This window comes from Candoia aspera, chromosome 3 (genome assembly GCF_035149785.1).
Source record: "Candoia aspera isolate rCanAsp1 chromosome 3, rCanAsp1.hap2, whole genome shotgun sequence".
Taxonomy (NCBI): Eukaryota; Metazoa; Chordata; class Lepidosauria; order Squamata; family Boidae; genus Candoia; species Candoia aspera.
In genome coordinates, this window is record NC_086155.1 from 58,613,327 (window position 1) to 58,901,684 (window position 288,358).

General features: G+C 39.2%; 4 protein-coding genes across 12 annotated transcripts in view; 2 read left to right on the top strand and 2 right to left on the bottom strand.

Moving 5' to 3' along the window:
• The window catches only part of IPP (intracisternal A particle-promoted polypeptide), a 9,545-nt gene extending 3,071 nt beyond the window's left edge, over positions 1-6,474 (bottom strand). For 2 of the 3 annotated variants that reach the window (XM_063297851.1, XM_063297853.1), the window contains exons 1-5: positions 6,375-6,474; positions 4,811-5,164; positions 3,519-3,950; positions 1,626-1,781; positions 1,360-1,527 (exon numbers count right to left, since the gene is read on the bottom strand). In XM_063297851.1, coding sequence (XP_063153921.1) covers positions 1,360-1,527; positions 1,626-1,781; positions 3,519-3,950; positions 4,811-5,102 — 1,048 coding nt within the window. In that variant the 5' untranslated portion in view covers positions 5,103-5,164; positions 6,375-6,474. Of the gene's footprint in view, positions 1-1,359; positions 1,528-1,625; positions 1,782-3,518; positions 3,951-4,810; positions 5,165-6,374 lie in introns of those variants that run through there. The other variant, XM_063297854.1, reaches the window with a different exon arrangement.
• Positions 6,464-13,707, top strand: LOC134493372 (SRRM2 protein homolog rsr-2-like). Its single transcript, XM_063297855.1, has 2 exons — positions 6,464-6,768; positions 13,301-13,707. Exons 1-2 carry the CDS (start codon positions 6,490-6,492, stop codon positions 13,424-13,426), a joined length of 405 nt encoding a protein of 134 aa, XP_063153925.1. The 5' UTR covers positions 6,464-6,489; the 3' UTR covers positions 13,427-13,707.
• A 24,425-nt stretch (positions 13,708-38,132) lies between these two features.
• On the bottom strand, positions 38,133-55,427 carry LOC134493373 (riboflavin-binding protein-like). Its single transcript, XM_063297856.1, has 7 exons — positions 55,272-55,427; positions 52,049-52,221; positions 48,422-48,521; positions 47,531-47,659; positions 42,400-42,511; positions 40,804-41,063; positions 38,133-38,350 (listed from the first exon to the last, which is right to left on the bottom strand). The coding sequence occupies exons 2-6, from the start codon at positions 52,188-52,190 to the stop codon at positions 40,821-40,823; spliced, it is 726 nt and encodes a 241-aa protein (XP_063153926.1). The 5' UTR covers positions 52,191-52,221; positions 55,272-55,427; the 3' UTR covers positions 38,133-38,350; positions 40,804-40,820.
• Positions 55,428-59,206: 3,779 nt separating this feature from the next.
• On the top strand, positions 59,207-220,775 carry MAST2 (microtubule associated serine/threonine kinase 2). 7 transcript variants are annotated; one of them, XM_063297860.1, is made up of 31 exons: positions 59,207-59,583; positions 72,669-72,816; positions 73,269-73,411; positions 117,099-117,130; positions 128,558-128,764; positions 152,675-152,766; positions 161,987-162,065; positions 167,194-167,214; positions 169,260-169,338; positions 170,295-170,449; positions 173,054-173,129; positions 173,939-174,148; positions 181,476-181,577; positions 185,356-185,488; positions 186,963-187,030; positions 187,818-187,903; positions 190,595-190,803; positions 191,596-191,734; positions 193,063-193,195; positions 193,574-193,739; positions 195,677-195,778; positions 196,515-196,637; positions 198,094-198,203; positions 203,140-203,294; positions 206,050-206,348; positions 206,636-206,854; positions 208,593-208,819; positions 210,492-210,614; positions 213,506-213,642; positions 214,264-214,451; positions 215,573-220,775. In XM_063297860.1, the coding sequence occupies exons 1-31, from the start codon at positions 59,395-59,397 to the stop codon at positions 217,669-217,671; spliced, it is 6,249 nt and encodes a 2,082-aa protein (XP_063153930.1). In that variant the 5' UTR covers positions 59,207-59,394; the 3' UTR covers positions 217,672-220,775. The 7 variants fall into 7 exon arrangements, with proteins under 7 accessions (XP_063153930.1, XP_063153931.1, XP_063153932.1 ...); XM_063297861.1 differs by having other exon boundaries at positions 161,990-162,065; XM_063297862.1 differs by lacking the exon at positions 167,194-167,214.
• The last annotated feature ends 67,583 nt before the right edge of the window (positions 220,776-288,358 follow it).

A 288,358-nucleotide genomic window follows, 5' to 3' on the forward strand; every position in this document is an offset into this window, starting at 1 on the left:
GTGGCAAAATAGTGGCTCAGTTCATCAAACTGAATCACTATTAATGCAGGTTACAAGTTACCAGTTGCTAGATCACCACGCCAGGTTGTACAATCTCTAAACTGAATGGCTTAAATGTTTACTAAAGGTAACAGGGAGGGGTATAATTGTAAGCTTTGATCAGTGTGGGCAGAATTTTATCCCCCAAATACCTTTTTCCTGAATAAATAAATATTATAATATCAATAATTATTTTATCTGAATAACGTTTATAAGAACTGGAAAGGACTGAACAGTTAAATCTGGAAGGAAGAAAAATACATGGTAACAACATTAATGGCAGGAAGAAAGCCATGGTTGTGCAGAATTCAAATAATCTCTGCAGTAGGAAATTGCTACAGCAACAGCCCATATGCATAAAGCAAATTTGCCTACTTTGCATAATCACAACATCAAGATGCCCTAAATATGGTAAGCACAGTACCTGTTGATGAAAAGCTTGCCCACCTGTTTTATGATTTACTGTGTATATAGTAAACTCTGGACTTTACTGTATAACTTCTATATATCTGGAATGGTATATGTCAATCTTAAAGATAAATTCTCACTTTTAAGTAATAAAGTAAGTTATTGTAATGGTACGTGGGAATGACCTTGGGAGACAGAGGGAGAGCTGCACACTGGACACCCAGTGTGTATAAGATGTCTCAGCCCACAGAAGGGGGGATGGTGTGGGAAACATTTCAGAAGGGAGCCTCCCTAGTTTTCCAGAGAATAAAAGGAAAGGAGGGGAGAAATACCTTCAGACTTGCAAGATTCTGTTAATGTAACCTTACATTGAAGACAGAGCTAGTGTAATGATTGCCTATTCTAAACACCATCAGACTCATAAGCAGGATCACAAAGATATCTGATTTATTAAAGAATAGTATGCAGGTTCACAAAGAAAGCTGAGAATGGAAAAAGCGCGCCAAATGCAAACTAAAAAACCCTTGGTACAAACGAGATCCCTCCCCCCGTAGAATCTTCCCAGGCTCACAATCCCAGGTGCTCCTAACGGCTTCTGATGGTCCACGGGAAAAGTCCTTGAGCAGAGCACATAACCCAAACACATTCCATTGAAATGCACATAGATACAGAGCTTGGCACAAGGTTTCACAGCAGCTCCCTCCCAACAGAAACGCGCATCAGCACCATGGCATGTGAAACGTTACGATGTACAGTGCACATTGAAACAGTGAACATGACAACTAGTACTCCTGGTTGTGCTTCTTGTCTGGACTGCCTTGCAGATTAACAGTTATCTTACAAGCAATACAGAATAGCCTGTATTTTCCCCAATTTTTTTTATTGCTTCCAATAGCATAGACCATTTATTACCTCCAATAGCATAGATCATTCCTCCAAGTATGGTAACACCCAGCCCACTGCGAGCCTGGTGTAAGGAAGATACAGTAGTCCAATACTGACTGAAAGTATCGAAACGCTCCACGCAGCTGAGGGCTCTGCTATCACTCCAACGACCTCCCTGCAACCGGGTATAGCCACCTATCAAGAAGCAGACAGGATAAACAACCAGCTGTTCCACAGATGTTTCCTGACTAGTTAGGGTTTCCAAAGATTTAAAAGCTAAGAAGGATCCCCACCTACTGCATAAAGGTACTTCCTAGCTTTTCTCCGTGGACGTGCCTTAGTTGCCTGGAGAAAACTGCTCATCTTGTTTTCTTTGGGAGACTGACCAATTTCACAGTATTCTTTCAACAGAGTATGAAGGGCTACTCGAAGACTGAAATCTGGAACCGCTGAGAAGGAAATAAAACACTCAGTAATAGCTAATTTGTAGCTAAACTAGACGCATGTGTGCAGCTTTACATATTTTAAATTAAAAAACTCCCAGCCTGAGTAGATACAGTATCTGTAATGTATGTGTGAATGACCCTGGGAGACAGGAGGAAGAGCTGCAGACTAGACAACGGTCAGACAAGTGGTGGCTGAGTCCGCAGAAGGAATCAGGGCATGGCAAAAGTCTCAGAAGGGACCCTCCCTAGTTTCTTGGACTATAAGGGCGAGGGGGGAGAGATGCACTTTCAGATTTGCTAGATTCTGTTACTGTAACCTGTCAATAAAGTTAGAGCTAGTACTTCTGGGTGTGCTTCTTGTCTTGACTACCTTGCAAGGCTGACAATATCAGACTATGGCAAAATGTGTTTTGATGTAGTTTTTTTAATCACTGGTAGTGTTAATTTCTTAATACTTTTTGGTACTTATACATTATCTATATATATACTGCAGATTGAAAACCTGATTAATTCCTCAGGGAGTGGGGTAGGGAAGCACTGTTCCATCATATCTAGATAAGATCTAAACAAAGAAAAGCAACTAGGGCATTATGCCACTATTAGTCTGCTTTTGTATTCTCCCATTAGGGAGAAAAAACAAGAGGTGTCCCTTTCTGATCCTATCACCCTAAAAAGTAGAGAGATGGGTAATCCACAATGGGGGCTATGAGGTGGGGGAAACTAGCTAATCAGTCTAGTTAAGTCTGTTAAATTTGGATGCCTGATGGAATTCATGATCTCATATCACAGACTGTTCTCCTGCCACATCCTCAGCAGGACAGCAGTCCCCTCTCACAAAACTAGGCTAGATTACAAAATAGAAACTATAAACTTAACTAGAATCTGGATCTTCACTTTTTAGTTCATGCCAAATTTTCCTGCCTATCAATATTCACATAAAAGGAAGTAAGACATTGATGACCAATCCATCCTCTTCTGCCCTACTTCATCCTGACTTACCACAATGTCTTATTTTCCTTCAGATCAAAAAACATCCAATATCTTCCTGATCGTAAAAATGAAGTGCCACTATGTTTTGCATCATGTCACAGGTTCTTTGCTGTGATATTCAATTTGTGAGTATTACACACAACTGGAAATTTCCAAATAAGTGTATGGTGCATATGAACTAATTATTCTGGTTGCTGTTTTTATTGTTTATTATGTATTTTAAGGAATGTGTTTATTTTTAGTTTTTTTTCTTAATTTGTAGTAATACTGGTATACTGTATTATAAACCACCCTAGGAAAACTTGTTTTTGAAGGACAGCATACAAAACTTAATAAATAAATGCATTATCAGGGGTTTCAATATCACAGAAATCTCATGTAATAGTGCAGGGTACTATTACATGAGATTAGGGTACCCTTGTTTATAGCTAATAAGCCTTCATAAAACCAGTTTTTACTTCTTATATTGGGTAACTGAGTTATATGAAAGTGTAAGTGCAAATTACCCTATCATTATTCTATAATCAGTTTATTATTAGATTTATATCCTGTATGTCCTGCCTTTTTGTGCAACTCAAGTCAGCATATTTTCCCCACAACAACCCTGTGAGGTGGGTTGAGCTGAAAGAGAATGAGTGGCCCAGAGTCTCCCAGTCAGCTTTCATTCCTAAGGAGGACTAGAACTGACAGTCTCCTGGTTTCTAATACAGAACCTGAACCTCTACACCAAACTGGCTCTCAAGAAGTTACCTTCTATGTACTTCAGAAGTCTTTGTGGAGATAATAAAGAAAATCTCACTGCATCCAATATTTCCACAACATATTTCTTTCTTTTTCCTGGGTCTTTCATAATCCATTGCATTGCAGCCATGAAAACCTGGTACTCATCTTCTATGCTTAGGTCTTCACTTCGCAATATTTTAGTAAGCTGGTCTTTTGTCAATGCCAAGAATTCATCTCCATTCTGAATCTCCAGGAAGTGGGCATGGATGTAATTCTCTGTGAATTCTAGCAGGTCATGACAGGCAATTATCTCAGCAAACTGAAAGAGTCCAATGCAGTTCATAGGATCAATCTGTCCCTTTAGAAATTCACAGCAAAGGTCTACCACCTCTGATAGCTGAAACATGTCTGCTGCCACAATCAACTCCTGGACATTACTCTCATTAATGCTGACTATACCTGAAAAAGGGAGAACAATTTTCAGCTGGTATGAAACCTTACCAACACTGTAAGTATATGGCCTCTCTGCAATAACTGTAACCATCCTTTGAAAGATATTGATGTACACCGCTAATATCATAGATGGGATTCCACAGCAATTAAAATAATGAAGACATAGTAAACAAAGGTACTCTGTTACATGTCTACTTAATATAATTTAATATAATGGCACAGAACAAAGATTTCTATTAGAAAAGCTATAGATGAGATATTAAATCTATTTCAACAACACGCTCTTCAGACTATATGTAGCAATTTGAAAGCCTTAATGCTTTTCTTCATCTTTACCAGAACTATTTCAGAGAGAAAGCTTTATCCTTAAAATACTGATTTTAATGTACAAATAACTGGCTTTATCTCACTTGAATTTAAACAGTGCAAACCAGTCCAGATTGACCTCATTTATCTATTTATGAAAATAAGTGTGCTGTATAGGAGGAGGAATTCTGTACTCAGTAACTACAGGAGGCCCTTTACCATTACACTGAGGAAGAGGACAAAACAGACTTGTAACCCACACTTAAACACGTTTGCTTTGACAAAGTGCCACTGAATTTAATGGGGTTTATTTTCAGATGCTGCGTTCATATAAAGACAGTAGTAACACACAAACTATGTGAATAGAACATAGATGTCTGCCCAATGTGATGCTATGTAACTCATTCTCTTTTTTAACTAATCTGAGATAACGAATGTTTGCAAAATAGTGTATTTATCTCAGCAAGTACTAACGGAATCAAAATATTAGATTTGCAGGCTAGTAGATAACTAAGACATTTCCCAAAGCATGATAAGGAAGACATTAGAAATTCTTCTACCTGTATAAATAAACTCCAGGAGGATCTGGAAAATATTAGCATCCACACCCAGGATCTGCACAACATCCTTTGAGGACTCTTTCATCCCTCCAGCAAACAAAGCGGCAAAGTAAGAGCTGCTTGCAGCCAAAACAAGCCGGTGGACTTTATATGCTCCTTCACCAACCTGGAGTTGCACATCACAGAAGTGTTGCCCACATCTCATCTTGTTGATCTGGGCTAACAAGAGGCGAGCATGCCTGTCTGCCAAGAAGGGGAACTCGCTTGTGCTGGGACAAGCCACACAAGCCATGACCAGCTGACAAGGTCACAGAGAAACTGACTGACTGATGTTCATCATTTCCCAGTGCTGCCCTAGGAGAAACAAGAACACACAAAAATGACAGACCTAATTATGGAGCTACTGTTGAGCATGTTGGAATTATCAGGGGTCAACTCAGCATTGTCTCATAAGCATAAGGGGGTCTCTCTAGCAAATGCATCTCTATTGTGCTTGTGGGATGTCACATGGGTCACCTGATTTCCACTTCCTCCTCCTTCTTGGGCTTGGGGATTAACTATCTCCATTACCCTTCTGGCAGACCTGCAAGCAGGAGGTGCTGCAGGAATGCAGCCCTCCCCCTACCATCTCGCTTGCACGCAGACTTTCTATTCCACACAGAAAGTGTTTACAAAGAACCAGTGATGATTAAGTACTTTCTGCTATGAACCTACAAGTATCCAGATCTATTGAATAAAAGTAAGCTATCTCTATTTTTCTTCATCTAACTACAGTGTGAAGACTGAATTTATTTCTGAACATAATTAAGATTAATGTGCAAGTTATCTTTTGGTTCATGCTTCTACTCTGCAAGATTGCTGTTAGCTGACTGGAGTTCTTTTATTAACCTTTAAAAACTCCATCAGAGCATGAGTAAGATTAATTACCACAACTCAATTCCTCCCCCTTTAATTAAACTAAGAACACTTCGAAAGATCTTCAACTCAAATTTGAGTTTGGAAGCAATTCCCATTCTCATTTCATAAATGAAAAAGTGATATACTATATAAAACCAGTGAATCAGATGGCATATACATTTGTGTAATAAATAAAAAAGTGTTATGATTAAATGGTGGCAAATTATATTTGTTTTTTCCTATCTACTGCTCAGCTCTCAGCTTACTGCCTTATCTGTCCCCACTGCTTAGTTACCCCATCAGATCACTATCTCTTATGTGGCTCCATTTTTTACCAGCTAATTCTGTGGCATATTTCTTCAAATAAATCAATAGTACAGCAGAGAAACAGTACAGCAGGCCAGTCCCGTATACTATACAAAATATGGATTGACATACTTTCAGGAATGCTACCTAGCATCTTTTCAGAAGGTTTTGCTTCACATTGTATTTTGTTTCATAGATGATTTCAAAAGTTTCTCCCTGGGTTTGTCTTCAAGGTCTTTCTTTAATCATCGCTGGGGTTCAGCTCTCCCTCCCAGGCACAGCCATCGGAGGCCCTGGGCATGCCTGCAGCCCGCCCGACATTTGACAGCCTGCACATGATTCTTTTTGTTCCCGTACTCACTTCTGAGGTGGCCGAGAGCTGCTTACATTTCATTTTATTTTCCTCCCTTTAAAAACAATCAAAAGAGACGCTACGGTAAGGGACTCGGTTCCCGCAGCATCGGCGCCTAAAACGAATGGATGACAAAAAAATTCCTCAGCTGCAAACTGCAAACCAGTCGCCGCCAGAAATTGCACCCACCGCCGGAGGCGCGGCTGCAGGCAGACGGCGGAAAAGGCGACCGGAGGAAAGGAGGAGCCGGGCTGCCGAGTTCCGCGGGGAAGAGAGCGCACGTGACAGGACACAGGACTCAAAACCGAGACGGCTTCGCAGTCGTTCGCCGTCCAGTGGCAGGCGGTGGAGGCGCTGCTGCGTGCAGCGGAGGAGGAACTGGGCGTTTTCTTTCCCTGAGACGGTTGGAGAGCGCGCGCGCACGCACGCGAGAGGAGCTGCTCGATTGCGTTGCAAGGGAGCAGGAGGCGAGTTTGTGGGGGGAGGAAGACAGGCTGGTGGCCTTGCACGTTGCTAAGAAGTTACAGCGAAGCCTTTTCTTTAAAACTCTTGTTTTCTTGAAAGTCTGTGTTTGCAGGATTTTCTGAGCCACAAGCTAGCCATTGTTTATCAACCTCACTTACTTGACACAGCAAATATGTTCTCTAAGTCACTGTATCTATAATAGACTTTCTGCTTTTCCATTGGGAGGCCTTACTTCATTGTCTAAATTGATACGCAGTACCCAGACATATATTGTTTGTTTTTGAAATACTATATTGTATATGGTTTTGTGCTGGATGTCACCAAATCCCTGGAAAAAAAATTAAAACCTTTTCTCATTTCTGTAGACCAGGGTTCCCCAAAGTGGTCAATATGACCCTCAAGGGTTGATGGGACTATCCAAGGTTGATATTATTTTTATTATCTGTAGTACTATTAGTTAGAGTAGTATGGGGGTTGATGAACAATCTGAAACTTCACGAAGGGGTCAGTGAGCTGAAGAGTTCGGGGATCCCTGCTTTGGACAGACAAGGTTCTTGCTGTTTATCATAAAAACTCCATATGGCAGGGTGTAATGACCAGAATGCTGGAGCATTCACTCAATGACAGTCCAGAGCCTTTATGCTCAGTTAACTGTTTAATGAAGCGAAGCATCCAATACAAGGAAGAAGTTGCAAATGGCAGTTCCCACGCATTCTACAGTTCAAAATCATAAAAGTTTCCAATTCCCCCCCTCACATAGGCATGCACCTCCTCCCTGGTGCCAGCAGATTGCTCGAACGGTTTCTCCCTGTTGACCTTGGGCAAGGGGCATCTAACCCAAACAATATAATTCACACTCCAATTTGGCTCCCCCTCCCTGCTGGTGACTCGCAGTCTGCTGACACGGGTTTCTGGGTTTCTTCAAAATGGAAGCGAGTTCGATCAGATGTTTTGTTAACATTTGGTTGATGAGTCTGACACAGGGAGACGGGGCTAAGAATATATTTGGTTCCAGGGTAGGCAATTATTGATTGGCTAGATAGTGTTTCTCAACCTTGGCAACTTTAAAACATGTAGACTTCATCTCCTAGGCTTGAATTCTGGAAGTTGAAGTCCACATGTCTTAAAGTTGCCAAAGTTGAGAAACACTGGTCTAGATGTACACTGTAGAATCAAGAGAACCTGTTTAAATGATTTAATAAAAGTCCATTTGTTTAGTGTTAACTTAAGTGACTCTTGCTCAACAATATATTCTTCCCGTGCTACCTACTCATATTATCTCAGGATGATAACAAAATAGAGGAGAAAAATAATTTATAAACCAGAAAATCATATTCATAGAACAGCGGTTCCCAACCTTTTTGGCACCAGGGACCGGTTTCGTGGAAGACAATTTTTCCATGTGGTGGTGGTTTCAGGATGATTCAAGTGCTTCCTCTTTTTCCTGACCTTTTATTCTTTTTTCTTCGCACCATTTGGAGATAGCAGCCAATGGGCTTGCTTTCTCTGACAGGAGGCAGAACTCAGGTGGTAATGTGAGCGATGGGGAGCGGCTGTAAATTCGCTTGCTCACCCACTGCTCACCTCCTGCTGTGCGGCCCAGTTCCTAACAGGCCATGGACAGGTACCAGTCCGCGGCCTGGGGGTTGGGGACCCGTCACAGAACATCTTACTCATGGTTCTTCAACCAAGATTTTTTACACCAGCTGCTGATGACAGTCTGCTTAAGGCCACCAGCTGGTATATTTCTCAACTTTTTCAGTTCTCCTCCCACCATGCTAGCAGGAGAGATGGAAAGACAAAAGAGGTCAATCCCCCCTTTTACCACTGTGGGTAGGGCAGAGAAGTGGGAGAAATTACTCCTTCTGGGGGGCAGGGGGAGGAGGGGAAGTGGATCTTTTTGGTGCCTGTTCTCCATCCTTACAGAGTGATCATTCTTTGGGTTTGGAGAACTGGTATGAATGGAGCTGTTCTCCTCCCCCACCCTGTCTTCTGCCATCCATGGCAAGAGAAGAGGGGGAGAGAAAAGATCTGTTCCCCCCACCTCTCCTGATACTGCAGGAGAAGAGATGAAGTGGAAGAGAAATGACCTCCTCGCACAATAACTCTGCCCCTGCCAAAAGACCTATGGCCCTTAAAATTAGCGGCCAGAGACCAGAGGGGAGGCATGCCCACAGCAGCTTCAGGTGACCACTAGGAGCAGGGCAGGTCTCCACCCCTAACTTATTTCAGTAGGATTTGCCACAGATTGACTTCTTGGCATTGCTTGCTCCAGCAGAATTTTTAAAAAGTACCTCAGAAGCAGAGCAAGAAAGCAGGAGTACAAGCTGCATTTGCAGTGATACGGAGGTGAGCTGGAGGCAACATAACCAAATCTATTTCCTGAAGTATTGCTACTCTGCATTTAGTGAGTTGTATCAGATTGGAAAAAATCAACTTATATCCCCATACCAAAAAAGGGAAACACTAAAGAATGTTCAAACTATCAAACAGTGGCACTCATTTCACATGCCAGTAAGGTAATGCTCAAGATCCTGCAAGGTAGACTTCAGCAATTCATGGAGCGAGAATTGCCAGATGTACAAGCTGGGTTTAGAAAAGGCAGAGGAACTAGGGGCCAAATTGCCAATATCCGCTGGATAATGGAAAAAGCCAGGGAGTTTCAGAAAAACATCTATTTCTGTTTTATTGACTATTCTAAAGCCTTTGACTGTGTGGACCATAACAAATTGTGGCAAGTTCTTAGCGGTATGGGGATACCAAGTCATCTTGTCTGCCTCCTGAAGAATCTGTATAACGACCAAGTAGCAACAGTAAGAACAGACCACGGAACAACGGACTGGTTTAAGATTGGGAAAGCAGTACGGCAGGGCTGTATACTCTCACCCTACCAATTCAACTTGTACGCAGAACACATCATGCGACATGCTGGGCTTGAGGAATCCAAGGCTGGAGTTAAAATCACTGGAAGAAACATTAACAATCTCAGATATGCAGATGATACCACTTTGATGGCTGAAAGCGAAGAGGAACTGAGGAGCCTTATGATGAAGGTGAAAGAAGAAAGTGCAAAAGCTGGCTTGCAGCTAAACCTCAAAAACAAGATTATGGCAACCAGCTTGATTGATAACTGGCAAATAGAGGGAGAAAATGTAGAAGCAGTGAAAGACTTTGTATTTCTAGGTGTGAAAATTACTGCAGATGCTGACTACAGCGAGGAAATCAGAAGATGCTTAATCCTTGGGAGAAGAGCAATGACAAATCTCGATAAAATAGTTAAGAGCAGAGACTTCACACTGACAACAAAGGTCCGCATAGTTAAAGCAATGGTGTTCCCCGTAGTAACATATGGCTGCGAGAGCTTGGACCATAAGGAAGGCTGAGAGAAGGAAGATAGATGCTTTGGAACTGTGGTGTTGGAGGAAAATTCTGAGAGTGCCTTGGACTGCAAGAAGATCAAACCAGTCCATCCTCCAGGAAATAAAGCCAGACTGCTCACTTGAGGGAATGATATTAAAGGCAAAACTGAAATACTTTGGCCACAGAATGAGAAGACAGGACACCCTGGAGAAGATGCTGATGCTAGGGAGAGTGGAGGGCAAAAGGAAGAGGGGCCAACCAAGGGCAAGATGGATGGATGATATTCTAGAGGTGACGGACTCGTCCCTGTGGGAGCTGGGGGTGTTGACGACCGACAGGAAGCTCTGGCGTGGGCTGGTCTGTGAAGTCACGAAGAGTCGGAAGTGACTAAACGAATAAACAACACAGTAGAGCCCTTAGCTTTATTCAAGCCACTGCAAGAATCATAATTTTGAATAAGTGTTGACAGAACAGTTGGATGCTATTTTGACAAGTAAATTAGGAGATATTTTGCATGGCATCCAATCCCAACATGAAGTCAGTACTGTAGCTTAAAAATCTAATGGGTCCTCATCAACATACTGTAATTGATTCAGCTCCTCCAGTGAAATATGCTGTTTGTATTTTCCTCATGGCAACATTATGCTATAAAGCAAGGAGAGTTATAAATATTGTACAAGTGATAGCCTTTCTGAGAAAGTACTGAGAAAACCATATTAGGTGTGTCACGACAACAGTATAAGAACATTTTATGTGAAAATCAAAAAGAAGATAGAAGGAAAATAAATGGTTTGAGGATTTCCAAAGTGAGAGCAATTTTGGAATATACAATCTTCTGAATGCTTTTAATAGAAAATAGTTTTAAGTTCATGTTTCAGAAAGAAGCAGTTTCTGAAGTGAATGCTTATCTTTCAACTTTGGATTCTCTGTTTCCAACTTACAGTACATTCTTACAACTGACAAATGTTTGTATTTTACCTTTGTGAAAGAAGTCACTGCTGTAAAAAAGTATGTTTGAGCACTGGTGATTTGGTGACAATAGAAAACTTCAGTCTGTTACAGTATATATACATGCTCCCAAGTTTGCAGAAAGTGTAATTTATATTCATTTGGGGTTCTGTACCAAGTACTAGAAGAGTCATGAGCTCAGAAATGGAAAAAGTGAGGAAGGAAGAGAAAGGGCATCATGAAGTAGACACATTTTACTAGCCCTGTTCAGTTGATAGTGTTGCTTAGGTTTTGTGTATAATAAAGAAGGGGAGTCATGGGTAGGATAGCTTCTAGATTTTAAGGTGCTGGCATGATGTCAAATGATAACATTCTTAAAGTAAATCAGACCGTAGGAATCTGAATTATGATTTAAAGCACAGTGTAAACTGTTTCCAACTCTGTTAGGAAAAAAAAAGTTATATTGTAAAATCTCTAGCTGACCAATAGGAAAGTGTAAGGAATGGCATTCCATCAGGCCTTACCCCATTCAGATATTTAGTTTGCAAAAAAAAATCAGAAGTTGCTATGAGGATCAGCTATAAAATCACCAAGACATTTAGGATTTGCAAAATGTTATTACCTGGGCATGATGCTACAGTGCTGGATTTCTTCAGAGAGGGGAAGAGACTGGCTTGACCCCCGAGGTGGGTAAGACAAGTTTCCATCAATGGCAAAACAGCCCATTCACAAGTTCTATAAGAACTCCAGTATTGCAATCAGAAATATTTTTAATGCAATTTCAGATACACTGCAGTTAAACTTGTAATAAATCAACTTAAATGCCAAGTACTGGCATACAATCTTACAAATTCTGAGCTGATTCTGGAGTGGTATAAAGATACCATATGGAAGTGTTGTAAAAAGATTAAAGAAAATAGATAAAAGGAATGGAATAGTTGAAATGAAATGACAGGTAACATGGAAGGATTGTACAAAAGGGATGTGTGTCATGCGCTGCCTACTACTGAGTAAAACACAGACACTAATTCAGGGAAGATCAGGTTCTGGTTTATTTCAGCATAGTGCATAGCTAGAAAAAGCTGAGAGTGAAGGGAGCGCGCCGGTACGGGGTTTAAATAGCCCGCGCCGGTCAGCGCCCCCCCCACCTTGGGTTGTGTCATCCCCCCAAGTCCTGTATGCTTCGTTGCCGGTAGGTGAGGGGTCGCGGGGCCCCTGCTGGTGCCCCGGGCTTCGCTCATAATCGTTTTCTTCCTCCGGCTGGTGATTGCTTTCAGCTGGGCGATATCCTTTGCGTTCCTGCTGACAGCTTCAGGTGTGCCTCGTGATCCGCCCTGTCTTTGTCGCTCTTTCTTCCCCCTTTGTGTTCTCTTGACTGGTTTTTCCGGCCGGGGTCGTTCCCTTCTCCTCGGGGTCTGTGTCTGTTGTTGTGCGTCGCTTTGCTTATCTTTTAATCCCTTGCTCTTGTTTCCGTGGTATTGTTATGTGTGCCGTTGTGCTGATGCATTCAGCTCAACGGTGCTCATGACAATGTGGCAGATGAAGAATATGCCAGAGGAAAAGAAGAGAATTACACAGACAGTAAAGCATGTGTGGAAGGAAAAAGAGGTAAACCAAACGGTTACACTACTGAGATAGGTAGAACTGAAATGGACATCTTGTAAAACGAAGATGGATAGGGAAACCAGTAACTGTTAGCTATTGCTCCGATAGCAATATGTTGCTGCTCTTTTAAGTCACTTACATTCTATTCCATACTATTTTCATTGCCCAAATCCTCAGAGACCGTTTCAAATTGACTGTTGCTTGTCCTTGCTATCTCAAAATACAGAATGCTACGTGAAGCAACCTGTATATGCTCCAGCTGGCCACAGAGGGCTAGAGTGATGGCCCTAGCACTATCTGCTTTTGCTGGGCTTTTAAAACATGTGAACTTAAGAGGAGCTGCAGAGCTGTTGAAGATCAGCTGTTAAAGTATTCCTCTGCTGAATTAATTGAAACAGCAGAGCAGTGTTTCTCAACCTCGGTGAGTTTAAGATGGGTGGACTTTTACTCCACCCATTGTGGAGAGTAGAAGTCCACCCATCTTAAACTCACCGTAGAGTAGTAAACTCAAGTAGAGAGATGATAGCCTTAATCTACTCCATCTTAATCTCTTCCAGGAGGTGGGAAAGTGCAGGAGAAGCAAGGATTCCATCAATGAAAAGCAGCAGAGCTGCAGTCTTGAAACAACAAGTCTTATATCAATACTTGAAACAGGACAGTGCAGGAAGGAGGTTTATGGATAATTAAATAAATGTTTTTTCACTGTTGTCTTCACAAAGGACTTTGTTTTAATCTTGGGTTTTTCAGTAAGCAATTGTTAAAGCAAAGGATTTATCTGTTTTTAAAATGCAAAAGATCATACTGCACATTGAACCCTTATAATAGTAATGTCTAATTGCAACTGTTTGTGATGTTCCTTGGAGTTCTTGAAAGTGTTATGTCAATTTTGTAATTGAGGCTGCAAATTATATCAGTAGGAGGAAATCTTTATTTCTTGAAGTATTTCAATAAATTGATATTCCCACAGGTGGCACAATTGCAGCATGTTTTAAACATAGTGATTAATATAACAGCTAGTTTAATTAATTGTGGAAGTGGTTCACAACAACTATTTTATTATAAAGTAGTTGACTGAATGAATAAACAACAACAAAGTTGCAAAAGTTTTATCACTGATTCAGCAGTACAATCCTATACACATGTGCTCAGTTAGTAACTCTTATCTCAATGTGGCTTATTCCCAAGTACAAACTTACAGAATTATACTGTATAATATAATTCATTTTTTAATTATAATGTAACAATTGGAATACGCCCAATGAGATCAGAGAGAGGTGACTTGTTGAGGGTTCTGCTACCAAGGGAAGGCCATCTGTAGTGAACTTATGATTGAGCCTTCTTGGTGATTATCTTTCTTCTTTGGAACAGACTACCCCCAAATATTTGGACATCCCCATCATACTATAAGTGCAAAAGCTGGCTTGCAGCTAAACCTCAAAAAAACCAAGATTATGGCAACCAGCTTGATTGATAACTGGCAAATAGAGGGAGAAAATGTAGAAGCAGTGAAAGACTTCGTATTCCTAGGTGCAAAGATTACTGCAGATGCTGACTGCAGTCAGGAAATCAGAAGACGCTTAATCCTTGGGAGAAGAGCAATGACAAATCTCGATAAAATAGTTAAGAGCAGAGACATCACACTGACAACAAAGGCCCGCATAGTTAAAGCAATGGTGTTCCCTGTAGTAACATATGGCTGCGAGAGCTGGACCATAAGGAAGGCTGAGCGAATGAAGATTGATGCTTTTGAACTGTGGTGTTGGAGGAAAATTCTGAGAGTGCCTTGGACTGCAAGAAGATCAAACCAGTCCATCCTCCAGGAAATAAAGCCAGACTGCTCACTTGAGGGAATGATATTAAAGGCCAAACTGAAATACTTTGGCCACAGAATGAGAAGACAGGACACCCTGGAGAAGATGCTGATGCTAGGGAGAGTGGAAGGCAAAAGGAAGAGGGGCTGACCAAGGGCAAGATGGATGGATGATATTCTAGAGGTGACGGACTCGTCCCTGGGGGAGCTGGGGGTGTTGACGACCGACAGGAAGCTCTGGCGTGGGCTGGTCCATGAAGTCACGAAGAGTCGGAAGCGACTAAACGAATAAACAACAGCAGCTCACTTGAGGGAATGATATTAAAGGCAAAACTGAAATACTTTGGCCACAGAATGAGAAGACAGGACAGCCTGGAGAAGATGTTGATGCTAGGGAGAGTGGAAGGCAAAAGGAAGAGGGGCCGACGAAGGGCAAGATGGATGGTGTCCTGACTCCCAGGAAACACTCTGAGACAGGGAACTGGTCTCTAATGTTTATTGCTAATACATAACAGTAATCCTAACAAACTGAAGAAACGTGGGAAAAACCCAGACATATAAACCCCAAAGATTAAGGCGGTCCCAATCTGTGTCTCTTTGAATGACTGACCAATTCCTCAGTGCTACGCATGCGCTTAACAGTCTGGATGGGAGCCCCCTGCTCGCCATCCTTACTCATGACATCACCCTCCCCTCCAGATTCACATTCCATTTCAGCCCCCTCCCCTCCAGAGTCTTGATAAGATTCGCCGTCTGCTTCTAAGGTCCCATGGGAACTGGGCAACGATGGAAAGTCTTCAAAGGAAAACTCCTCCAAGGACAAAGCAGTACTGCTCTCCCGGTCAGATAACGCTTCTGGGCCAGGTGGCTGCTGCTGGAAAACATCTAGAGAATTAGAAAAGTCAGCCCCCCTCCCCCCTGGGAACTGTAAGCCCGAGGTGGAGGGCTGTGGTTCCCCCACCTCCTCTGTAACTGGAGTCAAGGCTTCAGGCCGGGGGGGGGGGGGAAATGCACACTCACGAACTCCTCTGCTTGGGCTTCTGCGGCCTGCTCAGCCGAAAGAGGAATCTCGGGTAAAGTGTGAGGCTTGGGTTTGTGAGGAAAAAGCTGATGAAAACGATGAACCAGTACTGGAGCATGTACATCCCTGGCATTCTCCCACTTGCGCTCTTCCTCAGGGTACCCTTTCCAGTGTATGAAATATTGGATGCCCCTTCCCCTCCTCCTAGAGTCCAGAATGTCCTCAACCTCATATTCTTCTTCCCCCTCCACAATTACTGGAGGTGGGGGGGGGCATTTGCGATCGTAAGGCACTTGGGGGAGGGTCTTTGGCTAGCAATGATCTGTGAAACACTGGATGGACTTTCATGGATGCTGGTAGCTGTAAACGATAAGCCACTGGATTTATCTGCTGCGCCACAGTGAAGGGCCCCACAAACTTAGAGTCCAATTTCTTGGAGGGTCTGGTAGAGCTCAAAAATTTGGTGGAGAGCCACACCTTGTCTCCTACCGCAATCGCTGGCCCTCCCTGTCTGTGAGCATCTGCAGCTCTCTTGTAAGCACTCTTAGCCCTGTTCAGCTGCTCCTTTAACAACTCCTGTGCGGCTTGTTGCTCTTTAAGAAAATCAGCCGCGGCTGGGACAGTTCCCTGCTGGGAGGAGGTGGGCAACACCCGAGGGTTAACCCCGTAGAGTGCTTGGAACGGGGACATCTGGGTAGATGACTGCACAGAATTATTATAAGTAAATTCTGCCATGGGTAACAGGGCTGGCCAATTGTCTTGCTGATAAGTGGTGTAACACCTGAGATACTGCTGTAACCACTGGTTAATCTTCTCAGCTTGCCCATTACTGGCAGGATGATGCGCTGATGACAGGTGGATCTGGACCCCTAATGACTGGAAAAGAGCCCTCCAGAACCTGGAAGAGAACTGTGGGCCTCTGTCACTCACCACATGATTCACCATGCCTCTATACCTAAAAACGTGGTCCATGAACAACTGCGCTGTGGCTGGTGCCGATGGGAGACCCTTGCAAGGAATAAAATGCGCCATCTTTGTGAAAAGGTCCACCACCACCAGTATGGAAGTCAGCCCCTGAACCGGGGGTAAATCAGTGATGAAATCCATGGAGATAGTATCCCAAGGCCTACTGGGGGTGGGTAGGGGTTGCAAAAGTCCTGTGGGCTTCCCTGGGAGAGGTTTGGCTCGTCTGCAAGTGTGACAAGACGCAACATAGCCCTTTATGTCTGCAACCATCTTGGGCCACCAGTAGTCTCTCAGAGCTCTATGGAGCGTCTTGAACACGCCTCCATGGCCTGCCGTTTGGTGGTCATGGCAAAGTCTCAGTACTTCTTCCCTTAATGAAGGGGGAATATACAATCGCCCACTATGCCAGAGGATTCCTGCCTCCACATTGAATGGTGAGGCATTGTCTTGCGGGGCCCTCTGGAGGTCATCCATCCGGGCCCTGGCATACGGGTCCTGTCGCTGCTGAGCTCTGACTCTTGTAAATAGGTCGTCTGCTTGTCTGCCTGCTGCTAAAATCTCTGTCTGGCTCCCCCTCATAGACTGATCAAAGTTGTGAGGTTGTAATATAGTAGCCTGTGCCTCCTGGTGAGTGGTGGGGCTTGCCTGAAAGGATCGAGACAGGGCGTCTGCCAAGCAGTTTTGCGACCCGGGCACATAAGAAATAACAAAATTGAAACGGGAGAAAAACTGGCTCCATCTGATTTGGCGTGGGGTGAGGGATCTGGTGTTTTGTAGAAGTTGTAAATTTTTGTGATCAGTACAAACTTTCACAGGAAAGGTCGCCCCTTCGAGCCAGTGCCTCCACTCTTGGAATGCTGCTTTAATTGCCAGCAACTCCTTGTTGAAAACATCATAGTTTTTCTCTGCTGGTAAGAGCAGGCGTGAAAAAAAGGCACACGGCAGCAATGTATTCTCGGCCTTGTTTGTATATTGCAATAACACTGCCCCAATGGCAATATCTGAAGCATCTGAATACATTATGAATTGCTTCGTGGGATCAGGGTGCCTTAAGAGCGGCTGGGATGCAAAGAGCTGCTTAAATTCCTGGAAGGCTGCTTGCTGTCTCTCCCCCCAGATGAATTTTGAGCCTTTCTTCAACAGCTGTGTGAGGGGTCTAGTACGGTCGCTATAACTTTTTATAAAACGGTGATAGAAATTACAGAATCCTAACAGCCTTTGTACCTCTTTAACATTTCGGGGAGGTGGCCAAGAGAGAATTGCCTGGACCTTAGCAGGATCCATGGATATGCCTTCTGTTGATACTATATAGCCGAGGAAATGTAATTCAGTTAAATCAAAGGCACACTTCTCTAGCTTGGCGAACAGCCTGTTCTCTCTCAGTCTTTGCAAAACATTACGTACATGGGTTACGTGAGTTGTGGCATCCTCAGAGAAAATTAATATGTCATCTAGATAAATGACCAGATACTTATCTAATAAATCAGCAAAAACTTGATTCATAAATCTGGAAAATATGGCTCCTGCATTAGACAAGCCAAAGGGCATAACAAAGTACTCAAATTTGCCAAACCTGGTGTCGAAGGCAGTCAGGTATTCATGCCCCTCTTTCACCCGGATGAGATTGTACACACTCCTGAGATCCAACTTGGTAAAAATGCGTGCCCTCTGTAAGCGATCTAGCAGATCCGAGATTAATGGGAGAGGATAGGATTCTCTTTTTGTTACCTTATTGAGGGGGCTGAAATCGTGGACCACTCTCATGGGTGTCTCCTGGGGTGCAGGTGCCAACGGGTCAGGCTTCTTTGGTACAAAGAAGGTCGGAGCAGACACTGGGGAAGTAGATGGTCGGATAAATCCCTTTTGGAGATTGGAGTCTAAGTAATCCTTTAAGGTGGCGAGTTCCCTGGGAGACATGGAATATTGTTTCTTTGCTGGAACTTTGGCTCCTGGTAGCAACTCAATGGTACAGTCACAGTCCCTATGGGGGGGGGGTAGTGCTGTGGCCTCCTGTTCGCTGAAAATGTCTGCAAAATCCGCATACTTGGCTGGCAACTGGACCCCCCCTGCGTTGGTTGCTGGAGAGCGTGGAGCGGCTTGAATCTTGTGGTGCTGGCATTCCTCAGCTGGGAAGGAGATTGCTCCTGTAGTCCAGTTCAGCAAGGGGTTGTGGATCCTCAGCCAAGGTGTGCCTAGGATTACCGGCACATTAAGCGATGCAGTAACATAAAGCTGGATCCACTCAGTGTGGTCTCCCGTTGTCAGTTGCACCGGTTCTGTGAGCCTTCTAATCGGCCCTGCCTTGAGGGGCTGGCTGTCAATGGTCTCCACTTCTATGGGATATGGTAATTCTCTGGTCGGGATGTTGCAGTCTTGTACGGTCTGCGCATCAACAAAATTAGTTGAAGCTCCGGAATCCACGAGGGCCTCTAGCTTGACCTGGTGCTCTGGGTTTACATGCATTATTACTGGTAAGTAGTAAAAGGCTTGTCTGGAATCCTTGGAATGAGCCCTTCTTAATTGATTGATGGTCTCCCTGCTGAGCTCTGTGGAGGGAGACCAACAGAGTTTCCCTGATTGGAAACAGAGGCGGGGATGGGTCTTGTTTCAGCTGCTTGCCTTGGGGGTCTTACTGAAGTTGCTTGGCCTCTCGCCGGGCAAGCTCTCACCATGTGCCCCTGGGCTCCGCAGTAGAAACAAAGGGCTCTCTCTCTCCTTCTCTGCCTCTCAGCTTCGGAAATCAGTCTCCTGCTTGCCCCAATCTGCATTGGCTCCTCTTGTGCTGAGTGAGCGGCTGCTACGGGGAGAGTTGGAAATCCTGAAAACGCTCTGAGGGTTCTGTTTCTCCCCGGTTGCATCTGTCTAAGCTCCTCTAGTCTGACATCTATGACCACCGATAGCTGATATAAGGCTTCTAGCATAGCTGGTGTTCCCTGGCGCACTAATTCGTTCTTAATCTCTTCATCCAGCCCCTGTTTGAATTGGTCTTTTAATGCACTCTCATTCCAGTCCAGATCTCCTGCTAACAACTTGAAATCCGCAATGTAGATTCCCACTCTCTTGTTGCCTTGCTTAAGCTTCCGAATTTCCCGGCTGGCCGTGGCTTCTCTGATCGGGTCGTCAAAGTGTGCTCGGAAACCTGCCAAAAAGTTCTGGTAGTCGTTGAGAATCGGGTCGTTGTTCTCTACCATGGGAATAGCCCATTTGGCAGCTGGTCCTTTTAGCAGGCCTAGGATGAAGGTGACTCTGGTTCTGTCTGTGGGAAACTCTGCGGGTCTGCTGTCGAAGAACATAGTACACTGTGTGAGAAAGATTCTCAGCTGTCCTGCTTCTCCTCCAAATTTCTCTGGTAGACTGCCCTGGGATCTCAAGACTACTGGTGGAGCTGCTGCTGCTGCTGGTGCCGGTTGTGGGTTAATCGGAGCTGGTTGTTGTAACTGTTGTAGCATGGCAGCTTGTAATGTGTTGATCTGGAGATCTACTTGTTGTTGTTGTTGTTGTTGTAGGGCTGCTGCCAATTGTTGGATGGCGAGCCACATTTCTTGGTTTTCTGCAGACATTTCTAAAAGTCTCTCCTTAATTTCTTGTTCCTCCCTCTTTTGATGGGAGTAGGAGTTTGTTAGGATTGATGTCCTGACTCCCAGGAAACACTCTGAGACAGGGAACTGGTCTCTAATGTTTATTGCTAATACATAACAGTAATCCTAACAAACTGAAGAAACGTGGGAAAAACCCAGACATATAAACCCCAAAGGTTAAGTTGGTCCCAATCTGTGTCTCTTTGAATGACTGACCAATTCCTCAGTGCTATGCATGCGCTTAACAGTCTGGATGGGAGCCCCCTGCTCGCCATCCTTACTCATGACAGATGGATGATATTCTAGAGGTGACGGACTTGTCCCTGGGGGAGCTGGGGGTGTTGACGACCGACAGGAAGCTCTGGCGTGGGCTGGTCCATGAAGTCACAGAGTTGGAAGCGACTAAACGAATAAACAACAACAACATCATACTATATTTATGAAGGACTGTAAAAGCATGGCTTTTCAGGAGGGCATTTGGGGATGAGAGAAGTTCCTATTGCCTCCAATGGTTGCACATTTGGTTGACTGTATTTCGTATTAATGGATTTGTGCCTATTTACCTGTGGGCTCAATGTGAAAATCACTATTTAAGACCCATGCAATCCCTGCAAGTTCTTGTTTGTAATCATAGTAGGAACTTAGTTACTTTTTCAGCACTGAAGGTAGTCAGACATATTTGGGTAGAAAAGTTAAATCTCCTGCCTCCTCTCACATGGGACACTGCATTTGCTAACATTCTCATTTCTATAGTGTTTTTTATTTGAATTTGATAAATTACATTTTATATCAACTTTTTAATTTAATTTAATTTATTTAATTTATTAAATTTATATCACCGCCCATCTCCCCCAATGGGGGACTCTGGGCAGTTTACAATAAAATAACACTAAAAACATAACCACCTAAAAATTACCATTAAAATATACATAAAAACATAAAAACATACATAAAACATACATAAAAACACATATACATAAACACAAACTTTTCCTTTTAATCTAGATGATTCTCCATCTTCTTGTATCCCAAACTGTTCAAAAAGGACGTTCAGTCTTCTGAAGACACAAATATGGGATACTGGTGATACTAGAGGCCAAGTTCAACACTGGTTAAAAAGACAGAGTTTCTCATACTTCTTGAAACAACTTGTCTTTTATCAAGTTAAACAAAATAACTACATTCCAAATTCTATATTTGGAATAAATACACAATTTGAATATATTTGTATTACAAGCCACAAGACTATGACAGCTACCACTCTGGTTTTATTTTTAACATCCCTTTCTCTATTTATGGTAAACTTTTTATTCGTTAAAATACAATACAAAATCATAAAACATTGTCGACATACATAACATTCTAGAATATATCTAACACCACGTATACACATATAAGCAAGTAAGACAATAGCAATAACATACTAAAACATGGTTTCCGACTTTCATAGCTATAGATATACAAATAATTATCTTTGTAACTCTCTTATCGTTATTTTCCCTTAAGTTACTATTATTTCTATTTATTCTTTAATATATAAATCCCATTATCATCTCTTTACTTTTTTTGATTGTATACAGGTAATCTAATATCAGTTGCCATATTTCTTTAAATCTTGTAATATTTTTTTCTTTTATTAAAATTGTTAATTTCACCATCTGTGCTAGCTCCAATATTTTCATTACTCACTCCTCTATTGTTGGTATGTTTTCCTTTTTCCAATGTTGTGCATATATAATCCTAGCTGCTGTGATCATATATAATAATAAATTACCATATTTTCTCTCTAAAACCTCTTCCATTATACCTAATAAAAATAATTCTGTTTTTTTTACAGTTTCTATCTTAAGAATTTTCTGAATCATCTCAAGTATTTGTGCCCAGAATTTTTCTGCTTTCTTACAGGTCCACCATAAATGGTAAAATGTTCCTTCCTTTTGTGAACATTTCCAACATACATTAGAAACGTTTTTATACATTTTTGCTAATTTTTGTGGGGTTAGGTACCATCTGTACATCATTTTATAAAAGTTTTCCTTTAAATTATAACGCAAAGTAAATTTTAATCCCTTTGTCCACATTTTTCCCAGTTCTCTAATAAAATATTATATCCAAAATTTCTTGCCCAATTAATCATACACTCTTTGACTTGTTCATCTTCTTGATTTAATTGTAATAACATTTTATACATTTTTTAATAATATGCTCATTATTTATATATAACTGTTTTTCAATCTGTTTTTTCTTTTTTAAATTTATAATTTTTTAAATCTAATTTAAATTGTTCATTTAACTGCATATATGTGAACCAATGACACCGGTGTCCTTCTTCTATTTCTTCTCTTGTTTTTAGCATAGGTGTATCTTGTTCATATTTTATTATATCCTTATATCGTAACCATTTTATCTTACCATCTAAACTTTCTGTCCTTGCAAAAGCTTCTTGTGGCGATATCCACATTGGTATATTTGGTAATAATCTACTTTTATATTTATCCCAAACCCTCAATAATACTTTTCTAATAGTATGATTTCTAAATTCTTCGTTCATTTTTACTTTTTCATACCAAATATATGCATGCCACCCAAATCTAAGTTCATGTCCCTCTAATTGTAAAAGTTTTGGATTTTCTAACATTAACCATTCTCTTATCCACAGAAACAACAAGCTTCAAATACAATTTAAGATCTGGTAACCCCAACCCTCCTCTTTCTTTGGCGTCTTGTAATAATTTAAATTTAATTTGTGGTCTTTTTCCCTGCCAAATGAAATTTGAGATATCTTTTTGCCATACTTTAAATATTTTTTCATTAATTAGAATTGGTAATGTTTGGAAAAGAAATAGCATGTTCGGTAATACATTCATTTTGATTATGGATATCCTTCCTAGCAAAGATAGTTGTAATTTTCCCCATCTTTCCATATCAATTTTTATTTCCTTCCAAATTTTCCCATAATTATTTTGAAATAATATATTATTTGTTGATAATATTACTCCTAAGTATCTAATCTTTTTTTCTATTGTAAAACCTGATTTAGTTATTAAAGTTTCTTGTTGTTTTTGAGTAATGTTTTTACTCAACATTTTTGTTTTTTGTTCATTTACCTTAAATCCTGCCACTTCTCCAAACTCCTTTAATTTCTTCAACAGATGTTCTATAGAATCTAGGGGATTTTGTAATATAAATACTAGATCATCTGCAAATGCTTTTAATTTATAAATTTGTTTTTTAATTTTTACTCCTTTTATTTGACCATCCCCTCTTATACCTCTATTAAGGACTTCTAGGACTAGAATAAATAAGAGAGGTGATAGGGGGCATCCCTGTCTTGTTCCTTTTTCTATTTTGCAATTATCTGTCAATTCTTCATTCACTATAATCTTGGCTCTTTGTGTTGAGTATATTGCTTCAATCCCTTTCACAAATGATGTCCCAAATGCCATTTTCTCTAAAACTTTAATCATAAAAGACCAATTCAAATTGTCGAATGCTTCTTCAGCATCTAAAAATATTAAAGCTAACAATGATATTGGTCTATAATTTTTGGTTAAAGTTGGGTCTTGTTCTTCTTTTGGTATAAGTGTTATATTAGCTTCAGTCCATGTCTCTGGTATTTTTGATCCATCTATAATTGAATTCAATAAGTCTCTTTTTTTGTTGTTTATTCGTTTAGTCGCTTCCGACTCTTCGTGACTTCATGGACCAGCCCACGCCAGAGCTTCCTGTCGGTCGTCAACACCCCCAGCTCCCCCAGGGACGAATCCGTCACCTCTAGAATATCATCCATCCATCTTGCCCTTGGTCGGCCCCTCTTCCTTTTGCCTTCCACTCTCCCTAGCATCAGCATCTTCTCCAGGGTGTCCTGTCTTCTCATTACGTGGCCAAAGTATTTCAGTTTTGCCTTTAATATCATTCCCTCAAGTGAGCAGTCTGCCTTTATTTCCTGGAGGATGGACTGGTTGGATCTTCTTGCAGTCCAAGGCACTCTCAGAATTTTCCTCCAACACCACAGTTCAAAAGCATCGATCTTCCTTCGCTCAGCCTTCCTTATGGTCCAGCTCTCGCAGCCATATGTTACTACAGGGAACACCATTGCTTTAACTATGCGGGCCTTTGTTGTCAGTGTGATGTCTCTGCTCTTAACTATTTTATCAAGATTGGTCATTGCTCTTCTTCCAAGGATTAAGCGTCTTCTGATTTCCTGACTGCAGTCAGCATCTGCAGTAATCTTTGCACCTAGGAATACAAAGTCTTTCACTGCTTCTACATTTTCTCCCTCTATTTGCCAGTTATCAATCAAGCTGGTTGCCATAATCTTGGTTTTTTTGAGGTTTAGCTGCAAGCCAGCTTTTGCACTTTCTTCTTTCACCTTCATCATAAGGCTCCTCAGTTCCTCTTCACTTTCAGCCATCAAAGTGGTATCATCTGCATATCTGAGATTGTTAATGTTTCTTCCAGAGATTTTAACTCCAGCCTTGGATTCCTCAAGGCCAGCTTGTCGCATGATGTGTTCTGCATACAAGTTGAATAGGTAGGGTGAGAGTATACAGCCCTGCCGTACTCCTTTCCCAATCTTAAACCAGTCTGTTGTTCCGTGGTCTGTTCTTACTGTTGCTACTTGGTCGTTATACAGATTCTTCAGGAGGCAGACAAGATGACTTGGTATCCCCATACCACTAAGAACTTGCCACAATTTGTTATGGTCCACACAGTCAAAGGCTTTAGAATAGTCAATAAAACAGAAATAGATGTTTTTCTGAAACTCCCTGGCTTTTTCCATTATCCAGCGGATATTGGCAATTTGGTCTCTAGTTCCTCTGCCTTTTCTAAACCCAGCTTGTACGTCTGGCAATTCTCGCTCCATGAACTGCTGAAGTCTACCTTGCAGGATCTTGAGCATTACCTTACTGGCATGTGAAATGAGTGCCACTGTTCGATAGTTTGAACATTCTTTAGTGTTTCCCTTTTTTGGTATGGGGATATAAGTTGATTTTTTCCAGTCTGATGGCCATTCTTGTGTTTTCCAAATTTGCTGGCATATAGCATGCATTACCTTGACAGCATCATCTTGCAAGATTTTGAACAGTTCAGCTGGGATGCCGTCGTCTCCTGCTGCCTTGTTATTAGCAATGCTTCTTAAGGCCCACTCAACCTCACTCTTCAGGATGTCTGGCTCTAGCTCACCGACCACACCGTCAAAGCTATCCCCGATATTGTTATCCTTCCTATACAGGTTTTCTGTATATTCTTGCCACCTTTTCTTGATCTCTTCTTCTTCTGTTAGGTCCTTGCCATCTTTGTTTTTGATCATGCCCATTTTTGCCTGGAATTTACCTCCAATGTTTCTAATTTTCTGGAAGAGGTCTCTTGTCCTTCCTATTCTATTGTCTTCTTCCACTTCCGCACATTGCTTGTTTAAAAATAATTCCTTATCTCTTCTGGCTAACCTCTGGAATTTTGCATTTAATTGGGCATATCTCCCCCTATCACTGTTGCCTTTTGCTTTCCTTCTTTCTTGGGCTACTTCTAGTGTCTCAGCAGACAGCCATTTTGCCTTCTTGGTTTTCTCTTTCTTTGGGATGTATTTTGTTGCCGCCTCCTGAACAATGCTGCCAACTTCTGTCCAGAGTTCTTCCGGGACCCTATCTACTAAGTCCAGTCCCTTAAATCGATTCTTCACCTCCACTGCATATTCCTTAGGAATATTAGTGAGCTCATATCTAGCTGATCTGTGGGTCTTCCCTAATCTCTTTAGTCTGCTCCTAAATTGTGCAAGAAGAAGTTCGTGATCTGAACTACAGTCAGCTCCAGGCCTTGTTTTTACCGACTGTACAGATGTCCGCCACCTTTGGCTGCAAAGGATGTAATCAATCTGATTTTGGTGTTGTCCATCTGGTGAAGTCCATGTATAAAGCCGTCTCTTAGGTTGTTGGAAGAGAGTGTTTGTTATGCAGAGTGAATTGTCTTGGCAAAATTCTATCAGCCTGTGTCCTGCTTCGTTTTGTTCTCCCAGGCCATACTTACCTGTAATTCGAGGTGTCATTTGACTGCCCACTTTAGCATTCCAGTCTCCTGTGATGAAAATAGGATCTCTTTTAGGCGTGTTGTCCAGTAGGTGCTGCAGAATTTCATAGAACTGCTCTACTTCAGCTTCTTCAGCATTTGTGGTTGGGGCGTATATTTGGATCACTGTGATGTTAGATGGCTTGCCCTGAATTCGAATTGAGATCATTCTATCATTTTTTGGGTTGTATCCAAGCACTGCTTTAGCCACTTTACTATTAATTATGAAGGCTACTCCATTTCTTCTGTGGTCCTCTTGTCCGCAGTAGTAGATCTGGTGGTCATTTGATGTGAAGTGGCCCATTCCAGTCCATTTCAGTTCACTGACGCCCAGAATGTCTATCTTTAATCTTGACATCTCACCAATAACCACATCCAATTTGCCCTGGCTCATAGATCTTACATTCCAGGTTCCAATGGTGTGTTGATCCTTAGAACATCGGATTCGCCGTTCACCACCAGCACCGTCGGCTGCTAGCCATCCTTTCGGCTTTGAGCTAGCTGCGTCATCACGTCTGGGGCTAGTTGAGCTCATCCTCTGTTCCTCCCCAGTAGCATTTTGACCATCTTCCGACCTGGGGGTCTCATCTTCCGATGGTATACCGACATATCTCTGGTTGTACTGATCCATTTAGTTTTCACGGCAAGAATACTGAGGTGGGTTGCCATTACCTTCCCCAGGGATCGCATTTAGTCTGACCTCTCTGTCATGACCTTCCCGTCTTGGGTGGCCCTTCACGGTTTAGCTCATGGCATCATTGAGGTGCTCAAGCTCCAGCACCACGACAAGGTAACGATCCTTTGCTGAAGAATAAGTCTCTAAATGGGTTTATAATTTGTTCTGTAAAGTGTTTGTAATATCCTGACGATATACCATCAGGTCCCGGTGTTTTTCCTATTTTAAGTTTCTTTATAGCTTCTATTATTTCCTGATTTGATATTGGACTGTTAATTATTACTTGTTGAGTTTGTGAGAGTTTGGGAAGATTTTGCTTATTTAAATATTCCTCAGTTTTATCTAATGAAATTTCTTGTCCTGGATAAATAAAAGATCCTTCATTCATTCTATGCAATAGGGAAAAATACAGAATGCTCACACACATATGAATTAGCCATGCCCTTGCAGCATGCATTTGTCTAGTTGCATGCAAAAGAAAAAAAAAATCCAAGAAGTTCCTATGAAGTTGTGCTCAAAAAGTATCATGCCATGTTTATCCTTGAAAGACCTGTTAGGGCACCTGACGTGAGGAGCAAGGAAGTGTTCCGAGGCAAGAGTTCCTAGAAATGGGCAAATGGACCATTCAGTATAGCTTCACAGAGCTGCAGCATTTGAAACAAATTATTACTTTTATAATGGTTTCAAATATATTGCAACTGACTCAGAAATAGTTCTGCTGTGGAACTGGCACAGGTCTTTATGTGGAAGCTTCCAACTTCATAAAATTATTAGGCATGAATATACTCTTCTGATATATTTGGACATTTGTCCATTAGTGCTGAAGCAACCATAAGCAATTTCTAAAATTCATTGTTATATATGGAAATATCCTTGCAATGTTGATCTTTCAGACATTTAATATAGAGAAAGGCCATGTTTAAATATTACACCTTGATAAAACAAATGAGGCATTTTGCTTTTCATGAGCAAACTTCCTGAACAGTGCATGTCCAAGCTCTCTATTATATCATGTTAATACATCTCATTTCTCCCTTGAGAACCATGACTGTATTATGAAATAAAATGGCTTAACAGGGAATTTACTCAAAAGTCTCTGCAATGAATTCATCACAGCTGCGTTACTGACAGGAGAACCAAATGCTTCATTTGCCAAGAATTCAATGCATTTTCATTCCAAAGGCAGAATCAGAGGTAATCCAGGGACGCAAAAAGAGCTCAGAGTTATAAAGGGGTGTAGTCCCATACTGTTACAGCTGCAGGAAAAAAATTACCGAGCAATACTATTAGAGAAAGAAGAATTGTACACACTCCTGTCTTTCTCCTTTTCAGGATTCATACTGTGTAATTAGATGTTCTGCTTCCAAATCATCATTTGGGAAAAGCAGTTTAAGAGCATCTGTGTCATCCCCTAGCAGCCACGCACACTCAAGAAGGCTAAATGCTCTACATATTAACCATATTCAATAGAATGTTGTAGCTGCACATTTGAAAGGGCCTTTTGTTACATAACGTTTATATAGATTGCTATGATGAATCCCCCAACTTACCTTTTGGATGCTAATTTCTTTCCTTATAGTATTTCCCCCCCTCCCCCTTGTATGCCAATTCTTTTATATGATGATGGCTTTAGAGTGTGATAGGGTAAACATTCTGTAACAGTTCTCATACTGATACAGATAATAGCTGTAATCAAACAATGCACATTCATAAAGGAGGCAAGCCTCTTCCACTCTGCATTGCAAGAGGACAAGAAAGTCCACAAAGTTTTGTTGCCTCAGTTTGCCTATATATAGATTTCTCATTTGGAAGCAGAGTAAGGTACTTGCTGGAATTTTACATTGTAATCTTAATCTTCCTAATCACAGCTCTTTATTCCTGTTCCTGGGATTAACTGTTTCCATCCAGACAGCAAGGAGGGAAGCCCGTTGCTGGACCCTTTCAGCAAATTTAGTTAGTAAAGAAAGGAGGCGGTGTGTGCTTGAAATTATCTGGGGGCAGGGAAACAAAGGAGAAATGTAATGTGTAAGCGGATGAAAGAGATCACAGATGTTTCATTTCTTGACATTAAAGATAGCATATCTTCTATAGAGAGAGGAAAAAATGGGTTCAGATATTGTCCTTGGCCAGAGTTGCTTTAGGTAAAGGTAGAATTGCCTTCAAGTTGAGCTTTACTCCTGGTGACTTCATAGAAATAACTGAAAACATACTGCCAAAATAACAGTGTGGTTTACCATTATCTTCTTCCAGAATGTTTTTTGACTACCCAAACTAGCCTTCAACTCTGATATTTCCAGGTGATCTCCCATCCAAGCACTAACCACAGCCAACCTTGTTTAGCTTTGAAACCTGAAGTTGGTCAGCTGCTGTCTCCCGCTGATATATTGCTTGCTTAACTATGCTTTATTGAATAACCTACTACTGGCTAAGTTCATACATAGTTTGTTGTTGTTTATTCGTTCAGTCACTTCCGACTCTTCGTGACTTCATGGACCAGCCCACGCCAGAGCTTCCTGTCGGTCGTCAACACCCCCAGCTCCCCCAGGGACGAGTCCATCAGCTCTAGAATATCATCCATCCACCTTGCCCTTGGTCGGCCCCTCTTCCTTTTGCCCTCCACTCTCCCTAGCATCAGCATCTTCTCCAGGGTGTCCTGTCTTCTCATTATGTGGCCAAAGTATTTCAGTTTGGCCTTTAATATCATTCCCTCAAGTGAGCAGTCTGGCTTGATTTCCTGGAGGATGGACTGGTTTGATCTTCTTGCAGTCCAGGGCACTCTCAGAATTTTCCTCCAACACCACAGTTCCAAAGCATCGATCTTCCTTCTCTCAGCCTTCCTTATGGTCCAGCTCTCGCAGCCATATGTTACTACGGGGAACACCATTGCTTTAACTATGCGGACCTTTGTTGTCAGTGTGATGTCTCTGCTCTTAACTATTTGATCGAGATTGGTCATTGCTCTTCTCCCAAGGATTAAGCGTCTTCTGATTTCCTGACTGCAGTCAGCATCTGCAGTAATCTTTGCACCTAGGAATACGAAGTCTTTCACTGCTTCTACATTTTCTCCCTCTATTTGCCAGTTATCAATCAAGCTGGTTGCCATAATCTTGGTTTTTTTGAGGTTTAGCTGCAAGCCAGCTTTTGCACTTTCTTCTTTCACCTTCATCATAAGGCTCCTTCAGTTCCTCTTCGCTTTCAGCCATCAAAGTGGTATCATCTGCATATCTGAGATTGTTAATGTTTCTTCCAGCAATTTTAACTCCAGCCTTGGATTCCTCAAGCCCAGCATGTCGCATGATGTGTTCTGCATACAAGTTGAATAGGTAGGGTGAGAGTATACAGCCCTGCCGTACTCCTTTCCCAATCTTAAACCAGTCCGTTGTTCCGTGGTCTGTTCTTACTGTTGCTACTTGGTCGTTATACAGATTCTTCAGGAGGCAGACAAGATGACTTGGTATCCCTATACCACTAAGAACTTGCCACAATTTGTTATGGTCCACACAGTCAAAGGCTTTAGAATAGTCAATAAAACAGAAATAGATGTTTTTCTGAAACTCCCTGGCTTTTTCCATTATCCAGCGGATATTGGCAATTTGGCCCCTAGTTCCTCTGCCTTTTCTAAACCCAGCTTGTACATCTGGCAATTCTCGCTCCATGAATTGCTGAAGTCTACCTTGCAGGATCTTGAGCATTACCTTACTGGCATGTGAAATGAGTGCCACTGTTCGATAGTTTGAACATTCTTTAGTGTTTCCCTTTTTTGATATGGGGATATAAGTTGATTTTTTCCAATCTGATGGTCATTCTTGTGTTTTCCAAATTTGCTGGCATATGGCATGCATTACCTTGACCGCATCATCTTGCAAGATTTTGAACAGTTCAGCTGGGATGCCGTCATCTCCTGCTGCCTTGTTATTAGCAATGCTTCTTAAGGCCCATTCAACCTCACTCTTCAGGATGTCTGGCTCTAGCTCACTGACCACACCATCAAAGCTATCCCCAATATTGTTATCCTTCCTATACAGGTCTTCTGTATATTCTTGCCACCTTTTCTTGATCTCTTCTTCTTCTGTTAGGTCCTTGCCATCTTTGTTTTTGACCATTTTTGCCTGGAATTTACCTCCGATGTTTCTAATTTTCCGGAAGAGGTCTCTTGTCCTTCCTATTCTATTGTCTTCTTCCACTTCCGTGCATTGCTTGTTTAAAAATAATTCCTTATCTCTTCTGGCTAACCTCTGGAATTTTGCATTTAATTGGGCATATCTCCCCCTATCACTGTTGCCTTTTGCTTTCCTTCTTTCTTGGGCTACTTCTAGTGTCTCAGCAGACAGCCATTTTGCCTTCTTGGTTTTCTCTTTCTTTGGGATGTATTTTGTTGCCGCCTCCTGAACAATGTTGCGGACTTCTGTCCATAGTTCTTCCGGGACCCTATCTACTAAGTCCAGTCCCTTAAATCCATTCTTCACCTCCACTGCATATTCCTTAGGAGTATTAGTGAGCTCATATCTAGCTGATCTGTGGGTCTTCCCTAATCTCTTTAGTCTGATCCTAAATTGTGCAATAAGAAGTTTGTGATCTGAACTACAGTCAGCTCCAGGTCTTGTTTTTACCGACTGTATAGATGTCCGCCACCTTTGGCTGCAAAGGATGTAGTCAATCTGATCTGGTGAAGTCCATGTATAAAGCCGTCTCTTCGGTTGCTGGAAGAGGGTGTTTGTTATGCACATTGAGTTGTCTTGGCAAAATTCTATCAGCCTATGTCCTGCTTCATTTTGTTCTCCCAGGCCATGCTTACCTGTAATTCCAGGTGTCATTTGACTGCCCACCTTAGCATTCCAGTCTCCTGTGATGAAAATAGGATCTCTTTTAGGCGTGTTGTCCAGTAGGTGCTGCAGAATTTCATAGAACTTCTCTACTTCAGCTTCTTCAGCATCTATGGTTGGGGCGTATATTTGGATCACTGTGATGTTAGATAGCTTGCCATGAATTCGAATTGAGATCATTCTATCGTTTTTTTGGATTGTATCCAAGCACTGCTTTAGCCGCTTTACTATTAATTATGAAGGCTACTCCATTTCTTCTGTGGTCCTCTTGTCCACAGTAGTAGATCTGGTGGTCATTTGATGTGAAGTGGCCCATTCCAGTCCATTTCAGTTCACTGATGCCCAAAATGTCTATCTTTAATCTTGACATCTCACCAATAACCACATCCAATTTGCCCTGGCTCATAGATCTTACATTCCAGGTTCCAATGGTGTGTTGATCCTTAGAACGTCGGATTCGCCGTTCATCACCAGCACCGTCGGCCGCTAGCCGTCCTTTCGGCTTTGAGCTAGCTGCGTGATCACGTCTGGGGCTAGTTGAACTCATCCTCTGTTCCTCCCCAGTAGCATTTTGACCATCTTCCGACCTGGGGGTCTCATCTTCCAATGGTATACCGACATATCTCTGGTTGTACTGATCCATTTAGTTTTCACTGCAAGAATACTGGGGTGGGTTGCCATTACCTTCCCCAGGGATCGCATTTAGTCTGACCTCTCTGTCATGACCTTCCCGTCTTGGGTGTCCCTTCATGGTTTAGCTCATGGCATCACTGAGGTGCTCAAGCTCCAGCACCACGACAAGGTAACGATCCTTTGCTGAAGTCATACATAGTACAAAATCATAAACCTTGTTTACTAACTATAATGACTGGATTTACACAACATACTAAATCAAAATCAAATCACATAATTGCTTAATGCAGTGTGTAAACCCAATCATTGCAGCTTATAAACAGGCTTTTTGTTTAGGTAGTGATAGAAGATTTTACATATATGAACTTAAGTATGAATATATTTCATTTTCATATATTTTATATGTAGTGTTCATATATTAGAGATCTTTGCATTTGTATTATGGCCCTGAAGCTGTGTTGTATTTCCTGGAAGAATTTTGTTGACTTTCTTACTCTTCCTTTCTAGCAGGCCTTGATAGATAGCTATGCCCATAGAAACAAGATAAGGTGTACATTCCAAGGATAGCTTCTCCAGAGGAAAGGCATTGTTTAATAATGGTCAAGGTGCCCTAGCAAGGATGGAAGGAAGTCCCTTGTATGGAATGATGATAGAGGGAAGGAAGGAAATTCCTAATATGGAATAAGGTTAAGGTGGAGTATGGGTAACTGAGTAAGGGGTGGTATTCTGAAGGAGGAGTTGAATGGAATCTATATAATGTGCTGTAAGAAGGGGGACCTGCGCGGCCGCCCACCTAACAGCTAGCTATCATTGCTTTTGCTCTTGGGTGAAGAATAAAGAACTTAATTTCATGCAACTGCCTGTCTTTGATCCTGGCTCAGAAATGAACCTGATAAGGAAAATTCTAACAGTAGCATGAACCACCCAATATGGTTTATTAAATAAACTTTAGTTAAGTAAATGGCTTAGTGTGATGTTGAACACAGTTTAAGTCCCATTAATGGCAAATCAGCACTGGTGCATAAATTAATTGGCTTCTTGTTTCTTCTGTTCCTATGTGTAATTATTAACAAATTTTAGTTTTTGGCTTCCTAGCAGTTCATCTCCCAAACACTTGTATTGATTTTATTTGCTTGAGAACATGACTGTTGCTTGTCTGAGATTAACCTTGATTTTGTAATATTTTCTGAAAGGTGCTTTTGAATTCACATTTAAATTATAACTTAATGTAATGCTGTGTTTCACAAAACATGCTAAATAATGGCTGGGGTGTTCCCACATGCTGAGTCACAAATTACCTAGTCTCATTTTAGTCTGGTCTGGTCTGGTCTGGACTAATCTAGTGATAGTACAAATGCAACTTGTATTTAACTTGTTCTTATGATACTACAAATGCAAACGCTTCTTCTAACATATTCATGTAGTGGTAACTATTAGGACCACAACTGTGTTACCACAGCAACTGACCCATAGTAGGCATAATGTTCTAATATGCCATCTGTATTTCAGCCTGAAATCCTAATGTGCAGGGTTATTTCAACCTGGCAGTGCAATGATATGTTACCCTTTCCAAAATATAAAAGTATCAGTCAAGTAGAGCAGAATCTAATAAAACTGCACAGTAAATCATGATCACAAACTTTTTTGGAAATGTCAGATTTCTCTTTGGGTCTCTCTCTTTTTGCTGTAACACTGCAGAGACAAATAGAAAGATTTAAAAAACCTGCTACACTGTAATCAAGCATCTGGACCAACTACTTTTATTGTTCGTTCTCATGATTTGCAGAGGGTCCCACATCACAGGACAGAACAATATAAAAAGTATATTTTATTTCCTGAATGGCATTTTTTTAAAATTTAATTTTATTACATTTATATCCCCTTCCTAGGTGACAGCACCTGATTAGCTTTGTCTGTGTTTGGAAGGTAAGTAGGGTGGGATCTGGTTGACCTGGGAATCCCAGGGCTGCTGGTTAGACCAGGAAATTGAAAACATTCTGGAAGCAAGGAATGGCAAACCACTTCCATACTACTGCCAAGAAAATTGCATGGATGTGTCAACAAAATCAGCAGGACTCAAACTCAGCTTGAAGGAGGTTTACCTTTACCTTCCCAGGAAGTATCTTGAAAGAATTTAGCAATCAAACTTAACATGCATAAATTGAAATATCATATGTAACATATACATTAAAATGGATCCGAGAAAAAGACAAATGTTTCTACCATTCATGCGGGGATGGGTGAAACATCATTTGTCAGTAGATGCCTAAACTGATTTAATAGTAAGTGCCCTTGAATATCAAAGGAGAAAGCATCCTAAAATGCAGGCATCACCACCAAGAAGGCCCATCTGTAAGTGATCCCCAAGATGACAGTTCATGCACTAGCAGTAGGACTTCCTGAATCTCTGAGTTATCATGCAGGTTTTTAAAAGGAAGGTGAACCACCATAAATCCCAGTCTGAAGTTGTTTAGGGTCTTATATACCAGGAATAAAACTTGAACACCCAGATTGCTTCAATACAGTTATAGCATGTACATGGCAAGATGCTCCATTCAGCAACCTGGCTATTGCAATCTGCTCTAGTTGCAGCTTCCAACTTGGTAGATATCAAGCACATTACAGTAATCAAAATGCAGAATGATTATTGTTGTCTGGTAAAGGGCATAGCTAGTAACAGATGCTCCTAATCATAAAGGTCACATGGACCTATGGTAGACATTGTGGGAGGCGACCATGTTAGTTTGTTGTAGTCCAAAATCAGAAGAAATCTGATAGCAACATTTCCAACTAAAATTTTAATTAAAAGCATACATTTTTGTGAATTGCAAGCTTATGCCTTTTAATAAAAGGCATGAGCGCATGCCTTTTAATAAAATTTGTTAGTTGGAAAAGGTGCTACCAGACTTCTTCTGAATGTTGGGCCTATAGTGACAATGACAATTGTAGGAGCACCCCAGAACCATGGACATGTTCCTTTTCAGGGCATACAAACCCATCCAGAACAGGCATATTCCCAGTTCCCATCTCCAGGAACCTGTTGTCAGGTCTCACCTCATAGGAATGAACCACATGGCAAGAAATCTAAGAACTACAAGTAAGAAAGATTTGATGAAGGAAGTAGGAAGCCATAAACAATTTCAGCAACTACAATGATTCAAGAAAAAGCTGTATATACTGTAGAGAAACAATGTTCAGACATTGGTGTTTCATTTTCCTTTTCACCCTACAAAACATTATTTGCCCCTGTCTTGTGGGTGGGGGACTGGCTTATCTGTGTCTTGTGTTTATAGCCATCAGATTTACTATCATGCTGTTTTTCTCACAGCATGTGAGAATTTACTCTCACAATCTCCCACAGAGTCTTCGAACTGATCAGATTTCTGTTGTAATTTATTCACCTCATCACTGCATCCAAGCAACAGTTCAGGATATGATTCTGATGTTACCAAGAAGTAGAATTGGGTGTCATCAGCATATTGATGGCACTCCATCTGCCTGTCCATGACTTCTCATGGTGTATAGTTTTGATTATGAAAATTAAATAAATAACTAGTCAAAAGCTGCCCTCTTCTCTATTGAAGCCTGGTGTGAGCACACTGTGGCACAACAGCAGTTTATCTGTTGGAGAGAGAAGAACGAGCCATAATGTAGCCTGTTTGGCTTTGACTTAGCTTTTATAGAAATTGTGTTTATAAATCATGGTTTATTACTTAGCATGTTGTGTGAATACAACTATGTTGGATTCAACTAACCATCACTAAGTAAATCTCTGCTTTATGTTAAAAAAACTAGGGGTCACAAGCAAATTGGGGTGGGTCACACTTTTTAATGTATTTCACGGATTGGTGTTTGTAACAACTGAAATGGCCAAATCACTCATTTCAGCAGAGAATAACAACTGACACCAGCTGATATTGTTGATGTTCCTAGCATTTTTAGAGTCCACTGGTTTTGCAGCACATTTGCTGTTCTTAGAATGATGTTGTCAATGCTTGATGTGATGAGAAGTGTTATTTTTCAGCCAACTTGTTGCAGAGATGGATGCTGATTTGGGCTGAAAAGAAATGACTTGCCCAAGTTCAGCCAGCTGGCTTCTATGCTTAATGGAGGACTAGAACCTGGATTTCCCCACTTTTAGTCCAGCATCCTCACCACTACATCATATTGGCTGACATCTATTGATACTATGTCAAACAATTATTGTATATTGGCAATCCATTGTCACTGATTATAGCTAGTGGGATTTGGCTCTTCTCAGAATTAATTATGCACCACTGGAATCTCTGTTGGGCCAGCACAGCAAAGTTCTTTGGTTTGTCTATAGAACAGCATATGTCAGTGAAGGTCAGCTTTTACCTATTTTATTTGATAAAGTTGTATGGTTCCATTGCTGTTTTCTTTGATATATAGATTGAAATTTAATTCTTAAATGTAAATAATGTATTACAGTATTTCTTGCCTCAAAATAATGACTGAAATCATTAGTTTTATTTGAAAGTGTTCACACACAAACTCATTTGTTATTTTAGGAATCAAGGAATTGCAAAGTTTGAGAAGCCCTGACTTAATGTAATAAATGAACACAATATTTACAGTGTCTAGTTGAGAGGACGATGCTTACTTCTGCTTCAAATAAAATGAATGGGTTCTCTGCAGCAGAAACTGATGAGATCAAGAAAGAATAAACCAGCTCTCTCCGACCCAGCAGCAGCCCATTCCTTGAAATATCCTGGGGGAGTGTTCAAATTTAAAATTAGCCTCCACTGATGCCCCAGTGCCTCAGTGATGCTACTAAAAACTCTTTTAAATCTAATTGCATAGGTGTGTGTGTGTGTGTGCGCGCACACGTGCGCCCCCTAGTTCATTGTGGACCCTCCTTGCTGGTAAAGCACTTGTCCAGAGGCAATCAGGACCTTGAATTGAGTCTTCCTAGTCCTGACATAAAACAGAATGGCAGCTGTCTTCCCATAATATTGTCATGGTCCCTGTTCCAATGTTCCTGGAAAACATCGTAACGGGATCCCATGCCCTGGTGCTGACATGAGTTGCTGTATGGGAGGGGGCTGCTCCTGTTCCTTGTACCAGGCTGCGATGCGAGGAGTGAAGAATGCATGTTTGGGTTATCTTGCCTTGTCAAGGACATTTCCCACAGACCGGCAGGAACCGTTAGGGGCACCTGCAGGGCGTGGAATTGTATTGACTTGGGGGGGAGGGACTGGAAGCCGTTTGGGGTTTTATTGGGAGACATCCCGCGCTTTTACTATTCTCAGCTTTGCTTCTGATCCTGCATACTATTCATTATTAAATCAGATATCCATGAAAGCCTTGTGTGAGTCTGATAGTGATTTTGAATAGGCAATCATTACAAATATGCACTTCTGCTACAGGGTATGTTAATGAGGTATTTTGTTTATTTATTTAATTTTTATCCCACCTTTATTATCTTTGTTCAACAGCAATTTACAGAGTTGAACGGGTAACATCTTTAAGTGAAAGACACATCTCCTCTTTCTTCCTTCTATCCATATGCCTATAGATTTTAATTTACAGCTTTAGTGAGCATATTAGTCTTCTAGTACCATTGCCTCCTTAAAGCCTGATTGAATTTACAGGAATGCTGGCTAACAATTCCCACAAGTGTATGTAGACAAAGATGGCCATGGAATAGCCTTTCCCTACCTAGCACCACGTGAAGACACTGGCTGGGAATTCTGGAAGTTGCAGGCTGATTGTCTCTGGAGATCACCAGATGAGGAAGACTGACATAAAAACTTGATGGACAGATTTAAGCAATTGCATTAGTATAAAAGTGACTGATGACATTGATGAAATATTGGACGTTTCATCTTTATTTATTTATTTATTTGTTGATTGTTTGATAGTAGAACAATGCAAATCAGCAACCTTCTCAGCTTCTAATTTTACTTTGTGGCAGAGCAGGCATATGCTGAAACAGACACTGCCTGATGCATTCCTGGTGATCTTCAGGTAGGATATCTGTCAGATGAAGGCTCATAGAATTCACACGACACTGGGGGATGAAAAAAGTCAAACATAACATTTACATCTCATATTCAACAATTGTTTCATACTGGCATTGTTTTATGAGCAAATTCACACAATGTTTTTTGATAATGTAGGGAAGATGCCAAATTTGCTAGAAACATCATCCACTTTGCAAATTAGTTACAATAAACAGCCATCTGCATACAAGCCTTCTGTTTCATTCAAACTATACTTCAGGAAGTATACTTAATCTCCAAAATATGCCTCCACTAAAAATTTACTTGGCACAACATGACAAGTATTTCTATTGATCCTAGTATATTCCCTTGATTTTGTATAGAGGTCATGATACTGTACATCTGGAAGTGCAGTTCTAATTATGGTTCTGTGCAGTGCCTTGGCAACATTATGTACAGTATGTGTCTTTGTTTTCAACATCTGTCATCAGCTATCCTTCTAGCAATTTTTACCTACCAAATATGACTTTTCTGAGCATGCAGAAAAATTATGAACAAAAATTTCTTTGTGTGTACCAGTTGGGACAAGAGGACACACATGCAGACTGAGACTCACCAGAGGCTGACGCAGTTCCAAATCATTTCAATCCACCAATTGAACAAATAGGATAATCTGGAGACATCATCTAGTGCAATTTTCTCTATACTCTCTAGATGTGTTTTGCTACAAATTCTATCATCCATTATGTTAGCTATAGATGATGAGAGTTGCAATAAAACACATCTGGAAGATATCTTGTTGAAAAAGGAGGGATTTGATACCGTTTGAATACAACTATGATAACCATATTTTCTTAAGATGCATCCTTTTTATTTATTATTTATTAGGTGTATTTCTAAACTACTTCCTGTTGTTAAAAAAAACCCCTGGAATAGTTGTGCAGGATCTGCTAGAGACAACTGGAGGGCCATACAAGCTCAGCAAAATAATACAGTAAATACACAAAACCATAGCAGCTTTCTACTACTAGAACTGCTAGAACCAGAATAGTAAAAATGTATTTAGATCTGATTGCCATGGCAACCCATTCAGCTCAATTATAATCCAAGAGGGTTGGGAATAAGCTCTAAAAGAACCTAGCTGTATAATTCAGTGATGTGTTAGGGTTTTCCAGTATACTCCTGTTTTCATCATCATTGATTAATTGTCTCTAACGTTTGGATAGACAAAATAAATTAGAACACCTTAAAGTGGCAGCTGATTTTAGTGTGCTTTTTGATCAATATTCTCATTCAAAAAGCTACTAACAGTGTAACTTGATTATCTGTCTTGATTAGACTATTCTAGCGCAGGGAAACACGTGGCCTTCAAGAATTCTTGAAACACTACTCTCAGGAGCCCTAGGCAGCATAGCCAGTGTGAGAGATGCTAGGAGCTACAGCTGTTGAACAACATCTGGAGGGCCAGAGATTCTGGCTCTTCACTCAGGCCTTTGACAAGGGAGAATGAGACCCCTCACTTCATCTCCCTTGCCATCTTTTATCTTTATGCTTTATTTTATTGTAATTTCTTTATTTGATGGTTGAGAGCTGCCCAGAGTCATTGAGAGTCAAGAAGCATACAAGTTTTAATAATAATAATAATAATAATAATAATAATAATAATAATAATAATTCTGTACTGCTGACATGAGCTTAATCTGAAAAATGTCTGGAAACTCCACCTGGTATAGAATGGAGCAGCTACAGTGCTCAAAGGAAAATAACTGTATGGGCATCGGACATTTTTTTCCCTTCAAGAATAGTTACAATCATTACCAAAACATTTCCAGCCCTAATTCAAATGGTAATTGTATTATAATTGGGTCCTTTGAATTATAATTTGATTATAATTTGTTAAGCTGTAAAAGTTACCTGAAGAGCCACATTCTCCCATTTGATCCCAGCAGGGGTGTCCACAGTGGTGGATGTCCACAGTATCAAAATGGCAGCCGCAATCAAGCAACTGAAACCCTGCCCTTTTTTACTTATGCAAAACACAACAAAAAGGTGCAGGCTTTGACTGCTTGGACATGTTTGTCATTTTGATGCTACTGACGTTCCTTCCACTGACACCCTTGATCCCAACTGTACTCTAGGTTCTGATGGTCAAGCCCTTCAATATATCCTGGTGTGTGCTGATGCTTGTTTGATCTGTAGTTGTTAGAGGCTCTCTTCTGCAACCCCCCTTTCCAATCATGAAAGCTCTCCTGCTTTTGCTGCTGACACAGGTGCCTGCAGGGTGGATAAAGGGGGGAGAAGCAGGAAGTGAAGTGAAGAAACATGCATCATTGTGATACAAACTCTGCCCCTTATGTACCTGTGAGTATGAAGGGGCAGAGCCTGCACTGTGACGTTGCAATGCATGTTCTATCATTAGGGTATCATTGTGGTTAGAAATAGATGCCTAGAGCTGCTGAAGGCCTACATAAATAAAAATAATGACAATGATAAAAAATAATAACCATCTAATATTGCTTACCCAAACATGAATGCTCACTATTTTTCCATGCCTTCTTTATCCTCCACCTCCAGCTCTCTTATCTTCTCCATCCTGAGGCGGCAGAATCGTTCTTCATCATTGTTGCTGCTGCTGCTGCTACTGCTGGAGGATCTATCCTGAATGAGCTTGATTGCCTTGGGATCCATTTCATCCATCTCCAGGCAGAGACAGGAGGAGTCACTTACCTTCAGTGAATTACCCCACATGTTCTCACACATGTCAGTTCCATTGGCATACATCTAGAATTCAGAGAGACATAAATGGTCTGGTTTACAGTATCATTTACCATCAGAACCACACTGTCCTCCTGCTTTTTGATCTTTACATCCAGGCCACTTTGAAAAATAATGTCTAAGGCAGGATGTGGCCTGGTACAATCAGGATGGTAGATAGAGGAACCAGTACTAGCAACAGCTCATTCAGGATCCAGCGCATACACCACATCAGGAATCTACTAATTGCTTTATTATGAGACCAAAAGCATTGGAGATGAAAAGAAACAAATCTTACCTAACCCTTTGTTTAGGATTTTAGCCTCTCTCCTTTTCAGCTTTATAAAACAGATTTACCCTATACCAAGATTTTTGTCCAATTAATCCAGTATTTTCATTTCTGATTAGTACTGTCTTTCTGAAATAAGGGCAGGCAACTTTGGTAGCCAGGAACTACACAGTTTAAGTTCATACTACAGTATTCATGCATTTCTAGTTTCAAAGTTGGGAAGGGGCTTTATTTTAGGTCACTGTGGTCAGAGTGAATTCTGGGATTACAAGAAAGTGGTTTGGGGGCTGTCTCAGCAAACATTTTCTTGATTTTTCTTTTATCTAGAGATGCATGAGCTCTATCACTGAATTAGCCAAACACATGCATTTCTAGATCAGCCTTCCCATAACAGACATCCTCCAAATTTCTAGCTGGCATGGTTAATGATACTTTGAAATATAGTAATGCATTGCTATCTAAACTAGTGTGATAATTTCTGTATTGTATGTGCACAAAATGAAAGGAGATTCCTTTTATACAATATTAATATATACTTTGCTTCGAAAACACCTGTTTTAGATTAACCTAGTTTAAAATATATATTGGTACATTACCTTACCTTAACACTCTTTTACCAAGTTTAAAGTTTGGAAGATAGACTTCATAATAGTTTTTATAGTTTTTAAAATGACTGTTTTATATACAGTATTCATTGGTTTTCTTTTTTAACTGACTGTTGTACATTGCCCAGAGTCACACTTTTGTGAGATGGGTGGCCATTCAAACATGATAAATAAATAAAAATAAAGTAATAAATACACTTAATCTGCACTTTAATTTAAAAGGTATTATTATTATTGGTGGCACGCATTAGCAGTACTAAAATATTTTAGAATTTAGAGAGGGTGAATATATGAGTTTCCTCTTGTTAAATTAGAAACATTTGCTAGATTAGAGCATCAGCACTAAATATAAATAAATAAAATATAAAGAAAATATAAATAATAAAAATATAAATAAAGCCATTTAGCCTTTGCCACTTTAACATTACTGTATGGTACTATCTATGGTTCAGGAGTCGCTTATCATTACCTCATTGTATGGGATGCACTCATTCCTACAATGATTCTCTTCTTTTTCATCAATTTCCCAATCAGTCAACCAATTGCTGACACAAGTGAGATCTTTCTTACAAGCTTCATACCTATAAGATAAGAGAAAGCACAAAAGTATACGTCTTATTTGTGTTTTACCACCCCATGTAATGCAACATAGTAGTATGTGGTTTTATTGACTATAGGTTTTTTTTTAAAATTCAAGTCAGTGCTCCTTCAGGATATTATTGGAAATTATTCTTTACAAATATACAGGGCACTTTGAAACAAGGACATTTGCAGGACAAGGGAAGAAAAAATAATACCCCTAGAACCATGTGGCATGTTACAATGATTCTAGAATGTATATTAAAAACAAATTTATACCTTTCCTAGGTGATAGCTATTGGCAGACTATTAAGGAGGGAAGAATACTTAATGGCTAGAGTTGTGGTCAAATTCCAGCTCCCAAACAGTGCTATTTTCTCCCGATCACTGCAGTATCAACGTAGAGATGAAAATACTGTAGTGTAGAGAAGTAGCACTAGACTGGAGCTTATAGAGTGCACTTCGTTGTTCCCATTTCTCATTTCCCAGACCCTTCCAACAGTTTTGACCATAACATTGTCTTCAGTTCTGCAGACCAGACTGCAGAAAACTGGCAGGACAGACCATGATCCAGTCTGTGCTCTGCCTCCAGCTGATTGATAGAAGAGTGCAAAAAAGATTGTTAGTGTCATGCTCTAAGGTACTACAGGTCCAGAAATAATACTTGGCAGCAGCATGGTTTGTGAAACACCTCTCTGGATGGTTTTCACAGTCCCAGCACATCCCACTATCTCTATTTGCAGTTTATGTTTGTGTAGGGGTCCTGAACGAAGCCAGGAGGCCACCTTTCTCTGTGAAGAACCTGAAAACAGAATGCAGCATCACTGGAGGACCGAGAATTGGGATGTAAGGTGAGGCAAGAGTTCCACCAAGGTGTGTGGGGGGGAGATAAACCAAAGCTCTACAGAATGCCAGCAGAAAGGCTGCCTTCTTCATTCTGAATTGTGCTACAACCAAACCAGAGACTAATTGTCTGCCAAAGAACAATAGTTTGAAAACACAGAAGTACAAAACAGATTCTGGAATGGTGCAAAGAGATTGTTTGGAAAGCCCAGAATCTAGAGGTCTGCAGTTTTAGAAAGTAAGTGGTCCCAGAAGAATATTAGTTAATGCTTTATTTTCCAATCAGAACCATTCATGTGCATGCAGGGTCATCAACATGTACAGTTCAGAATTGCTACTCTCCATACTGGGTGGAATTGGCCATGTTTCAGCATTTCAAAAAAAAAGTAGTTCTATCAGTAGAATACACAGCTGAAAATCTCCAACACAACAGAGTTCAATCCAAACAAAAAAACAAAAAACTATGCTAGCCATCTCCAAAATCTTGAACATGTCCAGTTAATTTTTTAATTTTGTTTTTTGAATGTCAGACTTTTGCCAGCACCAGCTCTTTCAAGAAACACTTGGCAACCTTGCTGGGTACAGAAAAACTTCATGTGGCAACAAACTTTGGTATCTTGTCATCTGATCTATGGAACAGATCTATTACAAAATAATAGTAATAGACAGCTCACTGCATCATTTCAAATTCTATTTTTCTAAGGGATTTTGTTGTTTATTTGTTCAGTCGCTTCCGACTCTTCGTGACTTCATGGACCAGCCCACGCCAGAGCTTCCTGTCGGTTGTCGCCACCCCCAGCTCCCCCAGGGACGAGTCCGTCACCTCTAGAATATCATCTATCCATCTTGCCCTTGGTCGGCCCCTCTTCCTTTTGCCTTCCACTCTCCCTAGCATCAGCATCTTCTCCAGGGTGTCCTGTCTTCTCATTCTGTGGCCAAAGTATTTCAGTTTTGCCTTTAATATCATTCCCTCAAGTGAGCAGTCTGGCTCCACACCGCAGTTCCAAAGCATCTATCTTCCTTCTCTCAGCCTTCCTTATGGTCCAGCTCTCGCAGCCATATGTTACTACTGGGAATACCATTGCTTTAACTATGCGGACCTTTGTTGTCAGTGTGATGTCTCTGCTCTTAACTATTTTATCGAGATTTGTCATTGCTCTTCTCCCAAGGATTAAACGTCTTCTGATTTCCTGACTGCAGTCAGCATCTGCAGTAATCTTTGCACCTAGAAATACAAAGTCTTTCATTGCTTCTACGTTTTCTCCCTCTTTTTGCCAGTTATCAATCAAGCTGGTTGCCATAATCTTGGTTTTTTTGAGGTTTAGCTGCAAGCCAGCTTTTGCACTTTCGTCTTTCACCTTCATCATAAGGCTCCTCAGTTCCTCTTCACTTTCAGCCATCAAAGTGGTATCATCTGCATATCTGAGGTTGTTAATGTTTCTTCCAGCAATTTTAACTCCAGCCTTGGATTCCTCAAGCCCAGCATATCGCATGATATGTTCCGCGTACAAGTTGAATAGGTAGGGTGAGAGTATACAGCCCTGCCGTACTCCTTTCCCAATCTTAAACCAGTTCGTTGTTCCGTGGTCTGTTCTTACTGTTGCTACTTGGTCGTTATACAGATTCCTAGGAGGCATACAAGATGACTTGGTATCCCCATACCGCTAAGAACTTGCCACAATTCGTTATGGTCCACACAGTCAAAGGCTTTAGAATAGTCAATAAAACAGAAATAGATGTTTTTCTGAAACTCCCTGGCTTTTTCCATTATCCAGCGGATATGGGCAATTTGGTCCCTAGTTCCTCTGCCTTTTTTAAACCCAGCTTGTACATCTGGCAATTCTTGCTCCATGAATTGCTGAAGTCTACCTTGCAGGATCTTGAGCATTACCTTACTGGCATGTGAAATGAGTGCCACTGTTCAATAGTTTGAACATTAGTGTTTCCCTTTTTTGGTATGGGGATATAAGTTGATTTTTTCCAATCTGATGGCCATTCGTGTGTTTTCCAAATTTGCTGGCATATGGCATGCATCACCTTGACAGCATCATCTCACAAGATTTTGAACAGTTCAGCTGGGATGCCGTCATCTCCTGCTGCCTTGTTATTAGCAATGCTTCTTAAGGCCCATTCAACCTCACTCTTCAGGATGTCTGGCTCTAGCTCACTGACCACACCGTCAAAGCTATCCCCAATATTGTTATCCTTCCTATACAGGTCTTCCGTATATTCTTGCCACCTTTTCTTGATCTCTTCTTCTTCTGTTAGGTCCTTGCCATCTTTGTTTTTGATCATACCCATTTTTGCCTGGAATTTACCTCCGATGTTTCTAATTTTCCGGAAGAGGTCTCTTGTCCTTCCTATTCTATTGTCTTCTTCCACTTCCGTGCATTGCTTGTTTAAAAATAATTCCTTATCTCTTCTGACTAACCTCTGGAATTTTGCATTTAATTGGGCATATCTCCCCCTATCACTGTTGCCTTTTGCTTTCCTTCTTTCTTGGGCTACTTCTAGTGTCTCAGCAGACAGCCATTTTGCCTTCTTGGTTTTCTCTTTCTTTGGGATGTATTTTGTTGCCGCCTCCTGAACAATGTTGCGGGCTTCTGTCCATAGTTCTTCCGGGACCCTATCAACTAAGTCCAGTCCCTTAAATCTATTCTTCACCTCCACTGCATATTCCTTAGGAGTATTAGTGAGCTCATATCTAGCTGATCTGTGGGTCTTCCCTAATCTCTTTAGTCTGATCCTAAATTGTGCAATAAGAAGTTTGTGATCTGAACTACAGTCAGCTCCAGGTCTTGTTTTTACCGGCTGTATAGATGTCCGCCACCTTTGGCTGCAAAGGATGTAGTCAATCTGATTTCGGTGTTGTCCATCTGGTGAAGTCCATGTATAAAGCCGTCTCTTAGGTTGTTGGAAGAGAGTGTTTGTTATGCAGAGTGAGTTGCTTGGCAAAATTCTATCAGCCTATGTCCTGCTTTGTTTTGTTCTCCCAGGCCATGCTTACCTGTAATTCCAGGTGTCATTTGACTGCCCACCTTAGCATTCCAGTCTCCTGTGATGAAAATAAGATCTCTTTTAGGCGTGTTGTCCAGTAGGTGCTGCAGAATTTCATAGAACTGCTCTACTTCAGCTTCTCCAGCATCTGTGGTTGGGGCGTATATTTGGATCACTGTGATGTTAGATGGCTTGCCAAGAATTTGAATTGAGATCATTCTATCGGTTTTTTGGATTGTATCCAAGCACTGCTTTAGCCACTTTACTATTAATTATGAAGGCTACTCCATTTCTTCTGTGGTCCTCTTGTCCACAGTAGTAGATCTGGTGGTCATTTGATGTGAAGTGGCCCATTCCAGTCCATTTCAGTTCACTGACGCCCAAAATGTCTATCTTTAATCTTGACATCTCACGAATAACCACATCCAATTTGCCCTGGCTCATAGAACTTACATTCCAGGTTCCAATGGTGTGTTGATCCTTAGAACGTCAGATTCGCTGTTCATCACCAGCACCGTCGGCCGCTAGCCGTCCTTTCGGCTTTGAGCTATCTGCGTCATCACGTCTGGGGCTAGTTGAACTCATCCTCTGTTCCTCCCCAGTAGCATTTTGACCATCTTCCGACCTGGGGGTCTCATCTTCTGATGGTATACCGACATATCTCTGGTTGTACTGATCCATTGAGTTTTCACTGCAAGAATATTGGGGTGGGTTGCCATTACCTTCCCCAGGGATTGCATTTAGTCTGACCTCTCTGTCATGACCTTCCCGTCTTGGGTGGCCCTTCACGGTTTAGCTCATGGCATCATTGAGGTGCTCAAGCTGCAGCACCACGACAAGGTAACGATCCTTTGCTGAAGTTCTAAGGGATATCATCTTAAAATGAAAGATGCATAGTCTCACAGGAATACTAAATAATACTCTGTTCTGTCCTGGAAAAAATACATGTGGGTTTACTTCTCAGCATAATTTTTTCATATGGTAAGAGAAAGTTATTGGTAAGCCAGTAAGAATTTTTAGAATAATAAATTTGCATTGGAAAGTTTGATTTTGCCCCCCAGAATGAAGAATTAGTAATGAATTTAAGTGCAAACAGAATCTTCTTAATTTTTTTGAATATAGCAAGAAGGAGATGTGGGTAGGGGAATTCATTTGTATGAACTCTGTAAAGGCCAACCTACCAGTTATCACAGAACGTTTGACATATGGGGACAGAAGAAATAGCAGCTGCATATTCAGGATGAGCCCAGTTAGCGGCATATGGCGAGCACCTATAAAAGCACTCTAATTTCTTCATGTAAGTTTCACACCTGTTATTATGGGAAAAACATCCACTGTTATTACATGAAAAATTCCATCACTGCAACTGGGAAATTGGTTGGAAACTTTAAGTCAGTTGCTCCTTAGATTTATAATTCTGAAATTATACTCCAATCTTATTAAAGTGAATACCAGGTTTCATATCAAGGCTACATTAATACTTCATGAATGTTGTTGGTAACATTGGGTAGCAACGCCAGAGGCCTGAAGAGAGGATTTATTATAATTCCCCTCTTCACCTAGTTTCTCTTGCTACATTGTCTTACCGTTTGCCTTAATTCAATTGCCTTGCATTGAATTAATATACTATAAGTCACTCTGAGAATCTTTGGATTTTGGACTGAAAATTAAAACAAAAAGCTTCAAAGATAAATAAATAAATAAATAAATATGAATGTATCACTACTTTTAGAAAAGCCATTAAGAACATATTTTTAATTTGGCTATTAAAAGTATGTACTGTTGCTCAAACATCTATAAATGTTCTAATATCTTTTCATCACTTTATATTCATATATGTCCTAAATTTAGTAATTCTGCGATCTTCATTAAATAGCTGTTGGATTCTAATTATGGCATAAAAGATGCAAAGTACAATGCCATCTCAAATTTATAAATGCTCTGTAACACCTTAACCTAGAAATATAAACTATGTATTCAACACAGAAAAACAGTTTTTCTTTAAAAGCTATGGCAGAAGTATGGCATATAGCATGTTCATAGAAACATGTGAAAAAGAAAAAAAAACTTACATTTTGCTAAAATTTCCACATCTGTTCCAGAAGGTAGTATTTATTTTAATGACTGGTGAATGAGCTAGTTCTTCTGTAATGTCTGCATAGCAACAGGCAGCTGTGGGGAATTAAGAAACAAAGAGTTTTTAATAAAGGCTTACTTTCTAACACAATTACAACTGTGAAGACTCTGACCTGCTTAAATACCCACAATAGCCCATGTTCTTAAAATTGGAATTGAGTCTTGGGGCACTTTCAGAGGAGCAATCTGTCTGTTATCCCAAGTCTTCCAATTCCTCTTGAAAATGCAGCTGGGATTAATCTTCATGTTTTGACTCCTTCTGAATCTATGGAACTCACAAAGAACTGACAGCCAATCAGTAGTTGCTTTTTCAGGCCAACATCTGAGCAAGGACAGCTATTAGCCAATCATGTTCATCTATTATCCACTACATAATTATTTCCTTTGCCTGTTAGTTTCATACCTAAATCTGTGTCCTTTCCTCACTTAAAAAAAATCTGTCCGTCTGTCTGTCTATCTGGTAGCCTAGTCTCCCCTTTCTTTATCTTACTAAAAAAGTGTTCTATGAAAGCCTCAGATGGGTGGCAGAGGTTGATACCTATGGACTCATCTGTAATGACTATGACATAGCAAATGTTTGTAATTTGGAATGTAAGAGGAAGTCAGAATTGAAAGAAAGAAAAATAGATATGTGGGGAATCTGTAAAACTAAGGAAGGGAAGAATTTAACAGAGCTGAAAGAAGATAGTCTGATTTTGTGAAGTGGTTTTGCTGAAACATGTGGAGAAGTAAAAAATTAGTAGCTTGAATGAAAATGCTAAAATTATGTCAAAAATTATGACTTGATGGCATCTATACTGTTCTTAGAATGTATGAAAGTAAGAATTCCTAAGGTGGTGATAGTTGCATGTTAAGCTGCAGTGAACAGTGATAATAAAAGAACTAGGGATGAGTTGGGGAAAAATATAGACCATTCTTTATTCTATTAGGGGCTATGAATGGATGGGTGGAAAAAAGACTAAAGAGTACAGAAAAATAATTGGTGTCACTTGGAGACCTAAGAATGTATGAAAATAGTGACTGATGAATATCTGCTTTGTAAAATGTCTACTTCGAATACATGTTTTAAGCATAAGTGTATTCATAGGTACACATAGAAAAATAATAAATAAAAAGAATGATTTAATTGTTTATGATGAAAGATTGAGAGGAGTGAAGGAAGGAAGGAAGTGAAGATTAGTGAAGGAAACGAGTGATGAAAGATTCTGAAAGCGGGGATTGATTATGTGCCAACAAGTTGTTGTTGACTTTTAGCAACCACATAGATACATTTTTCTTGGCAGACCATTATTTAGCAGAATCAAGAGGGGATCCCTGGAAAAAAATGGACATGGAAGAAAAAGAAAGGGGCATCAGTGAACGTAGAATATTATAGGAAGAGAAAGTATGAATCCTGAATGAAAGAGAAGTAGAACATAGATTATTCTCTCCACAGAATACATGGTAAGTGGACATAAGTAAGGAAGATGTGGAAGCTGCTTAAAATAGAATGAAAAGAGTTACGTTACACAATGCCACAGAAAAACGTGGCATTATGCTAACAGGAAGTATGAAAAAGGATATTTGTGGAATGATGACCTGAAAGAGGCTACGGGTGAGGAAAAAAGTCTGTATAGATACTACAAAAATGAGAATGAGAGAAAGAAACTAAGCAATGTGTATGGACAGAAAAAAGATATCTTCAAAGAATGTAGTCAGAGATAATAAGGGACAGTTAAGATTTTAAGAGGCAGAAAAAATGCTGAACAATTTTGATGAGAATAAAAAATTATGTTGGAAATGGATGAAGAGGGAACCTCTAGCAGAAAGAATGGAATTAGAAATAAAAGTAAGTGAATTATTTGTGATGAAACTGAAGTGCAGGAATGCTAGGAGTGTTTTAGAAATTTGTATGGAAATGACAGTTTACGTCAAAGAGTACACTTAAAACAAACGTTATAAATGTTAATGTTCAGGAAAAGAATTGATGAAAAGGAGTGTTGAAAAATAGTATAACTCTGTAGGAAGGGATGGTTTAACTGGAGAAGTGTTAAAATATGGATGGGGTTTGCATATGGAGTGGCTGAGTGTCTTATTTACCATAAGTGGGAAGACTGCAGCTGTGACTGAAGACTGGAAGAATGGTGCTATTGTCCCCCCATACAAAGGGAAAGAGGAGTAGTACAAATGAATTAAAAGAAATAAACAAGCATAGGTGAATTTGTTTGTTAAGTGTACCTGGGAAAATGTTTGGTAGAATTCTGATTGAAGGTTATGAAAAGCGACAATCAGCAACATTTGGGAAGTGCAGTATGGTATTACGACAAGCAGATTTTTGCTCTTCAGCAAAGAGGGTTAAGGTTAGGGTTAGGATCACTGAGAAATGTATGAGTGTGAGAAGCAAACTTTACTGTACATTTAGAGAAAGCATATAAAGTGAGCTAAGCTAATGGAACGTTTTATGTAAATATGGAATTGAAAGCTGTTGCAGTAAGAATAGTATGTTGCAAGTAAAGCATGTGGAAGAATAATTGAAATGTTTAGCAAATGGTCCAACACTGAACAGGAATATGAAAAGAATGTTTGATATATTCATCTGGAGTAATGTATTTATGGATAAATGTATAAAATGTATAAAAAATGCTCTTCGTAACATTAGAGGTGTGTTGATTGGGTACATGAATGTGTGTACGCTTTTGCATACAGATATTGCTGTGTTGTTGACTGAGAACCCAAATGATTTGCAGCATTGTTGATTGTACAATGCAACAAGGAGAATGGATCTGAAATTAACGTATTAGGGTGATTGCATTTGACAGGAAAAATGAGAGCAGCTTTGTAGAATGTTTTCTAAAGATGAGAAAAATATGAAAACAATTAAGATGTACCAATGCTGTAGAAAGGTAGTGGGTAACATTTGGTCTGTTTCCTCCCACTCTTTTGGAGCAGTGGATGCTTGGCCTTTTTTCTCTAGCCTTGGGATTGGAATGTACCTGCTCCACGTTTACACAATGATATGCCTGACCTCGGCAGCCTTGGTTCCCACCTCACTAGCTTTTACACAGTGAATGACCTATACAAAATAAGTATGTTTGGGTGCTTTGGTTGTTCAGAGTGAATGAATGGGGGGCTAATTGCAAAACTAATATATGAAGGAAGACTGAGTGGCGTATGGATGTGATGGAAGAACAATGATTTGTAAGGATACAAAGTATGAAGAGATATAGTGAATGGTTTTGGTATGAACTGTTTCCTTTTTCTACCTCAGGCTTGAATTTCTTGGCTTATTAATTCTTACTCTTTTCTGTGTTTTATTTTAATCTTTACAGTCCCTGTACTTTGTTATTATTTAAGTACAGAAGTAATCAATTAGCCCCTAGTGTGCATGTGTGCATGCTTGTGTGTGTACCCACACACATGTAATGTAACTATACTATGAAATTTAGTTCACATTAGTTGCATGAACAAATGATAATACGAAGTTCAAAGTAATCCTTCAGGACCCCCTGTTAACAAAGGCACCGGCAGACAGCCTGTTGGTCACATAAAGACTAGCTTTTAATAATAGTTTTTGCAGCACTTACATTTGGCATATAGGGTACATTCCTGCAAGTATTTCTCTTGGGTGGGCCTTGGCTTGTGACCAGCCCCTTCCAGACACGCTTGTCTCTTTCCAGTGCTAGGCACGAAGACAGCAAGGAACAGGAGCACTGCAAATTGCAACATCTTCTTGTTACTGCTATTCTTGTAAAGGCTCCTGCATGGAAGATGACATTTCAGTCATAAGGGTGGTTTATGAAAGTTTTTTTTTTCAATCCATTCAATCATATCCGATTCTCAGAGACTGCCTGGACAAGTCCCTGCAGCTTTCTTGGCAAAGAGGTTTTTCAGAAGTTGTTTGCATTGCCTCCTTCCTAGGGCTGAGAGAAAGTGACTGGCTCAGGGTCATCCAGCTACCTTTGTGCCGAAGGTGGGACTAGTACTCACAGTCTCCCGGTTTCTAGCCTGGTGCCTTAACCACACCACCACACTGGCTCTCTATGAAACAGTAGGGGCAACCTTAATGTGAAATGTCAGAAATAACTGCAACTAAAATGTAGTAGAGTGGAACAGTTTTCCTTCATATGTATCAGCCTTAAACAATCAATCTGAAAATGTATTTATTCAATTTAAATTATGCTTTTCTATTCAAATTAATGTTTATAGAAATTTGCCTTTAAAGCAAATATGGCCCAAAGAGCAGCCGATTATTTTCCTGCTTCACCCCTTTTCTCGCCTAACCCTCTTGCCTGAAGAAGAGTTCTAAGAATTTAGAAACTTTCCAGTAATTTTATAAAATGTGATTTGATAACAGTATGGCCCCTGTAGATTTGGATTTCTTTTCTCATGGTGAATACAACTATTGTTGCTTTTGTACTGAGTATATCAACATAGCTTATGACTATTTCGATTCAAGGACTATGTATATGGTTTCTGTATCTGAAATTTCTAAAAAGAGGACAGTGTGGAGAAAGTCTTCCCACAACGGGCATGCCACATGTATTTATTTTTTTTATCTCCCACCTCAGTGCCGCATCCCAGCATGCATTCTGTCCCTCAGGCCATAAGATCTAATAGAAACAGATATTAGTAACTGGGGTTGAAGCAGCCTTTGTCACTGTGGGAGTGGTCAAGTAATTAATGAGAGCTAACTACCTACTAGTATTCTAAAGGCACAAATGGAAAATTATGCTCCAGTAGAAACCTCCATAACCTGAAAAAATTCTGTGTTCTCCACTGTCTGCCACGTAATTGTATATTAATAGTCAGGAAGGTTCTTTACTCTTTTGACTTTCTACATTTATCCACTGATTAGCAGAACATATATGTTGCTTTACATTATGAACCCCACCAAAAGACATTCAGAAGTTGCAGGCACTTGACTTCTTGAAGTCTTTTGAGGCATCCATGTTTCCTTTTTGGGTTCTAACTTCCTGGCCATTGCAGAATATGAAGAAGTTAATGTTGTTTCACAATATGTTGCTTGGATTTCCTTTTAGTTGTATTACAACAATAAAATGTTGGAAATACAGTTTTATTATCTGAGAAACTTTGATCTGGAGTAATAAACAGTGTTGCACAGTTAAAAACTTTTCTGTATTAGAGGATACCTAAACTGGAGTAACAAGTGATGCTTCACTATAAAGCAAGGTTTCTCAACCTGGGCCACTTCAAGATGTGTGGACTGCAACTTCCAGAATTCCCCAGTGATGCTGGTTGAGGAATTCTGGGATTTGAAGTCCACACATCTTAAATGGCCCAGGTTGAGAAACCCTGCTAAAGTTAAAATACTTTTCACTGGGATAGATAGGAGCACGGTTTTGTCTAAGACCAGTCACAAATGGATAGTATCAAGATTTGTCAAACTCATTGTCAATATATTATTAAAGATGTCCATTATTTTTCACTTAAATACTCATATTCTCTGTGAACTCTCATCCAGAAGTTTTTTAGGGTTTTTTTTTAGTTGCTTCAATTAAGAAACTATAACTGCCAAAGTCTCATTTTACATGGACAGGCACTTGTTTGGCTAGTGAAACTGAATAGTTCCAAACCCTGGCAAAATCTTTTCTTGAAAGCCAAGACCATCTTACTCTGGTATTTCTAGGAACATTATTTAAACAATGCTGCTATCTATGAATCTGAGCATAGGGCAGGATTTGATATTTAGCCCTTTACTTTGCATGGTGAGTCCAGATCCTTTTGTTTGCTAATTTATAATGTACAAGAAAACTAGAACAAGACAACCTTTTTTCAGGTGTAACTGAGAAAAATAGTGACAGAAAGCAATTTAACTCCAATTCCAATCCTCCCTGACACAATAAATAAATTAAATTTTAGAGTAACGTTTCAGAAAAGTTGTATTACCTAATATTTCCAGTAATTAACATTAGAAATTTGAATTTTTACAGGACGTGAACTATAAATGATTTGGTTACTGAGGAGTTAACTAGGCATTTCCCCAGACAGGGCACTTGAACTACAATTCCAAGTTGTTGATAAATGCCATTTTTAAGATTATTAACTGTGGTAGATTTGGCATAATATATGGACAATAATAATGGAGAGCCAGTTTGGTCTTAGACCTCTTATTGCCTCCTTCCCAGAAGACGCATTTTAAAACAAATCTCTCTTCCTCTCAATATTTTCAATTATTTCTTAAATATAGAAAAATAATGTGGCTATATTCACACAATGGTTGAACAAAATAGAAACACACATACTTATGTCTTAGGGTATTGTGTGAACACAGGTTATTATGTTGAACAATAAGGTTATTTTTATTTAGCATGTTATATGAACACATCTGCTTGTGATTTATTAACTATAGTTTATGGTGTGATGTGTTGTATGAGGTCAGCCGTTACACAAAGAAGATCAGTTAATATACAGTACAGTGTCGTATCTGATGCAATAACGGATTAAAAGCAAAAACAGACATGCTATTACATGTGTGAATACATTTTATGTGCTGATTCCCCTTTAACACTAACACCTTGGAGTTGAATGGAGAAGGAAAAGGAACAGTGCCTGCAAGGAAGGAGGCTAGCTGTTTACAGTATGCAAAGGCCTAACTCAAAAAGCCACCATGATGCCTACTCACTTTTCCTTCCAAAAGGGAAGTTTCTATCCTAAAGTGGTGAACATCCTTTTAAGTAATGGGTTATAAGATTTGCCAAAGCAAGGACTGTAGAATTAGTACTAATAATTATTCTAATTCATCAGTTCCAAGGCAAATGAAGCCAAATCTAAACACTGATTTCTTACCTCTCTTGTTGGCTTTCTGTTCTTTTCCCTCTGGAAGGAGACTGAGTTAAAAAAAAAAAGTTCCTGGTCTTTTCTGTCTACTGTACCCTCTGTAAATGTTGATTATCAGCAAAAACCCATAGTTTGCAAAGTAAAGTTTCTTGAACTGTTGCAAAAGCTAACAGACTTATCTCTGGGTCTTTTATAGTTGGGATGTTGTCTTTCTTACTTTGTTAGGGCCAATCAGAAACTTCTACAGAAGGCCTGAAAACTTGCAATCCATCTAATAAAATGCTACAGATAGACATTGAGAGGTATACTCATGTTTACGGATAGCTAAATCACATTGCTCATACACTAATTTCAACAATTAGGAGTACAGTATTGAACCCAAGGCTGCAGAATTTTCTTTGTTTGAAATACAAAGCTATAGCAAGTCCCTCCTTCATATTTTAAAATCTCTTTTTAGTTAAAGCTATGAGCTGACTCAGTTTGAGAGTCAGCTACCCTGTTAGCAAAACCAAAATTACTGGTAGGCTGCTGTGTTTGATTTAACATATCCTAGTTATGGAGATGCCTGTACTTATGTCAGTTCCGTAACTCCATTCTTGATACTCTAGTGGTAAGGGCTGCAAAATTTGGGAAGTGTCATTCTACTACATCTGGAAGACACCAAACTGGGAAAACTTAGTTTTAAACATGCCTGTCTCATTCTTTGAGCATAGGACAAAATATAATTATTTGCTGCCTTTTTGCTTGTTTTCAGCAAACAGTTTGAAACTTTATACTGAAAGGCATAGTAAATACTATATTTAAAAATAATAATTCTTGAAATCAAAACACCACACAGAAATACAAAGGCCATTTAAAATCTGTATTTTCCAATAAATTAACTAATAATCAGACAAAGTTGCAAAACAGGCAAAAACTAAGAACATCTTTATTTGTTATCAGTCACTGTTTGCTATCTGTTAATGACAGGATCACCTGTTTCTAAGAGGACAGCAATTCTACCAGGAAAGGATAGGAAAGTGCTAAATTTGCAATTTAATGTGAAGCTGGGCACCAAGTTTTCGATGGCTGGTAATAATGATGCAAAAAACATTGTATTCAGGACTGAAGCCACAAATTACAGTTATTGAATACTTGTTAAAAAGAGTGGTGGTGTCTAAGCCCAAAGATTCTGGATTGTGGGTGAAAAAAGAACATAAATTTATTTATTTATTTTCTATCCTGGCTTTATTATTTTTATAAATAACTCAAGGCAGCAAACGTACCAAATACTACTTCTTCCTCCTATTCTCCTCACAACAACAACCCTGTAAGGTGAGTTGGGCTGAGAGAGAGTGACTGGCCCAAGGTCACCCAGCCGGCTTTCATGCCTAAGGCGGGACTAGAACTCACAGTTTCCTGGTTTCTAGACCATTGCCTTAACCACTAGACCAATATGACAGAATTTATTTTATATTTATCTAACAATACCATGTAAATTGCATTTCTCAAAATTGTGTGTGTCTGCATACATAGATACTGTAGATCAGCTTTTCTCAACTTTTTGATCCTGGAGGAACCCTTGAAATATTTTTCAGGCCTCAGGGAACCCCTGCACATTCAGGCTCAAATATAGGCCAGAAGTTACAAAATTATTATCTTGTTTTCACGTGTAGACCTGTATATATGCATACACTAAAAAAAGGCAAATGGAACTTACCTCTTTAATGTGAAGTTGCTTGAATTTGAAATTTTTTTAGATAAATCATGATCTCCTAGGTTTTTTTTTTTAAATCTTGATATTGGTTTCTTTCCAGGCTGAGAAATCCTATCATCTAATATGGAACAAGACTGACAACTGAGAACAATGCTAAAAACAAGGCGAGTCCGAACTCTTGTTAAGAGAAGGTGCTAGATCAAGAAATAACTAATAAGAGCATTAAATAATACAGCTATAATTTAGTGAAAAGTAGTTACTGAAGCACATTTTTCCAAATGTGGGCAAAATTTGGGGGCTGGTGGGTATATTGAGAGTATGTCATGCTTTGTACTTTCATAAGACAGCTGCTACAACTAGCACATTCTAAGAATGGCTGCTATGATCAAATGGTCAGACATAAAACACTATTTGCCCAAAGGCAAACTACTGGGGGTGAGCAGTTTGCTCTTTACCATCCTGTTTGTAGCAGAGGCTAAAAGCAAACATATGGATACAATTAATTTCTCCATAATTGCTGAGAGCATTAGAAATGGAAATTGATTTAACATACCAGAATACTATTACTATAATGAATTGCATTAATTTCAATTAAAGACCAACTCCCCCAGTATTAGTTGCCCATGCATTTAAGAGACTAGGAGGGTGCTCTGTATCTCACCTGTAGCAGTAACCTAAAGGATTTTTGGGCGTGCTGTCCTATTTTCTCTCCCTAAGAAAGTATGACTGGCTCTCTGGCTGCTGTGTTTTAGACTGGAACTCAAGGAATGTATTTTCATCAAGGCATATATAAGGTAAATATTGAACCAGCTCAAAAGATGCTATCCAACTGTAGCTAGACAATATCTGAGGTATTTTTCTAAATTGTTGTACAGATAAGTTCTGTATGCTATTGTTTAAACTGTATTGTTTATTGTCATTATGCTGTTTACTTCTATGGGGTTTTAGATAAATAGAATACTAAATTTACAGTCTGGTTGAGGCTGAATAGAAGCAGGTATGGTATGTATGCACTGACATCCAGCATAATATATTTTGGGAACAGTTGTAAATGTATGCAGGTCTACTCAGATGGAACTCTAATTCTAAGGTAAAAGTGTCTTGGATTCTAGGTAAATGAAAGTTAGTGGTAATACACTAAGATTAGAGAATCACTATTTTCTTTAGTAATGGTAATTATTTCAAACAATTCATCATGCTGCAAGTATTGTTTTTTAAAGACTTCCTCAGATTAGATGTTAGCCCTTCAAAAAACAGGTTGGCCAAGATTTTATTCTAGGAATTTGGAAGTGCTTGTTCTGCACACTCATTTACAATATGAAAATATAAAGTAAGTCTAATTTCTCCACTAACTGTCAAGTTACCCTGACTTCAAAAATCAGGTCAAGCTGTTAATATTTGACAGGATAGGACTATTACCCAATATTGCTTCCTGCCTTGTGGCTGGAAATCCACCTTCAGGCCAAACTCCAGACTTGGGTTCAGAAATAGCTCAACAGGTCACAGACACTGAACGATTCTGCACTTACCACCTGTCAGTCAAGCAACTCAACCAGGTGTTCCAAGCACTCACCTAGTCCCCCAACCCTTCCCCACCACACATTAAGGATAATGGTTGGTGGTAGTTTCTTCTGCTGTCAAGTGATATGTTGCAGCACAGAAAAATGGAGCTGGAAAATCCACCCATCACTGTCCTTACCTAGTCTCACATTAAAACAGTAAAGACCGCAACACTGGCCAGCAGCATCGTAAGGATCAGCAATGAGGGCAGCAGTGCAATTTGCACTAACGCACTTTCCTTCTAGCTAGACAGAACTGGCGGGCTGCACTTTAATGTAGCCCTGTGGCCATGCTCTTAAAAGACACTGCTATTTTACGGCTATTTAGGAACGAAAGTCCTAAGAGTGGGTTAAGGAGCGTTGACGGAGGCTTCACCATTCAGATTCAGTTTTTGCTTTTTTTAGTACGTCTCTGTTCTATTACGAAGACACACACATTAGAATGTCTCCCACTAAGGCTGAAATGTTCGCTATCGGCCCTCGTATTTCTACATATCCAAGGCCCCATCATACTTTGCGAGCCAATTCGGCTGCGGCCCCACCTATTAGAACAATTTTTCCTTCCCCCGCCCTCTCTCCTTGGGTCCGCCTCCACATCATCTAAGCGCCACCTCTCCGAAGTTGGCGTCTCTCCGCCCCTTGAGTTCCCTCGCGCGTCGGCGGCCCCTCCTCTCGCGATACGTGGCCGAGGGGGTGGGCTTGTCGCAGTGTCCGGCGTGCTCGCCGCTGACAAGAGCGTGGAGATGCCTGCCTGGGGGCTGAACGGGGGGAGAGGCGCTCCCCAAGATCGCCTCCCCCTACCCCCGCGGCCATGGCGGACTGCTTAGCGCGCGAGCCCCCGCGCTGAAAAGTTGCCGCTGCCATCCGCATCCCCGTCATGAGGAAGGGTCGCTCACGGGGAGAGAAAGCGGGACCCTCGGGGCTCTCGGTTCCCAGGAGCCTGGAGCAGCCCACCCGGGTCCCCCTAGATGCTTCAAAGAGAAGAGCCTATGCCGCGGCCGGGAGTGTGAGGGAAGCGGAAGAAGCGGGTCCAGGCAGCGCCGCCTGCAGGGAGCCGCCAGAAAAGGTACTCGGGCGGGTGGAAGGTCTTTCGTTGGCGGGTCTGCCTTAACGTGGGACGTCGGTAACAGCGAGGGATCAAGATGGTGGGGGTTGATTATGCAGGCTTTACGTTCATTTTTATGTAATGGGAGAGGTTTCTAGGGGTACCGTGGCGCTGGTTCGAGGCAGCCAGTGTGGGCAGCCTGGATGCTCCTCCGTCACTGCAAGAGGGGACGCAGGGTGGGTGGAAGGGCCATTGTGGTGGAGATGCTGTTCCAGGGATGAGGGAGGCAATCTCTGCTGTCAGAAAACTCGTGGAAACTTCTGTTTGTCTCTTGTGAAGCAAAAGAATAACTCCAAGTCTTTTATGCTAATTGCTATAGGGCATTGGATCTTTGGGAAGGAAAATTATTTTATGAAGTGGAAAGGCCTTTTTATAAGCATAAGGTGGGATGATTTTTGGCTTTGACAGGCTAAGGTTATATGGGATGAGGTGAGATATATGGTCTGGCTGATTTAAGAAGGTCACATGGAGATATTTGTTGTTAGATATAGGGTGGACATGCCATTTGCAGGGCTATTTGTGCAACCTGCAAATGGCCGCATTATGGTAGATCTTGTGTGCTCAGATGTTTGGTCCAGATCAAAGAACGTCTCAGTTAAGGCAGGCATGTTTTTTTCTAGAAATTAATAGTTCCTCTATTTGATACTCTTCATTATTAGTATAATTTGCTTCAGTAAAAATACTCACAAAGCAACTATGGGGATAATGTATCCCCTTTCTTCTCTAAAAGCTAGAGATTACATCATGAGTAAAGTTTACATGTACATCTAAATCTTCCTCAGGATGCCCCTAGATGATAATATATAATTACGTTATGTTTTGCCTGGGTGGGGGGAGCTCAGGGTTGCATACTACAACAGCAACCCTCTGGGGTAGGTTGGGCTGAGAAATGGTGATTGGTCCAAAATCTCCCAGTGAGATTAGTGGTCAATTAAGGACTTGAACCTAGCTGACAATTATTATACTTGCAGGATAAGTACTTTAGCCTATTTAAACATCACCTCCGAGTGGGCAATAATAAACTGTGTGGACTGGTGGAAGGAGCAAAAGAACCTCTCTTGTAATTGAGGATTCATTAAGAATCTTTTGACTGTATTTGTACAGTATTAGCCCTGTTGGTCCTAATGCTACATAATACTACGGCAAGTACCATTAGCTGCAGCTGGGCTGATGTGTGAAAAACCAATTTGACCATTGCTGTGCCTAATCAGTGAACTGCCCAGCTTATTATCAGACATTGGTCATGGCTGAATATGAAGAAGAAATGGAAAGTGGGCTAGTCGGTCTTTCTCTGGAAGATTGCATTGGCTGAATACTAGTCACTTTTCAAGCCAGTGAAAAGTACTTCATATCTTTCAGAAGATTTTGTCTTTCATTTTAATAGCATAATGCTTATGCTAATTTGCAATGTTTGAAGAGATGAATCAATTGAAAAATGTAGAAAATTTACATATGTGATGTTACAAGAATATAGTTCCAAATGGATTTCCTTTGTATTTGAAGTAACAACGCTCAGAGCAGAAATATTACTGGTTGAAATATTTATATTGGAAACAACTATTCCTTTTCTAGAGATCTTTTGAAATGGTTGTTTGTGGATAATAACTGACATAATTTGGGAATCATATTTCCAGATAGGTTCAGATGGATTTCATACCTGAGTAGCTTAGCTACTGGTAATTACTTAAAGAAACCAAGGAAACCATGTAAGTTGAACATTATTAATATTTGTCATTTTGTGGTGAATTCTAATTTATTTATCAAATTTGTCACCACCCATCTCCTCCTACCAGAGGGACTCTGGGTAGTTTATAATGCTACAACTTTTCTTCATGTAGTCTGTATGCTTAAGCTATATATTTTTCTTCTAACAAAATCCTCTCGCCTGAAAAAATGTTTGTGTTCAGGTACAGTAGATTCAAAAACTGTCTTTAGAACCATAAATATATTTTCTTGTCATTCTCCATTCCTTCCAGCAGCCCACAACAACAACAAAAATATAAATCCCACAGTGGAGAACTTACCAAATGGATATGATGAACTTTTTTACGGCTATTATTCTATAGCAACTGGTAATTAAAGGGACGTGGTGGCGCTGCGGGTTAAACTGCTGGGCTGCTGAGCTTGCCGATCAGAAGGTTGGTGGTTCGAATCCACGTGACGGGGTGAGCTCCCATTGCTCGTCCCAGCTCCTGCCAACCTAGCAGTTCGAAAACATGCAAATGTGAGTAGATTAATAGGTACTGCTTCGGCAGGCAGATAATGGCATTCTGTGTAGTCATGCCGGCCACATGACCACGGAAGTGTCTACGGACAAACGCTGGCTCTTCGGCTTTGAAACGGAGATGAGCACCGCCCCCTAGAGTTGGACACAACTGGACTTAATGTCAAGGGAAACCTTTACCTTTAACTGGTAATTACAAACAAGATTGACTTTGATCAGACAAATATAGAGACATTGTGATCAGAAGCCTTTGATTGCTAGCTACTGCATACCATGTAATATGTGAAGATAATCTAAAAAATAATATATATGACACCTGTTACAAATAAATACCTAGATCCACTTATTTAGTGCCAGTGATAATTACTCTTCTACCATAACACACCACACCATAGCTGTGCAAATTTGTATGAGTGTCAAAGGTTATTCATGTACTCTTGTTTTTTTTTTAAATTCAGATCATGACATTTCCCCTCTAACTACAAGTAGGCAAACATGTTCTTACTTTCCTAAAAAAATAAATAAACAGGATTTGCAGAAATTAATTCCCTTTGATTTCTTTTAAAAATCCTTGAAGTCTTGTGTTCACAGTGCTTGCAAAATGCTTGATTGTTTTTAGGGAATGGGGAAAAATGTGAAGATTTTCTTTTATTTGGAAGATTATGATAAATGTATGTATATATTTACTGGAGTGTGTAGCTCCATCCAATTGCAGCTCTGATAAAGAAGAGATAATGGATTGTGGTTGAAGCTGATTACACAAATGTAGGATTATCTGTAAATGGGAGAGGTATGCAAAGATGACCCTTGTGGAAAGAGTTCCATCTGAAAAAAAATGTTCCTGGGAAGCAAAAATCTACATAAGTAGTAGTAGTAATTTTTATTTAGTGTGAACTTAAAACTAACTACAGTATACGTAATTAAACTTAGGAAATTAAAAGGACCCTATTGGGTTTAACCCTACTCCGATGGTTTTCTTTTCCAATTAGGCAATCATTTTGAACATGGGGATGAGGAATGTAACTTACTTGGAAAGTAAGTTAATTTTTTTAAAAAAATCTGTTCAATCATGTCCAATTCTTGGAGCCTGCCTGGACAAGTCCCTGCAGTTTTCTTGGCAAGATTTTTGGAAGTGGTTTGCCATTGCCTTCTTTTTAGGGCTGAGAGAGAGTGACTGGCCCAAGGTCATCTAGCTGACTTTGTACCTAAGGCAGGACTAGAACTCACAGTTTCTCAGTTTCTAGCCTGGTGCCTTAACCACTAGACCAGACTGGCCCTCGTAAGTTCATTAGAGATAGCCTTAAGCCGATCTTGATTCAATCTGCAAAATTTGACAAGGAGTAGTTTCATAGTAGCTCAGCCTGTTTCAGATTGCTGCTCTACTGTTATCTCAATGTAATGGCACAAATAAAGTTTATATATGTAAATGTTCAAAAATATGTTTTATTTATGAAATTTCTTAAAAGAACACCTTAGGAAATTTTCCCAATTTTGGTGGCTTTTCTATTTCCCTAAATAAATGCAAGTTTTTGTAAAAGAAGTTGGAATAAAGCATAATTTGAAATAATACAGCAATAATACTGAAAATTGACATGGTAATCAAGCTGTATTTTCACCAGCTAAGCTTGACTATATGAAGTTAATACACCAATCCTTAAATTTTGGAGATTTTTAATGAAGATTTTAGTCTATAAAATATAATGCTAGTAGTGACTTTTCTACAAAAATATGGGGTCTACAATTGGTTATATCTGCCAGTACATATATATCAAGCTATATCACAAATTCATATTGATGGCAGTTTGATGAGTATTTTATGTAACCAAGGTTGTGTATTTGTGAAATAATGTAGACCTGGCTTTGGGAAGATGGAAGAAATACTTGAACCATTACTGTCTGCTCAGGAGGCTGCACAACTTTTTCTAGACTGTGTTTTTGGTATAAGACAGGGTTCCTCAACCTTGGCAACTCTAAGCTGTGTGGACTTCAACTCCCAGAATTGAAGTCAAATTGGCTGGGGAATTCTGGGAGCTGAAGTCCGCACAGCTTAGAGTTGCTAAGGTTGAGGAACCCTGGTATAGGAGATTAATTGTGATTTTTGGTCTTGATTTACATCCAAGTTTTGGAAAGTCCTTTTTTTAATTTCCTGGACATTCATATTCATCTTTTTTGAAAAAAACCTTTATTAATTTTTAAAGTATAGTTAAAATACAAAATGTAGAATATAGATAAGATAGAATACAGAACTAAAGAAAAAAGAAAAACTATAAAGGTGCAAAATTAGGTAGAAAACAGAAAAAGAGAGTGACTTCCAACCTTCTCCAATACAGATATAAATGCATATTATATAGATATAATCTCTTACCATTAATTAAACCTTAGTAATGTTATTTCTATAAAATCAAACCATTTAATCATCAAAACCCAAACCCAAAACTTCATTTTTTTCAGACACAAGCAAATAATCCAAAACTGGTTCCCTAGTAGAGACAAATCCAGACACGGTATTTTCTCTTATCAATGCTGTTAACTTGGCCATTTGAGCCAATTCCATTAATTTGACCATTCTTCCACTGGGGGATTTGTGGGTCTTTCCATCTTTGTGTACATAAAAGTCTGGCTGCTATCATATATAAAAGCAAAGTCCCATGCTGTTTCTCAGGCTGTTTATCCATCAATCCCAAGAGAAACAGTTCTGGTTTCTTCTGTATCCACTTTAAGAATCTTTTAAATATTAACACATATTTGATCCCAAATTTTTTTGGCCTTCTCACAAGTCCACCAAAGATGATAAAAACTTCCTTCACCAAGAGAGCATTTCCAACAAACATTTGTTACCTGTTACACATTTTTGACAAAGCGAGTTAAATACCAACAGTATATCATTTTAGAAAAATGCTCTTTTAAGTTATAATTCAAAGTAAATTTCAATCCTTTATTGTTCTCCCATTGCTTCAACATAATATTGTATCCAAAATTCTTAGCCCATTTAATCATACATTCTTTAACTTGTTCATCTTCTGAGTTCATTTGTAACAACATCTTATACATCTTGGTAACAATATGTTAATCGTTTGTACAAAGTTCCATTTCAAATTGAGTTATTTCACTGGCAAATTTAAAAGTCTTTTTGTCCACTTTAAATCGTTCTAACAATTGCACATATGTAAACCAATGACAAGTAAAGCCTTCCAGTTCTAACTGTTCCCTTGTTTTAAGTTTCGGTTCACCCTATTCAAAGTTCCATCCTCTTAGCTAGCTTGTTTTCCCCACATTTGTAAGGAGTGCCATACTGAGGGTTTGGAATAAATATAAAGCAAGATTGTCTCCTAATGTACCGTTGTGGTTGTCACCTCAAGAAGCATCCGTTAGAAGAGAAATCTAACAAATGCTTCTTGAGGTGACAACCACAACGGTACATTAGGAGACAATCTTGCTTTATATTTATTCCAAACCCTCAGTATGGCACTCCTTACAAAATGATTTTTAAAATCTTTATTAACTTTAACTTTGTCATACCACAAATAAGCGTGCCACCCAAATCTCAATTCATGTCCTTCAAGTTCCAATAACTACTTATTCTTCAAAGTTAACCATTCCTTCATCCAGAACAAACAACAAGCATCAAAATACAATTTTAAATTAGGTAAACCCAAACCACCTCATTCTTTGGCATCTTGTAACACCTTATATTTGATTCTTGGTTTCTTGCCTTGCCAAATAAACTTAGAAATGTTCTTCTGTCATTGTTTAAATGGTAAATCTGTTGTCAAAATAGGTATAGTCTGAAAAAGAAACAACATCCTAGGCAAAACATTAATCTTAATCACAGATATTTTCCCCATAAGAGACAATTTATTTATTTATTCTTCAAATTTCTATCACCACCCATCTCTCCCAAAAAGGGGACTCTGTTTGGGAGTCTCCTTTTGTTGTAGTTGTAGTTTTTCCCATCTTAACAAATCTTTTTTAACATAATTGTTTTGAAACAGCATACTATTCCTGCTTGATAAAATCACCCCCAAATATCTAACCTTTATTCATATTCATTTTTCATCTTCTCATTATCTGCAATTGAATGGGTAGATAGAGAAGACTAACCCGTTACTTGAACAGTATTTGCATTAGTATGTCTTGTATCAACAGAACACCAGGACTGATTTATTGCCTCTTGCAGAATTTGCCTGTAATAACTCTCTGCATTCCTCCATCTGCATGTCTCCCACCCCCATTCCAGAGTGTCTGACTCCACAGTTCCTTAAACCTCTAACTTTCTTCCAAGAGAGACAGGCTGCACAGCTTCTCTTAAAGGAACTATTAGATTTGGCCAAGACTGTACAATGTGTAGCATATGCACATAGACAATCAGGCGACAAGATTGTGGTGGGGGATTTGATAGGGTTTTTCACTAAGTTTCTGCTTTACTTTTGTCTGTCCAAGAGTCTGGATTCAAAGGTTATTGGTCCCTTCCCTAGTTTACGTTAGTCCGATAGCCTTTTGTCTACAGTTGCCTATTCCATGAAGATTAACATGATATTTTACTAGTCAGTGCTTGTTTGACAAGTTCCACCCTGTCCTTTGAATTTTGCACTTGTTGCTCCCCCTCCCCCCCGGCCCCTGAGTTTGATAGATAGAGAAGAGGAATAAGAGGTGGAATGTATTCAGGATTCTAGATGCAGGAGAGGACCATTAGAATATCTGATTCAATGGAAGGGCTCCCCTCAATCAGAGATTGTGCGAGTGGGTAAAGAATGTTCATGTACCACAGCTCGTCCATCTGTCTGCAGTTCTAATACATGAACTGCTTCCAGAATTGCTATACAATGACCTCCAGGATATAGAAGACATTTTTCTTCCTGCCAGTTGGACCCTTCAGTTGCTATTATTGTGCAACAGATGAAGCACTTTCCAGCTCCTTCTAGATCTCTGTCAGACTTGTTTATTGATCTTGACAAGCTGCTGGGCCTATCTTCAAGCAAGGAAGGAGTGATTATGTGTCTGTTGTCACTGAAAGTGTGAGAAAGCAACTCAAAATAATCCTGCCTTGATTTTGTTTGGTATAAGATGGTGTAGAGAGAAACTCTGACAGTGTTTTAAGATTGTGTTATTCTACCCTACAAAAATAAAGAACATTCCTGGAATCCATGCTGCATTTGTTTCTTCACTTTGCCTTCCTGGAAGGGCTGACAATATTGAACACATCATACAGACTGAGTCCCATTGAACTCAGTGTAAAGTATAAGATGATGCTGTTGTAGGAATAAATGAATACATTATTTAAATGTTCAAATAAACCCTTAAGACCATACCTAGAAAGCAATGAGTAGGAATTCTAATTTAAAAATTTGGGGGAACAAGTACATTTTTTCTTGAGTTCTTAAGAAATCTAGAGAAGTCTAGTTACTTGGTGGATTAAAGTATTTAAAAAATAAAGCTTTTTACAGGATTGTGCATGATGCATTTCATCATAGATCAGAATTTCAGTACCTCTTAAAAATGCATTATTTCACAGCTATATTTTTTCTGGAATAAAAAAGAGTCCAAGATACAGGTCTTAAAGTACTCTCTAATATATATTTTTAGATGGTATTGTCTGATTATATTTTCTAGGTAACTTAACTGGAATTAATAATAAAATCAGTTCAAAATCAAATTGTGTAAGTTGTAATATAATACAGAATATAATACAGAAAAATTGAGCTGAAGATGGTAAAATCAAAAACTGAGAACAGAGTCCAAGTATATCCTTATAAGAACATTGCAGAAATTAAATAAGGCTATTGTATCAAAATGAAATTTTATACCTCTTAAAAGTTCATTTTGATACAGTGTTGTTGTTTATTTGCTTAGTCACTTCCGACTCTTCGTGGCTTCATGGACCAGCCCACGCCAGAGCTTCCTGTTGGTCGTCAACACCCCCAGCTCCTCCAGGGACAAGTCCGTCACCTCTAGAATATCATCCATCCACCTTGCCCTTGGTCGGTCCCTCTTCCTTTTGCCCTCCACTCTCCCTAGCATCAGCATCTTCTCCAGGGTGTCCTGTCTTCTCATTCTGTGGCCAAAGTATTTCAGTTTTGCCTTGAATATCATTCCCTCAAGTGAGCAGTCTGGCTTTATTTCCTGGAGGATGGACTGGTTTGAACTTCTTGCAGTCCAAGGCACTCTCAGAATTTTCCTCGAACACCACAGTTCCAAAGCATCGATCTTCCTTCTCTCAGCCTTCCTTATGGTCCAGCTCTCGCAGCCATATGTTACTACGGGGAACACCATTGCTTTAACTATGCAGACCTTTGTTGTCAGCGTGATGTCTCTGCTCTTAACTATTTTATCGAGATTTGTCATTGCTCTTCTCCCAAGGATTAAACGTCTTCTGATTTCCTGACTGCAGTCAGCATCTGCAATAATCTTTGCACCTAGAAATACAAAGTCTTTCACTGCTTCTACATTTTCTCCCTCTATTTGCCAGTTCTCAATCAAGGTGGTTGCCATAATCTTGGTTTTTTTGAGGTTTAGCTGCAAGCCAGCTTTTGCACTTCCTTCTTTCACCTTCATCACAAGGCTCCTCAGTTCCTCTTCACTTTCAGCCATCAAAGTGGTATCATCTGCATATCTGAGATTGTTAATGTTTCTTCCAGCGATTTTAACTCCAGCCTTGGATTCCTCAAGCCCAGCATGTCGCATGATGTGTTCTGCATACAAATTGAACAGGTAGGGTGAGAGTATACAGCCGTGCCGTACTCCTTTCCCAATCTTGAACCAGTCCGTTGTTCCGTGGTCTGTTCTTACTGTTGCTACTTGGTTGTTATACAGATTCTTCAGGAGGCAGACAAGATGACTTGGTATCCCCATACCGCTAAGAACTTGCCACAATTTGTTATGGTCCACACAGTCAAAGGCTTTAGAATAGTCAATAAAACAGAAATAGATGTTTTGATACAATAGCCTTATTTAATTTCTGCAGGCTCTATTTCTTCATTTCCTGTGAGATAAAACTTGTAAACATTAAAGGTGTTACAGATGTTAAGGATAATGTATATGGAAAAAAGATGCTACAATGATACCCATTTTTAGTGGTCAACCAGGCTCTGTAACAGGAATGTAAAGAGTATGTCCTGGTGATGTGAGCAGCGCAGCTTTTGAGGTCCTATATACCTCACACCCCTGGCATTTCTCACTGCTTGTCCTACTTTGCTACTTTACTGTGCTTTGTTGCCCTATCCTTGTGTGGCTCAATTTGTGTCTTTGCCACATAACTTCTCCCTGTTGTGTTTCCTGTTGTACTCTGCTGCATATTAGCATACGTATATTAGTGTAAATGTGTTTGTCTCTGTATGTATCAGTGTACATGTGTGCATCTATGAATATATTTAATATTCTATGTTTATGATTTGTTTAATTTGAAAAGCTCCATCTCTTTTTACCCCATCCACACATCACATGGCTTTACTCACTTTAGTCATGTCTCCTCCACATACTTCTTAAGAGTGTGTGTGTCCCTTGGACCCCATCCTCCAGAAGTTATGCAGATGTGCTGCATACTGTAAAGATTCACAATGGGGGAGGTAAAGTGTTGGGGCAAATTTAAGAAGCAGGGTTGCCAGAACAAAGTAAGAACTGGATCAGGACATTTCAATTTAGTTTAATTTAAATTACATTAAATAATATGGTCAATACAATTACTCCCATGTGTTTAATAATTTTATTCTCCTGCCATATTAAAGATTACAATTTGTTGATAACTTTTCAGGGGAATATGAGTTACACATGCAAGATTTCAGAGAATCTAAGGTTTCAGATTATGCTTTTCTGGTATATAGGAGACAATATTTAAAAAGTTTGGGAATTAATGCATTGGCACAGAAAATGAAAGCTGTGTGGTTTATACAGAAGTTATTATAGATGAGGGGCAAATGGAAACAAAGGTTATTTCAGATGGGGAACAGATTTCTCCATGCCTTTGTCATCCAGCTTTACTTCCTATCACCAGAGCAATGATACATGCTATTATTTGGAAGAATATAGGCATTTTTAGGATTTCTCTAACCTTTTTAATCAGAGACAATATTTGAAGGACATAGCACACAGGCTTGGTGAGTTGACTTTGTGTTAAATTTTAGGAGTTAAAAAGAATTTGGTATGTCCAATTTGCCAACTCTCTGTATTAGATTGAAGTGAAAGCTAAACCTGCTGTGTAAAATTGATTTCCCTAGAAAATGGCAGTGGCAAACAGCTGGCAGTTTCAGATAGCTTGTCTGTATAAAGCAGATTTAAACAATTCCATGGCACTTATCAATGTTTGTAGGTATCTGCAAACAGTGGTATCTGTTGTAAAGACTACTTCCTTTTGTACAGTGTACTCTGCATGTATTCACTGCTGCATTTTCCCTAAAACCAGGATAGTTTTTTATACTGTACAATGGCAGTGTTTGTGTTGTCATCCCTTTGGCTGATTTTTTTTTCTGAATTAAATCTACACTAAGTTTTAAATGTCCTTTAGCTATTATGTTTGTTTATAAATAATTTGAATTAATATGTAATATATTCTTTAAATGGTACCATATCAAGAAAGGCATGAGCTAAGGCTTGCAAGAAATGCTCAGAACGATGCAAAAGTTTTGTTTAGGTACATCAGAAACAAAAGGAAAGGCAAAGACTGTAGTTCTGTTGCAAAAAGGAAGAGGTGAATTGGTGATGGCAAGAAGGCAGTACATCTTGTGTTTTATATTTGTCTTCTCTCAGAAGGGAAACAAAAGCTGGCCAGTGTTACACTTATTTCTGTATAGACAAGGAGATGGGAAAGAAATACTTACTGAAGTTAGATAAATTCAAGCCTCTAGGTCCACCCCCTCTTTAAGAGTCCCACTTTGGATCCAGAGATATATAACTATTGACCAATCTCCAGTCTTCCCTGTTTGGAGAAGATTATTGAGACAGTGGTAGAGAATAAGTTACAGAGCACCCTAGAAGAAATGGATTATCTGGGCTCTCTACAGTCAGGGTTCTCGCCAAGATATGAGATGTCATTAGGTATACTAGGAGGCTACCTTCGTTGGGACCTGGGTGGAAGAAGTGCATCCAACCTGATTCTTTTAGACTTCTCAGTGGCCTTCAATATTATCAAACATGGTATCCTTCTGGGCTGTGGGGGTTGGGGGCACTCAATTGCAGGGGTTCTGCTCCTTCCTTGGTGGGTGGTTCCAGTTGGTGAAGGGAAGGCAGGGAAGAACTGCCTGATGGCCACTCCCCTTGCAAAGTGCTGATATTAACCTTTAAAGCCCTATATGGCTTGTCACCTGGTTACCTGAGGGTCTCATTCTCCCATTAGAATTGGCCTGGCCAGTTTAGTCTCCCTAGGATAAACTATTAACAGTTCCCAACTTTAGGGAGGTGGGGGGGGGGCAGGTCCAACAGTGCTGATTTTTAATTGCTGTGCTAGTTCTTTGGAATGGCTTTCCAGTGGACATCTCATTGGCTCCCATCCTGACTTCCTTCCAGAAACTGCTTAAAACAGAGCTCTTCCAGGGGGCATTTGAGCCTTGAGTTCATCTTAGTTTGGTTACATTTTGGCTTGGTTAATTTAATTTAATTTTATTCTGTGTTTTTATTAGTGTGTAGACCTTTTATTTATATACCTTTGTTTATTGTATATTTCTTGTGTACCTTTTCCTATAAACTGTCAAGAATCCTTGGGGATTATGAGGATGGTAGATGATGATTAATGATGGAGAAGCTATTCCAGGGGAAAGGTGGCCAGTAATTTGATATCAGTTACCATTTGTAGCCCAGTCGCCTCAATCCAGATCTGGGTGACTGGGTTGCTTGGGGTCTCAATCTCAGGATTCTGATAGTAAGTGCCAGGCCTGTCCGTAATAAGCTATAATTGTCCACAACTTTGCTGTGGAAAATATTTGGATCTGAATTGTTTTAACAAAATCAGGTTAGGAGAGGGTGTCTATGTCATCTGATAAGAAATTTGTCCTTCAAGGTTTCAGATCCTATATCAACTGCAGTGCCAAGGTAGGGGAGAAGGAGTGGGGATAATTCTCAGTGAATACTTGAAGGTAATGAGCTGTGAGTGCCTATATGTGACACCGGGTTGCAAGGACAAATTAAGGATTCTGCTCATGTATTCCCACCTTGCTGCATGACAGAATCCATTCATAGATTCCTGGACCTCATTGCAGACCTGGCTTTGGAGTCTCCCTGGCTTCTGTGCTGGAGCGCCTTTATCTCAGTTCTTGAGGGGGCAGGGTTTCTGAGAGTTCATGGCCTCCGTGGCAACTGTGAGTTGTCCGAGGTAGTTTCAGGTTTGACTCACACAGGCGGTTTACACATTTAGTTTTGGTCTTTACCTCAGAGCAGCTGGTACATGATCTGAAGAAGGAATATGTTGTGTGAGGTCTTTGGCCATGGTTGAATCACTTCCTGATTTGCTTGAGATCAGTCACTGTTTCAGATCATTGCAGTATTGAGTGGTTCATTAAGATGCTCTGCCTCATCTTATGAATCCTGTTGAATTCCAACACACTTGGGAATTTTGTCAATGATCTGAGTTCTGCTGAATGCCTTGTGAGTCTCTGGAATTCAGAGGCTGCCAGAGTGCTTGAGAAGATTGCACCCAGGCATTCTCTTCCTTTCTTCAGATTTTGGGAGTTCCTTGATTTAGTGAAGAGCTGTGGGAGATGAAGCAGCAGAAGAGACACTTAGAGCATTGGTGGGGGAAGACTGGATGTGAACTTAACAGTGCAGGTGCTCATGAGCTGTGGAACTGCTCTTTTGTGGGGTAAGCTTACTCTCTTTATCTTTTGGCCTTTTCTTCTAGGATGTTGTAACAGAATCCATTTCTTTGCGCTGCCGAAAATTCAGCAACCCTGACATCCTTTCATCTACTGGAAAAAGTAAACTCCATCGTCAACTGAGTCAGGATGACTGCAAGCTGCGGAGAGGTAGTTTAGCCAGCTCTTTGTCAGGTAATTATAATGCAATACAATGCAGTGCAATTATCATATAATAATTTGATTTCAGTCTTTAACCAGTATAAAGTAAAAATGCAATCTGTGAAATTAACAACTATAACTTAAAAATTGTGTGTCTAAAATCTGTAAGAATGATAGAATTAAATTTGCTTTATTCAACATATATCAAATTACCAAAAATATAATAGCCATACAATATTGCATGATTAAACCTTTCCCAGATATATACAATCTCATTTCATATGTAAAAGAGAATGATTTGTTAAGACTAGTGGCTGTATGTCTTAAATATATGTGATCTCTTGTAAAAGTTCTTATCCTGGGCCAATATGATTTAAGGCATTTGTGTAAAAACTGTTCCTTAAAGCTCATTCATTTTATTCTATAATTGAACTATGTTACAAATTTATGAATTAACAACTAAAATGGCTTTTTTTTCCTTAAAGGAAAGCAGTTGCTTCCATTATCCACAAGTATGCACAGTGGAGTGGCACACTCAATAGGGCAGCCATCTGGAGAATCATCAAATCTGGTCCGCATGAGAAATCAATCACTGGGACAATCTGCCCCATCACTTACAGCTGGTTTGGTAAGTTTCAATATATTTTACAATTTTATTGAAGTGATTTATGGGGAAAAAAGACAATGGCTTGTCTATAGATTTTTCTAATTATTCTGATGACCGTATAGTGTTTTGATTTTGAAGTTAGACATTACTGTATATTCTTAGTATATATTTGTAAAAAAAAAAAAAAAGGGTACAAGAATAATCCAACAGTGATGACCATAATTTAATTGTCATGATGAGCACTCTTCCTATTTTTTCCTGAAGTCTATTTGGTGTTTAAAAAATCAGCCTGGACTCCTAACTAGGATTAAACTATTTGGTAGCTGAGAGTTTTAGTAGTTGATCTTGTGAGATAAAAAGAACAGTGTCTGCACTTTGGCCTTTATACTGTGAATTAGGCCCCTTCTAGATATATGTTTCCTTATTTTGTTTACTTACCTAAGGCTTTGGAGAACTGAGTTTGCTTTTCATTCATATAACGGAGGCCTTCATTATATGTGTAGGTGGTATTTCTGATTTCCAATCTGTAATTATGGAGAAGTAAGACAATATTTGGTATGCAGTCATAATGCATTCCTCAGCTTGGGATACTTAATCTCAATATGGCCTCTACAAACTTCAAAAGTTATTAAATCTACTGTGAGATTGGCCCAATTTTAATGTATTCTCTCTGATTCAGAAAAATACAAATTCCTCAGTTTGCTGAAAAATTTCCTTATTAGCATACTGAAATTGTTCATCCCATTGAATAATGCACTTCTTAGTCTTCATGATTTTTAGTTGAATTTTTTAAGATGATGCAATTTATTGGACTAAAACAATATATTGTATTGTAAAATTGACAATAGAGCGTGAATTTGTTCTAAATTGGTCTGTTAATTGTAAGATCCCATTGATTTTAAAAATCCAAAATAATATTTAAATTTGTATGAGTCGGACACGACTGGACTTTACGTCAAGGGAAACCTTTACCTTTACCTAGGTTGAGCTAAGAGAGAGTGACTGGCTTAAATTACAAAATGAAAGTGATGACCTGGATCTCCCAATCCAAGTCTAAAACCTAAACACTGCATTATATTGGTAAGTTTTTGTGACATCATAAACCTGACAGATTTGTACTACAAGAAGGCTGTATTCTGGTACCAGTTATTAGGTATAAGCTCCCCTGAAGCAAATGGTCATTTTAGCTCATCTGAGTGAACATGTGTTGGATTGCAACGGAAAATTGTAAAGTGTCACAACATTTATCTGTTTTTTGTTTATGATTTGTTTTTTAAATGGCGAACTAGATGTATATCTATTACTTTTGTGCATGTATGCACTGTAAAATGTTTTAATGTATGTCTTTAAGGTATGAACATGGCAGTTCTTTTTTACATATGGTATAAACCTCATGCTACTAGTGCCATCTACTGGACAAGATATACCAGTTGAAAAACCAAAAGAATACTCAACAGAATTTTAGAACTAGGGTGATCTTAAGTAAGGGCTTCTTGTTGTAGACACTGTGGGAGGAAACTGTGTTAGTCTATAGTGGCCAAAAAATCAGGAGTCTGGCTGCACACTTCATCAGCTGCTGCTGTTCATGAAAGCTTATGCCTTTAAATAAAATTTGTTATTTGGAAAAGGCACTACCAGATCTTAATGGATCAATCCCTTTTTTTTAAAGCTAGTAATCTTCATTAAAAATAACAGGCACAATAAAGCAAACATGCCTTGTTTAATTATTGATAGTCTATATTTTTCAAATGAAAACTCGTAAATGAAAAATTATTTTTTATAAATTAAAATGTAATATAAAATTTACATTTGTATAAAATCTGAAAGTTGTGCGATAAAACCTTTCGTAGAGTAAAATGGAATTTGCAAGGGCTTTTCATCTGATACAGCTTTAATACAGAAATACACGAAGCAGGGCCTCATTCTTATGCCTGTTTTGTTTCAGTAGTATATAAACTCAGAAACCTGTATCATAATTTTTCACTAGTGGAAAGGATACAATTTATATTTCTTTGAACATTTTTTAAAAATGTGGATTATGGCAGCTAGAAAAAGGCTTAATTAATGGTGAGGCCAGAACTTGCTTTTGGCTTTTTAATTTTTGGTAAAAAATTATTTCCCTACCCCCCCAGCAGGATTAGCTCCCCATATTGTGCTTGGCAATTTTCAGCCTAACATGCACAGGCAGGCACTTAGGAAGAAATTAGGCCTGATTTTTTTTCTCTCTAGTTTTCTAATCTCCCAGTGATATAGAGTGCTAAATAGATTTTCAGATAGCGAACAGCAACTTTGACAGTGTCCAGCAGCTGGATTTAAAGTTAGTGCCACACATTAACTATATAGGAGGGCTTTTGAATCTTTTCAAGCCTGCCAGTTCCCTGAGTAACACTGTGACTTTGGAATAATGTATAGTATTCATATTGGCTCATTTCAATACTACATAGTGCATTTTTCACCACTCTCCTTGGTGAGGGACTTTTCTCACCCGGAAGGGGGAACCTGAAACAGTACATTACGGCCTTTTGTATTGTTCATTTTACTGTGATGCCTGCGCTGCTGTCATTGCCTTTTTAGTGAATAGGCCAAGTTTGATAGTTGTTTTATCTGTTTACCTCTGGCAGATCTGAAGCCATCAATTACTGTCAGGGTGGCAGAATTCTGTACTATTGTTACTTTACATTATTTAAGTAAATATGCCACCTGTTACAGGCAACTGGATGGTGTGCATTTTGATACGCATGTCAGTTGGTCCAGTTCAGTGTTACTGTGTATTACGAGGAATATCACTGTATTGTGCCTTCATAATATATCGGAGTATTAAGATACCTACCCAGAACCTTTATTGCTTGAACTTTGAGCATAAGTGTAAAGTTTGAAAAACAGTTTTAGGCTTTATTATTATGACTGATAATCCAGATTAAAAGTAAATAGAATTCATCGAGGTGCTTTGACTGCTGGCTATACCAGCTGTTAACTTTGCAGCAGTGTCTTGTGGACATGCTCAAATGTACCAGGTAGACTTTGGGAGGGTCTTGAAGTAACTGTACTGAGCTTTCAAGTGGCCGCAATTGCTTCATAGCTTTGAATCCAGAGTGGTGCTTCACTTATGAGCGCAGCACCTCATCTCATGATTTGTATAGGAGAGCAACATAGTAAAAAGAGTGGATCAAAACCTGTTGTCTGACAAAATCTGGGATACTCTTACATTTTTCTTGACGTACCCAACTCTCACTTTCATGTAACCAAGTGGGCAGAAGCATGCCCTTGTAATTAGTGATTGTCATTCGTTTTACAAACATGTCTTGCAGGACCACGTATTATCCACTACCTTCCTACCTGCATTTGTACATTTTAACATTTTCCCATTATTAAAGATGTTTATCATTCTATTAGGGTAACAGTTTTTCCCCATTTATGTATAACTTGCAATTAGTAAATTTGTTTTCATTGTCAGACAGAACTATCTTGGTCTTCAGTACATTTGTTTTCATTCTCTTTCCCTGTGTTATACAGTCCAACTAACATTTGCTGCAAAGTATTCCAATTCCCATCTCCTGCTTATGTACACATGCATTCATATCCTTGACCAACACCTCTCTAATGTCACCACAAGCATTACAGAAATATTATACATCATTATTCTCTGTTCAGTGCGGACCCATTTGCTAGACATTCAATTTATTCTCAGCTATGCTTTACTTTTCATTTTATACTACTATCATTGCATGGAGCAACCAACAACGTATTCATGCAAAATATTTAATAAGTCAGGCCTATTTATTTTATCACTTTTTCTTTATTAACTAACATGCAATAAAATTACTTTCTTACATTCATAAATTTCTCTGTGACCTGCTGAAGACCAAAAATCTGGTCTGCACACCTTCTGCCTAACATGAGATGATAATATACTTCTCAGAAGTAGTCTTTTGTCTCTTCTCAATCAGAATGCTGTCCAGCACTGTCAAGGCCAGCCTGAGAACAATGGCAAGTCAGTGTACTCCAAACGCCAGTTCTTTATTGCTTTCACCATACGGACAGAATCTTGCCAGACTAAAGCTATCCTAACTAACCTAAGAGGAAATAACCTGGGAGACTCTTGGGCGGGGCTACTTTAACTCTCTTTGACTCTGCCAAGGCTTTCCAGACTGAGTCCTCTTACCTCCTTGGAATGCACTCCTTCCTGAGAACCAGTGGCAGCCTCGAAATCCACCACAAACACATTCCTAACCCTGCTTAGTAAACTCATTCCCCTGTAGTTTCTGCTTTCACTCTTCTTATTTTTCTGTTTGTCTAATAGATCAAAGATGGCATACTTCCCACTCCAATAGAAGAGAATCTATGTAGCTCAGGGGTGAACTGTGGAGTCCTTGGTGCTCTCTGAGCTTGGTTGTTTGTTTGCAGGTGTTTCATTACCCAGCTAGGTAATATCATCAGTACTAGCAAGTGTGGGCTTTGCTCCCTGTTTATATACAGTAGCTTGCCCTGGCAGTGTTGGTGGGCATGTGGTTTGTTTTGAAACAAAAAGAACAGATCCCCTCCAGCAGTCAACACCCAGACAATCAAGCAGAAAACAATATCCTAATCAAGGAACTACACTACACCTCCACACTCACTAGTACTGAGGATGTTACCTGGTTGGGTAATGAAATGTCTGCAAGCAAGCAACCAAGCTTAGAGAGCACCAAGGACTTCACATTCTTCCCACTGTCAGGCATAAATACAGTCTTCATACATACATTAAGCAAGTTGCACAAGCAAGTTGCACAAGTCGCACCACTCTACAGAAAACCATATACATATTTTAATAGCTCTCCAGTTACAGCATCCCATCATTTTTCGGCATCTTTACAACATTTACGATTACCTTCTTAACAATACTTTTCTTGGAAATTGACATCGATAGTACTCATTTCCATTTCACTCTTTGATGTATCACTAAATCGCATCAACATGACTCTACATTTTCTCTTTTAATCTTAACTGTTCCTTGTTCTTTTTTTATTATATCTTGCAGCTATCTTGTTCTCTCTATATACATTATGCAATGTTTCCTCATTTTTTTTGTAGAAATGATTTTCTTGTATAACATTTTCTCATCCACGGTCTCTTTTGAACAAGCATCCTTTTTCCTGCTTCCTATTGATGTAACTCCCCACACTTCTATGGTACTTTGTAATGCAGTTATTTTCAGTCTGTTCCAGACATCTTCTTTCCTTATGCCCACTTCCAGTTCGTTCTGTGGTGAGATTAATACATCTTCTAATTTTTTTATATAGGATTTGCACTTTCTCTTCTTGTAGTTGTTCTCCTTTCACAGTGGATTCTTTCACTTCTTCCCTTTTCTTCCATGCTCTATTCCCACTTTTGACCTGCCTCCCAAACAGCTTGTTCCAACTCTCATTACTATTGTATCTTTCACTAATTCTGTCTTCCACATAAACAGTTACATCAGTCATGCTTTAGGTTTAGATTCTTTCCTTTGCTATAGCTGAAGGTACGTAGACTTACGCTTAAACCATGTATTCAGAACAGAAAGATACTCACCAAACAATCTCCATCTTCCTTCATTCTGGAATGTCTGAATGGCCCAATCTCTTTTTCTGCACTCTCTTCTTTCATTCCCACCCATCCATTGATGTCACCTTACGTATTATGCCCTTGCATAATTCTGTTTTTTGTTTGTTTGTTTCTGTTATTTCTATTTACTGTTTCAAAAGAAAAATAATTAAACCTGCAGATTCAACTTATGAATAGGAAATTCATGCATTGTGGGTCAAAAGAGCAATACCATTAAATATGCTTCTGTGATCAATGAACATTCTGTGAACAATTTTCTTAAGGATTCCAGTGGCAAGATGAGTTTTGGGGGGCTGTTGTGAGTACTTGTTGAAGTGGCTTAATCTGTCCTTGAAGTAAAAGAAATGTATTTCCTTATCAGAATAAATGTGCATAGTTTCTTTAATGTATATGTATATATATTATATATATATCCTACAAGGCAGCATTCCCCCCCCTTTTTTTTCTTTTTCTTTTGGTGCCTTCAAGTTATTACTGACTCCTGGCAACTGCCTGGACTAGTCCCTGCAGTTTTCTTGGCAAGGTTTTTCAGAAGTGGCTTGCCATTGCCTCCTTCCTAAGGTCCCCCAGCTGGCTTTGTGCCTAGGGCAGGACTAGACCTCACGGTCTTCTGGTTCCTAGCCTGCTGCTTTAACCACTACATCAAACATTCCCTATTGCTTAATTAAAACAAATATTGATATTGGTAAGAATTAAAGGAACTGCTGCCCTTCAGCTGTTCACTTCTGAATCCCTTTGCTGTCTTTTTCCACATTGCAGTTTCTCTTGAAGAAGTGCCGCATAGTAGTAATAAGAAATTCCATCATCAGTTCCATAAGAGCTGCTTTATGACTTCAGCAGAGAGTTCTGTTTGACAGTTTTGAATGGAGATAGGTTTTCAGAGAATGAGACAGAAATCCACTGGGTAGGATTACTTAAATTAACAGATGAAAATGTCACTATTATGTTGTGTGCATTGAGATATAAGTAATTTTGTTAATCATGCTCTCTTTCATATCCTGCCAAGAATTGCTTTTCCTTGGCCTTTTAGTGCCATCTAGGATTGCATTGATATAGGGATGAACAAAATTAACATGACTTGCAGTTAAAAAGTTGAGTATTTTCCTTTTCCTAAGTTAATGGATTCTTTTTACTCTGGAACCTGCCATAAGAGTTGAAAATGCTTGACTTAGAGGCATTTAAGGTAAGCTGCTTAAAAGCTTCAATGGTTTGGCTTAGGGTACAAGTGCAGTAGTTGTCACAGATTGTTGAACCTAAGCTTGACTTTTTTTAAAGCCTGTCTCTTCATTAACATTTATAACTACTATCATTTCTCTCAAATAAGCATTTACTATTTCTAAAATCCAAAGTTCACATCTTAGCATGTAGATCCTGAAAACCTGAAAGGGTAAAGATCTATTATATAGCTTCAGTCCTCAAGGACATTTCTCAGTTTTGGATGCCAAGCTAAAAACATGCATCATAACAACAGGATCAAATTATCTATCGTCTATACTCTGTCAAAAAATGTAGCATTGTTTTGGATAGATGCAAGGAGTTTTATTTGCAAAATATAACACAAGTTCCCAGTAAGACTTTAAGGGTCCCAAGATCTTTATTAAATACACATTTTAACAAGGAGCCGTAGAATCACAGAGTCAGAGGTGGAAGGACCATCGAGTCCTCCTCAGTGCAGTAATCCATGTTAGACCAGCTGCACAGACAAATGGTTGTCTAGCTTCTTTGTGAACACAGCCAACAAAGCAGAGCTCACAACTTCCAGTGGTAATTTTTCCACCGTTAAGTTGCTGTTACAATTAGGGTCCCCCCCTCGCCCCAGCATTCAAGTGATTTTCCTTCCTCTAAGTTAAGACCATTATTTTGTGTTCTGTGCTCAGGCTTGATAGAGAACCAGCCATGGTTGCCTCCCCAAGAATTCTAGACCCAAGACCAAACCCTCTGGCACCCTATATAATAGTTGAATAGAAGCTTCTACCTACATTTAAATGAATATGAGTAGAAATATTCTTAGACATTCCTAATTAGCATAACTTTTAGGTTTTTAGAAGCTTGGGTTGAAGTTCATGAGACAATGAAGATTGTCATCCATTTTATCCTTAGCATACTGAATAAGATAAGTTATGCTGAGAATAAAATCAGTGACAATTTGCTGCTAAACAAGTGACATTCATATTAAGTATGATTATTAGGAGAAGTAATTCACTTGATTATTCCCTTCTAACAGATTGTAAAACTTGCACCACCTAGATAGATAGAATAGACAGTAATGAAACTTTGAGGAATATTGGATACTTTGGAGTAATGTTCTCAATTTCTATAAGATGTTTTTATTCATTTAAGAATGACTGCACATTTGTGATGGAAATATTTCTGAACGAAACTGGCTAATAATAAGAATGTATCTAGTTCATTGTGAAAAAGTAATGATTATGAGAGAAAATTATCTTAAATATATAAAAAATATTCTTCGGTGCCTTTTAATAGGCATATTCAGAATGAATTTGCTTTAAAATATGATGTTTCATGCAGTTATTGTGTGTGATAAGTATAGGGAAGATAATAGTGCACAGTGAATAGATATTACCCATAGTGTGGCAGTGGCTAATAGTTCATTATTCAGTGTTAGCAAATTGTTCTGGAAGGAACAGTAATTTTCAGTAGATTTTCCCCTGTAAATAGATGTACTTTTATGTGGACTGATGATTGAATGGTTATATTTGATGAAAAGTTTTATGTTGACCTATATGCCATTTAACACAAAATTCAGACACTGCCCTATCTTGTAGAAATAATTAATTTTGTCAAATGAATTTTCTATTTTTTAAAATTTATTTATACTACTTCTGTGCCACTTCAGTCAAATTAGAATTTTGGCATGTACATTAGCATATGTTGCATAGTGTTTATTCTGTATGTATGTGTGTAAGTTCCCCTTTTTCCAGGTAGAATGCTAGGTTTTATGCCTTACAGAATGAAATAGTAATTGATTTGTAATATAATACTTGGCTTAAGTTTAACCCAAAAGGTAAGGTGCAGCAAGTACTCATTTAACTTTACTTGGTATCATGTAGTTGACTTAGGTGACTCCATGGTCTGCTAGATTATGGAAATGCAAAATCTCTGAAAGACTCCAAGGACACAACAGCTGTCTTATCTACCCTAGAACATAAGCACTGTGGCTGTCATGAGCACTGATGGTGAGCAGGAGGGGGCCCCTATCCAGGGGGGAAAACGCATGCGTAGTATTGAGGAGTTAAGCAGCCATTCAAAGAGACACAGAACAGACCTGCCTTGACTTTTGGGGTTTATCTGTCTGGGTTTTCCCCACGCTTCTTCAGTTTGTTAGGACTCTGTTTTATGTAGCAGTAATAAACATTAGAGACCTATTCCTCGTCTCAGCGTGGTTTCCTGACTGTTAGGACAGTGGCCTAGGTAAGCAGTGAGGAAGAAAACCATTTTAAAAAGAGAAGAAAAGAAAAGAAAGCCACATCTGTGTTAAAGTTATGACTTTATTGACAGAAAACATACTTTATACAGGATAGTATTAACAGAACTTTCAAAGGACATGTAGTGATCACTTGAAGAATAAAGTGATGTAAATTATTCCTCTAGAAGAAATTCTTCCTTTATTTTGTTTTTCTCTTAACATTTTAAAAATATTTTTTTTCCAAGAAAAGCAGATTACGGTTAAAAAAGAAACTAACTACCAGGAGATGCTTTAAGATAGTCTGCCTATCTATCTAGTCCTGAAGGGGATTTCTGAAGAGGGTGTCTGAACAATGTGTAACTTAAGTGCTGGGGACTGAGTACCCCTAGTTTGATTTTGTGTTTGGTTCATTCCCCTGCAGTAGTAGTCTGGCCCTCATCCTCTATAGTAAGGATCCAGAGAATGGCCGGGGGTGGTGGTGGTGGAGATGGGAAGTGGCCCAGTTTCCCCTCACTCTCCTTGTCCTCCATGGTTAGATCTGGTTGGGAGACCCCCAAAGTGTTTTTTAGCACCCTTTTCCCTGTAATTAATAGTGATGTTTTGAACCCTTTTCTGGTGAGAAGACAGTGGAAAACCTTTGTCCCATAAAAGAAAATAGCACTGTTCAAACAGAGGATGCTGATTAAGTTCATGTGTAGACAAGAGAGCTACATTTGTCTTAATTATCTTGTTTTCTTATGTATATCAATCTTTTCTATTCTGTATTGGAGGAGACTTGGAATATGGTGCTAATTTGCATCGGTTTGATAGGATCATGGTAGCAGTTGCTCTTTCTCTGAATAAGGATATTTGATAATTTCCAGGACTTGTGATCACAATCTTACTGTTGGAATCCATTTCATGGGAAGCTGCCATATAGTTAGTGTTTCTGATTCAATCGACTGAACTATGTTGTCTATCTTTTAATATTAGAGGAATTAACAAAAATGAAAATGGTAAGATATAAAAATATTTGTTTACATTCGATTTAAAAAAAAACCCCAATATTTTTGTAATGCTTGCAGAATTTTGGATTTGACCAGTGAATGCAAAATGTAATTTGCAGTATGGAGGACATCTTGGTAGCTTGTAATGAGCTGGAGGCTATATTCATTTGCATAAATTATTAACATAATTAGAAAAGTTATAGCATGCTGGGATTTGTCACAAATTCCCTCTTGCTAGTGAAATCCTTAAGACAGCTGAGGTGATCAAGTCCTTGTACTACTGATTGCACATAGTTTGTCAACTCAGAGTTTATAAATCAAAATACAAACTTTCATAGTTTTTTCAACAAGTATTTTAAATGGGTGGGACAGATTTTCATTTTTGCTGACATTCCTTTGCAGCCCTCACCTCCATGCTATGCTTGAGGAACCCCCAATCTCCAAAGCAGCCTTCTGCGGGTTATTGAAGGATACAAGGAAAAGAGGAAAAATTGACACCTACCCTTTTTCTTCAGCATGAGCAGAACTCAGTTGAGCTTTCATCTGTGTTCAGTCTTCAGAGGGTTTGGATTCAACACCCAAACAGCATATGCACCTATGATTTACTGCTTTGCTTTTCAGTAATAATTAAATTATTATTCTACATGTTGAAAAGAAAAACAGCTATGTATTTTTTTTAGAATGATGCTGTTTTCTAGGTCAAGAAAGAAATGAGCATTTAAGCTGGAGAGGAACAGCTGTTCCAGAGCATCTTTCTACAGTGCTTTGCTTTAAGGATAAATATGTCATATTTTAAATTATAATAGCCTTGATGATTGACCATAACAGAGAGGGGAGTGCATACACGTTCACATTCACATACACATACACACATGTATGCATATACAGACATGTATACATATACACAAACATGTATGCATGTGTGCACACACGCAGAAATATACAGTATGACAAGGAGAAAGTGCTCAGTTGTGATACCAGAATACCCATAGAGAAATTGACTTGATTTTTCCAGACCATTTAATTCAGAAAGATGTTAATCAGAATATATGAAGCAAGACATTTGAAAGCAAAGATCTCTTCTTTTTGAGAGACCTTTCAGGTAACTAAAAAGCAGAGCAACATTGCAGTAATAATAAAAGTGGTATAAATTGGCTGACTTTCACTATCTTCTTGCTCCCGTTGCTGATGAGGTGTGCCTGGCCTGGCCCTTCACAAGGCAGATGAGCTACTTCTACTTTATTGTTAGGATACATTAACAGAATCTTTCAAGTCGGAAAGTACAAATCTCCTGCTGTCCCTTTTTACCACCTGCCAAGTTAAGGTGGATCCCTTTTAAGTTTCTTTCTCTGTCCGTTACTCATTTGCAGGCTCTCCCTCTTTTATCTGATCATTCCCTTAGCAGCATCTCTCCCCCACACCCTGTCTTCCAAGGTCATTCTCACATTCTGTTACACACATGAGGCAACTTCCCCAGGTCTCATGAGGAAACTGCTGTGCATGACCTTGGGAAGAAAGTCTTGTGCGGCCATCAGCTGCTTTGCGAAGGGCCAGGCTGGGCGTGTTTGGTCAGCAACAGGAGCAAGAAGATGGTGAAGGCAAGCTGGGAGTGGCAGAGTGCAGGGTGACGGGCCGCAGAGTGCAAGGGCCCAAAGGGGGACAGATGGGGAGATAGGGGGAGTTGAAGTGTCCCTGCAGTCATAAGTGTGGGTGGGCTGCCAAGCTCCTGGATTTTGATCACATGACTTTGTCTGATCATGAAGAAAAGGAGAGTTGGGCTTAGATAGGCCACTAGGAAATCACAAGTCTAAGTACTACAGTGGAAATTAAAAAATATTGGGAAAATGCAGTGGCCAACCATTTCCCTACTGTTGCCAAGAAAACTCTATGGACATATCCATGTATTCATCAGGATTTGAGCTTGGCTCAAGGGAGTCTTTACTTACCTCTATTATGTTGTTCATTATAAGATGCATGCAGAAAAAAAGGAGATAACTTGAAGAAACCTTTGCTTTTCAGTCATGTTCCCTGCATGAAAATTGGCTACCTTTTGTTTCTGCCTAATTAAAGTTTTACATAACTTGTTTGCTTCTATTATTTCATCAAAAGAGGACTGAATGAAAGTACTATATTCTCTATATTGTTTTTAAAAGTTCTATGTTGTGGATCTTTTTGAAATTGGAAATGGCCTAACTTGGATAATAGCTTAGTAACAGTATGCTCCAGCCAGAGGTTTGGCAGGATTATTATGTCACATAAATAGTTTTGTGAGATAGCACTGGAATAGAAATGTGCTTTCAGCAATAGTTTTTCCATATTCTAAAACCCTTATGTACCACTTAAGACATACTCAAAAATTACAGAACCTTGAATCTAATTTCTACTAATATATGCTCATATATATTAGTTCCCTACAGAACTTTGCTATTGCCTTTCTCTGGTGTGTATTTTTTGAAATAATTTTTTTTGGCATAAAAAGAAAGGAGTTCTTACTGGTTAGAACAGAGAATTGAAGGTTACATATTTTCTATTGAGTTATTGAACTGTAATTAGTAGGAAACCCTGAACTTACAGTGGGTGTCTTTATACTTGACATTAGTCTATAGAAAGCATGGCAAATATTTTAGTATAATCGGATTCTTCTTAATATCTTGTAATTTTCATTAAAATAAATGGAGGGCAAAATATTATTTGTTTAAAATGGATATGTCATTCCTGGCTTGACGTACACTTGAATAAGCTGCACAGTAGATGAAAATCAGAAGACAATTATTCTTTACTCTCTTTTGTGCTGCCTTGTTTTACCTTCCCCCCAAGCAGCCCTGAGGTGGTAAACCTTTGGATTGGAGGAGCATGGGTAAGGGATTTCACTGGGAGCTACAAATTGGTGGAAAATGAGCAGGGCTCCTTGGCTGAATGAAAATTCCTTATGTCTGCTTAAGGATTTTCTGAATCTCAGTCTTTACATTTATTTATTTGTTGGTTTGTTTACATACAAACTGACATGCACACATAAACACATGTGCCCCTATGTTTGTTGGTGGATACTCAGTCACAACGTACCTCCATATAAACTACTGTTCAGTAATTTCAAATTGTAATGATTATCTGTTTTAGGTTCTTGCCACCAGAAGTTAGTTTGCCTTTTTGGGATTTACCGTACAAAATGCTTTGAGGTCACTTTGGGGAGTCATAAAAGGAGTTAGCTTGTTTTTAATTATAGTACAGAAAAGCATCCTTAACAGCTTGCCTAATTTTTATGCCTAATATCTGTGAAAAAAGCTCATTGTCTGATTTCTGCAGATTTCATAGGATATAAAAATTTATGTAGCAGTGGAAAATATTAAAAGTAGACATTTGTGTTTTAAACAAATACAATTTTAGAAAATGTGAAACATACTATTTTGGTGAATGAAATAGTATACTGGGATGGTACAATTGATGATTGACTTATTCTTCTAAAAGTAATCATAGTATTTTGTGGTTTATTTTAGTTGAATTTTTCAAGGAAATGTATATTTTATTGCAAGAAAAAAAGATTCTTAAATGTGTTAAAGAATTGAAAAATTCTGGTAAGGAAGACTTTGGATCTTATGCTGTATTTTGTAAAAGCAATCATGTTGTGAGGTGGCAAAGATTTAAAATAACATTGGGTTCTGCTTCCCATATATATCTATTCTTTTACAGCACGCTGTGCACTAAATAAACAAAGAGTAATATATATGACAAAACTTAACTGTACTTATTTCTGTTGCTTTCTTTGGGAAATGAAGATGCTGTTGCTGTTGTTGCTTTTCAGTCAGTCCTGATGGTTATTTTCCATGGCACGCTAGTTCTTCATTGTATAGTGCTGAATGCAAATAAGCTGCTTCAGCTTAGATGCTCTGTTGAGAGGCTCACAAAGAATCAGTAGATCTAATTCAGCGTTCAGTTGTTTAAAACGGCAGATGGAAGGTGATGCTGGCAAGCTATGTGTTCATTAGTTCTTTGCTAAAAAAGACTAGAGTGGTTCTGTGGAGGATCAAAATACCACTAGTGAATGGAGCTAAGCTTTATTTGCTTTTGGGTCACACTATGATGGCCTGGTTAGCTCATGCAACTCTAAGACACTTAGCAGTGATGTTGGCTTAAATAGGTAAATATGTAAATATCTACCTTTTTTAAGCACCAGCAAGCTGTATCTGATTGAGATACTCTGATGGCAGCTGTCCTTAAAGGAAAAGGCTTTTTGCAGACATGCCAGCAATAGACAGAAGTCTGAGATCTTGTTGCCATTATACCTTTAAGAGGTGAAATAATGTAATGAAATAAATTAGAATTGCTACATTTTTTACCATTGAAGCTGTTAGATGTCTTCTTGAGTCATTCAGAAATAAATATTTGTTTTTTGGTGTTGGGAGATTTGATCAGAAGGTGGGCTTTTGTTTTCTGAAGATCGTGTCTACTGTGCTGTTTTTAATTGGTTATTTCACAATGTATCCGGTGTGTGCAAGTTTGCTATTTAAGGCTATTCTGCAAAACAAAGATGAGTTAAAAGCTTTTATGAGTTTCTATAGTGGATACTAAGTTTTATGTTATTTTTTTTTAAACTTCTCTGTTATGATTGCTTTATACCTGCTGCTTTTTTAAAATACAATTTTCATGGATTTGAAAACGAGAAGAAATATTTTGGACTATGCATTGATGAAGTACCTTTTGAAAATCATGGATGTAGAGAAGGAGACTATAATTCAGGGTGAAAAAGCATCTATAGAACTACACTGGGGTGGGCTTCTTTAGGGTAGCTCTCTCAGCGATAAACAGCTCTGCCAATGAATGAATTCTTACGTATTCAGAAGCACAACACGTGTTTCAAGTCATTTAGTACATAAAAGGAATATTTAGCTCTCAGTATAGAGCCAAGACAAAAATAGTCATGCTTATTACCGTCAGGGAAAGAGAGGATGCCCTGCATATTTCAGAAAAGAGAAACAAAAGAATATGCTACTGTATCTGAAGACTCCGACATCTGCTTTGTCTGTACAGAGGATAAAGGAATTCTGCATGCTGAGCTAATAGAATCCCTTTATAAATGTTGGACTTTTACATTTGTTTGACTCGCTACAGGATAGTGAATTGCTCTTTTTCAGTGAAATATGTTTTGGATGCTTATTGTGCATGAAAGATAAATGAAGCTGTTGTAGTTTACTGAGCCTATGTGGGAGAGCTGTTTGACTGAAGTAAGGAGAAATATGAACTGATTGCTTTTGGCAGCTTGTTCATTCTTGGATTCCTAGGTGTTTAAGCTGTATGAGCAAAAACATTTCCATGCTGAAATCTAGATGTTAGTTTTTACAGTTATTTGCATACATTGTGACAGTGCCAGTAAGGAAGCAAATTATATATAACTGTTGAGAGACACCAACTTTGGTTTTCCATGCTACAAGAAGCTAATTTTTCTTTTTGTTGAAAAGAAGAAAACACTGAGAATAAATGAGAAAACAGCACAAATAGTAGACAGGAGAGTATTGGAACATTTTGATAAACTAGAGTAGCCAAGAGTTGAAAATATGGATGATTCAAGCATTCTGCGAAGGAGGGGGTTACAGGTAAGAAACAATTCTGTTTAGTAATCTTGGGCTAGAATGTTTAGAATATTGTGAAAATGTTTTTTTTTAACTAGAAAAATCATAGTGGTATGCTCGGTAGATTTTGAGCTTATTTATTTTAATACTGTGAATGTTCTAAATGAGGGTGAATTGAAATTGCTAATAAAGTATTCAATAAATGGTTACAGGATTTTAAAAGGGGTTCTGAGGGGTTTTTTAGTCAGCTCAATTGTGTCTAATCTTAAAGATAATTAACTTGCAAAAACTACATGAAAATGTTTGAAGTCACATTTGTATTGGAGAATATATTAATAATGTTGATGAGCAAAAGAATGTGGATAGCATGCCTTACAGTTTTTAAAAATGAAGTGACTTTTCTAGTTCTCTAAAACTATAGTGGCCCAGACGTTCCCCACAAGTCAACCTGGGATTGATAGCAAAGTTTTTTGTACCTTGATGACAGAGATGGCTGACTTAATGTCTATCCAAGTGGCAATTTCCCGTTTCCAAATTGGCCCCCTATTTGGTATAAAATTGTGTTTTGCTTTCTTGATGCATGATTGTAGCAAAAGTATTATTTCAATAATATGACTTGATGTATTCCCAATTAAAACTTCCAGAGAGATTTCTGCAAATAAACATATGTAGGGAAAAATTTAGTAAATAACTATAGACCAACAGAATCTTCTGGAAGCATCTATCAAGTATATGTATTTTTTATGTATAACTTTTTATAACAGGACCAAATCTATTGGAGCATAATTTGGTGTGAAATTACGCCATTTTCAGAGAGACTTTGGACCAGATATATTCATCATGTAGTGGAAAGTTATCCTGGATATTGTTTCTATTAATGCAGTATGTCTTTGTGGTTGTTGTATAGAAAAATGTAGTAATGAAAAACTAATGTTGAATGTTCATTCTTTTGTTAGAGTCATTGTTATCTTTGTGGAATTGAAGTTAATTTTAACATAACTTGAGGTGTATTAAGATTGCATTAAATCCAAATATGGACTGGAGAGGCCCAAAGAGGACAATATAACAAATGTTTATTTTTGCAGATATATAGCAGAGATTTGCCATAAAGCTTGAAGTTAGACCAAGAAAGTGCTCTTTTAAAATGTGGAATTAAATAACATGGTATACTTGAAATATTTTGGGTCAAGAGTGTGTCCTTAAGAGGGGCATAGAACAGGACAGAAACATTACATATAAAAACTACAGCTATGGTCTGTAGCATGGTAATCAGCACTGTAATGTCAAAGATCTTTAATACTTGACATACTGCAATAATTTTTTCTAGTGGCATTATAAAAATTTACTGTGGATGTCAAAAAATGGCATTAATTTAGCCAATTTGGCCACTTCTTTTCAGTGGTAAGAGAGGATATGTTTGGATTTCAGAGGAGTGCTTGAAATCATGGAAGCAACTAACATGCACATTCTATAATTTTTTTTCTGTAAAATGTTTTCAAATAAGGATATGAGCTCCTCTAAGGAAGAAAGTAGCCTACACAGTATCTGATCTGGTTTATTCATTTATATAACCTTCATGAACATATAATTCCAGGAACAAGCAGGTTAACTTCTTTTAAAGTGACTTCCTATGGCCATAAGGCATGGCTAAGAATACTTATTTTATTTATTTATTTGTTTGTTTGTTTGTTTGTCATATTTTTATTACCGCCCATCTCCCCCACTCGGGGGACCCTGATACTTACCTATATCTGCTCTTAATTCTGCTTTTTTGTGTGTGTGAGATAACTATGCATCAGCCCTGTAAGGTAGACTAGAGTAAGAAATCAATGCCATATAGGTCAGATCTACCTTTACTGTAACAGCTAAAGTAACAAAAGCTTGCAAGTCTGAATGCGCTCTCCACCGTCCCCTTTAATCTTTGTGTGAACTAGGGAGAGGCCTTTCTGAGTCATTTTCTCAAGTTAGTTTCTTGGAATGGGCTCAAGTCCTGCTTGTCTGACTGTTATTGCATTGTTAGTGGCTCTTCATCCTGTCCTTGTCAGGCCCAGCCCAAGAACAGGGATGAGTCAGTGCATTCAAACTCCAGTTCTTTATTGCTCTCACTGTTCAAACAGAATCTTGCCAGACGAAAGCTACCCTAACTAACCTATGGGGAAATAATGAGGGAGACTCTAGGGTGGGGCCACCCTGAACTTTTTCACTTTCCCACCAAGGCTGTTCGGACTGAGTCCTCTTATCTCCTTGGAATGTGCTCCCTCCTTCCTGAGAATCTGCGGCAGCGCTGAAATCCACCTCATAACTCCCTCCTTCAGGACTCATTCCATCACAGTCCTTGAAGCCAGTTCCCTATGCCCTCTACACTATTGGAACTGCTCATTAAATTTTAGTTGTTTGGATCCCAAGTGTTCCAATATATCAGACAATTCTTAATTTCTTCACTTATTATGGTTTGGTAATGATAAAGATTTACTCAGATCATTTATTCAAATTATATATCTATGTACAAACATTGAGGTCCTTTACTCATTGTTTAAGTAATTCATATTTGGGCTCCTCTCTTCCTAATTTAAACAGTCAGTTGCATAACCTCATACTTCTGCCCTTGTTGTTCAGACATTTGGATATGCCTATTATTGTAGCTCAGTTCAGAAGCTTTTCCAAATTTGGATTTGGAAGGTCTTGCAGGGAACAACAGGTTGTGCATTTTCTTCTCTTTCAGTTTTTCAGTTGCCTAGAAGTGCATGTTTAGCACGTATGTTTGTGTGTGCATTTCATGTTCTTTGAATAAGAAACCATGGCTTGAAGGTGACTTTTGAAGGGAAAATAAAATGTAAAGAGCTATCAGTCTGCCTTGGATTGATTTTTTTTTAATAAAGTGGAACCATGTTTCAAAAAGCCAGATGTGTATTCTCCTGTGTTCCTAAAAATCAATATGGTACCTATTAAAAGAAATATTTTCTTGATGTACAAGGATGAGTTCTATGGATATGAAATATTTTATCATTTTGGTTATTGGAATCTACTAATTGTGTACCACTGGTCAAATTCTTATTAAAACCATAATCTCTAAGCCTCATCAGATTATAGGTTCAGTGTATATATTTATATATGGAGAAGAGAGCAGGCCATCCACACCAGGCTCATCATGACACTGGATGTCCTTTATCCTATATTCATGTGTCAGTACAATACCTGAAAAGGCAGACAAGTTTCCATGTGATTGGCATCCCTGCATTAGGAGTCCTAGGTGTATAGAAGATTACATATATACACCGTACATACTTGGGATTTCTTTTGAAAGTCTTACATAGATGTAGGGGATATTAGTAATGTATGCAGTATCATAAATAGAGATGCTACATTTATAGTTCCAATTCTTCCTTCATGTGTTAGTATATGCATGTGTGTGATGGTCCAAACGGATAAAGAATGCATGTCTTCCATTTATTTTAAAGTATTTTTATGTAATCCAGGCTTCCTGCGTTTAGATCTTTTGTTTGTTTATTTTTAAGAATCTGGAAGTTATTTTCTATTGACAAATAAGTGCAAGAATAATGTGAGTGGAAAACATTTGCTTTGGGGATTATATTTTACATGGAATGAAATATTCTCTTTGCTCTTGATTTGTATATAACCACTTTTTAAAACAAAAGTTATTATTTTGCTGATTATGAAGAATTGCTTGAATAGTGTTCATTCTTACTCTTCTGCATCCTTTAATGTGTACTATATTGTGTCAATATGATGAGCTTTGATAATTTTATGCACAGTAGGATGATGATAAATAGTCAGCAGTGTCTTCTGTAGATTTTGTTCTTCCAGCCTGAGAATAATGACTTGTATTCTTCATATGATCATTCTAGACACAGGATTGATCACTTCTGTAGTATCACCCCAGATGCAACTGTATCTGTTCCAGAAATCCTGAGTTTATAGTAGAAATCAATTTTCCCTCATGGCAACATAATATAATGCCAGCATACTGCAGAGCAGACTTTTTCTAATTTGCCCTGGTATCCATCTGCAGTATGTAAGAAATCTCACTTGTCACTTTAATGAGAAGGAGCGTCTCGCAGCAAGGCAACATGTATTTTGCTTACTAAAACTAATGCCTAGAGGCAGAAATTGGTTATCAGATTTGATGTCATTCTTGCTTTTTTATTTTAAAAGGGCAGAAGGGATGAGGTCTGCTTTATATTTGCTTTAAAAGTGACTCTGAGTTTGATAGATGCTATACAGAACCTCTACATTAAGGCATAATTTGCATTTAATGTTTTTACATGTGCCTATGCACCTTCTTGCATATGAATATCTCCCTCTATTGTTTTCAAAGGTGCCAATCCCTGTTCTTTTAATCTTCAGAAAGAGTAGTTTGTAAGTTAAGGTGAGCCAGCACTACAGAATCAGTGTGGCAAGTCACTACAGGTAGTCCTTGGTTAACAACCACTTGTTTAGCCACTGTTCGAAGTTACAACGGCACTGAATGAGTGGTAGTTACAACTGGTCCTTGCAGTTCTTGCCATCCCAGCACCCCCATGGTTACGCGATGGCGATCTGGGCGCTTGGCAACCAGCTCACATGAAGGTCGCAGCATCCCGCAGTCACATGATCATGATTTGTGAGCTTCCCTGCTGGCTTCCCACAAGCAAAGTCAATATATAATTTCAGAGCATTCTGCCAGGCTTGTAACAAAATTTGTGGTGTTAAATATTCTAAATTTACTAAACTAAAATAATTGTACCTTAGAACCTATGGGGTTTCATTTAGTCCTGTAACTTGTTCCATTACTTTTCCAGTAATTGAAGTGTGATTAACTAAGTTCAGATCTAATATTCTGAAACAAACTCTCCAATACAAATTAATCTTCTGCTACTTGAGCTGCATTTCCTTTTCTTTTGTTTAGTCAGTGAATTTACTTTGAATTGATGATACAGCGTGTGTGTGTGTGTGTGTGTATAGTATATATACATACACACCCACAGACATATAGATAGCTTAGGTGATTGGAAAAGATAGCAGTGTTTAATTTATTTTATCTAATTTTCATCAAGCTGCTTGGTGACTCATTTTACTGATGTTTTTTGCAATCAGATTATTGCAGTACACCAGATGCTGCTTTTGCAGATAGGCTCTTCTAACATTATTTGGTTTTTCAATATGATAAAGGGTATCTGCATTTTGTTTCAGCAAACTAGATGTGATGTAAGAGAACTTGGAATTTTGCTCCAATTTTGTTCTTAGAAAAGGAAATACACACTAAGATATCTCATGAAAGCAGTATGTAAAACAAGTTTTAGTCTACTGATTTAAAATCAAACTTCTTGAATAGTATCAACATGATTGGTTACTTGGTGGCCACGTATATTTATTTTGTATGTTAATTGTTTTAATTGTTTATAGTTTTATTGTTGTAAGCCACTCAGAGTCACTTGCTGAGATGGGCGGCTATAGAAATTGAATAAATAAATAAAATAAATAAATAAGGAAACACACTTGTTTCAAGATTGCATTTTCTGATAAAATTGGTATCATACTAATGAGATTACTATTTTTTGCTTAGCTTAATAGAATGTTTTTGGTTTTTTTTAACCTAGTAGTATTCATATTTAAAGATAACAAATTATTTCCCAAGCTATATGAATAAGACAGTAGGCTGCCTTATCTACATCTTTCATTCTTGCACTAGTCTTAAAAGCATATCTTGCAGTCTTACCTTTCACCTTATTTTGTGGCCAGCTCATTTACTGACTATGAAAACTTTTATATAGATGATTTTGCGTCCTGATTAACATGCTGTAAATTTAGTCAAAAACATCATGTAATAATTATGTCATACTTATATCAAAGGTTCAGAGTTTATAGGCAGTCCTCGCTTAATGACCACAATTGGGACAAGAATTTTGGTTGCTGAGTGATGCGGTCATTAAGTGACTCTGACCTGATTTTACAACCATTTTTGCAGTGGTTGTTAAGTGAATCACGTGGTTCCCCATTGATTTTGCTTGCCAGAAGCTGGCTGGGAAGGTCAAAAATGATGATCATGTGACCATGGTATGCTGCGATGGTTGTAAATGCAAACTGGTTGCCAAGCACCCGAATCACAATCCTGTGAGTCAGGGGGTGCACTCAAACGATGATGGCCATAACTGCAAGGACTGGTCATAAATAGGGTTTTAGCGCCATTGTAAGTCTAAACTGTGGCTAAACGAATGGTTGTTAAGTGAGGACTACCTGTACTTTATTTAGAGTTTATTCTTCGAGTAGACAAGGCATAAGCAATTGTTAAAGATTGAGATTTGTATATCCGGGCATCTTTCACACCTTTTGCTGCTAATAGTATGGATCAAAACAAAAGTGAACTAGCACTGGCCAAAAGGAATACAGCAGGTCCCTGGTTTAAGAATGTCCTGGTTTACGGATAACTCCTAGTTAAGGACAGACCGCCATAAAGACTATTATATTAAAATTTTGAGTTAAGTATGACGTTTCAGGTTAAATACACAGTGCTACTTTGTATATTATTATGTTTAAGATTTCTAAAATATATTTGGAAGTGTTTGTTAAGTGTGTTATATGCATAGAAAGGTAAAATAGATGCTATATACTAAGACAAACATTTGACTAATTGATGCTAAATAGCTGTTCCGGCTTACATACAAATTCGACTTAAGGACAGACTTAGGAATGGAACTTGTTCTTAAACCAGGGACCTGCTTTAAGGAAAGAGGAAGGAGAGACTTGTTTGATTACTGAAGTGTTAATGATAAGAAACAGTAAAGTGTTCATTATTTCATCCCCCCTTCTGGCCAGTGTCCTTTTATAACCCCTAAGATTGTCTAAAATGCCTCTTGGAAAAAAACACACCCACGTATACATAGCTGTAATTTTATGGTCACAGATAGACATTCTTGGTGGTTTGGTTACATTTTTGAAACTCCTCTGCTTTATATGTTTCTTAAACATAACCCAGCTGTATTTCAAAAGGATTGTGACGTTTTTCTTTGGGTATACACACTGCATGTCCAGGTGCAATTTCCAGGTTAAGTAATTTTTTAAAAAACTTTTTATCTCACTGCCCCTTTAGGATATAATGGGATTTGTATATTACTAAATAAATAATGCTTATACTTTGTTTCTTCAGCAAAGGATTGTTACCTTGTCGTGGTGCTGGAGCTTGAGCACATCAATGATTCCATGAGCTAAACCGTGAAGGGCCACCCAAGACGGGAAGGTCATGACAGAGAGGTCAGACTAAATGCGATCCCTGGGGAAGGTAATGGCAACCCACCCCAGTATTCTTGCCGTGAAAACTAAATGGATCAGTACAACCAGAGATATGTCGGTATACCATCGTAAGATGAGACCCTCAGGTCGGAAGATGGTCAAAATGCTACTGGGGAGGAACAGAGGATGAGTTCAACTAGCCCCAGACATGATGACGCAGCTAGCTCAAAGCCCAAAGGACGGCTAGCAGCTGACGGTGCTGGTGGTGAATGGTGAATGCGATGTTCTAAGGATCAACACACCATTGGAACCTGGAATGTAAAATGGCTAAAGCAGTGCTCGGATACAATCCAAATAACGATAGAATGATTTCAATTTGAATTCAGGGCAAGCCATCTAACACCACAGTGATCCAAATATACACCCCAACCACAGATGCTGAAGAAGCTGAAGTAGAGCAGTTCTGTGGGGATCTGCAGCACCTACTGGACAACATGCCTAAAAGAGATCTTATTTTCATCACGGGAGACTGGAATGCTAAGGTGGGCAGTCAAATGACACCTGGAATTACAGGTAAGCATAGCCTGGGAGAACAAAATGAAGCAGGACATAGGCTGATAGAATTTTGCCAAGACAACTCACTCAGCATAACAAACACTTTCTTCCAACAACCTAAGAGACGACTTTATACATGGACTTCACCAGATGGACAACACTGAAATCAGATTGACTACATCCTTTGCAGCCAAAGGTGGGTGGACATCTATACGGTCGGTAAAAACAAGACCTGGAGCTGACTGTAGTTCCAATCACGAACTTCTTCTTGCACAATTTAGGATCAGACTAAAGAGATTAGGGAAGACCCACAGATCAGCTAGATATGAGCTCACTAATATTCCTAAGGGATATGCAGTGGAGGTGAAGAATTGATTTAAGGGACTGGACTTAGTAGATAGGGTTCCGGAAGAACTATGGACAGAAGTTCTCAGCATTGTTCAGGAGGCGGCAACAAAATACATTCCAAAGAAAGAGAAAACCAAGAAGGCAAAATGGCTGTCTGCTGAGACACTAGAAGTACCCCAAGAAAGAAGGAAAGCAAAAAAGCAACAGTGATAGGGGGAGATATGCCCAATTAAATGCAAAATTCCAGAGGTTAGTCAGAAGAGATAAGGAATTATTTTTAAACAAGCAACGCGTGGAAGTGGAAGAAGACAATAGAATAGGAAGGACAAGAGACCTCTTCCAGAAAATTAGAAACATCAGAGGTAAATTCCAGGCCAAAATGGGTATGATCAAAAACAAAGATGGCAAGGACCTAACAGAAGAAGAAGAGATCAAGAAAAGGTGGCAAGTATATACGGAAGACCTGTATAGGAAGGATAACAATATCTGGGATAGCTTTGATCGTGTGGTCAGTGAGCTAGAGCCAGACATCCTGAAGAGTGAGGTTGAATGGGCCTTAAGAAGCATTGCTAATAACAAGGCAGCAGGAGACGAAGGTATCACAGCTGAACAGTTCAGAATCTTGCAAGATGATGCTGTCAAGGTGATGCATGCCATATGCCAGCAAATTTGGAAAACACAAGAATTGTCCTGACTCCCAGGAAACACTCTGAGACAGGGAACTGGTCTCTAATGTTTTATTGATAATACACAACAGTAATCCTAACAAACTGAACAAACGTGGGAAAACCCAGCCATATAAACCCCGCAGGTTAAGGCGGTCCCAATCTGTGCCTCTTGGAATGGCTCACCAATTCCTCAGTGCTACGCATGCGCTTAACAGTCTGGAAGGGAGCCCCCTGCTCGCCATCCTTACTCATGACAAGAATGGCCATCAGATTGGAAAAAATCAACTTATATCCCCATACCAAAAAAGGGAAACACTAAAGAATGTTCAAACTATTGAACAGTGGCACTCATTTCACATGCCAGTAAGGTAATGCTCAAGATCCTGCAAGGTAGACTTCAGCAATTCATGGAGCGAGAATTGCCAGATGTACAAGCTGGGTTTAGAAAAGGCAAAGGAACTAAGGACCAAATTGCCAATATCAGCTGGATAATGGAAAAAGCCAGGGAGTTTCAGGAAAACACCTGTTTCTGTTTTATTGACTATTCTAAAGCCTTTGACTGTGTGGACCACAACAAATTGTGGCAAGTTCTTAGCGGTATGGGGATACCAAGTCATCTTGTCTGCCTTCTGAAGAATCTGTATAACGACCAAGTAGCAACAGTAAGAACAGACCACAGAACAACGGACTGGTTTAAGATTGGGAAAGGAGTACGGCAGGGCTGTATACTCTCACCCTACCTATTCAACTTGTACGCAGAACACATCATGCGACATGCTGGGCTTGAGGAATCCAAGGCTGGAGTTAAAATTGCTGGAAGAAACGTTAACAATCTCAGATATGCAGATGATACCACTTTGATGGCTGAAAGCGAAGAGGAACTGAGGAGCCTTATGATGAAGGTGAAAGAAGAAAGTGCAAAAGCTGGCTTGCAGCTAAACCTCAAAAAAACCAAGATTATGGCAACCAGCTTGATTGATAACTGTTAAATAAAGGGAGAAAACATAGAGGCAGTGAAAGACTTTGTATTTCTAGGTGTGAAAATTACTGCAGATGCTGACTACAGCGAGGAAATCAGAAGACGCTTAATCCTTGGGAGAAGAGCAATGACAAATCTCGATCAAATAGTTAAGAGCAGAGACAGCACACTGACAACAAAGGTCCGCATAGTTAAAGCAATGGTGTTCCCCGTAGTAACATATGGCTGTGAAAGCTGGACCATAATGAAGGCTGAGCGAAGGAAGATCGATGCTTTTGAACTGTGGTGTTGGAGGAAAATTCTGAGAGTGCCTTGGACTGCCAGAAGATCAAACCAGTCCATCCTCCAGGAAATAAAGCCAGACTGCTCACTTGAGGGAATGATATTAAAGGCAAAACTGAAATACTTTGGCCACAGAATGAGAAGACAGGACACCCTGGAGAAGATGCTGATGCTAGGGAGAGTAGAAGGCAAAAGGAAGAGGGGCTGACCAAGGGCAATATAGATGATATTCTAGAGGTGATAGATTCATCCCTGGGGGAGCTGGGGGTGTTGATGACCTACAGGAAGCTCTGGCATGGGCTGGTCCCTGAAGTCACGAAGAGTAGGAAGCGACTAAACAAGTAAACAACAAATACTTTGTTTAATTTGTAATTTGATAGAGACACTGGATATAGCAGCTTCCCAGGAGAGATAAATAAGAAATCTATAAAAATGGGATGTGTGTATGTATGGGAACGAACTTTTGAATATAGTAATATCATTTTATTTTTTATCAGTAGTATGAGAACAACATACTGTGGTCAGATACCAGCCATTACCAGTTGTAAATTTTAATAAATTAGGCATGCTGAGCTGCTAAATTTCTTTCAAAGTGCGTAGCATGAAACAATTCTCTTGAGGAAGTGAGAATATACTAATGTTTCAGAAAGCAGTGCTGTGCTTGATTAAGTTCAGAAGGTGTTGGAGAGGCATAATAAATAAAATCATTTCTGTGAATGCTTGCTGTAACATGGAATAGAATGAAACACCAGTGGGAGATTTAAAGAAAAAAATGTTCAGCATATTGTATTAAGAGGTGAATACAGTAAATGCAGTAATGCTAAAATCATATTGATTTCTTATGCCCTGGGGGGGTGGTTGAGAAACTCTTTTGTATGTTCTATATTTCATGTATGTCGCTTTCTAATATGTGCATTTTGTTTTAGCTCCAGCCTGACTGACTGACTAAATAAATAAATAAATAAGAAACTTTGGCTAGATTTGAGATTCAAGGCAGAAAAAGAATAAAAGCAATACAGATATTTTGAATTGCACCCATACTCACACCTCCTGAATGGTTTCTATTCATGGATGCAGCTGAGAAGCATTAGAATTTTACGGCTGGAGGAATAAGTTGGTAGTTTTCTTCCTCCTGTTCCTGCTGGCACATCCAACATTATTCTTGAGGTCTTTCAACTCTCCAAGTCAACTTCTTAGGAGATAAAGGACTGTTGGTACGGAAGAAGGAATATGTAAAACTACTATCCCACTCTCTTTGTTTCAGAGTGGATGCAACTTTATTGGAAGGAAATCTGGATCCAGCTTTCATTTTTATTTTTTCATTTTTCTTAATTATTAAGTTTTATTTAATATTTTAAAAGAGTATAAAGAAAAAAATATAAGAAGATATAAAACAGATAAGAAAACAAGATAAAGTATTATTGGATTTTAAATTGAACATACTTGGTTAATGCAGTAAAAATCATAACAAAGCTACTGTATTAGCGGTAAGCAAAACATTAGATCAATAATGAAAATCGTAAATAGTGTGGATAAGAAAACTAAAATTTCAGATGTGACATAAATCCACATATTTCATGCCTTAGGCATGAAAGCCAGCTGGGTGACTTTGGGCCAGTCACACACACTCAGCCCAACTCACAGGGTAGTTGTTGTGGGGAAGATAGGAGGAGGAAGGAGTACTAGGTATGTTTGCTGCCTTCAGTTATTTATAAAAATAATAAAGGTGGGATGAAAAATAAATAAATAACAATATATGTTGAAGGGATGTATGGTTTAGAATTGCAAGCTTCAAAATCTCTTCCATTCTACTATGAATAATTGTCTAGTATTGTTGGGCTTTGCAACATTGCCATCACATATGAAAAAAGGATCCAACTTTTTCCATTACCTTTCCAGCATTTTTTAGAGAAGGAATTACTCATTTTCACAATCAAGACTGGAGTAATGTGCCTCCCTCATTTTTTAGATATGCTAACTCATAGCTTGATTGTCATTTTCTTAATTTGATTATTCAGCTACACTGCAATACCACTATGCAAATTAAAGGCACTAATTTTGATGATCTAACAGAGCCTATCCCCACTCATAAAGGGGTTAAGCAAGGATGTATACTAGCCCCCATTGTTTAACCTTTACATTAATAATATTGTTGTAGCTTTTGCCAATCCAGGCTTCCATCCTCCATCCTTCACCCACCATCCAATTCCAATTCTTCTATATGCAGATGATGCAACTATTCTTTCGGTTTCAAAAATTGGGCTACGTAGAGGTTTCAAGGAACTTTCGAGGTACTGTAATAGAGTATGCTTCAAAGTAAATTACCAGAAAACAAAAGTTCTGGTAGTTCCAGAAGACACTCGGATAATCCATCAAGCTGGAGCATTAATGGGAGACCCTTTGGACAGGTGAAATCATTTAAGTACCTAGGTATTCACTTTCAATCTTCTACATGCTTGGGTCATCAAATAAGAGAGTTTGCTATGAAAGTTCAAAAAATATCTCTAGCAATCAAATTTGCTAGATGGTGGGGGAGCAACTTTGTCCCTGCAGCAATTAAACTCTTTGAGGCCAGAGTTCTTGGTCTGCTGCTGCAGGTAACCCTCGGTTAACGACGGTAATTGGGACAAGAATTTTGGTTGCTAAGTGATGCAGTCATAAAGTGCGATGTCATGTGACTGCATCACTTAGCCACGACAATCCTAGCAGTCCTAGTTGCTGTCCTCAAGCGAGAATCGTGGGTTGTTAAGCGAGTTCCTCCTTGTGACTTCCTGCCAGCTTCCAACAAGCAAAGTTAGTGGTGAAGCTGGGAGGAAGTTGCGAGTCACCCGGGTGACTTGCAAGCAGCCTGGTGGGTGGGTAAGTGGCTACTGCCAGGGACGGGAGGATATGCAAGCCACCCTATGCTCTTCTGCCCCTGCCAGCCCCAACTGACTTTCACCATCTTCTTCAAAATATGCTGGATTAAGGCTTCCTGTTTCTATTAAAATAATGTTATTTTCCTTGTGTCCTACTTCTGAGAATAAGCACTTGTTAGTAATTGTTCTACCAAAAAATCATGTACTGCTAATTATGGGTGTATGGGTACATACTAGGCTTTATTTTGTCTCTACTTAAAAGCCAATAATGACTAGTATTAGTGGCACTTGAGAAGCAGAAGGGAGTGCTTTTTGAATTTTTGATTAAGGAATTGTTGGTATTAAACCGGCACCTGGGTATTTAATGTATTATTATGCTGTAATGCTAACGTAGGGATAGAGAATTTATGAGCTACATTTGGTTTTCTAGCACCCTGAGGTCATGCTGTAGAAATTTGACAAAATGGCAGAATTTTAATAGTGTAGCCTTGCCCATATTCATTCTCTTGGTTGTGAGAATGGGAACAGTTAACTTTAGGAAGTTGTCATGTTCCCACTCTTATGGTTACAACCACCCCGCAGAAGGGCCCAAAATTTTGGTCACTCTCCTTTCTGTAATAGGATAAAATCCTCCAAATGTTATTCAACACTGCTAAACTGGGGTCTGAGTTGCCCTTTAAAATGTTCTATTTGTGTTTGTACTCTAGAGCTTTTAGTAATTTTTTTAATACAAAAGGAATATAATCAATTGTAAACATTGCTTTTAGTGAGTACATTAGCATATTGATTTTTAAAAGATATAGGCTGAAAGGAAAACTATACCCATCTTCTAGGTTTAAAAAGTAGTACAAAGAACAGTTGTCAACTTTGCTGAATTGACTCTCATTAAGTCATAAGTAGAGAGCCCTGTGACAGATGATCAATAAGAGTTATCCAGTAATTGGATATTAGATTTATGATATTTACTGAACTTTTTAATGCTTTGAACTTACTTTGTCCAAATTGAATATCTTGCATTTTTCTTTAATTTGTATTGGATAGTAATGCATGATTCTTACAAATGCTGATTTTTTATTTTTATTTTTTGATTTTGGAATGTTGTAGCAAGTTGTAGTTAATTCTTAATACATCATTTTACTCCAGGAAGGTTGCTTTAGGTAAAATGTCTAGTACAATTAGAAATGGAAATTTAAAAATAATGAAGCTGAATTATGCTATCAAATGTGTTTTGCATAAGTTTAACAGATAAAAGATCTGCAGTACCTTAGAGTTCCTAGATATTAACCATCTCACAGAGTATCTGACATTGTGAAAATTACATCCACTGATGAATTAAACTTACTATTTATTTTTTTTAAATATGATTACCAATGGGATGAATTTAAAGGTAAACTTTAAATTGAATGGGATGAATTTAAAGGTAAACTTGGTAGATAAAGCTACCAAGATAATGTCATAATTATTATGTATAATAATTATGTCATAATAATTATGTATAATTCACCCAGAACAGGCTTACTACCAGCTATCTGCAGATGCAATAATAGTGGAAAAATAATCATCTTTTTCTTGTTTTATCACTGCAAGGTAGTTGAAGGGGACTTACGACTGTCCTTGAAGTTGCGGCCATCGCAGCATCCCCAAGGTTACATGATTGTGATTCGGGCGTTGGCAACCAGCTCGCAATTACGATGGTTGCAGCGTCCCACGGTCACATGATCTTCATTTGCGACCTTCCCTGCTGGCTTCCCACAAGAAAAATCAACGGGGAAGCTGGCAGGAGGTCGCAAGTCGCTCCTGCCACTTTTTTTCCTGTGGCATGATGATCTCCTACTCCGTAGTGCCCATCCATCCACACTCCATAGGGCCCAGTGCAACACCCACCTGCTTGCACTCCATAGCGCCCACCTGCAGCACCCACTCGCCTACCCATACTCTGTAGTGCCCACCCACCTATACTCCATAGTGCCCGCCTGTGGCACCCACCCATCTGTATTCCGTAGTGCCCATACATACCACCTGCCCACACGCCATAGTGTCTGCCTGTGGTGCCCGACCACCCACACTAGCATTCGTCAGTGGCACCTGCTCGCCCATCTGTACTCTGCAGCACCTGCCCAGGGCACCCATCCGCTCATCCATACTCCATTAGCACCTGTCTGTAGCTCTTGCCCAACTGCCTGCTTGCCTCAGTGGCATAAGCAAGCACCACCTCTTCCCACATCATGGTCATGTGAGGTCCTCCCTTAATGACCCACATGGTCCTCACTTAATAATGCAGTGGGGACTGGCAGGATTAGTTGCTAACTGATGCCGTTATATGACATCATGTTTTACGAACATGTCGCTTAGTGATAGAAATTCTGGTCCCAATTGCTGTTGTAATCCAAGGACTACACGTAAAGAAGTTATATTAGTTGTAGAAACTAAGTGATGCTCTGTAAACATTTTTATTTTATTTTATATCCTGCCTTTATTATTTTTTTATAAATAATGCAAGGCAGCAAACATACCAAATATTCCTTCCTCCTCCTATTTTCCCCACAGCAACAGCCCTGTGAGGTGAGTTGGGCTGAGAGTGAGAGACTGGCCCAAAGTCACCCAGCCGGCTTTCATGCCTAAGGCGGGACTAGAACTCACAGACTCCTGGTTTCTAGCCCGTTGCTTTAACCACTAGACCAAATATTCCACATGCTCCCCAAAGAAATGTGATCAACTCTTTATTTTGATATACTCATTCATACAATCCCATTTAGAAGATGTATCACTTCTATTCAGATCATTTTAACTTTTTTTGCCTAAATGGTGGCTATTCCTATAGATAGGAAGCCATTTTTTGAAAGTTTATGTTTTTTAAAAAAAATGGGTTGCTCTTTGTACCTTGGGAAATTGAAGTGTGTGTGTGTGTCTGTGTACACACAAACATAAACACTTGTAGGTGTGCACATGAGTGTGTGAACTTGTGATTAAAAAGCTATTTTCACTATATAATTCAGTTCTTTTAGTTTATTTACTTCTTACAGCAGTCTAGGAGGAAATGCAGCTGCAAATTAGAATCAATTTCAGGTAATTTCATGGTTTCAGAGTCTGAAGCAAAATCCAGAAAAATACTCAAGCTGAAATCCCCCATCAAGCTGCAGTTAATTAGTCAGTAACACAAACAGTTAAATTGCATAGCCATCTCTATATTGTGTTAGAGAAGCTGTTTTGGATAGGTAGCCCTACCGAAGGTGAAGAGAAAAGAAAAGAAAAGTAATTTGTGCTAAAGAACAGACGGATGGCTATCACAAAACCAGATAATGAAAACCAAAGATGATGGTAATCAAATAAAAAAGAATTAATCCTCCCCAGAGAATCTAACTGAATATACAAACAAAATGTAAACAAAATAAACAGGGAAGTGCTGTAGCAGCAGCCATTGCAATCTTGCCATTATAAATATCCATATGCTTCAGCTGATTAAGAAGTACTTCTCCAGCAAAGCTTTCATAGCTATTTATACCATGCGTCATCTGTCCCCTGAAAGTATCAGTCTAGCAGACTCTAATTTCAATTAAATTGTGTCATTTGCAGAACATTATTTTTTGAAGTGAATTATTTATGACAACACAATTTAGGAATAGTATTTGGTTTTAAAATATTTTCTTCCTAGGGTACACTCATCTAAATGGCAGGTATTACTCTTTTGTGGCTAGAAGCGTTGCTAAAGAAATGTGCATAAAGCTAAACTGTGTTGCTGCCTGATAATAAGAGATAATGTTAACTGGTGGCTTTATTCTAATGGAAATCTTCCATGGAATAGGATACTGATTTTCACTGAGCTGCTCCTGCCAATCATCCCTTTTTACAGTTTCTCATACTGTTCTGTGATACTGTTCTGTACTCCAAAAATGGCAACAATAGGAAAGAGAAGCAACAGGTGCCCATAGGGCTAATAGATCTGGGCTGCAAGTATCTATATGACCACTAGATAGCAGCAAAGAGCTGGTTTCTTTGTTTTTTTGCTACCAACTAATGGTCATCCTGAGTTTTGCAGACCAGATGTGGTCGTTGTAAATACCCTATTTTGTAACTTACTGCTTTTAGCAGGAAAACCATATTTGGGTATCATCTAAGTGTTTTTTTAATGAAGGGAATGAATACCTGCTAGTAGTAGGTAGGGTAGGTTTTGTTCATGAAGTGGCTCAGTTACAGTTAATTAAATGAATGAAAAATAGTGACAAGATCCATGCTAGGTTGTTTTGAGTTGAAATGTTTTGAAACTTCATTTGATACAGTTGGTGTTTATAAACCTCCATGTCTTTGCAAATGTATGATTTTAAAAAACCCCCAAAGTGCTAAAACCATGAATTTGGTTTCCACCCTGCACATATTGTTGTCCCAGTCCTGATTAAACCACCAGTAGAAGGGTAATATGTATTTTATGTGTTTAATTTTCTTCTTAGCATGTGAATATTATTTATCGATTCCTGACTTTTGAAAGAAAACTGTGGCATACTAACATATATTAAAAATATAACATATGTATAATAAGTGCTTTTAGAGTATACAGTTATTTTTATCAGTTGCATTATGCAGAACACACATTCAAGTACTGTGCTGCTAAGACATATTTTCCTTGCATGATCACTAGGTACCAATTTTTCCCTTAAATTACTGTGCAAAACATAACATAATTTGTACAGGGGTTTAGATGTAATTATTGAATCAATATTTTTCTTGGGTATAGCATAGTTAAGACTTTTTGGTCCTGTGATTCTGTGATACATTATGTTATATATTATTATTATGATGTTATATATTCTATATATTCTGATACATTCTGTTCCAAAATTGTGTGAGGGGGAGGGGATGTTAGTACCTTCCATTAATCTACTCCTCAGAAGTTTCAGTTCTTCAAACAGTTTGTACCTAGATAAAGACAGGAAGCTGAAGAAGGGCTGGCAGTATAGGGGCAAGACTCATTCTAATCTTCAAATTTAAAAGTGCATGCAATGTATAAATATTGTACACTAAGATCCAGGTACACTAAGATCCACCCACTGCTACATCAACCCATCCCACCTGGTCAGGCAGAGATGGCATGTTATGGACCCTGTCCATGAGGGATTGCCAGTTGGCAGGGTCCAGGAAGAGGGCCTTCTCTGCCATAGCACCCGCCCTTTGGAACAAGCTACTTCCGGGGGTAAGACAGGCCCCCACTCTCCCGGCCTTTCGGAAGGAAGTAAAAACATGGCTATGACTTCTGGTCTGGGATGGGAGAGGGGACAGCTACTCCTGGGGGTGGTTGGCCCTGTGAGGGTGCCAAGGTTAAGATCTTCCCATCTTGAATTGTATATTTTATATTTTGTACTTGTATTTGTAATTTGATGTATTTATATTGAATTGTTACCATTTTTATTATTTGTAAGCTGCCCAGAGTCATTATGCACAATATGGGCGGCAGAGAAATTTAATAAATAAATAAATAAAGCAGAAGAGATAGCTAGATCTCTTTTCAGAGCATTGGTTTATTATAATGTGTAAAGCCAGCACAATCTCAGAAAAAGGATCACTAGCTGAAAGTTCATTAATAAATATTATGATGAAGTCTGATAAAAACTCATTTAATTTCTGAGCTTGTTTAATGGAAGAATGTAATTGGTCACCCTTTCAAGAATGGTCCTGTTGTGACCTTTGGATTGTACTTAGAATCATAAGATTCAAAGAAGCCAGTAGGCCATTGAGTCAAACCCCTGCTAAGTGCAGAAATGCAGTTTAAAGCATATCCAATAGATGGCTGTCCATCTCCTGCCTGGCCACATCCAATAAAGGTGAACTTACCACCTCTTTTGATAATTTTGATAAATAAATTTCCTGTATTTAACTGCTCTTCCTGCTTGACTTTTCTAAGTTTTTCATAAGACTCAATTGGAAACTGTCTTCCTGGAATTTACAACTATTATTCCATGTGCTCTTTTTTTAGATCTTCTCTGTGTTATGATAGTCCTTCAATTACTTGAAAAGTGCTGTCACATCCATATACAAATTTAGTTTGTCAAAGGTCAATGTGTCCAATTTCCTTAATTTTCAGTCCCCAGTCGTCATCTCTGCACCTACTGTAGATAATCTGAATCCTTTTTAAAATGTGATTCCTGGAAATGGTTGCAGTACTCAAGATGAGGAGGTATAGAAAATGGTAACAATGAACTTTAGTTTCCTTAATATAAGATACTCCAGCATTGCATGGTTCATTTGACTTCAAATTTCTAAGTCATCCCTATTATTTATGATCAAGTCAAAGAGAGCCAATCTCCTTGTGTTTTCGTCCAACCATGAAGGAGAAAATTGTAATTTATACAAGCAAGGAATTATCTGGAAGGATTATCCTTGATAGAGTTTGTTTCTCAGCAGATATGTGTTAATAACATGTACATTTTCTTAGAGGTAGCTTGTTTCTTCAACAGAACATTCTGTGAGGTAGATTGAGCTGCCTGTTTTGTTTTTAACAAATGCTCTCACAAATTGAGTGGTGATGAGGCTATGGTCTGATTATCTGATATCCTGATGTTTCACCAGCAACTGTAGCAGGAATCTTCACAGGTGAAAGTGACCTGCTCTGTAGCACACTTCTTGGTAGCTGATGAAAACCAACCAACCAAGCAACCAATGTTTTCATTCTCCAGACAATAATAATAATAATAGTAATAATAATAATAATAAAATTTATATGCTGCCAACTCCCAATGACCCTGGATGGCTTACAGTAATTAAAACATTTAAAAACAAAGAATATTCCCAAACACTATTTCTTTTGTTGCCTAGTATGAGGTTTAGCTGTGTATTTCACCGAGACTTGGGATAATTTTTCAGTATCACCCAATAAAAACAGGAAGCTCTGCTTTTCTGAGATAAATGTTCCTTCTTTTCCCTTGAGCAATGTGAAGTGCAAACCTAAATCTTTTATTACAGCCAGTAAAGTGATCACTAAGTTTGGCCTAGCATAAATGGACCAATTGACATTTTAGTTTTTAGATTCAGGATCTGTATAATTTACAAAACAGTATTACAAATTTTTGATTAGTCATACCATTTATTATGGTTTGTGGCCTTATTAATGTGCTTTTTTACCTCAGCACAATCTTACTTTTTCTTCAAAATTGTATGCATTGGATTTTCTATATAAATCTGCTCATGAATGTTTTACTTGGTTTTGTGTGAAGATCATTTAATAGTCCCATTTTCTGTGTAAAGGGGAAAAATAAGTCTAAAATGCAATATAACTGGATGAATGAAATAAAGTGGGGGTGAGAGAAGAGTTGGGGATCTATAAAATATCTGAATGATCACTCCAGGCTTTAATACTGTCATTGAACAGGGGAAGGAGAGAAGGAATTACAATTCAAAGAACCATTTGGTCTCAGATTAGCAATTTATTTTGATTTGAATTGGATTTTATACTTGACTTCAGCATTTGCAGATGGAATTAGCTGCAGATGTTTTCAGCTCTCTAGTAAAAATGAAAGCTCTTCATAGTCTGGGAAAGATTGTGCAAACACTCTGTAGGACTTGAATACAAATGCTGTAATTCCCAGCTGTAGCTACTTTTCCTAGCTGCTTCTGCTTGTTTATCCACTTTTCCTAAATCAGAGATTTTTCTCCCTGGGGGAAGAGAGTGAAGGAATGGAGGAGGAAATGCATATTAATTGACTCAAGAATTCAAATTGGATACTTAAAAATTGATCAAAATCTGGTCAAGATATTTCAACTATTCAGAAAGAAAACGAGCAGGTTCAATTATTACTGGACTGAGTAAGAAGATATTCATCTATGCATAGATAGAACATATTTGAGAATAGTGGAAAGTTACTAAGAATGATGAACAGTGCTAAGGAAGAAAAAAAGACATTAGGTATTTTAATCAGATTCAGAATTAAAGATGCTTTTTTTCATATGTCTGCTCCACAGATAAAATGAGATAGAGGTATTACTTAGATAGTAAAGAGAATGTTGAGTAAAGAGGTATTCTCTTTCCTCATTCCTGTACCTTAACTATATCAAGCCTTTTCCTTTAGCTACTTGAAAGAACAATTGAACAAAAGAGACCTGAAAGATGAGCCCATCACATCTAGTTTCCCCTAAGAAAAACAAAGCTGAAAAACTCAGATTTGGCAATTGTCATTCAACTGCTACATGGTAAGATCTGCAAAAGGTATCTGAGAATCTGAGAGATTACAGTGGTATAGTATATTATCTTCCTGATCTCATTGTACTCCATTGGCTTCATGGACTTATTAAAAAGCCGGGAATAAAGCAGGAGGAGGGATATATACCAGTGAGCCCCACTATACTTGAGTCTGAAATATCCTCAGACTTAAGTGATTTTTTTCTAATGCAGTTGTAAGGGGCTGTAGATATTTGTCAGCAGATTATTGCTGAGACATGTAGAACGTCTCATAATTTCATATGGAATATTTCATAATTTTATGGAGGACTTTCTCTTTATAACCTTGCCAGAACTCAGGTTTTCAGAGTCATTGCACTATTTGTCTAGAAGAATATTGTAGCATTTTTAAAATGAGAAGCCAGTGTTATTAGTTATATCATATGGAGATAAGAGAAAGTTAGACAAAATTCTTTATGAATTTGGTTATATCTGTAGCAGCAGTGAGAATTCTTCTGATCATAATATGTGCCCATGCTTGGAAATCATCCTTTACTCAAGACAAATGCATGCTTGTTTAAGAGTTTCTGAAAAATATTAATAGCGGTTTCACTAATGGCCCTTTAGGAATTCTTACACATAAACAAGAATGAAAGCACACGGATTCTAGTGTACCAGAGTTCCTCTGTTGTTATACTTACATGCTTTTTCAAAGAATTATCTTCAATTTACTAAGTCTGATATGTTTCATTGTAACGTTATACTTTTCTAATTATAAAGATGTTATAAAATCTTTTGTATTGGTAAGTTTACCAAATAAATGCCCCAAGGGCAAACCAATCACAGGATGCTGAAATTGATAGTGATTCCATTTTTAGATCAAAAATTGTTTCATAGCAATTAAACGATCTTGTATGTTGATCTACATTCAGTGCCATACATGCAGCTTAAATATTCAAGGACAATTGCAGATTTGAGGCACTGACTGACTTTGAGAATACAGAATAAAACTGTTAGTGCCGCTTTATTAAAATCAAGTTTTCTTGTCATAATAATTTAACAGATTAAATACATGTTTAATTACAAATCCATCCAAAGTCACTTTAATGCTTATTGACTTCAGTAGGAGATAGTAAAGTCTCATAAATTAGCTGCCGCTGGCTAACCTTGTCTGGCTTTGAAAGCTAAGCAGGGTTGTCCCTGGTTGATAGTTGAATGGGAGACTATCAAGGAATACTATGGCTAGACTGAGAAGTAAAAATCTATTTCAGAAGGGAGTAACAAAGCAATTATGTATTGTTGCCAAGAAAATAACATGAATGTGTCTATGAAGTTGGCAGAATTAGAGTTTGACTCTAGAGAGATTGTGCTTTAGATCAAATAATTCTGGTTTAGCTGCTCTTGAATTTATGGCAATTTATGTACCGTTTTACTAGGGTACTGCCAATTGATACTTGCTTCACTGTATTTTTTTCTTCCACCAAGCAGTGCTTTATCAGTTTTGACTGCTTTATGCCTTGACCCTGAGATTTGTTCCTTTTGCAAAGTTGAGAATTTAGACCAAAGTCTAAATGTTACGTTGCAATAAAGCTAATGACAGAAATGTAAATTTTTTTGTCACGAACTCTTAAATGTTGTGAGACACAAGACACTGGTTTACTTGAGCACATTGGCCAGTTAAACATCACAGATGAATTTGGTATTTTCTTTGTGTAATACAGTTTTAAATAATACTTGTCCAGAGCATTGTTCATTCTCTTGCAGTTTCCAGTAGCTTTCTTGAAAGCTACCTTGATCAGGTAGCTATGTTTCAGTTAGCCAACACCTACTTGGACAGTCAGTTTTAGAAGGATTGCTGTTTATTTTTATCCTATGGGTTGCATATTAAACAGTAGCTTAGAAGTTACTGTCAATAGTGTTTGTGGAACATTTACGTTTTAGTTCTACCAAATATATGTTGCAAGCAATAAAGTGTAAAACGTCACAGTGGTTACATGGCTGGGCAGATATTTTTGGGCAGAATGTATTAGATCATATAAATGTAGGAAGAAAGTCACTATTGATTTCTTTTTAAAAATGCCTTGTGAAGTACACAATGCCAGAAAAATAGCCAGATGAAAGGCATCTAGCCATTTAAGAGTTTCTTTTTCAACAACTGGCTGTGACAATTGTACCATTGTTTCAGCAGTAAATGTAATATGTAATGCACCTTATGTCTACTCAGTCCAGGAGATAAGGGGAGAAACATTAAAAGGAAAATTGAAAAAGATAATATATCCCTTTCCCCTGAAACAATAACTTGATTCAGCTTGACAACTTCCAATTAGTACCAGAGCTATAACAGGCATCCTCGCAAATTTGTGAAATGAAGACAGCCAATGACAGGGTAATAATCTGGCTACTACAATCTCCTACATCATGAGATATACAGTACATAGAAAAGGTGTCCACGTGGCTCACTCCATATCATGGATCATGGATCATGGATCATGGATCATGGATCATATCTCTTTATCAAGTTGTGAAGTGTTTCAGTTCTGTCAGGAAAGAGGGGTGGCACATATTGCAGAGAAATTTCCTAGCTGCTTTGTCACAGCAGCAGACACATACTTCAGCTCAATCCCTTTTTGGTTCTTTTTACAATATTGATAAAATATTTCAGTTACCTCACTACTCTATCCTAGCTCTCTCCCAATCATAAATACCATGAGTACTAATGGAGAAGTTGTCTTGGTCTGGGTAGCAGGATGCAGCAGTGTTACAGAATACTGCTGTGGTATTCACATCTTAAAGTCTACTCAGCTTGCCATGGGGACACGTATGGAGATTGCAGCAACTAAATATGTTGACTCTTTTTCCATTGGGGATTGCACTGAAGCTCTGTATGTGCACTGGTTATTTATCTGGACATAGGACTCAAGCTTGCGATCTTGCATGGTAAAAGTGCTGAGAAGTTGTAATGGGAAGAAGGAATAACCTTGAGGAACAGGAGGAAGAGCTACCAAGATAATGGTCAGATAAAAGAAACTGGAGTCTGGAACAGAACTGTAACTTGAGAAAACCCTTTCTAGTTCTCATATAAAGGGAGGGAGGGGGGAAATGCATTCAGACTTGCAAGATGCTGTTACCATAACCTTATATTAAAAATAGTATTGGCCTGCCTGTCTCTGGTTTCCTAGCCTGGTCTACCTTGAAGGGCTGACAGGAGTATATGTAAAACTAGGCAATTGGTATGGGCAGACTACCTATCCTCTGTTGACAGGGAATACAGCTGTCAGTAAGAGGGGGAAAGATAATTCTGTGTGATCATTGGGAGGAGGAAGTGTCTTGGAATAATGCAGATAAGACTCAATATTCATATATAGACCAAGCTTTTACATTATAATGTGGTTTATTTTGGTTAGTATGATGTATAAACCTACCTACTATGATTTTGTATTTTCTGTGAATAGATAATCGTTCTGTGAATTTGTAGTTGCTTATGATCTCAGAATTGGAGCACTCTTTAGGCCCAGATAAATAAATAAATATAAATGTTTAAAAAACATGGGTTATTGTTATGCATGAATACTGCCATTGTAAATATGAGATATGGAAGGATAATCAAATATGCTTTGAATTGGTTGGAATTGAGTATTTATATTTGAAATCTAGGGGTTAAATACTCTGAAACTGCCAGGGTGTTTAGGGAAGTGATAGCTATTACATGCTTAGTCAAATAAGTTTATCAAATGTTAAATAGCTAAAACTCAACATTTGGGTTTGTGAAGGGAGAAAGGGAAAGCGGACTTGGGAAAGTTGGACCAATTGGATGGTCATCTGCTGAAGAGAACCAACTGTAATGTAGACATGTACTTGCAGACATAGGGATTTAAATAATGAAAATAATACTTCTTTCTATTGACAGCTAAAATACTCGACAAAATAGACTGGATACTTGTCTCTACTATGCCTTGATGTTTACTCCTAATTTGTATGTCAAATTTATGTGAGGGAAGACATTAAGCATAGTTAATATGTTTAAAAAGAGATTTTTTTTCTACTGAACAAAATTACTGCTTCCGTAAATTCTAGGTTAAACAGAGTGGCCACAATTTGACAGTATATTTTATTAGATTTTTCTCTTGGCTTGCAAAATTCTCTAATTCTTTCATGTGTACTATGCAGTACTCAAATAGAAAGTTATGAATAAGCTAGGATGACATTAATATATGGCTTTCAGATTTCCTGTAGCATGCTTCATTGGCCTGGCTGACATGCTAATTTTCCTGCTTATTCCCATTCATTCATGTGTGTGTGTGTGTGTGTGTGTGTGTGTAAAAGAAATATAAGAAATAAATTAATTCTATTTTCCTTAGTCATACTGCATGCTGCAATGGCATAAAAGTAATAGTTTCTGGAGCATTGCCTTTCCTTTTTTTAAATACACTGAGACTTCTGTATATCATTGTGCTATGGAGAAAGTTTATTAGAGATATAAGATCTTTTCAGCACTTTTATTTTGCTGTTGATGCTACTGTATTTAAAGGCTGATCATCAGTAGAGGCTTAGTAGCCAGTATCAGTAAGAATTTCAAAATAAAAACTCTCCCATCTGCAAAATCCAAAAACCTCAGCAGTTGCAGTTTCAACAGATAAGGTTAAAAAGTTATTCAAGCTTCTGAATAAGAAATAAATCAACTTTGGTTCAGTTTTCAAATTGAACTTAAGGGTTTACCATTAGTCAATCTTATTATATTATTATAGAATATAATCAAAATATCCAGTGGAATATGGAAATCAAGGTATTAAGGGCCCTAGTTCAGTTGTTACTGCGTTGTATACAAAGGTTCCTGTTCAGTTTCTAGTCTCTCTTGATAGGGTTGAGATTATTTGAAGCAGTTGAAAACTACTGCCAGTAAGTATAGGATCTACATGATAGACCAGTGTTTGTCAACCTCAGCAACTTTAAGGTGTGTGGACTTCAACACCAAAATTCCCCAGCCAGAATGCTGGCTGGGGAATTCTGGGAGTTGGCATCCACACATCTTAAAGTTGCTGAGGTTGAGAAACACTGCTATAGACAAAACTTTATGACAGCCATAAGGCCAGAAAACAATGATATAAACCTAAAAAGTAAGTGAATATTTATTTATTTATATTTCAAATTTCTATCACCACCCATCTCTCCCGAAAAGGGGACTCTGTATATAAATACACATATATATCAAGTGACAAGTATGTATAGATATAAGATATATAACAAGAAATAGTAAAATATAGAATATAAAAGTACAGACAAAATGAATTTGGATGGATCAATCCAACATGCTTCTGAAGGTCTCTTTCTGAAAATTAACAACTCTCTACTTTTCTGGCAGGTTCCAGCATAGCCAAACAACATGTTTTCAATACTAGGGAGATGGTCTTTCCTTCTTGTGCAAAAAAATCACTTCAGATTTTTCTTTCCTTCTGAAGCAGCTTTCCTTCTAAATCCAGTCTTTCATTGTTTCTTAATCATTCTGTAGAGAACCAAGTCGGCTGATCTTTTCTTTCTAGCATGGAAAAGGAGAATATGAGAAGGAAGCCAGTGAATAATGGGATTGGTACTAGATCAACACTGAACGAAATACAAGGAAGATTCAGAATAGCCATTTGTCCTTGCTTGTCTGGTTAGCTAAGGAGCTTATTGAGTGGAAATTTTTTTGGAAGAAATACATTATCAAAGTTGTGGGTTGAAGTTGAAACTTTTCTTAGATTCTGCAGTAGAGTTCCTATGAAAAACAGCCCTGGGCAGAGAGCACAGTACTATGGGAGGAGCAGTTTTATACATGGAGAAGAAGAGAAACAAACTGAGCAATGCAAGAAAGAGATTGAAAATGTATGTGATGTTGCTATCATTCCACAATCAGATTTCACTGTTCCCAGAAATGAAAGAGAAATAAACTTTTGGAGAACCCATTTATCATGGGATCTTTCCTGAAAATCTATTCCATTTTTTCCTGGCAAACTGAGTTAAGTTCTACAAATGCTCTTCCTTCCTTGACCATTCTTGCTAGCCAAGATCCAGATTTTTAGTCATGATGGCAAATGGGATTTCTTGGACTGGTCAAAGTACAGTAGACTCTCAGTTAACCAGCCCCCATGGGGATTGGTAGATGCTGGATAAATGTAGTTTCTGCTTGAGAGTTACTATTAAACCCTAATACACTAGATGGCAACAGAGAGATACAGATTTTTTTTGCTGGTTGCTTGAGAGTCCTGGTTTTTTTCTGGTTCGATTTTTGTGCTGGTTGCTTGAGAGTGCTGGTTGCTTGAGTTCCGGTTAACTGAGAGTCTACTGTATAAGTTATACTAAGATAATCTGAGGAAAATATTAAAGCTAGCCAAAGAGGGGAAAAAACTTCAGGCATGAGTATTAGTATGGTTTTAATAGATTTTTCAAATGATTAAAAAGCAGGGAAATTGTTCCTTCCACAATAAACTTTTAAAACTTAAATAGATTTGGTTTCAGAACTCTGTTAATCTTTATGTTGCATACTTTTATACGACTGCTAAATAGGATAATCATACCATCTAGTGGTAACTATTACATTTACATGTAAAATATAATAAAATACTGAATTCCATATTTCACATTAAGGCTGTACATGCTATGGAAATGATTTGTAAGAAGTATGTTGGACCTTGTGCAAGAATAAATGCAGCACTCCCCTCTATTCACTAAAGCAAGCATGAACCTGAAAAATGATGCAGCTGCTTTAAAAAATAGACTCATTAAAATAAATGCCACTGAAGGCCTTAATATTCATCATCATGGTTCGTTTTTACCTTGCTGTACTGTTTTAAGTTGTAAATCACTTCAAAAATTATACAAATGAAAAGGAGTATATAAATCCTGATAATAAAATGAATATTTACGAGAATTACATTTAGAGTTTGAGCAATGTAGTTACATGCTTTGAAAAATCTAATGCTTTTACAAGGCTGTATTTAGACACATTTGTCTTCTATTTATTAATTCATTCACCGTAAATGGCTACTCACTCATCAAGTGACTCTAATAATCTGTCCTAAATTATCTTATTGATTTTCTGTTTTTTCCCCCCACAGAAAGAACTTAGTCTCCCTAGAAGAGGAAGTTTGTGAGTATTTTTAAAATTATTATATTAATACAAATTAAACATTTTAAAAATTATGCCTTATGGTCTTGTTTTATTTTTCAGGATTATTCAAGTCACTTATATGATTAATACTGCTGCATACTACCACTTATCATTCTCCACAGCTGTTTATAATATTGTGGAATTGGAAATGGGAGAATTGGAATAAGAAACAGTTTCTATTTCAGAAGCAGACTTCTAAAATTCTATGATTTAGAATTACACTATTTTACATTTTTATATGCACTAAAAAGAAGAAAAAAGTACAAGAATTTCATGCAGATTCATGATCTAAGGATTGACTGTCATTATGGTTGCTTAGTCCTGGAATAAGTCCTAGTCCTGGAATAAGAATGGCAATTGAAGATCATGATGTGAATATTGATTTTATCTTTTGTACAGGAAGTTAATGGATTTGTAAGAGGGAAGGATATTAGCAATCTCTTTTTGCTAAGAGCAGTATTGCTACCACAAGTATGTCAAGGCAGTTGGGCCATAGAATTGGGGCACTGAGACGTTCCCCACTGCAGTCTCCTTATTCCTGTACAGTTTCTTTTGCGCCATTCTATTCACATGATGTTATTTTTGGCTAACTCTTGAATGTCCTTACCTACTCAGTCTTTCCTAACCACTCGGCAGGATTTTGTACTTCTCTTATCTTCATTAGCAACTTTAATAGCATCACCTCTAACTGCTGTAATAGTATTAGCTTATTTTCAGACTACCCCTCTTAGGATGATTTAGTATCCTATGAAATATGAAATATGAAATATCTTATGAAATAGGATACTAAATAGATGAAATAGATACTTAGAGATGTGGGCTGGGATGCTAATGGATATATTACATGGTTTGGGTACAAAGATTGGAATATGGTGTGAAACCAGAGGTCTGACCTAAATTCCGGTAAGAAACTTTTCTAACAGCAAAGTTAGACAAGTATATCTCAAGATATCTTTTGCGTTGATAAGTACTAAATACTTTGTTTTCAGAATTACAAAGTGCAAACTGGCTGTATTTTAAGTAAACAGAAAGTGGTTCTGAAGTGAGTGTACATGGATAATTGTAGTGATTGTCAGTTTTTTCCTAATGGATACCATGGTGATAGGAATGTTCCATTTTCCCATTTGTCTGTTATTGCTTTTAGCCTGAAAATTCCAAACTGACAGGAGAAAAGGCCTCAGATTCATTTAGAGCAAAATACTAATTGTGCTAGTAAAAGGCAAGCAGCTATCACTCAGAGGAGGAAAAAAATAGTTCCTTACCATAAATGCTTTTCAGGACAGAAGCTCATAATCATATTTCCATCTATTTCCATACGTGGAACCTTTGTCTAAACATTTCAGTAACTGAAGTTTGAACTGATGAGAAACCGGGATATAATTTTAACTACTCATTTGGATTCAAACGTGAAAGTGTTTCATCAGTTTGCTCCTTTTTTTCAAAAGTCCCATTGGAATTGTGATAAAAGCATATATTTTACAAAAAAAGAACCATCCAGAAACCATTCTTAGTTCAGATATTGGGTATGGCTACGTAACTGGTTTTTTCTTTATGTTAGTGTTTTCAAAATGTTAAGTGAATTGGAGAGGGAAGAATAGCTTTTCTAGGTGAATAAATGGAAGAAAAATAAGAAACCAATATGTCTTGCAAGTCATGCAATTCTTCCTAAACTGTACAGCCAAGAAATCATTCACTTGGATACTGCTTGCTGCTGTTGCATCTTCCTGCATAGGATTTCCTTATGTTTTTGGATTCTGTTACACTTCTATATTCTGCTTTATTCCTTGTCTTTAGTTCTGTCTTTTTCGTTTAGTGATGGTGATGACTTTCAAATTTAGTTGAGGCTATGCATTCCAAATTAACTGCCTTGCCTTTGATCTCTTATATTTTCTCTGTGATAGATTGCTTCCTTGGTGAGAAATGGGTATATTATTCATAGTGGGTGCCCTCTGGAACAACATTCTTCCTGCGTTTTGTATGGTTCCCACTTGAGCTTATTTAAACAAGCCCTCAGGACCTGGCTGTTCCCCTGGCCCTTAGGTTAAAGTTGGTGATAGACTCCTGTGTAGCATTTTGATTACTAGTTGACATTGTTTCTCCCAAGATTGGGGTAGCCTGAAAATTAAATTAAATTAATAAATATTGATTTTCATACTAATTGTATATGAAAATACAGACATATATTCTTTATCTCTCAATCTTTCTAAACATAGGTGGTTAATTGTATATGATTTTCTTTTTTATTGTGGTGGTGGTGGTTCTGTTGACCTAGACAGATTTGGGGCACAAGTCCATGGGATACAAAAGTGTTTAAATATATGCAAACTAATACTAACGTATATGTAGTCATAGTTAGAAATAATGAATAGAATTGATACTTCACAAGTAGCAAGTTAATTTCCTATCCAGTTTAGCATTAAACAAATTTGTGTCCTGTCTTTAGAACAATTCTTCTTTCCCATATTTCTGGGGAAACAGTTTTTGAGTCATCTTACAGAATTTGTATTCTGAATCATGTGCTATCATTCAGTATATAAAGAACAATTTTCTTATAGAAGAGAATATATGTAGCTCAGGGTTGAACTGTGGAGTCCTTGGCAATGTTACCTAGTTGGGTAATGAAACATCTGCAAGCCAACAACCAAGCTCAGAGAGCACCAAGGACTCCACAATGATTTTCTTGTTTACCCTAGTATTTATGCATAAGGCCTTTGAGGTAACAGAGAATGTTACTGCCAGACAGCCTTGAGACTTGACTAACTTGTAAATTATTAATTAGTTATGCAGGTGTTCTTTAATTTTTATGTGAAATTATGATAATTAAAACTAATCCTATCAATCAGCAATTTGGGACCAAGTGGTTTTAGGGGCATGCATTTTTAAAGAATACTTATTCCCCCTTCCACCTTTTACCCTGATTTCAGTGTAAGTATAAGAGATATAAGACACTTTTAGTACTAGTCTGTTTGCTCACTTTGATATTTAGTCTGTGTTGAAAACTATACATGATATGGTAAGGAGAAAATAAGCACTTGTAAATATAGTTTGAAAACAGGTGTTATAACAGCTTTGGACAACTGATCAGAGGCACTCTGTTTGACTCTTCAAAATGCAAGGGCACTAATGTCTGTAAACGTGCCACATCTGTATCTGGCTTATTTAAGAAGGCTGGTCCTTTTTTGGAAACACCTTGTCAACTTCATATCTTGGTTTTTATGCCTTCACTTCTGCTCTGCTTTCTGACTCAGCTCTTTGACCTGGACTGGCTGAGTAACCGCCTTGGAATTTGGCTCTTGGACTGTTGTGAGCTATATTTGCTTCTTTGAACCCAAACTCTGTCTGATTCGGACTGAATTTTCAGGCAAGACCTCAGTCTCATGTATCTTTTCCAGCGAATGCATGCATTTTCACAGCCAGCTCTTTGTCATTCATACATTCATTAAATTTATATGGCCACCCATCTCACATGAAGTGACTGTAGGCAGTGTACAATAAAAAACCAGCAATTAAGACATTCTACAAACCCAGTTAAAACAATAAACATAGATAAAACAAGATGACCAGAGGGAATATGTTACATATAATGCAGCCTTTGCACTAGACTGTTTTCTATTTGTCAGTAAACCTCTTGTAAATCAACCAGCATGTGCGTGCTTAGTCTGGAAAAGGATAGGAGGTAAATGTGGGAATAACCAAGTATTTGGGTAGGGGTTCCCTTTCACAGAAAACCAAGCATCCATAGAAACAGCAAAAGAAAGATATCGAGCCGCTATCTATTCTATCAATGTATAGCAACTCTGAATAGGTTAAGTATACCATATATTGCCAGATCAAAGTCTTTTTGATCGCAAGATGACGGTAAAGGTAGCTTTACTGCCATATAGTGATAAAAAAGCTTCAACTGGTGTAGAATGTGGCTGCACAGGTAGGAAATGGAGTCAGATATTCAACACACGTAACACTGCTGCTACATGAGCTGCATTGGTTGCTGGTGTGCTTCTGGGCACAATTTAAGGTGCTGGTTGTCATCTTTAAAGCCCTTCATGGCTAGGGACCAGGTTAACTAAGGGACCATCTTCTCCCAGTTGTTTCAACCTGTCCAATTCGATCTGGTAGGTTGGATATGCTACAGGTCCCATCAGTCAAGGAATGCTGGTTGGTGTGGACTAGAAGGCGCGCCTTCTCTGCCATAGCCCCTGCCCTCTGGAATATTCTCCCTTCAGAGATAAAGATGTCGCCAACCCTGTTGGCCTTTCGTAAGGCCATGAAGACCTGGTTATATGCCTGGGCCTGGGGCCCCGAGTGTGGGAATGGAGCATCTTTTTTCAACTCAGTTGTGGTATGATTAGGATAGGTATTTTCTAGGCAAGCCTCTTTTCTTTGCAGCTATCTAAGTAAGGAAGAACAATTATTGTCTTCCTCATTTGTTTCTTCTCATGAAATATGAAGTTCCTCGAGTTGTTTCCTACATTTCCTTGTCCATATGCTTTCTTTTTTCCTCTCTTAACATTACATATATGAATTGAGAAGGAAGCAACACTGAGATAGTAAGGAATTTTAAAATGGATAAAATGCAGTAACTTTTGTGGGGTGAACCTTTTAACATACATGGCTGTTACAATGGAACTGAATGTTATTATGGTTAAGAGGGGAATTGTAGGAAGGAGCAGCTTCTTTCTTTTTGGGTAAATCCCCAAAATTGGACAGAGTACTGGAAATATTTAATGATGCTCAAACAAGTTATTGTTTAGTTTTCCAACTGAATGCCTATAAGAAGGAAATTCTGCCTCCATGGCGTTTTCTGAAAATTTGGTGCAATAGCTCTTTAATTAAATTAGCCAAGTCCAGAGATGCTAATGAACAGTAGATCTTAAAATAACCTCCTGTTTCTAAATAGATAATGGTTGCTAATTCAGGAATTTAAATGGCCGGCTGCATTTGGTGTTTATTTGACTTACCAAAGTGCATGAAGAAAAACAGTTTTATTTATTTATTTATCTAATTTATATAGCTGCCCGTCTCACAAACAAGCAACTCTGGACAGATTACAAGAAGTTAAAACAATAAATACCTAAAAATCATTATACTTACTGAAAATTAAAACATCAAAAACTGTAAAAACCAAGCTAAAACAAAAAGACGAAGAGATGTTAAGGGAGCCACCTCTCTAGCTCACCTGTCCCCTTGGGTCCCCAGGCCTGCTGACACAACCAAGGGGGGAAGAAGATTCCACAATGTGGGTGCCACCGCAGAAAAGACCCAAAGAAATTTTTCTTCTTAATGAGAATGTATGTTAAAAGACATTATAGATGACTTTGGACTTGTGGGGAAGAAATGGCAAACTGAAGAGCGGAGCTGACAACCGTGATGGAATGAAGAGCCGGTGAGTAGACCGGCTCTTTGTAATTCTTCCCCAGGCAAGAGGAAGATCACCCACAAGTATTCCATACAGTTGCTCCTCGTAAGGAGACCACAAGACAGCAGTCTCTGGTGGGTTTAGAGCTCTGGGAGACAAGGGAATAGCCATGTTTTTTGCTCAAACCACGGTCAGTGCCTTCAACTGCTTTTCAGCTATTAGGAACCTTTGGATTGACAAGTTTTACAGCATGAGTGAGTTTCCTTCAATCCTTGGCGAACGAAGTTTTAAATACAAGTTTAAGGACTTTTTTTTTTTTTGGAATAAACAGCGAAAGGGTGAATAAAACTTTGATTTTCTAAAGTTTTAAATGGATTAAGGGTCCAGATGGATTTGAACTAAGATTTTGGAATTAATTATAAGAATCCTTCCTGTGGGAAAATGCTTTTGTTTTGAATTCTCTTAAAAAATACATGATAGGATGAGACTTTGAAGGTTGGACACTAGAGGGAACCAGAAGGAACTAAAGATTACAATTAAAGGAGAAGAACACTTAAATTTTAACTACTAATACAGAATGAAGCAGAGAAGGTGATGTTATTGAAATTGTTTATACTTGTTGTGACGAATAGGGAAGTCATTACTTTATATACTGTATTTTTCTTTTCTATATTTTTTCTTTCTTTTCTATTTTTCTTTCTATTTTTTCATTTCTGCACTTTCTATTTTTCCTTTCTATTTTCTTTGTTTTGTTTGTATTAGTTTTTATCTTTTTAGTTGTAACTTTTAATAAAATTACTATTGAAAAAAGAGATCACTTTGGCAGCATTTTCACATACATCAAATACATCAGCAGTACTTCGAAATAGAAATTTTATTTCATAAAGACTGTATCTTTTTTGCTTAAGACTGGTTGCCTGTAATGGGTTAGAAAGTATACCAACTACTTTGGGGCAAGCTCACCATCTTTGTGAGAGAAATATTAATGATTCATTTAGCAATGTAATGAGAAAAATACTTTCATTTCCTCTAGTCTCTATGAATAAAAGCTTGTGATAAATTACTAACTTAATTTTGTGCCAATTTTAAATTTGTGTCAATTTGTGCAATTTTAAATCTACCTCTGCAGTATTTCAATACCAATAAAAACTACCTTAGAACATAAAGTTTGGCAAGTTCGTCATATTTTCACTGGTCAGGAAAAAAATGTACATAGCAGGGCAGTGTGAATGCAGATGACCACAACATTTGATCAAGTAATGATAACAATGTACTGAAATTCAGAATGCTAAAGATTTAAATAAATCAGTATAATTCTTATTGAAATTCATCAAACAGCTCCCCTTCCACCTTCAAGTACATGTGTTATATTTGTCAACATTTCTTGATCCATGACTTTATCTTCACAGATAGTTTGACAGCTCTTTAAATCTGCTAGCTTCTGGAGCCTGATGAGCTATTTAGACCACTTCTGTAAACTCATTTGAAAATGTCAATCTTGATCAAGTTGTATTTATTATTTGAACATTCCACAGCCGTATTATGCAGACATCAGCAACACTGCATGGATTAAATTTCAGCCTGTTGGTCAAATATTTTATTGCACCACCAATAGCATTAAAATGACATCTGAGGCTCAGGTTTACTTATTTATGTTAAAGGTTTTGTAATAAGAGCAAAATTACATTGATGGCTGTTTTTTAAGTTGTATATCAGTTTCCTTCATCAAGGTAAAGAGCGAAACATTTAAGGATGCAGTTGTACCTTTTTTTAATTACTAAAAATAATTTTAGAGGACTGTGTAGGGTGCCCTAATTTATTTAATGACTTGGAGAGCTTAAACCATTTCTCTCTGCTCTGTCCTGACATAGATCATACCCCAGTGCTTGTAGTGGTCAAACATAGATTCATCATTTCAGTATGGTTTCATTGCTTTGGGTTCTGGATTGGAAATGTAATGATGGGTAGAGTGTTAAAGTCCCTCTCCTGATCATGAGAAAGTGGTACTCAGTTCTAGTCTGACCTTCTATACCAAGCTTTGAGAAAAGGGAGAAAAAGTATTGCTACTAATTATGTCTTTAAATAAATATATTATTAAGATTATCAGAAGTTTTAGCAAACTGAGCTGTCTTATGTAAACATATGGTTTAATAATATTAATGATTAATAATAATTTAATGATAATATATAATGTATAATACTATATAATATAATGTGAAATGCCTGAAAAATATTTAGAAATTAACAACTTTTAGCTAAATAACCTGCAGACTGAGAGACATCATGACAGCAAAATTAATTTGTTGCCTTCTCATCTTGCTTGTGGGCTTCTCTGTATATCAGGGTGATGGATTAGGCAGGCCGTCTCCCAAATTTTCATTGAGAAAGGGATGGAAGGTAGCACCAAGAGTGAAGAAAAGACATCACAATTTCTCAGTTTTGCCACAGTGCTGAGAAATTCACACTGGCCAATCCTTTTGTAATTACAGAAAACACGACAGGCCTGAATTTGAAAATAAATATTTAAAATATATTGTTGTTGTCAGATCATAAGCTGTTTGCATCTGAAGGGGGAAATCAATTTTTGACTCTTCTAAACTTCTGCTGGCAAAGAAAATAACACATCTCACTTGGGAAAGGAGTATTGGTACATCCAAATGTTCTAAACTTGGCTATATGGGAAATGGAGGAACATTCATTTATTTGAAGCTGTGATATTCTGCAAATGTGGTTGAGTGTGTGGGTGCTGGAAGATAGATTTAATTATGTGAATGAGGCATGAAGGGAAAATAGCAAAACAAGGTGTGCATAGCTGAAGAGAGTGATTGATATCACATCTGTTGCTCTCAGCAGAATTTTAATGGCAGAAAGTATAAATTGTACAATGCATTTCAGAACACTTAATACTGAGCAACTGGTTATCTTATTCTGTTATTATAGTAGTCATTCTAATTATCAGTAAATAAATAACTGACCCTTTTCTTACAAGGAAATTATCTCTTGTGTATGTATAAACAGAAGAAGACCAGGCTACATAACTGTTGTTATAATAGTTATATTAAGCGTATCCATGTAGTAATGTTTATCAAGTACATACATAGATAATTGTGATATTATCTATCTATCTACATATCTGTCTGTCTATCTATGGCACAAGCTCAAGGCATGCTGTTTTGGAGAGAAGTTAGAGATATACACACACACATATACACCCCCGAGGGACCATCTCATCCCCATTACATCGACCCACTCACCCAGTCATGCAGAGAGGGCATGTTACGGACCCTGTCCATGAGAGAATGTCAATTGGTGGGGTCCAGGAAGCGGGCCTTCTCTGCTTTGGAACACTCTTCCCCCAGAGGTGAGGCAAGCCCTCTCTCTCCTGGCCTTCCAGAAGAAGTTAAAGACCTGGCTCTGCCATCTCACTTGGAGCAGAAAGGGGGGGTAGTCAATCCTGGGGGTGGCTAGCATCTTAAAGTGGTCCCCATGTATTGATGAATCTGATTGCCATCTTGGATGCTATTTTATACTTTACGTTATTTATTTATCAAATTTCTCTGCCGCCCATCTCGTACACAACATGTAATATATCTTGTTTTTATTGTACTTTAATCTGTTTTAGCTTTATTGTAAACTGCCCAGAGTCCCTTTTTTGTGGGGGGTTGGGTGGTGACGAAATTTGATAAATAAAATAAATATGCACTGTAGTGGTTGATGGACCTGTGATATAAATTTCTCTAAAAGGTGGGTTTTACCAATTATTAGCAATAGCATGTATATAATTATATTGATTTGAATCAACACTTAGGACTGCTATTTGACAGCCAAAAAGAATGAGTCATTGATAAAGGAGGAAATAGATTCTTCTTTAAAAGGAATCTCTGAACTTGTCCTAATAAATCATTAACATTTGAGCCCTTTTTTACCAGTTCATTCCTAGATTCATATTAGGAATTGTAACAGTGTCAGAACACTGTTTTTCCATCTCCTGGAAATCTTATAAAATAGTTTAATAATTTAGGTTTGGATATTGCATTAATATAAAAAAATGCAGAGCAAGGAAGAAGGCATGACATTGTTCCCTGATCAACATTCAAAAAGAGATATCAGAAATTATCTCCAAACAGTGAAGAGCAGCTGCTCATAGCTTTGTTGGAAATCTGGCTCAGAGCAGTGCCCGAGTACTACTTTTACAGTGTGAGTTTTCATGTTGGTATGCAAGACTTCTGCCAAATGTTTTTTGTTCGTGTGCCATTTCTCCCTCTTGGTTTCTGTTTTCCTTGTGGCTTGCTGAAGTGAACAAACATTTGTCAGTGATTTTCTGAGCTGCAGCTGTGATTGGTGGTAGAAGTATATTGTAGGATGGCTGTGCGATAAAAAGTTCCAGTCCTTATTTCAGGCTTCACAGTCCTAGCGCTTCATACTGGCTGCCTATGATTTAGCTGTTTCTGTAGGTTATAAGTAAATATCAGAAAGCTGCTTTTTGGGGGAAAAAAGTGTTTTGACACATCTGATAGTTCTGGACAGAAGTTCAGTGCATAGAACCTGTGGCTGATATTGGGCCTCTGCTAAAAGCTAAGTATTGGATTTAACTTGCTCTAAGATCTCTGGTTGTTGAACAAAATCTAGTGTTTCACACAGTGAAGTGATGAAACGAAGAAGAGAGCGATTTGGGGCTCCATCTCTACGTGTCCAGTAAGACTTCTTTTGGAAAATAGATTTCCATAGCTCAACTAATCTTATTGGAAATGAACATATCTAATATTAATTTGTTCCTGAATGAGTGTTTTAAACACTTTCCCATGCTGTTTAGTAGAAAAGATTTACAGCAGTTTATATACCATCAGTAAAACAAGATAATTTTCCCTGAACAGAATGTTTAGCCTTTTGAAATAAATATTCATAATTTTTGTTAATCTTTGTAATTAATGAGGGGTAGTATAGAAGTAATGTAAAATAATCGGTGTTTAACCTAATACTTTGTATAACGAGGCAGTGTACTTGGGTTTTTGCATTCATTGGTGTAAACTGAATAAACATAATGACTCTTAGGTTTTATATGTTTTTTACAGTCATAAGGCTAATGATTCAAATTAAGTATTTAGTATAGTAATAGATCTAGACTAAATAAACTTTATCTGCATTTTTCCCATTAATATGCCAGTTCAGATACTTCAAATAAACTGTTTATCTATCTATCTATCTATCTATCTATCTATCTATCTATCTATCTATCTATCTATCTATCTATCTCCTTTTAGAAATAAGTAAAAATCAACAATTTTGTCCACAGTTGGACAAACATTAGGAAAGTTCCAGTAGCAAATGTGGTATTTTCCATCTGCAAGACAATAGCCTGTGGTTTATTCATTATTTCTTTGCTTATCAAAAGGAAATGCCACCCATTCCTTTGACAGTTCTGGCAATTTACAAGGTACAATAAAAGTGTAACTCAAATCCTATCATCATTATCATCATGATCAGCAACATTTTTTTTTAAAGAAATGAGCCCCACACTAAATTTTAGAAAAGATGGGGCTTGCTTCATTTCTAGTGGCAATTTATTGCATGCTGTGGACCCAACTATGGAGAAAAGTGAATTGGTCATGGGACCAACAAAAGGCACTCCATTGAAGACCTAAATGTAGAGAATGGACTGTATGGGGGTAGGCACTTTAAAATGTCATTGAATGCAAGTAGCTTTATCATTAAGTGTGAGGACAATACAGATGAATACTTATCTTTCAGTAGTTTGTAAATTCCAATTCAGTATTGAAACCAATTTTAATAGCTCATGGTTTTATGTAATCTAAAGTTTAAGCATGAACACATGTGGACTAACTGAGGAGCATTGAGCATTATGTATAGCTTCAGTACTTCTTGGGTACAGTCTCTAATCAAGTCCTCAAACCTTAAAGAATCTTAAAGATGGAGATACATCTTATTAGGGGTGGTTACATTAGTTTCAGCAACATGATTTTGTTTTTTGAAAAGACAACAGATTTAAGATGATTTAGAAATTGACTGTTTCTGTTGTGGTACTTTATCAGAATCTCCTCTCCTTTCCTCTCCCACTGCCGAGGAAGCGATGTCCATCAACATGTGTTCTCCCCTACATCTGCTCCAGGTCTGCAACATCTTAAAATTCCACTTAGTGCTGATTGTGCCCTTGCAACCTCTCCTCTAGTATTTTACCTCAGTCCACAACCTCAGAGCAACCCTGGTAGTCCTTGCTACAGCAGTCCACTTCAGTGGAGGTAAGGAGGAATTTAAAGTGGGAATGTTTGTGGTTTGTGCAACCTTTACCATGGAATATTTAAAGTGGATCTTACATATTTTAGAGGCATCTTTTTAGCGTTCAAGATACTACTATATATATCCATGGCTAATGATAAGGTAATGTCCAATTCATTTATCGAGTTGTCCCTCTTATTTTTCTAAATAATTAAGGTACCATGGGCCATACATGTGTACTAAAAGATTTTGTTGATTCACATGGTTTCACATGTTACTTTAAAGGTACAAAATTAATTGTCAAGCTGCATTTCACTTCCCTGTCGTGACTATTAGGTGAAGTTATGGACCAACCATTTATTTTCCAATATTGATTCTCCAAAGAATCAAAGCTACTTATTAAGGGTAATCTCTATTATGAGGCAAAATAAAGCTGATGTTGATGTTGCAGTTGCTTTAAGGCAACAATGGCAGCAGACATCTCCTTCCTTGTGTTTCTCTTCCTTGGAGCTAGTGCTACAACAATGATGACACTTGCTTATTTCTGACCTGAAATGGCTAGGTTTCTCATAGTCACCTTCTTCCAGCATACCACAGCTAGTTAGTTTAATTTGGACTACAGATAGCAGTTGTCAACTCCAACAGAGTTCTTCTCATGCCCTTAGGAAAGTGTTTCAGTACAGATCTGAATAACAAAAGACTAAAGTAGGTATACTGCTTCGCTTCTTCTCCTTCTTCCCAAATAGAGACTGTTATCTTTTCTGGCAATTAAAACTTAACTGTTTTCTTTCTTTAACTGACTCTCATTCTAAAATAAATAACACTTGAATTCTTTCCTTTTTACATATTAGCAAAAGCTGTTTAAGTGAATTTAAATCAGTACTTTATCCATTCAAGTTTGCCTATGGTATTTTAAAGGTTTTAATACTTTGTAATAAAATTAAGATTTTTTGTGTGTGTGTTCATGCTTAATTAAAGAGTTATAAATATGAGACCATGTTTTCTACTGCATCTAGTTGGATGACTGTTGCGCCTGCTCTTTTGAAAAAGCAGAAAGAATAGTTATTATTTATTAAATTGGTTTATAAGGCTTCCCATCACACAAATATGTGGACCACCTAAACTTCCTGACCCCCAGGGTCTGGAGTACAGAAATGCCTTACGAAAGGCCAACAGTATTGGAGCCAATCTGATCTTTTTGGGTGTGGGGATGGTATTCTAAACGGCATTTATTTGGTTACATGTAACTTGAAGTTGGTGTAGATAGCATAAGTGGATTACTGTAAAGCTCCTTAATTTAGATCTGTTGTTATTGTTAATATCAGGGAATATGTCAGCAAGCAACCATAATAAATGACACAGTTGATATTTGTTTTACTTCATCTGTCAGTATACACTAAAAGCAATATATTTTTATTTAACAAACAGTCAGGACCAGAAATATTGGAACAAGGATAACTGATTTGGCACTTGGCCTCTGTACACCACCACATTGAAGTTGAAAGGAAGCACACCCAGATGGGAGCGAATCAGCTGTCATTCAAGGGGCTTGACAAAAGCGGGGCACTAACCATTCAGGAAGTACAGCTAGTGGCATACACCCCCCCCCCATTGTTGGTGGCTCATAAGTAATGGAACGAACAGCTGACAAGCAGCTGCATGGCCAGGTGCAGCCTGTTTCCTTGGTACCCCATGACCAATCAAGCAGATAAAAGGCCTGGAGGTGGTTCTGAGTGTTACATTTGCATTTGGTAGCTCTTCACTGGAACTCTCAACATAGGGTCTGAAGAGATGTCCATGTGAGTGAAGGAGGCCATCATTAGGCTGAGAAAGTAAAATAGACCCATCAGAGAGAGAGCAAAAACATTGGGAGTGGCCAATACAACAGTTTGGAACATCCTGAAAAAGAAGGAATTAAGTGGCAAGCTCAGCAACAGCAAAAGGCCTGGAAGACCACGGAAGACAACTAAAGTGGATGACCGCAGAATTCTGCTCATGGTGAAGAGGAACCCTTTCACAACATCTAGCCAGGTCAAGAACACTCTTGAGGAGGTAGGCATGTCATTGTCAACATCTACAGTCAAGAGATGGCTTTATGAATGTAAATACAGAGGCTTCACAACAAGGTACAAACTACTGGTAACGCTCAAGAACAGAAAGGCCAGATTAGACTTTGCCAGCAAACACCTAAAAAGGCCTGCCCAGTTCTGGAGTAAGGTTCTTTGGACTGATGAAACCAAGATTAACTTGCACTAGAATGTTGGGAAGAGGAAAGTATAGAGAAGGAAAGGAACAGCTCATGATCCAAAGCATACCACATCATCTGTCAAACATGGTGGAGGCAGTGTTATGGCATGGGCATGTATGGCAGCCAATGGAACCAGGTCACTGGTGTTTCTTGATGACCTGACTGCCGATAAAAGCAGCAGGATGAATTCTGAAGTGTACAGGGCTATACTTTCTGCTCAGGTTCAGCCAAATGCTGCCAAACTGATAGGACGCTGCTTCATATTGCAGATGGATAATGACCCAAAACATACAGCAAAAGCTACCCAAGAGTTTCTCAAGGCAAAGAAGTGGGATGTTCTTTAATGGCCAGGTCAGTCACCTGATCTCAACCCAATAGAGCATGCTTTTCACTTACTGAAGATGAGACTGAAGGCAGAAAGACCCACAAACAAGCAGCAGCTGAGGGCAGCTGCAGTAAAGGCCCGGCAAAGCATATTGAGGGAGGAAACTCAGCATTTGGTCATGTCCGTGGGTTCCAGACTTCAGGCAGTCATTGACTGCAAAGGATTTTCATCCAGGTATTAAAGGCGATCCTTATGTTTGTAAAGAGGTTGGTTTGTTCCATTACTTATGAGCCACCAACGATGGGTGTGTGTGTATGCCACTGGCTGTACTTCCTGAATGGTTAGTGTCCCACTTTTGTCCAACCCCTTGAATTACAGCTGAAAATCCTGACTTCACTCCCATCTGGGTATGTTTCCTTTCAACTTCAGTGTGGTGGTGTACAGAGGTCAAATGCCAAAACGGTTACCCGTGTTCCATTTCTTGTCCTGATTGTAGTGTTCTCATATGAATTGTCCACTTAGTAGTTAACTATTAAGAACACCAAAGGAAGAGCAGAATGTAAGAGCTTGTAAAACTGATCCGTCTTAGTTTTCTTTATAAAAGTTCATAATTCATGTTAAATAAAGAAGAGGCTGTTGATTCCTTGGCACATTCTTAAGAGAAAAATAATTCACATTTTGAAGAAAGCATGCTGTTAAAATGTGGGAAAAATAATTACAGGTAGTCCTCACTTAACAGCCACAATTGGGACTGGAATTTTGGTTGCTAAGTGAAGTGGTCATTAAGCAAATCTGACCCAAATCTGACCCAATTTTATGATCTTTTTTGTGGCCATTAAACAAATCACCATGGTCATTAAGCGAACCATGTGGTTGTTAAGTGAAACACATGGTTCCCCATTGATTTAGCTTGCCAGAAGCCAGCTGGGAAGGTCGAAACTGGTGATCACATGATGCTGCAATGGTCATAAACGTGAACCAGTTGCCAAGCGCCCAAATTATGATCATGTGGTTGTGGAGGCATGCGTGTGCATGCGTACCATAACAGTCATAAGTGTGAGGATGGGTTGTAAGTTGGTTTTTCAGCACCATCGTAAGTCTGAACTATCACTAAATGAATGGTTGTTAAGCAATTTGGGGAAAAAAAGTTAGGTGCAATTCAAAAGGATTTGTCCTAACAGTCAGGAATCACGCTGAGATGAGGAGTAGGTCTCTAGTGTTTATTACTGCTACATAAGACAGAATCCTAACAAACTGAAGAAGCGTGGGAAAACCCAGACAGATAAACCCCAAAAGTTAAGGCGGGTCTGATCTGTGTCTCTTTGAATGGCTGCTTAATTCCTCAGTACTACGCATGTGTTTTCCCCCCTGGATAGAGACCCCCTTCTGCTCGCCATCAGTACTCATGACAGGATTGCTGAGAATTGGATAACATGAAGAAGGTGAACTCTGTATGATGAGATGTGGAAAGCAAGGGAGAGCAAAGTAGTATCAACAATCACCTTTTTTAGGCTGAGACATTTCACTTGAAGAGTTTTCTTTTATCATGGAGTTACCTGAATAGTCTTTATTGCAGTCTCCTCTAGTTTATTGGGCTTGAAGTCCATAAAATTATGGCTGAAATATTTTAGAATGAAATGAAATTTGATTTGAATGCATATGTTGATGTAGCTAGACGTCCTAGAGGCTTAAGGCCAGGGCCTGGACCTAGAGGCTTAAGGCCAGGGCCCTGCAGTCAAAGGTTGGGGGCAAGTGATTCGCCCCCCGCCAAAGTATCAGGTAATGGGGCAGGTAAGGCATTCACACAGAGAATGACATAGTGGGGCTGACATTCACCTTCCTTCCCACCTGTCCTGTTCAGACTATGAGGCAGCCAGACAGGATTATTATCAAAACTACTCTTTATTAAGACAACTATTTACAACAATAGGTCCATGTGATAAATGAGGTAAGACTGTTTCCAATCAAGACCACCCAGGCAACAACAGAAGAACAAGCAAGGTTGCAGGATCACACTGTGGCAGAACCGCAGGGCAGGATTCACTGACCTAAGCTGTGGGACTGGATGATTCTAGGAAGCGTGGCAAGACTGGAACTGAAGGTGAGAGTCTGTGATCTGGAACACTGACCGAACTGGGCTGGCACGTGGAGGCTAGGTGAGACCGAACTGGAACCTCTGGACAAGGCTTAGTTCTGGAGGCTAGGCTGGGCTGGACTAGAGACTCAAGGCGAGGCTGGGAACCTGAAACCAGAATTGTCTGGGCTAGAGATTCCAAACAAGACGGAGAACTAGGAGCAGGACTGGACTGGACTGGAAATTCTGGACTAGGCTGAGAGCTTGGAGCATGACTGAACTGGACTGGAGATCTTGGGCAAGGCTGAGAACCTGGAGCACAACAAGACTGGACTGGAGTTCCTGGACAAGGCTGGATGCTTGGTGCATGACTAGACTGGACTGTAGATCCTGGGCAAGGCTGGAAGCTTGGAGCACGACTAGGCTGGACTAGAGATCCTGCATTAGGCTGAGAGCTAGGAACAAGGCTGGGAACGCTCTTGGAATGTGCTGAATGGCGGCAAGGTCTGGAACTGGATGTGAAGCTTTGATTGCAAGAGTTGGCAGGAAGAAGATCCTCTATGGCAGCTTGCACAGTGGGTAGGTCCTCAAAGATAGGAAACGCAGGCTCTGATTCTCTTCTGGCTACAGATGAGGTTTCCGACACAGGTAGGGACTCTTCTGCTGGGGCTGCGAGCTTGAAGGATTGGTTGTCTCCAGCAGTTTGCTCTTCACGCGTCTGCCTTTTATGCCGACCCTTCGTGTGCCCGTTCCCATCTGTAGCCAACCAGGCTGCCTTCTCTGCGTGCTTTTCTGCACGTCTTTCCTGTGCGCTGATTGGAGAATTCAAATCCTCCTCTGAAGACTGGCCAATCAGCTGCTGTAACTTCTCCCGCGCTGCTGAGTCACTTCTGGGTTTTACTTTCCCGGTTTCTGCCTGGTAAGTTTCTGTTTTCCCTTCTGACTCAGAATGAGTTTCATTTTCTGAGTCAGAAGCCGGCTGAAACCTCACACCACCCACCTACCAACTGACACTTATCAAAGAGTGGTGCATATGGATTTTTCCTTAATTATGGATGTTAATTTTATTATTTTTACTTTAAAATGTATTGTTCTTTTCTGCGTCACAATAATGCTTACTCCTAAATAAGACATATGACTTACCTTTTAAAATATATAACTATACACATATAATACAGAATAAAATGATGGAATGAATGTTCATTTATAAATTTAAAAAAAATCTTGTAATTTTGGAAAACGTCTGAAGTACAACAGAAAACATTTGATTGGATGTTACTGGTGACAAGTGTATAAATAGTTTTAAATGAAGGATATAGCATTAATATTTTTATATTTTGTATTTTATATTTATAGTTTATATTTATATTTATATTTTATGTATTAATTGTGGTTTTATTGTATTTTAATTTTTTAGCTTTATTGTAAACCACCCAGAGTTCCTCTTTCAGGGGGAGATGGGTGATGGCAAAATTTGATAAATAAATAAATAAATAAATAAATATGCTCAAAGGAAGAATAAAGATACACATAAGAAGCTTAATTTTAAGATATGAAGTCAAATCATATTCATGATGAAAATTGTATTTTACTTTTACTAGTGTAATTTTACTTTTTTACATTTTCAGAGGTTCATCTGCCATTACAAACTTGATAATGCAATTGTGTCTCAGAATACAGCTTTGTAAAATTTTGGAACTCACTAGTTTCAGCTGTGTAGTTCTTGATTCTGCGTTATTGATACCTTATTTGGTATTACTTACGTACTTAGATACCAAACAGTTTCTCTTTCTGCTGATTTGGAATTTAGATTCATGCTGTCAAGTTAGTTTGTGACACTATTGCAGTTGGACACGCATAGATAAATTAGGTTGTGGCTTCCTTAGCTTGGGAGATAATTACATTTTAATATTCATTAATAACATCACATTTGTTGACCTTCTAACACATTTTTCCATAAATGTTTGGGTCAATTTTGTCTTGTTTTGGCATATTCAGCCTTTCCAGATGTTAGCATGCCTGTTTCAGGCATTCTGGCATGTTGCGAATAGAAGAATCTGCCATCTGTAGAATTTTTGAGCTTAATTCTTGTAAATGAGATAGCAGAACTTTGTGAAAGTTAATCCCAGCCCTCAGATTTGAGTCTGTCAGATGATATGGGTTCTACCATGTGAAATGCCCAAGCAGTTTGAGACTGACTAATCCTGTATATATGGTTTATCAAATATTTTATATAAATATTTAACGGAGACTTCAAACGTAAATGGGTCAAGTGATTTTTGAAGTATCTTATTTCAGACACATAGATGCAATTATATTTAACAAGGGTATTTGCAGGAGCAAAGTCAAATTAGTGGGCATGACTGGACAATGAAGCCCCTTCCCTTTTAATGTGTGTGTGTTGTATGTGATACATGTTAAAAGGGGGTGGGTTTTGGTTGCCTGGTCACACCTGCTATTTTGATTATGTTTGTCTGCTTCGGCAGATTCCTGTGTAAGAATTAGTTCAACTGAAATGGAGGTGGAAATCAGAACAATTATTTCAAGAAGTTCAGTGAAGAAAAAGCAGTAGAATAATAGAAGCAAGAACTGGTTTACTTTTTTAGAAAAGGAGTGACAATCAAAATTAAAATTAGAAGAGAAACTTCATGTATGAGTGGCCAATAATTTGGAATTTGCTGCTGCCTTTTCCTGAGTGAGAAAGCTACAATTCCTTTAATCAATTACAATATTTTGGGTAAGTCTGTAGGTCACAAACTATTGTATGTTGGATATTAAGAATTTTAATTTATCCCATAGATAATTTCTGATTTGCTGGCTAGGCCCATGTCATCATAGATGGCGCTTTACTATGATTGAGCAAAGCAATGTTCCCAAAGAGGTTGGCTTTTACTTATCTCCCATATTTTTTTTATAACTAGGGATAATTATTCAGAAAAGGAGGAATAACAAAGAAGGCCTGCCTATGAATATCCAAGCAGGAGGCCCAGATGATCTCACTCTAGCCCGCTTCTGTGCACTGAAACTTGTATTGAAATTCAAGAGTTCAAGGAGTAATACATAGTTTAGCTAAGGTGACTGTATTTACTTTATCTGGAATTCTCTGGATGTGGTTGCTGCCTTCCCTTGTTTTCCTATATTTCTTTTTTCCAAATAAACTTTTTTTATGCTAGGGAAGGGAATTTTTCACTAAAACTTCCTTCTGTGTAAGATACTGAAATTTACTGCTAATAAATAAATAAATAAATAAATAAATTTTTGGCTTGTAAATTAAGGGCATAACTGATATGAATGAAGTATAATACTCTATAGATATATTACAAAATCCAAAATACTGTTTATATTCAGTAAGAGGCAATAAATCATGAGTTTGCCTATATTATTAACTATAATATTATATTTAGTATATTTTAACATGTTTTCAGATTTCCATGTTTTATAATATATTCATTAATAGCTGTTTTTAAGTTGCCCAGCACCGTAACCAATTTAAATCTGAGCTCTTATAAGCTCTTATATTTTTGTTTTGTTTTTCTTTCATTGTTGCTTTTCAGTATTTTGCATACATTCTGGCGGTTAGCAAGCCCATCTAAGTATTTGTAGGTTCAGTATTGTGAAAACTGAAAAGGAGAATTACAGTAACTAGAGCATGTTATTTAACATATTCATACCTATTTGTCAATATCTTGATGTGTACCTGCAGTGACTCAGAAAAGGAAATAAATACGTTAAGCATGTGAAAGTACTTCCAGTACTGCTCAAATTATAAAGAAAATGCATAGAGGGGCCTTTGATAAAATTAAGAAGCCTTCCCCTGACAATCTCCTTTGAATTTTAAAATGCTAGTAAAATGAGATTTCATTAGAGAATGTGCAATTTATACATAAGATCTAGGTCAGACTGAGCTTTGCTAAGAGAGGTTACTTAAATATAGCAGTGATTGCTCAGTTCTGGCCATCCATTTCAATTGATTCTGAACTATCTTAATTTCCAGGAATGGAGGAATACTGGAAACTCAGATCTTATATAATAACTGTAACATGCATTGCCTTTCTTAGCCTGGTTAGGGGAGTGATGCATATGATAGTGTATCTCCCTATTCCTATATTGGATCATAGGATTATATCCAAGTAATTTTGTGTTGTAATCTTGTATTTCAGAACAGTGTGAACAGATATTGGCATTGTGATAAAACAGCTCAGAGAAAACATTGCAGATATCTTAACCATTCTAGCAATGTTCACACATCATATTTAATAAAATGGATCTTAACATTCTAAAATAAATTATATGTTTTATTAAATGATTTTATCTACCATCAGATTATTTGTTGGGCCATTTTCTTTGCACAGCCAGCTGCCCTGCTTTTATCTCTCTTGTTCTATAGAGATAAACAAAAGGAAATTTATTTTTCTTTTGAATAATAGGCTTCTTGAAGCAGTTGTTCGTTTCTGTCTCATGTAGGATATAGATTTGATGGCTGTTTTTAGACCTGCAACTGATTTTATTAAAAGTAAGATAGTAGTTTGGGAAAGTAATCAGTAGTGACAGAATGCACCAAGCATGATTTTCCTGTTTAAAACATTTTTAATCATGTGTTTTATTAGGTATATTTTTTCATTTAACAAAATATTATACGCCTATATTTCATAAAATGTCTTTTAAAAGTATATAATTTCTGTAAGTGGATATTTTCCCTCTTAGAATATTTATACAAATGACAAGATTTCCTTTAGTTATGTTAAAAATGAATGTTAATTAATGGTTGTGGAGTGGGTAGCCTCGTAAAAATGAAGGAATCCTCTGGCGTGTGCAGCTGAGGCTGTACTAGTGGCCGCGGAAAGTGGGATGTAGGCGTAGTCTTTTAAGGCTTGATTGAGGCAGGGGGCTGCCCACTGCCTTGGCTGGCCATGCTTGGCTTTTCTGCCACCCCCATACGTGCTGCCTGGCTGCTTAGATATCCCAGCACTGGCAGCACGTAGGGCAGTGCCTGAATATCTTTGTGAACGGATGTCCCTGCAAGCCTGTTTCCCAGGAGCGTTTCCAACATGAACTGCAGAGTGCATGCATCCCGCATCCCTCTGCTCCCTCCAGTTCTGCTGCCACCCCAAACAGCACCTCCCACACAGCCTCCACCTTCACCCAGGGAGCTGTTGCTGGCTCTCCTGCCTCACCTGGCAACGGAGAGCCTGTGCCACACTGTCCCACTGCCTTCTCCCCTGCCGGGCCTGGCCACAGGAAAAAACTTAGGAAGGGCTTGCCCTAATTACTCAGGCGGTAAATAGGGCAGGAGATGTGTACTTTCAGACTTGCAAGATTCTGTTAATGTAACCTTACAATAACGTAGAATTAGCTCATCTCGTCGTGTTTCCTGTCTGGTTTACCTGGGAGGGCTGACAGTTGAGGACTACCTGTATTCAGTATTTCATCTGTTTCCAGATCATTCTTGTAGCCTGTCATTTTTAAATTCACGTTCAAATCTATTTTGGTCTTATCCAGTAGAACTTGTCCTCTTCCATAACACTATCTATCATGGCAGACATTCTTAAAATTAACTTCTGAGTCCGTTGTTCCCATATATCCTTCAGTACGTTCAAAGTTAAGGTATTTTGCTTCATTCTATATTAACAAGTCAAATAGGTTTTCTTTTCCTTTAATTGTAATCTTTACTTTTAGCTCCTTCTAGTGTCCAACCTTCAAAGTTCCATCCTATCATGTTGGGTTTTTTTTCCAGAATTCAAAACCCAAGCTGTTTTCCCATAGGAAGGATTCATTCAGTTAATTTCAGAATCCTGTTTCCCACTTGCCGTTCTGAAGGTTATTAATATTTGAAAAGCAGTAAAAAAGTAATTCCAGAAGTGATTAAGAAATGAGGTTTGGCCAATCTTTGTGTCCATTTAGGCTACATTACAGTTGTAGGCATAGATGGAATCCCTTGACCGCCAGCCACTCCACTCACCAGCCAACTGCAAAAACCTCGGTTCCTGTGGTCTACTTGTGAGGAGCAGCTGTACAGAGTACATGGTGGGCAGTCCCACACTCCCTCCTTGCTCTGGAGAGATTTTGACTGTGATGCGTCCCTAGTCACTGATCTTTGCTGTAATGCCGTCCCTGCTCCTTCAGAGAAGTCTAGCTTGCCATGTCCTCACCGGAAGTCTCCAGTGATACTGCTTTCTCCAAATGTTCTGAGTCATACAGAAAATTTCATAAGCTGTGGGAGTGGACTTTTTAAGGTGATTATTTTGAGAAATGTGTAATGTTTCCACTTCTACAGAATGAGAGATGGGAATGTGCTTCTTGACATATGTATACATGAATTCTGAAAATAGATTGACACATAGAAAAAACTATTCTTTTTTATTTTTTGCAGTTAAAAAATTGTGTCACTTTGTATCAGTGTACTACCAGAGTAGGCCAGACGAGCCCTTGGAAAGAATATTTCCATAGTTAGACTACCAAAATCAAAAAGATCCTTTCTTGAATTGTGACTCTGGTAGCCTCTGTTAGAGATTTTAGGCTCAAGTAAAGAGAAGTGATCCTTCTGTATTCTTGTTTCAAGCTGTGAATGGCTTTAAAGGTCACCGCATCACATTTAACTGAACTTGGAAAGAAAACAGAGCCAGTGCAACTGGCAACGCACAGGTAACTTGATCATAATGCCAGTCCCATATGACCCAGAAGTAGGATATAAATGTTTTAACAAATGTGGAGACAAACATCTTTTGACTAATAATCTCATATCAGTATTATATGGTGACCTACTTTGAGAAGGATGATAAATTATGAATACTTGCTAAAGGGATACTACAATACATATTTTTCAAAGACCATTCATAAAAAAGAGCAAAATTTAAAAATGAATCCTTTTGAAATAAAGATTATGGATAATTTATAATTCCTACAAGGAAGTTTATATATGAAATAGGCCCTTACTTGAATCATGATTCTCCTAAAATTCATGGCACATTGATTCTTGCCACTACCAAGAAGCTTTGCCTTTTTTCAGGAGCATAAGCACTCACTATGTCAGTGTGAGGGTGACAGCTCTATTTTCCTTTCTGTGGCATCTTTAAAAACAAACCATTGCCATTTCCTCTTGTACGCCTCTGGAAAAATACTGGATTCATTCTGGTTCTCTTCACCAGCACAAGCAAAGTTAGTCTTTCCCCCTCCCTGCATTCCAATTGAGTAAAATGAATTTTAAATGAAATTCTAGTGTTTTCACTGAATTTTCTTAGAAAAGTTCATGTCATTCCATGAACATCTCTGTAGGTAGAGATGAAGGCAGGCAAGCATGGATGGAATCAATACAAAGCGAATACATTGAAAACAGGAGCCTTCCTGCCTGCAGCTCATAATGTTTATGGGGATTTGCTCTGGTTCTGCATTTGGTTTGGGGGGTTGGGGGCTGGTACCCTGCCCCCTTTATTTTATTTTTATCCCGCCTTTATTATTTTTTATAAATAACTCAAGGTGGCAAACATACCTAATACTCTTTCCTCCTCCTATTTACTGCTTGTGACTTGATTGTTTAGTATTTTTGTTGGTTATGAAACCTCCAAAGATCATGTCTGATTCCTTTTGGACATGCTATATAATTTCTCATTGGCAGAAACCAGCATGTTGAGGCAACCCAAAAGGTAATGATGCTGATACGATGAAGAATGTTTTCTTGATCTGCTTTTTTCACGTGGTTCAGAATGTTATAGCGACCAAACTGATGGATGAGAAATATAATTAAATACAAATATGTTTTTAATGCAGTATATTAAAAATATCCAAAGCTGCTTAAGATGTTTGTCTCAAGGTTATTGAAAATTTAGCTTCTCTTCTATAAGAGAGTATGATGAAGATGCACATTTATATAAATACTTAGCTTTTTAAAAAAAAAATCAAGATCGAAGCTCTTAAAAGCTGGAAAACCTTTTTTTCAAAATGATTTTTACAATATGCCATATTGCATTTTGAATGCTAAGCTTCAGGCCATTAAAAATATGTGCTAGCATTTTGTAATAATAGGGTCTTAAATATGTAGTTTCAGGGAGTGAGTTGGCGTGCTAATCAGGAGGTTCTCACAGTTTTAAAGTTTAAAAATACCACGTAAAGAGAAAGTTGAGGATTATACTGTTAGGTTACATTGTTCACAGTTCTTGAATAAGTTTGGAAATCTACCACTTACTTTGGTTTGATTGGGAAGCCAGAGTACATACATTGTGAATGATAATGTTGCATTAATATTACTGTGGGAACTAACCTAAGTTTTGCTGTAATAATAATTTCTCAATATGTTTACAAATATACTTTAAAATTTAGTTTCTTTTCTCTTTAAATAAGTCATTCCTCATGTTTGATAATAGTTATATTAACGTTATTTGCCTCAATGTAAACTAGTTGGCTTGTTGGTGTGTTTCCTGTTCCTTCACGAAGTGCTGCAACACTAAAAAAAATTGAACAAAAGGAATACCAAATTCTCCGCTACTGTAAAGAGCACAGTCCCATTCAAGTACTTCTCTGTTAAGTTTTTAATGTTACCAAGCCAGCATAGTGGGTAGGCAAATAGGCCTCTTGGTGTCCTCTTCAGTGGCACATTTAATTGGGGGAAATATTGGCATATGTTCTTGTAACTGACAGGATTATTTCTGGTTCTTTTCTTTCTATTCTAACTACTAATATTATTTACTGCTGTCAAAACCATTTTGATCTGTCCTATTATTTTAAGCTAAGTTTCTTTAAAAAAAAAAAAAGCCGGAGAAGCTCTCTTTGCCAAAATAGTCAGTATTTGGGGAGAAGGCTTTATTTCCCCTCCTTTTTAGGAAAAAAGTAAATACAACTCAGTGATGTTGGTTGTACAACTCATAAATACAATCTGCAGCCTGTGTGTTAAGCATAGGATTATTCTTCTTGACCCTTGCTCCTGGACAGTAGAAGGTAGAAAGAAACAAGGAATATATATCTAAAGTTAGATCTTTTTTTAATAGAGGTGATAATACTTGATTATATGTTAAAGGCAGTGATAGGTCTAACAGAATTTATATATGAATTGATAACTATTGGATGTGGATACACAGAGTTTCCACATTCAAATGGCAGTTCGTGTATATATTAGTATGTCTTGAATACAGATATTTTAAAAAGTGAATGGATCTGTAGCTGCATATTATTACAAGATATCACTCATCCTTAAATGCGCTTGCTTGGAGAAAAAAATCTTTTACAACCCAAATTACAGTTTTCTTCTGACTGGGAGGAAGATCCACAATAAAATCCATAGAAATCTCGTCCCAGGGACGGGACGGGCTGGCCACTGGCTGTAGAAGCCCCTGTGGTTTCCCCCCCTTTTGTTTTGACTTGGCACAAACAGGACAGGAAGCAACATAGTCTTTTACATCACGTCGTAAGGTTGGCCACCAAAATTGACGATGAACCAAATGCAAGGTTTTGACAAAACCAAAGTGTCCAGCAAGTTTATCATCATGGGAATGCTGCAAAACATCAGCCCTTAAAGTTTCAGGCACATAAAGGCGGTGTTCCACCCACGCCAGACCGTTTTCAAAGGAAACATTGTCTCTATTAGCTAGCAACCAAGTGTCAGATTTCAGTGCCTGGAGAAAGTCCTTCTGTAACTGACAAGGAACTTGCACTTTCCGCTTCCCAGACTGGGTTGGGGTGGGGTTGCCTGTGCACGGGTCTGGCTCTGAGTGACAGCAACCAAGCCCAGTTGTGGTTCAGTGAGAACAGTCCCAACCACATCTGCCACCTGGTCAAGGTCCTGAGGTAAACGTGACAAAGCATCGGCCAGAAAATTTTTCTTTCCCGGGATAAATTTTAACTGGAAGTTAAAGCGACTGAAAAGCTGAGCCCAGCGAATTTGTTTAGGACTGACACGCCGGGGGGTGCGGAGGGCTTGCAAATTCCTGTGATCGGTCCAAACCTCGAAAGGGCATTTAGCGCTTTCAAGGAGGTGACGCCAGGTTTCCAAAGTGGCTTTTACAACAAATGCCTCCTTTTCCCAAATGTGCCAACGGCGTTTGGTTTCAGAAAATTTCCTGGACAGATAAGCGCAGTGTTTTAGTGATGTTCAGAATCCCTCTGTAACAAAATAGCCCTAACTGAGGAGTCAGAAGCATCAACTTGGACCACAAAGGGGCGTTCAGGATCAGGGTGCTGTAGAATAGGCTCAGCAGTGAAAAGGGTTTTCAACTTTTCAAATGCTGCCTGGCATTCAGGCGTCCAATTCAGCACAGCCCCAGGGTGTTTTACTTTGCGTGTCTCCCCCAAGCCCTTGGTATGGAGTAAATCAGTGAGGGGCAAGGCAATCTCAGCGAACCCCTGGATAAACTGGCGATGATAATTACTGAATCCGAGGAAACTTTGCAATTGCCTCCGGGTGCGGGGACGTTCCCAACTTAAAATTGCCTGAATTTTTGCAGGGTCCATCTCAATACCCTTGTCAGACACCCGATAGCCCAGATAGTCAAGTTGGGTTTTGTGAAATTCACATTTGGAAAGCTTGGCATAGAGTTTGGCATCTCTAAGTTTGCGTAACACCTGTTTGAGGAGGCGTTCGTGTTCCTCCTCGGTTTCAGTGTAAATGAGAACATCATCTAAGTAAACCAGGACCCCTTTAAGCAAATGATCATGTAAAACTTCATTAATCAACTGCATGAAGACTCCGGGTGCCCCTGCTAACCCAAAAGGGAGGACTTTGTACTGAAACGATCCTAGTGGGCAATTAAAAGCAGTTTTCCACTCATCCCCAGCTCTTATGTGAATGTGGAAATAGGTTCATGAAGATCGAGCTTGGAGAAAACCTTGCCCTTTGACAAATGAGCTAACATGCCCTTCATGAGCGGGAGAGGGTACTTGTTGACAATAGCGATGGAATTTAACCCTTGATAGTCCATACAGAGTCGAAGTGTGCCATCTTTCTTTTCCCGGAATAACACGGGGGCCCCAACTGGGGAAGTAGCAGGTTCAATAAATCCCCTTGACAGATTTGTCAATGAAGTCCCGTAATGCCTCAAGCTCCTTCTGAGTCATCGGATAAATTTTCGGCTTGGGCAATTGAGCGTTGGGGACCAACTCTATTGCAGTTTTCTGGTGGGGGCATAGCTGATCTGTTTCCATCTCCCCAAATACATCTGCAAAGTCTTGTTATTGATCAGGCAAGCCTTCTAAATGTGGCAAGTTAGGGCGCGGCATGGCAATCGCTGCCCTTCCAACCCCCGCACGTGCAACTCTCTCTGCTGTAGGAGCTTGGTAAAAACCATCTTTAAAAGTCACAGTTCTGTGCTCCCAGTTTATATATGGGCTTCGATAGGTCAACCAGGGGATCCCCAGGATTACCAAGGGATTGCCAACAGGTGCTACAATGAATTTCAAAGTCTCATGGTGGCTGCCCATTTGCATTGCAACAGTTCCAGTGAAATGGGTTGCCGCCCCCCCCCCCCCCGCCGTTGAACCATCCAACTGTGTGAAGATCAAAGGCTGCTGGAGGGGGAAGCTAAGGCAGGTCCAAAGCAGCAACCAGATCAGGGTGAATTAAACACCTGGAACACCCAGAGTCAACTAAAGCCCGTACCTCTGTAGTTTTTGTGCGGGAACCCAATTTCACTTTTACTGTTAAAGTGGGACAGTCAGCACTCAACATCTTCATGCCCATCCTCCTCCACCTGCCTGCAGGCACTCTTCATGGCAGGTGGCTGGCGTTTCCTGCTGGCTCCTTAGAGTCGTCTTCAGCCTCTCCCGAGAAGTAGATTACTTCCTCAGCGTCAGCTGTCCCCTTGGCTGCTGTCATCTGCTGCAACGGGGGGGGGGCGATTTGGCTGGCGGCTTCCTCGCTCGATCTCCAGCTTTGGCTTTTGGGCAATCAGCTGCTCGGTGGCCCTCCTTTCCGCATCGGAGACACTGACCCCTTGCTTAGCGCCGATCTCTCTCCTCATCCCAAGCTCTATAGCTTGGCCGGGCAGCAGTCATAGCACTTCGGGGTCCCCTCATGGTAGCGGGTGGTTTTTTCAGATTTTCTAGTTTGCATGAAGGTATGCTGAGCATGCTCAGCCTTGCCTGCCAGACAGATCCAGTCGTACAATGACTCTGGGTCGTCTCTACAGAACGCCCACTGTAGGACGTCCCGGTTGAGTCCCTCTTTAAACCGTTCTATTAGGGTTGACTGAGACCAGTCAGGGATTTTCCCAGCTAGAGCCTTAAACTCTAGGGCGTAATCAGCTACGGACATTTGGCCCTGGGTAAGATCCTTCAGCGCCTTCTTAGCTCTTGCCTTGGCCAGAGGATCCTCAAAATGCAGCTTTAACGCCCACATGAAATCATCGAAATAATCAAGTGCAGGGGAGTCAGCCTCACTTAACTGAACATACCAGTCAGCCGCTCGACCCTTCAACTTGGTAGCAATGGCAGTTATTTTAGCCTCTTTGGAAGGGAAGTATGCTCCAAACTGCCTCATACAGCTTTTAGCATTAGTTAAAAAGAAAGATAACTTTGTTGGATCCCCATCAAACTTGACAGAAAAGTCTCTCACCCCCACTCCGGTTGGAGTGGAATCGGCAGCCACTTGAGTGGTTGGGCCCCAGGTTACAGCAGCTTTCCCTCTTCGGGGTGGGGACACTGGTGATCGAGCCCTGCGGGGTGGAGATTCATCCTGGAGCCGTCTCCGGCCCCGCTCCTCTGGCGGTCCGGATGGGAGGATGGGGGATGGTTGTGGGAAGCTGGGATCTCCTCCGTGCCTCCCCTGCCCCTCCAGTGACAGAGACAGGTTTCTTAGCATGTACTCTATCGATTCTATTTTGGCCTCCATCACTCTTAGTCTTTCAGGGGTTTGAGAGACCTCCCTCCCCCGCGTGTTCGGCTTTCTGTTGACACCGTAGTAGATTCTTTGTCTGGGGTTAGTGGGAACTGATACTTCCAGGATGCCCCTGACGTCCCTGGCTGGGGTTCCCCTACTTCATCCCAGGTGATCAACTCTGCGAGCAATTCGCTGGGGGCCGGTTGCTCTGGCTCTTCCCCATCGTTAGATTCCTCCACCTCGGAATTGGAACTCGATCCATCCCGGGAGTCTGAAGGTTCTGGGGTGAGGTTCAGTTCTCCACTCTTGACCGTCGACTCGGGCATCAAGCTAGCCGTCTCCTCAAGTCCCCCGGTTGTGAGCTTGGACTCAACCATCGTTAACTATTTTCCCTCGCAAGAAACTGATCTTGGTAGGAGCTAACAGTACAACTTTGGGGATTCTCAGTTTTCTGTAATGGTTGCCTATTCTAAAACACTGTCAGACTCATGAACAGGAATTCAAAGATATCTGATTTATTAAAGAATAGTATGCAGGATCACAGACAAAGCTGAGAATGATGAAAGCGCGCCAAATTCAAACTAAAAACCCTTGGTGCAAATGAAATCCCTCCCCCCGTAGAATCTTCTCAAGTTCACAGTCCCAGGTGCTCCTAACGGTTTCTGATGGTCTGCGGGAAAAGGCCTTGAACAGATAACATAACCCAAACCCATTCCATTGTAACGAATTCAGATACAGAGCTTGGTACAAGGTTTCACAGCAGCTCCCTCCCAAACAGAAACGCACGTCAGCACCATGGCATGTGAAGCGTTACGATGTATAAACTACATTGAAACAGTGAACATGACAAGTTTTAAATACTGTAGTTATGTTAATAGCTGTGTAAAGGGAAGGAAAGGGAGGTTTGAAGAGTTGCATCCTGTAGGAAAGAGTAACACTTCTTTCTCCAGTAGTATCCTACTGCAAATGCCCCCTCCTCAATTGAGTAATTTTTGCTAAAAGCCGACTTGCTGCATCAGGCACAAAACACCTGCTGTATCTGCTTTAAAGCAGTGTTAAAAAATAGAAATTAGCTTTGATTTCACAAGGGAAAGCAATAAATACTGACTATCTAGCAACTCAGTAACTGTTGAAAGTTTACGGATTTGACATGGATAGATTAGTTGCTTTAATGCGGACAAGAAAGAAATCATACATATGGTATACATCAGCCTACTTTCCCCTGACTCTGAAAGTAACACACACTTGCTCCATATTTCCGTAATAGTTCTTTCTGGCCTGAACACTTAAGTTCCAGCATCGCCAAATTCAGTTAGCAATTAGCAAGCAGTTACAAATAAGCAGTACCACCTTTAAGAAATAATCCCAATCTGTTTTAGGAAATATTTTCCTTTGGCTGTTTGCAAAGCAGTAAAATGCTTCTTATACATGGAAAAAAAATCCAGATAGGATGTATATATTTAGTTATGTAAAAGAATGCTGATTGTAGACATTTTCTTTTTTGTAAAATCTGCTTCATACCACTGATTTACATTTACCGTGATAGCTTGTGTACTACCTGTATACACAGTTCATACTCTTCTGCTCTTAGTTTTGTAGTTGATGTAAATATTATCGTAGTTTATATATTTGGAATAACCAGACCCAGATAAATGATTTTTATTAAAGCAAAATTGGTGAAAAAGAAGGCATTTTCTAGAAGTTGTAATCCTCTAGTAATCAATCAAGGGCATATTTAATTTGAGTGAGAAGTGTTTTTTAAAATGACCCATCACAAAGAACCTTTTTACTGCTAGATGTTTGGGAAGAAGGCATGACTTTACCCCATTGGCATCCATTCTTCCTATAGTTCCATAGTAAAAAATTAATTACACCAGATGGCTACCAATTGGGCTGAATCTCCCATTAAACCCTACTTTGTCCATCTCTTTTACTAGGGACCCGTCCCTTCAATTTGGCTCTTGGAAGAATTAAACGTTGTTCTGAATCTTCTTGCCTGAAGTTACAAATATAGAGCTTGTATTTATTTATATTAATAAGTTATTATTCTTGATTACAACCTGAAATATAAAAGGCAACTTTGTAGCTGTGTAATTCTACACATAAGGAAATTTTACCCAAGAATTTCACTTAGAACAATATCATTAAATTCCCTTATATAAAAAATAAGGTTATTGGGAAAATGGAAAAACAGGAAAAACATGGGAAGGCAACAATCGCATACATAATTCTAAATCAATGAAGTTAGTAGTTAGATTTTGTTTGAGTTTCAGGTTTCAGAACATGAACAGTCTTTCATTTCAGAGAGGATGATTTGAGTAACTTTTTGCGGAGTAACTTTTATAGCTGGTGATGCTTGCAGTTGAGAATTCTAGACTAATGAATAAGTATAGATAGCCTGCTGTTGTTTCCTCCAAATACATCTGGAAGAATTCTTATTAATTGTTCACAACTGAATGCCAAAAAGAACCTGGATGCTGAACAAGGGAGTAATTTTTTTCTGACGGTTAATAAAATGTACAGATGTGGCCAAAAGTATTAGTACCCCTCCATTTTTTGCCAAAGAATCCCAGTTTGCTGTGAAATAAGTAGAAACCAACACAAGTAAATGGCATCCACCATGCTTTATTCCATGGCCCAGAGAGCAGAGTTTTCAGTTTTCAGAATATATATGTTGGCATTATCACATAATATATTTGAGATCAGAAATATCAGAACGGTTTCTTGCACCCTGCTTGTTTATCTCAAGTCTGTTCAAATCTACTACATGATTGTTAGAAACTTCAATTTTAGTTATAAATAGTCTGAATTACCTTTTCAGGAATTTGGCTTGTAGGAGAAAAATAAATCTTTACTAGAAGTCTTAAAACCATAGCTACTCTTAGACAAAATTATTCTTAGCAATATTCACAACACAAAACTTCTTTAAAATGGACATTTAAAAGATGAAAACGAGTATTTTAATTATTTCTCTTCACAATGCAACAAAAGATACAAGTCTAAAATTGACATTACTGAAAAGCAACAGCTGCGCAGCCATATTAACTAGATATGGAAGCTATAGCTTTAATTATAGTAATTTAGAGATGGAAGCAATTTTGCAAGTATTGGTTCAACTAACAACAGGAATAATTATGTCCTTGAAAATAGATAAGAACAAGCAAGCCCTTGGTATAAGACTGCTTCCATATTCAGTAGCAGTGTTAAAAGTTATTTGTTGTAAAACAGATGAAATTTGTTAATGTTCCCCTGGTATATATGTGCTATTGTCTGTAACATTGTCTCAAACAAAATTGTGTCAAATCTATCTGATTAATCTCTTTTCCACACTGTTAGATGAGGTATAAGATTACCAGGAAAATAATGAAAACCTGGATTCTATGATACTATGGAATTCACTGCCAAGGGAAGTCTTACCAAAGCACGCCTGCTAAATTTAGGAAAATATTCCAGGCCATTATTGTTTTTTCAGGCTTTCACAAAGTCTGCAGTTCTGCAGTTCTGCTGAATTTGGACTATGTTTGATCAAAGTCCTCTTATTTAAAGTATTGTACAATTATTATTTGACTTGTGTACACTACTGTGAACTCAGCAAATAAACTGTGACAAGGTAACACCATCAGATAACCCCTGCTAGATCAGTCTACAGTCTGTTTTCAAGAGCTAGATACTTTCAGCAATGCCACAAGGAGGACATGAAAGAATTACATAATCAATTGCATAATTGATATCAGAAGCACATTGCTCTAAACATGGACATTTAATTCAGTTAACATAGCTAAAAGTTGTTGATAGGAAATTCCTTCTACAAAGCTATCCCTTCCTTAAGCTAATTCAGTGGCCATAAATTTTGATGAAATCTAATGTTAAAGTTATGCATTGTCTATCTTGAAATCATGCCGAGTTCTAATACTGAGTTAGAGGAGAATTCCTTGCTATGAACAGTTTAATTAGCGTTGTGTATGCATTCTGGCTCCCAGTACCATTGTGACTTGTGTAGTCCTTTGTGTTGGATCAGGTACTTTCTCAAAAATAGTACAATAGGGATAATGAAATCTCATAAGATAACGCAGTGAGGTCTAGGTTGCACAAGTATGCTAGATATTATGAGATGTTTTGTTTTTGTAAATTTACAAAATTGTAAATTTAAACTCAGACTAAGAACAAAAATTCATTTCGTTACTATGTCAAAAAGAAGCACAATGCATCCCCTTTACCCACTGAGATCTGATTGTGTTTATACTTGGGGTGTATGTCTGTCTCATCCTGATATAGTAACAGGATTCTCTGATACGGATTGATTACTAGAGATAGAAAGAAAACTGCGAGTCCTTCTTTCTCTTTTGGAAGAAATTGGTTCATTTGCAGCCAGTTAATATGTATTGTTAAAAATGAATTATACATGTGAAATTTTGTATCTTGAATTGCGAGTTCAGAGTTAGACATAAATCAGGTGCTGCTGATCAGGTGTTTTTTGTGTCATTAGCAGTTAGTTGTGTTAGCAGTAGGTGTGGGTTCAGACTTGTTAAAGCCTTTTTTGGGATTTAGACAGATAATTTTCTAATACTAAATTTTGTTTTGAATAGCTTTTTAAAATCAATAGTGGTCAAGTCACAACTAGTCCTCTGTGAAGTGATTATATTCTAAATATAGGTAGTCCTCATTTTGCAACCACAGTTGGAATTGGCAGCTCTGTCATTAAGTGAAGCAGTCACTGAGTTGGAAATCATGTGACTGTGACTGTGCTTTCCTTTTCACTACTCCCCCCTCTTTTGGAATGCTAGCCCTGGGATGCTGGCCCTGGGATAGCTGGCTCACAACTGCTGCCTGTAACTGACAAGACTAATCAGTTTCACTTCTTTGCTTTTGTTTGCCTCCTAATGATTTTACTTGGCTTCCCTTTTTCTCCACTCCCCCACCCTTTTTTCTCCCCCCACCACGCCTTGCAGAGCAGAGAGATTGCTTAAACAAGTGAGGGGGGAAAAGGTGGGGGGGGAGCAATCTCTGAAGGCAGTCTCTCCTGTTCCTGACCTGTTTGTTTTCTCCCCCCCTTGCAGAGCAGCGAGATTGGAGAGGAAGGGATTACAAGAGACTAAAGAGGCACACAATGGGGAATACACTGGCTGTTTGCATAGTGCACTCAGGGCTGCTGGCGCCACTGCATTCCTTTCAGTGTGTATTCCCCATTGTCAGGTCAGGCATAGGGCAACACATACTCTAATGGTGATCACATGACTGAGAGACACTGTGAAGATCATAAATGTGGCATTGGTTATAAAGTTATTTTTTCAGCACTGTCATAATTTCAGTCGCTGAATGAGGCAGTTGGTAAGCAAGGTCTACATGTACTGAAAAAGTTAAGTGATTGAAAAGTTTAAAAGGATTTGGTAAAGTAGCAGTGCAAATTTGCTGTCCCAAGGTTGCATGCAATGCTGCCGTTCCTTTTAATGCAGACCTTATTAAATGCAAATAAATACCCAATAACTTCGTGAACTTAAAAATCATTCTGCAGGTAGAAGTATTTTCCATCATATTATGTTTGGGAATGTAGGTGGGTGAGTGGCTTTGAGGCTTAGCACGAGTGTTATGCGCAGACAGAATTAACACCAGATGAACAATCAAATAACACAATACACCTTAATCAAGGAATATTAACTCAGTCAATCAACCAAGCAGCAAACAATAGCCCAAACAAAGAACTCCCAAGGAGAGAACAATACCCCCCCCCCAACACAAGCAGGGCAAGTCACTGTATATAAACTGAGAGCAAGGCCCTCTCCCTCTTCGCACTGAAGATGTTGCCTAGTCTGGCAGAAACGTCTGCAAGAAAACAACAAGGCTCAGGGAGCACCAAGGACTCCTCAAACAGAATTATTATTATTATTATTATTATTATTATTATTATTATTATTATTATTATTATTATTATCCAGCCAAACTCCCAACAACTCTGGGTGGTTTACAAGTAAAAGGTAAAAAAACAGTAGAACAGTACAATAGTGAACAAGAACAAAAGAGTAAAAGATGGCAAAAACTGCGCAGCAACAAAAGCAGACCCTTGAGGTTGGTTAATGTATGATAAACAGTATCTTTTGTAGGCTTTTCTCATTTTCTCTCAATTTAATGAAGATGTATTGAAACAAAGAGGTATCCAGTTGTCTATTCTAATTTAAAAGTGGTTGATTGGTTTGGAAAGTTTTGCATTAATATTTATGTGGTTTTGTGATTATTTATGACAAAAAGTCTTATGTAGTAATATGCACAGTCATTACATTATAGTACTATTCAACTATTACTACAATCTGTAATTAAACAGAGCATTAAGAGATTTAGAAAGTCATATTAAAGTAATGTCCATTTTGCCAGACTAAAACTGTACAACACTGTTCACTCAACTTAGTATATGAGTTTTGGGAATCCTAAATCAATACAACCAATGCTATGGATGCATTTGTCTTTTGCTTAAAGATTTGTGTTTTTATTTCAGCTGTCGAACCAGTAATAGAAAAAGCTTGATTGTAACCTCTAGCACATCTCCAACTCTTCCACGGCCACATTCTCCACTTCATGGACATGCAGGTAATAGAAAATAAGTATTTGGTATATATTTATTTACAAATAATTTAATTTAATTTAATTTATTAAATGTATACGCTGGCCCAACTCTCTGGGATTAATTTAAATCAATATGGATGAGCAAGGTTTCTTTGTTGCCTATAGATTGGACATCATTCAATTAATTGTCAATTTGGGAGGCAGAAATTTTTAACTTTGCAAAATGTTAAAAAATAAAGGTTGAAGACTTTTTACCTGATAATCACATTTCTTTTTTGTCACCTTCTGTTCTATATAGAAAGGTCTTAACACTCCATATTTGCTTATACGGTTCACCGTTACTTCTCTGTAAAACATATTATGCCTAAAAGATCTATTATTATTATTGTTGTTGTTATTTTACTCCTATGGAAACACATCCTGAAGCATTTTCAAAACTATACAGTAAAAAAAAAACATTAAAAGCAATCATAAAAATCTTAGGCTGTAAAAAAGAGGAGGAAAGGAAAACAACCAGAAACAAAAACTGTTAACTCACTATTCATACAGAAAAGGTCTGGGTGTATTCAGCAGGTGCTCCAAAATGTAACAGTAGGCAGGTCAGGATCTTCTTGAAACTGAGAACAAGTCTGCCATGAGTAATAACAAGGTGGCCTTCTGTGGTCTCAACAAATGCAATAGGACCTCCCTCACTGAATTCTGTTATTATAATTGTGGAATATTTTCCATGTCATAAACTATATCCTTCTTCATAATCCTATATCTTTTTGTATTTTAATGTATTTTGCACACACAGGCTACTTTTGTACTGCTTTCCCTTCTAAAACTGCTATTTTATTACAAATAAACATAAACATAAATTTATTCCACAGGTTTTTTTCCCCCTGAAAAATTGCTATCTGGTAATAAAATAACAAAGGGATTTTGCATTTACTGGAAATTTTAATGGATCTAGTCAAGAGAACCTGGAGTTCAGGAGAAATAGTGCTGCCTGTAGTTTTGTCCAATCTGGAACTTGATGTACAAGGTTTCAGTGTTGATAAGTTTTTATGCTGGGGTCAGATGGCACCAACAAACACATTGCCACTTTTTCATCAGAATATTCTATGTACAAATCAAGTGTAGATTTTCCAGTATACTTAATAATATGGGGAGCATCCCTAGATGCAGAAGTGTCCCCACTGCCGAATTGGTCCAGAAGCACTGTGTCAGCTCAAGAGATTAAATGCATATCCCTACAGACTAGTTATGTATATAAGGGTATTCTTGTCATCACTGTCTGAAAACAGCTCTCTTCTATCTGAAAACTTGGATCAAATTCAGATTTACATACGACTTATAGCTGAAACAGATCAGAAAGTACAGTGTTTATATTCAATGGAAAACAATATTTTGCTGAGAAACACTCATATGTGTGAGGGAAGGAGGAAGACCATAATCCCTTTCTGCTAAACATTTATCGTAGCATCAAACTAGCATCCTGAGTGTGTATCAGTACACTTTGCATAAAACTGTATAAACTGCTTGAGATAAAACTGGCTTTCAATTGCTCTTGTGACATACTGGCAAAATGTGTTGCATGTGACATGAATATGATTTAAATTGGTAACTGAGTCTACACTTCATCTTCCTAAAATATATTACGTGAAAGCCTCAGTTGATGAAAGTCATGATGGATAATAGAGATCAAGATTTGTGACAACTGTGGCATATGGGGGATTGCAGCTTGGAATGTAAGAGAAACAAATGATAAGGAGCATGAATAAATCAATGAGGGAGGGAGGGAGGAAGGTGTGCCTATAAGAGAACCTGGAAGGATGTAAGAGATCTGAATGAAAGTGATCTAATTTTGTGGAGTAGGGTTGAGGATGCAGGGAAGTAAAATGCAGGGCTAAAACATATGTCAGGAAATATTAAATAGTGGTATGTAAGTAGGAATCCATATAGTCAGGCTTCATATGAGGGCATAGCATCTCAGCTGCCCAGACACTTGAAATGTATTCAGTGATTGGCTCAGCTTGGCTGAAGAATCTCAAAATTGACAGAACTAGGTTGGAACCTTTATCACAGAAAAGAATGAACCTTATGTTGTTTATTCGTTCAGTTACTTCCAACTCTTCGTGACTTCATGGACCAGCCCACGCCAGAGCTTTCTGTTGGTCATCAACACCCCCAGCTCCCCCAGGGACGAGTCCGTCACCTCTAGAATATCATCTATCCATCTTGCCCTTGGTTGGCCCCTCTTCCTTTTGCCTTCCACTCTCCCTAGCATCAGCATCTTCTCCAGGGTGTCCTGACTTCTCATTCTGTGGCCAAAGTATTTCAGTTTTGCCTTGAATATCATTCCCTCAAGTGAGCAGTCTGGCTTTATTTCCTGGAGGATGGACTGGTTTGATCTTCTTGCAGTCCAAGGCACTCTCAGAATTTTCCTCCAACACAGTTCCAAAGCATCTATCTTCCTTCTCTCAGCCTTCCTTATGGTCCAGCTCTTGCAGCCATATGTTACTACTGGGAATACCATTGCTTTAACTATGTGGACCTTTGTTGTCAGTGTGATGTCTCTGCTCTTAACTATTTTATTGAGATTTGTCTTTGCTCTTTTCCCAAGGATTAAACGTCTTCTGATTTCCTGACTGCAGTCAGCATCCGCAGTAATTTTTGCACCTAGAAATACAAAGTCTTTCACTGCCTCTATGTTTTCTCCCTCTATTTGCCAGTTATCAGTCAAGCTGGTTGCCATAATCATGGTTTTTTTGAGGTTTAGCTGCAAGCCAGCTTTTGCACTTTCTTCTTTCACCTTCATCATAAGGCTCCTCAGTTCCTCTTCGCTTTCAGCCATCAAAGTGGTATCATCTGCATATCTGAAATTGTTGTTTCTTCCAGAGATTTTAACTCCAGCCTTGGATTCCTCAAGCCCAGCTTGTCGCATGATGTGTTCTGCATACAAGTTGAATAGGTAGGGTGAGAGTATACAGCCCTGCCGTACTCCTTTCCCAATCTTAAACCAGTCCGTTGTTCCATGGTCTGTTCTTACTGTTGCTACTTGGTTGTTATACAGATTCTTCAGGAGGCAGACAAGATGACTTGGTATCCCCATACCACTAAGAACTTGCCACAATTTGTTATGGTCCACACAGTCAAAGGCTTTAGAATAGTCAATAAAACAGAAATAGATGTTTTTCTGAAACTCCCTGGCTTTTTCCATTATCCAGCGGATATTGGCAATTTGGTCTCTAGTTCCTCTGCCTTTTCTAAACCCAGCTTGTACATCTGGCAATTCTCGCTCCATGAATTGCTGAAGTCTACCTTGCGGGATCTTGAGCATTACCATACTGGCATGTGAAATGAGTGCCACTGTTCGATAGTTTGAACATTCTTTAGTGTTTCCCTTTTTTGGTATGGGGATATAAGTTGATTTTTTCCAATCTGATGGCCATTCTTGTGTTTTCCAAATTTGCTGGCATATAGCATGCATTACCTTGACAGCATCATCTTGCAAGATTTTGAACTGTTCAGCTGGGATGCCATCGTCTCCTGCTGCCTTGTTATTAGCAGTGCTTCTTAAGGCCCATTCAACCTCACTCTTCAGGATGTCTGGCTCTAGCTCACCGACCACACCATCAAAGCTATCCCTGATATTGTTATCCTTCCTATACAGGTCTTCCGTATATTCTTGCCACCTTTTCTTGATCTCTTCTTCTTCTGTTAGGTCCTTGCCATCTTTGTTTTTGATCATACCCATTTTGGCCTGGAATTCACCTCCGATGTTTCTAATTCTCTGGAAGAGGTCTCTTGTCCTTCCTATTCTATTGTCTTCTTCCACTTCCACGCATTGCTTGTTTAAAAATAATTCCTTATCTCTTCTGACTAACCTCTGGAATTTTGCATTTAATTGGGCATATCTCCCCCTATCACTGTTGCCTTTTGCTTTCCTTCTTTCTTGGGCTACTTCTAGTGTCTCAGCAGACAGCCATTTTGCCTTCTTGGTTTTCTCTTTCTTTGGGATGTATTTTGTTGCTGCCTCCTGAACAATGTTGCGAACTTCTGTCCATAGTTCTTCCGGGACCCTATCTACTAAGTCTAGTCCCTTAAATCTATTCTTCACCTCCACTGCATATTCCTTAGGAGTATTAGTGAGCTCATATCTAGCTGATCTGTGGGTCTTCCCTAATCTCTTTAGTCTGATCCTAAATTGTGCAATAAGAAGTTCGTGATCGGAACTACAGTCAGCTCCAGGTCTTGTTTTTACTGACTGTATAGATGTCCGCCACCTTTGGCTGCAAAAGATGTAGTCAATCTGATTTTGGTGTTGTCCATCTGGTGAAGTCCATGTATAAAGCTGTCTCTTAAGTTGTTGGAAGAGTGAGTTGTCTTGGCAAAATTCTATCAGCCTATGTCCTGCTTTGTTTTGTTCTCCCAGGCCATGCTTACCTGTAATTCCAGGTGTCATTTGATTGCCCACCTTAGCATTCCAGTCTCCTGTGATGAAAATAAGATCTCTTTTAGGCGTGTTGTCCAGTAGGTGCTGCAGATCCTCATAGAACTGCTCTACTTCAGCTTCTCCAGCATCTGTGTTTGGGGTGTATGTTTGGATCACTGTGATGTTAGATGGCTTGCCCTGAATTCGAATTGAGATCATTCTATCGTTTTTTGGATTGTATCCGAGCACTGCTTTAGCCATTTTATTATTAATTATGAAGGCTACTCCATTTCTTCTGTGGTCCTCTTGTCCACAGTAGTAGATTTGGTGGTCATTTGATGTGAAGTGGCCCATTCCAGTCCATTTCAGTTCACTGACGCCCAAAATGTCTATCTTTAATCTTGACATCTCCCCAATAACCACATCCAATTTGCCCTGGCTCATAGATCTTACATTCCAGGTTCCAATGGTGTGTTGATCCTTAGAACATCAGATTCGCCGTTCACCACCAGCACCGTCAGCCGCTAGCCATCCTTTCGGCTTTGAGCTAGCTGCGTCATCATGTTTGGGGCTAGTTGAAGTCATCCTGTGTTCCTCTCCAGTAGCATTTTGACCATCTTCCGACCTGGGAGTCTCATCTTCTGATGGTATACCGACATATCTCTGGTTGTACTGATCCATTTAATTTTCATGGCAAGAATACTCGGGTGGGTTGCCATTACCTTCCCCAGGGATCGCATTTAGTCTGACCTCTCTATCATGACCTTCCCGTCTTGGGTGGCCCTTCACGGTTTAGCTCATGGCATCATTGAGGTGCTCAAGCTCCAGCACCATGACAAGGTAATGATCCTTTGCTGAAGAATGATCCTTATACACAGTGTATTATTTGCCCCTGCAGAGAAGTTTTAAAGGTTAAGATCTAGGCTTTTTCTTCCCACTTTTCTGAATAAACAAATATGTGGCCACTTGGGAGGCTGCTGAATTACGTTTATGTAATGGTTCTTTCTACTCTGGGAACTATGATTGTTGACCAGAGTTATCCCTTACAATGATAGTTGCATGTCACACTTCATTGAATGGTGGTAATGGAAGAACCAGATATGAGTTATTCATACAACATTATGAATGAAAGTGATGGAGGTGGAAAAAAACTACTCTATTAAGTGGCACAAATAGGGGTGAGATAGGTGGGATGGGAGAAGAGGATACAGGAAAAGTGATTTTGCCAGAGACCCAAGTACAAATGAGAATGGTGATTAATGACAGATCTGCTTAGAAAAAGGTTTGTTTTGAATATGTGATGTAGGTAGTTCTCACTTAACGTCCATTTGTTCAGCGACCATTGGAAGTTATTGTTGGCGCTGAAAAACAGACTTGCAACCAGTCCTTGAACTTATGACTGTCCCAGTGCCCCCGTGGTCATGTGATAAAAATTCAAGCCAGCCCGCATTTATGACTGCTGCCCTGCCACCCCCCCCCCACCCCAGCTGAGCATTGTCTTTGCCTGCTTCCCCTCTGCTGGGCTCACCATCCTGGCCATGCATGGGAAGCTTCCGTGGCTCTGGGGCTTTAGCCTCACCATGGCTCTGGGGCTTCTTGCCACACTGTGGCTCTGGGGCTGCACACTCTCCCCCACATGGCAGCAGCCACCCCCAGCCCCTCTGCACTCGTGCCTCACCTTGCCAGCCACCACGCGCTCTCATGCATCCTCCCCCAGCCCTGAAGCACTTATGGCTTGCTTCACTGGCCACCCGTGTACCCCTTGCACACCATCCCCCAGCCCTGCTGCGCTCGTACCGCACCTTGCCAGCCATCCATGCACCCTCACACACGCTCCTTCACCTGGCAGCGGCCACTTAACTGCCTACTGGCCTGCTTGCGAGCCGCCTTGCAACTTCCTGCCGGCTTCTCCACTGATTTTGGTTGTTGGAAGCCAGTAGGAAGTTGTGAGGAGGTCCTCATTTAACAACCTGCAATTCTCACTTAATGGCAATGGGGACTGCAAAGATTGCTGTCACTAAGGGATGCAGTCATGTGACATCGTGCTTTATGACCACATCACTTAGCGACGGAAATTCCAGTCCCAATTACTGTTGTTAACTGAGGGCTACCTGTATGTCCATTCATATGTACACAAGGCAAAGGAATGAATCTGAATCTAAAAGCATGACTGATTTCATGAAAGTTTGAGAGTGTTAGTGAAGGATGCAAGAATGAGGAGAGTTCTAAATGTGGGCAGACTGTTATTTTATAAGAGTGGATTGGGAAACAATGGACAGAAGGAAAACGAACTGGCTAAACTGAAAAAAATAACTGTATGAAAAAGAATTAGGAGACGTATTAATCTCCCAGAGGAAAAAGTGGAAGGTAGTTGTAAAGAAAGAGGATGTGGAAATTGCTTAAAAATTAAAAAAAAATCACATTACTGAATACTAGATGTGAAATACCAGAGATGTGTGTGCAGTATGAAAAAGGATGCTTGGTTGAATGATGGAATGAAAGAGACTGGATGACAAAATACATTATGAAATAATGGTTTCTGCAGTGATGAGGACAAGAGAAAATAGTGTATCACATATAGAGAGAGAAAATGATAGTTGCAAAGAAGGTAGTCAGAAGGCAAGATTCAGTGAAGATTAAAAGGAGAAAAAATGCAGAGCAACTTTGATGGAAAAAAAGTGACTACAGAATAAATGGAATTAAAATGTTTAGAGATGAATTTGAAGTGAGAAAATGCTGTAAGGAGTACTTTAGAAATCTAAAAGGAAATTATAGTAATATCTGTAAGAGTGGAATTGAAATAAATACTGTCCAAGAAAAACTGATGAAAAGGAAGTCATTAAAGTGGTGGAAATCTTTAAAAAAAACACGATAAAGATTGCAGGTCATACGTGGTGTAACTGGAAAAGTGTTCAAATATGGGTGTGGATTGTTTGTGGAACGGTGTGTTATTTTGTATAGAGACTTCATCTCTTTCTGACCATTGAAAGAATGCTGGTACTATTTTTCTGTACAAAGAAGTGTGAATACAAAAAATGCCTGGATATATATTTGGCAGAATTATGATTAAAAGAGAACAAGAATTGATAACAAATAAACTTTGGGAAATGTAGTGTTACAAGCTGGCACAAGTTGTCCAGATCAAATTTTCACTTTTTAGCAGGTCATTGAGAAATGCATAAATGTGAAAAAGAAACATTTGTTCATTTAGATAAAACATATGATAAAAGTGAATAGGTTGAATTTGGAAGGGAGAGAGGGAGGAAACAGGCTGTTGCTTTGCCCTTGCCCACTTGGACACCTCAACAACCTGTCACTCTTTGCTGTCATGGTGATTGTATGGATTTTTAAAAACAGATTACTAAATCATGTTATCATTCCTAAGAAGTACTGAAATATTTAAACTCTTCTTTCCCCTGTTGTTTTAGTTTTTCACACTGATAAGTAGAAGAGGGCTGTTAATTGTTTTTCATCTTAAAGTAAGAAATATTTTACATGGGATACAATTAAAAGTTGCAGTTGTTAAAAAATATTGGTCACCTTCACAATATAGCACTTGTCTACCAATTTGTGTGATGCATACGTTAGCACTAGCTTATTTCTTTATTAGAAAATGTATTGTACATAAGGAATTTGGAGAAAGAGTGGTATGGGGGAGAGTGTCATGGCTGCCTTTAGGGGAGGGCAGCCTCATAAAAGGCCTCCATATCATTCACAGGTTCTAGGTTCTGTGAATAGAGGATACAACCATGGATACCCAGAGAAGAGATAGGGTAGGGCTACCATATTAGGGTAAGGCTAAACTCTGGATGATCACAAGATGGTACAGATATATAGAAAATTCTTTCCTGCCATCTAGTTATCATCTGGAGTTTTGCAGGCCAGATATGGTAGCCCTAGGACAGGGAGTAGGGATCAAAGGCAAACGCACATAGAAATACTTAGAAGGCAAGGAGTAAATATACGAGGGATTTTCTTAGAAGCACAGACCCAGAGAAGGGAAAGAAGACACACTCATCACTCTATTTCTCTGAAGTAGCCTTTTGTTTCCCCTGGCTTCCTATTTAAACTTTTTGGTGGGGAAGATGTACTCCACCCTGGATGCTTTACCTTCTGCTGGGCTTTTTAGCAGTCTGTCAAAAAAAGAAGAAGAAAGAAACAGAATTGAGAAAGAAGTGGGGACATTGATGTTCACTTTTATTTATTTTTCCAGACTTGATTACTAGAGAAATTTGCGTAAGGAAAGATATATAGAATTGAAATGTGGATTTGGTTGGTATATATGGGAGCAGAATGCTAGGCTGGATAGGCTTTTGATCTGCTCCAGTGTGGCTCACATTTTTACATTATGCAGTTATTTAAAACTGATTGACTCGAAAGCTGTACAATTATATTCACATTTCAAATAATATGTATATGTGCAGGTGTAGAAGCAATGAAACTTCTTTTCCTTTAGATTCATACAAATTCATGCATATGCAGAGGTAGTAGTTACAACTTTACAGGCAACCGCATGTATTTATATAATAGAGTGTTTCCAAATTAGCATAACATAGGTCACCTAGATCAGACCCTGATTCATTCATGTTATTCACAGGACTTCCAAGCCATGACATTTTCCATTTGTGATCCCCGTGATTTTGTTTTTCACCATTTATTCTGGCTTATTTCTTACCAGAAAATGTGAGAGTCAATAGGATGGAACAACAGTGTCTGATAACAATAGTAACCATAAGTCTGCAAGCTGTATGATAGACACACATTAACTCTAATATAGAAGTAATTGTAAGCATGGTTCAGATATCATTTCTGTATGTTTTTAAGCAGGTGGAAGTCCACTGGACAGTCCCAGAAATTTTTCTCCAAATGCACCATCTCACTTTTCCTTTGTTCCTGCCCGTAGGTATGTATGAGTGATATTGTTCCATTAGCATTTAAAAGCCATGTAAGTATATTCATGTTCTGTAGCTTAAAGTGGTGTGTATATATATATATGGTTTCCCTGACTCATTAACTCTCTAGCATTGCTTTAAAAAAGTTTTTTTTTTTTTAAATCACCTTTAATGTGTGTCTCAGGAATAGGATTCCAGTACTTGTACAGATACCATCAGAACATTTTAGAGCTGACCTGAATTTTGGTAGACCCGGAATAGATTCTCCCATTGCACACCTGAAGGATTTACCATTATTTATCTCAGCCCCATTTGAAAGCCATTCAATCAGTATTAAAGAACATTGTTCAAGATCATTGTGCTGGTTCAGCTTGGTTTTACTCCTCTTATTTTGGGATTTGTTCATTCTTACTCTCCAATTTCTTGAAGATTAAAAAAAACTTAGTTTGTCTTTCATCAGCTGTTCACACCTTGTGCCATGATGGCTCCTTTTAAAAAGGTCATCAAGTCTGGCAGTAAGTTTCCACCCTCAGACAAACTCTGCTTGTATGTTCTTTATTGGGGCAGTGCTTTTGTTATCCTTGTAATATCTTCATAAAACAAGTACATTGTAATATTTATTTATTCATTCAATTTGTATGGCTGCCCATCTCAAAAAGTGATTCTGGGCAGCAAACAATCTTAAAATAAATTGAAAACAATTCCAATCACAAATACAAAAGTTAATATACACAGCAACTGAGGAAGATACCACAGTTGACAGTCAGTAGCACAGCCGGGGGACAGGACCTTTCACAAACTCGGGGCCCCAGGCCCGGGCACAGAACCAGGTCTTTAGGGCCTTACAAAAGGCCAGCAGGGTTGGGGCCATTCTAATCTCCGGAGGCAGAATGTTCCATATGGTGGGTGCTATAGCAGAAAAGGCATGCCTCCTGAGCCCCACCTTGCATTCCTTGGCTAATGGGACCCAGAGCATGCCCATCCTGCTGGACCGGACAGGTAGAAACAGCTAGGCAAATTCAGTCCCTCAAGTAACCTCTTGCCTCAGATCCTGCCTTGGGAGTTGGTACTACAAGCAGTTTCTAATATTATTGTGATGGTTTCTGAAGCAGTTAAACATTTGGAAGGATCAGCACCAAAGACTCTCTTATATCAGGAGAAGAAAAGTGTTTTTTTCCACTCCATTCTTTTTACTGGAGTGGGAATGAATTACTTGATCCTTACTGTAACATATGAAAGCTGTGCCAGGGTTCCAAGAGCCGATACCAATGCTATATTTTGATCATACTCCCTGTAAGAGAGGCCTAAAAATACTCCATCCATTAGAAGATTAATTAATTAATTAATTATTCAAATTTAATTACCGCCCATCTCCCCCAAAAGAGGGACTCTGGGCGGTTTACAATAAAATCAAACTAAGATAATAAAAGTTAAAATCTCATAAAACCAGACACATTACAATTATTATAAAATAATAATTTTATATTATTTTATATAAATACTATATTATATATTAATATTTATATAATTAATACTATTCCTATTGTTTCAGAGTAGAAAGAAAAGAGTCTCAGACTGATTATTGGTTTCTAAGGCCTCAACAATTTAATCACTTCTCACCCAAACTGGATGGTAAATTTGCATTCATTGTTCCACTGTTACAGTGCAGAAATTGATTTGCATTGATTGACTTGAGGAATGCATATTTCCATGTGATTTGAATACAGGTAGTCCTTGACTTATGACTGTTCAATGACCGTTCAGCGACTGTTTGAAGTTACAATGGCACTGAATGAATGGTGGTTATGACCAGTCCTTGGAGTTCTGGCCATTGCAGCACCCCCCAGTCACCCCCAGTGATTATGATCTGGGTGCTTGGCAACTGGCTCACACTTACAAACAGTTGCAGTGCCTTGAAATCACATGATTGACATCTGTGAACTTCCTTGCTGGTTTCCCCAGGAAGTCAGTGGGGAAGCCAGTAGGGAAGGTTGCAAGTTGCTGGGATAAGTCTCCCCCACCTTTGCACCCTTCCCCAGCCCCTCTGTGCTCACGCTGCACTGGCCACTCGCACACTCCTGCACACACTCCCCAACCCTCACCGCACCTCATTTGCATCCTTGCATACCCTCCCTGAGCCTTGCTGCACCTTCCTCACACCCTCCCAACCCTCCCGAAGCCTTGCTGCACCTCTCTTGCACCCCACGCACCCCCACACAACCTTCCTGAGCCTCACTGTGCCTCCTTTGCAACCTCCTTGAGCTTGCCACACCTCACTTGCTGCGCCTCCCTTGCACGCTTGCTCACCCTCCCTGACCCTCACCGTGCCTCCTGCACACCCTTGCCGCACCTCCCTTGCACCCCCGTGCAACCTCCCCAACTCCTGCCTTCCCTCCCACGCACTCTTATGTACCTTCCCTGAGCCTCACTGCACTTCCCTCGCATACCCTCTCTGATCTTTGCCTCATCTCCCTTGCACCGTCACACACGCTCCCTGAGCCTCAACACGCCTCCCTCGCACCCTCACACACCCTCCCCAAGCCTCACCATGTCTCCCTCGCACACCCTCCCTGACCCTTGCCGTGCCTCCTTGCACCATTGTGTATCGTCCCTGATCCTTGCTGCTCCTGCTTCGTGTACCACCGTATACCGTCACGCACCCTCCTGGAGCCTTGCCATGCATCCAAGTTCATGCCTTCTCTGGTTCCTCACTTCCTCTATTTCATAGACCACTCTGACACATTTCATCACAGTTTTTTATTTCTCCCCAATCTCTATCTGTAATCCTAACTAGAGATACATCTTCATGGAAACACAAAAGGACTGTGGTGTTATTTAGCAAGGAAGTTGTACATCAATGTGGAGGAATTTTTTATGGCTTAGAATTCCTTAAAAGCCTTCAGAACAGTATTGTTGATGGCATTATTTTAGTGGCCATCAACAATACTGCAGTGGTCTTTTATCTGACAATTTTGAAGAAGCAAAATGCAATAAAATCATATTTGGTGCACTCAGTGGTATATGTATATAGTAACTATTCATCTTGCCTGGATCAGCAATACCTGATTGACATTGAGGACTGGAGGATGTCCAGAGGGTTGCAGTGTAGCAACCCAGTGGTTTGCCAACTTTTACATTGCTGAAGACAAGTGGCAGTTGACTTATTTATGACTCTGGGAAGGTTTGTTTTTTTTTAAACTCAGTGGCAGTAGATAGAAACTGAGGTGAATAACTGTAAGTCCTTGAGACATAGGGGGAAGGTGTATTCATGGACCACCAAAATGGAACTCAGCTTTAATGGTATCTGTGCAGATACAGCAAACTCATGAATATGAGCAGAGTTACAGGTCAAACAGTCTGTGCTTTACCTTGATAGTTATGCTTGTTCTTATTTATAAAAAAAAGGATTCTGGTTTTTACATCTATACCTGAACATAAATAAAGTAATGCAAATAATTTAACTATCTCATGTGTCTTGCAACGGGAGAGAAACAAGCTGATGCGACTAGTTTGGATATGTAACAGCCTACCATGTTATAGACCTTTTTCAGTTGGTTTTATGTATGCATGCAAAACGCTGACCTAAATCTACTCGGAAGGAAGCTTTTATCCTGGGTAAAGTTGGGAGGCCGAATGGAAGTGGACAGAAGCCACTTCCAAGTGGTCTTCCCCCTCTTTGCTGTTATCCTCAGGATATGTCATTGCTTGGATTCATTTAGATATGCCTCTAAGTGAGACCATACTATATAGGAGTAGCGCAAAAGGCTAAACCCACCCACCTGTAAGTTTTTTCTATTCCTGCCCAAAGCTGAAGTAGACTGAAAAGTGGGCAGCTGGAGAACTTATCTGGGTGTATCAGTATGATCCTTTTAAAACTTAAATATTGTACTCCTGAAACTGCTTGGGCTGAAATATGGAAAATTGACATTGTTTGCAGTTCTTTAGAAAGGATCAGATGACTTGTTCACCTTCTGCATTACTTTTTTATTTCAGTTGCTACCACCTTCCACTTCCCAAAATTGGGGACATAATAATTATGATTTATATTGATTTACAAGATACATATTTTTATATTTTGATAGTACCTATTACTTTATGGTGGATGATTTCATGTACCAGTTCTGTGTGTTTTGACAGTTGGAGTTTGCAACGTTTTTGGACTAGCAAGCACGTTTAGAATTTTGAGAGCGTGTTCTGGGTACACTCAAAAAATGTCTGCTGGGTGGAACTTACCCATTCAAACACTGACACCCATGGAGGGATATAACCATTTATAAAGTGCTGATTTATTAAGATATGAGCTGGACTCCCTCTAGTATTTTTTCTTGCAGGACACTCTTTACTACTCCTTCTAACTGTTGTCCTTTTTAAGGCAAGTGGCCGTACTTTCAATATAAACACTATTCTGCAGTATTCATCTTTTTTTCTCCCCCAAGACGTTTACGGGACCAGCTGGAGCCTAGAGGCATCCTTGGAAATAAAGATGATGCTGGTGGTTAATGCTTTCAATTGCACCAAACCATCTTCCCAGTTTTTGATTAAAATATTTTTTTAAAAACTCAGATGGAGCAGGTAGCCAGATTGAACTAAGGGTGGTGTCTATGGACATATGGGTTCTTTTGGGTGAAATATTGGGGTCTTCAAACATAAGGAATCACATTTTTTCATAATTTCCTTACCACTATTAAATAATGATGGGATGTTATAGCCCTTATATATCTTTTGCTAGCAGGTTATCTTACCAGCAATTTCAGAAGTCCCATTAATATTGTTAGAGTGTCCGGATACTACCATTTTGTTTTGCTAAGAAAATATTATTTTATAGTAAATCTCAAGTGCAGTATTTTGTGAGCATACCTGAATTTGGTGGTAATGTGAAAGCTGAACTTTTCTTATATATGCAAGATAAAGATGATAAATTCTCAAAGCTGAGTGGTATAATTATTTCAGTATAAAACTGATGGTGTATAAATCTGATCTATAAATCTGTCATTAAATGATACATTTCTTTTTTATTTTCTTATGTTGCAAATTCATCCATAAAATTCTTAGGATATTTAAAGGGATAAAAATAATTATTTGATAAATGCTTACAAATTTGTTCCCATTTTTACTGCTGGTACTGTTTCTTTTATATAGCCATGGACACAGGGCAGACAGGTAATGGTACAACAGATGTAAGTTGTATGCAGCATGAATGGAAAGCTTTTGCATGTTGCAGTCCCAGTGAGCTCATGCTTTCATAACCCATTTAGGCATGTTGGCAACACTCCACTTGACCAATTAAAATGAGTGACATCTTTTTTTTTAATGTTACGGCTTCTATTGAAAACAAAATATTGCTGTTCTTCTAAATCTTATATTATGCATCTGTAGACATATCTACTCAAAAGAGAAAGAAACTTTATTGAATTCAGCAGTGAACCCAATATTAAAATACTTGGGAATAAATCTGTACAGGAGAGTAGCCAGTTGATCTTGTCCTGCTGTGTGGTAATATAAAATAGCTCAATTTTTCTCTAAGTTGTGGGTATCATCTCACCTTTAAAAGAAATATTTCCCAAGATTTGGAGGGGAGGGGGGCAAGGTACAGATTCTTATGCTGCATCTAGTATATTCTTTACTTAATATTCTAAGCAGTGTATGAACTTCAGAAAACCTTCTTGCATTGACAAAACCTGCCTTTTGTACTTCAGCTGAGGCCTGGTTATTTTTACGTTGTCTTTTCCTGTTCACAGAGAGCCCACCATGATAAATAAATGATTGGAAAATTCCTGTTTCACCTGAACAATGAAAATAACCTATTGTTTTGGTTACTAACATTCATGATAGGTACTTTAGTACTCTGGGAGCTGTATCATATTAATTTAAATTTAAGTCAACTGTAATATGTAGCTGCAAACAAGGCAGTGTCATTATGAAAAGTGTCAAATAGGAGATGTGGGTTGCTGTTCTGTTTTGCCCCAAGTGAAATGTTTAGTATCAGTGAATAATTCTAAGGGGAAGGTAGTGGCTAAGAATTTTTGCAACTGAAGGTAAAAGTTACAAATCTAATTAATTTTTAATAGGTACTTTAATTCTGCAGCTGCTAACTGAATACTGCTTGAAAATTTTCTGCCTTGCAACTGCTCCTTTCAAAGAAACTATACCACTTCTTTTTGTTAGGTGTATTGGCTAGGTGATAAGTTGGTCTATTAAAAAAAAAGTAGCTTTTCCATATGAAAGCTACAGGAGAAACATATTCATTTGTTTGCTTTATGTATTTCTTTGGATGACATTTATTTTGGAAAGGCCCTGAGTTTCTGAACTGTGATTTTTAAACATGATAATGCCAAGGAATAGTTAGTATTTTCCACCATGTTTGTATATTTTTAAATATTATCATCTGTAGAAAATTGATTTCCCTGTAATCAATCTCTCCTTTTTCAGTGTTTTTTTAAAATATTGAAAATTAATTTACAATACATAGACTTAAAACAACAACAACACCTTGTAGAACATAACAGCACAATAAGATTCCTGCTTGATCAGGCCATAGATGGTTTATTCAGGGATCTGCATTTTGGCATATAAGAAGTAGCACACAATCACAAAACATAACAACAGCAATAGCGTATTTTTTAAAATACTGCCTAACGGGTTTTTAACTGCAGCATGGATTCTGTAGCAACATCTTAAATATTTGTGATCTTGTGCATGAAGCATGAAGACATAAGTTAAATATTATGTTGTTTTCTTTTCTAAACTTAAAAATGGATTGGAAATGTAAATTGTGTTTCTGAATATAGTAGATTGAATGGGAAGCTTGATCCTGACTCAGTTAATTTAACTTTCTTTTGCAATACCTGAGAATTGCAGGTATTCTGCAATTGCAGAATTGCAGGTATCCTGCAATTGCAGGACAACACAGCAAAAACCTTAGAAAATATTTGTTTAGAAGACGTGTGGTTGTTGACACCCTCAGCATATTCTGTAGAGATATTTGTCACAGTGTTCTGCTGTGTTTATTCTCTGGATCAGCAACAATTTGCAAGTGAAAAATTGTATTTTCAAGTATACTCTGATGGCATTTGGGACATAAGTAGTATAAATTACATTAGCCCCTAACTTCTGCATGTGAATTATTTAAATAAGTAAAATCTGTTATTTATATTTATGCATTTATGATAATATTTTTAAATAATACTGCTAGTATCTTTCTCTAGGACAGATGGGCGCCGTTGGTCCTTGGCCTCCCTCCCTTCATCTGGATATGGAACCAACACTCCAAGTTCAACTGTTTCAGTAAGTTAATGCTCACACCATGTTGATTGGTAAATGATTTCAGGTTCTTTTCATTCTGATAGCTAATGGAATTTGAGATGTTTTAGATATATATTAACTTTTTTTTTAATTCTGTCAGAAATGTATTATTTAATTTCTTAAAACTCTTTTGAAGGGAATTTCAAAACAGATTCAGATTCCAAATGAAAATATATTCTGTATTTACTTCATAATGAAGACTCATTCATCCTGTTACATTATTCATTTAGAGTATATTAACAAAAATCACTTGACCTTTTGATTACTTCATTACTTTTAGTTCAATATGTTAGTTGAACTAGTTAAATATTGAAAACATTATACAAGATACATCAGAATGAAAGTACAATATGCACTGGCTCACATGGCAAGTCAAGAATTGATGGATGTGCATGCATATACAAATCCTAAGGCTTCTCTCATAATGTTTATAATTTCATTTAATAATTCCTAACCTTATAACATATTGTAGATGGAATTCCCTTTGGTTCCAGATTACCGTAATGTACTATATTGCTAGCCTTGTTTATATGAAATTTATTACAAGTGAAGCAATAATGCTTCAGAGAGAGAGAAAGAGAGTTTCTGAATAAATTATTTCTAAAGTAGCTGAGATAGGCAAATGATTTGCTGTTTTTCACAGATAATTGCCTATTTTTAAGAAAACCTTTGAAATAATTTAGAAGAGAAGTTGCTGCCTTCTGGTCGTAGATCTGATGTGGCATACTAAGATAAAACTTTAATACTTTCAGGAGTGGCTTTTGAACTTTGTTCATTCTCTTATATATCAAGTCTCTTTCCTTCACTAGAGTGATTACTCAAGAACAAAAATAAGATACATGAACATTTGCATTTTTCTTCTTGAAACAAATCATTATGTATTTATGTAAAATATTTGCCTGTCCTTAAGTATTGTCTTCCATACATTTTGTTCTTAGTCATCTTGCTCATCTCAGGAGAAGCTACACCAGCTGCCCTATCAACCAACAGCTGATGAACTTCACTTTCTGACAAAGCACTTCAGCACAGAGAGCATCACTGACGAGGAAGGAAGGCATTCTCCAGCAATGCGGCCCCGATCGCGTAGCCTGAGGTGATCCTTAAACGCTTCATCTTTTTGCTTAGTTTTCTCTGATATCCTTGCAAGAACAATTACTGTTGTTTTACCCATTGATTGCAGAAGTACCATAACAATTAAAGCAGCACGTTGCCCACTTCTGTGGGGAAGACCATAATTCAAATGGTAGAACACATGCTTTGTATATGATTTCAAATTCAATCCTTGGCATTCCCAACTAGAGCTGGAAAAATTCTTGCCTAAAATTGAAGAACAGCTGCCAGACTCAGTGGGCCAGATGGACCACAGGTCTCACACCTATGTCTTGCCGTGTTAGGCTCTTGGAATCTCCCCAAAGCCATTATTCATTACATTCATTATTTTTACTAGTATAAATCTGATAAAGTGGCATGAAGATAACATTTGAGATCACTGCAAGGATCTCCTCTCATCACACTACTTTGAACTGTCTTGACCATTGGGGAAGGGGTAAAGATGAGAAATATTTATTTATTTTACCAAATTTATTATGGCCGCCCATTCTAATAGACTGAGCGGCTTACAAAATCAAATAAACAATTAAAAACAGTTTAAAAAAGACATGAAACAAACATGGCAGCCTGGAGTAAAAACAACCATACCAGTAAAAACACAATACAAAATACCATAGGGGCTATACAGATATACTATCCCCAGACTTGGGAAATATTAAAAGTTATCTAAACAGAAACATCTTTATATTAGAACCTAAATCGCTTTTTTTCTCCGTAAATAAGGGAGAACAACCAATAGTGTTTAAATATTGCTGAATTGCTGAATCGCATATTGACTATAATCCTAGGAATTAAGATCAGCAACAATTGACTTTACACATGAACTGCTTTTGTCAAAAGTATGTTAACATATTATCTATTTGTGAGAGCCAGTGTCCTAGGAGTGGGAAGACCCAGGTTCTAGTCATTCTTTAGGCATGTAAGCTGGCTAGGTGACTTTGATTACATTTTCTCTGACCTCTTGGCTGGGAAGTAAAAAAAAAAAAAAATCTACTAACCACATTGGACCACCATAACCTTCAGTGAAGAGGCTTTGATCCTACAATGGATTGAACAATAACAACAGTACTAATCTACTTGTGCATAAAAGTGGGTAACTACTGTATTAAACATTTTAAAAAATAAGATGAAGATTCAAGGAAAAACATCTCTGATTTGTTGCAGTAAATAACCAAATATAATTTCTATACGAATTATATCATTTTATCTTTAAGGCTACTTAATCATGGGATGAATCATAGCATTGCCTACCAGTTTTTTTATGACGATAAAATGAGAAGAAACCTTATTGTTTTTATATTTAACATCTCTTATTGTTTAAAATGTATCCCATCTAGTAGTAATATTTTTAAATGTTTTCTTAATAAATATTTATTGGGATAATAAATATTTATTGCTAGGGTAATCTGACATGCTGGTCTTTAAGCCAGATGTTGTGGCTTTTAATCTCATGTCCATTGGTTTTCTAGCATACTTGGCCTAACATTCCAACTAATCTCTGTATCTGTATATATTCCTTTGGAAATATTAATGTAAAAACCACTGGAAAATTTAAGCACATTGAGTAAAATGCTTCAATTGTAATTTCCTTCCTTCCTCTTCCAATATTAGGCAGCAAGTTGAAAAATGTGCCTCCCCCTCAAGTTTTGTATAACATATAATAATCAAATGTATTTTTATTGTTGTTATTTGTTACTTGCCCAGCCATCAAGGCAATATACAATTGAAATCTGTTGAAAGTAGATGTCTGAGCAGTTTCGAATGTCTCAGATAACTAGTCAGCTATATACATTCATGGGTCCTTTTATTTTCATTGCAGATTGCAACATGTATCTATGTATGTTAGGCTAAAGGTTTTTGCTTTCTAGGATGTACATTATTTTTTCTTATTGGTTGTTATTTTCAGACGGTTTTATTTATTTATTTATTTATTTTTCAAATTTCTATCAACGCCCATCTCACCCAAAAGGGGATTCTATTTGTTGTAAGCTGCCAAGAATCATGAAATCAGGGGGCTTTATAAATCTGATAAATAATTGAATAAACAGATTTTCTGTATTGTTCACTGCAAATACCAACAGTAATTTATTCTTCTGGAGTGTTATTCATATAAATCCCTTTCTACATGCAGTGTATCAGTAGTGAGTATATGTACTGTAACAGGGCTGTGCAGTGCTTTAGGTTTGATTTGGGTGTTTGGAAATCCCTGGAGCGTGGATGCAGCACTTGTCTGTGTCCCATTAAAACAGTTGTGTTTTAAAACAACTGTGCTTCAGGAACAGGTGTCTGCATTGGAAACTTCCCTGCAGCAGCCATATGATCCCAAAAAAGATGTAGCTGCTTCAGTGAGTCTGAGAAGAGTACTGCAATTGCACTCCCATATATTTCAAAGCACATCTTCTGAATTAAAGCCGAAGTGCTGCATAGCAATTATGCATGCACAGTTTATGAGGTTAATTGGCTTGTGAGATATATAACTATGTATCATTGTATTAAAGTGGATGATTTGTTCAAATAGTCATATTACCTGCCATTTCAACTAGATTTAAAATGCTTTAACACCCCACCCCCCACTTCGTTTCTTTAGCCCTGGTCGTTCTCCAGTGTCCTTTGATAGTGAAATAGTGATGATGAACCATGTATACAAAGAAAGATTTCCAAAGGTAAGAAGGTAGTCTGAGCAGCCTGGGTTTTTTTAGATCCATTTAGTAGGGATGATAAAAATATATATATGGATAACAGATATATGATATAAAGAACCTATATTTTATACAACGTTAAAGCACTGCTAAAGCAATAATAAGAAAATGAAAATCCACACTGAAGTTATTTAAGCAAACTGAAAGTTTACAAAATATTTATAAATATTTGAGGTAACAAAGCCTCTTCATCAAAGAAGATAGACTGGAGCTGGCTAGTGTTTTAAGTTGTATTTGCAATAGGTTGTCCATTAAGTTAAGAATCATAATGTGTGCCAAAATACAAACTGGATTTTATCTGGTACAGAAGTGGTATTAGGTGGTTCAAAGGTCTCTCCCGAAGTCTGTTGGAAATATGAAAAGAGTTTATAATTTTGATCCCATATTTTTTAAACTCTAAACTTAAGCTTTGAAGTCAAACTTTTCCATCCTTAGCAAGACAGGATGCTAAAACAAATGACAGTTCAACTATGCAGCCTGTAAAAAATAAAAAATGCATGTATTCCCATTATAGCTCTCCCACATTATAAGGTGCTTAGACTTTTCTGAAATAAGTGTTTATCTGTAAGTTATAATTATAAATATAATATCAGTGAATTTAATATGAATGTTTACAATTTGATAATAGAGAACGAAGTTCATTCACTTTCTATAGACAAAATCCCTAAATAGTCTAATAAGGCCTGTTAATTAGGTTTGATGTATTTAATTAAACTCATCTGTTGATCCATTTATAGCAACATGTCACTAACTAAGCGTTTGACACATTTTAGGCCACAGCTCAGATGGAGGAACGGCTGGCTGAACTTATTGCATCCAGTGCACCCGAAAATGTGTTGCAACTAGCAGATGGGGTCCTAAGCTTTATTCATCATCAAGTTATTGAGTTGGCCAGAGATTGCCTGGATAAATCACGTGAAGGACTTATTACTTCTCGGTATTTTTATGAGTTGCAGGAAAACCTTGAAAAATTGCTTCAGGATGTAAGTATGTCAACAAATGATTTAACCGTTATCATTAGATAAAAGATCCTGATCATCGTACAGCTTGGCAGCCTCCCTCAACATAGTATCTTTCAGAAATGTTGGATTTAAGATAAAAGCTTGTTAATTTAGAATTATGGGAATTGAAATCCAGTACTCTTGGACTATCAAATTGGTGAAGGTTTTACTGTGATAACAATCAGAATCCACAGGGAAGGAAGAGATAAGACATTCCATGTAATGTGGAATAATGAACATATTAGCCTCCATGTAATTCAGATCACAGAGTATCTGAAGTAGGGTTGAGCAAGATGAACTGGATAGATTATTCTGATTAACTCAATAAAAGTAACCCAGGATACTTCTTCCTTACTGGGTAATTCATGATTCACTTTTTAAAGGAAATTACACATCTCTCAATGTTTAAATGTTTAAAATGCCTCAGATAAGTGTAAAAGTGGTATTTTACTGTTGTTTTTGAGAATATATTTCTATTAAAGTATCTATCTACAGAAATAAAACAAAAGACAATGAATTTTATTGTATTATTTTCTTGTACTACAGCAAATTTAAGCTATTATTTTTATACCATTTGTCAAATATTGAAAGTATTCTGACAAACTAAAAGAGCCTGTAACTTGCTAGCCAATAAGAACTGACTACTAAAAGACTGCCTTTTGCCTGTAGTTTTAAAATGCTGTAAAGAGAGTGCCAGTTTCGTCTAGTGGTTAAGGCCCTGGGCTAGAAACCAGGAGTTTGTGAGTTCTAGTCCTGCCTTAGGCATAAAAGCCAGCTGGGTGACCCTGGGCCAGTCGCTCTCTCTCAACCCAACTCACCTCACAGGGTTGCTGTTGGGGAAAATAGGAGGAAGAAGGAGTATTAGGGATGTTCGCCGCCTTGAGTTATTTATAAAAATAATAAAGGTGGCATAGTAGATAGATAGATAGATAGATAGATAGATAGATAGATAGATAGATCTTTTCAGTTTAAGATTTATTTGGACCTAATCCAGGAAATTTAAGCATATGTATTAAAAGTATACTAAATCTGGTCATATTGATATAGTAGTTGTTATTATATCCCTTCCTATCTTTCAGTGGGATTGGGGCTGGGCAGTAGGAGCTGCTACTCAGCTTCAGTTTGCTACTTCTGTTAAAAAGTACTGTGAAGATTAGATAATTAGAGTAATGTATTAGAAGGAAGTTGCTGGTATATTGAAATGAATAGGAGATTCCTTTAGGAAAATATTGATGAAGAAAACTCATCCCTGTGCTTGCCACTTTTCTTCTCAAATACTGTCTTTCAACTTTATTTTGTAAATTCTCTTCTTCATAACTACATACACTTTCTGAAGGCTCCAAAATACAGTTTGTTGATGTAAGGGCTGAAACTGATGAGGCTGGAACCAGCAGTTCTCCGCCTACAGAATACTGTTATGAAAATTGCCTCTCAAGGTCATCAAGAGACCAGCCAAGTGTCTGTTGGATCAGAAAGGCAGGAGACAAAAGCTGAGGGATTAAATTGTGGCATAAATGTATCAGGCTCTATATTCCATCCTCCGCAGGACAGAATTAACTGTTGAATTAAAGGCTTCATTCTTGTCTGCAGTAAAATTTCTAATCTAGCCAAGTTGTTTTTGAGAGTCTTCTGCAAAGACTAATCAAGTTCTAAGTAAGCAGCTAAGTTTCTTGAGAACTGTGATTTACTGCTGAGCCCTGACATGAAGCCTGGTACTTGATTGCCCATTACTACTACTATTGCTGGAATGAATCCCAACAGCTGGATTCTAAAAAGCACATTTATTTAAGTTCATTTATTTAAAATTTGTATGCCCACCTCAGAAAAGAGACTTTGAGTGTATACAAGGATTAAAAACAATGATTTAACAAACCAACCATAATGCCAAGGACACAGACACAAAATCCTAACATTAACCAGCAGAGTTCACCTAACCATATGACCCAAAAGCCTGGGGGAACAGCCAGATCTTTAATGTCTTATGAAAAATTAACAGGATCAGGGCCAATTGAATCTCTGGAGGGATGCTGTTCCATAGGCCACAGAAAATGCACAATTCCACATCCAGCAAGATCATATTGTTTAATAAAAGGGACTTGGAGCATGGCCTTGTCATGAGTACGGATGGTGAGCAGGAGGAGGCCCCTATCCAGGGGGGAAAACACATGCATAGTTTAGAGACTTTGAGCTGTCATTCAAAGAAACCCAGAACAGACCCACCTTGAGTTTTGGGGTTTATCTGTCTGGATTTTCTCATGCTGCTTCAGTTTGGTAGGATTTTCTGTCTACTACAGCAGTTAAATAAAACACTAGAGGCTTTCTCCTCGTCTCGGCGTAGTCTTTGCTTAAACCAGGACAGGCCTCCATGTTAAGTCTGGTGGGGCGAACAGGAACAGTGGGAGACAGAAAGTCTTGCAAATTGCCTGGGTTATGTTATGTAGGGCTTTATAGGGGGCAAACAGCACTTTGAATTGCACTCAGAAGCCTGCTGGAAGCAGGTGGAGCAGTGTTGTTATGTGGATGTAATGAGAAACACCAAAAACTTCCTGTACTGCTGCACTTTGAACTAGCTGTGGGTTCCAAATGTTCTTCGTGGGCAGCCCTGTGTATAGCACATTACATTAATTCTGGCATGAGTCATTGAGAGCAAGCCTTCCTGGTCCAGGAGTGGGTGCAGTTGGTGCTCAAGAAGAGCCTGTGCAAAAGGCCTCCTAGTCATAGAGTCCATCTGCTCTTTGAGTAGGAGTTGTGAATCTAGGAGGATCCCTCAAATTGCACATCAACTCTGACTGAGGAAGTGTGCCCTGCCCTGCAGAGTTAAAGATGGAAAATCTTGGTCTTGCCAAAGTTGAGCCAAAGCCTGTTCTCCCCCATCTAAACCCCCAGATCCTCCAGCCACTGGGAAAGAACCTTGACAGCATTACCTCAATGGGCCAGGGCTGAGATGTACAACTGGGTATCATCAGCATACAATGATACCATGATTTCTGTGCTGATGGATGACCTCACCCAGTGACTTCATGTAGATGTTAAATAGGAGCGGTGAGAGGGTAAAGCCCTGAGGCACCTCACAAAGCAGGGATCTCAGGCTTGATCTCTTCTCCTACTACTAACACTGATGAAAATGGCCCAAGAGAAAGGAGGAGAATCACCATAACACTGTGCCTCTCAGTCCCCTACGTTGGTCTAGAAGGATACCATGTTTGATGGTATTGAAAGCTGATGAGAGATCAAGGGGGACCAAGGTGCATATACTACCTTATCTTGAGCTTGCCAAAGGTCATCAACCGATGTGATCAATGCTATCTCAATACTATAACCAGACCTGAACTCTTAACTGAAAGGGGTCCAGAGAATCTGCTTCTTTTAGGGCTGTCTGGAACTGTAGACTAACAACTTTCCCTAAAAAGGGAAGATTGAAGACTGGATAAAAATTGTCCAGATCTGTTGGTCTAGTAATGGTGTCTTAAGAAAGAGCAGACAGCTGCCTTTTTCAAGGCAGGTGGAGCTGCCCCCTCCTGTAAGAAGCATTCACCACTGGATGGACCCAGTCACCTGTCACCTACCAAAAGACTTTAGTTAACCAGGAGGGACAGGGATCTAAAACACAGGTGGCTGAACTCAGCTCCTTTCCACTTCATCAGGGTTGACAGGCTTAAACTCTTCCCAGATAAACAGGCAAAACCATGTGCAGACAACTCCATAGGATCTGTACAGCCAGGTTCTAACTCTGATTATGCTGCTGAAATGAAATTTCCCTGCTTGTTACCACTGCAGCCCTGGAATCTGCTCCTGAGAATAGAAGATCTTTAAAAATGTCATAAGGTGTGTTGTAGAGGGGCTTCAGCAAAATGAAGCAATTTCTAAACATTCTGGATTTCCCGTTTTCATGTAAGGAAAAATACTTTGTACTCACAAGTACAAAATATTTTTACTTTATACATTTTACATATATTTGGTTTATGAACTGTACATTTTAGCTACTTTTTAAAGATAAATGTGGATGTTCATGTATAGCACAAAAGTAGCAAACAGGTTCATTAACCTGTTATAGTAGCTGATATTCCTACTATAGATATAACATTTCCAAACCTTTTGGGAGGATGAGTGAGGGTTTCTTCGATTTTTTTTCCTGAGAAAAAGCAAGGATTTTGGAAAAATTGAAATATATTCAGTGTTTATTTTTATTATACTCTTTATTGATTGCTGTTTCAATGCAAGTTATGCATTGCAACAAGTGTGCAATATGTATAACTTGGTTTACTCATACAGTTATAATTTTGAATATATATTTTTGAAATAAGAAACAAATGTCATATGAATTCACTTTAAAAAGTTTTTAAATTATTTATTTTATACATTTTCTGTTCTATGAGACCCAGTCAAGACCCTAGATTAAATATATACACACACACACACACACACACACACACACACACAAAGAAGCAAATGAAGACCTGTATTGTTTGTCTCATGAAACTGAGACAAATAATACAGGAAACTGTAGGACCCTGGGAAGAACTGCATCTTACTATTAATCTGAGAGCTGTACTGCATTATTTGTTCTCTGGGTACAGGAACTATAGTGCTATAATACTCTAAATAAAAAGTCTTTACGTTGGTAGAAAACATGTCTGACCACCACGTCTTATTGCATTCATTTTTAAAGAAAATACTTATTTGGAGAGTCTTTTAAAACTCTTTCCAAAATGTTTCCTTTAAAAAAAAAAAAAGCTTGGGGAGGGGGAAAAAAAAAACCCAGTTTCTTTGGCTTTCCCCCCTTTTGCCTTTACATGCCTAGTTCCTTCTTAACTAGAGATCCTGATTAGAACTGGGATTCTTAGAAGGGTTTTAACATGGAAATATCGGTTCTTGTCTCTAGAACCTGACTGCATAGACTGTATCTGTGTATTAGCTCAATGAGAAAGTTGTGTGTGGAATATCACTGTTGTTGGTACCTAGGGAGAAGAGTGATTGTAATTTCATGCCCCAGTGACTACTGTTAGTGACAGATGAGTCTTTCAGATAAGGGTATAACTTCGTAATTTACCCATTTCTGCCTCCAGAACATAAGTCATTGATATTGGCAGCAGCTAGAGTCAATAATTCTTATTTCTTCCCTCCTCTCAAGGTGAGGTTGGGTGGGATCTGTAACGAGATTTACAACCTTCAGGCAAGTATATTGGTCTTGGGAAGAACTAATTAGGTGGCATGCATCATGTTGAGGAAAGCAAATGGTAGACACCTGTTTGGCATATAACCAGTACCTTCGAGATGCAGGCAAAGTAGGATATATTCTTAGTAAAATATTTGATGAGATATCCAGACTGATTTGTGAGAAATTTAAAAAAATCATAGTGATTTTATTAAGTGTCTTGAAACTGCAGCCCAGATATTATAGATGAGTGGCAACTACAAATTATGCTTGATTACTGCGTTTCTGCAATATTCAATTATTTTTCATCTAGTTAGATATTAATATTTTGAGTAATGTGGCTTTTCTTGTTTTTTTCTCAATATAAAATAGAATAATAATAAATCTTTAAAAAGCAATAAAACTTTTGATATAACGCTTATACAGCAATGTTAAAGTTACCTTGTTTAACATCCACATTTTGGGGAATAAAGATACACTTAGAACAACCAGCCATAGAATAGACAATGAAGATATAAAAGTGGCGGATAGCTTCTGCTTCTTAGAATCAACCATCAATAGTAAAGGAACAAGCAATCAAGAAATACGCCGCAGACTAGCACTTGGTAGAGCAGCCATGAAGGCCTTGGAAAAGATATTCAAATGCCATGATATGTCTGTATCTACAAAGATTGGAATTGTGCAAGCCATGGTATTCCCTGTGACACTCTATGGAAATGAAAGTTGGACTTTAATGAAGCAGGATAGGAAGAATATTGACCCCTTTGAACTTTGGTGTTGGAAAAGACTCCTGAGAATACTGTAGACATCCAAGAAAACAAACTGAGGGATCATTGAACAAATCAACCCAGAGTTCTCACTTGAGTCACAAATGACCAGGCTCAAATTATCATTCTTCAGACACGTTAACTGAAGACCCGGTGCTCTGGAAAAGGCTCTAATGCTGGGAAAGGTGGAAGGAAAGAGGAGAGGACTAGCAGCAGCAAGATGGACAGACTCAGTTACAGTGGGAATGAGTGCACCATTGAGCGACTTGAAAGAACAGATTAGGGGTACATCATCATGGAGAAAATCTATCTATGTAGTCACTAGGAGTCAAAAATGACTTGATGGCACATAATCAGGATTGCTTTACAGCCTTCTTAAACATTTGCTCTGAACAACTTTTTCTCAGTGGTAATGTTTTTCACTGTCTAAAACAATGTTTCTTCCAAAATATTAATGTTTGCAAAATGGAAAGAAAGGTTAATGTTATTTTTAACTCAAGCTCTCTTTTGTAAGTTCCAAATGAAGATAATTCAAGCAGAAAATTATACCTTTTTCTTCAGTATGTAGTGAATTGCAAATTTTATATATATATATATATATATATATATATATATATATATGTGTGTGTGTATATATATATATGTATTTGTGTATTCATATATATAATATATGAATACATATAAATATATATTCATTGTCTCAGCTTGAAAAAAATCTATATATTGCATTAGCTAGGAGCTCTATAAAGCATTCCTGTGACATGTGCAAAACTGTTTATTGAATACAAATTCTAAGAATTGTCATTAGATATAAAAGCTAACCCTAATAAAGCAATAGACCAAATTATTTGGTAATTTTTAAATTAAAATGGGTCTCTACTATTTTTCCATTTTTCTTAGTAGTATCAGTTTTTATTGCTGTTCTTCATTACTTTTAAATGGCAAAGTAAAATAAATACTTTTTTGATTAAACAATTGTGGTTGGTAAACTCCTAGAAAGTTTTGGTGTTTGAACCCAATTTCCAATTATTATTTATCATGTCAAAGTTGTCTTTAATGTCTTTGGTATAACATTGGAGTCATTTGTATGTTCCTCATGAAGCTTTTTTAGAGTAATAAGAAGGCACAGAAAAGAGTTTTATATAATACAATTAATTGAGGGGAAAAAAACCTTTAAATTTTCAGTGAATTTTGTAAAAAAGGTTCTACAATATTGCTTGTGAGTTGACAGTTACTATTAAGTATTTTCCAATACAGAATATGAATAATGTTAATTGCTGGTTTTGTCATGCTTTAACTATAATTAATCCACTGATAAACACTTCGAAGCTGAAGTATGCAGTATCCATTCTTTGTATATACTGTAATATAACATTCTTTTCCCCAGGCTCATGAGCGATCAGAAAGTTCTGATGTGGCATTTGTTACCCAACTGGTGAAAAAGTTGATGATCGTCATTGCACGGCCAGCGAGGTTGCTTGAATGTCTGGTAAGCAAATGGGGTTTTTTAGGAGTTGTGTAACATAATAAAATGTCCTAGATGTGCATCCAGTAGTTTTAAATGGATGTTCAGGATTGAGTATAACAAAATGCATTTCCAAAAAGATTACATAAATCAGAAGCTAGAGAGTTTACTACTAAAAGACTGTAGTTTTATGAATAATGGCCTGGTTGTGTTGCATTTGGTTCTAGTAAATAGATCTGGCCCCCTCCTAACTGTCATTTCACACAGATTATAGCAGTGTTTATAAATCAGAGGACACTGCCATAATTCTTTGTTGTTTACTCCTTGACAAATAACATACACTGTTCTTAGCGGTTTATACTGTGATACTGCAGCTGTTATTCAGCTTGAAAAGTAGCAAGTCATGCAAATTTGAAAGATTGATTGATTGATTGATTGATTGATTTAAAATGTTTATATAGCTTCCCATCTTATATCCAACTCTGGGCAGTTAACCAGCAGTTAAAACAACATCAATATACCATTAATAAATACATATATCTATTAAAACAACAAACATTAAAACCTAGCACCAAAGTTAAATTTCACATGCAGTCCATCACTAAGTCCTTGTCAATCTCACCCTAGCCCAGCACTTGGGGGATAAGCCAGGTCTTGTGCTTTTTGGAAAGCTAGGAGGGTGGGGGCCTGCCGAACTTCAGGGGGAAGGGTAGGGACTGCCACGGAAAAAGCATGCTTCCTAGATTCCATAAGATGGCAATGTTTAAGGGAAGGGACTAGGAGTGTGCCCGTGCTATCTGATCTGGTAGGACGGGTAGATGTCCCTAGGGAGAGGCGATCCCACAGATAACCTGGCCCTGTGCCATCTAGGGCTTTCAAAATAATAACCACCACCTTGAATTGCACCCGGAAGGAAACTGGGAGACAGTGCAGCTCACGCAACACGAGGTGTTACATGGGTATACCTAGGGGCACCCATCACTATGTGCGCTGCTGCATTCTGGACCAGTTGTAGCTTCCAGGTGGTCTTCAAGGGCAGCCCCATGTAGAGCATGTTGCAGTAACCCAGACAGGAAGTGACCAAGGCATGGGTGACAGCAAGGCCTTCCAGTCCAGGAAGGGGCAGAATTGGCGCACCAGACAAATCTGTGCAAAGGTCCCCCCAGCCATAGCTGCTACCTGCTCCTCAAGCAGGAGCCATGAGTCTAGGAGGACCCCCAAACTGCGCACCAACTCAGTCTGGGGGAGTGCCACCCTGTCCAGAGTCAGAGATGAAATATCACCTGGGCCTGAGGGGCAAAAACCCAGAGCCACTCCATCCTGCAAGGTTGAGTAAAACTTGTTCCTCCCCATCCACATCCTTACAGCTTGCAGGCACTTGGCCAGCACTGCCACAGCAGCATCACCTGTCTGGCTACGGGTGGAGATGTACAGTATAACTGGGTATCATCAGCATACTGATGATACCACACCCCATATTGATGGATAACCTCTCCAGTGGTTTCATGTAGATGTTAAAAAAGAGAGGTGAAAGGCTCGAGCTCTGAGGCACTCCATATTGCAGGGGCCTAGGGCTTGATCTCTCCTCCCCCACCATCACTGACTGGAACCATCCGTGGAGGAAGGAGGAGAACCACCATAACATAGTGCCTCTGTTAGTCCGCAGGAAAAGTCCTTGAGTAGACCACATAACCCAAACACATTCCACAGATACAGAGCTTGGCACAATGTTTCATAGCAGCTCCCTCCCACCATAAACGCGCGTCAGCACCATGGCATGTGAAAGGTTACGATGTACAGTGCACATTGAAACAGTGAACATGACAGCCTCCCACTCCCAACCCCCAAAGCTGATCCAGAAGGATGCCATGGTTGATGGTATCGAAAACTGCTGAGAGGTCCAGGAGGGCCAGAATGGTTGCACCACTTGCATCCCGAGCCCTCCAAAGGTTATCAACAAGTGCGACCAAGTTTTTTTTTACTGTATTATTTAAATAACAAAATAAGAATCTTTCATAATTATTCTGTTTCACCTGATAATGAACTGAGTTTTAATTTTACTGGAGCTTTTTAAAAAAGCACGTATATGGTAATCTATGCATCAATAAAAGCTTCAGGAATTCTACAAAGTGTGAGTGTGAATGCATGTGTGTATTACATGGATTCCTTCAAAAATTCTTCTCATATGAAAGTATAATTTTGAGAGTATATTTAAATTAAAAGTAGGTCAGTACAATATTCTGTTTATAATTCTGCTTATTAAAAGGAACATCTATTTAAATTACTATATTTGCAAGTCCAAATAGAGTTGTTCATAAAAGTTGTGTTGAAACTGAACTACTTTTAGGTATATATCATTAATTGGGATTTTGAGAGACAATTGTTTTAAATTGTAAATGAAAGCAGATACAGGCTGAGATTTGAACAATGATAATGTGAAGCTGGTTGTGACAGTTTTCAAAATGATGTGCAAGACCCCAGAATAGATTTAGCTGTTTCAGTGCTGTTTGGGGTTTACTTATGCAGCATTTTTGAAGTTCAGTTTATTATACCATGTAGTCCCAAATTTATTCATGTAATCAGTCATTGGCTTGCTGCTGATATCACTATTGATTTCCTATAACAATAAACAGCATCTGGTTTCATTCTTCTTGTTTACTGCTGATGGAGAGGTGAACTCTTTAATGCCCATAATTGATTATTGCAAATTATTTTTTTTATAAAAAAGACCCTTCCAACAATGTACAATGAAAAATTTAAAATGTAATTACAATTACATATGCTTTAAGCAATAAAAAAGTATTATCTTTTCCCTCTGTTTGTGCTTTATGTGCCAAGTGGCTGAATGCCAAAATAGTAATAATAATATAATGCAGCCTGGAACACCTCCAAACAGAGAGCAGCTTAATACAGTTACATTGCAATTTTCAAGTCACTGCTTTTCAGTACTGTAGCATACTTAAGGTGATTCATTTGAGTTCAGAAAATGTTCAAGTTCTAGTGATATTTAATCCATTCTACATAGTCTATATAAATAATTCATAATACATTTTTCTACCATTATTATATAAAGTGCAGTTGCCTAATATAGATGCAGGGATTTTTCTGATTGTCTACAGCTTAATATTCCTTCCACTTTTCCCAAATTCTATAGATGAAGGACTTCACAACACAAATTGGAGTATTGCACTGGGTGTTATGTCCTGCCTTGCACCTTATATGGCTATTTTTTCAATTCCCATAAAGCTTGTAAATTAATCACTGAGGCACTGCTTTCAGCTGGATGTGCCTTTCTGGCTCAACCAAATGCCCTTCCCTCTCTTCCTGGGGTTATAGACCTTTCCAGTGAACCAGCTATTTTAGTAGACAGGGTATGATGCTTTTACATACCTGTTCCATGGTTATGCAATGGAAATAATCCTCTCCTAGCAGAGTTCTAAGACTAACTAAAATAAGAAAAATAGTTTTCACAGTGAAATAAGAAAAATGCTTTCCATAATTCTGTTGTATAATCTTTCTTCCACTGTTCTTATGGTGCTTTAATGAGAAGTTACGACATTCTGAATCGTCTTTTATCTACTAATTTACATTTTTCTAAAACACAACTATGCATTGAGAGCAATACTGAGTTGTGTTGTAAACTGTTACATCAGGTTTGAAATTGGATTTAGAGACACATAGAAATTTAAGTTAAACTGTGCATTTTATTTTCATCTTTCTTAAAATAAATTGTACCTAGAATTATATCCCTTTATGTTTGAAATCAGATTAAGTATTTTCTTTCTGTATCCTTCTGCTTTAGGAATTTGATCCTGAAGAGTTCTACCATCTGCTAGAAGCTGCTGAAGGCCATGCCAAAGAAGGGGGAGGAATTAAATGTGACATCCCTCGTTATATTATATGCCAGCTGGGCCTTACTAGGGATCCCTTGGAGGGTGAGAGCATTGTATTCTTAGGACTATAATAAAGCAGGAAAGGGTTGGACATCATAAGGCATCTTTAATTCATTCTCCCAAACATTAACTAACACATAAAATATAATGAGTGCATCAACTGTTGAGAATACCTGTAAATGTCCCATTATATTGATATAGTGTGCATATGCATTTTAACCATTTCTTTAATGAGTTAGTATATATTGCACACTCAGATTTGCACAAAGCAGAACTCAACTAAAAGGATGGTTCTGTGGGCTGGAGAGGATGAGCCTTCTGTTCCCCCTCCATTTGCAATGAGTCCTTCCTAAACAGAATGTAAACTGGGAGGAAAAAAATTACCACCCCCATCACTTTTCTCTGATGGGGAACTCTTCATTGGATCTCAAGTTCCTTTCCCAGGGGAATACTCTATTCTATTCTTGACTGCTCAACTCCCGAGTCAGCCCACTAATTTTATGTCTGAAGTTACCATGTATACCATATCTTTCACTGTTACCTTCCCAATTTAGTGGGCAGTTCTCTCAAACATTCAGCTAAAGTCATGGGGAGTTGGGTGATGTAAAAATAAAAATCTTTTCTGATATATTATTTGTTGTAAGCTCTTTGGGAATACTGATACGTTAGTAGAATAAGTTTTTTTTCTTAATGCTGGCATTAAACAGAAATTCAAATGTTATGGATTAGTTTTTCTGAATACTGCGCACAAAACAGTGGGGAGGGTGAATTAGCTATTTATAAACGAAAGTGCTATTTACAGCAAAAGGTAGTGTCAGAATGCAATTATTTGTATTGGAAATGATGAATGGTACTTGGTATTTTTCATTCTTGCCTTGGGATTTTGCTGAAGCTTCATATGTCTCACAGACTGAAATACCTTTGTAAACAAAAAACAGAAAGGAGAAAAAACATGTAACATACAAAGTACTGATTTTTTCCCAAATGAACAGTATAACCATCTCACTTATTTGAAAGATATAAAGAAAGTTCTATGAGAAAATGCAGAATCTATCCTATACATTCTTCAGAATAACCTCACTAATACTAAGGAGATGTATTTGCATAGTTACTACGTAGGGTCATATAAGTTAAGTACAGTGACCATCCATGACATTTTGGTTTGGCTGAAAAGTTTCCAGTATGAAAAATCTTGTGAGCTACTGTCTTCTACCCATCAGGATCCAATATAGGACTCATGCAAAAACTCTCCCACTCTTTTTACTAGTCAGTGTTTCCCTGCCCTAGGAAGAAGGCAGTGGCAAACTACTTTTGAAAATGTTTTCAAGAAAACTGCAGGGAATTGTCAGGCAATTGCCGGGTGTCAAGACTGACTCAAAGGCACCCCCCCAAAAAAAAAACTGTGCAGCTTAAGGAAGGACTGCAAATGAGAGAAGGGATTAGATGTATTATTCTTTGAATACCAAAGATTGTACACTGTTACATCTTAAAAGCATATTTTTTCCTTTCTTTCCAGAAATGGCCCAGTTGAATAGCTGTGATAGTCCAGATACCCCAGAGACAGATGATTCTGCTGAAGGAAAGGTAGTGATTTAACAGCTCCATTCTGTAATATAGGAACATTTCTGTAGTGATAATAGCAAAGTATAAATTGTGCACACATACACTTTTTCTAATGAAAATTACCTGCCTGTTGAGTAAAATTAAGTATTGTAATAGAAAATATTTAGAAGATGAATAGAAAAGTAAATGTGTTAGAGCAGTCATATTTCTGTTTCAGAAAAAGTCGTGTTAGGTTGGAATCTTGAGAAATTACTCTTTTTGTCATATATACACACACACACACACCCCAACACATTTTCTGGGGAGCATGACCCCATTTAACATTAAAGTTAGTACTGTCCTGGACGCAATTGGCTTCTGAATCAATGGTCATTTGATTTTGCTTAGGTTGAGTCTCAGCCTGTTCCCTTAAGAAACTGCCTTTTTAAAGAATGGTTGCATCAGTCCCTCTTGCAAGGAGGCATTCATCAGAACTGAGATCCAGCTCCTTATTCACTCCTTCACAGCTCATACCAGCCAGGAGGGCCAGGGATCCAGCCCTCAAGTGGCAGTGCTTATCTCACCAAGCACTTTGTTCACTTCCTCGGCTCCACAGGCTCAAACTCCTTCCAGGTTTTTAATGGAAATGGTCAGAGAGTATCAAAAATTATTTTTAAATGGCCTGCAATAAAACAGGTATAATTTTAGCAGCACAATGAAATCATATTATTTCTATTATACTTCCAAAGAAGAACTGGTGTGGTGATCAATATCAAATAGGTATTTAACAGATTAAAAGGGGAATGAAAGCTGTTTTTGGTATTTTCAGAGTCGGGGAGCTATTGTGCAAGCCAAGAAAACACCATCAGAAGAAGAATTTGAAACTATTAAACTGATCAGTAATGGGGCATATGGGTAAGACTAATAGTTTATACTAGCATTTTTTTAATGAGTTTTTAAAAAAAAAATAGCTTAATGATATGGGAATGCATATATTTGTCTATTAATACTTTAAAGCAGCTACAAGAGAGATTGTATATGCCAGAATTTTTTTTTTTGGTAAATTATAGGAATAAAACTGTAGGCTCTTTTTCAAACTTTAAAATGCCTCCCCCACCCCCCTGAAATTTGTGATAGCTCTGCAGTGGAATAAGACTGGTCCCTGTGCTGGTTCTGCTGAAGGCCTGGAGGAGGATAACAGGATGAGAAAGTTAGTGTGCCTTCCCTCCCACACTGCTGCTTTAGAGAGAAACACACCGTTATTGGGAAGTGCCCTAGTAATCATGCTCAGTTATTGCAAAAAGGGCGGGAATGAGTGTGCAGTGAGAGTAAGGTAAGAAGTGCACACTCCATGTCAAGTGGACTAAATGTCCAAGATGAAGTGGAGATAAATGTTGTAGTGTGGTGCTCATAACAGTCCCAGCTGCATTAGTGATACAGGGAAGGTAACATTTGCCTGCTGGAGGTGGCACATGGGGAATCAGAACAACCAGAATCTGGCATCCTCCACCAGGCTGAAGCATTCGTCACCCAAAGACATTATCTGTATGATAGCATATGTCATGTCTGATGCCTTTGGACCAACCTATCCACTTGACTAGTGCCTCATCATTAATCAAGAACTTGCTAGAGGCAAGCTGATTCTAATCAGCTATTGTCCTTTCTCCCAGAGGTGGCTGCAGGGAGGGTGGGGGGTTTAAATATGTCACAGCATTATCCTGCAGATCCCACCCCTTTGGATAGCTGTGTCATGACAAAATGTTGGTTTGCTGCAACTGTCTACTTCCCCCTTTGGATCAGTGCCTTGCATATCATGGCTGTAGTGTGCCCACTCTGGTGATAGTTGGAGGTCCGCTGGTGCATCTGGGTCACCAGTACTAGCATGTACTGTGCATTCAGAGTGCTCAAACTCAGGAGGCAGCAGTTCTTCCTTCTTCTCTGACCATCACTTCTATTCCTGGGTTCCTAACAGAGAGAAATGCCTGAAATGTCAACACCCACCTTGCCTTATGCTGGGGAAGAGCTCCTTCCTCAGCCTGAGTCACCATGAGGCCATCTGATGGCACCATTGCTGCCTCAGGACTGGGCATAGTGCTAAAATCAAGCCTCCTTACAGCCCTCACCTTCCCTTGACCAGTACACATTGGCCCTACCCTCCCTCTCAATAGCTTAGCTCTTGCAGCCTGATTTGTTCAGTGGGGTTTTTATAAGGAGGCAACATAGTTTGGAGAGTGTAATGAGTGAACCCTAAACTGGGGAGGGGGAGAGGAGGGAAGAGAAGGCTTTTAGGCAAGCCTCTTTTTAAAAGAACAAAAAGAAGGGGCTTTATTGACTGTATACGGTCGCATTTCTTGCAAGTTGCAGTGCACTCAGTACCAGTATGTGGCTACAGAACTCACTGGGAGAATTCCCCCCAGTAAACGGACTGTCTTTATTTGGGGAAGGGGTATATTTAAACTCAAAAGCTGACTGAATCTCTCTTTTATCCTTTTTTTATATCTAATTAAAACTCTTACCAATGCACTACCTTGGATCAGAATTAAAACTACAAACAAATGAGAAGATGAACATGGAATTGAGAATCTGGAGGCTGCCTCCGAGGGAGCAGGCAACTAGACACTTGCACACCAGTCACCTCCCACTCTAGCATATGCACCAGTCCATCAATGAGTCCGTTTGTCCCCAGCAGCAATTTTTTCCTCTCCAGTCTCTAGTCAGTTTTTCTCCAATGGCAGTTAGCTTCAGAATGGCTCTCAGCTACTTCCCTACAAAGCTACACCCCATATTGAGCCTAGGCTAATAGCAGCAGGACCATATCCAGAACAAAACAAAACGTTGAAAACATGCATGTTTTCGCTCAGGCTCACACCATCCAAAACTAGCTGTTCTGTGCACAGAGTGGTTTGTATGCAGAATGTTTTGCAAATCCCTAATAGTATGGAAGTGTAGCTATCCAGATCTGAAGCAGAACAGATGCTTTGGAAGGGATCTGACTGAACACCCTTGCTGTACCTGTCCGTTGAAGGAGCCACTTGCATGCAGCAAATGCACCCATATTCCCTCCAAAGCACCTTTTCTCCTTTGGATTTGAGTAGCTGCACATTTCTACCTGAAAGTCTCTTTAAAAAAAAAAAGTGACCAGATTATTCAGAGGAATGCTTAGTCAGACAAAAGGATATGAAAAATCTTAATACCCAGGCAGTTGATAAAAATGAAAAGTACATATGACTATAGAAGTTACATTTTAACTAAAGTTATATAAGAATGAAACAGAGATTCAGTATTTCAAAGCAAAATTTCTTAATGCTAACTTGATAAGTAGATTTGTTTCTAACAGCTGGAATTGTTTCTGTTGTTCTTTCTTGGTTTCCACTTTCATTCATGATTACTTGAATCCCACATAAAATTCTGTCCTTTAAATTTTTAATTTTTTTTTAACTTTAAAATTTTAAGTAGAACCTGGAGAAGAAAGACAAATTACTTGGTGCAGTTAATCCTCTCCATTTTGTGAGTTCTTGCTAGCTTTATGAACTAGTCAAACAGGTGAAACTTCAGATATGTTATTTCTCATTTCCTACATAACATATTGTTCATGTGTTACCCTAGTGCAGTGTTCCTGGTGCGCCACAGGAGTACCCGGCAACGTTTTGCAATGAAGAAGATTAATAAGCAGAACCTTATTTTGAGGAACCAAATTCAGCAAGCTTTTGTGGAGAGGGATATCCTAACTTTTGCAGAAAATCCTTTTGTTGTCAGCATGTTTTGCTCCTTTGAAACCAAGCGGCATCTTTGCATGGTCATGGAGTATGTGGAAGGTATTCAGAATTTATCTAGACATTATGGTAGATGTATTAATCAAAGTGGTTTTCGTTAGGAAGAGAGAGAGAGAGAATTATATATGATGATTATCCGTTCTTTTAGTTGCTAGGGTACTTTCATTATTTTCTCAGTCAAGGATTTGCTTCATATCCTTCAAGATAGAACGATTAATTATACTGTGCTATAAAACCTGCTCTGTCCAACTACGTTTCAGTAATACATGCCAGGTCTGCATATTCATCACTATATTGTGAATGAAAGAGATCTTACCAACAGAGCTGGCGTTTGCCAACAGCAGCCAAAGCAATACAGCTAGATCTAGAATGAGGCAACTGATCCAGAAGAGGAAACAGGCACCAAATACCTCCCACCAATATTCCCTGATTCATCACCACCAAATTATATTCCTATCTGCCTCATACTTTCCTGGTCTTCCTCCATGCTAGTGTCTGTGTGGCACTGAATGGCAATTGCTGATGGAGTGTACAGAAACATCCCATTTTCTGCTCCTTTTCCTATTAATGTGACATACCTCAGCTGTGTGGACACATTGATTGAGAATGAAGCCAGAAGCTTCTCTAGATCCATTATCTCAAAGATAATGTATTGGAGTAAAATATTCGGCAATCTTTTGGTCCAATAAAATGGCATTATTTAAAATTGCTAATCTAATGTTAGTACTGCTTCTGATTACACATGGATAGGGATACACTGTATAACATAATATATTTGTCAGCTTTTGATTGTCTGACAGTGAACACAGAAACTATGTTTTTGTTGTGATCTAGGAGGGGATTGTGCAACTCTTTTGAAGAACATTGGAGCTTTGCCTGTAGATATGGCAAGAATGTATTTTGCAGAAACGGTACTGGCACTGGAATATCTCCACAATTATGGCATTGTCCACCGTGATCTAAAGCCTGACAAGTACGCTTTTAACTTCTCATGTTTGCACTTGTAGTTGCAGCTGTTCATTCTAAAAATATCTACAGCAACAACTTGTACTATTTTCTCTCCTCTGGAAGGGCAACCTTTCATTTTAATGTTTATTCTCGAACTACTTCTTGACAAATATCATATTGTGATTATCTCAGTAAAATTTATTGAAAAACTATTCTTTCATTAGTCACACCCTGAATTTAAAGTGAGGCATTTCAACAGTAGGACAGCCTTGACTGTCCTTTTACAAGTGCATCACGTTTCATGTCCATTAAAACTACAAGGTGAACACTCCTACAACTTTATAATTTTATACACATATACTTGGCTCAAATTTTTAATTTGTGAGGCTGTAAAGCAAAAGGTAGAGCTACTGGAATTTAAATTAGAAACATCTAGCAAGAATTCAAACCTCCTGGAAGAAAGCAATGGGAAATCATTTCTGTAACACTGGCAAGAAACTTACCTGGATGCAGTCACCAAGAGTCAATTCAAGGGCATTTTTTAAACAAAAGCTAATTGATTTAAATTGTTTAAAAGCATTATTAAGTTTGGGTCCAATCTAGTGTCTATATGTAAAATTATTCAAATCTGACTCAAATTAGATCCTGATTTTTTAAAAAAAATGTTATGCAGCAGGTAATTCCTTTTATGACAACCTACATAAGGCTAATACATATAAACGGTGACTGTAAGTTTAACATGGGGGAAATGGGGAAATGTATGTCAAAAGTCACATCTCACTGAAAGTAATAACCTCATAGGCCATGTAATAGACGGTAATAGAATTGGCAGTACAGTAATCATGGCCAAAGAGAAATATGGGCCAGGACATAGCTAATTCTGGCTTTCTTTGTTTTTTGTGTTCTTCTGCCTCCCTGTTGAAATGTCTCAACCTAAAGGGGGCAAACAGAAGGGGGGGGCAGGGAAGCTTCCATGAACAGGGTATATGATTGGGGGCACAGCTTAGAGGGAGTACTTTACCCTGTGCTTTGTGATCACTCTTCCCTAAATCGTTGCCACTGTCCAATGAAAACTTTCTTTTTAAGCTTAATTGCCATGAGAGGGAGGTAGCATAGGTGGTTTCATAGTAACTAGCATGCAAAACTCATAGAAATGTGTATTTCGAATGTCACTGCATGTTACTGTATTGAAATAGTCCTTAAAGATTTTCTGTACATCCTCCTGTAAAACATTTCTTGCAGTGGTGAGATACTAAAGTTACAATATTTATTTAAGGGTGTTGATAAATAACAGCATAGCACTGTGGCATGATTGAATTTTCATAAATACTAATCTGTATTCCCCTTTTTCAGTCTTCTCATAACTTCAATGGGTCACATCAAGTTGACTGATTTTGGCCTCTCCAAAATTGGTTTAATGAGTTTGACAACTAATCTGTATGAAGGTCATATTGAGAAAGATGCCAGAGAATTCTTGGATAAGCAAGTAAGCCAAAATTACAGTTTTGAAACTACTATGCATATCTGCATATGTTAATTTTTAAAAACTGCCTGAAGCATGTATAAGTGTAGATTTTATGACATGTATACTTTGACCCAGAAACAGCACAGTAAAATCCCAATCTTAGCTCCTTTAAATATAGCAATGAGAAATTCTGTTCAGTTTGGACAACAGAGTTAAATTAATTAAATCTCAAATATTTTTGTGCAAGTATTTAATTTTTTGTAATGAATAATGAACCTGTTGCACATTGTTGTCTTAGATTAAACAAGGCTTATATTATAATTTTAAATGTTACTGTTTGAGTTGTTTTCATTAGAGATTTTCTACATCCTATCAACATTTTTTTTACTTTCTTTTCAGGTATGTGGGACTCCAGAATACATTGCCCCTGAAGTAATCTTGCGACAAGGTTATGGAAAGCCTGTGGACTGGTGGGCCATGGGAATAATCTTGTATGAATTTCTAGTTGGTTGTGCTCCTTTTTTTGGCGACACCCCAGAAGAGTTATTTGGGCAAGTTATCAGTGGTAGGTATCCAACTTTTTTAAGTAGTGAGTGCCTGCTTGTATTTGATGAATGGCTTAAAGACCATTTAATTAAACAAGATTAAAATATTAGCAATTTAGTATCATTATTTAGGTAGTCGGTTTTGAAAAATGGATACACTCTCCTTCAAGCCCCAAAGTAACTTCCCCTGTGACACAGTAAAATAAGCATTAAAAAGGAAATGTCATACATCAGTTCAGTTGCTAGAAGAAGGAGATGCATAAATTTGATTTGGAAATCAAAAGTTTTGCTTCTGTTCTTCAGTTGTCAACTATCTAACCTGAGATTTGCAGAGCCATCCATAAAATCACAGAAGCAGAGCCAGTTGCATCCCAGACTTAGCCAACAATGTAATTTGGATAATTCACCCATGTCTGCAATAGTAAAACAGAACATAAAAGTACTTTGGGAACGTACCAAAGACCTGCCTAATTGATGTAGCCAACCAAAAATATATAAATATTGTATTTTTTTAAAATGGCACAAATAGCATTTTCACTATGCTATGTTACACAGTTTTTGTCTTGGATCCAAAGGGGATATTCCCAATTTTTTGCTAATTCCTGATATTGGCCTCTGGATTATATTTTACGGTTTTGAATTCTTCCAAGTTTAGCAACACTGAGAAGGGAGAGGCAGGAAATCCCTCTACTGTGAGTGAAACAACATTCATAGAGGTTAGGATTCAAGATGCTAAATGTTATAAGAGGAATCTAGGATAATATGCAGTGTAGCTGGTAAATATTTAAATTAGTCTACTTTCATATAAACTGACATATGTAATTTAATATTTGAATGTGTTTGAGATTACAGCCTTAAATGTGTGGTTTTGGATCATAGAATCTCCATAGACAAAGATGATCTGTATACCATCATATTACAGAAAAATATTAACCCCATTGATAGCTAAATTACCATGCAGCTATATCACCTGCAATATATTCAGTAGAGCTGTGCATGCTGTACTTCAGAAATGATTCAGATGTGCTTCAGACTGCCTTTGAGAGCAGCATATTTAGCTATTCATTAAAGCAGTCTGTCTTTTTCAGCTTTTCATGAGTCTGAAAAAATATGCTGCTGCTTTAAGGAATCCCAGCATTAAAGTTAACCCAAACCTTAAAGCAGCAGTGAGAGTCAGTTTGGTGTAGTGGTTAAGGAACCAGGCTGGAAACTGGGAGACTGTGAGTTCTAGTCCTGCCTTAGGCAGAAAGCCAGCTGGGTGACCTTGGGCCAGTCACTCTCACTCAGCCCTAGGAAGGAAGCAATGGCAAACCACTTCTGAAATCTTGCCAAGAAAACTATAGGGTTGTGTCCAGACAGTTGCCAGTAGTCAGCATTGACTCAAAGGCCCAAAATAAAATAAAGCAGCAGTACTTTACTTTTTTTTTTTCCCCAGAGAGAGGTTGTTCATTCCCAGGTTCTGAAGCTCTTTCTTTCAGGCATGCCCTGTCTGAGTATTGATTGTCCTTGATCCAATTATTTAAACACTATATATGTGATATAATATGTATTTAATATAGCAATAGTAAAACGGATAGATAATTTTATCTGTACCTGGAGAATGCCTCTCGTAACATCACTTTCATTTTCTTGTGCACATCACCTGGTACATCTCTCATCAAAAGATTCTCCTGTCACTGAAGGCAGAGGCGTCAGTGGGGCTGGAGATGAAAGCAGCATTGTGCTGTCGCAGTACAAACTCTGCCCCTTTTGTGTGTGTGTCATGACGTTTCACAGACTTATGAAAGGGATGAAAGCACAACATGGCTTCCATCATTTTGATGCATGGATCAGACACCTCTGACTGAAGAATGGCAAAGTGTTGTAGCTGAGGGAGGAGAAGTTAAGAGGCATGAAAACACCATTCAATGTATAGAACCCTGTTCAGAGTTTAATCCTGTCAATCTAATTTCTGCAGATGAAATTGTCTGGCCAGAAGGAGATGAAGCTTTACCACCAGATGCCCAGGACTTGATTGGTAAACTCCTACGACAAAACCCTTTGGAAAGATTGGGAACAGGTGCTTCATATTTATAAGAATGGTTTTAGAATCACATGTGAATTGTTGACCTTTTTTTTCATACTTACTAATATCTGGATTTGAGTGTATAATCAGTTTTCTCAGTTATATGCCATTTTGTCTATTTAAAGTAAAATGGCCAAAAAAAGTATAAATAGTTCCATAGTACAAAAACGTAATTGCATATGTAATCTTAGTATTTGTTGCTTGCAATTTTCTAACTTAGTGCAATTATCATATTAGTGGATCTTGTAACAAAGTTTGTTTTGTTTTAGCAGAGACTAACGTTGGCCAGTATTTAAAAATTCCTTTAAAAATGCATCTGCTGACAATATAGCTAGGCCAATTCCAATGTTTCTGTCCAGTGCTGCATATACTTCCATCAGCGACATTATTAAAATATTTTGCATTCTGCTTTGACAATTGTTCAGCGTTTTTGAGATTGAACATGAGTTCTCATTCCTCACAATAACAAAAACAATATCAAAAACTAACTTACAATTTAAAATACTTATATGCAATCTCCCCTTTTCCCTTCCATTATCATTAAGTAATATAGATTTATTTGGATTTATGGTTGTTATTACAAAGAGTTAAAACATTACCAATTCATCTGTCATTATTTTGGAAAAGAAAGTAAGTATAACATGTCTATACTGAGTTCTGATTTTTGGTCAGATTTTAGATGAAGTGTACTTGCTACAGTATGAAGATTTCCTCACAATTGTCATTACAGGTAGTGCTTTTGAGGTGAAACAACACAGGTTCTTCAAAGACTTAGACTGGAATGGATTACTACGGCAAAAAGCAGAATTTATCCCACAGTTAGAATCAGAAGATGATACTAGTTATTTTGACAGTAAGGAAAAATGATCACAGCTTTTAATTATCTTAGCATTTTGTTTATGTTTTCATATGCAAATATAAGAAGCTCACAAACCTATTTATGAAAATGTACCTAAACAGATTTGAATTTCACACAGTGTCCATTTAGCCATATATAATTCACAACTGTCCCTTTAAATATCCCATGTTACAAACATAAATTGTGCTCGGGAACTAAATATGACATTCCCCACTGCATGAAGCAACAGCAATGACAAACTTGGTAGGCTCCAAAAATTAATGTTCAGGTAATCTGTACCTCAGCTTATTGGGGCTGAATTTCTTATATAGAGAGCTTGCTCTGTGCAGATCGACTCCCTATATATGTTTGAATCCTGTGCAGTGAAGGTTCTGAAATAATTCATGCAGTGTGCATATTTTAATTGGAGACATGATTGAGGAAATGAAAGTGGGTATATAATGTTGGGGAACATTATATTGTTAGGCTTGAATCCCTTAAATATGGTCAGCATATATGAGAATTGGTGTTAAGGGAAATGTTTTCAGATGTCTTCAGTATTGTCTGCTGAGCTTTGCTATCAGGGAAATATGACTAGGGATAAGTCAGGAATGGGCAACTTGCAGTCATCCATATGTTGCCAAAGAACATTTCCTACTAGCTGTAGCCACTGTGGACAGTGTTGAAAGATGATAAAACTTGCAGTCCAGTAACATGTGGAAGGCTATATATATATTGTCCACCTTTTCCTTAGCTAGTGAGAATTCAGAAAATAATTTATTCTGGCTGGCTTTATCTGCTTTTATTCAGCTGATCATGCTGAGTTAAAACAATTTCATGAAGCTTTTCTTAGCTATCGTTTTGGATTTGAGATATTTACTGCTATACAGTTAGTCCTCTGTTAATGACCTCTTGTTCAGCGACCGTTTGAAGTTATGATGGCACTGAATGAGTGGTACTTAAGACTGCTCCTCGAAGTTCTGGCTGTCCCAGCACCTCCATGGTTACATGATTGCAACCTGGGCACTTAGCAGTCAGCTCACATGACGTTTGCAGTGTCCTGTGGTCACATGATCACCATTTGCAGCCTTCCCTGCCAGCTTCCCACAAGCAATGTCAATGGGGAAGCTGGCAGGGAAGGTTGCAAATCACTCCTGTAAGTTGCTCCTGCTCCTGCTCCTGCTCCTGCTGCTTTTTCTCCTGAGAAGCCTGGCTGCAGAGTACGAGATCCCAGGGATCTCATATTCTGTAGTGCCTGCCTGCCCACCTGTACTCACTGCGCAAGCCTGCACTCCCTGTGCACCCTCCTGCACTCCGCAGTGGCTACCTCCCGGCTGTACTCATGCTGTGCCGCAGCAGCCATGCGCCGTATGCGCCCTCCCATGCTACATTTGCTTCTAAGTACAGAAAGTACTAATAGGCTTTCTCATTTTGCAAATACTTGAGCTCAAATCTGTTTTCTTGTTTGCAGCTCGTACTGAGCGATATCAGCACTTAGATTCTGAGGAGGAGGAAGACACAAATGATGATGATCATGTGGAAATTAGACAGTTTTCCTCATGTTCACCTAGATTTAGCAAGGTATGAGGGGATGCTGAATAAATGGGTTTTGAACTCAATTCTGGTGAAAACAATTTGAAAAACTGTGTTTGTTAATCTGCTAGAAACTAGATTTTTTAGAAGTCAGTCACTAATATGTACAATAGTGGACTATTTATAAAAAGGACTTGTGCTGCAAGATAGTTCGATACTCAGGCGTGTCCAACCCGCGGGCTGCATGTGGCCCTGAACAGCTAGTAACGTGGCCCCAAGGATGAAGTGCACAAAGAGTAAAATTAGAATTAAAATTTCTGATGAGCACCTTGAGAACTCACTGAGAATTGCAACCACTTTCATTGAACCAGACACTGATGCATTAGTTTCACAAAAACAAGGTCAAACACCCCACTAGTTTTATGTTGCCCTCTTTTTAAAAATTTTATACTTAAAAATATAAAAAAGTAAATGAAGTTTTATTACTTATATACATTAATTATATTATATATTTTATGTGTGGCCCAAGACAATTTCTCTTCACTGAATGTGGCCCAGGGAAGCCAAAAGGTTGGACACCCGTGGTATAGTTCAATTGAGTTCAGCACCGCAGTTCCCAAACTCTACACCACCATGCCCTGGAGCACTGCACTGAACTCACAGGGATGCCATGGGATATTTTGAATTTTTGTGATGTCCATTTGTGATGTCATATCTTTGCAAAGCTGGATTTTCAGTGGTCTTTTGGCCTATGGGTGCCATGAAAAAATTATTGAGATACTAAGGACTCCATCAACTGAGAAAGTTTGAGTACCTCTGACTTTATTTATTATAAAGAAGAAGAGGTGAAGAGGAATTATTAGAGATTAAAACATTTATGTTGAGTTTTCATCATGGTTTGTAAACTTGCATATAAGCAGGGCTCTTGGAATTATTTCAGTGGAAGGATGTACCAGAAAAAAATAAAATAGAAGTTGAACACTCATGTCAGGATTTTCAGGAAAGATTCTAAACATTTATTTGATGACAACTTTATAGAAGGCACATGAGTGACCTGTTCATGGAACATAAATTTTGGCATTAAATTTAATGTGTATTCCTTAAATTCAGTAAGTTAAGCAGCATATTCTCTTAGATCACATTTAGAAATGGCAGAAGCAACTGAAGTTATTTATTTTAATTTTCATGAAAGATGGTAGCAGCTACTGTTTGACAGGAGATAGGGAATGGTGACCAAATGTGTTGGCCAGTCCAGTCAGTTGCTAACATTACATACAAATTTTTTTAAAAAATAATATAAAAATTAATTCAAATCTGGCTTAGTGATGCTACCAGGGTTAGACCTTCTGGCTTAAAACATTATGAATAAGTGAATAGCAAAATTAACTAACTACATCATAGCCTGATCTTTCAATGCAGTAGTTGATTTAAGAGCCTTGCTCCTCATGTAAAACCTCCCCCAAAAGTGCTTTGAGTCGTAATAGCTATAAAGAAGGGGGGGGGGTATCAATGCTGTTTTCTAATGTTAAAAAGTATATAATTTCAGGATTTGAAAATCTGTCATTCTGTTAAAACAAAAAATATTTTAATAGCCTTTTGAGGTTACATTGATTTTACAGTGGCTCCAGTAATTTTATATCTAATCATTTTTGGAAATCTGTAAGAATTTGTAAACATTTGTAATGTCATTTTTCTTTTCCCATTGGTTGTGGATAGTGATGAGTTTTTGCTGTCTTTCCACCTCTGTGGGATAAAAATTTACATATATTCTCATAATTTCAACTTCCTTATTACATTTCTTTGCTAATTCACTTTTCTTGTGGTATTACTGTTTTTTGTGCATTTAACTTTTCTTTGTTTGGTGTAATACTTCCTCTTACAAAATTAACAAATTAATGTCTGTTTAATCTTCACAAATCAGTTTTAATAGGGGAAGCTTAATAACGAAAAGAACAATGGTCAGTGTGTGTGTGTGTACATATGTATGTATGAATTAGCAGATACTTTACAAACTTAAGGAATATTGTGAGAAAATTAAGGTTGATGTAAACTGGAAAGGAGTTCTGATTCTGAACACTGTGAGGAAGCAGAGAGAATAAAGTGGAAACTAAACCAGTATCTTTAGGGGGTGTGATGTTGGCATGCTTATGTCTTACACTTTGAAGGATAATACTGTATTCAGAGTGTAGGTGGCATGAAAGGCTCATTTGAGAGTCTTGTCTGACAATTGGGCCAGATAATTTATTAATAACTACCCTGTGATGTTGTGAATTTTTTATAATGATCTTTTTATCAGTTTGATATGCAAATCAGATTCTCAGTTGAGTTCCGTCCTAGAAACACGGATTTCTTTTCTCCTTCCCATTAACTCTTCAGTGATTTAAAATGTCAGTGTAAAGCCACTGAGGCATGATTGAATAAGCGTAGTGGTCAGTTGGGGGTATAGTTTCCCTTTGAAAAATCTCTTTGGATTAGGCTTATACTATAGGATTTTTTTGGAAACAGATTAATTATGGATTTTTAAATGTTACCAGCTGACTCATTTTCAGCATTAAACAAGTAAAGTATTACTTTCCAAAGTGTCTGTTTCAACTGTTGTTTAAGCTGTTTATAAAAAGATTCTAGGGGAACACCAATGCAAGAAAATACATGCTGTTAATCCAATTAATAGTTATATATTGTGCATCAGTATAGTTTATTTCTTCTACTCTGAGAATGTTTTGGGTTCCATTATCTTTTTGTTCTTCATCATGATCTCTGTGATTCACATATATGGGTTAAATGTTTGTGCAGAGCTCCGTTCTGAATCTTTTAAAGCATACAGAATTGTTTAATGGAAGCTCTGCTCCCCATGTGTCCACCAAATTCCTACTCTTTATTTTTTTACTACTATAGTGTTAACACATTCACCCCTGAGTTTTTGCTTAATAGAAATTATTTTTCCTTCCTAATTTGACTGACTTGATTTATTCTTCTGTTGGTTCTTCTACAGAACTCCCAAGAGTTGTTAGGCCATCAGTGTCCTCATGTGGCAGGCATCTGGCTGTCAGTCTTATGGACCTAAGAACTCCATTCTTCCAGTTCCCCCTTGGATGGGTATAAACTATGTCCTATTTGCCTTGGTAAAGGTCACACAGCAGATACTTGTAAACACTACATTTACTAAACAAGCACATCACAGTTCTGTTTGTTTGCAGATCTCTGTCTGGGACCATGCTTGCTTCTCCAAGGTTCCTACTGTGTCCCAAATAGTGTCTGGGAAGGATGTTATCTCTTTGGGAGACTGACTGAATTTTCTGTTGCCTGTGAAGATCGCTTTGACTTTTCTGTTCCTTAATCAGGAGTACCACTCCATCTTGCCAATTATCAAACATATATGGTGAAATCCCATCATTTTTTGTGGAAGTAGGTATCTGTCTCATATGCCAGAGAATGTCAGGACTTACTTAAGCTAGTGCAGGCTAACTTGATGAACTCTTGTTAACACAAGAGCAAGAATGCAGATGATGATGATGATGATGATGATGATTTAAACTTGTATGCTACCCGACTCTCAACAACTCTGTAAATCTAAATAACATCCATTATCAGTGAAAGCTGTAAAGGTAAGATATAAGAGGAAATCCAGATCTCCTCTTTTGAGAAGGTGTTGCTTCAAGAGAGCACAGATAGTTGTGTATAACTTTTGAATTATCATGCCCACTAGCAGTTCTCTCTGTGCTAATGTCAAAACCTGTTGAGCACTACAGATACCATTTCTAATTCACCTTCTCTCATAGAAAGTAGCCTTTCTAATAGCTGTGATGTTGGCTTTTAGAGATGCCTTACAGTGAGATCCTACTCATCTTATTTTTCATAGGGACAAAGTAATAATTTACCTGTATTTCCTTCTGAAGTCAGTCTCAACCCTTTTCTTGAATCAAGGCATTGTTTTGCCTATCTTCTCCCACAATCCCTCAATAGCATCACATCATTCTCTGGAAGTCTGTTATGCTTTCTGTCTTTACTTGCACTTTTTGACATCATTTCTCCAGGACCAATGTGTATTCCTGGTCTTCCAAGGCCCATTTAAAGGATGTGGTCTTCCTCCGAGCATCTCTCCAAATTGATAGTGGAAACCATCAAGTTTTACTGTAAGCTAGCTCAACAGCCATTCCCCCTTCCAGCCCACATTCCATAAGAGATATGACAGCATCAGTAGGCTTTCTCTGGAGTATTCCACTACAGGAATTATGCTGGGCAGACACATGGGCTCAGCTCTCCTGCTTCATCCAATACTATAAATTGGACCTTTTTCCTAGAGAGATGTTATCTTTGAAAGAGCCATACCCTCTTCAGTCACTTTATGATGACCAGACCCTTTTCAGATTAAAAAAAAAATGCTACTCATGTGTGTGAAACTATGATGATAAAGAACTGGTTCCTCACTTGTAATTATAGTTCTTTGAATGGTCATCTGTGAATCCACACTGTCTGCCATCCTATTGTGCTTGGTCTCAAGTAACCTCACTGTTCCTTCTGAATCTCCATGTTGGTCTTAGGAATTGAAAGGGTTTGGTGGCAGCTGTGCCTAGTTTTACTATACATGGAGGGTATTTGGTGACTGGATTCTCATCAAACACGTCTGCAGAATCTTCTGAATAGGGCTCTGTACAAGCATACAATCTTACATATGTAAATTGTCAGATTTCTTGAAGAATTCTGGAGAATTACAGTTACAGTTATTTATATTTATTATTTTACTACCTTGGTTGCTTACGTTGTAATTTTATACATTCATGTTTTTAAATGGTTAATTTTCTTGTAAACTGCCGAGAGTCCCCCTTTTTAGGGGGAGATGGGCAGTGATAGAAATTGGAATAATAGATAAATAAATAAATAAATACAGATCAGTAACAGTAGCTAATTAAAGAACATCACCAAATCTAATGTGTAACTTCTGAATAATTTAGTTTGCTGATGAAGAATTGCATTGTACCTGTAGGTATATAGCAGTATGGAACGTCTTTCCATCCATGAAGAGAGAAAAACACCACCGCCTACCAAGCGGAGCTTCAGTGAAGAAAAGGATGACAGACTTGATAGCCTTGTGGGCTTGAAGAATCGAGACCGCAGCTGGGTGATTGGATCCCCTGAAATGTGAGTTTGCGTGAATATATTTTAACTGTTCTACCTATCTTTTTTGGAAACTTTTTGGAGAGAGAAAAAAACTGTGTATGAATACATGCATGTAGCAATATATTTTGATTAACAAGCTGTAAAGCAGTCCAAAATTTATCATCATGATAAACAAAAACAATATGTTCTGCTATTAAAATTCACCCTCATTAAAATCTTTAGAAAAATCTAAAATTGGGGTTGGATGCAGCATCTGCTGGTTTCATTGTACTCTACCAGCTTACCCTGAAGCACCCACAGTTTTTCCCTTTACAGTTGAATGAGAATATCTCCATAGATGGGTGGGGAGGAAGCACTGTTGGAGAGAAACCTCCCTTGCCCCAAATTGGCTAGAGGTTAAAAGAAGCCAATTCACCATCAAAGACACTATTTTCAGGGGGGAGGGGGGTTGGCAATAGGAAACTTAACCCCCTCCAGTCAATTTTAGGAGGGAAAGCCTCAACCCCACTTCTGTGCAACTCTATGAGTAAAATGATTCCCATACTTGCATTTGAGGAAGAAACCTCTGCCAGAAATGGATGTAGGAGAAAAAAGTCCATTTTCACCAAGGGCTCTGTTATCTCAAGATGTTTTTGCAGTACATGCCTCCACACGTGAACACACATACCATATCAGTTCTCCACTGGGAACATCCCTTGTGGAAAGTTCTCATTCTCTTCCTGCTGTCTCTGATTCATACTTTTCCCCTCTATTCTCTGTCCCTGTCTCTGTGTACCTATGTCCTTCTGCCTGCCTCTTTTCTCCTCTTGTTCTTGTATACAGCTGTGTGCTTGTTCTTGCTCATGTGTCTTTCTTCATTTCTGTTCCTTTACTTTTGTTTATTCCACTGTCGTTGTTGCTGAATGAGAAAAAAATTGAAGTGGGGGAGGGAAGATGGTCTCTCTCCCTTGAGAGATCGGCCATATCTCCATAGTATATGGTCTGTGATTAATTATACCCCAAGAATATAAGTGCAACCACAAATGTGGTCATAAGTCCAAAATGGTTGCCCAGCCTTGGTTTAAATTATATTCTAGATGTTTTACTATTTATTTCTGAGATTAATTACTTACTTGATAGCAGAAGTTAGTAGAGAAACATTGCTGAAAATAAATATATAATAAAATAAACAGCCACAGAAAAGAGCAGATAGTTAAATAGCACAGATACAGCCATTTAAGACACAGTGCAGCAGAATTTAGAAAAATGAAATGACAGCCATATATTCAATTAACCTTATTGGCTATGCTGAACATACTTCCTTTAGTAGAATTCTGAATATCAGTGGTTTAAAATAATATGTCAAGCTACAATTCTTTATATTGTTTGCAGAAAGAAACTTAAGGTGTCCAGGCATTTAGACCCCAATTTTTTTCTACCTACAGCCAGCATGCCAGTGGTCATAGGCAGTGGAATTATGGATTCCATTGGAATTGTGGATTTTCTTAAATCCCAGTGAAATGGAAAACAGTATGCAGTTTTAGTAAACTTTTACGAAACAACTTCCCTACATTCATACCACAGTAAGAATAAAACAGCAACTTCTAGAACTACTAAAATATTTAATTTGACTTTATGGAGGAAAAAAGAGAGGGCGAGTGGGATGAAATTAATTCATAGAATCATAGAGTTGGAAATGACCTTAGAGTTCATCTAGTTCAATGTCCTGCTCAGGCAAGACCCACTAGAACGCTTCCAGCAGCCTCTGTGTGAGGAACCAGGAGGACCCAAATTCAAGACTCCACTCAGGCAGAGGGTTCACTGGGTGACTTTGGACAAATAACTCTCTTTCAGCACAAACTACTTTATACAGCTGTTATTGGGGGTGGGTGGGTAAACTTAAGGAGACTCCCTGTCATGAGTAAGGATGGCGAGCCGCATTTCTTGGTTTTCTGAAGACATTTCCAAATGTCTCTCCTTAATTTCTTGTTCCTCCCTCTTTCGATGGGAGTAAGAGTTTGTTAGGATTGATGTCCTAACTGCCAGGAACCACGCTGAGACAAGGAACTGGTCTCTAATGTTTTATTGCTTGTACATAACAGGAATCCTAACAAACTGAAGAAGCGTGGGAAAAACCCAGATATATGAACCCCAAAGGTTAAGGCGGTCCTGATCTGTGTCTCTTTGAATGGCTACCTAATTCCTCAGTGCTACGCATGCGCTTAACAGTCTGGATGGGAGCCCCCTGCTCGCCATCCTTACTCATGACACTCCCCCTCACAAGCTGCTTTCCTCTTTCAAAGAATAGCCAGGATGTAAATGTAATAAATAAATAAGTAAATGAAGAGTAAAGTCCAATCTGCTTTTTTTTTAACTTGTTCTTCCTTTCTTCATCTATTAATTCAAATTAATTATCTTCGCCTGAGTTCTGTATTACTATGCTCTTTTATGTCAGGAAATCAGGCTAGGAACCACGCTGAGCCAGTAATTCAACTCTAGTTCTTTATTGTCCTCAGACCAAGATTCTGTCTATATCTTGCCAGACTAAGGCTAATCACTAACCTAAGGGGAAATAACCCAGAAGGGCTCTTGGACAGAGCTACTCTGAACCACTTGACCTTCCCACCAACAGAGCCCAGGCTGTGAAGCCTTTTATCAGTCTGGAATGTGTTCTCCTCCTGGGAACCAGTGGCAGGGCCGGACTCCTCCACGTTTATCACCAATAATGGATTTATTTTAAAACCACTGATGTGTTGCAAACTGACTGATGGCCATGTGTTTTGTTGTTTTCCTGCAGACTGCGTAAACATATCTCAGTGTCTGAATCCTCTCATACGGAGAGTGACTCCAGCCCACCCCTGACTGTCCGTCGGCATCGTTCTGGGTTTCTCGAAATGCCTCGTTTTGCCATTTCGGCTGAGGAAGAAGGAAAGAAGAAGCCGTTGGATGGGACATCTTTGCCTCTGACACAGCCACGGGAAGGTCTCCCTTACCTCATTCCAGAACAGCCTATAAAAAGGGAACTCCAGCTGGGCGATAATGATGGACTAAAAACTCCTTCAACTGCCAGTAGTATGAGCAGCTCAACATTAACAGGTATGTATCTTTGGGACCCGCAGTACAGCTGCTAATTCTTGGCCTGTGCATAGTCTGGCCTGTCAGGTTAGACCAGGCCTGCACAATGCGTTGAGGGGGAAGGGCCACATTGATAAATTAAAAATCCTCGTGGGCACAAATACCAGAAGTGCTGATCAGCTGGTGGAAGCGGCTCTAAATGTATCACTTTTTAAAAAATGTTGGTGGGCCACACAGCCTGCCTGCCTTTGCGGGAGAGGCAAATAGAAATTCCATGTGGTTCTGGCCTATTTTATTTGGAATTGTAGGTGGGAACACTACAGATGTCTCAGACCATTGTAATCGCAGTAACAGCAGTGAAAGTCCAGACTTTATGACTCCCAAAGCTACAAGTGACCTGGCTGTGCGGCGAGCTCGGCACCGGCTGCTTTCGGGCGATTCTGGGGAAAAGCGGACCTCGCCACGGCCTGTCAATAAAGTGATCAAGTCAGCATCAGCCACTGCCCTCTCCCTCTTGATCCCCTCAGGTGACTATCTTTTTCATGACTTTAAAAACCAAAACAAAACAAACAGAGGACAGCAGGAAGTCCTGAGTTCTAGTCCTGTTCTGGGCACAGAAGTGGTCCAGTCACTTTTTCTCAGCAGTAGGAAGAAAGCAGGAGCAGACCCCTTCTGAAAATGTTGCCAAGAAAACTGCATGGACTTGGTCATGTAGTTTCCAGGAGCCAAGACTGAGTCAAAGACACACATGCACACACGCACATGCACACAACTCCCCAGAGTCATACTTTCTGGCCCATCCCATGCAAGTTTTAAAAAAATAAATGGATGGATACAATCAGTTAGATGTTAAAACTAGACCTGAAGACTGAAATAGGTCCAGATAGTAATTTTCTTTCAAGCACACCTCTTGAAGAGCAGTTCTTGTTTTGTGATTGCTGCATCATTTCTCCATCAAAGGCAACACCCCCTGTTGAACTGCCTGGTGTAGCAATATCCACAGGAGCACAGCAAGCTCCACTCCCTTTGGACATCCATGCAGTGAAGTGATACGTATGGAAAGCGGCAGAGTTTATGCTGCAGTGCTGCTTTCATCAGTCTGACCCCCCCCCCTTTTCATTCTGCAGACGCTACTATGGTATCCTCTTGACTGTTTTATAGAATTAGATTTTCAAAACAACTGTAAATATTTTCCAATCCAGCAGTTCCTTCCATTACATTTCAACGCATAACCCCTAAAGAAATTAGAATTATGTGAAGCAGCATCAGCAGAATGAGTTTTGCATGCTGTGTTTGTATTGTATATTTTTATTTGATGTCGCATTTGTTGCTGCCAGAAAAAAGGCATTGATTAAATGTTTCCTGCATTCTGTAACATCCCTTACAAGCTCCTCACTGATGATCCCTATATGTAGCAGAGATCTTTCTGAGAGGTTTGGGCCACGGATTATTGACCAGAAAGTCCTTTATGAAGCTTACTGGATATCCCTCATTAGGTTTATTTTGCTTTTGCATGAGGTAAAGGGCTAATTCTGACATAGTGCTATGGATACATTCTTTTTAATTTGAGGTATCACTCTGTATTATTGTTCAAAATGAACTGTATTATATGGATGTGAGATGTCCACACAGACTTTTGTCAGGAATGACTCACTTAGTATACGGTTGTATAACACTAAAATGTGTCTTGTGCATTTACTTTATGTCTGGACAAAGAACATTTATGTGAATGCTAGTTTATAAATCATAGTAACATGTTTATAGAACTAAATTCTGAATATTGCACTATAACACTGCAATATTGTAAATTAGTTTAGAGTAGGAACAGGAATAGAATATATTAACTGTTTGCTTTTAAGAGTTAGGAAGATGTTTTACCCAATCTGTAATTAGTTTTCATTTTATCTTCTATTACTTCTTTGTCAATGCATGTTTGTAGTTCCTGACGGTCTAAACCTGGTGCACTTTAATGTATGGTTTCTTTAAAATCTGTGAGTTTTAGAATAAGAAATTCATAGTTTAAAATACTTTATTTTTGAGCACATATTTACAGGTGAATTGCACCAAGTTATAATCAAGTTGGAAGCTGTCATTTTCGTGGTGCTATTATTAGAACATCTTTTTCCACAATGGCCAAAAAAAAATGCATCTTACAGGGTCCTGCACTCAAAAAAGCTTAATTCTCCTTTAATAAATTAATGTAAATTTTATTTTCCTTTGAAAACCAGGTTTTCTAATTTGGAAGCATTTTCTATGTTCATGTAGAACACCATACCTGTTCGCCATTGGCTAGTCCAATGTCACCTCATTCTCTCTCCTCCAACCCATCTTCAAGAGACTCATCTCCAAGCCGAGACTATTCTCCTGCTGTTGTGAATCCTAAACCACCAATCATCATCCATCGAGCTGGAAAGAAATATGGCTTTACACTTCGGGCAATTAGAGTCTACATGGGGAACAGTGATATCTATTCAGTGCATCACATGGTCTGGGTATGCTTGGACTTATTGGATTTTTCTGTCATGATATACAGTAATTTAGCAAGAGCCTATATTGAAAATTAGAGCAACGTTTGATACCTTTAACTTAATAAAATACCTTGCTTATACAGTACCTAACAATCTTTCCCAGAATTACCTCTGGAATGATGACTTCCTTTGCAAAAAAAAAATGTAGATGTATGTGCATGGAAATATCAAAGTTGAAACCTATAGGTTAATTACATTTAATTCCTTCTGAGCTGTGTTGACAGTGATTGTCTATTTCAGATCATCTCTATCCCTTAGGCTTTTTTTACACATCTGCTTAGACTTAGTTACATGTCTTAAAGCATCAATGTCTTCCCAGTGAAATGACCAGGGATTTCAAATTTAGTTCAGCTCTGTGTTACAGCTTGTCTTGTATAGATTATTTTCTTTATGACTATTTGGTTATTTGCCTAGACCATTTCACACAATGAATGTTGTCTGTTACGCCATGCTCACAATTGAAGGGAAGGAAATTTATGTTCCAATTTCCCTATGGACATTACTCAATGTTTCTTTATTTAAATGGAGATTGTTCTTTGAAGCTAATTAGCAGCAATATAATAATAATAATAATAGGAAATAGAATAATTATTTCAGTAAATTTATTTCTGACCCTTATTTGTTGTGACCTTGACAAAAATTGCATTATGTAAAGATATAGCTGCCAGTAAACATAAGTCCCGTGCAACAAACAGAACTATCTTATTTGTCTTTTTTATATATAATTTTTATTAAGAAGTTTGATTATAATAGTAAAATCTAATACAAACTAAAGTTAAAGAAAAGAGAATAGAAAGAAGTAAGAAATGCAAGAAAAAAAGAGAAAAGCAAGAGAAAAGTAAGAATATAATAAAGAGAAAAGAAATGTATAAAGAAGTGACTTCCAACCCTCATCACAACAAGTATAAACAAATTTTCTTCACCCCCTCTGTGGTTACAAACATTTACTCTTCATCACATATCCCATCTTGTATCTATAAACAAATCCATAAAACATCATCTTTTCATCCTGGTGTCAGCAGAAAGCCCATAAAGGATTGCCGAACTAATAACATATCTTGTTTTAACCTTGATCAAATAAACCAACTTCATATTCCTTCCTTTTACTTCTAATGGTCTTAAACTTTAGTTCATTCAAATATTGTTGCAGGATCTGATTCTCTCCATTTCTTCTTTGTCCCATTGCACAGAGTTCTTCAAGGCTTTAACAAGCCTCTTTTGTAAATCCAGTAGGAAAAAATTATCCAGGTCACTCTCTTGGTTTGTCATTTGTATTTTCTGTTTAAATTTTAAAACTTCAGCCAGTTTCTTTTGTAGATCCAGTGAAACATCCTTTTCTAGTCATCCTCTTGGTTTGTCAGTTGTAAATCCACTTTGAACACCATCTCTATCTTGTCAGATAAAACTTGTTCTACATCTGTCTGACTCTGAAATTTCTGTAACTACTAATATTAGAGAATACTTGAGTATTGATAAGATAGACCTCACTAACAGCAGCACACTATTTGCAAGTAAAATGCCCTGGGTACAATCAGAAGCATAGTTGTTTATGTATGGAATTGGAGTGTATTTTAATATGAACTGTTGTTATTAATATATTGCTGTTATTACTTAGCTTTGTTCTCTATCACTGCAGCATGTGGAAGAAGGTGGTCCTGCAAGTGAGGCTGGTCTAAGAGAAGGAGACTTGATAACTCATGTGAATGGAGAGCCTGTACATGGATTGGTTCATACAGAAGTGGTGGAGTTGGTCCTGAAGGTAAAGATTGAAAATTGATGCCTACTGTGCAACAGGAGTGATGTGCATCAGCTCAAATGTTTAGTAAAAAATTTTTTTCCCCAGTAACTTGGAAGTGTTTAAAGTGATTTTTTCTCATAGGAGGCTCAGGTTGCACAGAAGACCTTTTATTATCTGATGTTGGAGTGTCAGGCTATTGATGTTTTCCTGACCTCCAGATAGATTTGTGTAATGCAATGTATATGGTTGCTTTTTGAAGAAGATTTAGAAATTGCAGTTTAAAAAAAACAGCTGCTAGATTGCTAACTAGAATTTGATGATACAATACTATGCCAAGGCTTGATGAACTGGACCAACTCTCAGCATTTCTAGATTTTTGGTGATCCAAAGCCATGGTAAGTTTTTTCCCCTAAAAATCTAGAAGTGCTAGGAGCTAGTCCCGCTCATCAAACCTTGGCGTAATATCATTATATATAACTGTATGTACACTGAGTTTTTCAGTAGATCCCTTTCTCTGAGTGTCTCCACTTTCTTCTTCATAAGAACCCTCTGGTTCTGAAATGCTGCCAGTCTTCCTGGGAGCTTCTTGTGTGTATTTTCAGTGCCGGGCAAAGACTTGCTTTTCTAAGACCTTTTAAATCAGGCTTTTCAGGTGGCACCCCAAGCCAATCTTCTCTGTACTCTGCAGCTAAGCAGAATCAGTGCTGATTATTACTTGGATAGAAGACCAGACCTCCAAGAAATGCAGGGCTTGGCTTCAGATTAGTCAGCAAAATTGCCATTTTCTTGTGGCTCTTTTTTTCAATGACAGACCAATCCATATTTTTTATCAAGAAAGATGGAGTCGCTAGGAGACAAGCGTGACTTGAGGGCATCTTTATCTCATTTATTTAATAGCCTTTGCTACTTTCAAGGCGTTACTGATTGAGTTTAATTATTTTTTTATATGGGACTAGTCTGTTGCAAGCCACACTTACGTTTTGTTTTAAGGATAAAAATATTGCTATTAATAATAAACAAGTAATCTATTTAAGGGAGAGCTGGTTTGGTGTAGTGGTTAAGGCATTCAGCTAGAAACTGGGAGACTGTAAGTTCTAGTTCCGCCTTAGGCACAAAGCCAGCTGGGTGACCTTGACACTCTCTCTCAGCCCTGGGAAGGAAGCAGTGGCAAACCACTTCTGAAAAACCTTGCCAAGAAAACTGCAGGGACTTGTCCAGGCAGTCACCAGGAGTCAACAGTGACTCGAAGGCAAAACAACAACAACAACAACAACACTATTTAAGATGTATGCTGTATAGAATGTAATAGTACAAGTAATAGTATGTTTATTATAGTCAAGAGACCCAGCAGGAAACAAATCAGAATATAAATATTGAAGATTTTATTACATGATGTAACTGGGGGGTGGGGTGGGGTGGGTGGGAATGAACCTTAAACCATAAATACTCAATACTGATTAACTATTTCCTTCCTTCCCTCCCTCCCTCCCTCTCACTGTGTTCTAGTGGTTAAGGTGCTGGACTAAGAAAGGGGAGACCCAGGCTCTGTTGTCCTACCTTAGGCTTGGAAGCCAGCTGGGTGACACCGAGTCTGTTACTCTGTCTCAGGCATAGACTGGGAAGTTGAAAAACATCTATCTACCAAACCACACTAGACCAGCATGGCAGATTACAGTCCATAACCTTCAATGAAGAGGTCTTCATCCTGTTGTGGAATTGATTTGGGCTGAAAATAATTTTTTCTTTCTCTCACCCCCCCAACTAATTAAATAGTCGCATCCTTTATCTGATTGTCACTGTCAAAACTTGACTTTTGCAAGAGTCATATTCATAATTAGATCTGCCCAGTATCATTTTAAATATAAGCCGGATTTGATCCTGATGAGCCCCTGCATAGAAATTACAAACCATGAGAACATAATCCACTGATACTATCTCTTCGCTATTGCAATATCCTTTGCGGTACAGATTTCCTCAAATCTACTTTCAGCATATGCGATGTTAAGACACTTAATCTAGCCTTATAAAAGTTATCCAATTTAAGTATGGCTTGATTACTTTCAGGTTATTATTTTGTGGTATATTTATATGCAGTTACTGTTTGCTTTATGTGGAAAAATGTCCTTCAAGGAAGTATTTCCAATTCAGAATTATTGCATTATCCTAGTACTCAAATAGTAATATGTTTTTGCTGGGAAAATGCCTTATTCATCTACAAATAATAGCCAAATAATAAGAAATAATAATAGCCAAATAATAGCAGTTTAGAATATTTTCTGGAATATGTCCGATTGAATAATGCCCATTGATAAGTAATCGCACCATTTCTTCACTGGCTATGTTCTGATACTATCCATTTAATAAACAGAAAACCTGCAAGGGAATTGCTTTGAGGCAGGTGCATTTTAAACAGTTGCTTTGTCTCGATAGTTGCTTTGGAAATAATTGAAATAACTACTTTGATTCTTACTCCATGATAGTTTGTGATTCTTCAGTTCTTTAGAAGAAGTAAGAAATCCAGAGATGAAAGCAAAAGGCTATGCTAGAGTTGAGTGTGCTGCTTGAAAGAATTTCTGATGTGCTTCTGCTGGTAGTCATTTTAATTTGACTATCTTCTGGGTATTCTACAAAGCTTATATTGGATTAATAACATTTCATGTTCGCAATCTCTGCAGCTGTCATTCAACTAGAAAAGCCATTGTTTAATCAGTGAGAAAAGTCTGATTCAAGAAATCCCTCTAGCAGCACTTTCTAAAGACAAAATAAATATTGAAAGAAAAAGAAAAAAATCAAGGGAATTCAAGTCATTCAGCTACAAGCTGGTACATTCCCTTGCTTTCATGTCTGGCTGTACCAAATGGTGTAAAGAAATAAATTTTAAAAATTAGAATATGTGGTTTTCTTTCTACCAGAGTGGAAATAAAGTGTCCATATCCACTACACCTTTTGAGAACACATCAATCAAAGTGGGGCCAGCTCGGAAGGCCAGTTATAAATCGAAAATGGCTAGAAGGAACAAGAAAAGCAAAACAAAAGATGGGCAGGAAAGGTTAGTAAAATTGAAGTCATTTCCTAATAATAATTGTCAGTATATGGAAATAAATGCCACAAGTTATTTTTATGTCACAGTGGTTAGTATATGAAATCAAGAATGGATCATATTCAGAGTTCCTAGAACTGTAGTTGAATCTTAGTGTGCTTTCAGTTTCTGCTCTGTTTCTTATTGTTTATAAGATAAGATAAAAAATAACTCTTATTTACAACTTGATATAAATCATTATAAATAATGAGCTAATAGACCAGCCTTTCTCAGCCTTTTGACCCTGGAGGAAGCCTTGAAATACTTTGCAGGCCTCAGGGAACCCCTGCACATTCAGGCTCAAATATAGGCCAGAAGTTACAAAATTATTATATTCATTTCATGTAAGGGCCTGCATATATGTATTAATGGTGTTCTTAAACTAAAAATAAAGAATGAAACTTACGTCTTAAATGTGAAGTTGCCCAAATTTGAAATGATTTTTAAAATGAATTGTGATTTCCCAGGGAATCCCTCGTGTGGAACCCTAGGATTCCACGGAACCCTGGTTGAGAAACCCTGTAATAGACCTTGTGGGTCTGATTTTGTTTGCATCTCTTTCTAGTAATTACCCTTTTTTTATTTTCCCAGTAAGAAGAAGAGCTCGCTATTCAGGAAGATTACCAAACAGGCCTCCCTGCTTCATACAAGCAGAAGTTTATCTTCCCTCAGCCGTTCTCTGTCATCTGGGGAAAGTGTTCCTGGTTCACCTACACACAATCTCTCTCCTCGTTCACCCACACAGAGTTACCGGTCTACTCCTGAGTCTGCACATTTAGGTAAAAAGGGAATAGTAAATGGCAGACTTGAATCAAATACTTCCAACTTAATGTATTTTCTTAAACTGGAGGTTAGAAGGGGAATGTTTTATAAACCATCAGGGTTCCCATTGTGAACCATAAACCCCTAGAAGGGTTTGACTGCTGCAGGCTGACTGACAAATTGTGGTGGAGTCTATAAGATACCAGGAAAACAGCCCAAGCAGCTGGTCAGGCAGGTTGCCAGAAGCAGCAAGAGTGCTCCAAGGCATTTACTAGTGTGAGAGTGATAAGAGCTTGAGAGCCAGTTTGGTCTAGTGGTTGGTCACCAGGCTAGAAACCAGGAGTTCTAGCTCCACCTGAGGCACAAAGCCAGCTGGATGACCCTGGGCCAGTCACTCTCTCTCAGCCCTAGGAAGGAGGTGATGGCAAACCACTTCTGCAAAACCTCACCAAGAAAACTGCAGGGACTTGCCCAGGCAGTTACCAAGAATCGGACATGATTGAACAGATTAAAAAAAAAAAGATAAATAATATTTAAGAAGCATAAATTATTGGATATCATGAAATACTATTTAGGGTGATTTTGCAACTTCCACATTTAATTGTTGTTCCGTATTTTATTTTTTTAATTCCCAGTTCACTTTTTAACATAAATGCTTTCAAGATAGCCTCCCCAATTTGAGAGTGAGTGAATGCATAAACAGTTAAAATTACAATGTGTATATGTATAAATAATTCTACAAATAAGCCTCCTGGAGGAAAAGTCCTTTTATATCCCAAAGGTTAGGATATAAAATTTATAACAGACATAAATAAGCAGAATGGCTAGAATATGCAGCTCCTAAATGAATTCTGAAAGAGTATATATTAGTATGAGAAAAAAGAATGGCCTCCAAAAGGCAACCAAGACATGCTATAAAATAATACTGAACCACAGTGCATTTGTGAGGAATAAAGTATGGTCGGTTGCACTTCATCTTTTCTATTGGTTAGCCTTCATTTTCTTAAATTCAGCCTCACTCTTTCCAGATTTCAACAGCTAATTTGTTTTATATATGATGTACATGTAACAATTTCTGATGCTTCTCAAGAACTTTGAATGCCTGTGATTTAATGTTCTCCTCTTTTGATGTTCACAGTTGGTGGAAACTCTTCTCAGAGCAGTTCACCTGGTTCCAGTGTTCCCAATTCTCCAGCTAGTTCAGGGCATATCAGGCCGAGTTCATTGCATGGGCTAGCACCAAAACTTCAGCGACAATATCGATCTCCAAGACGTAAATCAGCTGGAAACATTCCTCTTTCACCACTAGCTCATACACCCTCACCCACTCCACAATCCACATCACCTCAACGTTCCCCTTCTCCTTTGCCAGGGCATTCAGTCAGCAGTTCAAGTATCATGCAGTCTTTCCCTGTAAAGTTACATTCCTCCCCACCTCTGGCTCGCCAGATTTCAAGGCCGAAGAGTGCTGAACCACCCAGATCACCTCTACTGAAAAGAGTCCAGTCGGCTGAGAAACTGACCTCTTCTCTGTCTTCCTCAGAAAAAAAGCTGTCCTCTTCACGTAAGCATAGCTTGGATATTTCCCATTCTGAATTCAAAAAGGACATGCTCCAGAGAGATCCAGGTCTCCAAAGTTGGCAGGAATCAGTAAATGAAACATCTGGAGGTAAAGTTGGGCCAGCAGAAAAAGGGTCACTCCAGAAACCTTCTTCCCGGAAACTTGGGGCCATTCGGCAGGATAGGGTAGAAAGAAGGGAATCTCTACAGAAGCAGGAGGCCATTACAGAAGTAGATTCTTCTGAAGATGAAACTGATGAAGGGTCAGAAGATAGTCAAGATGGGAAACGATTGGACAGGGCACCCTTCATTAGAGAGCACCAATTTTGTAGTTCTTTTACTGAGGATGTGAAGCATTGTTCCAGATTAGAAAGCAAAGATAGCATGGAAGACGATGCTTTTCTTCCTGAGGAACCAAAAATGGGTAATGTGCAGAATGAGGTAAATCAGCCACAACAAAAGGATGTGGAAAGGGCATTGTTGACTGGCATAAATGAGTCCCAGTCTGAAGTTTGTGCAATAACTTCCTCTATAGGAAAACCCGAGGACTGTGAACCAACACAGCTAATATCAGAATCCAAAACAGCATCAGAGTCACTACAAGGTAAGAAAGTTGTTGTTCAACAGGACACCTGTGTTAAAAATACTAAAGATCCTAAGGAAATACTGATTATCCAAAAAGGTACAGATGGTCCAGAGCAGATGAAGTGCTTCCCAGTGAGATTCCTACAACTTGGTCAAGGTGACTGCTCAGAAATAGCAAGTCACAAAGATAATACAAAGGAATCTGCTTCTGAAGAAGCCACCTATCTATTGTTTCATGATCAAATGCCTTTGTTAGCACTTTCTTCTTCTTCTTCTTCTTCTTGCACAACGAACACAAGCTCTCTTCCACTAGTAGGCCAAATAGACTGCAAAGACACACCTCAGAATCAGGAATACCATACTATGAAGGAGAATGCTAGTACTGAGAATCTGACAAACATTGGCAAAGCATTTGAACAAATGTCTCCTAAAGTTGAAGAACAAGTGTTGTCTTCTGTAGTGGGAATTTCAAAACACAAAAGTCACACAAGTGATAAAAACCTAAGTTGTCCTATAGGAAGCACAACTTTTATACTTGATGCCTCAATTGAAAGTAGAAAAACAGTTTGTCCAGCTCATTTGACAAGTGCAAACAGTACATTGAGTGCAGTGGGACTGAACATCTCTAACTCAATAAAAGTAGAAAAAAATAGAAAAGATAAATGTCTGTCCAAGCAAGAATTACAGGAGATACCACTGGAAGATCTGGATCCAGAATCACCCAAAACTTTCAATATAGGTGGTCTCATTAAAATTTGTGATTCTCACATTACATCAGAAAGTCCACTTTCTTGGGAGTCAGAATGTCAGGTAATACCAAAAGAGAAGTCACAGCCTGGTGTTTCTGATGCTTCTGAAATTTTGGAAGAGAGATGGCAACTACCTCCACTTGAAGATAAAGCAGATGGGAAATGGAGAGTGATAGGACCAGATGATAGTTTGAGTTCTAAAAAGGAGACTGCTCTAATGCCAGGAAAAACCAGTGAGGCTGGAGGCCAGTCACAAACAAAAGACTTCCCGTTGTCAAAATCTGATGCTGCGAAAAAGAATATAGCAGCATCTCCATTCAGAAACAAAGACAACATTAGTTGAACTCAAATATAAATCAAGAAACCTGTACATCTATTTTTTGTAGATTTGTGTTTCATATTCTTGCCTTTTTCATTGCAATTCTATTTTTGTACACAGCGTTTGCCATTTGATCCCTCTTTACAGGGTATCTTTAAAGCAGAATTACCCTTCCCTTTTCTTTTAATGTGGAGCATCCTGCGCATTATCTTTTGAGTGTTTTTCTTTTTTTCCTTAGAATGTCAGTGAGTTTTATTTACCATGCAAGGCTGCTTACTTGAGAAAGATACATTTTGACACCAGCTCCAAATGTTTGTCCTTATTTCCAGAATTTAATTTCTTTACATTGCTAGGGATAAGTAAGTAAATAAATACTATTTATGGATTCTTCTACAATTCTTAATGCCACTGCATACCTTCTCCCCCACCCCCTATATTGTTGTCTCCCACAACTATTTGTGGAGGAAGCTTTGTTAGTTTATGCGGTGGATCAGTATCTTTTTTAAGCAACTTGTGTTCTTCTCCTCCATTTTTTTTCCTTTGCCTTAAAAATGGTATGACACTCCATCTTTGGGGAATTTTTAATGCTAGTTGCCTTACCAATCTTTCTTGCTCAGAGCAAGCAAATATTTAAAAAGAGGTACAAGGTACTTCCATTACTGTAGCTCTAAGTGAATTAGCAGCTCCCTTGCCCGGACACCGCTGGAGAAGGTGATCATCTGAGACCATCCCACCCTACCTGTTGTTTGTGGCTTGGTAGCTCACAGTGGAAACAGTTAAGATCCAGCAGGAAAGTTCTGATTTGATGGGAACAGCTGATGGGAAATGCTGTGTTTATTGGTTAGGGAAGGGCAGAGATGAACCACTAAAAGCGAAGTAACCCTTACAGCTTCAGTGAGTACTATTCAGGAAAAAATCTCCAGTATCATACAAATGAACTCTATTTTAGTTGCTTAATTTACCTACTTTTCCAAAATGCCTATGCTTTCTTAGAATCCTTTTGATACCTTCTTGAGAGCGCAACATTGTTTGGTGCTTTTTTTTTTGAAGACAGCTAAGTCTATAACCCTGCACTGATACTATACACACAGTAAAGCAATAGAACATTTCAAGACTATTACTTATAGTTTAAAGGCAAAAAGTAGGTATTTCAACCCCCCCAATACTTGTGAATTTAACTCATAGTCTCTTGTAACAGAATATATCTGTAGTTGTGAACAGACAAAATAGTTACTTGTATAGTCTGATAGTCTACATATGAAGTGATCACACAATGTATGAAAGAATTCTCAAAGGCAAACACTGTAGTTAATTACAGTACAACTTCATTATTCTGCCATGTTGCAGATACCAACTCTCTTCTTGCGCCATTTCTTTTCCAAATCAGTATTTACTATTTAATTAGGAACATTCTCTTTAAACATTATTTACTTCATCATTACATTTCAAGTATCTTGAACTTTTCTGCTCACCCCCTTCCAATATTTAGTGCTTAACCTTAGACTTTTTTTGTTTTCAGTTTTGGACCAACTTATTTTTGAGCTGGGATTGTTTTAACGTTAACCACTCTGAATGTGTGATGTGTGCTTGAATGGGTGTAAAAGAAGAAACATTCTCTGTATGTGGCAGTGCTATCAAAAACATCCATTGGCTTTTTCATATATTAACTTGAAGCTTCTGAATTTCACCAATAAGATTACTCGTAATAATCTCATGCGATACGATTATCTGGTTTATCCTGCCACTTATGCAGATAAATAACCTTATGCACTGTCCTCCAGGTCTATGTTTTACCATCCTTTTCTGTGTTTTACAATCCTGTTACTCTGCTGCACTGCTCTCCAGTAGACAAATATGTTTAGAAAAAGGGGATGGTTGCTAATACGAATTGATGACTTAGCCACTTAGAACTTGAATAATGTAAAACAACATCAACAACAAACCTTAATGTCTGATTTACACTATATTAATTTGAGGCCTGGGTCAAATAATGTACTTCGTAGCACTAGTATACACAAAAACAGCCAAAGGATTTGCATCTCTAGCTTAGCCTATATAGGCTAGCATGTGTATGTCTTACTACCTTTTTCATATGCCTATTGTACTATAACCAGGAAACCTCTTAAAGGCTGCAGAAGCCATTTTCTTGTACTGCTACTTTTCCAGCTATGGATCTATATTAATAACATTAGAGACAAAAAGGAAGGAAGTTCCATTTAAACCCCATAGCAGAGAGAGAGAGAGAAGTTCATGACAATCATGATGACACAGAGAGCAAAATTCAGTATCTTAAAAGCACTTGCAGACATCAAGCCTGCAGGAGGTGGTGTGTAATGGATGGATAGAAACTATTACCATATTGAGGGAAAAGAGATACTATCTATTTATACTCCAGTTAAACCATTTGGTTAGCCAAGATTCCATGTTTTATGAATGATTAAAAATTCTATTTTAGGCATAGGATACATGCAAAAGCCATCTTAATATACTGTTTGTCCAGTTTCTCTTTCAGTTTGGATATCTAAAGTTCTTTTTTTTTTCCCCTCATAAAACTTTTCATATCCAGCTGATGTATTCCTTGACAATGCTTCACAGAATCTAAGATTACCAGATTGATATTTAGTGTAAATATTAGATTTTTAGCTTTGCTAAAAACCACTTCTGGGGAAGGATGCCTAAGGTTTTGTGGTGGTGGTTATGCTACAAGAATGGTCACCATACAACAGGGTAAGAGGAATGACTTGTGAGGTTTTTTCCTCATTAGCACTGAATTAAGATGTGATTTGGAATTTTTGTTTGTTATTTCCTGTGGGGGGAATATATAGTCTTTCTCCAGTTCTGTCTTACTGGACATGAAGGATAATGCCGTACTTCTAGTAGATGATTTTACAGCTCTGTGTGTGTTTACACTGTGTGTTGATTTTGGTTGTTTTGGAGGATGTGAACACAGTTCCATGCTGGGTTCTGTTTTCAAGCTTGAAATCTGGCAAGCAGAGGATGATGTGGAATAGAACTGTTTTAGAAACTTGAATAATTGCCATATTATATAGGTGCAATAATTTTTATCCATGTTGTACCTGCATGTTGATGTTCAAATACTCTGAAATACACTTCATTTTTTACATAAACTTGTGTTCATCTCTTGACTGAATTACCTTTCTTCAAGCGTTTTCCTGTGAAATGTTGCAATAACATAGCCATCACTGTCTTGTGACAACTTTGACACAATTGATACCCCCAGGGCCAAGCATTTATCAACTGGTAAGTTACCACAATGTATATACCAGTTGTGTTTGGGCATCTCAGATTGCTTTGCCCTTAGTAAGCAGCCATCCATACTAAATTTTATTTGCCTTCACTGATTCTAGAAGTACAGGTAGTCCTCACTTATCATCTGTTCATTTAGCAACGATCTGGAGTTACAGCGGTGTTGGAAAAACCAATTTACGACTGTTCCTTGCACTTATGACCATTGCAGCATCCCCGCGGTCACGTGATTGCGATTCGGGCACTTGACAACCGTCACACATTTACATTGGTTGCAGCATTCCTGCAGTCACATGAACACCATTTTTGATCTTTCCAGCCTGTTTCCAATAAGCAAAATCAATAGGGAACCTCATGGTTCACTTAACGACAATATGATTTGCTTAATGACCACCGCAGAAATGGCCACAAAATTGGGTCCAGATTTGCTTAACCACATTGCTTAGCAACCTAGATTCTGGTCCCAATTGTAGTTAAGTGAGGATTAGCTGTAATGTTTCTAAGAACTACAGCTTCTGTCAACAGTTGCCAAATGCTAAAAGTTATTGCTTCTTTCCACACTACATTATGAAGCAGATATCTTCATCTCCAAATATTTTTAACTTCATTAATTCTCTTTGTCAATTCTTCACCATGCTTCTAGGCCTTGGTGCTGCTGCTTTGCACATTCCATACTCGAACCATACAACTCATGATGGGATGAGAGAGCAGCTGATCATAAAGGAAAGGCAACCATTGGATGGCCCTAAAACAAAAAAGAATAACATTCATTGCTGTCATCTAGTGGTTGTCCAGACTTGTGCAGCCCAGCCCTGGTAACCCTATTAAGCCTGTTTTGACATGTTTGTAGTCTGTTGGTGCCAAAGTGATGCCAGCCCACAAAATGGGTAAGTTGTTGATCATGGAATTTTGGAAGTACAGAAACTAATATTGCTTAGATCAGCTATAGCATGATGTGTCTGATGTGGTACTTGGTACTTGAACAATATGTAACCATTGTGAAGCCCTGCTGAATGCAATGTGGCCAAGTGATGTGGTGAAACAACACTGACAGCAGGAATGTGAGAGAAGTGTAGCCCATTTTCCACTTTGACATCAGTTGCTTTCCTGCTCTGATGAGTGGGATCACAGCCAAGCACAACCATGTGTCCTCTAGGAGAGGAAGAGCTTCTCAGGAGTGCTCTGTAGCCTCAAGGGCTGCTCTGAAATTGTCCCTTGTTCTTCCAAAATAAACTTAACAATGGGAAGCTTAAATTATATACCATCAGATTGGCACACAATGATGTCCAAAACAGTGCCTTCTAACCAGCCAGATTTTTACTGGAAACTGAAGCAACTTTTTTCTTTTGGGTCTGGAAAGGAAGCAGCTACATAGCACCTTTGATTTTAAAAATGATTCCCATTACCTGCTTGTAATATCAGTCCTTACCAAGTCTAATGATGCTCCCATTCCAGGATTTAGACAGACTATCACTGTCCTTTTCAGAAATTATTCTTTACAGTCCCAACACTGTAGAAGCGGAGAGCTGGGCCCCTGGTTCATTCAGCTCTGCCTTTTGGGAGGGGGGCACAATTGAGGTCAAGAGCAAAAAACCCTTCTACCCATAGGTATGGGATGGGGGAAAAGAGAACATTGAAAAAATAATCCAGAATTTGACTCACCCTAAACAAAAGTAGCTAAGGAGTTTTGTTTACTTAAAAAAATTGCAAGGGTCTCGGCAACATTTTGCAGCAAATCCTGGTGGCTGTGTCAGAATGATCATGGATGTTAAGATCCCCATTACAGGTTTCCTTGGTAATCCTAACTTGGACATCTGGAAATGCATGTTCTTTTGCTTACATGGTTACTATAAGGAACTCCCCCCCCCTTTTTTTTAATTCAGATGTTTTAATAAATGCTAATCCTCTTCATCGAAGATTATTCAAACTCTTCCCCCCCACCCCCAATTTTTCAGATTGTCTTCTGAGAGCCTCAAGGAAGTCCCCCTTCATACTTTATTTTTGTAATACAATCAAAAACACAATGGTCTTATCATGGTCAGAATGATGGGTGGTAGAAGGTCAAACCTCGTTTCAGCTTCTAGTTTGGAAAGATCGCCCTCCGGCAGGAAAATTCAAACCAGAAGCAGAGGAGATGTTGCTGCTTGAGCAATTTCATTCTGTTGTATCTCCTCATCCCCAACTTGCTATCCAGGAGGGGTAAAGGGAAGATATAAGTGACTGAAGTTTTGTACTTTTGAAATTCTCTATTGGTGGCCTAATAAGGATGTATCTTTGCCATTTTCCAGGTTTTGGGTTGCAGCAGGCAGAGCCACATACAAAGAGCTGTGCTGGATCAGAGTAATATAGCTCACTATTCGAGCCGTAGACTGTAACACACCAACCAGAGCATTGTGTTTCTGGTAGATGGCTGGGGGGAAATAAAGGAGCTCAGATCCACTAGTTCAAACAGGATATTTCATGAAATGTATACATTAAGGCAGTAGCAAACTGGCAGCTTTTGGATAAAATGCAGGAGCAATGGTGAAAGTTGTGAGCTGCCCTGAATTGTGTTTTAAGATGGGCAGGCATACAAATCTTTTAAACAAATTGCAAAAGGGATGCATGCAACTACACTACAACACACAGGTGGAGGTCCTAAGATTTTAGAATAGGAAAAACAACATGAAACTAGTTACTGCTGAAAGTCAGGTATCTTTTTTTGGCTTAAAACTTCCAAGTATCTTACAAATGCTCAGAAAAAGCAATAATAATAATAATAATATAAAACATTCATCTTGGAAGTACAATAGAGCATATCCTTCCATAATACCTGATATAAACTTCCTTCCTTCCTTCCTTCCTTCCCAAAGTACTTAGAGCCAGTTTTGTATTTTAACATATCATTCAACTGCTAGAAAATTCAAAGCACTATCAATTGCGACATAATTCCTTCTTCCCTCCCGCCAGAAGAGACTCAGAGAAAGACCTTTGGTAATAATTTTAAAATCACAGATGTGCATTCATATTTAACATGAGGTTATTTCATGTATTTTTCTAGACCCCTTTGGGGTGACTTGGGGACAACACTGGCTAAGTGTACTTATCTGCCACTTTCACATTTGGGATGTGGCTGACCTTGACTCTGATTTACTCCTTGTAGCTTCAAAATCATGGCTGGGAAAGGTAGCAAAATGTAGGCCAGTCAGGTTTTGCATGGAATAGAGCCAGCAGTAAGCTACCTGATGCCACAGAATCCATGATCCCATCTCAGGTGGTATGGTAGCACCATGGTCAGATATTTTATATCTAATGTAATCTCCCCGATTTTACTCAAATTATACCTTTAAGACTTAGAAAGGGCATTAATTGATTTGAGTTTATGATCCAACATTTGAGGACAAGTTGCTTCAAGATTCAATTTCTAAAAAATGAATTGTCCATAGATTATGACGGGAAGACATTAAACATCTGCAACTAATTTGCTTTTTTGGCATGGTAGGATGAAAATTGCATAGATGGTTGACTTTTAAAGGATCTCTACCCTGTCAAGTTTTCAGCTGGATATTGTAATGATTGCCTACTCTAATAGACTCAGACTCACAAGCAGGAACTTAATGATATCTGATTTATTAAAGAATAGTATGCAAATACAGAGAAAGCTGAGAATGAGCAAAAGCGCGCCAAATACAAACTAAAAACCCTTGGCTCAAACGTAATTCCTCCCCTCGCCCTGCCATTGCAAACTCCCCCCCCCCCCCACCAGGTGCTGGTAACCGTTTCTGCTGATGTCCTGGGAAAGGAACCTTGAACACACGAGATAACCCAAACACATTCCAATCCAGCTGCTAACATATAACAATCCCACGAGATGGAATCCTCCTCCCCTCCCAGACGAAACACGCATCAGCCAAATGACATGCGAAACGTTACGATGTACCGGCAACATTGGAACGGTGAACATGACAGATATCTTCAAAACCTTCACCACAATAAATTTTTGAATTATTTTGTCTATGTTAACAACTTGCATAACACAGCCTAGATGTTAATTCTGGATATACAGGGGTTGATACTTCAAGTTGCAGTGGGCCAACTTCCCATTTAATTTTTAAAATTAAAATCTTTACAAATGAATAGCAGTGAGTCTTGTAGTTACCAATGGTGGTCTTCATGAGCACTATACTGACCATCCTTATACCAAGTAGTATAACTACATTCATTTAGCAAATACATTAATGTTGGCAAAACCTGCAGGAAATATGAGTTTAAATTTTTCCTGGGACCAAATATTTTTGAGCAGCCTTTGAAATATAATACCAAAACTGCAATCTGGGAGAAAGGCGTGCAGATGGCAAATATGAAAGAAGTGCACTGTGAAGGATGGCCTGACATTCTCCAGACATCAGAAATAATGCAAGAGACTAGCGTGGATCTGTAAGATCTCTACCGTCTTTATGTGCTGTTATATGTATGACTGTAATACTGAAAAAGAAAAATAACTTACCTTGCAGTCAAATTGTAGTAGTAATAAAAGCAGCAATCCTCTATCCTTACACAAGAGGGCAGCATTGTCTCACAGAAATAAGAGCTAACACTACAAGATCTAAAATCCAGCTGGGCTGTTTCATTTTTAGGCCTAACCAAAATGTCACAAAAGAGTGTTCAAACTTCAGAGTTTTGCAGAACTTGATTGGACTAGGTACAAAAGGCATGCATTGTTAGTCCCCCTTAAAACAAAGCTATTTTCACCTCCATCCTCTGGATTTTCAACCACCTGATGAAACACTGCAAAGTCAGAAAATCTATCCAGGAAAATCTGGAACATGCAAGAGGTAAGAAACTGAAGAATATAAGGGTTAGAGTAGTTTCCATTTTACTAGATCTGGATGCAAGACTGAGACCTCTTGGGAGTATTATCCTTTTGCTAGGGAGATATGGAATCTCAGAAAGAAAATGAGGGAAATGGGAAAAAGAAAGTTAAGAAAGGGGTAATTTTAACCCCTGCCATTCTGGGCTCTGCCCTTTCCACTACCTCCTTGTCATTTGGGTGTAACAGTTCATACCTGAAGGAGTACACTCTTGAGAGAGAAGAAAAGGTTGCCAGTGCCCTATTTTAAGTGCAGGCTAACCTAAGCCCAGCTTGAAACAATCAGAAGCAGATACCATGTTTATGTTTAGAAACACGGTTCAACAAATAGTTAAGAAATCCTGGGGAAAAAACCTGCTACCTGATTCTTCTATTTCTCTGCCTTACTTGAAACAATATACTTTAAATTACCTGGGTCTCCCATGGGGATTTTTAGTAAATATTTCAGAATACTCTGACTTCCAAGGGCAAACATTTTGAATAGACAGTATTGAATCATCTTTAGCCACATAAAAAGTACTAAAATATCATGCCATAATTACAAGCTATTTTGTCAGAAAACTTCCTTATTATACCATATGGACTAGGTTGGTTCTTCATAATATTCCATCCCTTAATCTTGGGGCTCAGTTCTATCACATCAGCAATCTTAATTTTATCATTTAAGGTAACCCTATCTATACATTTCTCACACATCTAGCCCTCCTCCTGTTCAGACTGAATAAACTTAAGCAACAGATTTAATGATGTTTTTTCTTTGCAGAAGAGTTAACTTTGACTATATTGTGTGCAAGCCAGATAGTGATTTTAAAAGGTGACTGCCGTCCAACAGTGAATTGCGATAAAGAATCTACTGACAAAGCATTGGTTAACCAATGGCTTCATCAGAGAATTTTGTTTTTTGTTTTAGCATTAACAGGAGTTTTGTGAAGTTGGAAAAGAACCATGAATTCTACATCCTGCTCCAAACTGAACTGACATTTGAGTCTGTTGATTAGACCTGAAGCAGGATAATCATACAGTACAATGAGATAAAGAGACCAACTGGATTTAACAAACGCTTCTCAAAGAGTCAACGCTTTCCAAAAATGGAGTGATATCGGACAGGTTTTTCATTTGCTTTAAAACAGAGGAGATTCCATTCCTCACTTTTGTTAATTTTCACAGCTTCTGAAGTTTTTTTTAAATTTTCCCCCAAATTTCAGTATCCCTAGGTACATCCTGAACTGTCACTGGAATTATAGGAAACTGTACGAAAGAAGGCAAAAATACAATCACAACCTGACATAGAGAATCCTCTTATTTCACCTCTTCTGCGACAGTATCCAGGATGAACAGACTTGTATTTTACAAAGCTGCTCTGTTCTAATTCTAACACTAGCATTACCGGCATGATGGCTAAGTTCTGTGTTGCTGTGATTAAAGCATGCCATCAAATGCAATAACCCTGATTATTGTGAAATGATACATTCTGGGTTTTTTTTATCTGAACCACTGACTGTAATAATGCCTGAAACTGAGGAGCAACTTCGGTTGCTGTTGGTTGACATACTGGATTAGATAGAACAAGAGTCCATTTCCAGGTGGGGCAACTTCCTATGTACTACTGTACCCGGGGCAGCTTTGCCATTCATGTTAAGCAGAGACACTGCTATGCTTAATCTGCATATATCCAGGTCCCCTCTGTGCACTGACACTCCTCTGCCTGCTCTGACTAGCCTGCATTATTTTCTTGCACTTCAATTCAGGCTATAACATTGTAGAATATGTCACCATGTTGTGCCCCCAGCCACAGGGTTACCTGCTGCGGTGCTGAAGCTGTTGTGTTTGAAACACGGTCCAGCTGTCTTCCAGTAGAGTTTGAAATGGCCCTTAATGGTGTGCGGGATTGGTGATGGCACCTGAAGGTTAGGGTTAGACTCTGCCACCTGGATGCCCTCAGGACAGGGAGAGAAGCCTGGCTCCCCCCTCTTCTCTCCACTTGCTTCTCTTCCCAGGGGGCCTCTTCTCCAGCCCTCTCCATGGAAGCAGAGAACTGACAGCAAAGGTCCTATGCAGCAACTGGAACCAAGAGGTCTTTCTTGTGCCTCTGCTCTCCCCCCAGGCAATCTTGTGGAAAGAGCCCCTCTTCTGTTTCACTACTGAGGCTGTGGGCTCTACCGTGAGGTCAGCACCTCTTGGCATCCTTCTGGGCCAGCTCCCCCCCAGGAGAAGGGCTTGTGATTGCTGCCATGCAGAAGAGCCCTGAGGGGGAGAAGACTGCCACAACCCCCGTGCAGAGTGTCTCACTCCTGGGTGGGGGATGAAGGGAAGTCAGGCAGATAGGGCCGGGGATGTTACCACGGTGTGTTTGGGCCTTGGTTTCCACAGGTTTAGAAAAGTAATTGCAGAAGCAATGATTAACATGAAAATTCACCCCCACCCTCTTGCGAGCCGCCAGTTGAAACATATTTTGCAATCAAATTATTGAAACAAAACAGACTTTCATCCCCGAGAGGCCAGGAACTGTTCTCCCTCCTCACTTTTCTTTTCTTAGTTGCTACATTTTAAAAATAAATAAAAAAGTATCAGGCAAAAAGTTCTAAATAATCATGCACTTATTAGTTCCTCGCATTGTGAAATGAAAGACTTTTGCCTTTAGGCACAGATTAATAATGAGATGATAACACAGGGGGCAAAATCCCACGGTGCAACTTATTTTCATAACTTTCATTTATTTCTCCTGTAAATGATTAATTTTTTAAGCAGCAGAAAAAAAAGAATGGTTGGGGTCTCACAGTGATGGGTCCAACCTATTCTTAATTGGAGAGAACAACAGATGTAGTTGCTTCAGGGAGGAGAGGAGGAATGTGTGGGCCAAAGAGCAGCGTGAACGAATCTTAGCAGCCCTTTTTTGGAAACACCATTTCTGCAAAGTGGAATAAATGTTGGATTCAGCAGATAAACAAGCCACACTTCCTCTTCTTATTTCCTCTTAAAGGAGTAGCTCATACATTTTGCATAGGGTTACCAGGTATCTGAACAGGCAAAGGAGGACATGGACATTTGGAAAGGAGGACAAATGGGGGGAAGGAGGACACCCTAACTTTCCTGGAATCTGCAACAAAAATTACAGTGAAAAACTGCAAAAGGCCTACATGTATATGAAATAACTTTTTCCAGCATCTGGCTTTTCAATCACAATATTTTTCCAACAAATCTTTATTTTCAAGAACACATGTTAGCGATAAGATAAAATCGACAACGTGCTTTTCAAATTTCACCACAGAAATGTATGATGAGATGTGATCTACAGACTACAGCGATCATAGCTTTGAAGGGGCTGGATTGAAGCTGATCGTTGGAATCCAGAAACAAATTAATTATCGTAAATCTAGGTTGTCAAGTCTGTCAATGGACGAGGGAAAAAAAGAAGCAGACAATTTACAAGGTTACAATACATGGAAGTTTGAGTGACTGCTGTTGTGAAAATAGTCTAAAAACAAAATGAAAAGCAAGACACTCAAAAAGCTGGACAATATTTGATTTTAAGGCAATGCTTGCCAGACAGAGGACGTGAGGACAAAAAGGAGGACATGTCCTCCTTTTGCTGGACATCTGGTAACCCTAATCTTGCATGCCTTCCATCCAAACCTTTAAAATGATAAGGAAGTAAGGCCTGAGTTTGACAGAGGTACTGTCTCTCATAGGAAGAAGGATAATTAGAAGGCAGCTTCTGCCAGTGACACACCTGAAAACGGGGGAAGGGCTTTAACCGCACAGTCATGGCTGCCATCTTTTTTGAGCCCCTTCCCCAGAGACTCCCCTGGTACCAATTTTTCTGATCATCTTGTTTTGTTTTAAAGTTGCTCAAATAGGATCCTAGCAATGGTGTTTCTTCACAGTTGTTGAACCAGGCACAGATGGCAGATCCTCACCTCAGTTCCAGAAACTGACTCACAGCCTTTAGACCAGCTTTCTCTGATCTGGCATCCAACAGTTGTATTTTGATTGCAACACTCAGCATTCCCAATCAGTGTGGTCTTTGAGAAGTCAGTTCAAATTTCTTAAATTAGTTTGGAGATGTTTCTGAATACCATAGTCTAGTGATAAACAATAGCAGAGGAGTACTGGTAGTCCTTGGGTACGATGGCAATTGGGACTGGGATTGCTATCACTCAGCAATGTAGCTGTAAAGTGCTACTCACATGATCGCATCACAGCGACAATAATCCTGGCAGTCCTGGTTGCTGTTGTAGCCCCAAGACACGCAGGTCATTAAGTGGGAAGTGCCGGGAATCCCAGGTAAGGAGTACAGGGGTGCTGCAGGGGTGCCCCAAGGAACTGGGGGGAGTGTCACATTTTTACTTAATGCAGTACATGAATCCAGCTAGTATCTCTTACCAATGGGCAAAAACTGGAAATTTCTTTTAGTTTCTTTTCCTTTCTCTTATTTCTAGGTTGACAAAATATGAGAATATTACCATGAGGCAGAAGTGCAGCATTTTCTGTGGACTAACCCTGCTGGAGGATCTAGCCATTATAGCCTGTATATTATGGTTTATATTTAGTATGTTGTTTATTCAGTTAACTATGATTAAACCTTGGCTTAACAGCATGTGTGAACCCAGCCAAGAGCAGTGGCTTAATTTACAAAGAAAAGATACTGGAAGTATTTTGTAGTTGTCATCACAGTTAAGCAAATCATGGGCCAGCATGATGTGCTAACCCAGCTTCCATTTTACTGGCCACAGAGTGCCATTTTAAAGCAGAGACTGCTTGCAGAGCTCCTGCAAAGTTTTGGCTGCTGTTCTCATCCACTTTGGAATGTGTATTCCCTTCCTGGAATTCTAGATTCTCTTCTCTGTCCTGGCTTCCATGACAATGACCAAGAGTGAGGCAACTACATGCCATAAACATTTGTTTTCATCTGTCTGGTGTGACGGGGACTTAATTGATTACCCATGGCAGGTTTCAGGCACCATTTCAAGCTTCTGTCACTCTGAGTTTTCAGAAGCGGCCTGGAGTGCCACAGCAGCAGCTCCCTGCACCTGGGAGAAAAGACACACAATTACCAGTTGAGTAATTAGGACTGATGGCAGAATCCTTGGCTGTGGGCTTCTTTCCATCACCCCTTTGATAACTGCAGGATGCCATTCACATTATTCCAAGATTCTTGTTCTAGATGGAAGGAAGGAAAACTTAAGTGATGGGTCCCAAGTGATAGCTTAGGAGGTGAGTTGCCTTGTGTTCTGGATTACAGAAAGAAGATGTGAGTACATGGGCCAACACTATTCAATGTCTGCAATTCCTTATGGGTTACCCTAAAAATGCTACATGGCTAACGTGAAATACATTCAGTATTTGGTGATTAGACCAGGCTTTTCCAACCTGGTGTCTTCCAGATGCGTGGAATGGCAACCCCCAGAATTCTGGAAGTTGGAATCGAATACATCTGGAGGGCACCAGTTTATTAGATTCTTCCCAGTTAGAGATTTCAGCTGGTTATCAGATAGGAAGGTTTGGGCAAGAAGATTTTGATACTGCTCTGGAAGAAGTAGGAGATTCCTTTCCTGGGGACCAGAAGCCAGACATAGAAGCTGTATCAGGAGATGACCTGGCTGCATCAAATATTCAGACAAGCTTTTAAACTCTGAAAGTTGAGTGATTCCTTTCTAAAATTAAACATATATGACACATATCTTCCAAGAAAATCATACCTTCTGTTCTTTCCTCCTAAACCAATGTTTCCCATACTTTAGGAATCTGGGAGCTGAAGTCTATATATCTGAAAGTTACCAAGGTTGGGAATCATGGTCTTAAAACCATAGCCTATGTGAGCTCACTGCAATTACAGTAGTGGTAAAATAAGGATCCTGCACTTGTTCAGAGACACTTTCTGTTATATTAATCATGATCCAGAGCAAAGATCTGGTACTGTCAACTAATAATGGCACACAGACACCTGATTCAAATTACACCCTGTTAGTGAAAACATTAAAATCAGTAGATGACACAGTATTTAATCCAGTATACATTGAAAAGAAACTTACAGTTGGCAATTGTATTCATTCATTGTATCATTTTCCCCCTTTTTTCCCCAAAGGTGTCCATTTTTTAAAGTTATCACATGTACAATGTTTTATTATCATTGTTTACAACATACACAGAAGATGTGTTTTCAGGAAAAATTGTCTTTACCCAAAATTGCTGCTCTTCCACCAACAGTCAAAGGTATTTTTTGCTTTTTTTAACTACTTAGGCAATCTTGCTTTGCAAGTGGGTTTAATGGATTGATAAATTCCAGCACAGTATAGTATTCAAACGGGGGTGTCTTTCTCTAAAATCACATTCTAGTACAAGACAACTTTCAAAGTCCCAGCCAGCTCCTGCTGGGGAAGGAGAGAGGTGACCAAGATGGTTGACCTCTTGCTGACCTTCCTAGCTTAGTTGGCTTTATTATACTCAGTTTTTATTGTTTTAGGGAACATGTAACTTAAACGTGGTTGCAGAAATGATATCTTCAAGATCTACATTATCCACCAAAAGAATGGGTGAGAAAAGGGCAGAGCTGTGTGTGTGTGTGTGTGTATGTGTCCTTTCCAAATTGTAGTTTGAAAAGGAGAAGGAAAGTTGTTGCAAACTGCTGAAACCATCAGAGGGGAAGGGGACATAGAACCTTTGCTGGCTCTGCTTGCATTATTGTAAGTAAAGAAAATATTACGAAGACATCTTGTTTTTCTAATGTGTATTCATTCAAAATAAATTATACTCAATCATATTACCCACACTACTGTAGAGGAAAGCAGGCAGTGTGCAACAGTGTCTTTGGCCAAATTTAGCTGGAGCAAAGGAAAAGAAAAAGTCAAGCCACAGGACCAACCCCTCTACCCACACAGTAAGGGAAAACTACACATGGGCTGGTTCAGGATGTACCACACTCATTTCGTATCATAACAAGTAGTTATAACTGTCCCTTTGTAAAACTTATCATTTAAACCAGTGTTTCTCAGTCTTGGCAACTTTAAGATACATGGACTTCAACTCCCAGAATTCCCCAGCTGGAGTTGAAGTCCACGTATCTTAAAGTTGCCAAGGTTGAGAAACAATGATTTAAACCCTTGACACGATGGAGAGAGGCCTTGGCTAAATCATATATGGCACTGTGTCAGTTCTGAAACTCTATCTGTCCTCTTTCTCAGTGACTTCTCTTTCCATTAAGAATGTCTGGCCAGGGCCACAACTAGGGTCTGTGTCACCCAGGGCAAACATGGATTCCATGCCCATTTTGGCGCCCCGCCCAGCGCTCATTTTGCCCCCCCCCCAAAGCACAGCTCCCAGGGCACATGCCCCGCTTGCCTCCCCCTAGTTGCAGCCCTGTGGCCTCTGGAGTTCAGCAGGTACTCTGACCCTGCAGCAGCAGATACACAAGATGACCAGATGTGGAACACGTTCAGAACAATATGTACGATACCTTGTCTGTTCTCAAAGGTCTGCTCCTTCTTTTATTGAATATCACTGGCCGGTGTCATTTTTCTCTAAAACCATGTATTAGTACAAAACACTTTCAATGTCCCAGCCAGCTTCTGCTGGGGAAGGAGAGAGGTGACCAAGATTGTTGACCTCTTGCTGACCTTCCTAGCATTTTGAGACCATCCCTATACTGTCATTTTTGGCACAGAGTTGGTCAGCTCCAGTTTCCCCGTATCCCACAGAAAGGCATCCACCCTTCCTTTACCTCTTTCACTTTCTATTTGCTCTACTTATTCTTGGTTACAGTACATAGGAAAAAAAAACTAGGGTGGTCACTTGTATGTTTCTTTGGCATCCCACAGCTGCTAAGAAAGAGCTAACTGGCAGAAGCTTTCATAATACAGGAATCTTGGAAGCTTTCTCCAGATCCTTGGCCTTTTGGTCTGAGCAGGGTGACCTCTTTTTAGTACTTCACATGGCAGCATTTCATGGAACTGAAAAGTTAGCTGGTTTCCTAGGGAAATTAATTACAGATAGTTACGAATGCAGTTGGGACTGGAATTGCTATCACTAAGCAATGCGGTCATAAAGTGCAACATCACGTGACCGCATCGCTTAGTGACAGTACTCCAGGCCGTCTGGTTGTCGTAACCCTATATGTGTGGGTTGTTAAGCAGGAAGCCGGGAAGCAGAGAGAGTCCCAGGTAAAGGGTGAAGGGGTGTTGCAGGGAGTGGGGGAGACCCTGGGAGCAGGGCTGCAACTAGGGGGAGCAAGCGGGGCATGTGCCCTGGGCGCTGCGCTGGAGGGGGCGCCAAAATGAGTGCTGGGGGGGAGCCAAAATGGGTGTGGAATCCATGTTTGCCCCGGGGGACACAGACCCTAGCTGCAGCCCTGCCTGGGAGGCCCAGAACAGGCTGCACATGAGTTGGGGGAGGGAGTGCTGTAGTGCAGCGTGAGCTCAGGATGGCCGGGGAAACAGTGTGTGGGGTGTGTGCAAGTGCAGGGAGGCCAGGGAAAGAGGGTGTGGGGTGTGTGCGAGCAAAGAGGGGAAGGAGACCATGATATGTGTGAGAGAAGACAGGCTGGGGATGGGGGAGACTTACTTGAGTGACTTGGGACCTTCCCTACTGGTTTTCTCATTGACTCTGCTTGTGGGAAGCTGGCAGGAAAAGTCGCAAATGGCAATCATGTGACTGCAGGATGCTGCAACTGGTCATAAGTGCGAGGTAGTTGCCAAGCACTTGAATTTTGTTCATGTGACTGCAGGGGCACTGCAATGGCCTGAACTTCAAGGACCAGTCATAAGTTCCTTTGTTCAGTGCCATCGTAACTTGGAACAGTTGCTGAATGAATGGTCGTAACTTGAGGACTACCTACAGTAAAGCAAGAGGGGCACAATCCATAGAAAACGTTGACTTGGGCGGCTCCTTTGAAATATGCAAGGCCATTCCCCACAAGCACCAAACATGCTTTCATTGGGCTCTGTGCTCCTATGCTCATTTACCCAAGAATAAGACCTAACTAAAATCAATGTGACTTACTTTTGAGCAGACACATGCACACTGTTGTGCTGTTAGATGCTTTCATTATTCTTGGTTTTTGTTACACCTAATATCACTGAACAGATTTTTTTGCAGCTGTGCCACTAGTGCCCCATAAATCTACTATAGGGGATCCTCCAGGTTGATTCACAGGTTTATAGGAAGACCTGTGCAGAGAGCTGTTGTCTCTTTTTTTCTGGCAATTGGATACTATAATCTTGAATTTAAACCATAATATTGAGTTCCCACTAAGATCTGGAAAGAACAATGAAGGGATCAATTTTACTTTAAAAAATTATCAGGGCATTATTAAACTATTGTGTATGCAGCTACTTCATTATCAAAGAAAAGGTTATTATGTCTCAAACTGTTCTGCTTTGGTTTAAGGTTGTTTCATATTTTGTGACTGTTGGAGGATTCTTTTTTGCTTAGAAAAGAACAAGTGTTAAAAAGCAAGTTTCTCGCAAAGAGATTTGGGGGCAGGAGTCCATTCAGTATTTGTAAGCTAGAAGCAACATTTCCTCCATATGTGCAAAGTGCTGATGGTGGCAGATTTGTTCTTTGGAATAGCTCAAAGCCTTGATCATGGCCGACAAGTACCTAGAATCATAGCTGCTAAATAGATGCAGTGCTATGAATACTGTTTCATGAACCCACTGGTTTTTCTGATTCCAAGGAAAAATGTATTGTGAACAACCATCATCCGGCTATAGACTGCGTCTAAGTTTCTGTAACAAATATGATGTTTCTTAGGGTGATAATGATGAAAAGACAAATGTTAACAGACTGCTTCAAAGCACTGGTATACAGACAAATGATTTCACTGTGATAAGATGGTGAGATTGCTGGCACTACTTTGGAAGGTAGAAATTTCCATCGGTACTATCCAAAATCCACAAGTAGACTTACAAGGGTCAAACTCCTACAGTACATTTAATGAAAAGCTGTAGCCCTCTTACATAATACACAGCCACAATATACAGTTGTGGTGAATTGCTCAGTGTTTAGATTAGAACAGCAAAACAATTGTCAAATATACATTTTTTCCCTTCTTCTGGGCTAATGTTATGACTTTTTCTTTGCCTTATATTAGAGTCTTGCCTTGGCATATAGTTTGATCTTATTATATAAAATGTAATCAACTTTTGTGCTGACAAGGCTAATAAATGTTTGGGTATTAATATAATTGAGATCTCTCCTTTATGCAATGCTTCTTTAAAAATATTTATTTAAAAAGTTGAATAGTCAGATTTTCAGGGGTTGTGCATTTAACAATGAAATTATGGAAGATTTGTCACAATTCTTTGTTATAGATGAAAGGCTAACAATGTGCACTTTGCCCTTACAAAAGAAAAATAAAAGGTTCAGAGCTATAGGTAATCTTCTGAACACAGCTTCATGGATGTCTTTCCATTTCTGATGTGTCCAAGATCAGTCATGTGCTTTAGCATTACTAGGCAACCTCAAGCATCCATATCTTCTCCTCTGCTATTCAGTCCTTTAAGAGTTGCTTTTTTTCAATCCTGCTTCTGTTCTGCTTACACCTTCTGCATCAGGTTCCATTATCTGAAATGACCCAACAACTTGCATAGATATAGGCATCTAATCTTAATAATGAAATACGTACAAACACTGTACTCTCACATTGACACAGTTCAATATTCTGCTGAAAACATAAACCATGGTTTATAATCCACAGTGACCGGGTTCACCCAAAGCACTAAGGCAAAACAAGTTAAATAGCCCAGCATGTTGAGTGAAATGTAACCTCTGTGCACACTATTCTTTTCTACTATTCTTTTGATGGGCCACAATAATCCAGAAACTCTTCAGTTAACTTGCCCTTATAACCAAAATTGGAAGCAGTAGTTACTACATTCAGAACAAGCCGGGTTCTTAAATCAACTGCAGACCATGGTTAAAGGTCCAGGTGTGTTTAAACCTCTAACCTTGATTTCTTCCTTTTGTTTTAATGGAAAAAAAAATGAAGGACACCGTTAAGTTGACTCTAAGTGGCTCCATTTTCATAGCAGCCTTATGGAAGTAGTTTGCCATTACCGCCTTCTGTTGAGTTGAGTTTGACTTCTGGGACTTCATGGACATATCCGTGTAGTTTTCTTGGCAACAAAGGTGGTCTGTCATCAACTTCCCAATTAGCTTGTTGAAATCAGGAAAAAATGGCAGTGGAATGGATCCAAATCCAAGCTTCAGTTAGCATTAACAAACTTTTGTGCCTGTGCTACATGATCTCTTCCTTCCTGAGCCATTTGCAATTGGCAAATGTGGCTTTTAGTGAAAGACAATCCATACAACTCTAAAACCTTCTCTATTTTCTGATTGTTGGCTTTTGATTTCTTGAAATCTGGGCCATGTAATGTTATATTACAGCATATTAGGTACTGTATATTTGAAAAAATATACATGTCAGTATTGTGGACATACATCAGGATACAGGGAAGATGCCACTACTTTTTTCATCTGCCTCTGCTTCCCCTTCTTTCTGTGCATGAGAAAACTCAGAAGCTGAACACATGCAACTGGGCACCAGCAGACTCTTCCCAAGAAAACCTGTGCTATTACGGATAGGCTTGAACTTATGTGGTGGAGAATTTAATCATTCAGCATGAATCAGCCTTGCTAAGCCAACCATCAGTAAAGGGCCATAATTGTGGGGGAGGGGCAATTTGCCAGACAACTCCCACCGACTCCCAGTCAGGCGTGATAGGAGATACCCTGGTTCCAGCCCTCAAAGGCTCCAGGCCTGGAACAGCCAAAAACTTAATCAACATTTAGTCATTCCAGTTTCCTTGAAAGCTCAGGCTGATTCCAGAAACCAGCTACAAGCTGTAAAAGATTTTGGCACCACTGGCCAGTTTCATAAAATCATGTAATATAAGGGTTATACTGTAAGGCATCTCCGAGATCAGCTAGTTCAAACTTCTGCTCAGTGCATGAAACTACTACTACAGCATCCCTGAGAGTTGGCTATCCAGTCTCTGTTAAAAGACCTCAGTTGATGGAGTTTTCCGCTGCCTCCCAAGGGACTATGTTTCGTTGCAGTCTCTTCTTCTCCAGGTTAAACACATCCAGTACCCACACCATTCCTTGTTAACATTTTCTTCACAAGCCCATTATCATTTTGATTGTTTTCCTCTGAATATGTTCTGCTTTGTCAGTGTCCTTCCTAAAATGTGGTGCCCAGCACTGGATGCAATAATTTTAGGCGCAGTCTGATTCAGCCAGAATAGAAAGGAACAATTCCATCCCTTGATCTTGACCATATATTTCTGTTGAGGCAGCCTGGAATTGCATTTTTTTTTTGGCAGATGCATCACATTGTTGACGCATATTCAGCTTTGATCCACTAAGACATCCAGATCCTTCATGCATACACCGCTGTGCAGTATGGTTTCCCCCAATAACTTTGACTTTTCCTATCCAAATGTAACTCTTTGCATTTGTCCCTGTTAAAATTCATTTTGCTGGTTTCTGCCCATTGTTCAAGCTTGTCAAGAACCTCCTGAATCTTTATACTGTCCTCTATGGTGTTCCCCATTTTTGGGTCATTGACAAATTTGATAATACAGGCAGTCCTTGTTTAATGCCCACTCGTTCAGTGACCATTCAAACTTACCACAGAGTTGAATGAGTGGTAGTTATGACTGTCAGGACTCCTCACACCTGAGTCAGGACTCCTCACACCTGCAGTCATGTGATCATGATTTGCAACCTTCCCTGCTGGCTTCTGAAAGTCAGTGGGGAAGCTGGCAGGAAGTTGCAAGTTGTGGTCATGAGAGCTCCTTGCTTAACAACCTGCACGGCCCTTGCTTAAAACTATGGCACCCAGGGCTGCCAGAATTGCCATCACTAAGCAGTGCAGTCACATGGTTTTTTGACTTGCAACCGCATCACTTAATGATGAAGTTTCTGGTCCAATTAGTGTTGTTTAGTGAGGACTACGTGCATTTTCTAATCCTTCGTCCAAGTCATTATAAATAAGTTGAATAGGATGGGGCTTAGAATGGAGTCTTGCAACTTGACATTTCCTTCCAGCTTGATGGAAAACCACTGATGCGTAATTACTATGTATATTGTTTAGCTAACTTCATAGCCATCTAAAGGTAGCATCACTCACTCACATTTTGCCATCTTCTATTTTAGAACTTCATGGAAGATTTTGTTGAATGTTCTGTTGAAGTCAAGATTCCCTACATCCACAACTTTCCCACAGTCAACTACACTACTCTGTCTCTCAAAGAGATCAGGCTGGTTTGACATTCCTTTCCTAGACACCAAGGGCCTGGTGAGATCACCCTGAGAACAGGGCCATTATGGGTGACCTACCACTGATCAAGGTCTCAAGGCTATTGGTGAAGGTGATCTTTCCTCTAAAATAGCCATTTTCTTTCCCTCTCATGGCTTCCCCTGCATTCCAGAAATGGTCTGATGTTTGTTTAACAATCTGAAATCACAGCTTGCCTAACATCTTATTTCTGAAAGGAGCCCCCAATTCATGGCATACTTCTGTAGGCCCTAATTCCATTGCTGGATATGAAGCTCAGTCTGTCCTTGGTCCATCTTCCATAGTTGGATAGGGAGACTGAGAAGACAACTGCCATCTTGGAGACAGATAGTTTATTCATGGCAGAGTTTGCTTGTGACAATTCTGTCCATGCCTCCACTCAGTTGTTATCTTTCCAGGCTACCTACAGCTACCATGCTCACTTTTTTTCTGAACATCTAAAAGAGAGAGGCTGATAATTATATAACTGCACATTACATAGAAATTAAAATTTCTAAGAATGTGTTGATTCAAATATATAACCTATGCTGTGGCTTTATGCTAGATGGAAAACTCTAGCCACTGACTTTAAGGGACCCTTGCAAGTCCATGGGTTTAAAAAAATGTACTGAAACAGTCTTGGAAACAAATAATAAATGGATTTACCAGGAAAGAGGCATATCTCTGGCAGCATGCAGGAGAGTTTATAGATGTGATAGTCCTGCCTTCTGTCTTCCAAGAATCTCTCAAAAAATTCCAGTCCCTGTGGATTATAACCAATACTGAACATCTGAAGCTAATTTATTACTGAGACAGACCAATTGCTCTATTTAAACTCTTTATTGATTTATCTTTTCCTCACACTTTCAGACACATATAGCTTTCACATAATTCCAAAAAGCAACCTATTGACTACTAGCAAACTTTAAGTGTGTCAATCTTAGAGTGGCCAAGATTGCATTTTCCACACACAAAAAACTTACCAATCAACAAAATAACCAACCAACCCATAAAATAAAAATGAGGAAATTCCGATGAAAACAGCTAAGTGAAAACAGTAGAATGCTGACTGATTGGAGGCTGTAAATTAAAAATTAGGGCTATCTAAAGATTTGAAGGTGTAGTTTGATTTAAGAATATTTGATTGAATCAGCCCTTCTTATCAGTCTTCAAAGTGAATCCCTGGTGTAATTCATGGTATCAAATTAAGTCAAATACCTTGGAATCACAGTGAAGAGATTCAAAGACAACTGGGAGAATCAATGGTCTTACTAGTACATTTGGACTTCGTAGAGTCTCAAACATTGTAGCTAGCTTCGCACCAGCTGGCCAGCAGCGTTCCTAGGGAAGTTGACTCATCCAGGGCTTTTTCTCCACCAGGCCTCTGCTGTTCGCATCCAGGCAGATCCAGTACCAGTTCCTGCTCCTATGCAGAGTGCCGCCAGCATTTCCCCCCACCAAAATGAGGGTACCTATTTATCTACTCGCAGATGGTATGCTTTCGAACTGCTAGGTGGGCAGGAGCTAGGGATGAAATGATGGGAGCTCACTTCTGTCCTGTGGAGCTGGGCTTGAACCATTGCAGTGTCGACCATTTCTGGCTGGCAAACTCCAGCGTCATTAGCCACTGCAACACTGTGTCCCATAGCTTTGGTTCCAGGGATGGACAATGTTGGGGAGACGCAGGGCTGCAACTAGGATCTGTGTCACCTGGGGCGAATATGGATTCCACACCCATTTTGGCACCCCCCCAGTGCGGAGCCTGGGGCACATGCCCTGCTTGCTCCCCCTCCCCAGTTGCGGCCCTGGGGAGAGGTATTATGTGGTAGGATGGGCTCTCTTGTAGAGGCATACGGAGCCATGCCACTTACCCAGAAAAGCAAGTGGTCAGAAGATGACTCTTTTAAGCTTTTAAAAAGCTGTTAAAGCTTTTAAGTGAAATCTTTTTTTTTTTAATAAAAGCATTTTTTACATTTTTTTCTTTGCATAGGTTCTGAAGTACTTGATGGACCCTTGCTAGACATTTTGGAGATGTTCTTTCCTCATCCCTGCTTTCTTCTGCCTTAAAAGACAGGGGAATATTTAAAAAGCATGTACTATTGCAATGAAACTCTTGAAGATGTCCTGCCAAAGGTGTTGCTGGCCGGACCCTTGATCAAGAGCATTTGACAGTGCAGCATTTTGTTGCAGGCCCACTCTCACTCCCTAATCATCCTTAAATCTATGACACAACAAAATGATTCTTGATGGTGCTAAACTTCAGACATATTCCGCCGATCATTGTTTCTTTTTGTAAGTACAACCAAAAGAGCTATAAGGCTGGTTGGGCCATCAATTGCCATGTCTGTTAACCGAGAAGATCAAAGGATGGATGCCTAGGGCTTTGTACCTGATTGACCCATCCTGTCTGTTGCAACTAGACTGTGAAGCTAACCAAAAGACCAAAGCAATCCAAATGACAGATATCTAGAATAGCAATAGTACTCTGTTTAGTGACTGCCATTACTCTTCCCCAGTAGCACTTTCATGATGTTTGAATAATTTATATTAGACCCAAAGGAGGGGGAGGAATAACATTTTCTTGTGAAGTTGATGAATGAATTAAACACCCATTTCACTGTATTCCTTTCTCCAGGATCCAAGTACTGCTTTCATGAATCTGCACAGCAAAAAACCAAAAAGGTTAGACATCCTTTAGTAATTTCAGCATTTTGAAACTGGCCAAATCTTGTCACCAAGTCTTTAACATTCTGCTGAAGGCTTTGCATCTCTGTTCCATCCTCTCTCTGCCAAGCCCTTGCATTTTTCACTGCAGAGCCAAAACCTAAAGATTCTTACAAGTGGGTTCCTCTCTTAACCTTGAGCTATTGCTATTCAATTGGAAGCTCTGTTGCCATTTTAACTCTTTTGCCCTTCTTAGGTGCTGCTGCCTAAAACTTTGTGGAGTTAGTGCATTCCATCAAAGGAGTTGCTGAAGAAGGGGAAATGCCCTTAAATCCGAAGGATCTGGATGTTCCTTGAAGACCTCGGGTTAAATTTCTTTCAAAAGTTGCCAGTGAACACATTTAGGAAAAAGTGAAGCCTTAAATAGTCTGCTTCTAGCTTCTTTCCTCTGCCATCTAGTGCTGGCCTGCACACATCAAGTGTTGGTTTGCTTTTGATGGAAGTTATTTGAGTTTGGAGAGAAATGTAGTCCTTTTGATCCTCTGGCCAGAGGAAAACATAAATGTCCTGGGAAGATGCCTTTGTTGCTATTGAAGTGATGCAAACAAAATTTCTGTTTTAGGATTTCAATTAATTAAGTATAAAATAAAATGCTATAAAAAGACAACTCTTTTTCTTTTAATAAGAAAGGAGATAATAGCACCCAATCAATTGCTCTGCAGATAGGTTGGACTTCAATGCTTATAATTACCATCCAGGACATGCTGGTTGAAAATCATCAGTCCAATGCATTTGAAGAGCACCAGATTGTGAAAAGCTGTTCTAAACTCTGAAGTTTTCATTTTAAGAATTGGGTAAGTTTTCAGTTCTAGGAGGTAGGTATTGGGCAATTAAATTACATGTTTTCAAGAATTCTAATAATGTTATATCCAAGAGGGTTTATATCTTCTGTTAAGCTATAATGTGGTTTGTTTGGTTTTAGTTTAGTATAGATATAAAACTGGTCACTGTAGTTTGTAGATCATGCTCTATGGCTTAGTGTTCTTTATGAATCTGGCCACTATGACTTCTGGTTCAGACAAACTACAGTCTGTGCATCCTGCCAAAGTCAATGCTTGGATCAGAAAAGGCCCTAAACAATATACTGCTATGGCTGTTACCAGTTCAGAATGTAAGCGTGGAGTTTCTTGATTCTTTCCTTCAGCTAGAGGTGGGCAAAGTCAATACCATATGTCCCCTCCCCCCTTTCAAGAAGATTAACTAATCAGATGAACAGTTCTGTAGTATTGATCAAACAGGACTGTAGGGTACATAGTAGGATTTTTTTCTGCTGCAAGTCAAGTAAATTTTATGTTTTAAGGCAGCATTTCTTCACCAGGATCCTCCAAATAGGTTTGAACCCACCTGCCAGAAATTCCAACCAGCCTTTCTAACGCCAGCAGAAGATGCTAGACATTATGGTCCAATATATTAAAGGATAACTAACTGATGAAGGCTAACCTAAGGAATAAAATTGCTTGCTGGTGTCCATATTGGTATTTTTGTTCTGTTTAGCACTGTGTCGTCAGTCTGCTCTACCCCCTGTCTTAATTATAAAACCAGAGTTTCAGCATCCAAATATTAGTTTTTGATACTGAACAGTCCTGGAATTGGTACTATTTACTATATTTATTCATCACTACCTCAAAATTTAATTGATTAATATTAAATCAAAAATGCTAATTTCAGGTTGTAAGTTCTAGAAGTAATGTTCAAGCAAGCAAAGTTTTGAGCACAAGGTGTTTCAGAATCTTGCCAGCTTCCAGATGACTGAACTTCAGTTGTGAGATTCTTAGCCATGTCCAGGCTGGCTGTGGAATTCTGGGAGTTGAAGTCAGTATATCAGGAGGGCACCCAGATTAGGAAACATACAGCCAACAGTGACTATGGGCTTTTCCATGTTGTATCCTTAAACTGGGTGATTCTCATGGAAATGAAGCTGCTTAAGAAATCTCTTTTCAGATTTCAGCTAATTCTTCTGATGTGGCCACAGTGATGGCCTGGTGTTCTCTCCTGTACTTAACATGCCCCACAATTAGTGCATTTCCCAGCTTTACCCCTTCCATCTCCTCTAGGAATACATTCTTTTCCATGGGTGGGTGTTTGAAAACATGTAGTTTCTATGATAGACTTTTGAGGAAGGCAGGCAGGCAGGCAGGCAGGCAGGCAGAGGCAGGCAGGCATACCACAGTTTTGTCATTTTTCCTGTTACTTGATTTGGAAGGGGACACTGGGAAAAGTAGCTGCTTGGAATCACTGCAATGAGATGCGTGGCCATACATATAAAAAGTAAGTAAAATAATAATTACAGCAATTAAATAAAAGCTCATGTCAATTTCTCCTCATTAAAAAAAGATCAGTTTCAATTCCATCAGTAAACCTGTAAAAAAGAAAGAAAAACCCAGCCTTTCCTCTTTCCATCCCTGAAATGAGAAAAAAAGAAGCTCATTCACCAGCTGAGGTCCTTTAGTAGAGGCAGGCAGCCCAGTAGACCAGGAGGAATGTCTGTAGCGGGCAATGACCAGTGCCTGGAGTGTTCCTGCCTGGAGTGTTCCTGCCACAATGCACACTAGCTGATGACAGTGGAGGCATTTGCTTACAATGAGATGAAGTGCAGCTGGTGAGCCAGACAGCACTGCATTGCTTGTGCTGGTACAACTGGAAAGCACTACTTTTGATATGTAGCAGGAAAAGATAGTGAGCTGGGGCTGGGCGGGGGGGATGGTGATGTTCTTTTCTGCCCTCAAGAAATGATTAGCGGCCTGTACTTGCACTGGGGCAACCTAGTGGTGCCGATCAGCCCTGAAAGTAATTGAGTTCCTGTCATCTTTCATATCTTTTAGCAACTGTATTTCAGGTTTTTGTTTAAGCAGTCATAGCACCTAGTTGACCTTGCTGGGGCTGGGAAGTTGCATTTTGCTGCCAATAAAACCATATGAAGATATCCATGAAGTTACCAGGTGCTGAGCTCCATTCAGAGGAAACCTCTTATTTTTCAGAGATTAAGCAAAACAGCAAAATTTCCTGCTTTTGTCAAAATAAAGCATGTAAAATGAGATTACTGAGGAAACTATAGGTGAGGACTTTGTTATGGTTTTGCTTTGGCAATGCAGAAAGATGTAAGATTTCAATCTAGGTTGGGCTAAATTTGCCTTTCGTTTTCCATAACTCTGTGTGAGCTTTCTAGCTCTGCCAAAAATCAGAGTAACCATACAAACATTTGCATGTCCTGCTTTTAGTTTTCAGGTACATTTAGTTTAGTTGGAAATAAACTATTAAGAAAACAGTTTCCTCTGGGCCATCCAGCAGAAAGAATAACTTGCTATTGTGAGGGAACAGATGGGGATATGTATATGACCTATATACCGTTTCCTTGCTTCCCAGATATCTGGCAAACATTTAACACAAATACAGTAGCAGCTTAGTTCACGCAGGACATAAAGCCATCATGTACTGCTTGGTTTAGTAGTTTGTTTACTGGGATTTTGAGAATGCGTAATTTAGCTATTCCATTTTCACAAAATGTCTGCAGTTATGGACATTGCTAGTTACTAGAAGTAGGGCTTTCAGATCTGGGCTGCAGAAACCTTGATAGCCACTAGATGACAGCAATCTCATGGTAATCTGTTGGAGCCTAGATCTGGTAGGCCTACTAGAGGCAAATAGATTCCTATCAACCCTTCTAATTGCCTCCAAGATGCTCCTTAACCCAACAACAAATCTTTTTTTTTTCTGGACAGGTGGACACATCCCCATGCAAAGTGTTGACTGCAGCCATTAATTTTCCCTCCTCCTGTTATTATTCCTTAGGAATGCTAAAGGGCCCCAGAAGCACTCTTGTAAAGAAAATGGTATTGACCAGAAATGAGCAAAATTCTCTGATGCTTTGCTTTGTAAATTGCCCACTCCACGTTTTTTAATAAGAATTTTATTAAGTTTCAAGCAAAGATAAAAGCTACAGAAAAACAAAAAACTACAAAGGAAAAAAAGAAAAAAACTAAAAAAGTGTAGAAACACAAGAGAAAAATTTTCAAAATTACAAAAAGAGGTGACTTCCCACTTTTAACAGCAAGGATATACAACAATTTTCCATAATCAATCCCTTACTCTATATTAAACCAAAATCACATTATTTCTATAAATCATTCCATTGGCACATTATAAAAATCACTAAATACAGTTGCTCCCTCCCCTTATATTAAAATAAAAATATATATCTATAAGCCTCCTAATCAACTTCCCCCCCAAAGATAGTATTTAATTATTTCCTTCTTACTACTATTCTATACATTCCTGTCTACTATAATAAAGATCAAACTAAAAAACATATAAATTGTCTGCCATTGTGCTTGATAATACAACAATTTTAATAATCTTAATCATATTAAACCTAAAACCAGACATTTATTATTTTTTATACCTTAATAATCTTAATCCAAATTGTTAAAGAGAAATGAAATCAGCCAACCCCTAAAAGCAATCCAGATAAATATTCTTAAACCCCTATCCCACTTCAAAATAAACCAGAGTATTTACATATTCCCACAATGTGCACAGAGCTTTATTCTTGAAAAACTGAACAGCCCAACTGCCCCCTTCAGAAATTCCAACCTCTCTCTAACCTCCCATACATAAGAACCCCTTCTTTTCCATGGCGTTCCATCAGAAGATCAATTTCACTTATGGCTTGCAACTCGATCTCTCCCTTAAATTTCTTCAACTCGACTATCCGATCTTCATCCAGCATTTCCACAGAAGTCCCGATCTCACTCTTAGAAGACACATTTCTGTTGCTGTTAAATTCCTCAGTTTCATCCACGACATTCCCAACCAGATGACATATTTTAGAACTCATATTTTCCACAATGTCCTGAATGCCTTGCATAAAAACTTGGTAGGAATCAGAAAGAATCTGTTTAATATCTTGGTGGAAGTCAGAGAAAATCTGTTTAAAATCCTCCATGTCTCAAGCAATAGATTAGGGCACCCCCTAGGAGCTTAACCAGCGAAAGTTGAAGATATGAAAGAATTCTGGAATGTGTTTACATTAGCGAAAGTGAGATATGCAGACAGGAAAGTAGAAGCAGAAAACTGAAAGTTTTAAATGACCAATTCAACATGTAGGTAAATGCTAATATCTTCAAATTTAGTACAAAAATAATAACAGGAAGACAACTATTTACTCTCAATCCTCCTTAATATTGGGATGGAAAACAAAGTCCAAAACTTAAAAAGAATTTTTTTAAAAAATTGATCCCCAAAATAATGATAAGCACCAAAAGAACCCACTTCTCCTTGCTGTAGAAAGCCTCTCTTAGGGTATGCATACTTAAAAGAAATATACTGTAAATTGGATGATTTAGAAATGGCGTGGCCAGTCTTAGTATCCCTTTAAGTCTACAGCATGGCTTGGAAATGGTGACATCCCAGCCTCCTGGCTAGCTCTTACCAGTCGAGCAGGAACACTGTTTGTGATCTTCTGGCTGCAAGCAGCTGTCTGGAGGACAGATGGGGTGATTCCAGGTGTTTTCCTTTTTCCAGAAAAACACTCCTGGGCTTCAGGGAAAACCTGCCTGAGCCCAAGGAAACTGCCATGTTGTCAGTTCTGCCTGCTGAGCCCACAGGCACAGCTGTTCAGTCCGTCATGTCTCCACTGGAAGCCGCCCAGTCCACTTTTTAAAAAGGAAATTAAACTTTAAAAAATTAAGCCACTTGAGGGCAGAGTAGGCACCAAGGATGAGGTCAATTTATCTACCTCTGCCTTAGATATATTCAATTCAATCCTTGTTGAATTCAACAAGGTAGCTCCAGGGGAAAAGACTAATAAAAGCAAGAAGACATGTTGATTTCTTCATTCAGTCAAAGATAAGATCCCCAGGTCTTTTAGATAACTGCAGCAGATCTGTTCCATGTTTCCTGAGAGCTTGGATTAAGACACCCTCTTCGAGTACTGTATATAACATTCAACCCATGTATATTGGAATCTAAACCAGTTTTGAAATTGAAGTGGCTGCCTTCAAATCCTACCTTATGGCCCCAACTACATAAAATTAGGATAACTATCTCAATTAGATCAGCAAAGGCTGTCACCTGATTTGAGATCTAGAAGGACATTCTTGAAGCAATCAGTTATTTGCTGCTAAACTGATCTATAAGCCTGTAGTGAGTAAGCCATTCCACTTGGAACAGACTCATTTGATGTGGTGTGCAATAAATATAATAAAGTAAAATGGAAACCTATAAGTAGGTGATGCTTATAATGCAGCCACCTGCTGATGTGCCGTCTTCTATACAGATTTTAAGCACTGGACCTTTCTCTTCTTTTCCAGTCACATCAAAATGAGAGAGCTCCCCTGAATTCAGGTTTGTATGTATGTTTCCTCAAAGCTGGTTTGCTGTTGTGAAGTAATCCATGGAGACCTTCACTAATACATACACTTTGACAGACACTCCAAAGACTATGTATATATTAGTGAGCCCCATGCCAAGGGAGATGCCAGAGACATACAAGTATTTCCAAGAGAAGCCAAGAAAAATAATGATCTGTAACTCAAATAAGCTTACAGAATAAAATATTACTGGGAGTTCACAGAATCCTTGTGCCTCTGCTAAGAAAAGGAATCAGAATTCATGAGCTTAGTAATGCTCCAAAGTCCAGGCTCAAATAATAATAATAATAATAAATTAAAACGTGTATGTCAACTGACTCTCAACTATTCTGGGCAGCTCAATTATTCTATAAGGCAATTCTGTTTTTAAATTATGACCCTCCCTCTTAAGTTGCTTGCTATCCTCTTGGGGGCTGCTACCCACAGTCTGAGAAACCTGGGCTATAGTGTAAAAGTCACCCACCTCTTTAAGACACAAACTGCTTAGCATGTTGGGTTAGTTTAACTTACTTCTTGTCTTTCTGACAGCTTGCAGCATTCAATAACATCAAAATAACTCCTTTTTCCAGTTCAGTAGCAAAATGGCAGATGTAGCCAATGTGGGATGGACATAAATTCAGGGAAAATTGTTTTTCAAACCCTCAGGTTGGAAGATATTTTACATTATATAATAAAGCACATAATTATGTAGTGTTAAGTGGGCTGCCTTGGAGAGGGCATTCAGTCAACAGAACAATATTGCACAGGTTTTGTGACAACACGCAAGAAGTAAGGTCAGCCGGCTAAAAGCATTTTTTCTGTAGGGTCTTTCTCACACCACTGCTCCTGCTGAATGTTAGGTCTGGGTTTTTTTGAAACTGCTAATATCTGTGATTTAACTACAGATAGAGATGCTGAGTTTCTTTATTACACACGTTCTTTGATGTGGGTTGGTGGGTGAAGTTTCTAATAAATATTTATTCAATATCTAAGCTATGAAATTCGGTGAATGTTTATTTTATAATGTTTTAATGCTCTCTTACAAACAGAGTTTGAATCTCCTTCCCCTCCTTCTTCAACTTCTTTAAACAAAAACTAAAAAGCCGTACAGTGTTGTGTACATTTTCAAATAAAGGAGAGATATGGGTATTTGGTGGAAGAATGGACCTCTGCATATGTTCTTAGGCTCTCATTCATGTTGTAAGCTGAGAAGCTGAACCCTAGTGCAAGTAGGCAGTTAAGTGCCTGGGTCTGGGTGGACTCAAAGCCTTCCTGTGGTTGTAGAGGCAGCCCAGCCACAATTGCCAAAAATTAGGGGAAAATGGTTCCATGCCATTTTGAGCAGGAAACACAAGAAGCCTGTAAATCTGTACAGTAAGTCTTAAAATAGGCTTAACATAAGAATCCCCTCTAGAATCTAGGAGGAAAAGTCAGAGAAAGCCAATATAATGGGAACAGGGGCTGAATGTAGGATTACTAGGCCATTCCAATCATGCTATAAAACTGTAATTGAAGTCAGGCCCTGTCATGTTTCCCATTTCAATGTTCTGTTAACATTGTAATGTTTCACATGTCAACTCCTGTCCCGTGTTCATTCGCCCGTACAGGGTTTTTCCATTCCTCCGCCCTCCGTTGTTTTGGAGCCTTGGAATGTGTGTTTGGGTTTGCGCTCCTGTTCAAGGTTACTTTCCCAGGCGCGTGTAACGGTTCCTAGCATCTGGGAGGGGGTGCGCACTGACGGGTGATTGGGGCGGGACTGGCTCACAGGCAAAGCTTTAAGTTTGTATTTGGCGCGCTTTTGCTCATTCTCAGCTTTCTCTGTATTTGCATACTATTCCTTTAATAAATCAGTTATCTTCAAGCCTGAGCTTGTGAGACTGAGTATTTGGGATTAGGCAACCATTACATAAAGCTGAGAATCATTTCAATCATCTTCTGCTAGCCCCATCCAAACGTTGGATAAGTGGGAGCGCTAGCGATGACTGAACAACAGCTGCGCGTGAGTGAAGGGAGCGAGGAAGAGCAGGAGGCGACAAGGACCCGGCCCGTTCTAACTTCAAGAGCGCAAAGAGCAGCACGTCGAGAGATGCGGGAAGTTCAATTAGATGCGTTGCTGATATCCATGCAGGAGAGCCTCAGGAGTGAACACAAATCCATAGTGGAAAGAGCCACAGGGAGGGGGTCCCCACAACTATCCTGGGAGCCCGAAATCCCCTTGTCACCAAGGGTGGTGGTAACCAACCAACCTATGGAAGAGCCGGTCACTCCTGCTCGTATAAAAGCAATCGAGGATAAAATGAATCTGATAGTGACAATCCTTAAGGATCTCCCCAGGGGCGCAGAGCCAACACAGGAAGATTGGGAGGAAGAGCCGTCACAGCTGGCTTACCCAAGACACAGCACCCTGCCACCCAGGGGAAGGAGCAAAACTCGAGCGTCCCGCCAGTTGGGGGGGCGAGAGGCAAGACTGCCCAGAGATTGGCCACCCCTGGGGGCTCGGCGTACGTTGACGTTTACGGAGCCGCCACCACCAGCTGAGCCGGTAAGAAACTTCCCACCGTTTGGGGTGAAGTTTGATGGGGATCCCACTACACTCTCCTTCTTTATTACCAATGCTAAGCATTATATGGAGGATTGGGGCCGAAGCTTTCGGTCGGAACATGGCAAAATCAATTTTATTGCCATCAAACTGAGAGGGAGGGCAGCTGATTGGTATGTGCAACTGTGCCAAACCGAAGCAACTGAGTTAGAGGACTTCGATGACTTTTTGTGGGCACTTAAACAACACTTCGAAGACCCTTTAGCCCAAGAGACAGCAAAAAATGCCCTGAGGAAACTCTATCAAGGGTCCCTCTCCATTGCCAATTACGCGCTGGAATTTAAAGCCTTATCAGGGAAGGTGGAAGATTGGTCCGAGCCCACTCTAATTGAAATGTTCAAGCAAGGGCTAGAACCAGAAATCCTCCGTTGGGCGCTAGGAAGAGACGACCCTAAAATGCTATACGGGTGGATTCAGCTAGCAGGCAGCACGGAGAATGCCCTGCAGACCTATGCCCATACTAAAGAACTTAGACAATCCCGAATTGCCAGAGGAGCACGTACGACGGGGCTGGCCAGCCGTCCTAAACCAAAATCCTGGGAAGAGGAAAGGGAACGATGGTTTTCCAAAGGTCAGTGCCTGAGATGTGGAAAAGAAGGGCATCGCGCCACTTCGTGCCCTAGACGCCGTCCAGAGGAACGGCCGGCGAAACCTTCAGGGAAGTCACCTGCCCTGCCGCGGAAAATGAAAGCTGCCATCGCGGAGCTAGACCCACCAGAACTACCATTCGGGGAAGAAGAAGAGGAATTGCAATTCGAACAGCCGGCAGGAAAAGGCTACCACCTGCCCTGAAGGGTGCCGTTGGGCAGGTGGAAGAAACCGGGCGTGACCACGATTCGGTGAGTGGGAATTTCCCTACGCTGACTGTAAAAGTTAAACTAGGCTCAAAGACCAAAACTGTGGAAGTTTGGGCCATGCTTGACTCGGGCTGCTCCCGTTCCCTTATGCACCCTGATGTCGTAGCAGCTCTGGAACTGCCTACGTTCCCTTTGCCAAGACCTATGATCTTCACCCAATTGGATGGAACTATGGCGGGGGGAAAAGCAGTCACTCATTCCACAGGACTGGTGGCTTTACAAATGGGTTCCCATCGGGAAAAGCTACCATTTGTTGTAGCTCCAGTGGGGGGCCCTCTAGTGATTTTAGGTATGCCCTGGTTTGTACAACAAAATCCTTTTATCAACTGGCTACATAGAACTGTCACCTTTGCGGATGGATTTTACAAAGTACCCGAAAAGGATCTCCTAGACGACATGGAGGGTGGAGGGGTAGCGCACACCACTGTACAAACACTTCAACCTCTTGAGGGACTACCCAGTCAATATCAGGATCTAGCTGATGTGTTTGGGGAAAAGGAAGCAGATCGCTTGCCACCCCACCGAAAAACAGACTGTGCCATTGAGTTCTTACCTAATGTAAAGTTACCTCACCCAAAAATCTACCCCATGTCTCCCAAAGAGCTAGCCACACTAAGGGAGTTCATTGACAAAAACCTGGCTAGGGGTTTCATTGAACCTGCTAACTCCCGGTAGGGGCTCCTGTCCTCTTTAGACCAAAAAAGGATGGCTCATTGAGGCTTTGTATCGATTTCCGCGGGCTCAATGCGGTCTCAATATTAAATAAATATCCTTTGCCTTTGATCAAAGATATGTTATCACATCTGGCCAGAGGCAAAATCTTCTCAAAACTAGATTTGAGAGAAGCCTATTTTCGTATTCGCATAAGAGAAGGGGATGAGTGGAAAACGGCGTTTAACTGTCCTCTCGGGGCTTTTCAATATAAAGTCTTACCCTTTGGGTTGTCGGGGGCACCTGGGGTTTTTATGCAACTAATCAATGAGGTCTTGCATGACCACCTATTTAAGGGAGTACTTGTGTATTTGGATGATGTATTGATTTATACTGAAACCATGTCAGAACATATTCAATTGGTGCGTCAGGTGCTAGCTAAATTGAAAAAAGCAGAGTTGTATGCCAAACTGTCTAAATGTGCCTTCCATCAATCACAAATTGATTATCTAGGATATAGAATTTCCGCTAAGGGCATTGAAATGGACCCTGCTAAAGTGGAAGCCATTGTGGCATGGGAGCCTCCCCGTACCAGGAGACAATTACAAAGTTTCCTTGGATTCGCCAATTTCTATCGGGCATTCGCCCAAAATTTTGCTGAAATCGCCCTCCCCCTCACTGAACTGTTGAAAACTAAGGCGCAGGGGGATACGCGTTCAAAAAACCCAGGAGTGCTCCTTAAATGGACTCCAACCTGTCAACAGGTGTTCGAAGCGCTCAAACACATCTTCACCACTGAACCAATTTTACAGCATCCAGACCCTGCCAAACCTTTCGTTGTACAAGTGGATGCTTCTGATTTCTCAATCGGAGCACTCCTACTACAATCTGACCAATCTGGCGCCTTGAAACCCTGTGCTTACCTCTCCCGCAAGTTCACCGAAACAGAAAGGCGATGGCATGTTTGGGAAAAAGAAGCTTTTGCTGTAAAAACTGCTTTAGAGACTTGGTGACACTTATTAGAAGGGACTTCAAACCCTTTTGAAGTCTGGACTGACCATAAGAACCTGGAGGCACTAAGCACCAGTCGTAAACTCAGCCCCAAACAGCTTCGCTGGGCTGAGTTTTTCAGCTGCTTTGACTTCACCCTTAAATTCATACCAGGCAAGAAAAACTTTTTAGCTGATGCGCTCTCCCGCCGACCCCAAGATGCTGGCCCAGGGCCAACAGTCCAAGGTACCATCTGGACTGAAAAACAATTGAGTTTGGCAGCGGTGACGCGCAGACAGGCGTGAGCGCATCAAACGCAAACTCCACCCGCCCCGCCTCCCAGCTGCTCGCCGCGCTTGCCAGTTCCATCGGATTTGCAACAAAAGTTGCTCCTCCACCTTAAAACTGACACTTGGTTACAAACAAATAAAAACATTGTCACTTTCACCGACGATTTTGCTTGGCGCAACGATCGTCTCTATGTGCCTGAGGCTTTGCGTAAAACAATCCTCCAGCGCTGCCACGATGACAAGCTAGCTGGGCATTTTGGTTATTTAAAAACACTCCACCTCGTGCGGCGGCAATTCTGGTGGCCAACGTTGCTCAAAGACCTTAAAGCCTATGTCACAGCATGCCCTGTTTGTGCAGCAACTAAGCGCAAACCAGGCAAGCCTCAAGGTCTCCTGCAACCTGTCGCCACCCCATCAGTCCCCTGGCAAGACATATCCATAGACTTTATCGTTGACCTACCCCCCAGTCAACGAAAAACCGTCATTTGGGTGGTCAAAGATTTTTTCTCGAAACAAGCCCATTTCATTCCATGCGCTTCTATCCCCACCGCGCAACAACTGGCACGCCTCTTCCTCGTTCACGTGTACCGCCTTCACGGTATCCCCACCCGTTTGGTGAGTGACAGAGGCACACAATTTACGTCACAATTTTGGCGGGCGTTTTTAAAACTACTTGGAACCAAGCAAGCCCTCTCCACCGCATGGCATCCACAGACGGACGGCTCTACAGAGGCGGTTAATTCTACACTTGAACAATATTTGCGAGCTTTTGTCAATTACCAACAAGACAACTGGGTCGACCTACTCCCTTTTGCAGAAGTCGCTTATAACAATGCCTTACATCAGAGCACTGGCCAGGTTCCCTTTAAAACTGTCTTCGGTCAGGACTTCGTCCCAATCCCTGAACTCCCTCATCCACAACCCCTACCCGCCTCCCTTACTGACTGGGCTGACTCTCTCAAAGACTCATGGCTAAACATTCAGCAAGCTCTGCTCCATGCCCAAACCACTTACAAACGTCATGCAGATGCAAAGCGCTCACCTGAACCTGCTTTTACGGTAGGGGACAAAGTCTACTTGTCAACCAAGTTTATCAAATCACCACAACCTTCCAAGAAACTTGGCCCTAAGTTTGTGGGTCCTTTTCCTATTGTGGCACAAATTAACCCTGTTACTTTTAAACTTGACTTGCCCCACAACCTAAAACGTTTACATCCTGTTTTCCATTGTAGGTTACTCAAACCCTACCTGCCATCGGACCGCTGGCATCCCCAACCCATTCCACCACCTCCTCTCATGATTGACAACCAGCAACACTTCGAGGTGACAGACGTCCTGGACTCTCGCCGCCAGCGCTCCACTTTACAGTACCTCGTTCGTTGGAAACACTTCCCTCATCCTGAATGGGTGGCTGCCCCTGATGTAAACTCCCCTCGTCTAGTGACACGCTTTCACTCTGCCTACCCTGACAAACCGGCTCCATAACATTGTTTTTTGGGGGAGGGGCGATATGTCATGTTTCCCATTTCAATGTTCTGTTAACATTGTAACGTTTCACATGTCAACTCCTGTCCCGTGTTCATTCGCCCGTACAGGGTTTTTCCATTCCTCCGCCCTCCGTTGTTTTGGAGCCTTGGAATGTGTGTTTGGGTTTGCGCTCCTGTTCAAGGTTACTTTCCCAGGCGCGTGTAACGGTTCCTAGCACCTGGGAGGGGGTGCGCACTGACGGGTGATTGGGGCGGGACTGGCTCACAGGCAAAGCTTTAAGTTTGTATTTGGCGCGCTTTTGCTCATTCTCAGCTTTCTCTGTATTTGCATACTATTCCTTTAATAAATCAGTTATCTTTAAGCCCGAGCTTGTGAGACTGAGTATTTGGGATTAGGCAACCATTACAGGCCCTAAGTAATATAATGTGTTATTTTATTTGTTTTGTTGCCTTACATAAGCTCACTGCCAGACTGGTTAGGCTCATGGGTCCCCCTAAAATGTAATGTGGCATTTTGGATTTGATTTAGCACAATGGGTGAACCACATTACTGTGGGTTGTAAAGCTTGGTTTAGCCAGGTATTGCTTGGTACAATATGGAAAGTGAGACAAGTGTAGCTGGTAGTTGTCTCTATATTTTCATGGGACAGATTTTTTTTCCTTTGGCTCAGCATGCTCCTAAGCAACCTAAGTCTATCATGTGGCAAAATCTTTTTGACCATAATGAACCAGAGTCCATTACAGGACCTTGCACTCCAACCATGGGAAAATTTAATTGATTTCTGTGGCTAAATAGATAATAGGTATGTACCCTAGGTCTGCAAAGATTTGCTTCATTCCAGGCCTAAAAGAGTTTATAAACATAGGTAAGTAAAACCCTGACACTATGCTTTTGCTAGGAAACATCTATTTCCCTCTCCACCACTCTGAAGATAATATGTATAAGTTGGAGATACTTATACTATGTTTGTGAACACTGTTGGCTTTAATAAAAATGCATGATTTTACTGACCGTGCCAGTAGGTTGCTATGTATAGTGATAATAAGTTATTGATGAAAACTATATGAATACAAATTATGTTTTAAGAAGTATGAAATAAAACAAGAAAATGTATAACAGAAGAACAATGATGATTGAAATGTTTCCAGCTTCTGTTTTTCTTTCCTTCCCCTCTTTCCAGCTTTTGCTTGAAAACAGGCTTTCATTAATGTACTACTGTATCTGTTAGATGAATTTATTCTCCATGTTCGGAGCCAAAAGATGTGGCATAATAAAGTAAAAGCAATTTGGATGGAAGGCCAATGTCTCTTCTCCCAGCTTTTAGTTTCTGGATCCCCAGAGCACAGTTTGTGAGGCTTCTTGTGTAACCTTCTGGATCTGGAGGAAAGGCAAGTCTGCAGCAAACCAGCAAGGTTAAAAGAGGTGACATTCTGCAAATGACCATGAGTCTATTCCTTTATATCTTCAAGGTGGCAATCCCAACCAGTGTTTAAATTTTCAGTATGATCACAAAAGTATGCAGAGTTAGGATGTAAATTCCCTTTCTCTTTCATTTCCTGGACTGCCTTGGTAATCATACTGGAAGTTGTATATCTCAAACCACTAGCTTTTGATGGGGCCAACAGATGTCCATCGTTTCCCCAGATAGTTTCAGTTTTGCTGGTTCACATCCTTGGCTGCTCCTACACAGCTGGGGCTCCATTCCTTTCAGTAACACCTGTTTCAAAGTGTGGACATCTTCTGCAACTAGCTTTCCTTCAGATGTGCTGGGATGATAACTTGTATAATTCTCACCCAGCAGAAATGTATGAGTAGTAGTTCCATCATATCTTTAGGACATGAGATTGGGGAAGATTAAACTAAAGATTATTCAAGGCAAGCATGAAGAAAAGTTAGGATTCCTTATTCACACATCTCATTGTTACATTAATGATGCTCAATAGTTCCTACCTCAGTGCAAGATGACAGTGGGGGTTCGCCAGTGCCTGTCAGCTAGCTGGCTTTTGTTCTGTTATAAAGAAAAGCTTTGAATTCCTCTTAAATGCAATTATGCTCTTTTCTAATGGTCTCCTCTAGAGGGCATTGTGATGTCTTCAAAAAAATCTTTTAAAGTGTTTTTTTTTACTTAAATTCCCATTCTTAATAATCTTGTTGCATACACAATTTCTCCATGTGGTTGAGAAATTTCAAGTGTATAGTTCTAATGCTATTTTTGGTTTACTTTTGAAGTGGGTCAATAGAAGTGTAAATCATTTTATAATATTTGGATTTGTTTATGAATATACTGATTGCCTACCTTAGGCATGCCAAGGGCCTTTCCTCACTTGCATCTAACCATGGCACAAACATGCCCTGGCATGTCTCCATGATGTTGCCTTCTTTTGGGCCCAGTCCATGAGTGAGAAGGCTTTTGTTTTTGTTTTTTTAATTCAAAATACAAATTACAACAAAATATTGACAAAACATCCAAACACACAGAAACATGCACATATACAATTAAACAAGACCATATGTAAACGTGATGAAAAAAATTAATAAAAAGTAAAGGAAAGGAAAGAAAAGAAAGGATTAAACAACAACAACAACAACAACAACAATGTTGTTAGGTTATAACGGAAGCTGGAGGGTGAGTCATCATAGAGGAAGATGCCCCAGATGTTTATTACCTGTGGTGTGTTCCAACCTTCCGGGCTTAAACCTAGGCCCTGGACAGCAGACTCATAGGAGCCCTGGCCTCCGGCTGCTGCTTCTTAATGCCAGGTCAGTGAACAACAAGGCCCCCCTCATATGTGACTTGATCACAGAGGAGGAGACAGACCTGGTATGTATTACCAAAACCTGGCTGGGCCCGGAAGGGGGAGTGGCTTTGTCGGAGATGTGCCTGGTCGGGTTTTGGGTGTGGCACTAGCTGAGATGCCGGAGCAGGGGAGGAGGGGTGGCAGTTTTCATCAGAGAGTCTCTAGTGGCCTTCAGGGGCGCTGCTCCACAACTAGCTGGTTGTGAGACCCTGTTTTTCAAGTTGGGTGCCTGAGAGCAGTTGGGAGTGTTGCTGCTGTACCAGCTTCCCTGCTGCGTAGCAACCTCTCTGCCTGAGCTGCTGGAGGCGGTCTCAGGGTTGGCGGTGGAGTTCCCCAGGCTTATGGTTCTGGGGGACTTCAATTTGCTGTTCCTGGGGCAGGCCTCGGAAGCAGCTTGGGAGTTCATGGCCACCATGGCAGCCATGGGCCTGACTCAGATTATTCGGGACCTGACTCGAGACAGTGGCCTCACACCAGACTTAGTTTTCTTGTCAGAACAGTGGCAATGTGATTTGAGGGGAGAGTTACATCTTTCCCTGTTGTCATGGTCAGATCATGCCCTGGTGACCTTGGGATTCTCATATGCCACACCCCTCTGCAGGGAGGCAGGACCTATTCAATTGGTCCGCCCTCGGCGACTGATGGACCCAATGTGGTTTCAGAGGGAGCTGGGGGTTATACCTGAGGATCTGCTGCACGGTCCAGTGGAGGCCCTGGCTGCTGCCTGGAATAGGGAGACAGCCAGGGCCTTGGATAGGATCATGCCTGTGTGGCCTCTCTTATCCTATCGAATCCGACACTCTCTGTGGTTCACGGAGGAGCTGAGGGTTCTGAAGAGGATAAGAAATGCCTAGAGCACTGCTGGAGAAAGACAAAGACTGAACCCAACCGGACACAAGCTAGAGCTGTGATTAAGGCCTACCTTGTGGTGGTAAGAGTGGTGAAACGTCAGTATTTCTCCGCTCTTATTGCATCCGCAGAATGCCGCCCAGCAGCCCTGTTTAGGATCACCCGATCCCTGTTGGGGAAAGGGGATCTGGAAAATCATCTACAGGGCCGTGCTGAGGAATTTTTGGGGCATCTGCAGGATAAAATTGCTCGGATTCACTTTAAGTTGGACTCCAAGCGTGGGACAGAGTCTGGGGAGATGCCTGGGGAGCATACTTACCTAGTTATCTGGGAACAGTTTGATCCTGTTGGACCTGAGGAAGTGAACAAGATCCTCTGGACTGTAAATGCCACCACCTGTAAATTAGACCCATGTCCCTCCTGGCTGGTGAAGGCAGCGCGGGAGGTGACGTGTGGTTGGGCCCAGTTGATGGTAAATACATCCTTGTGGGAGGGGGTTGTTTCCGGCGGCCTTTAAGGAGGCATTGGCACGCCCCTTCCTCAAGAAACCATCGCTGGACCCTACTGTGCTGGATAATTTTCATCCAGTCTCCCACCTCCCCTTTATGGGGAAGGTGGTTGAGAAGGTGGTGGCACTGCAGCTCCAGAGGATCCTGGAGGAAGCGGATTATCTAGACCCCTTTCAGTCAGGTTTCAGGCCCGGATATGGGACAGAAACAGTATTGATTGCACTTATGGCAGGAGCAGGATGGTGGGAGCGCATCCATTCTTGCTCTCCTTGACCTCTCAGTGGCTTTCAATACCATCGACCATGGTATCCTTTTGGGTCGGCTCAGGGAGTTGGGGGTGGATGGCGTAGTCTTATGCTGGTTCACCTCCTTCCTCCAGGCCCGGACCCAGTTGGTGTTAATAGGGGAGGAGAGATCGGGGCTGTGGGGGCCTGGATGGGGAACAACAGGCTTCAGCTGAACCCTGGTAAGACAGAGTGGCTGTGGGTTAACAGCCCCTCTGTTCCTAGGAATTTGCCATCTTTAGTCTTGGATGGGGTTGCACTGCCCCAGACAGACCCGATGCATAATTTGGGGGTCCTCTTGGACTCATGACTCCTGCTCAAAGAGCAGGTGGCAGTTGTGGCCAGAAGGGCCTTTGCGCAACTTCATGTTGTGTGCCAGTTACGCCCCTTCCTGGAGTGAGAGGCCCTTCGAATGGTCACTCATGCCCTGGTCATCTCCCATATAGACTACTGTAATGCGCTGTACATGGGGCTACCCTTGAAGAGTATCCAGAAGCTACAGCTGGTCCAAAATGCAGCTGCGTGGGCGATTTTGGGTGCTTCAAGATCAGCACATATTACCCCATTGCTGTGCGAGCTGCACTGGGTGCCAGTTTGCTTCCAGGTCCAATTCAAGGTGTTGGTTATCACCTTTAAAGCCTTCCATGGCATGGGTTCAGGTTACCTAAGAGACCATCTCACCCCCGTTACATCAACCCATCCCACCTGCTCATGCAGAGAGGGCATGCTGCGGACCCCGTCTGCACGAGAACTCCATCTGGCGGGGTCCAGGAGGCGGGCCTTCTCTGCAGTAGCTCTCGCCCTTTGGAACACCCTTCCCCCGGAAGTGAGGCTAGCCTCCTCTCTTTTGGACCAGGAAATTATTGAAGACCTGGCTTTGTCACCATGCCTGGAGGGAGGAGAGGAAGAGCCACTCTTGGGGTTGATTGGCTCCCTAGTCCTGCCGAGGCTGGTCTTGTTCCCCTTTGGGTGGTATTAGATCTGCCATTACTTGGATCTCATTACATTTTATATTTATTTATTGATATTGATACTTATGGATTAATGATATTATTTATGATTTTATTGAATTTTAAACTGTTTTATTGTGAACCGCCCAGAGTCCCCCATATGAGGGAGCTGGGCAGTAATAAAATATGATAAATAAATAAACAACAAGATATCTGTGGTATCTTCAACTTAAGCATGTTCTAACAGACCAATATGACCAAATTCTTTGGCTACTTCAAAAGCTACTTCAAAAGCACCTGAGATGCTTTCTTATCTGATGGAATCCATGACAGAATTAAAACCTATAACATATCTCTATCAAAAGCTCAAGAATATTTTTAAAGTGGACATTTTTGGGATATTTCAAACATGGACTAAAGAACTAGAGTCTTTGATAAAGCCCCATCAATGGGGCATTAAAATGTCAAAATGGTATCTACAAATTTCAGATTAAAGTTGATTCATCGAAAAATTGCATTTAGGTGTATAGGACTACCCAAAGAATATATTTGAAAGGATGGACATCAGATTTTCTATGCTGGAGGAGTAAAAATTTTGAGGATCCATTGACACATATCATATAGTCATGTGATCATCTGGTATCTTTTTGGAATAGTGTTTTAATGTATATAAGTGGACTTATGGGAACAATCTTTAAATGTTAAAGATGTTAATGTGAAGTTGAATTATATAGCAAAGTTTTGGAATCTGTATATCAGAAATTATGGCTATATTGAGCATGGTGTATGGCTAAAAGAACTATAGGTAGTCCTCAAGTTATGACCACTCATTCAGCAACCATTCCAAATTATGATGGCACTGAACAAGGGAGACTTACAACCAGTCCATGAATTTATGGCCGTCACAGTGTCCCCACAGTCATATGATTGTGATCTGGGTGCTTGGGTGCCTGGCTTGTGATTATGACTTCGCAGCGAGCTGCAGTCATGTGATCACCATTCTTGACCTTCCCTGCTGGCTTCCCACAAACAAAGTCAATGGGGAAGCCAGCAGGGAAGGTTGCAAGTCACTCCTGTAAGTCGCTCCTGCTGCTTTTTCTCCTGAGGAGTCTCACTACAGAGTATGTGATCCCAGGGATCTTGTACTCCATAGCAGCCCCCACACCTGCCTGCGCTCTGTAGCGTATGCCCAACCACAGCACCCCCCACCTGCTTGCACTCCCTAGAGCCTCCCTGCAGCCCATGTTAGCCTGCCTGTGGCTTCCACTGGCCCACTCGCACTCCCTAGCACCTGCCTGCAGTCCTTGCTGGCCCAACCCTGGCCCCTTCTAGCCCAGGGCACCCCCCCACCCCCCTGCACTCTCTAGAGTCTCCCTGTGGCACACCACCACACCCAGCACCCGCATACCCCCTGTGCTCCTTGCCTGGTACTCTTGCCTTTTCCTGCTTAATGACATGCATGGTTCTGGGGTTATGACAGAAACTGGGGCTGCCATTGCTAAGCGATGCAGAAATGTGACATTGTGCTTTACAACTACATTGCTTAGCAATGGAAATTCCAGTCCCAACTGCTGTTGTAACCCAAGGACTATCTGTATGCTGAGAAACTGGAAAAGTCATATTATTCCAGATGTTAAGGAAAAGCTTTTGGAAATGTGTGACTTAATCTATTTAGGAAAAGGCAATATTTTCTACTAATCAAAGGATAAAGCAATATTAGTACTATGGCAAGATTTTGTGATATTTTACAATATTTTGGCTTGATTATAATTATAATAGTGTATGGTGTTGTGGTGTAGTGGTTAAGGCACAAGGCTAGAGACTGGGAGACCTTGAATTCTAGTCCCGTCTTAGGCCCGAAGCCAGCTGGGCGACCTTGAGCCAGTCACTCTCTCTCAGCCCTAGGAAGCAGGTAACAGCAAACCATTTCTGAAATCTTGCTAAGAAAACTGCAGGGACTTGTCCAGGCAGTTGCCAGGAGTCAAGACTGACTCGAAGGCATGAAAAAAAAGGATATTTAATAGTAAACCAGTGATTATTGATAAACTTAATGGTTTATGGAGGAGCTTAGGGTTCTGAAGAGGATTAAGAGACATCTAGAACACCGCTGGAGGAAAACAAGGACTGAACCTGACCAAACACAAGCTAGAGCCACTGTTAAGGCCTACCTTGTGGCAGTAAGAATGGCAAAATGTCAATATTGCTCTGCTCTTACTGCATCTGCAGAATTCCGCCCAGCGGCCCTGTTTAAGGTCACCTGATCTCTGTTGGGGAAGGTGGGTCCAGTAACCCACCTACAGGGCTGTGCAGAGGAGTTTTCCAAGCATTTGGAGAATAAAATCACTCAGATTCGTACCAAGTTGGATGCCAAACGTGGGGCATGGCCTGTGGAGATGCCTGGGGAATGTACTTACCTGGGAACAGTTTGACCCTGTTGAGCCTGAGGAAGTAGATAGGGCCCTCTGGACCGTAAACACCACCATTTGCCAATTAGTTCCATGCCACTCCTGGATGGTGAAGGCAGCTCAGGAGGTGACGTGTGGGTGGGTCCAGGTGATGGTGAATTCATCCTTGAGGGAGGGAGGGTTTCTGACAACCTTTAAAGAGGTGCTGGTGCATCCCCTCCTCAAGAAACCATCACTGGATCCCACTGTACTGGACAACTTTTGTCCAGTCTCCCACCTCCCCTTTTTAGGGAAGTTGGTTGAGAAAGTGGTGGCATTGCTGCTCCAAAGGATCCTGGATGGAATGGATTATCTGGACACCTTTCAGTTGGGTTTCAGGCCTGGATATGGGACAGAAACAGCATTGGTCGCACTTTTGGATGACCTCTGGTGGGAGCGGGATGGGGGCAGTGCATCCTTGACCTCTCAGTAGCTTTTGATACCATTGACCATGGTATCCTTTTGGGTTGGCTCAGGGAATTGGGGGTGGATGGTGCGGTTTTGTGCTGGTTCACCTCCTTCCTTCAGGGCCAGTCCCAATCGGTGTTGATAGGGAGTGAGAGATCTAGTCTTCAACCCCTCCATTGCAGGGTGCCACAGGGTTCAGTACTCTCTCCACTCCTCTTTAACATCTACATGAAACTGCTGGGTAAGATCATCTGTTGCCACGGGATGAGGTATTATCAATATGCTGATGATACCAAATTATACATCTCATCCCAAGTGACTTAAGTGATGCTGTGACTACCCTCTCTCAGTGCCTGGAGGCTGTAGGGGTCTGGATGGGGAACAACAGGCTTCAGTTGAACCCTGATAAGACAGAGTGGCTGTGGGTTGGGGGCTCCTCAGCATCCAAGAACTTACCATCTTTGGTTCTGGATGGGGTTGCACTGCCCCAGACAGATCTGGTGTGGAACTTGGGGGTTCTCCTGGACTCACAACTCCTGCTTGAAGAGCAGGTGACAGCCATGGCCAGGGGAACCTTTGCACAACTTTGTGTTGTGCGCCAGCTACACCCCTTCCTGGATTGGGAGGCCCTCTGGCCAGTCATTCATGCCCTGGTCATCTCCCACATAGACTACTGCAATGTGGTCTACATGGGGCTACTCTTGAAGAGTATCTGGAAGCTACAGGTGGTGCGGAATGTGGCAGCGTGAGCAGTTTTAGGAGCCCCAAGGATGGAGCATATAACACCCTTGCTGCACAAGCTGCATTGGGTGCTGGTTTGCTTCTGGGTACAATTCAAGGTGTTGGTTATCACCTTTAAAGCCCTACAAGGCATGGAGCCAGGTTACCTGAGGAGCTGCCTCACCCCCATTGCATCGATCCATCCCACCTGGTCAGGCAGAGAGGGCATGCTATGGACCCTGTCCATGAGAGATTGTCAATTGGCAGAGGCCAGGAAGAGGGCCTTCTCTGCCATGGCCCCTGCCCTGTGGAAGACGTTACCTCCAGAGGTAAGGCAGGTCCCCATTCTCCTGGCCTTCTGAAAGGGAGTGAAAACTTGTTTTGCCATCTCACTTGGGGTGGGAGGGGGGATAGCCAATCACGGGGGTAGTTGGCGCTGTGATGTGGCTCCGAGGAATTTATATTTTATATAAATTTTAAATATTTTTCTATATTTTATATTTTTATGATGTATTTGTTTTTATGTTTTTAATCCCTTGTTATTTTAACTAAATTGTAAGCCACCCAGAGTCGCTTGTGAGATGGGCGGTGTAGAAATATGAGAAATAAAATAAAATAAATAAATAAATAAACAAGGTAGGCTTTTTAAAATAAAAACTCCCCCCCCTTTAGTCTGTTTGAGTTCTGTTTGTTTTCTTTCCTTTGGAGAAAGCATATTGCTCTTAGCTGAACTGGTGTCCAAGTGGGGACACTGTCCAAATCTGATCCAGGGTGAGTAAAGCATTATAGGCTTCATCACCCATTACTTTGGAGGGAAATCAGGTAAAGTAGTGACTTGAAATAGAGGCAACAGAGGCAGGATAGGGATTGGCAATGGGGACAGAAAATTTCAGAGCACTATTGTTTTGTGCTAGTGCAAGGATGGGATGATAGTGCTTGACCCAAAGAGTCTTGGCAAAGACCCAAGAGATAGTGGAATTGCACTGCTTCCACATCAACCCTTCAAGAGGTCAGTATGTTTTTCAGGTCTGGATGATATCATCCACAGCCAAAAGAGGTGAAGAACTAGGCCTCAGTTTTGTTGTCTTCCAGAAGAGCCTTTGACTATTTCTCAGTCGTTCAGATCAGTGGTCTTGTTCCTAGTTCCTTTTCATATAGGGAGAACCCATACTTGGCTAAAAGGAAGTGCCAAACTCAGTTATTCTCACCAATTGAAGAGAACATCTGTAGCACAGGGTTGAACTGTGGGGTCCTTGGTGCTCTCTGAGCTTGGTTGTTTTCTTGCAGACGTTTCATTGCCCGACTAGGCAACATCTTCAGTGCCAGAAGAAGTGGGGTTTGCTCTCTGTTTATATACAGTAGCTTGCCCTGCCTGGGTTGGTGGGGGTGTTGTTCTCTCCTTGGTAGTCCCTTGATTACGCTGTTGCTTACTGGTTGATTGTTTAACTGAGTTGGTAGTTCTTGACTAGGGTATTGTATACTACTTGGTTGTTCGTCTGGTGTTAATCCTGGTATTAACCTTTGCTTATCTGGGTGTTGATTGATGGCAAGGAGGTGGTCTTTTGGTTTCCTTTTTAATTTTCTATGGATGCCCCAAAATACTCAAGCCCAGCATACTTCTTCGTCCAATTGTATCATTACCTGGTACTCTTACGTACAACATAGCTAAAGAATTTACAAAAAAAAACCTTGGACATCTTACAGAGGAGAGTGAATATTCGATCAACTCCCCACCACAATACCTCCAGAAAATCAAAGAATGGCTAGGGAATTCTGGGAGTTGAAGTCTACGCATCTTAAAGTTGTCAAGGTTGAGAAACACTGGTCTAGATTTAGCCCTTCAGGGTAGCCCAGATGAGTAAACAGTCTCTGCAGGAAGATTACAACTATACTTTATTATAGGCTATAATAAGAAAATTTTGCAAGCCTGATTGTGCTTTACCTTCCTTCCCTCTTATATCCCAGTAAATCAGGGAAGAGCCTGCCTGAGTCTCTTCTGAATATCATCTTGTTTCCCAGGAGCTAAAGAAAGTTGCAGCCCTCCTTGCTCATATAAGACTTCTGGCCTATCTCCCTCAAGGTCATCTCTCTGATTGTCTACACCTAAGTATAGCCGCACGGCTGTACCTGACCAGGTTTTTTGAAGTCATGCAGCAAAGAGTGGGTGATGCCAGGCAGGACCTCCTGTGCCTGTTCACCCCAGGACAGCTATTGCCCTTGTCTTAACCATAGTTGCATCACTGGGGCGTATATACTGATGAGCTGCAACCCCACAGTGTGTTCTGCCAGAAGGGGACATATTACAGCCTAGTGGAAAACTGGTATAGATAGGTTGGGCTTAAAGGTACCCTAGCTGAGCTGGTTTTGCCACTCCGTACAATAAGAACCTTTGCCTTCATACACCTCAAATGCATTTGGCATGGCTTTGACCCAGAGGGATATACCTGGACCAGGCCAGCTTTGCAGGTCTGTGTTGGCACAGAGGACTGGGCACTGGACACTGCTCCCAAGCCAACTGGAATGCAAATGGCTTAGATTGCCATCTTGTCTGGGGCAAAGGCCTGTGTTTTAACTAAACAGCAAATGGGGCTTTGGCAGAAAGTGGGGCTGCCAATTAGTTCCAGATGTCCCTGGTGACGTATGGCTATGTGTGTGCCTCTCTTCTCTTGTTGCATTTGCTCAGCAGCTGTGGCCTGACACTGCTTCCGATCCAAAGCCAACATCCGCCTGGAGGGACTTTTGGTATCTCATTCCTTTGCTTGGCTATTTGCAGCACAGACGTTCCATGGTAGTCCCTCTTGGTCTTTCTCTCTCCTCCCTTTCTCTCCCCCTCCAATTCCTCGTGGCTGGCAGTGCTGCAAGTCTCATTTCCTGCTTGCCTGAGCTGATAGTCAAAAGCAAACGGAGGGTGTGCATAGCTTTTACTGGCCAACCTTGAGGAGGCTCGCTGTCCGCACCCACAGCAGGCCGGGCGGTTTTATGTATACAGGTGCAGAACCTTCCCAGGATGCTGAGAGGGTGCCAAGGGCACTGGGCAAGAACAGCAACAATTCTGCTTCTGTAAAGGAGAAGAAAGAGAGCTTGGGAATCAAGGGTCAGTGGGATCCCTCAGCTCTCACTGGGCAGATTAGGAATCCATATTTCTGAAGGGAGGGCTTGAAATGAAGGGGTCCTTCTACTGCTTCTGGAGGCAGGAATCTCCATGTTTGGTCATAATTTGTGGATTTAAAGGACTGGACATTTCTCTATTTTTGGAGTGCATCTCCCATACTTTTTCAGAGCAAACTTCTGTTTTAATACAGCCATCCTAGTGTTACTGCAGTGAGCCCTGTGTATATTACAACGATGGGAAGTTTAGAATGTATGCCTTCTCAGGAATTTTGGAATGGTTTCCAGGCCAATGATTCCTTTTCTGCCTAGGAGGTAGCCAACTGGAGGGGAGGAAGGAAAGACAATTTGGCTGTGAGTGGAAGTGGCAGCAAAATTTAAAGCAACAAAAACATTGGAGTGTTATAGATTCCAAGAAACCAAGCTCCAATGTGAAGAGCCAAAGGGATTTTCCCAGGAAAAAACTATCTCATTTCAGAATAAAGATTATTTTTTTCCACATTCCAATCTCCTAACTCAGAACGACCAAACTGCAAATCAAAAGCTGTATTCCTATGCATCTACAGTAGGAATACACTCCACAAAACACCCAGGTTTCTTCTGTTAGGCTGAGTGGGAAATGCAGAACAAAAACTTCCCAGTCCTCCAGACAGGGAGTGCTAAACTAAACAGCATACTAGATGTCCTCTCTAAAAACTGATTAGTTAGTCAGCTGCAGCTGTTTAAGTACTTGATGTGAAAAAAGCTGTACATTTCTTCAGTATAAAAAGATGGATTATTTGGTTTCATAGTATTTACAAATCATGCCATGTCTACCACATCTGTAACCTGGCACAGAATCAATGCATTATATTAAGGGTGGTGTCTCCTTGGCTTTTCATACAAGACCTAATTCTTCCCCAGAGAACTACCGTTTGCTTTAGGCATGTTTTAAAAAATGCTCCAGAGGCACCTTTTCATTATTTTTTTTTAACAAAATGAGGCATAGCATCATCTCTTCCACTGGGCTAACCATACCTGTTTTGAAGGCACTTCCACACCAGGATTCTGTGCCAGATTGAACACCTGGCCTCTATGTTCACTTCATGTTGTCAATGTTGGATAGACGATCTGATTTACTTTGGTCTTGGCTATGGTGTACCTGAAGACATTGGGAAGCTAGTCTTTTTCAGAAATTTATGGCTCCATTTTCCTAGTGTAGTGTTTCTCATTAATAGCAATTTTATTAAAGTTTACAATTTACAACACTAAAACTAATACAAACTAAAAAAGAGAAAAGAATAAAAAGAAAAATAAAAGGTGCAGAAAAGAAAGGAAAAAATAGAAAGAAAAATAGAAAAGAACAAATAATATAGTAAAGAAACAGAAATAAATATATAAAGAAGTGACTTCCCCCTTCATTACAACAAGTATAAAACAATTTTAGCAACTTACTGCCTTCTCTTAAAATACAACAAATGATCTCTTCTTCCCATATCCCTTCTCTTTTCTATAAACAAATCCATAAAACCTCATCATTTCAGTCCTGATGTCAGCAAAAGTCCATTAAGGATTACCAGAGAAAACAACGTATCTATTTTAACCTTGATCAAATAAACCAACTTTATATTCCCTCCTTTTACTTCTAACAATTCTACCTTTAGTATCTTCAAATAATGTCCTAGAACTTGATTTATTTTCATTTTTTCTTTGTCCTCACAAAATTCTTCAAAGCTTTAACAAACCTCTTTTGTAAATCCAATATAGCAAATTATCCAGGTCACTTTCTTGGTCTGTTTTTGTATATCCCTGTCAGATCCCCCTGATGAAAGGTTTTACAAAACCCCTTATCTGAGCATCTGCCATCATTTCCTTGTCAAAGGAATAGACTCCGTGTCGCCAGATGGGAGAGGGTGTGAAGTTGGAGTGTGAAGTGGTTTATTATGGCTATGGCGGACATCAAGGACACGGGGTTGAGATATACCAGGAACACCACCTGGATGGGAGGGGGGGTGACATGGTTTTATGGGAAAGGGGACTAACTAAGGGAACGTAGTTTTTAAAGTTAGGTTTGAGTGGGAACTCTTTATTTGCAGCTTGCCTTCTGTACCGTTCATTACGCTTCATTAAAACGGTTAAAGGAATCCCAGCCTCCTGTCTGTGATTGTGTGAATGCTCGAATGATGAGGTGCTGACATCTGACTGTGATTGTGTGATTATTATGACATCAGCCAGTTTCTTTTGTATGTCCAGTGTGTCATCTTTTTCCATGTCATTCTTGTAGCCTGCCATTTTTAAATCCACTTTCAGATCAGTCTCAACCTTGTCAGGTAAAACTTGTTCCTCTTCCATAGCATCTTTTAAACACAATCTATCTATAGAGGCAGACACTCTTAAAATTAACTTCTGGGCCCATTGTTCAAAAATATCCTTCAGTGTGTCCAATGTTAAAAAAAAAAGTTTCATTCTGATTAGTAAGTCGGATTTGAGTGTTCCTGTTCTTTAATTGTAATCAATAGTTCCTTCTAGTTCCCTCCAGTGTCCAATTTTTAAAATCATATGTTTTTTTTAAAGAATTCAAAACAAAAGCATTTTCCCATGGGAAGGATTCTTTATAATTAATTCCAAAATCTTATTTCTAATTTATCTGGACCCTTAGTCTGTTTGTAACTTTCTAAAATCAAAGTTTTGATCACCCGTTTGCTGTTTATTCCAGAAAAAAAATCAAGTCCTTAAACTTGTATTTAAAACTTCTTTTGATAAGGATTGAAGGAACTTACCTGGTGCTGTAAAACTTGTCGATCCAGAGGTTCCTAATAGCTGAAAAGCAGTTAACAAGCAATTTCCAAAAGTGATTAGAAAAGGAAGTATGTAAACCCAGTGTCCAAAAAGGTACCGACTGTGGTTTGAGTGAAGATGGCTTTCCCTCATCTCCCAGAGCATTAAACCCACTGGAGACCACTGCCTTCTGGTCTCCTCATGAGGAGCAACTGTCTGGAGCACTTGTGGGTGATCTCAACTCCTCTCCTTGTCTGGAGAGGAATTATGAAGAGCCAGTCTACACAGTGGCTCTTCATTCTGCTGCGGTCGTCGGCCCTGCTTTTCGTGGGGCTGTCTTCGGTTTGCCCTTTCTTCCCCTGAAGAATTCTGGGGAATTCTGGGAATTGAGAAACACTACTCTTCTGGAAGGAACTCTTGCCTTATTCCTCCATTTCAGTCCTGTAATAAAAATGCTAGCTGAATATTTTGGCCTTTCCACTTAAAAGCCAAAGCCAAAGCAAAAGAGTGGATTTTGTCAGTTTCTCTCTTTTCTTCAGCATCAGGCCAGCCAGCATGCCAAAGGCCTCACTTTTCCTTTGGTGTGGAGTGAGAGTGATGACATTCTTCATGCTGCAGATCTGTAGCAGCTTTGGGCAGGGCACTGATTTTCATTCCTTGCAGTGAGAATTTTAAGTTGGCAGAAGAGAAGATAATTATGGATCACCTTAAAGTGCCCCCTCCAATGATATTATCGTCTTACCACTCTTTACCACCACAAGCTTTCAGAAGCCTAATTTGTTTTAATAAAGTCCAGCCTCCAGTTAATGTATCAGGAATTCAACTCCCTGGTTTTCAGAAGAGTAGAAGATCCAGAGAATTATATGGCTGAGAAGGTCATGCTCCTCATTAATATAAGCATCTCCCTACTACCTACCATTACAGTACATTAGACTGGGTTGTCAGAGTATAGGATGTTAAGCTTTGTGAATTTCATTACTTTTGTTATTCTTGTTACTTTGTAATGAACTGTTACTAAGTCTTATATCTGTGATAGATGATATAACATTGTATTATAAAACCAGGGATGGCAGGAGTGGTACCGATGAGCTTGAACTCTGTGAACTGGGTCTCCTGAGGCTGGAAGGGGAGGACATGGTAAGGATCAGGAGGAGGTAATTTAGGAAAGCAAACATGTTGATATGATGGGGAAGGAAAACTCTGGCAAGGGAACCTGGGCAAACATTCCAGGGGAAGGAATATAAGATTTAGTGTCCATCCCTTCTTTAGCTCAGCAACTTAAACCCAGAGCACATGTGACTGGGTTGCTGATGGCTGTGGCATTAGACTGCTGCTATCAAAAACCAGATCTGAGTGGAATAAGACCATCTGGTCCACAACTTGGTTGGGTATAAGCATGTGGAATTGGTGTGCATTACCAGTACCAGGTTGGGGGAGAGTAACAATGTTGCCATCTCAGAAATCTGCCCTGTCAAATTTCAAGCCATGCATCAACATGATCCAGGTTAGCAATGACTGGGGAGGACAGTCTGGTAGGCCTTGCTGCGGAGGGGACAGGCTAAAATGAGGTTCCCTATGACATTGGGTCATGGAGAAAAGCTAGAAATCCTGCTTGTATACCGCCTACCTTGCTGCACTGTAAGGATCTTCTTGGCCTCCTGGAGCATACATGGGCTGGGGTGGGTGCCGGGGCAAATGCCTGGGGCACTTTTCTGGGCAAGTTCATGAAAGCTGTTCTCAAGGATTGTCATGTAGAGGATGGGGCAGAATTGTTCAGATTTGTTCCAAAAGACAGATAAGAACAATGATTTTAAATTTCAAGAAAATACATTTTGGTTTGGACATCCAGAAAAAAGATCCTAGTATAAGAGCAATTCAAGAATGGAACAGATTCCCCTGGGAGATGGTGGACTCTTCTTCACTGTGAGTGCAGGGTCTAAGCACTGTGTTTAAACATACACTGGATGGACATCTGTTGGAGATGTTCTAATAGTTAATTCCAGCAAAGGGTTGGACTAGATGATCCTCAAGGTTCCTCCTGACCTTTATATTCTTTGATTCTATCCCTACAAATTGCAGGAGCTAGTTTCATACAATACACTAAACTAAAATCAAATAATTTACACTATCATTTAGTGCAGTGTTTCTCAATGATTCTGGGAGGTGAAGTCCACACATCTTCAAGCTGCCAAGGTTGAGAAACACTGGTTTAGTGCAATACTTGAATCCAATCATCAAGAGAGTAAGAAAGGTAGCTAGAGCAAGTCCTTTCATTCAACTGGGTAAAGCATCCCCTGTAGACAGTCAGATGCTGGTCATATCCAAGTCAGAGGTGGCTGTTTCTCTCACTGAACAGCAGAGTGGTATGTGTGTCTTGGTTTGCCCTCTGCTTTTTGAATTACCCTGCTGTACTTGGCTTTGGTGAAGGATTTAATAATCATTCGTCAAGATCCATCAGCCAGTCCTAGTCTTGTGGCCTTCTATACGCAGAATGGAGCATCACCTTCTTGGTCTCAGGCAGCAAAATTTATTTGGGGATGGTCCAGGGCTGTATCAGGCCACTGTGTGCTGTAGACATGCTATTATGGTAACCAGACATGAAAAGATGGATAAATGAACCCAAGGATTTTAAATTATACATGTTGTGAGTGCAGGATCTAACTGGAGTGGCTGAATGAATTTGCACAAGCAAGATTTTTTACCAGATCATCTCTTTATTTGAGTGAAAGACTACTCTTCATTAATGGTAATACTCAGGGTTGAATTATGCAGGCCAAACACATAGAACTTAATAATGAATTTATGAGGCTAAGAGCATCATCTTGTTTGCTAATTCAACACTGATAGAATTTTGCATAGAAGTGGTTTGGTTTCAGTGCCTTAGTGCCACATTACACTGGCAAGGAACATTATAGATGTGAATAGGCACCCAGGAACATATAAATATGCATTGCAGAAAAAAAGGACACAAATACTAGAATCTGAGTGATATAGTTCACAATTTACCAAGAAAGAAAGGGCCAAAAACAGATAGACTAGCTTCTTGTAGCAGTAGAAGAAAGATAGGGGAAAACATATGTAAAAGAGCTAAATAACGTCTTCTCAGGCCCCAGCTTCCTGCAAGTTCACCTCTTGTACAAAAGCCATGTCTTAAAGGACTGGGCGTTTACTACTGCTGATGTCTCTGCCCCTTAACTCTTTATCTGCACCACAGTGAATGCTGGCTGCCACTGGGACATGACTTTGCAACCTTTCTGGATCCACGATCCCTCAAGAATAAATGAATCTGTGAGAGCCCATTCTAATGAATAAAAGTAATAATTCCATTGGGGCCAGGGTTGGGCAAGGAATAAATATTCCACTTTGAACAATTAAATTTTAGTCTATAAGTCAAATGAAACAAGGAGAACACCTTGCAACTTTATAAAATGAAATATTTTTATTGGAAATAAGTAATAATCAAATTTTAAACTATCTTTTTTAATGGGAAAACTAACCTTGCTTAGTTTTGCTTAATTCCTGAAATATGGATTTTATTTTTGAAACAGTCACTCTCATTTATTGTTCCACATTTATTTTGGATCAATATTTGCTCTTAATAAGCAGCCTCTCTAGAAAATCCTGACTCTTACAAATAGGATGTTGCAAATGGAATCAGAAGGCTTATAGCCTTCTCACTTAATTCTTCATACTCATTTTGCATACCAGTCCAAAATTCAGGGAAAGACAGTATTTTTTTTAAGTGTCAGAAGAGATATTAAGGAATTACTCCTCCTTAGTAATACTGAGGGTGCCAGCTAACAGTTCAGCATCAAATGGGTCTAATTTATCTGTTTTCACATCTGAAAAATACTGTATGTCTGAAAGTGACTTAAAATAACATTTTGGCATTTTCACTAATCCTTGTGTTACTACTCTGAATAAATCGTTTTAAATTAGGAAACATATATAAATGTATATTTTTCACTTTATTTTTATAGTATAACTTTCCTAATAAACAGTTTCCATTTATCACTGAGTTATTGCCTCCTTGCAGTAAGATATAAAGAATGTTCAGCTTATCAAAATGTTACTTAAATAGGCTAGCTGCATATTCAAATTACAGCCAATAAATATGTGTGCATTACTGTGCCTTTCCTTAGTTAAATATTGATCAAAGTTCATTTCTCAGTTAGGAAAAAAAAGTTACAACAAGTCCCCAAGACAGCCATCATGACTCCCAGTTAAGCAGAAAAAGAAATGTATTTACCCATCTCTTCACAATTCCTTGCAAACATCCCTGCCTTTGCAGGCCTAGTTTTTCTACAGTTTCCAACACTATACAAACATCTCAATATTGTTTGTAGAACTTTCTCCAAGGTTGGGCTCAAATCTTTCTAAGCAAGGCTTGCCTCTGAGTCATAAAAATATTAAATACTGGCATATTAAAGACAGAAAAAACCTGCTCCATCTGTGCATATCCCCCTGCCATTGTCCACTCAAAGAAACTTGTATTCATATAGCTATCAATAGTACTGAAAAGGCTCTAAGTTTTACTCATCCCTGAAATTTCTTTGATTGATTATGTGCCATCAAGTCTTTTTTGACTCCTAGCAACCACGTAGATAGATTTTCTTCATGACGATGTATCCCTAAGCTGTCTTTCAGCAATTCTAATAGTGCACTCATTGCCACTGTAACTGAGTCCATCCACTCTCTGGTCATCCTCTTCTTCTCTTTCCTTTTGCCTTTCCCAGCATTACAGCCTTTTCCAGAGAGCTAGATTTCCACAGAATGTGTCTGAAGTAGGATAATTTGTGCCTGGTCATTTGTGATTCAAGTGAGAACTCTGGGTTCTCCAACACCAAAGTTCAAAGGCATCAATACTCTTCCCATCCTGCTTGTTTGAAGTCCACTGAAATCTCTTTACAGAACAATAAGAAAATCTCTTATTTATTTTGGCTTCATCAGCCAATCAACCATGCCTTATTAAATGAGCATCCTTAGCACTGTTTATTGCCTTATCTGTTTGGAAGGCAAATGGTTGATTTCTTAGCTTTCCAATAAGTTGGTCATTTTGATCTTCTGCTATATATTTTACTTGGCAGGACAAAGAGGAATTTGAAAGCTGCTTGGCATAGCAATAGATTCACCCAATATAGTTGTAACGTATGAATAACAGCTAAAAGAATGAATGTTTCTCCAGTTGTGTGAAGCTTTGTGTAACGGGCAGTTCCATATCCAATATTATAAGCAAAAAGTGAAGGGTTGGTCATACATTTAATTAGACTTATATTTTGTTCCTTCATTTCATCTCTACTTTGAATGAAAAGGTCTTGAGGTTTCTTACCTAAACTTTGCATGATTAGTTTCCAGATGTTGTTTTAGTTTGCTTAGCTTCATGCTCTCAGCAGCAGTTTTCTTTTGACAAATAAGACATCAAGGAAATTATTCCCCAGTAAGAAAAACACTCAGGAAACCATAAGTATGTAGCTTTCATCATACTTTCCTGATGTAGGCTTACTGTTATCAGCAGTATGAGTATATTGGTCATCTGTAACTTTTCTTTTACCATCTGAAAAAAACCTTTTCTGTTTTCAAAGGTTAGAAATGTAAAATAATGGATACTGATGTGAAAATGCAACACTGGAAGTCATCAGCCAGTAGGAAGCCACTTCCTAATGACAAGACTTCTGCAACTGGCAGACCGGTCTGACCAATGGCTAGACTCATGGATTTAGCCATCTTTCAAAAGATGCTAATTATGCCCAGGTAGGCCCAGGCAAAATAAAGTGAATTTTGATAGTGCTATAGCTTTGCATCTGCAAGTCATCAATCCTGCATAGACAAAATTGGAGCTTTGTCAGAACTTACTCCTGGCTTCACTCTTCGCTTTGCCTGGGCATACTGATGGCTCGTTTGTTGCGGCACAGGGATTTGACAGTGATCTAGCTAGTGCTTTGTCTCACTGCACACTGGATTTTCTACAGTTGGGTTATCTGCAGGGTGTGGTCAGTTTTACATAAAACCAATTGGAGCTTTGATTGCACTATTGTGGTCACCAACTTGACCCTTTTGTCCACACCCCTGCTGGCTGTGCTTGCACAAGCTAATAGCTGGCTTTTCCAGGCAGAGTAGGAGTGAGTTTGATGGTAATTCAGCTTTGTGTGTGTAAACTCCCCCCACCTTTTGATCCACCTTCAAAGTGCTTGCAACCCCTTTAAGGGTTGCTACCTACGGTTTTACCTACTCTGTTGTAAGCTACATTGGCATACATTTTGGTTCTTATAAGCTGGATATATGTTCAACTGTGCACTCCTGCTTTTAGCGTGAGGTTTTTAAAAATATTGTGTGAACCTTGGGGTTCCTCCTTCTTCTCATTATTTATTTAGACATTGTTCTGATTACTGGAATGGGTGCTGGGATTAAATCCTTCTTCTTGTACTCTCCTATATGCTGAATATATATTAAGGGAAGCTGGATTGAAAGAAGGTGAGCATGGTTTTAAAACTGGAGAAAAAAACATCAATAACCTGTGCTGTGCTGATGATACTACCCTGATAGCTGAAAATACAAATGATCTGCAAGCTCTAGTAATAAAAGTCAAAGAGCACAGTGAAAAAATGGGACTAAAATTAAATATAAAGAAGACCAAAAACTAATGACAACAGGAATAACTGGCCTTAGAATTGACAATGAAGATATCAAAGTGGTGGATAGCTTTTGCCTTTTAGGATCAACCATCAATAGTAAAGAAACAAGCAGTCAAGAAGTATTCCAGAGACTAGCACTTGGCAGAGTAGCTATGAAGCCCTTAGAAAAGATATTCAAATGCTGTAATGTCTCTATACTTAGAAAGATCAGAATTGTGCAAGCCATGGTATTCCCTGTGACATTCTATGGAAATGAAAGTTGGACTCTGAAGACGCAAGATAGGAAAAATATTGAAGCTTTAAATTTGGTGTTGGACAGCAAGAAAACAAATCAATAGACCATCGAACAAATCAGCCCAGGGTTTTCACTAGAGGCACAAATGACCAGGCACAAATTATCCTACTTGGGACACATTATGTGAAGACCCAGCTCTCTGGAGAAGTCTGTAATGCTGGGAAAGGTGGAAGGAAAGAGAAGAGGAGGATGACCAGCAGCAAGGTGGATTGACTCAATTACAATGGCGATGGTGCACTGTTGGAAGACCTGAGAGACCAAGTTAGGGACAGATGGTCATGGAGAACCTCCGTCTATGTGGTTGCTAAGAGTCGACAACAACTTGATGGCACATAATCAATCAATCAATCAATCAATCAATCAGTCTTGTACTCCCCAATATGGATGGATGAATCTATCAGTTTAAGTTCTATTTCTTTGTAATTTTCCCAATTTTATATTCTATCTATCCATTTCCACCTCAATTTGAGGTTTGTTAAGATTCATATGCACTTTCATTTCTCCTTATACATGAATTTTCCTAAGCAATTTGCCAAATGTGTGGGGTTTCATAATTTTTCTAGTGATGTTTTTACTCCCATTATTTTCATAAGTGTATTTTCTCTATGCTTTCCATCTTTCCCCTTGTATTCACATTTCTACACAAAGGTCTTGGAGACTCATACTGCAAAGTTGGATAAAATCAGAATTTCAAAGAGTAACTGCTTTGGTTTATATCCTAATGTAAAACTATGAAATTGGTAAATTCTTATTGAAGCATGAATCAAAATTAAGTTCTCATCTCTACTCTGTGCTCCATAAGGCCCTAGGGTTGGAAAACAAAAATAGAACCATCATGTTCCAAATTTATGACGAATTTTGTTGATCCTTGGCAATTATTCTTTTATTACAACCATATCAACCATACCATCATGTACAACAAAAATACTTCAAGCATTTCCAGAGGACTACATCTTTCTTAGAGCATCACTCTAAATATACGGTTCTGAAATGAAAATGAAAATGTTCAGCTGTCACCAAGACAGAATAAAAATCTTAACTCTATTGACTTCTCCATGTTGTGTCCTTCTCCCTGCTTTCACCATTACTTAGGCATTGGTGACACTTTTGGCTAGGTCATTTGCACGGATCCCTAGTCCTGACTACTGAGGTAGCATTACAGGAAATGTGTCAGTCACTAATTGGCTAATAATGTTCAGGGCTTTGATGGCTGAGTTAAGAAAGCATAATTCAAAAGGAAATTGCAGGAGGGGGAACAAAAGGAGGCTGATGGTTGGAAATTTCCATGCTGCTCCTCTATGAAAAAGCCTCTCACAGAAAGAGAAAGAATAAGTGCTTCCTCCACTCTAGCTTTTTGGAACCTCTAATTGCATTTAGCAGAGGCCATGGAGAGTTAACCATGAAAGCTTGAAAGGCTGAGTGTGTTGAACTTGTTCAAGTTCAAATTTTGAATGTTCAACAAATAACAACCCAAAATTTTCTTCAATGAATCAAAACTAGTCAAAAGCCTAATCCATTTCAGTCCTCCTTTAAATTCACCATTAAACTCTGATCAAACACTTACTTTCAACATCAATACTTTTTTCATCTCTACTCTTCTCTTTACATATTTCTATATGCTTTTCTAATAGAGAGATTTAGTGATCTCTAAAGTTTGCTCCCAGTTTTGAACATATTTGGTTGGTTACTACCCAAGTAAATGTGACAACTTGAGCAGGGGAGGGTCTACTTCTATCCCTCTCTAAGATAGTCTGCCAAATTAAGCCAATTGCTCTAATTAGTAAGATTTACTGCTGAGTCCTGTTATAAAGTCTTATTTAGCTGATATTTTGGCTCTGGGTGTGTTTGCATTAGTTCTTATCCTTACCTATCCTCTGATGGTCTTTCACCTTCTATCTTTAAAGGAATAATCTAGAAAGCAGGGAAGGAAAGCCTTGATCCATCACATATCTCTTTAATAATCTGGAACCTGAACCACTCCTATAGCTTGTTGAATCAGCCACAATTGATGGGATAATAAATTGTGCTAAACCACAAACTAAAGCTGGCAAACACAATGGCTGAGTTCAGAAATTTTTATTTAAATCAAACAAAGCACATTACAGCTCAATGTTATCTATGAAACCACAGCATTTTCCATCCTAGGCCCCATTTGAGATCTTGAATAGCTTTAAAGTGGGATATGAAGCTGAATCTCTATAGTTCAAAGAAATCCCACCTAACATTGGTTTTGGGGAGATTTCTTTCTTAGAAGGATGCAGTGTCCAAATGTAATTACACTAAGGCCTTAGCTCTTGGCATTGTAGTTTACAGTCTCCTAGTGCAGAAGATTTGAGAGAAGGTGTCTGTGTAAGATGTCTGCTAGAAACATTCCCTTCCTTGGAATTTATATGTACAAAGACTGATGGCATGAGATGGTATAAGATGTGTGTCTTATTCAATTATTTTTTGACGAGTAGAGAAATCTTTGAAGCAGCATCTCAAGCTTGCATAATGTCATTGGCAAAGTGTTTGCCACAAATTAGTTAGCATGCAATAGACAATAGATCTGCTGGTTCTGCTGTATCTTCTATCCAGCTGATGGGGGGTGAGCAGTATAGGTGTAGTGTGAGGTAAAATGGCTGAATGCACAACATTCAGAGCAGACATCAGAGTTCCTTCCAAGGAAAAGAAGGAGCTATATCTCCATTCTTGCAGAATCGAAGAACATTATGAATATGGATGTTTCAAAAGCTATATCTATTTTTAAGACAGAATAATTTGTTAATATGGTCAGAAAGCAAGAATCTTGAAATCATCTGCCATTATATCATTTTACAAGCATAGGAACATGTTTAACTGGCTTTAGCTGTTTTCCTTTTAGCATAAAGATAGATATACCCATCATATCATTAAATACATCACATTACATTAATGTATATCACTAAAACATTAATGATACAAACAGACTTTTGACATTACAAATAACTCATAATTTTACAACTCATAACTATTATTGTAAAACTAAGCAGAATCTTTTGCTTGCTCTAAACAATGAGACAACATTCAGCTCTTCACTTGAAATAATTGCAGTATTAGCAGGCCAGATTTGCCCATAGTCTGCCATTGCTTTATCACTGGTCCAAATAATTGTGCTCATCCTGTGGAATTGGCAATGTTACCTTTTCCAGAACTTGGACTGGTAGTAGCATAAATTTGGAGGAGCTCTTTATTTATTCAATGATGTGGATATAACCAGAGGCATTACCTGACCTGGCAGAGCATTTCCCCCCCATCTGTTGTCCTTCAGATCTATTCGTTGATGTACTGTTTGAAACCAGCTGAACCTGATGATTAAGATTTTATTTAATAGCAAGTTATCTCAGGGTTTCAGTCAGTCATATTTAATTAGGCTGTGCAGGGCCTGAGATCTGATTCCAAAAGGTTGCTGCCTTAAAGCAACCATGCAATCCTGGGAGAAGACATAAATCATTCTCCTTTTGTATTTCTGCATATCCAAACCACCTTGTTATTCTTTCCAACCCAGCAGAATGTTGGAAAGAAATTACATCATCAATAATGTCATCATAGGTTGTTTATACAAAAAGAGATTTATTGAGAGAAGCTGGAAAATACTAATTTATCACCAGTACTGCTAAAGACAAATGTAAGCTGCATCTATAGTGGGCAAGAGATGAGTTAATGGTGATGTCATGAAGACCTGTTCATAGTTAGCTGGGCATCTTTGGGGTGTAGTTAGCAGGATGTCAGGACGAGCCCTGAGACAGGGTTCCTGTGATCCTATATATACTTACTTGGAAGTAATTTACCATAGATTCAAATTTATTCTAACCTCTCAATTATAGCTGTAGTTTCTGCTTGAGAGTCTCAAATGAAAAGGCCCCAATTGGACTTCCTACTCCCCTATAAGGCTGTTGCCATCAGTTGTCTTATGGGAAAGATGCCTGAAGTTGTATTATTTATTCTATTTTTCTGTACAAATGTTAATGTGGCTTATAAGCAGTTTTGATAGGATTTGTATCATGACTGGCGAATTATAAATACTTGTAATAAACCAATGAAAACATAAAAAACCCTATATGTAACTGATCCCGTTGTCAAACGGTTCATTAAGAAGTTGCCTCTGAAGTTCAACTAATATTTGTCCTCTTGTAACTTTTGCATAGGCATGAATAAGATAACATTGTGTTCTATTTTATTTAGGTTAGGGTTATTTTCATTACAATTATGAAATATTATTCAAATATCCCAGAATAACTGAAGAATAGCTGCAGCAGCAAAAGAAGGTGAAGTAAAAGCACGCCAGCCACTGATTCTCAAAGGCCTCTTGAAATAAAGTGATGTCATCAAGAAATCAGTGGAGCATGGCCACCTTGAGACATTTTGCTTCCTGCATCTGCGGCTCAGGAAAGCCAAGCTACTTTAGCTGGTAAAATAGAAAATTTCACAAGCACCTCTCCTCTTTCTTGACAGTAAAAACATGATGATAGTGAGGTTAATAACTAATAGCTTGTTGCACTTTCATGAAAATTAGAGTCTGTTGCTGGAGGTGGTTACCTTACTCCACCAATGATAGGGCTGGGCTTCACAGGAGTTGGGGGAGGTATAGAAGCATTTCCTCCCAGACTATCAGGGCTGATGAAGAAAAGGCCCTGCTCACAGGTTATTCTATTCTCAAAAGAGAGAATCTGGACCAGGGCTTCCTTCAGCTCTTAAATGAAAAAGTGTTCCAGATGGATGACACGGTAAGACTTTTATTTGTCAGGCCTTACTTGTGACTTACAGAACAGAATAGCATACAGCAGTGTTTCTCAACCTTGGCAACTTTAAGACGTGTGGACTTCAACTCCCAGAATTCTAGGAGTTGAAATCCACATACCTTAAAGTTGCCAAGGTTGAGAAACACTGCTGTATGCTATTCTGTAGTGTTAACAGATATGTGCCAGACAATAATTTAGAGCTCTTCCTCACAACAACGTTAACATGCATTCCCTCTCCTTAGTTGGCAGAAAAGGAGTCTGACATAAATTGTGCTACCCTGCGTGCCAAGCTCTATTCTGCTTTCTGCCTCAGTGATGAGGCTGATAACCAGTGCTGCCCTTACAGTGTCAATTTAAAGACAACAATTGGTGGGTTTCTCTGGCTGCATTTCCCCTCCCACCCAAAATCCACCGCTGGCAGGAAAGCAACCACCCACTGCTGTTCTTAACTGGGAGTGGAGGGTTGGGCAAATGTGTGCGGGTTCTCAGGGTGGAGACGTTAATCACCTTTCAGCCTGCCTGCCTGCCTGCCTGACAGATGGGTGGATAAAGGAGAGGTATGGAGTAAGGTGGAAGGGAGATCACTTAAGAAAGCTCCATCTGGACCCCTCTTCTGCTCCATTGACTTGTCAGCCAGCTTGTTTTTGGACACAGTTTAGTGTTCAGAAATAGCTTGAGTGTCAAGTCATTGACATGGTAGAGGGATTGCAAACAACATCAGGCAATCTCGTTCTCACTTCATCCTCTGTTTTCCTGCTGTGCTTGTGACCTGTCACACAGGCAACAAAGGAGAAACAGTCTGGCAGGACCAGATTTCAAACTGTATTACTAAACTACCTATTTAACTAGGAATATGGACTGGATATGGCTGGATTGTTTCTACTGAGGAACAGGACTTCCAGGTGGCCTACACAAATACCTTTGATTTCATATAAATCTTATACGGTAATAAGCAGTGGATTTAAAGTATGGGATAAAAACAACAAAAAAGTAGTCCAGACCTATCACTTCTTGCTTCAATATTCTGCCTGCCTGCCTGCCTGCCTGCCTGCCTGCCTGCCTGCCTGCCTGCCTGCCTGCCTATCTATCTATCTATCTATCTACATCATCATCATCATCATCATCATCATCATCATCATCAATCTATCTTCATGAAGTTAAATGTAGAAAGAAATTTGAGAAGTGGAAAGACAATAAGTTGTTCAGATTGCAAGATCTAATAAGACAAAGATGAAATCCTTCAAGATTCTTTTTTCAAAATGGTCAGAATCATCTCACTCATTTCAATATGGAGTCCTTGGTGCTCTCTGGGCCTTGTTGTTTTCTTGCAGACGTTTCATTGCCAGACTAGGCAACATCTTCAGTGCAAAGAGGGAGTGGGCCTTGCTCTCTGTTTATATACCATGGTTTGCCCTGCTTGTGTTGGTAGGGATGTTGTTCTCTCCTTGGGAGTTCTTTGATTGGGCTGTTGTTTGCTGCTTGGTTGACTGACTGAGTTAATAGTTCCTTGATTAGGGTGTATTGTGCTGTTTGATGGTTCATCTGGTGTTAATCCTAGTGTTGATTTTTGCATATCTGGGTGTTGATTGCTGGCAAGGGAGTGTACTGGTCTTTTGGCTTTTCTATTGTCTCTTTTGAATGGTATGTAAATGTTGTTTACCTCTATATGTCTGTTGATGGCTGCTTTGTCTGAGTGCCAGGCTTCCAGGAATTCTCTGGCGTTTTTGGATTTGGCTTGGTTTAGGATGCTCACCGTTTCCCAGTTGGGACTATGGTTGAGTCTGTCCATGAGCTGTGAGATTAAGGAGTTCTCATAGTGTCTTCTGACTGCTAGTTGGTGTTCGTGGATGTGCTCTGCTAGACTTCTGCCTGTCTGTCCTACATAGTGGCTCTTACAGTCTTTGCACTGTATGTTGTAAATAACTCCTGTTTTTTCTTCTTGGGCTATTAGGTCTTTTGGGTTGCTTAATATGTTTTGAAGAGTTTTAGTTGGTTTATGTGCTGTGGTGATGCCATGTGGTTGTAACAGTCTGTTGGTGGATTCTGAGATATTTCTGTACAATACACCCAAATCAAGGAACTATTCACTCAGGCAATCAACCAAACAGCAAACAACAGCCCAATCAAAGAACTCCCAAGGAGAGAACAACACCCCTACCAACACAAGCAGGGCAAGCCACGGTATACAAACTGAGAGCAAGGCCCACTCCCTCTTCGCACTGAAGATGTTGCCTAGTGTTACCAATGGTATATTACTCCAGTATTGATTGCTAAAATATAAAATTCATTATCTGAAAATTGTTAGAAATGTAATAATTAGGATCATTTTTTAAAATATTTGATGGCAATACTGTGAAGCTCAATAATGCTGGAAGATGATTTATAACTGAATGAAATAAATCTTAAAGGTTGCATTCTTTTTCCATCCTGCTATTTTTTTGCATTCTTTTTCCATCCTGCTATTTTTCTGTTAAATATTACCAAATCTCATATTCCCACAAACTATACCAAACTGGCTTTGTATACAGTTACACCTGCTGGGATACTTTGTGCTTCTCAGTGGAAATCACATATAGTCCCTTTTGTAGAATAATAGCAAATTAAGCTGTGGGAGTATGGGTCTTCCGGTGGGGACATGGCAGACTGAGCAGCTGTGCCCCCGTGGCTCCACAGGCAGAACTGACAACATGGCAATTTTTTTCCAGCTCAGGAAGGTTTTCCTGGAGCCCAGGAGTGTTCTCCGGATAAAGGAAAACACCAGGAATCGCCCCATCTGCCCTCCAGACAGCTGCTTGCAGCCAGATCACAAACAGCATTTTGCATTTGACTGGTAAGAGCTATCTGGGAGGCTGGGACGTCACCATTTTCCAAGCCGTGTTGTAGCCTTAAAGGGACACTAAGACTGGCCACCCCATTTCTAAATCACCAAGTATGTATGTATGTATGTATGTGTACCCTAAGAAAGGCTTTCTACAGCAAGGAGAAGCAGGCTCTCTTGGTGTTTATTGTTATTTTTGGGATTACTTTTTTTAAAACTTCTTTTTTAAGTTTTGGAATTCGTTTCTCTTCCAAATATAAAGGAGGATTGAGAGTAAATAATTGTCTTCCTGTTATTATTTAGGTATTAAATTTGAAGATATTAGTATTTTCCTACATGTTGAATTGGCTGATTTAAAACTTCAGCTTTCTGTTTCTACTTTCCCTTGGGAACTGTCTGTTTATCTCACTTTCACTTTGTGTAAACATACTTTGGAACTTTTTCATATCTTCGACTTTTGCTGGATAAGCTCCTAGGGGGCGCCATAATCTACTGCTTGAGACTTGGAGGATTTTAAACAGATTTTTTTCTGACTTCCACCAAGATTTTAAACAGATTCTTTCTGATTCCTAACAAGTTTTTATGCAAGGCATTCAGGACATTGTGGAAAATATGAGTTTTAAAATATGTCATCTGGTTGGGGATGTAGTGAAGAACTGAATAATTCAACAGATAGAAATGTTTCTTCTAAGAGTGAGATCGGGATTTCTTTTGAGATGCTGGATGAAGATCGGATAGTCGAGTTGGAGAAATTCAACAGAGAGAGGGATCTGCAAGCAATAAGTAAAACTGACTTTTTGGTGAAATGTTATGAAAAAGAAGGAGTCATTATGTATGGGAGGTTTTTGAGGAGAAGCTGGAATTTTTGAGGGAGGCAGTTAGGCTGTTTGATTTTTTCAAGAGAAAAGCTCTGTGTACATTGTGGGGATATGTAAATGTTTTGCTTTATTCTGAAGTAGGATAAGGGTTAAAGAACGTTTATCTGGATCACTTTTAGGGTTTGACTGATGTTATTAGTTTTTAAGGATATGGATTAAGATTATTAGGGTATTAAAATGTTTATTTGGATGGTTTTAAGAATTTGATTTAAGGTCATTGTTTCAAATTGCTTTTCTTTTTTGGATTTATTAAGATTATTAAAACTGTTGTATTATTTAGTATAATGGCAGACAATCTATGTGCTTTTTAGTTTGAATCTTATTATAGTAGACAGAAGTGTATAGAATAGTAGTAGGAAGGGAATAATTAAATAAGTGTTATTTTGGGGGGGGGGAGTTATTTAGGAGGTCTATATGATTTTTTCCCCTTTAATATAAGGGGAGGAAGTAACTGTACTTAGTGATTTTTATAATGTGCTAAAGGGGAATGATTTATAGAAATAGTGTGATTTTGGTTTAATATAGAGTAAGAGATTGATTATGGAAAATTTTTGTATATCCTTGCTGTTAAAAGTCAGAAGTCACATCTTTCTGTAATGTTGTAAACATTTTTTCTTTTGTGTTTTCACACATTTTTAGTTTTTCTTCTCTTTTTTGTAGGTTTTTGTTTTTTTGTAGCTTTTATCTTTCTCTTTAAACTTAATAAAATTCATAATAAAAAAAAGTTCTGGAAGTATGCATTGGTGTTGAAAATAGCCTTGTATCTGAAAAAAACAAATCTTTTATGGAATTCAATTTGACAATTCAACTTTGCCTGGATTATAGGTAGCTCTTGTTTAGAGCCCACATTTGGGACTGGCAACTCAGTCATTAAGTGAAGCAATCACTAAGTGACACTGCGACTGTGGTTCTTACTTCAGTTTTCCTTTGCTTTACAGACCTGCGAAGGTCAGAAATGTGAGGATTGGCTGTAAAGTTACTTTTTCATCATCATCATAACTTTGAACAGTCGCTAAGTGAGGCAGATGCTAAATGGGTATAATTCCTGTATAATTCCACATATGGGCTTGTACTGCATCTGAATATTGGATTTCTTTAAACATAAGATTTCATCTTTTGAGTTTCTTTATTACTTGCTAAATAAGGATAGAATTTTTAGCCTAGGCACAGTTGCCAATGGTTTTCTTATTTACAGTTATTAGAAAGATTTAAAAAAAGTAGACAAAAGAATTTATGGTTTTGAACATTGTAAGACTGAGTTTGAAATGGAATTATGTACAAATGATGAACATGTAATTGCTAAAATGTATAAACTTCTATTGAAATTTGAAACAGAGGAAGAACGAGTGAAAGAATGTATGATAAAGTGGGCTAAACCTTTTGGTCATAAAGTACAGATGGAAAAATGGGAAAATGTGGTTGAAAGGATTGAAATTTACACTGTGTTATAATCTTAAAGAGAATTTGTACAAAATGATGTACCATTGGTATATGTCACTAGAGAAATTGTCTAGAATGTATAAAGGCACTTCAGATACATGTTGGAAACATGAAGAACAAGAAGGGACATTTTATCGTGCTTGGTGGACATGTAAAAAAGCCAGAAAATTTTAGATTCACGTACACTGATTCAGAGGGTTTTAAAGATTAATATACAATTGAGACCAGAGGTCTTTCTTTGATGGACAAACAGTTGGAAAAAAGTCGTGGAACTTTGTTTTTGTACATGATAACTGCAGCGAGATTATTGTATGCACAAAGATGGAAAGACTCAGCAATACCTACAATGGAGGAATGGTTGGTGAAGATGATGGAACTTGCTGAGATGGCCAAATTGACTTCTTTGATCAGAGAAAAGACAATATCTACATTTATTGCTGACTGGAAATCCCTTATGGATTTTTTGCAGAAAACAGAAAAAAAATGAATTTATGATTTATGGTTTTGATGATTATATAGGATAGATTATAGAAAGAAGAGACATATTGTAACTTTAGAGAAAGAGGTAAATCTATAATTGTACTTATAACTGCTATAAAGAAGATTGGAAGCCACTTCTTTATAGCTTCTTTCTTTCTTTTTTTCCTTTTCTTTTACTTTTTTTCCCCTTTCTTGAACTTTTAGCTTTCCCTTTCATTTCTTTCTTTTTCTTTCTTACTTTTTATTATTTTGTATTAATTTTTACCTTCTTTTATATATATATATATATATATATGAATTTTTAGACTAGGCAGAAATTATAATCTCTTATGCTGATTTATAATTTATACTATATTGGTTATTATCATTAATTATTCCATGTTATCTCAATTTTAATCATGAGCTTTAGTTTGAAATTGCCATAAGATATTTTAATATGTAGAACCAAACTAATGTTACGCTGAGGTTTTTATTTAATTGTATAAGGCTTGTAAATCTCTTTGGTATTAACTTTTTGCTTTTCCTATCTTTTTCTGTTTTTTTCCCCTTGATTATGTATTCAAATATTTAGTAACATTAAAAAAAAAGAATTCTTGCCAATTTCACCCCAGCTCCATGAATCCTAAATTGATAAGTACTGCAAGGGAGGCATTGCTGGCAGTGTGTCGCTTGGCTGGCAGCGTCTGAAAGTAGCCAATGGAATATTCAAAGTGGCATTGGGGTAGGAAACAATGGCACCCTCCCAAAGTAATAAAAAAAGAAAAGAAAAAGCCCTTATCAGCAGAAGCAGCAAAAACTGGCTCTCTTTCTCATCTTAAATCAACTAGAGTGCCAGTCCTGTTTGTACAGGCAGGTCTAGCACTCTTTCAGAAGACTGCTAAACCCATTTAAAAATAAAGACACGCTATACCTATGGTTATAAGATGCCTAAGTGATGCCTGACTGGTGCTTTCTGAAGTGCTGCTCAGGCATTGTGCAGGCAGAGGCTTCTCTGGAACTCAAGAATCCAGTCTTTCCTGCAGTGCACCCCAAATAGCCTTGAGGGCAGTGTCCAGCAACCAGAGGGGGCAGCTCAAGTGGCCAGAAGCAGCCATCAGTGCTGAGCCCCTGACTGTCCCATCTGTATCATCCATGAGATCATTGATGGCAACTCCAGAAGAGCTAACAATGAAGTTAGGCTGTGGCTTGGAGAGGAGAATATAACTGCTTTGGTTTATTTTGAAGTGGGATAAGGGTTGAAGAA

Coding starts and splice junctions, on each gene's coding strand:
- LOC134493372 (XM_063297855.1), top strand. CDS start 6,490: ATGGATGACAAAAAAATTCCTCAGCTGCAAACTGCAAACCAGTCGCCG. Junction 6,769..13,300: donor CGTTTTCTTTCCCTGAGACG/GTTGGAGAGCGC, acceptor AATCTCTTCCAG/GAGGTGGGAAAGTGCAGGAG.
- LOC134493373 (XM_063297856.1), bottom strand. CDS start 52,190: ATGTTGCAATTTGCAGTGCTCCTGTTCCTTGCTGTCTTCGTGCCTAGC. Junction 48,522..52,048: donor ATGTACCCTATATGCCAAAT/GTAAGTGCTGCA, acceptor AATTCCCCACAG/CTGCCTGTTGCTATGCAGAC. Junction 41,064..42,399: donor AGTGCATCCCATACAATGAG/GTAATGATAAGC, acceptor TCTGAATTCTAG/ATGTATGCCAATGGAACTGA.
- MAST2 (XM_063297860.1), top strand. CDS start 59,395: ATGAGGAAGGGTCGCTCACGGGGAGAGAAAGCGGGACCCTCGGGGCTC. Junction 72,817..73,268: donor TTTAGCCAGCTCTTTGTCAG/GTAATTATAATG, acceptor TTTTCCTTAAAG/GAAAGCAGTTGCTTCCATTA. Junction 117,131..128,557: donor CTCCCTAGAAGAGGAAGTTT/GTGAGTATTTTT, acceptor GTACTTTATCAG/AATCTCCTCTCCTTTCCTCT.